This window comes from Camellia sinensis, chromosome 7 (assembly GCF_055761805.1).
Source record: "Camellia sinensis isolate YWXY chromosome 7, ASM5576180v1, whole genome shotgun sequence".
Taxonomy (NCBI): domain Eukaryota; kingdom Viridiplantae; phylum Streptophyta; class Magnoliopsida; order Ericales; family Theaceae; genus Camellia; species Camellia sinensis.
The window spans coordinates 91,745,797-92,034,154 of NC_138967.1; the positions used below are offsets into that span (position 1 = coordinate 91,745,797).

General features: G+C 36.5%; 2 protein-coding genes, 1 long non-coding RNA gene and 2 pseudogenes across 55 annotated transcripts; all 5 read left to right on the forward strand.

Annotated features, from left to right (window-relative positions):
* The first annotated feature begins 34,796 nt into the window (after positions 1 to 34,796).
* LOC145795198 (uncharacterized) lies at positions 34,797 to 60,150 on the forward strand. Of its 4 annotated transcripts, XM_082878773.1 has the most exons (3): positions 34,797 to 34,925; positions 35,045 to 35,111; positions 48,410 to 48,904. In XM_082878773.1, exons 2-3 carry the CDS (start codon positions 35,053 to 35,055, stop codon positions 48,693 to 48,695), a joined length of 345 nt encoding a protein of 114 aa, XP_082734899.1. In that variant the 5' UTR covers positions 34,797 to 34,925; positions 35,045 to 35,052; the 3' UTR covers positions 48,696 to 48,904. The 4 variants fall into 4 exon arrangements, 2 of the variants coding, with proteins under 2 accessions (XP_082734899.1, XP_082734898.1); XR_014335664.1 differs by lacking the exons at positions 34,797 to 34,925; positions 48,410 to 48,904 and adding an exon at positions 59,773 to 60,150 and having other exon boundaries at positions 34,973 to 35,111; XR_014335663.1 differs by lacking the exons at positions 34,797 to 34,925; positions 48,410 to 48,904 and adding an exon at positions 42,675 to 44,926 and having other exon boundaries at positions 34,973 to 35,111.
* LOC114289781 (galactokinase) lies at positions 34,865 to 171,239 on the forward strand. 50 transcript variants are annotated; one of them, XM_082878761.1, is made up of 20 exons: positions 135,380 to 135,407; positions 135,476 to 135,569; positions 137,919 to 137,987; positions 138,286 to 138,407; positions 138,605 to 138,687; positions 139,375 to 139,560; positions 139,863 to 139,997; positions 140,245 to 140,379; positions 144,130 to 144,174; positions 144,378 to 144,422; positions 144,519 to 144,598; positions 163,431 to 163,462; positions 163,606 to 163,652; positions 163,742 to 163,810; positions 164,166 to 164,226; positions 164,485 to 164,528; positions 164,695 to 164,752; positions 165,985 to 166,179; positions 166,253 to 166,494; positions 167,040 to 168,850. In XM_082878761.1, exons 4-15 carry the CDS (start codon positions 138,383 to 138,385, stop codon positions 164,172 to 164,174), a joined length of 891 nt encoding a protein of 296 aa, XP_082734887.1. In that variant the 5' UTR covers positions 135,380 to 135,407; positions 135,476 to 135,569; positions 137,919 to 137,987; positions 138,286 to 138,382; the 3' UTR covers positions 164,175 to 164,226; positions 164,485 to 164,528; positions 164,695 to 164,752; positions 165,985 to 166,179; positions 166,253 to 166,494; positions 167,040 to 168,850. The 50 variants fall into 50 exon arrangements, 41 of the variants coding, with proteins under 41 accessions (XP_082734888.1, XP_082734883.1, XP_082734884.1 ...); XM_082878759.1 differs by lacking the exon at positions 135,380 to 135,407 and adding an exon at positions 136,990 to 137,047 and having other exon boundaries at positions 135,431 to 135,569; XM_082878747.1 differs by lacking the exons at positions 135,380 to 135,407; positions 135,476 to 135,569; positions 137,919 to 137,987; positions 138,286 to 138,407; positions 138,605 to 138,687 and adding exons at positions 111,228 to 111,625; positions 170,791 to 171,239 and having other exon boundaries at positions 167,040 to 167,111; positions 168,158 to 168,253; positions 168,368 to 168,461.
* Positions 171,240 to 173,520: 2,281 nt separating this feature from the next.
* On the forward strand, positions 173,521 to 174,288 carry LOC114289770 (elongation factor 1-alpha pseudogene; annotated as a pseudogene).
* A 107,554-nt stretch (positions 174,289 to 281,842) lies between these two features.
* On the forward strand, positions 281,843 to 282,746 carry LOC145795197 (MDIS1-interacting receptor like kinase 2 pseudogene; annotated as a pseudogene).
* Positions 282,747 to 285,094: 2,348 nt separating this feature from the next.
* On the forward strand, positions 285,095 to 286,278 carry LOC145788747 (uncharacterized). Its single transcript, XR_014335653.1, has 2 exons — positions 285,095 to 285,482; positions 285,868 to 286,278. It is a non-coding gene; the product is annotated as an uncharacterized LOC145788747 (long non-coding RNA).
* Positions 286,279 to 288,358: the final 2,080 nt, after the last annotated feature.

Here is a 288,358-nt window from a genome sequence, read left to right on the forward strand (position 1 = left end):
TGTTTTGGAATTGGAGTTGGCACAGTTAGCATCTTCTATCTGTGTAGTATCGCCTGTTGGTGGTGAGTTGATCTTGAAACAAGGTGTTAGAGGTTGTGATATAGAGGTCGCCGATCATAGGCTTCCTTTTCCTTTTGTTGTCATGCCCATGAAGGGTTTTGATGTTATTTTGGGTATGGACTGGCTATCATCATACCGGGCTGTTATTGATTGTTACCGCCAGAGGGTCACGGTTTGTACCTTGAGCGGGGAGTGTTTCCATTTCTTGGGGGATCGGGTTGGTAGTGTGTTGCCACCGATGTATGATCCGCAAGGGCGGAATAAGCTTAGTGGTCTACTTGCCAGCTTTATGAGTGATGAGTGTGATGAGACCCAGATCGTATTGCCGAGGGTGGTTTGTGAGTATTCGGATGTTTTTCCCGAGGATCTCGTTAGTTTACCACCCCACCGAGAGATAGAGTTCTCTATTGATTTAGTGCCCGGCACAGCGCCGATTTCTATGGCACCTTATCGTTTTGCCCCAGCCGAGTTGAGTGAGTTGAAGATTCAGCTCCAGGAATTGCTAAATAAGGGTTTTGTTCGCCCTAGTGTTTCGCCATGGGGAGCACCGGCCCTCTTTGCTAAAAAGAAAGATGGTGCCTTGAGATTGTGTATCAACTACCGAAAGTTGAATCGGGCTACGGTTAAGAATAAGTACCATATGCCCCGTATAAATGATTTGTTCGACCAGTTAAAGGGTTCCCGTTGTTTCTCTAAGATAGACTTGAGATCGGGTTACCACCAGTTGAGGGTGAGGGAGGAGGATATTCCTAAGACGGCATTCCGTACGCGGTATAGCCATTATGAGTTTCTGGTGATGCCATTCGGACTTACCAATGCACCGGCAGTCTTTATTAGGGCTGTTCAAAAATCCGTTCAAACCGGTAATCCAGACCGAACTAGACCAAATCGTACGGTTTGGTTCGGTTCTATTAAGAATTGGTTCGGTTTTGGATTAAGAAATATGAGAACCGTAAAAATGGTTTGGTTAATGAATTTTATGAAAAAACTACAGTTCGAACCGAACCGAACCGAATTTTAAAAGATATATATATATATATATAATATCAAGTTTTATTTTTATTAATTGTTTTTTTATAATTTTAATGATATTAGGATAGTATAGATATGTAATATTAAGTAATGCCTTAATATTATTAGTTTTTATCATGAGTTAAATGTAATTAGTTTGAGTAATTATTTTGCTAATATTAACAATTTATTCTTATAAATAGAAATTTTTTGAACCGTGAACCAAACCGAAACCGAACCATTTTTTCGGTTTGGTTCTGGTATGGTTTTACAAGTGTAACGGTCTGGTCTGGTTCTCAAAATCACAGAACCGTTAGGATCGGATCGGCTCGGTTCTTGGATTTTCACAGAACCAAACCAATTCGGACTGTGTACACCCCTAGTCTTTATGGACTTGATGAACTGGATCTTCCGAGAATTCTTAGATCGATTTGTAGTCGTTTTCGTGGACGACATTCTTATCTATTCGCCTTATGAGGAGGAGCACGAGGAACACTTGAGAGTGGTGCTTGAATTGCTTAGAGCCCATAGGCTGTATGCCAAGTTTGGGAAGTGTGAGTTCTGGCTAGGAGAGGTTAAATTCTTAGGCCATGTGGTATCCGGAGAAGGGATGTCTGTTGATACATCCAAGGTAGAGGCAGTGCAAGATTGGGCACAGCCTAAGAGTGTATTTGAGATCCGCAGTTTTCTGGGATTGGCTGGGTATTACCGTCGGTTTGTGAAAGATTTCTCCAGGCTAGCTTCGCCGTTGACTAGATTGACGCAAAAAGGGGTCAAGTTTGTGTGGAGTGAGACTTGCGAAAAGTCGTTCCAAGAGTTGAAGGTTAGATTAACCACTGCTCCGGTTCTGATTATTCCGGAGAGAGGGTTGGGTTATGCAGTTTATTGTGATGCCTCACGAGAGGGTTTGGGTTGTGTGTTGATGCAAGAGGGGAAAGTGGTAACTTATGGCTCACGTCAGTTGAAAATACACGAGAAGAATTACCCTACACACGACTTAGAGTTAGCAGCAATGATCTTTGCCTTGAAGATTTGGAGGCACTACCTTTATGGTGAGAGGTTCGAGGTGTTCTCGGACCACAAAAGTTTGAAGTATCTGTTTACACAGAGAGACTTGAATTTGAGGCAGAGAAGGTGGATGGAGTTCGTTGAGGACTATGATTTTGAGTTGCACTATCACCCGAGAAAGGCCAATGTTGTGGTCGATGCCCTTAGCAGGAAATCCATTAGTGATGTAGCTTGTATAGCCATCCGGGAATGGGAGATGTTGGGTACTTCTGGGCGAATCTGTTGAGGCTACAGCCTTGTTTTCTGTTGTTGCGCAGCCTACACTTGTCACGCGAGTGTTAGAGGCACAGAGAGGTGACCTTGAGGTAGAGTTCCTCCAAGAGAAGATCTCCAGTGGGAAGGTTGAGAAGGGTTTGACGGCGTATCCCGACCATAGTGTGAGATACCGAGACCGTTTGTTTGTGCCGGAGTCTTGCCGAGAGGAAGTACTCCGAGAGTTCCATCATTCACGCCTTGCGGTGCATCCGGGAGGCACTAAGATGTATCGAGATTTGGGTCGCCAGTTTTGGTGGCGGGGTATGAAGAGAGATGTGGCTGTTTTCGTGTCTAGGTGCCTTACTTGTCAACAAGTGAAGGCCGAGCATCAAAGGCCAGCGGGTTTGTTGCAACCCTTGCCTATTGCCGAGTGGAAGTGGGAGCATGTCACTATGGACTTCGTTGTAGGTCTTCCGAGGACTCAGCGAGGTAGTGATGCTATTTGAGTGGTTGTAGACCGGTTGACTAAGTCGGCGCACTTCATTCCTATGCGTGTGAGAGATTCGGTAGATCATCTCGCCGACTTGTATATTCGGGACGTAGTGAGATTGCACGGGGTCCCAATGACGGTCGTCTCAGATAGAGATCCTCGTTTTACTGCTAGGTTGTGACAGAGTTTGCAGAGTGCCCTGGGTACTAAGTTGACCTTTAGTATGGCTTATCACCCTCAGACTGACGGGCAGTCTGAGCGTACTATTCAGATCCTTGAGGATATGCTTCGAGGTTGTGTCCTTGACTTTAGTGGGACGTGGGAGAGGCACTTGCTCTTGGTGGAGTTTGCCTACAACAACATTTTTCAGTCTAGCATCGGTATGGCACCGTTTGAGGCCTTGTATGGTCGACCGTGTAGGTCTCTAGTGTGTTGGGCTGAGGTGGGTGATGCACCTTTGTTAGGGCCGGAATTGGTTAGGGAGACGACGGAGAAAGTTGAGCTTATCCGTAGGAGGCTTGTTACAGCCCAGAGTCGCCAAAAGAGTTATGCCGACCGTAGGAGGAGACCTTTGGCGTTTGAGGTAGGTGATCATGTCTTCTTGAAAATATCACCTAGGCGAGGTTTGATGAGGTTTGGAAAGAGTGGGAAGTTATCCCCTCGGTTTATTGGTCCCTTTGAGATCCTTGAGAGGATTGGCGAGGTTGCTTATCGTTTAGCTTTGCCACCGCAGTTGTCCGGAGTGCATGACGTATTTCATGTGAGTATGCTTCGGAAGTATGAGCCGGATCCGTCCCATGTATTGGATTGGACCGACTTAGAGGTTGATGAGGATGCCTCGTATGAGGAGAGACCAGTTCGGGTCTTGGATAGGCGGGATCAAGTCCTGCGTGGCAAGACCATTCCTTTAGTAAAGGTTTTGTGGAAACATCATGGAGTGGAGGAAGCCACTTGGGAACGTGAGTTGGAAGTCCGCGAGAAATATCCGGACTTGTTTGTTGATGTGTAACCATGTATTGGTAATTTTGTAATATCGTTCAACTTTAAGAACATTATATGTGTCTTAAGTTGTAAAACATTGTGAATGTTTTGGTTAATGGAAATTTGTTATAACATTGCATATGTTCAATGTATTGTGGAAATGCAGGCATGATGTTAATGTTGCATGTATTATGGAATTGTGGAAAATGAGTTGAAATTGGTAAATTTCAAAGGAATGCATGTTGATAATGCAGGTTGTTATGTGTAATGTGAAATGCCTCTTGAAAAGAGATGAGATAACCGGTACTGGGTCGAATTGTTTAATATTATGTTGTAATATTGTTGAGAATGGAGAAAACCTGTTTTTGAAAAACTTGTGTTTAATTTCGGGGACGAAATTCTTTAAGGGGGGAGGTTATAGCGATCCCGATTGTCCCTTTACTGTTCTGTTGTATTCCGGACTCGGTTCCGTGATGTTGGTGGTGGTATACCTTGTTGTCATCCTTTAATTCCGCTTGATTGAGTTTTAGGATGTATTGGGCAGAGTTGTTACAGGTTGGTTGGGCTTTGGTTTCAATTCTTTGTTGCCCAGTTTTTAGGAGGTCCGCTCGAGCGGGTCTTCTTGCGCTCAAGCGGATATTGCACACTCCCAGTATTTTGATGCTCAGCAGAACTTCTGCAAGCATGTTTTTCACGCTCGAGCGGGTTTCTTTACGCTCGAGCGGTCGCGCTCGAGCGGGTACTATGGCGCTCGAGCGGGTAGTACTTCTTGGTGTAAGTTCTGGGAGGGGGAAATCTACGCTCGAGCGGACTGGTTTTCGCACTCGAGCGAATGTACTTTATTCTTGTGTCTTGGCGCTCGAGTGGTCCTTATTGCACTCGAGCGGACCTAGTTTTTTGTTCTTGACGCTCGAGCGTTGTGTTCTCCGCTCGAGCGGGAATGTCATATATCAGTTGGCAGCTGGGCATTTTAAAATCACTTTTTACATTCTCTCTCTCTCTCTCTTACTTTCTAAAAAGACATTTTGAGAGTTCCTCTCTCTAGAAACTCCCTTCTCTCTAGGGTTTGATCTAGTTAGAGTGTTTCCTTTTCCTTCGGCCTTTGTAAAAGTTGGGTTGATCGTCGAGGGCTACACTTTGATCCGAGAATATTGAGTTTTGGAGCACGTTGAGTTTCTTCATCTCCTTCCCTTGAGCTCTGATTTTTTAGGTAGGGATTCCTACTCACTCTTATGATCTTTGACATAGATTTTTGGTTGTTTTGATAATGTGTTGAAGTTGGGTAATTTTGGGACTTAGGGTTTCGAAATGTTAAAAGAGGGTTTTGTTATTTTGATTCCAAGAATGTGTATTATGAGTTTCAAAATAATGATATTGTTGTTGGTTGTTGATATATAGACCATTGGGTCAATATTGGAAAATAGAGTAGAAAACCCCAACTGGTTATATAAATTAATTAGTATGATTAATTTGGGAAAAATGTGGCTATATGGAATTGAGTTGGAAATAATGAAATTGGTTCATTAGATGGTAGAATAGTGGAGTTAGATTTATTAATCGCCCACTTTTGAAAACATATTGATACTTTATCTGTTGGAGCTTTTATTATCTGTTTAGAAATAATTGCTTAGGCTACCCGTGGAGGGTAGTTTTGATTGTTGTAGACAATGCATGATGATTAGGCAAACTAAAACTAATCAATTGGATATGTCATAGAGTATGACGGTTGATAGAATACATTAACGTTATGTATTGATTGATTGTGTATTTGACCTATGTGTATATACGTTGTGTGTGGGAGAGGAGATAGGGGATGTACTCCACGGTTTAGGGGAGGATAGGGGATGGACCTCTAAACCGGATGTTGTTTGAGAGGAGATAGGGGATGGACTCCACTGATACAGCTCATATGCTTGTCAGTTAATGTGTTGATAGAGCTTATATGCTTATCTATGGAAGTGTTGATACAGCTCATATGCTTATCTTTGGAAGTGTTGATATAGCTAATATGCATATCTGTTGAAATGTGTATACAGCTTGTATGCTTATCTGTTGAAATGTTGATACAACTAGTACGTTTGTCTATTGCAAAATGGGAAATGTCTAATATGAGTCACTGTCTCACATAAGTGGTAGGCTAGGTTCTGAGCCGTTGATGTAAATTGTGTAATTGATAAGAAATGGAAACTGAAATGAAACATGAACATAACGGTCATGAAATGGAAATGGATTATGAATTGATTTATAGAAATTCAACATTTATCAATTGCTAATGTCTTAGTTATTGCTCATACTGTGTTTAGCATATTTCTACTGGGCGTTGGCTCACCCTATATGGGACATTATTTTCAGGTACAGGTAGTATGCCACCTCCAAGGACATAGCTTGGATGATGATGAGAGTTGAAGACTCTTTTGTTTATTTTGTTTGTATTACGTGTATATCAAGCCAAGGGCTTATTTTGTATAGAGTTAGTACTCTTCTTTTGTGTAACCAGGTGTTGACTTGGAAAGCTGTAAGCCCATAGGGCATTTGCTTTTGTTGTTAACTTGTAATACTATTGTAAAAACTACTCTGATGAATATAAATGGTTGGTTTCTTTTATATGATTGCATGTCTAGTGATGGGTTTTATGTATTATTTTGAGGGCGTTACACACTTACACCCACATCACTCACACTCGTGTCACTCCACGCTTTCTCTTTCACACTTCCACACACATTTATAATAAATAAATAAAAATAAAAGTAATTAATTTTATTCAGTATATTTATTTTAATAAAACATATATAAATTTTATTTTATAAAATTGAGACCAATATTAAATATATATATATATATATATATATATAATTTATAATAACAAATAATAATCAACTATATAAAACGATCACTTTTTTACTTTAATTCTTAAAATTTATTTTTTTTATTTTAAGGTTTAAGATTTAGGGTTTAATTCTTAATTTTTTTTTTATTTTAGTGTTTAGGGTTTAATTCTTAACATTTATTTATTTTTATTTTAGGGTTTAGAATTTATAGTTTAATTCTTAAAATTTATTTTTTTTATTTTAGAGTTTAGGGTTTAATTCTTAAAATTTATTTATTTTTATTTTAGAGTTTAGGATTTAAGGTTTAGGACAAAGTGTAATTTATGATGCCAAAAAACATAGTAAGAACATTATAAAAAAAAGAAAAAAAAGAAAGATAAAACTGTGTCGTTTTAAGCACGATAAAAAACGCAATAGGGGGTCACAGCAGTGACCCTGTGGCCAAAAAAAAGAAGATAAGACTTGGCGTCAGATATCACACACACTCACACTCTTCTCTCTCTCTCTCTCTCTCTCTCTCTCTCTCTCACATCAGTCCACTCTCTCTCTCTTTCACACACATCCACACACACTTATAATAAATAAATAAAATAAAAATAATTAATTTTATTCATTATATTTATTTTAATAAAACATATATAATTTTTAATATATATAAATTTTATTTTTATAAAATTAATGCCAATAAAAAGATATCAATCATATTTTTAAAATGAGACCAATATTAAATATATATAATAATTTTTAATAATAAATAATAATTACTCTGTTTGGTTTGGTTATATTTTTTAAATTATTAGTCTCATTTTAAAGATAATCAAACCAAACAAAGTGATTGTTATTTTTTATAGACCAATATCAAATATATTAACAATAATTTATAATAATAAATAATAATCGAATCAAACAGAGTGATTATTATTTGTTATTATAAATTATTATTATATATATTTAATATTGGTCTCATTTTAAAAATATGATTTATATTTTTTTATTGGTATTAATTTTATAAAAATAAAAATTATATATGTTTTATTAAAATAAATATAATGAATAAAATTAATTATTTTTATTTTTATTTATTTATTATAAGTGTGTGTGGATGTGTGTGAAAGAGAGAGAGAGTGGAGTGATATGGGTAGGGGTGAGCATGGTTCGGATTGGACCGGATTGGGGTAAAACCAGAACCAATCCGTTATCTACGGTTCCTGAAAAATTGGAACCAATCCAATCTGTTTAAATCATGGAACCAATCCGAACCAATCCATTTAAATACGGATTGGATCGGTTTAGGACCACGGATTCACATAATTAAATAACAAAAATATATATATATAACACTTTAATTTCATAAAAATATAAACATAGCGCTATATCAGTTCCATAATAGCAACATGTTTTTCTATAATAGTGACATACTGTTCTTGAATTTAAACAACCATAAGAAAATATATAGAATAAGAGAAGATACTATGGGGGAGGATGTATAATAAAAATATAGACTATTTGTATACGGTCCGGATCGGTTCTAATCCGGAACCGTGGGGTTCAATCCGGAACCAATCCGTGGACTACGGATTTTTAATTCTTCAATCCGGAACCGAACCGCGGATTCAAAAGACCAATCCAAACCTATCGGATTGGACTGGACTAGATCAGATTACGGATTTCACGGATTCCTTGCTCAGCCCTAGATGTGGATGCAAGTGTGTCAAAGAGAGAGAGAGAGAGAGAGAAAAAAAAAAGTGTGAGTGTGTGTATGTGTGTGATGTGGATGTAAAATTAATTATTATTATTTTTTATTATTGAAAGCGTGTTTTCAAAACACGTTTTCATGTTGCGTGTTTTTCAATTGCGTTTTATTAATTGGCGCGATAATTAGTAAACGTGCGATTTATTACCAGGCGACCTGAATTAAAAACGCGTTTTCTAAACACGCTTTCATAATTTTGTTTATTTTGTCTGGACCACAAAATACTGAAAAGCGTGTTTAGTAAACACGTTTCAACTTAGTTTGGGAAATTCGGCCAAACTAGACTTAGTTTGGAAAATAAATTAGTGTAGGGGCTTAGTTTGGGAAAAGCCACACTTACCTACCAAGTTGATACCTAATCCTTTTTATAATGATTGATTTCCCATATAACCTAAGTGGCGAAGTCGTTTCCTTGATTTTATGCATGCAACACTTTGACCTCCTTAATCGTAGAATAAAAACTGCATGGGCTAATCTGGATTCTTTGTATATGTGTGTAATGTGTAATTGGCCAAGCAAAGAAAATATTTTACTATTCTTATTGAAAATTATTCTTCAGCGTAGTTAATTGATACGAGTCTTTGTTTGGGTAAGCAGTGTCTTGTTTGCATAATGATTTATTTGCTTCACTATTGGAATGAAGTGGAAGAGCATGATTATTCTATTAAAATATCTATTGTCACCTTTGATTCACTAAAAAATAATAAAAAATGCACCCTAAATTGAATCATCGTTCACATTATAACAGAATGATAATTTCATATGAAAGTCGGGAATAATTATTTTAACTCGTTTTAGTGAATCAAACAATTCCTAATTGTTAGATTAAGTCCAATAAATTGTACTTTTAAGTTTGATTTGTTTACATAATAAATCAATTTCGAACGAGTTTTTAACGAGTCAAACACAAATCGAGCTTGAGTAGCATGATTCGTTTAATAACCCTAACTATATAGGGACTTATATTTTAAAATAAATTCCCCATTTAAATGACGTTTTATTGCAAAAATGTCATTGCCACGTCATTTTAGTGATAAATTTTGTATGAATAACAATTTGCTTTCTCATATGGTATGGTATGTTTTATTATTTTCTAAATATAATAAATCCTATATATACACACTATTGTTATTGCATAAGTACATATAAAAAGGTGAAATAAAATGAGAGAACTATTATTTATCAACGGCTCCATTTCACCTCTTGTATTTATACTATAAAAGCCATGTACATGCCTAAAAAAAATCATATTAAAACTTAGTAAAACTTACCATGTCACATGAAAGATTAGGGGTGTAAAAACAATCGATAAAAATGAACTGACCACTCAAGATCAATTGATATTTAAGTTTTTGCTGCATTTTTTATACTGGTATTCTATTTCGATTTCGAAAATTTTTACATTAATATAAACTGAAAGATTAGGGGTGTAAGAAAAATCAATGAAACCAAACCGATTGCTCAAAATTTTAGTTTTATGTCTGTTTTTCATATTGTGTGGTCTATTTTGATTTTGAAAATTTTTACAGTAATATAAACAGAATCAATTGAAATATTATATTTAAAAACTTTTATGTTTTAAGTGATTAATAATTCAATTTTTGTAATAAAAATTAAGGAGGGAAACATTTTCACTATTTTTCTTCATTTATTCCCAATGTGGAATTTTACAAGTTTTTATAAATTATTTTAAAATTTCATGTGAATCCTTCTTCTACACCAAATTGACAAAACCAACAAAATTGAATTGTAATATGCGGTTTATTTCGATTATTTAACCACCAAAACTGAAAGACTCAGTTTGGTGCTAAACTTTCTCATAATCCTGACCGAACCAAACCACTTATACGCCTATAAAAGATGAAGAGTTGAGAAAAAATATTGGGCAAATTACACAAGTAGTCTTTGACACTTATGTCATTTTGATCCTTATAATTTCAATTGGCTCGATTTTGACATTGAATTTATGATATTGTCTTAATTTGATCCAATTGATTATAAGTGTTAGTGTTTTTTTTATAGAAAATGTGCACATAAGAATATGTGTCATGCTTTTAAGAGTAAAATTATAAATTTAACTGACTCTGTAAATTAACCTCAACCAACTTAGTAATCATTTTTTGACAAAAATCATAATCAGTATTATCAAATGGACCAAATTGACACAATATAAAAAGTCAAGGGTCAAAATCAAGCAAATTAAAAGTGTAGGGACTAAAATGACACGATGGACAAAATTCAAGAACTATCAGTACAGTTTGCTTTAAAATATTTCAATCATATATGACAATTATGATAAAATGATAAAATAAATTTGACGATAAATAACATCACGTGTTCAAAAAATTTTATCCAAGTTAGATAGGGACGTATGTCAATATGTTTTCAGTGCAAATGCTCTTGCCAACAAGCGCAGTCATGATCCGACCCCATTTAGATTTTCTTTCTTTCTTCTGTTCAGAATTTTTGAAATTGTAAATAAAAACTTGTTTGTTTACAAAAAAAATTGGTTTCACTTTTTAATTTTTCCCCTCAATTTCTTCCTCTTTCTGCCACCCTTTCCAATCACCACCCACTACTCATTATTACCACCGCTCACCATTGTTAATGGCCTCTTATGCCAACCACTTTCAGCCACCAATCGCCTCCCACTTGTGACAACCACGTTCAGTGACCACTTCTTGTTAGAGACAAGCTTTAACTAGCACTTTAGACGACAGAGTGGCTAATATTTCGAACCGTCAATCACTTTCGACCATGACCTCTCACTGTTGGCAATCACTTTTGGCCACCACTAACCACCTCCCACCAATGGCAATTACTTTTGGCCACTACATTCGGAGGCGAACAACCACATCTGGCCATTATCTTCAACCGTCTACAACTACCTCCTGCAGACCAATTCTTTCATTTGTTTTCAAAATAAGTTTTTAAAACACGTATATCAAATTTGCTTTTTGTTTTCATTTTTACCTAAAATAAACATAAACATATTTAATATTTTCTGTAAACTAAAAATAATAAAATGTAAACGTTACCAAACCACATCTAAATCATTCCACCTTAATCTAAAAACACAATTTGAAATATCAGTTTCAAAAAAAAAAAAAAAAATTGAGAAAGTGTACAGAATAATTTTACAAGTCCACGAATTTTTTTCCTCACTTCTAGCACAGTTGAGTATAAACTTGGCTTCTAAGAGCAACTCCAATGGTTTTTCTATTTGCCTTGCCAAAGCCAAAAAATGACTTAGCTTGACAAAAGCACTACTCTAATGGTGTGCCATTTGCAATACCAAAAAATAGCAAAGCCAAATCAGTTTTACTACCAAAATTAGCTATTTTTTTTAACCTCCAATTGTTAGTTTCACAACTTCTACAAATCAAAACTCTACCATAAATTTTAAAACTATTGTAAAATCTATGAAATTACAAAAACTCAATAAAGATCCATCCAGAGATTCAGCTTTCCAAATTTAATTTGGAACACTCAAATTTTTTGAATACTGGAAAGTTTATAGATTGTACAAAATTTTAGAATAATTTAGAACCCAAATTTGAACACAATTTTAGAACAATTTACAACCCAAATTTGAATTTGGCATGTGGTTGTTCCAAAATGGCAAGTCCCTATTAGAGTAGAATAACCAAAAAAATAAGTTTTGTGCACTGTAGTAAGCCAAAAAATAATTTTGACAAAGCCATTTTAACTTGAGCCGTGGAGGATCTAACTTGCAATTTCAAAAACGGTTGTAGGTTTGCTAAATAATTTCTAGGAAGTTTTGGGGGTGGGAGGATGGTGGTTTTGTGCCTTCTCCCTTCAGTGTTGGAGCTGAATTTGAGGGCTTTTGTATTGCCATGTCAACAAAAGGGGATGAGCTCTTTGCTTGTGATTTTGAGGGTGCCAATGGTTTACTCAAGTTTCATTGGGTAATAAGTGAGCTTTCTATTATGTTCAATCCTTTGCTTGAGCATTAAAATGGGCTTTGTCACCCAGCTCGGTGATGGCCGTATGTGTTTCCTGTATGGCGGCGAGGAGGAGAAGCTCTTCCCAGGCGGGAGGTTTATTATTCATGTAGCGGTGGTCTTTTGGGTTTTCAAAACATTTGGTGTTGGTGGCAAGCCGTTCCTCTCCGAACAAATTGAGCATCTGCAAGCATATGATTCAGAAAATTGAAATTGTGCTTATCGAGTAATCGAGTCTGTCATCATGTAAGCAAATATTTTTTCCATTGCTTCTTTTTAACACCCACCCACCCCTATATTATATGCATGACTACCTTTCCTTTCACCTTTTTATGTTGGCTTTGTATATTCATTGTGATGATGATCCTAATGTATAGATTATTGTATGGCATTTAATTTCATGTATGCCCCTTTCCCCCTCAATGTTAGTATTATTATGATTGGACAATTTCATTCCATATATTTGTGTGCTTAGGCGGCAATGCGGAAATTATGTGCTACATTACATCCCTCTAGCAATTAGAGCATTATTTGGATTAGTCTGTGCCGAAGTTGGAGACATTTTCACTCTGTTGGTTGTTACTTGTTTGATGTTACTCTTATTCTATTTTAAGTTAATGTTATAAAAGTGTTTTACTTTCTCAAAAGAACTTCCAATATTAACTGGTGTGTGTTTTGAAACTTTATTACTACTATGTGTCTTGCCAAGTGGTACCCACTTTAGTCTAGCTGTGAGATCGTTATATGAAGTTAGAAGGCATGTGAAAGTTGAGGTCCTTGGGTATAATGGAAAGGAATAGAACTATATAATATACAAGCAATTATCACTGCAACAAATTACCCTTTTCGCGACTAAACTTTTAGTCACCAAAAGTCATATTTTAGTTGCCAAAACGTTTTGCCAACTAAACTTTTTGGGCGCCAACTTTGTCGTTAGATTATTGTCGCAGAAGGTATTGGCGACTAAAAATTATTTAGTTGCTAAAGGCCTCAATTGGTGACTAATTTTTTAGTCGTCAAAAGTTTTCAATTGGCGACTAAGAATTATTTAGTCACTGAAAATATTCAATTGGCGACTAATTTTTTAGTCGCCAAAAGTTTATAATAAATTTAACATTATATTTTTAGTGACTAAAAATTTTTGTCGCCAAAAACTTAATCATTTAGGGCGACCAAACTTTTAGTCGCTAATTTTCTTTTTTTATTCATCTTATTTCTTTTAGCTACTAAATGGTTTAGTAGCCTAAAGTCTAGTTTTCGTTTAGCTACTAAAGTTTTAGTCGCCAATTAATTTTCTTTATTTTGTTTTTTTTTTTTTTTGGCTACTAAATCATTAGTCGCCTAAAGTCTTTTGTTTATGGCTACTACATATTTAGTCTCCAAAAGATTTGTTTCCATTTAATTCTTTTTTTAGCTACTAACTATGTAGTCACTAAAAATATTTATTCCATTTTTGGCTACCAATTGTTTAGTAGCCAAAAACATAATTTTTTGTTTTTTGTTTTTTTTAAAAATAATTAATTTATCCACAACCTATATGTATTCCATGCAACCTGTAACATGTACACAAACAAAACAATACATATATATATTATCACCCATTCCACAATTTGCATCTATTTCACTTACAACCATCCAAACAAAATTATAACTTTTAATGTCAACATTGCAAACAAAGTATATTCCAACTTAAAATAATAATTTCATACAAACCTATTTAAACATATGAGCTACCAGTGACATCCATACACCAACTATATATAAAATCAAAAGACTTCAAAAATCCACTGGAATAAATCAAAAGGCGTTCTGCATGAAGGGATACACCAAAGGCGTTCTGTTGGTGCTGAGCAGAACCCAATAAGACGTAATAGATTCCTGTGAACAGCTACACTTATCATCTTAACTTCACGCTGGAATGCTGCGTCTCCACCAGAACTCTCATAGTCATTTAATCGTTTCACAGCCACTTTAGTATTATTTGAAAGCACTCCTTTATAAACCTTTCCAAAACCCCCCTTTCCAAGGACATTTTTCTTGTTAAAGTTGTCTGTAGCTAGCTGTAATTCTCGCGAAGCGAATCTTCTCAATTGGCCAAATGCAATTCTTTTGTCAACTTCACCTGAGCATACAAATAAACAGAATCCATCAGTAAATTACCAGAAAACCCAAGTCACAACAAAATCAATACCTCAATTATATATCTACCAAAGATTTAGAATTAATGAGAAAGGTAGAGGTTAATACACATTGACAAGATAATATATCAAACACTGAAGAACTAACAAAAATATAATGCGCCAAGAAAAGGAAATTATGAACTATAAACTGTGCTAAGAAAATCTCAAAATTCAACTGATAACATCTCTTTGGCATTGTTTCATTAAATCCAATTTTTATATACTAATAAGTATTCTTTTCTCAAAAGAATCCAATCTGCTTGTAGATATCAAAGATGCTTCACAAATTGATTAGGGAAAAATATTAAATAAGCCTAACAAATAGTTGTCACAAGTCCTTTTCTGACTAAGTTTAAGGCGTATTCGGCTCTAACTCTCAATCTACGGGTCCGAATTACATTCTGTCAGTTGTCACAAGTCCTATTTGTCAAGGGGAAGCTGTCCGTGAGAGTCACACAGTGGTTCGAGGGTTGTTTTGAATTTTCGCCCCCGGAATGCCTTTTTTCGACTAAGTTTAAGGCATTTTCGGCTCAAACTCCAAGCATGCGGGTCCTAATTACATTCCAGCTATTGTCACAGGTTGTAATTTTCATGGAGAAGCTGTCCGTAAGAGCCACATGGTGGTTTGGGGGCTATTTTGAATTTTCACCACTGGAACGCTCTTTTTCGACTAAGTTTAAAGCGTATTCAATTCTAACTCTCAACCTACGGGTCCGAATTACATTCTGTCAGTTGTCACAAGTCCTATTTGTCAAAGGGAAGCTGTCCGTGAGAGCCACACGGTGGTTCGGGGGCTGTTTTGAATTTTCCCCCCTGGAACGCCTTTTTTGGACTAAGCTTAAGGCGTTTTCAACTCAAACTCCAAGCCTACGAGTCCTAATTACATTCCGGTTGTTGTCACAGGTTGTAATTGTCATAGGGAAGCTGTTCGTAAGAGCCACACGGTGATTCAGGGGCTGTTTTGAATTTTCGCCCCTGGAACGCCCTTTTCGGACTAAGTTTAAGGCATATTCGGCTCTAACTCTCAACCTACGAGTCCGAATTACATTCTGTCAGTTGTCACAAGTCCTATTTGTCAAGGGGAAGCCGTTCGTGAGAGCCACACGGTGGTTCAGGGGCTATTTTGAATTTTCACCCCTGGAACGCCCTTTTTCGACTAAGTTTAAGGCGTATTCGGCTCTAACTCCCAACCTATGGTTCCGAATTACATTCCGTCAATTGTCACAAGTCCTATTTGTCAAGGGAAAGCTTTCTGTGAGAGCCATATGGTGGTTCAGGGGTTGTTTTGAATTTTCACCCCCGAAACGTCCTTTTTCGACTAAGTTTAAGGCGTATTCGGCTCTAACTCTCAACCTACAGGTCCGAATTACATTCCGTCAGTTGTCACAAGTCCTATTTATCAAGGGGAAGCTGTCCGTTAGAGCCATACTGTGGTTGGGGGGTTGTTTTGAATTTTTGCCCCCGGAATGCCCGTTTTCGACTAAGTTTAATGCGTATTTGGCTCTAACTCCCAACCTACGGGTCCGAATTACATTTCATCAGTTGTCACAAGTCCTATTTGTCAAGGAGAAGCTGTCCATGAGAGCCACACAGTGGTTCGAGGGCTGTTTTGAATTTTCGCCCCCAGAACGCTTTTTTTTTTACTAAGTTTTGAATTGTTAAGAATGTAATATTTTAAGTTTGGTTGTGGAGGTGATGGACTAAGAATCTAGGGGCAGCATCACTTAACTTAATAGTTATTTTCCATCACCAAGCCCATAAAGATTACAAAGAGAAAATAAATATTATTAATCATACTTTTTGCACACAAACAATTACCACAAAAGCCATTCAAAAGCATTAACCAAAGCACATTACCCATGTTTGCCAAATTGCATGTCATGCCTCAAACATAATTGTAGGTCACTTTTGTCTAGGGATTGAGTTCTTCTTTAGATGGTTTTGGCAGAGTATCCACGGCAGTAGTACATTTGTAGATATATGAAAATAGATCAAAAGACGTGAGAAAACTTTAAATCAACTGATAAGTAATATTTATGGGCAACAAAGATGCATGCAACTGTGCCCACCTCAACCTTAACAAGCTTCTCATTCTTCTTTTTAATAGGCTTTTCATCATCTATTGCAGCCCTTTTCCCAAGTAATGCATATAAGTTTGCATCTATGAGTTGCTATTCCAAAAGACAACAAAGAAGTGTAACTAAAAAGATTATTGAAATACCTCAATAAGCCTCTGATATTATACCATTTGTTAAAAACTAAAAAAAGCATTTCATATCAAATATATGTACTACCATGCATAAATGAAATACCTCAATAAGCCTCTCTTAGCTTCTCATACTGTTTTTGATATCCTTCCTCCTGTTTAATGAAAGTAGCCATAAGTTGAAGAGGTGGTAGCCAAATTCATTATAGGTTCTATTTGCTAAGTTTCTGACTGCAGCTTCCTTGCAGAGTCGCAGAAAAGGATAAGGTATATTGAGCTAAAAAGTAATCTTATGCATACGACAAATGCATGAGAGAGTTTGAATGTGTGGTAGTGTATTTTTTAAACCCTAGTTTATTTTCTTTCCCGACCAACTTTTTTAGTCGCCAATAATAAATAAAGGAATTAATTTTCCCTCAAAAATCTGAAGTCCAATTGTTAAAATTTTTAATTATAATTGCCGACTAAAATTTAGTCGCTAAAAGTAAATTAATCCTGACTAAATTATTTTTAATAGCTAAAGATTGTACATTTAGGGACCAAATTTTTTTTAGTCACCTATTTGGTAAGTTCTTAGCTACTAATTGTATTTTAGTCACCTATTGGGCTATTTTTAGCGACTAACTATTTTTTAGTCCCTGATTGGGTCATTTTTTAGCTACTAATTGTGTTTTTAGTCGCCAATAAGTAATATACGGCTACTAAAAAATTTTAGTAGCTAAAATATGCAACATTGCCGACCAATTCAAATTTTAGTCACCAAAGTGCTGAATTTTGGCGACTAAATTAATTTTAGTCGCCAAATGTGGTCGCCAAAAGTGTAATTTCTTGTAGTATATACATACGCTTGCCATAAGTTCTTTTGGCCACTGTTTGTTCGTATGACATATATTTCATGCAAGAATAGGTTCTAGTGTCTTAGAAGATGTTTGTGTAGTTATGGTGAGCGGATTTTGGGTAGGCAGGTACACCGGTTCTAGGGAAGGAGAGTTTATAAAGGTTGGTTGCCCGAAATTAGGGATTTTACATAATTGGGAGTCTTCAAATTACATCATGTGCCTCTTGTCGCTCGAATAGCATTCCCCATCCCCTTCGCCTATGAAGCACATATATTTCTAAAAGAGTGTTCTATCCGTATCGTACCTATATCAGATACTGATATTTTTTTGAATATTTGCGGATATGTATTCGAATTTCCTAAATGTATTCGATACTTGATGTCAAATTTTGAGAAGCTTCGAATATCATTTAGACACTCTAGGTCACGTATCCAAACTATTATGAAATTAAAATTTTAATAATTTTTGCATATTATTAAAGTATAATTGTTAGAATAATTTCAAGAGTAACTTTTCAATATTTTCTTAAATCTGGCTTTCTTTCTCTCTCCGGCGAGCTTTGCTGGCTGTGATGAATGACAATGAGGGCTTGCCGTTGGTAGGGTACACCAAACTTATGACCGTTGGTAGTGGAGAGAGAGCTAGAGAGAGAGAGAGAGAGAGAGAGAGAGAGAGAGAGAGAATAGGTCTAAATATTATGGGTAAAAATGTCTAAAATTTAAAAACTAGGGACTTTAACTAGAAACTAAATTTTTTATGGATTTAAACCCTTACAAAAATATTTAAAGAGGTGTATTGCTAGTTTTCCTATAAGCATTGTCATTTACTATATCTTATGCAAATTGAATAAAAATCTTAATGATTAATATTTAAAACTAGCGCTATTTGGTTAGATCACTCTTTCCATTAAATATCAAGGAGTGTGGCATTTTGATAGTTAAAAGGTCAAATTGTATGTTTTTATAGTTTAGGAGGTTTTCATATAATTAACTCATTGCTAAATAGTACATTGGCTATAAAATAACCAAAATATTGGCACGTGTCTTTCAATCTCCCGATTTACTCACAACTAAAGGATGGAGGGGGGCGTATGTGATACATTTTGATAGTGTCAATTTGTATGTTTTTTAGTTTAAGGACCTAAAATGATATTTGACAATAGTTTAGGGGTCAATTTGTTCGTTTTTTTAATATAAGGGTCAAAGGGATACCTAACAATAGTTTAGAAGGTGTTTGTGTAAATACTCTTTAACTTGACTAAACGTCTTATTTCTAAAAAATTCAAAGTCTTATATCTAACTTAATGTATTTTTTGTTGTAAATATTTGATACATTTTTGTATTGTTTAACATTTAGTTAGGAAAATTTTAATTTTATATTTTACATATATGACTTTTTAATAGCAAAAATTTTACTTGGATATTAAATTTTTCAAGACAAATTATTTTTAAATCTCAAAAGTTTAATTGTTTAAAAATTACAATAATAATTACACTCTTTTTTAATAATTTAAAAGACGAGAAATAGAGCATAAATATTATTATTTAAAAAAATTCTAATATCGACCCTCCGTTTTTAGCCCTAGCTACGATCATTCTCTGTAGCAAATCACCTACAAAGTCGGCACCGCAATCTCTGGGCTGATGAAAGCAAAGGATAGATAGGGTTTTTGAGAATGCGCAAGTAGGCGGTGAGAAATTTTGAGGAGGATCAGATCAAGATGGCAACAAAGAAGGATTTGTATATGTATATGCAGTCACCTAAAGTACTATGCCGTCTCAATGTTACCAAGTTATGCAAAGGTGGTGCCAATCTTGAACTTGTGTGTGATTTTCGCAATTGCACTAGCACCAACGGTGGATCCCTGATGGGAATGGGATGTATGGTTGTGGATTTCAAATTGTATATGGTTGGGGGTACGACTGTTGTAATTGATTAAAATGATGGTTCTTGTAATTGATGAAAATTATGGTCACAATTGAGGGAAAAATTTATGTTCTTTCCAGACATTCATACTACTCATACCTATTTGAACTTGAAATTGAGGCACCCTATTTTGAGGTTTTTGATTCCAATCCCGTTGACGGAGGAGATAGAAAGTGGGAAATCCTCTCCAACCCTCTTAGCTTCAGTAAATCTGGTGGTGATACTATCCTCGACTACTTTGCTTGGGGACACAGGCTCAAAATTTATACCAAGGCTCGTTTCTACATGTTTCACGCTAGTAAAAATAAATGGGAGGATGGGACAGAGTTTTCAAGCCAGTTTTGTGTTCTGGATGATCTTAGTTTTGTGCCTTGTCCCTTCGGTGTTGGAGCTGAATTTGAGGGCATTTGCGTTGCCATGTCAGCAAATGGGGATTAGCACATTGATTATGATTTTGAGGACGCCAATGGTTTCCTCAAGTCTCATTGGGTACTAAGTGAGCTTTCTATTATGTTCAATCCTCGGCTCAAGTTTTACGTGTGCTTTGCCACCTATCTCGGTAATGGCCGTATGTGTTTCCTGTATGGCGGCGAGGAGGAGAAGCTCTTCCCAGGTGGGAGGTTTATTATTTGTGTAGCGGTCTTTCGAGTTTCAAAACTGTTGGTGTTGGTGGCAAGCCGTTCCTTTCCGTACAAATTAAGCATCTGTGTTTGTGTTGTTCTTGTCCCTAGTGTTTTCGCCCCCCTTTTCAAGGATAGATATGATATATTTCATGCAAGAATAGGCTCTAGTGTCTTAAAAGATGTCTGTGTGGTTGTGGTGAGGGGATTTTAGTTACGCAGGTACACCGATACTAGGGAAAAAGAGTTTATAGAGGTTGGTTGCCCGTAATTAGGGGTTTTACATAATTGGGAGTCTTCAAATTACATCATGTGCCTCTTGTTGCTCGAATAGAATTCTCCATCTTCTTAGGAGGAAGAAAGGATATTTACTCGGATATGATATGATAATTGAAGGTGATTATTTCTCAAATTAGGACTAGGATGGGGAGTTCTAGGGTTGTATTACTAAGGCACTTGGATAATGGTTGTGGCCCTCCTCCTATGAAGCACGTATATTTCTAAAAGGAGTCCTATTTGTATGGTACCCATATCGGATACCGATACTTTTTGGATATTCGCGGATACGTATTTGAAGCTTCCTTAATGTATTCGATACTTGATGTTAAATTTTGAGAAGCTTTGGATACCATTCAGACACTTTAGGTCATGTATCCAAACTATTATGAAATTGAAATTTTAATAATTTTTGCATATTATTAGACTATAATTGTTAGAATAATTTCAATAATAATTTTTCAATATTTTCTTATTTCTTACTGAAGAAGAAAAAAGTAAAATTAAAGTAGTATAAATATACAAAGTAAATCCTTCACTTCAGTTAACAAATACCGTGCATTTTAATCATTCGATCATACAATGTCTTGACTAAGTCAATAGATTATGAAAAACTATCAAACCCCAAAATCGTATGCGCTAAATATAACTAATATTACTCATGTTAGTGAAATTAAAAATTCCTTTCTAAATATCACATTGCCCTAGCCAAGGTCTTCCTTGAGTAATATCCTAGAATGTCACATGGGACATGCTCTCTCTTTACTTGAGAGTGATAGATCTCTTACTGAACATTCACATGCTTCCATGCATATCTCACTAAGCACGATCAATACATTTTCATATTGTATAATTAGAATACAAACATATTGTACGATTAAAGCTTAATAAGGCATATATAAGACACCTATGATGGTCTCAAGTTTAGAATTACATGCACCATTGTAAGTAATGAACATTTGTTTTGGTAGGTAGTTAAAACTCCATATAGATATTCATCAGTCATCACATTAAGTGAATTTGTTCTCTAACAAGCACTCACATCATATGTTTGCATTACATCGCATATCTGCCTTATTTTCCACACTAGTGACTTGAGACTAGCTACTTTTCCAATTGTGCTAGCGTAACACATGCTAGTCTTATCGAGTTGCTAACGCCCAATTAATAATCCTATGACTAGGAACAGTTAAGAATAAAGCATTGAGAAGTGAAGTATTATATTCTAAATCTTAAGAACACGTCTTCTCAATTTTAATTCTATGGGTTATCAGGTATAAACAATAACAAACAAAGTAAATATGACAATAAAACTTGCCTTTTATTATTAATTAAATGATAAGATTTTTTTATAAAATTGTATCATCCACATCTTATGGATTGGTTTTTAGGGTACAACACTAATGCTAGGTTTGGTGGGGCATTAGTGTTTGTGGCCAAAAACAATGACCAGTTGGTGAATCATAAAAATAAAGGAAGGAGTGGGTGGGGCACACTGGTTGAATTGGAGTTGAGTCAGAGTATTTGAGGTTAATCAATCTCGTGAAAGGCTCATATGACTCTAATCCATTAGTAAATTAGATGGAACTAAATGAAATGTGCATTGAACCAAATTAAAGAGTTTAAGAGCTTAATTAAGACAATTGGTAGTTAGGGGCTTAGTTGACACAATAGGTATAAATGAGAGTGAGGTGCCATTTTGGTAATCTACACTCTAATGTCAAATGTTTAAAATAAAAAAGAATTGAACACTACTCACATCTGGAGTAAAAAGGCCACATGACTTCTATAAGGGTGTGCACGGATGTCGAAGCGAGGTGTGTGTGTGGCATAACATATAAAGGAGGATCTGATGTCATGTTTGAGCAGAATATTTGAATTGTTGTTAAATTATTTTCTGTTGAATTATAAGTTATTCTTTCAAATTCAAATGGAATTTTGTTGAGCAATCAAAGTATGAGAAACATGTGTTTTGTGGGTTATTAATGGGTTGATAGCCACTCAAAAAAAAAGAATGGCTTAATAGTCAGAAGTCCATATACACTTCTACAAGGTCTCCTTTGGTGGTGAGGTGTCAGCTCAAATAATGATTTTTTAGAGCATATAAAGAGAACAAAGAAGAGTGAAGTAGGTCATGGATTCTATATCACTTTTCTGAAGTTATCGTTGATTATTTTATTTTAGCGATCAATTTCACCTATGACCTTCTCATTTTCTCTCATTGTCCCTGTTGCAAGTAAGTGGCACTTGCTGGTGAGGGAGAATCTAGACAATTGAAGAAAGTAAAGTTAGAGAGATGAACAGTACAATCGATTTGTCTAGCCATAAAAGATTTGCACCAGTGAGGCAAACTGATATGAGTTTGGTCGAGATTAATGTTGAAACAAGATAGTAGGAAAGGATTTGATCCTGTGGTTTCGAGAACATATAACCCTTGATAACCCTTGATATTGCACAATTATAGAACAAGTTTTAATTGCTAAGAGTATTATTGCAATGTGTCAAGAGGGAGAGGGTTTCTCCATTGGGAATATTATTGCTAAGAACAAGGCATTATTAGGGTAATGGTTATGAAGATTTTTTTATTAAATGAGATACTTCATGGCATTCTGTGATTACTAGTAAGGCCCCATTTGGTAAGTCTTAAATAAGCTAGCTTTTTCTAAAAAAACCCAAAAATTCAAAAAAAATCAAAAACACCCCTAAAATGAGTATGGCATCCTCTAAAAAAGCAACCACCAAAATTACTTTTTACTCGACCAAAACATTTTGCTGTGACATTACCTTCTTTCTACTACATCAAGGGTAAAATGGTCTTTTACCCCACCAAAAATTTTTGATGTGACATTTGATCCCACTTTTTCAAATACCAAAAAAATTCATAATTTTAGCCACAGCCAAACACTTTTTAAAAAAGCAACTAAAAAGACAAAAAGTAGCGTTTTTAGAAGTTCCCAAACACCCACCAAGTATGGGATCCAACACAATGGTTGGGATTCTTATGTGGTTTTTAGGGGCAACTCTAGATCTCGATGGAAATGCATTGTGCATTTATAAGGGATTTGATATTTTTAAAATTTCATTCCTCTCATGGTAGGGAATCGAAAGAATCTCTCTTTGAGAGAATGTTTGGATTGTGGGGGACTCCTTTGATCATTTGTTTATGTGCCTTTTCCGTTTATCTTGCTCTCACAAGCCACAATACTCCCGTCACTTTTCTTGCCAGTTCCCGCGAGGCTTCCATTTCTTGGAATATCAAAATTTTTAGAAATTTAAATGATACGGATGCTAGTGACTTCTGATTATTGTTAGTTATTGCTCAAAATGTTTTCTTGAGTCGTCATGCTATAGATAGAAGAGCGCGGTCCATTGATTCCTCGGGTATGTTTTCTTGCGAGTCTTTTTGCATCGAAATGTAACCTTATTACTAACACAAGTAGAAATAGTAAAATATTGTAGATTGAAAACCATGAGATACCAGAAAGTGGAAAGATTGAAAATGATGAAACTTATAGTGTACCAAAGTAGGTTGGCTCAAGTGGAGATGTGCTAGATAGTAACAAATTTGAAAAAAAAAAATCTTATAGGGTAACTTTGAGGCCTACAATGCTTTATGGCACTGAATGTTAGGCAACTATGAAACAATAAATTTGTAAAATTGAGTGTAGCATAAATGAGGATGTTAAAATAAATGGGTGGTAATGAGGAAAGTACTTTCGTGGAACGTTAGGGGTAGCAATGGTTGATCATTGTGTAATGGTTGTAGAGGAGTTATGAAGATGGTAGGCAGGCACTAATATGGACTAAAGGTGGCAAAGGAGAGAGCCAACGGTAGCCAACAGTAGCCTTGGTAAAGAGGTGTGGCGGTGGAGAGCTTGTATGTCAGAAGAGCAAGGAGATGCAGTTATGTTGTGTCTCGCATGCATTTTGAACCCTCCTTTATGTTGGGTGATAATCTAGGTTGAGCCAACTCAACTGATGATAGATGGATCAATCTTTTAGGCTTGGCGAATTTGAGGGAAATTAGATCAACTCTATAACATTTGATGTAGGCCTTGGGGATGTAACATACTTGGATACGTGGACATAGGTAGGCTTGGTACATCCCTTTTTGGGTGTGTCAAGAGTGGCATAGAGATATGATACGACCATCAAGGTGTCGCGTCTTGGTTAAGGCCCCTCTTACAAACTGGTTTTAGTGTTCCAACTCAAGGGTGGTAATGAGTTACTCGGGCAACCCTTTTGTATTCTAGCCTCTAATTCACAAGTCCTCTAGCGTTTATGAGCGAGGTATTTGAGCTCTACTCCCAACCTAAGTGATGTATCAAGAATGTGTAATAGTGACAATTTAGGGTCTGTTGATTCAGAGATGATTACCCAAAAATAAGATCCTTCTCTAAACTCGTTGATTCATAAGGAATACAAAGAATAAAGGCTCAATAATGGTTGATTTGAAACGAATACCTAAGGTTGGAAAAAGAATAAAAACTCAAAATTGTATTAATTCTCTAAACTATTCACCCGTAAGGCTTACAATGATTTTTTATATTGACAACCACCCTAATGTACTAGGAACAACCAGAATCAACAATTTTTTAATGAGCAAAACAAAAATAAGCAAATACAATGAAAATTGCGAAAAATAGAAATATCGAAATAAAACAAAAAAATTAGTAATTTAGGCTACTACGATAATCACAAATTCGACGGAATCGAATTCTGACTTGTGCGCTAAGATTAATTGAAGTTGCAAATCTTTCCAAAAATGGCTAAATCTCGAAATTGATGGCCTAAATGATGGAATTTTCCCAAAATTATTGAGTTCCGTGGGACAGCTATGGATCTTGATCAAAATGATATTTTCCATCAACTCAACGAATTTTGCACGATTTTGAGCACGTGCCGTTTGATTCCTGCTGGTGCCTTTTGCCTTGTTTGGCCACATGCCTATCCATTTGATCTACAAATTTTATGGCCACACGCTACGTCATCATCTCCAAGGTAGGAAGAATTCACCCTTGAATTTGTAGCCTTGTCATCACAACTGTCTCCCCAATATGGAATGTAGGGGTGTTTACAGGTCGGGGTTTACCCTCATCCGTTGTCGACCGACCTACTATTCGAAATTGACCGAGTCATGACAATCGATTAGGTGGTCGGTTTGGTCGATTTCGCAAATCTGTTATAGAAAGAGGTTGGAGGAAAAAAATGGAAAAAATATGATTCAAAGTTTAAAAAAAACAAAACCATAAACTCATATACATACAAACAGATTGAAATAAAGATAATGGAGGAAAGAAAATGGGAAAAAAAGGGAAAAAGAGAAGGGAAACTCACCATGCCACGACCATTGCTCATCGACACTACCACCACCGCCATCACTCAACGCCACCACCGCCACACCATTGATAACTACCAACATTTGCCACCATCGCAGAGGGGAAGACTGAAGATTGAGAGGGAAGAGAGAAAGACGCAGAGATGATTGAGAGATGAGAGAGCATTTATCTTGAAGTTCCAAGGAAGAGAGAGACAAGTCCCATAGTTTTTTGCTAGAGTTTGTCTTTGTAAGAGATAGAGAGAGAGAGAGAGAGAGAGAGAGAGAGAGAGGGAGGGAAGTAGGATAGATGGCAGGGTGATAGAGACAAAAAGGTAGATGAACGGGTGAAAAAGAAGGTGAAAAGAGATAGAGTTGGAGTGAAAATTAAAGTCTCTGACACTAGGTAAGGCCATAGCCCAACTATCGATTGCAGAAGTCATTGATGATAATGTTGTGTGTGTACAACTAAGGTTCTTGGGAAACAAAATCCACCATTAAAAGGCAACGTATGTAAGCACCATTATTAATTTAATTATAATTATATTCAGTTGGATCAATTAATACAGTTTTTCAATTAATACGCTCATAATTCGATCGAAATCCGCACTAAATTTATAATTTCAATTGATTCTCGACTGTTCAACCATTGAAACTGTCCAAAATGATGTCAGATCGGTTGGATTGGCTCGGTTTGCTCGAGTGATTTAGTTTTATGAACACTCCTAATGGAATGAGATGTTTGATGTGGAACACGTCGGTGGTGCAAATGAGATCTTTTCACAATCTCTAATGGCCCAATTTTTCTGGCTGCCAGTTTGTTGTACTTGCAGGCAGAAAACTTGTCTTTTGTGAGAACGACCTAAACAAAATTTGTGGACTTCCTATAGGTTGCTAATAAGATTTTTTGCTTTTTCATTGATACGCTTTCAGTTTGGCACAAGTGCCAAGTCCAATGGAGCTCGTGGTTGATAACCATAGTTAACATAAAAGGGATTAAAATCAAAACTTCGATTTTCTGAAGGGTTACAAGTGCAATTTCTAGTCCAATGATTTCAAATGATCCCCTACCAAACACATCAATGAATTTCCCAAATTGACAACTCTCATTTGACTGTCACTTTGAGGATGATAGGCACTACTAAAGTCAAGCTTTGTATTATACAAACAGCTCCAAAAATGATTGAGAAATCGGCTATCCTTGTCTGACACAATGGATTGTGGTAGCCTATGTAGGCAATAGACTTCTCAAAAATACAATTGTGCCACATTTATAGCATCTATTGTCTTCTCGATGCAATGAAATGGGCCTTTTAGAAAATTTGTCCATAACCACGTAGATGGAATCATAACCTCATTGTGTATATGGAAGCCCCAAAACAAAATCCATCCTAACATCAATCCATTCTAACAAAATCCATTCTCACCAATATTCAACTGCCTTGGATCCACGTTGGACAAGAGGTTTCACTTTCACAGGATGGGTAAAATTAGCTCTGGCATGCCAATAATGACTAAGATGACATGACTAGGAAACTCAAGGTCGATATTGCTAGTTTGTCAATAATGACTTAGATGACAGGAACAAATTTGGGAGAAATTTAAATAAAGGAGTACTTTTCTCCAATTTCCAAATATCTGGATGAGTTTGATTGCATATGCCAAGTACTTGGAATAAATTGCTAAGGCATCGATAATAGTTTGAGTTAAATTACGAACGTAACATCTCTCTAGTTATGCTTCAAAAGGCCATGAGTGTGTTCACAGCCCAAATATATTAATTACATATCATTAAAATAACACAAGCTTGTGAGCTAACTCATCTTATAAGTCTATAAGCAAACTAGTTAGGTTTACACGCCAGTCTCCAAAATAATGGCAACTTAAAAAAGGTAAATACGATTAAGCATGGGTATACATGTATAACTCTGAAAAAGATTTGAATATATGGCATGGCCACCCAACTTTATGCTTACAGTGGTGGAGTACCTGTAAATGTAAAGGACGAGCAAAGATTAAAGCTCACTAAATAATCATCCAAGACATTGAAAATGAGTAGCCAATATATTAAATGTTATAAGGATGACGCCATATTATACAATTATCTTAAAATTCACATACCACCACTGTAAGCATCAATTGCTCAAATATTATGAAATTCAAGGTAAAATCAATACCACCCAAAAATCAATGAAACATCTCGATAACCTAGTGTAGACGCGCCCGCGGAGGGGGGCCTTATGCTACTACAGTTCGGACTCGCGATTTTATTGTTGCGGTTCTTAATCTGAACCAAAGAGTCCAAATCTGGCAAATCATTTTGAGAAACAGATTTTTTGAAAAAGTAGTGCCAAACATGGACTGCTTTGCCAGATACAGAGTCGCCACCTAAATATTTTTTAAATGGGGAAATTTAGGAAACCCTGACTCGGTGCCGAAGGCCACATGTCCGTCATCACCGGAGTTGTCTCGGCTCGGGAGCTTGGGTACGATCGGGGAAGGTCAGCTATGAGCACCCCCTTTCGCCCGGTCCGAAGACCGGCCTCTACTAACTATGATATCCGTTTTTGAAAACATTATGTGTTCTTATTCCATTTATTAGCCTAGAATTACTATGTTATGCGCGCAACAAACAAGTATAGACTAGATTGCCTAATTTGGAAATAAGCATTGCATATCCGTTTGTTTTGGAAAATGTTTTGGAATTTGCTACTCGTAAGTAGGCTAAAATACGGATTTCAACGAGTTTTTCCAACTCAAACAATCCAACCTTCACCCACAGGCATTCAAAACAGTTTATCTCATATAAGCACTTAGCCGCATGGCAGGCATACTGTCATGGCAACACTCACACACATGCGGGATGCTAAAGCATAAATACTTACATCGTACTCCGTGCCAAAACAGTAAACTAGTCAGCAAACATGCATGTCCTAGTTCATGTTGAAAATGGCTAATGCATCACATGCAAAAATGCAATCTAGGCAGGCTCGGCTAACCCTAAACATGGCATGTGAAATGCAATCAACTACCACATATTCAATTTGTGAATTGAAGTATAGATGTAGTTAGCGTGATGTACCGAGCCTAATGTATGTAATACAAATGTATGGATGCACGCATGCATAGCATAAGGTATGCTAATTTTAAAGATGCCCTAATCTACCATCATAAGCAGGTAAATAAAAGGGAAGAAAGAAGTGGGGATCGGAAGACATACACACCACCCACACACACTTATTACAGATTTGCCCTCACTCGGAGGGACCAAATAAATATTACAAATTAATTAACTACGCAAGCTAATTAATATTACAAATTGCCTAATCAACTAAGCAAATTTAATTAAACTAAGAAAGCAGTAAATCGCCTCGGGAAATGCGCCGCCATGCGTGAACTGCCTCTGTTTTCCTTCCTTCACTCCTCTAGAGGTTGCCAAAACCTCAGGACTGCTTCCTTGGATGCTGGGAGACATCACCGGCTGCATGGAATTGCCACCGGCAGTGTGGTATGGCCACCGGCACAAAACAAAGCTGTCGGCATAGAAATTATTGCCGGTCGGCACTTTACACTGCCGGTCGGCAGAGTGTTCCTGCAGAATCTGCAAATGACAGCAACAGAGGGCAAGGCAAAGCATGGCAGCACAATTCAAGGCATATATGCACCATTCATGTCCCTTATCATGTTTGTGACTCAAAGGGGCATGTGTCTCGATTCTCGGACCACCAATCACGCATTTCCATGCATGATGGCCCAAAGAGTCAAGTATGCAATTTTCATGTCAAATGCATGCAAACCAAATCAAACCAAAGTCCCAATCCCTATCACCAAATCAAGGGGCAAGGAATGCATGTTGATGCAATGCAACCTAAGCATGCTCGCTAAGGATGCAACATGGCATGGCAACAAACTTATGCAAGCATACAAGCAATCATGGGGCCATGCAAATGGATGCAAAGATGGACTTATACAAGATTTGGGCAGCTCTAATAAGGCCCAAAACAGTAGCCAAAATGCCCAAAAATGGAGGCTAAACACACATGCACACATACACATGTTATGGTCCAAACCTCAAGCATTAAGTAAGCAACATTCAAGCGCACTTGACAAGGGATTTCATGGACAATTAGCATGCAACATGAGCCCTAAAATCATGCTAAAACATGATGCCAAACCAAGCAATAAATAAAGCCAAACATGCAACTAATGGCCAAAGTGCTCAAAGCAAACCAATGGAGTATTGAATTACACTTAGTAAGACCAAACATGGCATGAACTTATTGACCAAAAACAGAGTTTTAGGACATTAATACAAGGCCTAAGGATCACTTAGATGGCATCCAAATGACTCAAAAACAAAAGCATGCATAATCACCAAAACAAGGAGCATTGCTACACAAGCTTAAGAGGCATTAAAGATGCATCCAAGGTAAACATATAGGCATGCAAATAGGACTGAAATGACATGGTGGATGATTCCAAAACACCAAATCAATGCAAAAATGGCATGCTACACACCCACATACTTAAGGCCAACAAGCCAAAATGCAAAGGAACTATACTAAGCATGCCAAGATCAACCCAAACACTTATGGATAGACCTAAAACATGTCAAGATAAGCACAAAATCTTCACAAATGTAAGCCTAAAACATGCTAGAAACAAAGGCACACAACCTAAGACATGTTAAGGGATCACAAGGCATTACATGGCAACTATGCTAAGCATGCATGGAGTACCAAAACCAATTTAAAGTCATGTTATATTATGGAAATATAAGCATGAAAAATAGTCTATACATGCTCAACACACACTCAAACATTGGCTCCCTTTAGAGGCCAAAACATGCCCTTTTCAAGGACAACAAGGAGAGGGGGTGGCCCTCTCCTTCTAGAGACTTCAAGGCACCATCTCCACCACTGAAATCCCTCAAGATTTCAGTGGTGAAGAGGCCCAAACATCAAAGTCCCGAAACTAGCACAAAATAACACAAAATAAGGCCTTTCAAGGCCTAAGAGGGGTCAAACACCCTCAAATCACAAAACACCCTTAATAAACAATCAAGAGGGTCTAAAAAAAGAACTTTTTTGTATTATACACCAAGCTCAAAAACGAATTTAAGATAGGTAGAAATAAGGTGCAAAAATGGGGAATAAAGGGGTGAGATTCTTACCCTTGAAGCCTCCTTCAACAATGATGCTCCAATGGCCTTCCTTGGCTTGAATCCAACACCAAAGTACTAAAATCAGTCCCTTAGAACCTCAATAGCTAGACAAAGGTGAAACACTAGGTGTTTATGTGCAATAGTAAGACACAAAACACCTAGAGCACAAAAGAGAGGGAAAGAGAGATAAGATGTGTATCTAACCCTAACCCTAGAACTCAAACCCTAACAATGGCTGTCTAAGCTCTCAAAATATCTCAAGTCTCTAACCTCTTAAGCCAAGAGACCAGCCCCTCCCTTTATGTAACTTCTTGTCTTGTAAAGCTTACAAGACAAGCTTCATAAGAGGGAGATCCCTCCATACACGTGTATGGAGGGGAGCAAAAAGCAAGACAGCTGTCTTAAAATATCTGCAAAAGCAGATGCACAGTAGTCGGCCGGCCAAAAATGCCATCTTGGCCAAAATTAGTGCCGACCGGCACTAAATAGTGCTGACCGGCAACAAATAGTGCCGGCCGGCAATATATAGGCAGCAAAAACCAGCCGGTGGCCTCTAGCCACTGCCGGTGGTGGGTGGGGATGGTCTACAAGCCCTACCCTGCCTCTCAAAGGCAAAACACAAGTGTTTGGTGTGAAACCAGACACTAAACAGTCAAGTTCGGAGATCCTGAGGCAAGGCGCGTAGCCGAGGCCTCCGGGAACTCCAAACGAACACGAACATGGATAATCACCGAGTGTTCAAACGGTGACGTCCAAGTCTTGAGGACGGTCAAAAATGGGGTGTCTACACCTAGACAGACCCTATTGAGTCTAACTAGAACACAATTGTGTCTTTAACCTAGGCGACTAATCCCTAATCCCGTATTTATGGTTTACTAGACCAATACACTATGGGAAAACCAACCCCGCATGGGTGTTAGGGGTTGTCACCGATGGTATGATGCGGCACCAATCCTTACTCTAATGCACACAACTAACCAAATAGTGGAACATCGGTGCATTTGTATTATTTATCACAAAAGAGGCTTAAGGAATTCCATTGTTAGGTTATCTTTGGGACGTTCAGGTTTCATGTCCTTATTTTGAACATTGGTGCATTTGATTTATTTATCACTAGTAAATGGACTTTCTATTGTTAGGTTGGCTTCCCATCATTTATTTTGCTGTAGAATTTACTTGTAGATTGGAGAATCTAAAAAAAGGATTCTAGCACATACAATTTTTTTAAAGATTTGGTTACACGTAGGGTTTATTATCTTAAATCATAAATGTGGTGCATTTTAGTGGACTAATCATTTGGTCAGACTAAGTGTCCAGTCTCGAGTCTTGACTGCCGGAAGTTGGAGGGGCGTCAAGTTACGAGAAATTTTGATATCATCGAACAATTTGATAAAATAAAAAAATAAAACCTCAATTTTTAATTTTTTTTAACTCTTTTTTCTTTTTTCTTTTTTTCTCCTATCTCTTTTTCTTTTTCTTTTTCTTTTTCTTTTTCTGAATGTTCCCATTATGTGCCCCATGGTACACGATTCATAAATTGCTCTTTTGTGTTCGTCTTACCCATGTTTGGGATTTGGAACCTTTGGGATTTTAATTAGTATTGTTCATGCAGGAATTCGTACAGTTTTTCCTTTTTGTGGTTTGAACTTTTTTATAAGCCAGCTAATCTAGTTGTTTGGAGATGATTTGGTTTATAAATGTGTTTCGTATCATAAATTAGATGTCTCTGCTTTTGCTTTTCTATAAAAGTTTTTGTAAGATTCTAACTTCTAAGTGCAGATGAAAATGAAGTTTAGAAGTTAGGTGGCATGAATCAAAGCATCTGAGGTCTTGGGATTATCAGCTATATGTTTCAAAAGAACAGCTTTGGGGAGACTTCAATCCTATTTACAGTATATAATTATTTTGCTCGAGTTAATGTTTCTGTAAAACATAATTTGCTGCAGTGAATTTTTAATTTAGTTAACTAGAAGTATTTAACATATTTCACTGTTGCATTACTTCTTGTGAAATTAGTTTGGTTGATTATTGTCTTACGAGTACTTAGCAATGTTTGACTTGGATATATCGAGAGTTTTAAATCTCAAGGGGGAATTACATTTTTCACCTTTGTAGTTTGACTCAAATTTCAATTTGATTCTTACACTTAAAATTCAGTTTTAATTTGGTCCTTTTGTCTAAAAAATTGTTAATTTTTTCATGCACTCCTTGGGAGACTGACACGTATTACAATATTGTAAGTTTTAATGTTTAATTTGAATGGAAGGATCGAATTGAAATCGGACTTAAAAGGCAGGAATCAAATTATTTAAATTAAAATGGTAGGGACTAAAGTGAAATTTGAGTCAAATTAGAAGTTTAACTTATCTTATCTTAGTCAACATCTCTGTGGTTTTCATAGAGCAATCCTACACATGTAACGAGTACTAACTTGTAGAATTTTTCATAGATGTAAAGAAACTCTAGTTTTTTTAGCCTGCCATAATTAAATCCCTTCTTTCTTCAATTGCTGCTTACCTGACAAGTTGATACCTAATCCTTTTTATAACGATTGATTTCCCACATAACCTAAGTGGCGACGTCGTTTTCTTGATTTTATGCATGCAACACTTTGACCTCCTTAACCGTAGAATAAAAATTGTATGGGCCACTCTGGATTCTTTGTATGTGTGTGATGTGTAATTGGCCAAGCAAGGAAAATATTTTATTGTTCTTATTGAAAATTATTCTTCAGCATAGTTAATTGATACCAATCATTGTTTGGGTAAGCAGTGTCTTGTTTGGATAATGCTTTATTTGCTTCACTATTGGAATGAAGTGGAATAACATGATTAATCTATTAAAATATTTATCATCACCTTTGATTCACTAAAAAAATAATAAAAAATACACCCTAAATTGAATCATCATTCACATAATAAAAGAACGATAATTTCATACGAAAGTCTAAGGAATAATTATTTTAACTTGTTTTAGCGAATCAAACAATTCCTAGTTGTTAGATTAAGTCCAATAAATTGTACTTTCAAGTTTGACTTGTATACATAATAAATCGATTTTGAACGACAACTATTGCTGCTATAATGTTATTGCCATTGCTATTGCTATAATTTGGCAATGAATAGTGTTGTTTTGTCAAATTATAACAATGGTGCTCAAATAGTCATTTGTTATTTTAGCAAATCTTAACTAACTTTATTTCTAAATTTGTAAGTGTTGTTTGGATATAAGTTTTTTTGTAATTTTATTTTTGTTTATTTTTTTTCTTTTGTGACATTTTTTTACTTGTTTGTAAAAAAAATTATATATTTATATTATTTCTATCTAGACAAATATAAAAAATGAAAAAAAAAATGAGAAATTGAAAAAAAATTTAAATATAATTCACCCCACAAAAAAATATATCATTACATATTTAATAAATTTTTTTAACTATATACAAAAAATAAACAATTACTAATTAGCTATAGAAATTTGAAATATTACCGTTTGAAAAAAAAATAGCCGTTTAAAGATAACTGTTGTTATTAAATTTTTTTTTTTTTTAAAACCAAACAGAACACAACGGCTGTTTTAAGGGCAGGAGCAAGGATCCTCTAGAGTGATTTTTTCCTAAAGTTTTCTAAAGTGCTACAGTGTATGGTTGAGATTTATTGGCAAGTCACATCAATTTTTCTGATGTGACTTACCAGTAAATCTCAACCACACAATATAGCACTCTAGGAAATTTTAGGGAAATTTCACTCTAGAGGATCCTTGGTGTAAGGGCAGAGTGGTAGATCACAACCGTCCACGTCTAAAATGTTCAATGGTTGAGATGATTCTCTAGAATCATCCAACCCTCTCCTCTCACTCTCATCACACCGTCTTCCCTCTCCCAGTCACTCTGTCTTCCCTCTCTCTCCTCAAACCGATCTCAAACCGATCTCTCTCTCTCTCTCTCGCACTATCTTCCCTCTCCTCAAACTGATCTCTCTCTCACTTTCGCACTGTCTTCCCTCTCTTCACCAATCTCTATACTCTTCGATCTCTTTACTCTCCGATCTGTCTCTCTCTCTCTCTCGCTCTCCGTCTATATACACATCATGTATATATATATATGCTTTGATTTTTGTTTATTTTTCTGGTTGTTGATGTGGAGGTGATCGCGATTTTTCAAACTCAGGTCTCGCGATGGCTTCAAACCGGATCTTCAAAGAACTCAAGCGTCTCCAGATCTTCAAACAACTCAGGTCTGTGCTCTCCGATTTTTCGTAATTATTTATTTTGATTTTTGGTTTAATTTTTGTTCATCCATTTATTTTATTTTGATATTTATTTTGATCTTCAAAGAACATCCATCTGATTTTGGTTTGGTTTATTGTGATAATAGCCATCTGATTTTTACACTCCATTTGGATCAACTGATTTGGTGATAAATGATTAAAAAAAAAAGAAAAGAGAAACCGAATTTGGGTTTGTCAAATTTATTCTGAAATTTGTGAACTTGGCAAAAAAAATTGTATAAATTGGGTTTGATTCTGAATTTTTTGGATTTTCTACTGTTTCAAATCTGTTTCTTCATTTAAATAAATTGGGACCTTACTGTTTCTATGTTGGGACTTATATTTTAAAATAAATTCCCCATTTAAATGATGTTTTGTTGCAAAAATGTCATTGCCACGTCATTTTAGTGATAAATTTTGTATGAATAACAATTTGCTTTCTCATATGGTCTGGTATGTTTTATTATTTTATAAATATAATAAATACTATACATGCACACTATTGTTATTGCATAAGTACATATAAAAAGGTGAAATAAAATGAGAGAGCTATTATTTATCAACGGCTTCATTTGACCTCTTGTGTTTATACTATAAAAGTCACGTACATGTGTAAAAAAAAATCATATTAAAAAAATAGTAGAACTTACCATGTCACATGAAAGATTAGGGGTGTAAAAAAAATCGATGAAACCGAACTGACCACTCAAGATCAACCGAAATTTAAGTTTTCGATGCATTTTTTTATACTGGTATTCTATTTCGATTTTGAAAATTTTTACATTAATATAAACTGAAAGATTAGGGGTGTAAGAAAAATCAATGAAACCGAAACGATCGCTCAAAATTGATCAAAATTTTAGTTTTATGTCTAGTTTTCATATTGTGTGGCCTGTTTTGATTTTGAAATTTTTTACATATAAACAGAATCAATTGAAATATTATATTTAAAAACTTTTATATTTTAAGTGATTAATAATTCAATTTTTGTAATAAAAACTAGGAGGGAGACATTTTCACTATTTTTCTTCATTTATTCCCAATGTGGAATTTTACAAGTTTTTATGAAATATTTTAAAATTTCATGTGAATCCTTCTTCTACACCAAATTGACAAAACCAACAAAATTGAATTGTAATATGTGGTTTATTTCGATTCTTCAACCACCAAAACTGAAAGATTCAATAGCGATCCCAGGTTTACCCTTGTTGTATAGTGATCCGGACATGTGTCCGTGGATGTTGGTAGTTGTTTATTATCTTGTTTACATCCTTTCTTACTTTGTATTTGAGTTATAGGATGTGTTGAGCGGGTTTGTTACAGGTTGGTTGAGTTTAGAAACCAAAACTAGTTGCCCAGATTTTTGGCCTGTACGCTCGAGCGGAGGTGTTGGCGCTCGAGCGTAGATTACATCCATCCAGTATCTTGTTGTGCAGTGTTGTGAGCTCGAGCGTAGGGTTGGGAGCTCGAGCGGAGGCCTGGTTCTGCAAAAGTGCTGGGCGAGTGCATTCTGCGCTCGAGCGGGAGGTTGGCCGCTCGAGCGGAAGTCTGTGAGTGGCCGCTCGAGCGGGGTGTTTTACGCTCGAGCGGAGACCTGGGTTAAAGTCCCGAAATTGTGACTTTTCAAATCACTTTTTCACTTTCTCTTCTCTCTCTTACTTTTCCAAAATCACCATTGTTGATCCTCTCACTCTAGACTCTACCTTCTCTCTAGGTTTTGATCTAGTAGGAGTGATTTACTCACCTTTGGCCTTTACAAAAAGGTTGTTGATCGTCGAGGGCTTCATTTTAATCTGAAAATCTCGGGTTTTGGAGCACGTTGGGTTTTGTCGTCTTCTCCTTTGGGACTCCGAAATTGAGGTAGGGATATCCTACTCCTCTCTATGGGTTTTGTCTTTAAATTTTGGTATTTTGAGATGTTGGGCTTGGTTTGGTAAATTTGTGAAAGTTTGGGGCTTTTGTGTAATTTTACAAAAGTTGGGGTTTTATTCATAATAAACCTAGATGCATGTCTGGCATAGAAAAATAGAATGATTGTTGAATCATTGATGAAAATGGGACCTAAGGGTTGAAATGGTAATTATGGAAAATGGCCTAATTACATTGTTTAATTAATTGGGATAATTAATTGGTGAGAAATGAGGAAATGAAATGTTGATTGAATATCCATTTGTGCATTTATTTTCTGTTTTAGAAATAACTGCTTTGGGCTATCGGTGGAGGATAGTCGAGATTGTTGTAGACAATGCATGATGATTAGGTAAACGGAAACTAATCAATGGAATGTGTCATGGAACTTGACGGTTGATAGAATACATTAATTGTGTGTATTGTGTGATTGTATATAGAACCAATGTGTTTATATACGTTATGTGTAGAGGAGGAGATAGGGGATGTACTCCGCGGTTTAGGGGAAGATAGGGGATGTACCTCTAAACCGGATAGGTATTGGGAGGAGATAGGGGATGAACTCCGTAGACAGAGCTCATATGCTTGTCTAGAGAAGTGAAGATAGAGCTCATATGCTTATCTTTGTGAAGTGTGGATACAGCTTGTATGCTTATCTGTGGATATTGTTGATATACATATCTGTTGTAGAGTGTGGATACAGCTTGTATGCTTATCTGTGGATATTGTTGATATACATATCTGTTGAGAATGTGGGTATAGCTTTTATGCTTATCTGAATGTGAGATATAGTTTTTATACATATCTATGGAAATGATGATAGAGCTAGCATGCTTATCTGTTGAAAAAGGGAAAATGAAAAGTAATTGGGACTTGTAAGTCGTTGACATAAATATGTAATTTATGTGATTGTATCAGTGTTGACCAACTATCAATTGCTAATGTTTTAGTCATTGTCCATGGTTGGTTTAGTGTATTTCTACTGGGCTGTGGCTCACCCTATATGGGAATATCATTTTCAGGTACAGGAAGCATGCCACCTCCAAGGACATAGCTGGGAGGCTAGTGGCGGGCATAGTTTTGTCGTTTTACTTTTGATGTATTACATGTAATTTCAAGCCATGGGCTTAATGTGTAAACGAGTTAGAACTCTTTGTTGTAACCAAGTGTTAACTTGGAAAGCTGTAAGCCCGTAGGGCATTTTGTTATGAGGTTAACATGTAATACTTATGTCTTGGAATTCTAATGAATGAAAGGAATGCGGTTAGTTTAAATGTAAATGCATGTCTTATCTGATGGGTTTATTGTCATTATTTTGAGGGCGTTACAGTTTGGTGCTAAATTTTTTCATAATTCTGACCAGACCAAACCAAACCACGTACACCCCTATAGAAGATGAAGACTTGAGATAAAATATTGGACAAATTACACCGGTATTCTTTGACACTCATGTTATTTTGATCCTTATAATTTCAATTGGCTTGATTTTGGCTCTGAATTTATGATATTGTCTCAATTTGGTCCAATTGATTATAATTGTTATTGGTTTTTTTATGAAAAATGTGCACATAAGAATATGTGTCATGCTTTTAAGAGTAAAATTTTAAATTTATCTAACTCAGTAAATTAAGCTCAACTAACTTAGTAATCATTTTTTGACAAAAATCACAATCAGTATTATCAATTGAACTAGATTGACACAAAATAAAAAATCAAGGGTTAAAATCAAGCCAATTGAAAGTGTAGGGACTAAAATGACATGATGGACAAAATTCAAGGCTAACAGTGTAATTTGCTCTAAAATATTTCAATCATACATGACAATTATGATGAAATGATAAAATAAATTTAACGATAAATAACATCACGTGTTCAAAATTTTTTATCCAAGTTAGATAGGGATGCATGTCAATATGTTTTCAGTGCAAATGCTCTTGCCAACAAACACAGTTGTGATCCAACACCATTTAGATTTTCTTTCTTTCTTTCTTCCGTTCAGAATTTTTGAAATTGTAAATAAAATTTTGTTTGGTTTATGTTTTTGTTTACAAAAATTTTCTAAACACAAAAAAACTGGTTTCACAATTTAGGCTTTGTTTGGCAAATGGCTCTTTTAGCCAAAAAGTCACTAAAAAATCAAAAAGCCAACAACCCATACCAAAAAGTCAAAAATTTCCTTTTCTCTTTACTTTTTGCACAACTTTTCGTAAAAAGTCAAAAATTCATCCAAACATATTAGTTTTTTTTTCCACCACATTTTAGCCAAAAAGCCAAAAAGTTACTAAAAAAGCTTGTTCCCAAACGAGGCCTTAATTTTTGCCCCCCATTTCTTCCTCTTTCTTCCACCCTTTTCAATCATCACCCACTAATTATTTCCACCACTTTCGGCCACCACTTCCCTTGGTCACCAATCACCTCCCACTTGCACCACTTCTTTTTAGAAACAAGCTTTAACTAGCACTTTAGATGACTGAGCGGCCATTAGTTCCGATCGTCAACCACTTACGACCATGACCTCTCACTATTGGCAATCACTTTTGGCCACCACTAACCAAATCCCACCAGTGGCACTTACTTTCGGCCGCCACCTTCGAAGGCAAACAACCACATCTGGCCATCATCTTCAACCGTCTAAACAGACCAATTCTTTCACTTTTTTCCAAAATAAGTTTCTTAAAACATTTACGTCAAATTTGTTTTTTATTTTCATTTTTACCTAAAATAAACATAAACATATTTAATATTTTTTGTAAAATAAAAATAATAAAATGTAAAAGTTACCAAACCACATCTAAATCGTTTCACCTTAATCTAAAAACACAATTTGAAATATCAATTTCAAAAAAATAAAAATAAATTAGAAAGTGTATAGAATAATTTTACAAGTCCCCGGATTTTTTTCCTCACTTCTAGCACAGTTGAGAATAAACTTGGATTCTAAGAGCAACTCCAATGGTTTTTCTATTTGCCTTGCCAAAGCCAAAAAATAACGTGGCTTCACAAATGCACTACTCTAATGGTGTGTCATTTGCCATGCCAAAAAATGGCAAAGTCAAATCAGTTTTGCAACCAAAATTAGCTGTTTTTTTGAACAACCAAAATCTAATGGTGTGTCATTTGGTTTTTCTGTGTCAACTGTTAGTTTCACAACTTCTACAAATCAAAACTCTACCATAAATTTTCAAACCACAGTAAAATTTATAAAATTACAAAAACTCAATAAAGATCCTTCTAGAAATTCAGCTTTCCAAATTTAATTTGGAACCCTCAAATTTTTTGAATACGAAAAGTTTATAGATTGTACAAAATTTTAGAACAATTTAGAACCCAAATTTGAACACAATTTTAGAACAATTTACAACCAAAATTTGAATTTGGCATTTGGTTGTGCCAAAATGGCAAGTCCCTATTAGAATGGTATAACCAAAAAAATAAGTTTTGTGCATTGTAGTAAGCCAAAAAATAATTTTGACAAAGCTATTTTAACTTGAGCCATTGAGGATCTAACTTGCAATTTCAAAAACGGTTGTGAGTTTGCTAAATAATTTCCAAGCTATAGTATTTTATAAATAACTAGAAGGCTGAGAGCACATAATTTGTGGTTGAAAAAAATCACGTGCATTAAATATTTTAAAAAATTTGAATAATAGCATAGCTGACTCTTGTGGGCATTTTTAATATATATATATATATATATGACATGTCTGCACTAATTTAATTGTAAGCTTTATGTTATATATTATAATATTAAGGGTACACACATAACGTGTGTATCATGACAATTGTTTAAAGTACTTAGATTTCATAATTATGACACTTATATTTGAAGCAGTTAAATATGAGAGGAACAACTATCAAGTTTAGAATTACTTTGGGAATTTTTTTTTTTTTTGGCAATTTACACTAATTTATTTGTAGGTTTTATATAATAGAATAGATTAACAATCAAAAAGGCCGGTTATGATGGGAAGGATTTGTATCCAATTCTCATAAACGATTTGGACTATCTAGTCAAGTCATTGGGGTTTATTTCAATGATATGAATCATTCAACTTCCAATTTCTTGTATGTAGACTATTAATTAAAAAAAATCAGATATAGTTGGTGATTATACCTATGTATTTTCATCATTTATTTAGAGAAAAAAAAAACAATAAGTAATTAAATATGATTAAAATTATCGAACTAAATAAATTTTGTCTGTGAATAATTTACATATAAATATCAAAAGAATAAATAAATCAGATTATCAAAATGGGCCAAAAGAATGAATGATAATATTATAAAAATGGGTCATGTGAAAGGCCCCACAAAGGTGAACTTGATGAGTGGAAGCCTTTTTCCGTTGTAATTGAAGGAAAACCCTACCCCTCTCTTTGGGTGAGAATTTAGCGGAAGGAAACCCTACCCCACCTTTTGTGGGTGTGTTTTTTTTTTTGTTTTTTTATCTTTTACTGCGAGTCCCTATCTCCATGGCTGACTGAAGAGAGAATATCAAAGAGGAAGTCTGAGTATCAAAAGAGAAAAAAGATTGGTCTAGGAAAGAAGCAACCGGTCGTTCTCCTTGATGGTATATATCTGTATTTCTCTTTCCGGTTCGCATGCAATTCCTCCTATGTAGTTATAGAATTGCACAACAATGAAACGTGTAACTAGCAAGTAGCAAGAGAGTGGTTATGTTCACCTCGCCTCGCCTCGCCTCGCCTCGCCTCGTCTCGCCTCTACAAAATTTAAAAAAGAAAAGAAAAAGAAAACCAGAGAACTAAGAAGACAACAATGGAGCATTAAAAACCACCATTTCTGTCTTTCATGTCCTTGTTTCTTGGTTCTTCCATTTAGACGGCAAATGTCAAAAGCTATCACCTTTTTCCTTTGAAGTTATCTGAGCTAATTTAATAATGTGTCATACAAAAGGCTACATTGTGGTTTCGTGGTGCTTATCTTGACATACTTCCCATTTGATTGCATTAGGGCTTCCCACTCCTTTGCTTAGTGCCACAGGCATTTGAAGCCTTCTCAACCCAACAAATATGCCCAACAAAGTAAACGTCAATACATAAAGAAAAAAAATTACGCTTATGGTTCTAGCTAAATTTTTTTCCCACTTAACAAATGTCCTAGTTGAAAATTAGTTCCAGTGACTTCCAATAAAGAATGTTCCATATGCTTCTTTGTTATATTATTGGTTTTGTAAATAGTAAATACTAAAAATCTGTACAAATACAAAAGAAGCAGGACACCTACTTCATAGTAATAAGAAAGAGAGAGTATAACAACAATAATTGTTTTAAGAAACTGACACTTATTTTGAAATTAAAAATTATAAGAATCCGATAAGAAACTGTTTTCATATCACCGAATACGTAAATTCACTATTTTTTTGTTAATAAACTGACACACTTATGCTTGTCCAAAGGCTAGTTTTGAATTTTCTTTCATCATTCAACTTCATGACTGGTATAGTCCTAGCTATTTCAATTGGAATTTTTAATTAATTAGGCATTTGTCATGAAGTTAATTGCTTGATTCATTGTTAAGAGGTAATTTATTGGTTTCACGGATTAAATTATAGTTTCTTTGACGTGTATAACGTTGATTATTATGCTAATTGTGGTCATTTAGGTTATCGCCTTCGTGGTGGAGTGAAAAGCCTGCCAAACTTGCCAGCCTAGGTATTAATGAACGTGTTTGCTTTATCAACATTTGATGCATCAGCCAAAAAAGTAATTAATTAGCTTGAAGTAATCAGCAAATTTGCCGTTTTAAATACTAACTTATCTAATGTGTGTACAAAGTTAGTAATCAAATTTTAATTAAATTCATTGAATAGGATTATGGGAGAAAGAAGAAATTTTTCACTCACCCACTTGACACAAATACAATCACAAATACTACCACCGACATTGTAGCCATTTGTTGAGATACTTCATGTAAATGCCATTTGATCTTCTACTTGATTGAACTTAGCAGCTAAGAAATTGTATAGGCAGATAGAATTCAATGTAGTAATTTTGATTATCACTCAGTTGATTAGTCTAAAGCTTTTATAACCTTTGTTTTTGCACTAAACAAAATTTGGTTATTGTTACGAAACTAATTTTTTGCAATAAGTAAATTTATTGTGATGAAAATTATTTTGTCCTTATAGTTCGTCACAAATTCCATGGTCGGAAGTTTTAAAGCCAGTGGGAGTTAAATACTGCTATGAATTAGTTTCATCACAATAAATTTGTTGCAATAAAAATTAAATTAGGACATATTGTGACAAACTATTTTGTAACAATAGGTAACTGTTTATAGCCACAAAAATATTGTTGTAATACGTTGTTGAGTACTTGAAGGAGGGCATGTGGATCTCCTGTGCTTGTGGGCTCGTCCCTCTTGTTTGGCTTCTTGCTGGTGGGGGCTTCTATGATCACATCTAAGGAGGGTTTCCATGCATTGTTCACCCTTCCTTCCATTTTCTTTTAATGAGAAAAAATATATACATATGATTATTTTAAATATGATTGTTACAATAATTAACAAAACAACTTGGATTATTAGTTAGGTCCAATCAATATTAGGGATAAAATTATAATAAAGAATTAATTATTGAAAATTTTGAAAATATTTATCCATCTGAGTATTATTTCAAGTTAAGTTGGACGAATTTTTTTTTTATTCCATCAAACTCTAATTACTCCAAATCTTATATAACATTAATAGATGGATGATACATGCTATTTTATTTTTAAAATTTGGATTATAAAATGCATCTTTTTATTTTGTTATTTTTTAATTAAGGGCAAATATTATTAACAATCATATTTTTTAATTAATGGTACATCTACTATAATAGTACATCTACTACAATGGGATACAATATAATCTCACATGATATATAATAGTACATCATCTACTATAAAATTTGAATATTGAGACAAAAAGGGTTGTTGAGAAAGTTCGGAGGAAGAAAGCCAATGGAAAATTTGAGCCATTGGTTTGAATTTTATTTCTTTTGTTTTCTTATGGTTTTTCATCAACTGAGCTTGGCATCATGTTGCAATTGGTTCTTTGCAATAGCAAGTGGAGAGGGAATAGAATGTTGTATGTAGTCAGATATTATATGACTTGCCCCCTTTACTCTTATTTTATGGAGATATTCCTTTTTTAATAGATATTATATGACTTGCCCTTTGCATTCCTCTTCTTTTATGGGTTGATTTTCAATTTGAAATACTTGTATTTGTTGTGTGTGTATGTGTTCTATTGAGGTTTACTTTGGCAAAGAGTTTTACATAAACGAACTGGTTTTGATCTTTTGATTTACATCACTTTTTGAATAATGTTGTTGTTTTCTACCTTAGGTTTGACATCTTTTTGTTCAATAGGATTGGAACATTTTACTTTTGCCGGGTAGCATCCAAGCTTATCCAATCTAAGGGGCTTGGAAATAGAGGGTTCCAAGATTTATGATGAAGATAAGGGTGCTAAGATGAATGGGAGCCATATAATGGGCTTTGTTCCTCTGTGGATGCTGATATGACAGCATTCTAAAAGTCACTTGTCCCTATTGAAGAGCTTGATATACATTGTTGAGCTCATTTCAAGACAACTTAAGCTTTTGAGCTTGATGTATTTATTGAGCTCATTTCTTAACATCTCAAGTTTTTGGGACTAGTGGTGATCTAATAGTTCCCCTCCTCCCCCACCCCCCCCACCCCTCCCTATACGATCAATACATATGGTATGTACTTGTGTCTATGTGGACCTAAGAAAGAGAGATTTATATTTTTCTTTTAACTGTTTTAAATTATAATACTAAATTCCAGACCTTGTGTCCATTTCTTCTAATTGACCTTGAAATAAAGACTATGATCACTTGGACTATCTTAGCTTGAAACATCAGCGCAGAATGTTAAGTTGACCTTCTTAGCCTTGCAATCATGCATCAGGTTTCTTTTTACTATATATTGATTCTTTTACCTTTGATTCTCTAAGTTAAGCTCATGCAGCTGCATTCATCTTCGTATGTGCACTCAAGTCTGAAAAATTGATGATAACCGTAGGGATATTACAATTTAAGACGCTAACATTTTCATGAGATTCATTAGTCTATACTTTGGTGGTACAATTATTGTTTAGTAGAGTAATTTGTTACTTGTTAGTTTAGTTTTATGAGTTCACATCTGGTACATGTATTGCTTGTGATGTGGGGAACTGACGTGGTTGTTATTTTTGCAATAAAACTGCTAGATCCTTTGCCGGTCTATTGAATCAGAACCTTTTAATTTTTTCTGTCATTGTATGCGTTATTGAGAAGATCTAATTGTCTTCATATTCTTACTGTACTTATAGTTTGCTAGCTTTGTCAATGGTCTGGATTTAGGAGATTAAGTGGTAGCACTAGCAGGATGTTAACTATTTATTGTGGTTTGTTATTCCAATCTGTTACAGAGAGTGACCCCATTTTACAGTTGCTGATTTTGATTCAAGATGGTTGTTGATCCAGATACCATAGTATGCTTCATCCATTACCTCTATTTTTTAGAATATTTTATCCATATTATCGTATAGGTAACTTTTTATCCATATATTTTGTTTTAATTATATGACTCTAGCCTGCTAGAGCATTTGAAATACAATTTTCAGAAAGAAAACAAATTGAGGATTCAAACATGTATACTGGTTACATTGGAAGTACACAAAATAGTATAAAAGTGGTGTATCACCTTAAGTCACAATCAAAAGATTTACGATGGTGGTACGAGTTTGCGACGAGTCACTGCAGCCTGTATTTACTGAGAGTAATTGGAAAGTGTCAAAGTAGTTTTTTTGGCAATAAGGTGCTTTTCACAGAGGTGGTAGAATGAACTCTACACGATTGGGTGATGAAAAACCCTCTCATTGATTCTGAGTATCCTGAAAGGTTGAATAAGTTTTTTATTGGCATCTTGGGATAAGTGCATTTCTATGTCATGTTTGCTATTTATCCAAGTAATTCATTCCTTTGTTTTTTTGTCTTTTCATTCAAATTTTTTTGGTCATTTACTCTGTAAGGATATACTTAATGGCATCATATACTTCAGATGTATTGAGACAACCACATGGAGAAATTTGTGCAAACAATGTCTACTTGGTTTATGGAAATGCCAAGTTGGGCAAAGCTGTAAATCCTAAGTGGTATGAGAATACATTTGGGGATGACATCCACAAGTTCTGTGACATGGTTAAATCTCTCTTTTAAGTCCAAAGGGTCAAAATTTGTCAATGTCATCCTCAAAATGTCTTCTCGGATTTACAGTTTTGCCCAACTTGGCATTTCCATAAATCAAGTAGACATTGTTTGCACAAATTTCTCCATGTGGTTGTCTCAATACATCTGAAGTATATGATGCCATTAAGGCCAAGTTTGGCATGATTAAAAAAAGACAAAAAGTCGCTATAAGTCACATTACCTCTCTAACACATCACTTCAAACCCAACCCATATTTCATAAAAAGTCAAAAAGTGCACTTATTTAGGCCAAGTTTGGGAAGACTAAATAAGTGTACTTTTTGATTTTTTTTGTATTATGTGTAGAAAAAGTAGAGAGAAGATATTGATTGATGTGACCCAAAAAAGATAAAAAGATGAAATAAGTGCACTTTTTTTTGTTAGCCAAACTTGGCCTTAGTCTTCCCAAACTAGGCCTAAATATATCCCTACAGAGTAAATGACCAAAAAAATTTGAATGAAAAGACAAAAAAAACAAATGAATGAATTACTTTGATAAATAGCAAATATGACATAGACATGCACTTAACCCAATATGCCAATAAAAGGCTTACTCAACCTTTCAGGAAACTCAGAATCAATGAGAGGGAAAACAAATTGAGGATTCAAACATATATCCCGAAAGGACGAAACATACTATGAACAGCCATCTTGAATCAAAATCAGCAACTTTAAAATGGGGTCACCCTATCTAACAGATTAGAATAACAAACTGCTAGTGCTACCACTTAATCTCCTTAAATCCAGTGAACTTTAAGTACAATAAGGATATGATTAAATCTTCTCAATGTTAGCATACAATGACGAAAAAAAATTAAAAGGATTTAGTAGTTTTATTGCAAAAATAACAACCACGTACCAAGTCTTGGTTCGTATTGATTACTCTTATTTGTTTTATTTCTGCTTATTTGATTCCATTGGACCTCCTGATTTCCTCAATGGATGGGTGGGGGCTGGTGATTGATATTTTGTGATTTGGGCTTCATATTTAAGTTAATGATGGGTCTGCTGGTATTGAGGAGGGTTGGGCTGGTGATTGATATTTTGTGATTTGGGCTTCATCCTGTTTCAATTTCCATTCACTTCTTATGTGGTTCAGACCTCCAATTAATAATCCCTTGAACTGGGCTTGGTCCAACATCATATTTAAGTTAATGCTGGGCCTGTGCAGATCCGAATTGACTGAGGTGCATTACCTATGATGATGGGTCTAGTGGCACAAGGGAAGCTTGCGCTTTCGGACGTCGAGAATAAGATCAACCCTATCCAAACGACCACCAGTCAGGAGAAGTGTTAGTCTTAAGATCAACCTTATCCAACTATTAGGCTCCCCCTCGCCACAATTCGCTGACTAGAAAGGAAAAAAGATAATTTATGTTGATAGGCCATCTCCTCATCCGCAATAACACTATCCCCCGAAGAAGATGGCAGAGAAGAAGGAAAGAAGGCCATCTCTTAGATTCACGGAAAGTAACATCCATACTAACATACACTTTGCAAGTGTAAAGATCATAGCATTCTGAGTAGTAGAATAACCAATAAAGACACAACGTACAGCCTTATAATCGAGTTTCCCACGAGTACGAGGTTGCAAATGAACAAAACAGACACCCCCACTTTTCCCAGCATCAAAACCCTGTGCATGCCTTCCACTTTTCCCAGACTTGTCCCATAGCACGTCTCATTAACTACTGACATAGCTAGTGAAATGATGCCTCTTCTAGAATTCATGGATTTGAGTTCTTTTTTTGTGGTGCCTTCCACTTTTGTTGTGGATTTGAGTTCTTTTCTTCCAGAATTCAAGCCTTCCTCACCAAGCTTGGTACTTTTAATGATACGACTTCGATTATTACTATTTTTTGGTTTAACTATCAAACTTGATTGTTATTATTTTTGTTATTAATCATATGTCGTTTGTATCTGTTGGTGACCTAACAGATGTAATATTTCTCACTTCCTTCTCTTTTTAGTTTATATGGAATTTTGTCAATTATATTCTATAAATTGTGGAGAATTGGTCTTGATCTTGTAAAGACCATTTCTGTTTAGATGCTTTTGCCTTTGATCCCATCACTGATATTCCTGCCCAATCCTCTCAGCTTCGGTAAAACTGGTGGTGAAACTATCCTCGACTACTTTGCTTGGGGACACAGGCTTAGAATTTATACCCAGGCTGGTTTTTGCTTGTTTGACGGGGTTCTTAAGGAAGTTCCAGTGTTGGAATTGAATTTGAGGGGGGCTTTGTCAGCAAAAGGGGATGAGCTCACTGCTTATGATTTTGAAGAGGCCAATGGTTTCCTCAAGTCTCACTGGGTACTAAGTGAGCTTTCTATTATGTTCAATCCTCTGGTCAAGCGTTATGTAGGCTGTCACCCATCTCTGTGATCGCCTTAGGGGCTCTTCCCAAGCGAGCGGTTTTGTATACGTGCAGCGGTCTTTCGGGTTTCCAAAACCTTGAGCATCTGCAAGCATATGATTTGGAAAATTGGAATTGTGCTTATTGAGTAATCGAATCCGTCATCATGTAAGTAAATGAAGGGAATCCCTTTTTGATATGACAGAATATCCTATAAACTAACGTACCAAGTTAATATCCCAAAAATATGGGAAGAAAATTAAGAAAAATCACTTTGCTTGTATATGGCGTTGAAATGTTGCAGTCAAACTCTTTCCCATTTTGTTCTTTTCTACTTAGAGCCACCATCACCAATCTTTTTCCTTTGTAAGATCTTTCCCACTTCTCAAACCTTCACATGATTAAATATATGACACACAACTCATAAATATTTTTTCAGGTCTATCACATTTTTTTCCTCCAAAATTGTCTATAAAATTTGTAATTGCTCAAAAATTTTCAATTGCAAAATCTTTTTTATTCATCGAAAAATCTAAAATTTTATATATAAAATTATAAACGTGGGGACTGTGTATGTAAATGTAGGACAGAATTTTGCTAATTTGGCCGATGTGCACAATCTAATTGGTTGTCTAGCAAATCCATGGTGTATGAATTAGCTATGAAAATTTTGGTCTCAACCACAAATCAGATGGTGGTTGTTAACGTGATCCTGATCCTCATAATAATAACAACAGGAGTAGTGTTATATAATTAGAATTTCTAGATTAAAAAATATATATATAACAAATGATATGAATTTTTGTGATATTTAAAAAAAAATGATATGAATTTTTGTGATATTTTAAAAAATGTCACTACAACATTATTTTTGTCAAAAATAAATGATTATTGTTTTTGTACAAACACATTAATTTTATTATAATAGAATGGTGCCGTGCCTCGTCAAGATTTGCCCAGCACATATTTTAAGCACCTAGTTGAAGTTGGTGGGAAGATGATATGGCTTCAAACCGTTCAGTTGTGCCATGGCAATCATATCACTTAATCTTTAGGGTTAAGAAATGTCTAGGATTGAGAATGACAGCTTTAGGGTTATTATGGGTTCAAATACTTAGCAACTAAGGCATGATTAAGGGGTTGTTTGGGATGTTCTAAATAAGTGTATTTTTTATATGGGTTGGGTTTGAAGTGATGTGTTAAAGAAGTGATATTTGTGATTTAAATAGGATGGTGACTTTTTGACTTTTTGATTTTTCAGAGTATATGAAGAGAACAAAGAAGAGTGAAAAGTAGGTCATGGATTCTATATCACTTTTCTGAAGTTATCGTTGATTTTTTTGTTGCAAGTAAGTGGCACTTGTTGGTGAGGGAGAATCTAGACAATTGAAGAAAGTAAAGTTGGAGAGATGAACAGTACAATCGATTTGTCTAGCCATAAAAGATTTGCACCAGTGAGGCAAATTGATATGAGTTTGGTCAAGATTAATGTTGAAACAAGATAGTAGGAAAGGATTTGATCCTATGGTTTCGAGAACATATGACCCTTGATAACCCTTGATATTGCACAATTATAGAACAAGTTTTAATTGCTAAGAGTATTATTGCAAAGTGTCAAGAGGGAGAGGGTTTTTCCATTGGGAATATTATTGCTAAGAACAAGGCATTATTAGGGTAATGGTTATGGGGATTTTTTTTATTAAATAAGATACTTCATGGCATTCTGTGACTAATAATGCCTTGTTCTAAATAAGCTAGCTTCTTCTGAAAAAACCAAAAAGCCAAAAAAAATCCAGAACACCTCTAAAATGAGTTTGGCATCCTCTAAAAAAACAACCACCAAAATTACCTTTTACTCGACCAAAAAGTTTTGATGTGACATTACCTTCTTTCTATTACATCAAGGGTAAAATAGTCTTTTACCCTACCAAGTATGGGATCCAACACAATGGTTGGGATTCATTTGGTTTTTTGGGCCAACTCTAGATCTCGATGGAAATGCATTGTGCATTTGTAAGGGATTTTATATTTTTAAAATTTCATTCCTCTCATGGTTGGTAATTGAGAGAATCTCTCTTTGAGAGAATGTTTGGATTGTGGAGGACTCCTTTGATCATTTGTTTATGTGCCTTTTCCGTTTATCTTGCTCTCACAAGTCACAATGCTCCCATCACTTTTCTTGCCAGTTCCCGCGAGGCTTCCATTTCTTAGAATATCAAAATTTTTAGAAATTTAAATGATACGGATGCTAGTGACTTTTGATTATTGTTAGTTATTGTTCAAAATGTTTTCTTGAGTCGTCATGCTATAGATAGAAGAGCGTGGTCCATTGATTCCTCGGGTATGTTTTCTTGCGAGTCTTTTTGCATGGAAATGTAACTTTGTTACTAACACAAGTAGAAACAGTAAAATAGTGTAGATTGAAAACCATGAGATACCAGAAAGTGGAAAGATTGAAAATGATGAAACTTTAGTTATCAAAGTAGGTTGGCTCAAATGGAGATGTGCTAGATAGCAACAAATTTGAAAGAAAAATCTTTAACTTTGAGGTCTGCAATGCTTTATGGCACTGAATGTTAGGCAACTACGAAACAATAAATTTGTAAAATTGAGTGTAGCATAAATGAGGATGTTAAAATAAATGGGTGGTAAGATGAGGAAAGTACTTTCGCAAAACGTTAGGGGTAGAAATGGTTGATCATTGTGTAATGGTTGTAGAGGAGTTATGAAGATGGTAAGCAGGCACTAATATGGACTAGAGGTGGCAGAGGAGAGAGCCAACGGTAGCCTTGGAAAAGAGGGGTGGCAGTGGAGAGCTTGTATGTCAGAAGAGCAAGGAAATGTAGATGTGTTGTCTTGCATAGCCAACTCAACTGATGATAGGTGGATCACTGTTTTAGGCTTGGCAAATTGGAGGGAAATTGGATCAACTCTACAACATTTGATGTAGGCCTCGGGGATGTAACATACTTGGATACGTGGACATAGGTAGGCTTGTTACATCCCTTTTTGGGTGTGTCGAGTGGCCTAGAGATATGATACGACCATCAGGGTGTCGCGTCTTGGTTAAGGCCCCTCTTACAAACTGGTTTTAGTGCCCCAACTCAACTTGTATTCTAGCCTCTAATTCACAAGTCCTCTAGTGTTTATGAGCGAGGTATTCGAGCTCTACTCCCAACCTAAGTGATGTAGCAAGAATGTGTGATAGTGACGATTTTATGGTCTGTTGATTCAGAGATGATTACCCAGAAACAAGATCCTTCTCTAAACTCGTTGATTCAAATGGAATACAAAGAATAAAGGCTCAACAATGGTTGATTTGAAATAAATACCAAAGGTTGGAAAAAGAATAAAAACTCAAAATTGTATTAATTCTCTAAACTATTCACTCGTAAGGCTTACAATGATTTTTTATAATGACAACCACCCTAATGTACTAGGAACAACCAAAATCAACAGTTTTTTAATGAGCAAAACAAAAAATAAGCAAATACAATAAAAATTTCCAAAAATAGAAATATTGAAATAAAACAAAGAAATTAGTAATGTAGGCTACTACGATAATCACAAATTCGACGGAATTGAATTCTGACTTGTGCGCTAAGAGTAATTGAAGTTGCAAATCTTTCCAAAAATGGCTAAATCTCGAAATTGATGGCCTAAATGATGGAATTTTCCAAAATCTATTGTGGTCCATGGCATAGCAACGGATCTTGATCAGAACAATATTTTCCATCAACCCACCAAATTTTGCGCGATTTTGGGCACGTGCCGTTTGATTCCTGCTAATGCCTTGTGCCTTGTTTGGGCACATGCCTATCCATTTGATCTACAAATTTTATGGCCACACGCTGCGCCATCACCTCCAAGGTAGGAAGAATTAACCCTCGAATTCGTAGCCTTCTCATCAAAATTGTCTCCCCAATATGGAATGTAGGGGTGTTTGCATGTCGGGGTTTACCCTCATCCGTTGTCAACCGACCTACTATTCGAAATCGTCCAAGTCAAGACAATCGATTAGGTGGTAGGTTTGGTCGATTTCACAAATCTATTATAGAAAGAGGTTGAAGGAAAAAAATGGGAAAAATATGATTCAAAGTTAAAAAAAAATAAAAATAAAACCATAAACTCATATACATACAAACAAATTGAAATTAAGATAATGGAGGAAGAAAATACAGAAAAGAGAGAAGGGAGACTCACCATGCCATGACCATCGCTCATCGACACCACCACCACTGCCACACCGTTGATAACTACCAACATTTGCCACCATCGCAGAGAGGAAGACTGAAGATTGACAGGGAAGAGCGAGAGACGCAGAAATGATTGAGAGATGAGAGTATTTTATCTTGAAGTTCCAAGGACTCTAAGTCCCATAGTTTTCTATTAGAGTTTGTCTTTTAGAGAGAGAGAGAGAGAGAGAGAGAGAGAGAGGGAAGTAGGATAGATGGCAAGGTGATAGAGACAAAAAGGTAGATGAAATGGTGAAAAAGAAGATGAAAAGAGAGAGTTGGAGTGAAAATTAAAGTCTCTGAGACTAGGTAAGGCCATTGCCCAACTATTGATTGCAGAAGTCATTGATGAAAATGTTGTGTGTACAACTAAGGTTCTTGGGAAACATAATCCACCATTAAAAGGCAACATGTGTAAACACCATTATTAATTTAATTATAATTATATTCAGTCAGATCAGTTTATGCAGTTTTTCAATTAATACGCTCGTAATTCGATCGAAATCCGCACAAAATTCTTAATTTCAATCCATTTTTGACTGTTCAACCATTGAAATCGTCCAAAATGGTGTTAGATCGGTTGGATTGGCTCAGTTTGCTCAAGTGATTTAGTTTTATGAACACTCCTAATGAGATGTTTGATGTGGAACACGTCGGTAGTGCGAATGAGATCTTTTCACAATCTCTAATGGCCCAATTTTTCTGGCTACCAATTTGTTGTACTCGCAGGCTAAAATTTTGTCTTCTTTGAGAACGACATAAACAAAATTTGTGGACTTCCTATAGGTTGCTAATAAGATCTTCTGCTTTTTCATTGACACTCTTTCAGTTTGGCACAGGTGCCAAGTCCAATGGAGCTCGTGGTTAATAACCATAGTTAACATAAAAGGGACTGAAATCAAAACTTCAATTTTCTGAAGGGTTACAAGTGCAATTTCTAGTCCTATGATTTCAAATGATCCCCTACCAAACACCGCAATGAATTTCCCAAGGAACAATTAAAGTCAAGCTTTGTATTAGACAAACATCTCCAAAAATGATTGAGAAATCGGCTATCCTTGTCTGACACAATGGATTGTGGTAGCCCATGTAGGCAATAGACTCCTCAAAAATACAATTGTGCCACATTTATAGCATCTATTGTCTTCTCGATGCAATGAAATGGGCCTTTTAGAAAATCTGTCCATGACCACATAGATGGAATCACAACCTCATTGTGTATATGGAAGCCCCCAAAAAAAATCCATTCTAACATCAGTCCATGGTTGACAAGGTATTGGTAGCGGCATATATAATCCCGCGTTTGCCGTTGTTCCCTTTGACACTTGGCTGGTGCAACACCCGTCCATGAACTTGGCAACTTCTTTCCTCATGGAAAGCCAGAAGTAGGAGCTGACCAGTAATTGTAAGGCCTTGTCGTGCCTAACATGGCCCTCTTTATGCAACTCCTTAATAAATTTCAATCGTAGGCTCAATTTAAGAGCACACAACTGGTTGCCTTTGAAGAGAAAGCCGTCGTAGATAATAAAGTCAGGCCATTGACCTAATTCAATTTCAGCAATAATATTAGAAAAATAGGGATTAGCAACCAATAACTCTTGAAAGGAATCAAACCCAAGTACCTTGGTCCTTATAGTAGTGAGCAAAAGGGAACATTGGTTAAGTTTCAATAGCCACCTTGTTCAGGCCCCGACTTGTGCTTGATAACAAAAGTGAATTGCTGCAAGTATGCGATCCAATCGGCATGCCTCGATGAGAGCTTATCTTGGCTGTTTATGTGCTTCAAAAAGCATCATGGTAAGAAAACATAATAAATTCACTTTGGGACAGATAAGAATATCAGTGCTTCAAGGCTTCAATAGTGGAGTAGAACTCTATGTCATAGGTATTGTAATTGCTCTTAAGCTTCTCACTCTAGTACGCAATCGGCTGGCCATCTTGACTCAAAACAACACCAATACCTACTTTTGATATGTAACAGTGTAACTCAAAGGGCTAAGAAAATTTTGGCAATATGAGCACAGATGTTTGAAGTCAACTTTTGCTTGATCTATTGAAATGCTTTTGTTGCAGCCTCTATCCAAGAGAACCTCTAAGCCTTAATGCAGTCTGTAATAGGCGCCATGATTGGACTGAAGTTAGGAATGAACCTCTGATAGAATGAGGCCAGCCCGTGAAAGCTACACACATCATGAATATTCTTTGGTATTGGTCACTGACACACTGCTTCTACCTTGGGAGTCAATATTATTGGTACTGCACACGCACTGAGGCTCTCTCTAACATGTTCCTTTGCCACTTGCTTATCTACCTAACGGTGAAGCTCTTCATGTTGCTTTGGACTCATTCGATAATGGGGACGATTTGGCAAATTTGCTCTTGGAATCAGATCAATCTGATGTTGTATGTCCCTCAAGGATGGCCACCTTGGAGGCAACTCATCTAGAAAGACATCATGCAATTCCTCAATCAATGCTTTCATAGGTTCCTGGATGTTATTTTTCGCATTGTGTTCTTTTCCCACCAACATGAACACCATTCCCATTTTTGTCACTTAATGAACCGGTGCATAGACAACAAACTGGAACTCTCTTTTGCTACTAGTTTTTGAGCTTCATCTCTACTGGGGGAGGGGGGTCGTTCATAAGGCTGGTGATAGCAAGCGGAGGTCAGGAGCGACAGAGGGTTGTGACTGGCGGTGAAGGTGGCTGGAGGGAAGGTGTGTCCATTTAATCCTTGATGGTAATTTGCTCAAGGGATACAATTGTAATAAAAAAAAAATTAGGAAATGTGTGTATTGAGACAACTTGTGGTGTGCAAATAGAAGCTCCCTTTATCTGTATATTTTGGCTTTGTGGGCAGCCTGTAGATACTATGGCTATTGTCATTGAGAGATATTTTTTATATTAAGAATGGACATTGAATTTAGAATAAGAGCTCTATTATTTTTCTTTCTTTATATATTTTTTTTCTCTTCTCTGCCTTTTCCCCTACAGGACTACATCAATAGTGTCAGCTAAATCTGATCCATAGTTGTTAACCAGTAATCATAGTCTTTGTGATTGCTTGCCACTGCCAAAGTTCCATTATCAACTCTTACATTGTTGCTTCAGTTTGTGTTGCCATTCATCACTAGGACAATGACTAGTCCTTCGTTCTTTTTTGTTTTGGTTTGGTTGTCTTTTGTGTAATCAAGATTGTTGTCATTGCGTTCCATTGTCGCTAGAAGATTCGAGACAAAACCATACCCATCTTTCCTAATTGTTTGTCATGATCATTGCTTTCTTTGTTGCCACTGACATGTTCATTAGTGAGGGGTAGCAGTTTGGGTCTATTTTTGAATCAAATCGTGTCTTTTATCATAAAGGAGAAGATCCATTTTCCACAATTGGTTTATAAGTCTTGGCATGCCCCTGATTCATTAGTTGAAAGGTCAGATCAGGATCTGACCCAAATCCAATATCCAAACCAAGATCCGAACCAACAAAATTAACCCATTGTCCAACACATCTTCAACAATGACTTTCTTTCTTTACCTTATTTACAGTTTCCACTTTTTATATCCCATAAGTACACTTTGAACATCGGAGAAACAAAAAAGAATCTTAAATTTTGTTCCATTGCTATCCCTTCATTTATCACCTCTAGTTGGAGTTTGTTGCATTATCAATGGGCTACTAATTCCTTGCTAAGCTATGACTCTTCTACACTAAATCTTGGCTAGTATCAATATTTATTGCTTTCAAGTCAATTGCAAATTAGGTTCTAATTTATTTTTGTCGTGCTCGGATTTTGACAATCAATTGTTTATAAGAAAACTAGACTAAAAATTGAAGTTTTTATTGCAACGATGGAAATAATATCCAATTACTTTAATCAGGCCTTTTTAATTTACTGAAAATTTAGAGTCACCACCTAACATAGAGTAAATAGTTTTGTTTTTGAGCCAATACTTTGTATTTTTGTTTACAAGCATGCTAGATTGGGTATGTTTCATATTAGTGATTCTCATTTTGGTCAATGTAAATCAAAGTTGAGTCCGCGGGTTTTATGTTACGAGTAGGGAAGGTGTTATGCACCCTACATCGCCCTTTTGGTATTGACTTCCCTAAACCTTGTTAATTCCTATGAATGCTGACTTGGGTTTTTGGATGACCTGTTACCTGTTATATTTAAAAGAACATGTCTTTAGAAAGACGACAATGTATTGATTGTGGAATTTATTCAATTTGTTCTTTCTATGATAATATCAATGTGAGCTTCCTGTACTAGTATTGATTATAGACTTGCTGTGAAGATGACATTGTATTGATTGTGAAGTTTATCGAATTTATGTTTTCCATGGTGATATTAGCATGTATCTTTCTATAGTGGCTAAACTGATGGAATGAGGCCAAACTGATGGAATGATGGCTTTAATATGCCTAGATGGTGTATGAGTGATAAAATATATTATTTTTAGTGTGGGAAAAGAAAAGCCTAGGTGGCAGCATATTTATTATATATTGCGCTAGGGCAAATAGTAGTATAATACTACATATATTTACTATATATATTTTGTATATTTATTAAGTTAGAAAGTTCGGACGATAGTATATTTATTTACTACATACTATACTAGGGACAATAATATAATACTGCGATGTATATTTACATATGTATAGATTGCTGGAATGTAAATAATAAGAATGGAAAAGTCCAGGCGATGGTATATTTACCCTTTTTCCTTGTTTAAAAAAAAAATAAAAATACGTAGGACAAAATGGTATATCAACAATTTTCTATCCTTTTTCCTTTTCCATTTTTATTCCCCTACCAAAAAGCCATTGTTGCATCCATACCCACACTACTTTTGTTGAAAACTCTAGAATTGGCACTCTCATCGCATTCACATTCCTTTGTACGTGTTGTGAGTAGGACATAATTTATTTATTTTTTGCCATTTTAAATATTAGCGTAAACCATTTTCCTCCCTTACGCCACTGTGACCATTAGTGATTTCTATGACCAACAAGCCTTATTGGACCAAACGCACCTTAGAATAGAACATGAACACGGCCATCTGTCATAAGGACTTGACCACCATTCAAAACAACTTCATGACTATCATTAAACCCACATGTCCCAACCAATCAAGACATGGCGGTCCTTCAAACCAACATCATAAATCAAATCCATTCTGATTTTGACGATCAATTCCGTAGACGATAGGATGATTTCTGTATGCAACAAGATGAAATTTGTAAGGAAGTCTGTCCTGATGTAGCAAGTCAAGTAACTCAACAAGTTAGTTCAGTGAAAATTTCCCAATTTCCCATTAGAGAAAAACATTTTGGAAAGCTTCCATTTGAGGAAGCTTAGGTAGAGTCCAATGTTTTGTATCACATTGTTCCTGTGGGTCCTTCGGTCACACTGTTCAATTTTTCACCAATATTCAACATCCTTAGGTCCATGTTGGACAAGGGTTTCGCTTTCACATGATGGGTGAAATTAGCTTTGGCATGCCAATAATGACTAAGATGACATAACTAGGAACTCAAGGTCGCTGTTGCTAGTTTGTCAATAATGACTCAGATGACAGAAACAAATTTGGGAGAAATTTAAATAAAGGAGTACTTTTCTCCAATTTCCAAATATCTCAATGAGTTTGATTGCATATGCCAAGTACTTGGAATAAATTGCTAAGGCATCGATAATAGTTTGAGTTAAATTACAAACGTAACATCTCTAGAGTTAGGCTTCAAAAAGCCATGAGTGTGTTCACAGCCCAAATATATTAATTACATATCCTTAAAATAGTACAAGCCTGTGAGCTAAGTCATCTTATAAGTCTGAAAGCAAACTAGTCAGGTTTACATGCCAGTAGTTCCTAATCTCGTATTTATGGTTTACTAGAACACAATTGAATCTAACTAGAACACAATTGTGTCTTTAACCTAGGCGACTAGTCCCTAATCCCATATTTGTGGTTTACTAGACCAATACACTATGGGAAAGCCAACCCCGCATGGGTTTTAGGGGTTGTCACCGATGGTATGATGCGGCACCAATCCTTACTCCAACGCACACAACTAACCAAATAGTGGAACATCGGTGCATCTGTATTATTTATCACAAAAGAGGCCTAAGGAATTCCATTGTTAGGTTATCTTTGGGATGTTCAGGTTTCATGTCCTTATTTTGAGCATTGGTGCATTTGATTTATTTATCACTAGTAAATGGACTTTCTATTGTTAGGTTGGCTTTCCATCATTTGTTTTGCTGTAGAATTTACTTGGAGATTGGAGAATCTGAAAAAAGGATTCTAGCATATACAATTTTTTTAAAGATTTGGTTACACGTAGGGTTTAATATCTTAAATCATAAATGTGGTGCATTTTAGTGGACTAATCATTTGGTCAAACTAAGTGTCCGGTCTTGAGTCTTGACTGTCAGAAGTTGGAAGGGCATCAGGTTATGAGAAATTTTGTTGTCATCGAACAATTTGATAAAATAAAAAAATAAAACCTCAAATTTTTAATTTTTTTGAACTCTTTTTCTTTTTTCTTTTTTCTTTTTTTCTCCTATCTCTTTTTCTTTTTCTGAACGTTCCCATTATGTGCCCCATGGTACACGATTCATAAATTACTCTTTTGTGTTGTGTTCGTCTTACCCATGTTTGGGATTTGGAACTTGTGGGATTTTAATTAGCATTGTTCATGCAGGAACTCGTACAGTTTTTCCTTTTTGTGGTTTGAACTTTTTTATAAGCCAGCTAATCTAATTGTTTGGAGATGATTTGGTTTATAAATGTGTTTCGTAGCATAAATTAGATGTCTCTGCTTTTGCTTTTCTGTAAAAGTTTTTGTAAGATTCTAACTTTTAATTACAGATGAAGATGAAGTTTAGAAGTTGGGTGGCATGGCATGAATCAAAGCATATGAAGTCTTGGGATTATCAGCTATATGTTTCAAAAGAACAGCTTTGGAGAGACTTCAATCCTATTTACAGAATATAATTATTTTGCTCAAATCAATGTTTCTGTAAAACATAATTTGCTGCACTGGATTTTTAATTTAGTTAACCAGAAGTATTTAACCTATTTCACTGTTGCATTACTTCTGGTGAAATTAGGTTGGTTGATTATTGTCTTACGAGTACTTAGCAATGTTTGACTTGGATATATCGGGTGTTTTAAATCTTAGGGGGAATTACATTTTTCACCTTTGTAGGTTGACTAAATTTCAATTTGATTCTTACACTTAAAGTCCAGTTTTAATTTGGTCTTTTTGTCTAAATACTAGCTAATTTTTTCATGCACTTCTTGGGAGACTGACACGTATTACAATATTGTAAGTTTTAATATTTAATTTGAATGGAAGGATTAAATTGAAATCAGACTTAAAAGGTAGGAATCGAATTATTTAAATTAAAATGGTAAGGACTAAAGTGAAATTTGAGTCAAATTAGAAGTGTAACTTATTCTATCTTAATCAACAAATATGTGGTTTTCATAGAGCAATCCTATATATCCAACTAGAACTAACTTGTAGAATTTTCCATAGATGTGAAGAAATTCTATTTTTCTGAGCCTCTCAATAATTAAATCCCTTCTTTTTTCAATTGTTGCTTACCTCGGTGCTTTTTCTAAACTAAGCCCTGCACTATTTTATTTCCCAAACTAAGTTTAGTTTGGCCGATTTTTTCAAATTAAACTAAAATGTGTTTATTAAATACACTTTCAGCATTTTTGTGGTTTAGGCAGACAAATTAAATAAAATTATGAAAACGTGTTTAGAAAATGCATTTTCAATTAAGGTCGCGCGGTTGCAAATTGCGTGTTTATTAATTATCGCATCAATTAATAAAACGAAATTGAAAAATACGTGTTTTGAAAACGCGCTTTCAATAAAAAAAATAATAATTAATTTTACACTAACACTCACTTTTTTCTCTCTCGCTCTCTCACTCACATACACTTACACTCACATCACTCACACTCATATCATTCCACTCTCTCTCTCTCACACACACTTCTACACACATTTATAATAAATAAATAAAAATAAAAGTAATTAATTTTATTCATTATATTTATTTTAATAAAAACATATATAATTTTTAATGTATATAAATTTTATTTTATAAAATTGAGACTAATATTAAGGCCTCGTTTGGGAACCCTTCCTTTTAGTTAAAAAGTAAAAAAGTTACTAAATTAGTCAAAAAACCAACAACCCATACCAAAAAATCAAAGATTCTCTTTTCTCTCTACTTTTTGCACATATTTTCGTAAAAAGTCAAAAAGTCATCCAAAACATACTAATTTTTTTTAGCTCATATTTTAGCCAAATAGCCAAAAAGTTACTAAATTAGTCTGTTCCCAAACGAGGCCTAAATATATACATATATATATATATATAATAATTTATAATAACAAATAATAATCAACTATATAAAATGATCACTTTTTTACTTTAATACTTAAAATTTATTTTTTTTTATTTTAAGGTTTAGGATATAGGGTTTAATTCTTAATTTTTTTATTTTATTTTAGGGTTTAGGGTTTAATTCTTAACATTTATTTATTTTTATTTTAGGGTTTAGGATTTAGGGTTTAGAATTTATAGTTTAATTCTTAAAATTTATTTTTTTTTTATTTTAGAGTTTAGGGTTTAATTCTTAAAATTTATTTATTTTTATTTTAGAGTTTAAGATTTAAGGTTTAGGACAAAGTGTAATTTATGATGCCAAAAAACATAGTAAGAGCATTAAAAAAAGAAAAGAAAAGATAAAACTGTGTCGTTTTAAGTACAATAAAAAACGCAATAAGGGGTCACAGCAGTGACCCCGTGGCCAAAAAAAAAAAAAAGATAAGACTTGGCATCAGACATCACAGACACTCACACTCTTTTCTCTCTCTCTCTCTAACACACTTACACTCACATCACTCCACTCTCTCTCTCACACACATCCACACACAATTATAATAAATAAATAAAAATAAAAATAATTAATTTTATTCATTATATTTATTGTAATAAAACATATATAATTTTTAATATATATAAATTTTATTTTTATAAAATTAATACCAATAAAAAGATATCAATCATATTTTTAAAATGAGACCAATATTAAATATATATATATATATATATAATAATTTATAATAATAAATAATAATTACTCTGTTTGGTTTGGTTATATTTTTTAAATTATTAGTCTCATTTTAAAGATAATCAAACCAAACAGAGTGATTGTTATTTTTATAGACCAATATCAAATATATGTAACAATAATTTATAATAATACATAATAATCAAATCAAACAGAGTGATTATTATTTGTTATTATAAATTATTATTACATATATTTAATATTGGTCTCATTTTAAAAATATGATTGATATCTTTTTATTGGTATTAATTTTATAAAAACAAAATTTATATATATTAAAAATTATATATGTTTTATTAAAATAAATATAATGAATAAAATTAATTATTTTTATTTTCATTTATTTATTATGAGTGTGTGTGGATGTGTGTGAAAGAGAGAGAGGGAGAGTGAAGTGATGTGAGTGTGAGTGACGTGGGTGCAAGTGTGTCACAGAGAGAGAGAGAGAGAGAGAGAGAGAGAGAAAAGAGTGTGAGTGTGAGTGTGTGTGATGTGGGTGTAAAATTAATTATTATTATTATTATTATTTTATTGAAAGCGTGTTTTCAAAACACGTTTTCATGTTGCGTGTTTTTCAATTGCGTTTTATTAATTGACACGATAATTAGTAAACACGCGATTTATTATCGTGTGACCTTAATTAAAAACGCCTTTTCTAAACACGCTTTCATAATTTTGTGTATTTTGTCTGGACCACAATATACTGAAAGTGTGTTTAGTAAACACGTTTCAGCTTAGTTTAGGAAATTCAGCCAAACTAGACTTAGTTTGGAAAATAAATTAGTGTACGGGCTTAGTCTGGGAAAAGCCCCGCTTACCTGCCAAGTTGATACCTAATCCTTTTTATAACGATTGATTTCCCATATAACCTAAGTGGCGAAGTCTTTTCCTTGATTTTATGCATGCAACACTTTGACCTCCTTAACCGTAGAATAAAAATTGCATGGGCTACTCTGGATTCTTTGTATATGTGTGTAATGTGTAATTGGCCAAGCAAGGAAAATATTTTATTGTTCTTATTGAAAATTGTTCTTCAGCATAGTTAATTGATACGAGTATTTGTTTGGGTAAGCAGTGTCTTGTTTGGATAATGATTTATTTGCTTCACTATTGGAATGAAGTGGAATAACATGATTATTCTATTAAAATATCTATTGTCACCTTTGATTCACTAAAAAATAATAAAAAATGCACCCTAAATTGAATCATCGTTCATATTATAACAGAATGATAATTTCATACGAAAGTCAGGAATAATTATTTTAACTTGTTTTAGCGAATCAAACAATTCCTAGTTATTAGATTAAGTCCAATAAATTGTACTTTTAAGTTTGACTTGTTTACATAATAAACCGATTTCAAATGAGTTTTTAACGAGTCAAACACAAATTGAGCTTGAGTAGCTTGATTCGTTTAATAACCCTAACTATATAGGGACTTATATTTTAAAATAAATTCCCCATTTAAATGACGTTTTATTGCAAAAATGTCATTGCCACGTCATTTTAGTGATAAATTTTGTATGAATAACAAATTGCTTTCTCATAGTATGGTATGTTTTATTATTTTCTAAATAAAATAAATCCTATACATACACACTATTGTTATTGCATAAGTACATGTAAAAAGGTGAAATAAAATGAGAGAACTATTATTTATCAACGGCTCCATTTCACCTCTTGTATTTATACTATAAAAGCAATGTACATATCTAAAAACAATCATATTAAAAAAGTAGTAAAACTTACCATGTCACATGAAAGATTAGGGGTGTAAAAACAATCGATGAAATCGAACTAACCACCCAAGATCAATCGAACTTTAAGTTTTTGCTGCATTTTTTATACTGGTATTTTATTTCGATTTTGAAAATTTTTACATTAATATAAACTGAAAGATTAGGGGTGTAAGAAAAATCAATGAAACCAAGCTGATTGCTCAAAATTGATCAAAATTTTAGTTTTATGTCTGTTTTTCATATTGTGTGGTATGTTTTGATTTTGAAAATTTTTACACTAATATAAACAGAATCAACTGAAATATTATATTTAAAAACTTTTATATTTTAAGTGATTAATAATTCAATTTTTGTAATAAAAATTAAGGAGGGAGACATTTTCACTATTTTTCTTCATTTATTCCCAATGTGGAATTTTACAAGTTTTTATAAATTATTTTAAAATTTCATGCGAATCCTTCTTCTACACCAAATTGACAAAACCAACAAAATTGAATTGTAATATGCGGTTTATTTCGATTATTTAACCACCAAAACTGAAAGACTCAGTTTGGTGCTAAACTTTCTCATAATCCTGACCGAACCAAACCACTTATACGCCTATAAAAGATGAAGAGTTGAGAAAAAATATTGGGCAAATTACACAAGTAGTCTTTGATACTTATGTCATTTTGATCCTTATAATTTTAATTGGCTCGATTTTGACCTTGAATTTATGATATTGTCTTAATTTGATCCAATTGATTATAAGTGTTAGTGTTTTTTTTATAGAAAATGTGCACATAAGAATATGTGTCATGCTTTTATGAGTAAAATTATAAATTTAACTAACGCTGTAAATTAACCTCAACCAACTTAGTAATCATTTTTTGACAAAAATCATAATCAGTATTATCAAATGGACCAAATTGACACAATATAAAAAGTCAAGGGTCAAAATCAAGCAAATTAAAAGTGTAGGGACTAAAATGACACGATGGACAAAATTCAAGAACTATTAGTACAGTTTGCTTTAAAATATTTCAATCATATATGACAATTATGATAAAATGATAAAATAAATTTGACGATAAATAACATCACGTGTTCAAAAATTTTTATCCAAGTTAGATAGGGACGTATGTCAATATGTTTTCAGTGCAAATGCTCTTGCCAACAAACGCAGTCATGATCCAACCCCATTTAGATTTTCTTTCTTTCTTCTGTTCAGAATTTTTGAAATTGTAAATAAAAACTTGTTTGTTTACAAAAAAAAATTGGTTTCACTTTTTAATTTTTCCCCTCCATTTCTTCCTCTTTCTGCCACCCTTTCCAATCACCACCCACTACTCATTATTACCACCGCTCACCATAGTTAATGGCCTCTTACACCAACCACTTTCAGCCACCAATCACCTCCCACTTGTGATAACCACATTCGGTCACCACTTCTTGTTAGAGACAAGCTTTAACTAGCACTTTAGACGACAGAGTGGCTAATATTTCGAACCGTCAACCACTTTCGACCATGATCTCTCACTGTTGGCAATCACTTTTGGCCACCACTAACCACCTTTTGGCCACCACATTTGGAGGCGAACAACCACATCTGGCCATCATCTTCAACCGTCTACAACTACCTCCTGCAGACCAATTCTTTCATTTGTTTTCAAAATAAGTTTTTAAAACATGTATATCAAATTTGTTTTTTGTTTTCATTTTTACCTAAAATAAACATAAACATATTTAATATTTTCTATAAACTAAAAATAATAAAATGTAAACGTTACCAAACCGCATCTAAATCATTCCACCTTAATCTAAAAACACAATTTGAAATATCGGTTTCAAAAAAAAAAAAATTGAGAAAGTGGACAGAATAATTTTATAGGTCCACGGATTTTTTTCCTCACTTCTAGCACAGTTGAGTATAAACTTGGCTTCTAAGAGCAACTCCAATGGTTTTTCTATTTGCCTTGCCAAAGCCAAAAAATAACCTAGCTTGACAAAAGCACTACTCTAATGGTGTGCCATATTCTATGCCAAAAAATAGCAAAGCCAAATCAGTTTTGCTGCCAAAATTAGCTGTTTTTTTGAACCTCCAATTGTTAGTTTCACAACTTCTACAAATCAAAACTCTACCATAAATTTTAAAACTATAGTAAAATCTATGAAATTACAAAAACTCAATAAAGATCCATCCAGAGATTCAACTTTCCAAATTTAATTTGGAACACTCAAATTTTTTGAATACTAGAAAGTTTATAGATTGCAAAAAAAATTTAGAATAATTTAGAACCCAAATTTGAACACAATTTTAGAACAATTTACAACCCAAATTTGAATTTGGCATTTGGTTGTTCCAAAATGGCAAGTCCCTATTAGAGTAGAATAACCAAAAAAATAAGTTTTGTGCACTGTAGTAAGCCAAAAAATAATTTTGACGAAGCCATTTTAACTTGAGCCATTGAGGATCTAACTTGCAATTTCAGAAACGGTTGTAGGTTTGCTAAATAATTTCAAGGAAGTTTTGGGGGAGGGAGGATGGTGGTTTTGTGCCTTCTCCCTTCAGTGTTGGAGCTAAATTTGAGGGCTTTTGCATTGCCATGTCAGCAAAAGGGGATGAGCTCTTTGCTTTTGATTTTGAGCATGCCAATGGTTTCCTCAAGTTTCATTGGGTACTAAGTTAGCTTTCTATTATGTTCAATCCTCTGCTTGAGCGTTACGTGGGCTTTGTCACCTATCTCAGTGATGGTCGTATGTGTTTCCTGTATGGCGGTGAAGAGGAGAAGCTCTTCCCAGGCGAGAGGTTTATTATTCGTGTAGCGGTCTTTCGGGGTTTTCAAAACCGTTGGTGTTGGTGGCAAGTTGTTCCTCTCCGTACAAATTGAGCATCTGCAAGCATATGATTCAGAAAATTGAAATTGTGCTTATCGAGTAATCGAGTCTGTCATCATGTAAGCAAATATTTTTCCCATTGCTTCTTTTTAACACCCATCCACCCACCCCTAGATTATATGCATGACTGCCTTCCCTTCACCTTTTTATGTTGGTTTTCCCCTTTTTATGTTGGCTTTGTATTTTCATTATGATGATGATCCTGATGTATAGATTATTGTATGGCAATTAATTTCCTGCACGCCCCTTTCCCTCTCAATGTTAGTATTATTATGATTGGACAATTTCATTCCATATATTTGTGTGCTGTAACGCCCTCAAAATAATAACTTTAAACCCATTAAATAAGACATGCATTGATATTCAAAAGCTTCACATTCTTTCATTTATCAGAGTTTCATTACAAAAAGTATTACATGTTAACAACAAAAGCAAATGCCCTATGGGCTTACAGCTTTCCAAGTTAACACTTGGTTACAACAAAAGAGTACTAACTCAAACACGTTAAGCCCTTGGCTTGAATTTACATGTAATACATCAAAAGTAAAACAACAAAAAAGTCCGCCTCTGGCCTCCCAAGCTACGTCCTTGGAGGTGGCATGCTACCTGTACCTGAAAATGATATTCCCATATAGGGTGAGCCACAGCCCAGTAGAAATACACTAAACCAGCCATGAACAATGACTAAAAGATTAGCAACTGATAGATGGTCAACACTGACACTTCCATTTACATCTCCCTACGTTACCATGACAGCCAAGTCTATGTTACAATTCACTTTTCATTTTTGTTCAACTTTGAGTTTGAAAACAAGGCTCAGTACTCTGGCCAGAACGTTTGATGAGATTATAGTTCATCACTAGAACACTTTCGAAATCCAAGGTGGATACACATTATGGTGTTGTATCAATAACACATAAACTACTCCCATACTTCGCAAACAATGATGATATACATTTTAGTGCTATATCAAATCAAACAAACTTTTCAATAGATAAGCATATGAGCTATATCACTACTACAACAGATAAGCATATGAGCTGTATCAACACTTCAACCGATAAGCATATGAGCTATATCAACATTCCAACAACCGGTTTAGAGGTACATCCCCCATCTTCCCCTAAACCATTAACCGGTTTTGTAACGCCCTCAAAATAATAACAATAAACCCATCAGATAAGACATGAATTTACATTTAAACTAACCGCATTCCTTTCATTCATTAGAATTCCAAGACATAAGTATTACATGTTTAACCTCATAACAAAATGCCCTACGGGCTTACAGCTTTCCAAGTTAACACTTGGTTACAACAAATAGTTCTAACTCGTTTACACATTAAGCCCTTGGCTTGAAATTACATGTAATACATCAAAGTAAAACGACAAAACTATGCCCGCCACAAGCCTCCCAGCTATGTCCTTGGAGGTGGCATGCTTCCTGTACCTGAAAATGATATTCCCATATAGGGTGAGCCACAGCCCAGTAGAAATACACTAAACCAACCATGGATAATGACTAAAACATTAGCAATTGATAGTTGGTCAACACTGATACAATCACATAAATTTCATATTTATGTCAACGACTTACAAGTCCCAATTACTTTTCATTTTCCCTTTTTCAACAGATAAGCATGCTAGCTCTATCATCATTTCCACAGATATGTATAAAAAAACTATATCTCACATTCAGATAAGCATAAAAGCTATGTCCACATTCTCAACAGATATGTATATCAACAATATCCACAGATAAGCATACAAGCTGTATCCACACTCTACAACAGATATGTATATCAACAATATCCACAGATAAGCATACAAGCTGTATCCACACTTCACTTCACAAAGATAAGCATATGAGCTCTATCTTCACTTCTCTAGACAAGCATATGAGCTCTGTCTACGGAGTACATCCCCTATCTCCTCCAAATACCTATCCGGTTTAGAGGTCCATCCCCTATCTTCCCCTAAACCGCGGAGTACATCCCCTATCTCCTCCTCTACACATAACGTATATAAACACATTGGTTCTATATACAATCACACAATACAAACAATTAATGTATTCTAACAACTGTCAAGTTCCATAACACATTCCATTGATTAGTTTCAGTTTGCCTAATCAACATACATTGTCTACAACAATCTCGACTATCCTCCACCGATAGCCCCAAGCAGTTATTTCTAAAACAGAAAATAAATGCGCAAATGGATATTCAATCAACATTTCATTTCCTCATTTCTCACCAATTAATTATCCCAATTAATTAAACAATGTAATTAGGCCATTTTCCATAATTACCATTTCAACCCTTAGGTCCCATTTTCATCAATGATTCAACAATCATTCTATTTTCTTCATGCCAAACATGCATCTAGGTTTATTATGAATAAAACCCCAACCTTTGTAAAATTACACAAAAGCCCCAAACTTTCACAAAATTACCAAACCAAGCCCAACATCTCAAAATACCAAAATTTAAAGACAAAACCCATAGAGAGGAGTAGGTTATCCCTACCTCAAATTCGGAGCCCCAAAGGAGAAGACGACAAAACCCAACGTGCTCCAAAACCCGAGATTTTCAGATTAAAATGAAGCCCTCGACGATCAACAACTTTTTGTAAAGGCCAAAGGTGAGTAAATCACTCCTACTAGATCAAAACCTAGAGAGAAGGTAGAGTCTAGAGTGAGAGGCTCAACAATGGTGATTTTGGAAAAGTAAGAGAGAGAAGAGAAAGTGAAAAAGTGATTTGAAAAGTCACAATTTCGGGACTTTAACCCAGGTCTCCGCTCGAGCGTAAAACACCCCGCTCGAGCGTCCACTCACAGACTTCCGCTCGAGCGGCCAACCTCCCGCTCGAGCGCAGAATGCACTCGCCCAGCACTTTTGCAGAACCAGGCCTCCGCTCGAGCTCCCAACCCTACGCTCGAGCTCACAACACTGCACAACAAGATACTGGATGGATGTATTCCCCGCTCGAGCGCCAACACCTCCGCTCGAGCGGACAGGCCAAAAATCTGGGCAACTAGTTTTGGTTTCTAAACTCAACCAACCTGAAACCAACCCGCCCAACACATCCTATAACTCAAATACTAAGTAAAAAGGATGCAAACAAGATGATAGACAACTACCAACATCCACGGACACATGTCCGGGTCACTGTACAACAAGGGTAAACCCGGGATCGCTATAACCTCCCCCCCTTAAAGAATTTCGCCCCCGAAATTAAGCACAAGTTGCAAAACAAGCTTTCCTCCATTTTAAACAGTGTTACACTTGAACAGTCAACAATTCGACCCATTACCGGTCATCCCATCCCTTAAACAAGAGACAAATCACAATATGTAAACAACATATGTACTTTCAACATGCATCAACATTATGCACTATCCTTCCAATTTCAACAATATATTCAACAGATATAATGTTACATTCAACTTCCATATGAGGCAAGTTCCAAAACGTACTTTCATTAAACCAAACATTTTCAATGTTTCACAACTTAAGACATATATAAACGTTCTTAAGTTCAACAAAACGTAAAATTTAAATACAAGATCACACATCAACAAACAAGTCCGGATATTTCTCACGGACTTCCAACTCACGTTCCCAAGTGGCTTCCTCCACTCCGTGATGTTTCCACAAGACTTTCACCAAAGGAATGGTCTTACCACGCAGGACCTGATCCCGCCTATCCAAGACCCGAACCGGTCTCTCCTCATACGAGGCATCCTCATTTACCTCTAAATTAGTCCAATCCAACACATGTGATGGACCTGGTTCATACTTCCGAAGCATACTCACATGAAACACATCATGCACTCCGGACAACTGCGGCGGTAAGGCTAACCGATAAGCAACCTCACCTATCCTCTCAAGGATCTCAAAAGGACCAATAAACCGAGGGGACAACTTCCCACTCTTCCCAAACCTCATCAGGCCTCGCCTAGGTGATATCTTCAGAAAGACATGATCACCTACCTCAAACGCCAAAGGCCTCCTCCTACGGTCGGCATAACTCTTTTGTCGACTCTGGGCTGTAACAAGCCTCTTACGGATAAGCTCAACTTTCTCCGTCGTCTCCCTAACCAACTCCGGACCCAACAAAGGTGCATCACCCACCTCGGCCCAACAAACTGGAGACCTACACGGTCGGCCATACAAGGCCTCAAACGGTGCCATACCGATGCTAGACTGAAAACTGTTGTTGTAGGCAAACTCTACCAATGGCAAGTGCCTCTCCCACGTCCCACTGAAGTCCAGGACACAACCCCGAAGCATATCCTCGAGGATCTGAATAGTACGCTCGGACTGCCCATCAGTCTGAGGATGATAGGCCGTACTAAAGGTCAACTTAGTGCCCAAGGCACTCTGCAAACTCTGCCACAACCTAGCAGTAAAACGAGGATCTCTATCTGAGACGATCGTCACTGGGACCCCGTGCAATCTCACTACGTCCCGAATATACAAGTCGGCAAGATGATCTACCGAATCTCTCACGCGCATAGGAATAAAGTGCGCCGACTTAGTCAACCGGTCTACAACCACCCAAATAGCATCACTACCCCGCTGAGTCCTCGGAAGACCTACAACGAAGTCCATAGTGACATGCTCCCACTTCCACTCGGCAATAGGCAAGGGTTGCAACAAACCCGCTGGCCTCTGATGCTCGGCCTTCACTTGCTGGCAAGTAAGGCACTTCGATACGAAAACAGCCACATCTCTCTTCATACCCCGCCACCAAAATTGGCGACCCAAATCCTGATACATCTTAGTACCTCCCGGATGCACCGCAAGGCGCGAATGATGAAACTCTCGGAGTACTTTCTCTCGGCAAGACTCTGGTACAAACAAACGGTCTCGGTATCTCACACTCAGGTCGGGATACACCGTCAAACCCTTCTCAACTTTCCCACTGGAGATCTTCTCTCGGAGGGATTCTACCTCAAGGTCACCTCTCTGTGCCTCTAACACTCTAATCACAAGTGTAGGCTGGGCAACTACAGAAAACAAGGCCGCAGCCTCAACAGATTCGCCCAGTAGCAAATCAAACTCGCCAAGTGCTCCCAACATCTCCCATTCCCGGATGGCTATACAAGCTACATCACTAATGGTTTTCCTACTAAGGGCATCAGCCACAACATTGGCCTTTCCCGGATGATAATGCAACTCAAAATCATAATCCTCGATGAACTCCATCCATCTCCTCTGCCTCAAATTCAAGTCTCTCTGTGTAAACAGATACTTCAAACTCTTGTGATCCGAGAATACCTCGAACCTCTCACCATAAAGGTAGTGCCTCCAGATTTTCAAGGCAAAGATCACAGCTGCTAACTCTAAGTCGTGTGTGGGGTAATTCTTCTCGTGTATTTTCAACTGACGTGAGCCATAAGCTACCACTTTCCCCTCCTGCATCAACACACAACCCAAACCCTCTCGTGAGGCATCACAATAAACCACATAACCCAACCCTCTCTCCGGAATAATCAACACCGGAGCGGTGGTCAATCTAACTTTCAGCTCTTGGAACGACTTTTCACAAGTCTCACTCCACACAAACTTGACTCCCTTCCGAGTCAGTCTAGTCAACGGTGACGCCAACCTGGAGAAATCTTTCACAAACCGACGGTAATACCCAGCTAATCCCAGAAAACTGCGGATCTCAAATACACTCTTAGGCTGTGCCCAATCTTGCACTGCCTCAACCTTGGATGTATCAACAGACACCCCTTCCCCGGATACCACGTGGCCTAAGAATTTGACTTCCCTCAGCCAGAACTCACACTTCCCAAACTTGGCATACAGCCTATGGGCTCTAAGTAACTCAAGCACCACTCTCAAGTGTTCCTCGTGCTCCTCCTTAGATGACGAATAGATAAGGATATCGTCCACAAAAACAACCACAAAGCGGTCTAAGAACTCCCGAAAAATCCGGTTCATCAAGTCCATAAAGACTGCCGGTGCATTGGTAAGCCCAAATGGCATCACCAAAAACTCATAATGGCCATACCGCGTACGGAATGCCGTCTTAGGAACATCTTCCTCCCTGACCCTCAACTGATGGTAACCCGATCTCAAGTCTATCTTAGAGAAACAACGGGAACCCTTCAACTGGTCAAATAAATCATCTATACGGGGCATAGGGTACTTATTCTTAACCGTAGCCCGATTCAACTTCCGGTAGTCTATACACAATCTCAAGGCACCATCTTTCTTTTTAACAAAGAGTGCCGGTGCTCCCCACGGTGAAACACTAGGGCGAACAAAGCCCTTATCAAGCAATTCCTGGAGCTGAACTTTCAACTCAACCAACTCTGCTGGAGCAAAACGGTAAGGTGCCATAGAAATCGGCGCCGTACCAGGCACTAAATCAATAGAGAACTCTATCTCTCGGTGAGGTGGCAAACTAACAAGATCTTCGGGAAAGACATCCGAATACTCACAAACCACCCTCGGTAACACAATCAGTGTCTCATCACACTTACTACTCTCAAAGCTAGCAAGTAGACCACTAAGCTCACTTCGCCCTCGCGAATCATACCCCGGTGGCAAAACACTACCAACCCGGTCTCCCAAGAAATGGAACCACTCCCCGCTCAAGGTACACAATGTAACCCTCTGGCGGTAGCAATCAATAACAGCCCGGTATGACGATAACCAGTCCATACCCAAAATAACATCAAAACCCTTCATGGGCATGACAACAAACGGAAAAGGAAGCCTATAGTCGGCGACCTCTATATCACATCCTCTAACACCCTGTTTCAGAATCAACTCACCACTCAAAGGTGATACCACACAAATAGGAGATGCTAACTGTGCTAACTCCAATTCCAAAACAGATGCAAATGCAGCAGATACAAAAGAATGAGATGCACCCGTGTCTATCAACACATTAGCAACTGAGTTGCAAAACAGAAAAGTACCTCTCACTACTGATGGAGCCGGTACTAAGTCCTGCGCGGTAACAGCATACACGCGCCCCGTAGGCCCCTGGTCTACCTGCTCACCTCTCGGAGCAAAAGACTGCTGCACAGACTGGGATGACGAAGCTCCCGGATTGGCCCTCGAGGCCTGCACAGACTGAGCTGGCTGAAAACCCTGCGTCTGCCTAGAACCAGACGCTCCCGAAGTGGCACTCAACTGTGGGCAAAACCTCTTCATGTGCCCAGGTTGTCCACACTGATAACAAATCAAGAGCTGCCCCCTGCCCAAACTCTGACTCGGCGGTCTAGCTGAAGAAGAAGCAGCTTTCTGACCCCCACCCTTCTGCGGGCAAACAGAAACCTTGTGACCCAGCTGGCCACACTTGTAACAAGTGAATTCTCCCTGACTGCCTCTCCCCGAGCCTACACTAGGCACTGGAAAGGTCGATCTAGAGACTGCACCCTGAGACTGTTGAGGGTTATAACCCTTCTGTCTCCTGCCATCACTCTGACTATCCTGGCTCCTCTTGGAGCCTCTCTGACCCTCATCCTCCTCCTGCATCATAAGCTCCATATGAGCTGCAGCGTCCACTAGGTGTCTATATTCTCGAATATAAGACCCACCAATTCTCAACTTGAGGCCCCGCCTCAACTTCCGCTCAAACTCATAGCAACGGCGTTCCTCAGACGCCACCAGTTCAGGTGCAAACCTAGACAGACTGGTAAAAGTAGCCTCAAACTCGGCCACTGACAAGCCCTGCTGATTAAGCCGGCTAAACTGATCCCTCAGCTTCTCCCTAGCTGCTGCTGATAAAAACCTCTCCTGAAAAGCATTCACAAACGCCTCCCAAGTACCACCAACACGAGCTTTCTCGTACTTCCACCATTGACCCGCATCTCCCTTCAGTTGAAAGGATGCCAAGGTCACTTTCAGTGCTCCGTCCTCGATGCCAAGCATCTCAAACGTCTTCGTTGTCTGTTCGAGCCATTCATCTGCCTTAAGCGGCTCTTTAGGATCCCCGATAAACTCATCCGGATTACACCGAAAGAACTCCCTCTTCAAGAAGGAAGGCCCTGTCTCAGCTGCCTGATTCCCAGCTCTAAGAATACCTAAAGCTCCTGCTATCTCTCTGGCCAAGGCACCCATAACCTGCTGACCCACTGGCTCAGCCACATTGGCCTGCCCAACTCCCTCCTGCACTGCCGGAATCTCACCCTGTAACGGTACTTCCTGCCTCGCAGGTCTACCACGCCTAGCACCTCTTCCTCGTCCTGACATCCTAATAAAGGCAACACAGAACGTTAGCACATTCCTAAGTGTGCCGAAACTAAACACTCACGTCCTAATGCATGGACAAGTGTAATTCACTCCACATAAGCACATAAACACATAAGCACTTACGAATTTCATTTCCGGATAATGATAGTCCCGAGACGTTACTAGAGTTCCGGTTAGAAACAGCATTGATCAAGTGCTTTTCCAACAAGACTCCCAGAAACTCAAGGATCCAATCAATATCCTAGAAATTAAATCCCATACCCACATAGTCACATAAACATGTTATCACTTAAGCACATACCATATGATACCACATTTAAGTCTCTATCAAGCGAGACAAACCCATTGTGATACTAATCACTTCCCACGTACCCAAAGTATTCGAACCCGGTACGCTCTGATACCAAGTTGTAACGCCCTCAAAATAATAACAATAAACCCATCAGATAAGACATGAATTTACATTTAAACTAACCGCATTCCTTTCATTCATTAGAATTCCAAGACATAAGTATTACATGTTTAACCTCATAACAAAATGCCCTACGGGCTTACAGCTTTCCAAGTTAACACTTGGTTACAACAAATAGTTCTAACTCGTTTACACATTAAGCCCTTGGCTTGAAATTACATGTAATACATCAAAGTAAAACGACAAAACTATGCCCGCCACAAGCCTCCCAGCTATGTCCTTGGAGGTGGCATGCTTCCTGTACCTGAAAATGATATTCCCATATAGGGTGAGCCACAGCCCAGTAGAAATACACTAAACCAACCATGGATAATGACTAAAACATTAGCAATTGATAGTTGGTCAACACTGATACAATCACATAAATTTCATATTTATGTCAACGACTTACAAGTCCCAATTACTTTTCATTTTCCCTTTTTCAACAGATAAGCATGCTAGCTCTATCATCATTTCCACAGATATGTATAAAAAAACTATATCTCACATTCAGATAAGCATAAAAGCTATGTCCACATTCTCAACAGATATGTATATCAACAATATCCACAGATAAGCATACAAGCTGTATCCACACTCTACAACAGATATGTATATCAACAATATCCACAGATAAGCATACAAGCTGTATCCACACTTCACTTCACAAAGATAAGCATATGAGCTCTATCTTCACTTCTCTAGACAAGCATATGAGCTCTGTCTACGGAGTACATCCCCTATCTCCTCCAAATACCTATCCGGTTTAGAGGTCCATCCCCTATCTTCCCCTAAACCGCGGAGTACATCCCCTATCTCCTCCTCTACACATAACGTATATAAACACATTGGTTCTATATACAATCACACAATACAAACAATTAATGTATTCTAACAACTGTCAAGTTCCATAACACATTCCATTGATTAGTTTCAGTTTGCCTAATCAACATACATTGTCTACAACAATCTCGACTATCCTCCACCGATAGCCCCAAGCAGTTATTTCTAAAACAGAAAATAAATGCGCAAATGGATATTCAATCAACATTTCATTTCCTCATTTCTCACCAATTAATTATCCCAATTAATTAAACAATGTAATTAGGCCATTTTCCATAATTACCATTTCAACCCTTAGGTCCCATTTTCATCAATGATTCAACAATCATTCTATTTTCTTCATGCCAAACATGCATCTAGGTTTATTATGAATAAAACCCCAACCTTTGTAAAATTACACAAAAGCCCCAAACTTTCACAAAATTACCAAACCAAGCCCAACATCTCAAAATACCAAAATTTAAAGACAAAACCCATAGAGAGGAGTAGGTTATCCCTACCTCAAATTCGGAGCCCCAAAGGAGAAGACGACAAAACCCAACGTGCTCCAAAACCCGAGATTTTCAGATTAAAATGAAGCCCTCGACGATCAACAACTTTTTGTAAAGGCCAAAGGTGAGTAAATCACTCCTACTAGATCAAAACCTAGAGAGAAGGTAGAGTCTAGAGTGAGAGGCTCAACAATGGTGATTTTGGAAAAGTAAGAGAGAGAAGAGAAAGTGAAAAAGTGATTTGAAAAGTCACAATTTCGGGACTTTAACCCAGGTCTCCGCTCGAGCGTAAAACACCCCGCTCGAGCGTCCACTCACAGACTTCCGCTCGAGCGGCCAACCTCCCGCTCGAGCGCAGAATGCACTCGCCCAGCACTTTTGCAGAACCAGGCCTCCGCTCGAGCTCCCAACCCTACGCTCGAGCTCACAACACTGCACAACAAGATACTGGATGGATGTATTCCCCGCTCGAGCGCCAACACCTCCGCTCGAGCGGACAGGCCAAAAATCTGGGCAACTAGTTTTGGTTTCTAAACTCAACCAACCTGAAACCAACCCGCCCAACACATCCTATAACTCAAATACTAAGTAAAAAGGATGCAAACAAGATGATAGACAACTACCAACATCCACGGACACATGTCCGGGTCACTGTACAACAAGGGTAAACCCGGGATCGCTATAGGTTTAGAGGTACATCCCCCATCTTCCCCTAAACCGTGGAGTACATCCCCTATCTCCTCCCATACACAAGTAATGCATATAAACACAGAATCACATAAGCAATCAATCAATACATAAAATTAATGTATCCTATCAACCGACATGCTCTATGACACATCCAATTGATTAGTTTTAGTTTGCCTAATCATCAAGCATTGTCTACAACAATCAACACTACCCTCCACCGGTAGCCCAAAGAAATTATTTCTAAGCAGGAAATAAATGCACAATGGATATTCAATCGACATTTCAATTCGGTGAGTGATAAATAATTCAACTACACCCTTTAACCCCATGCACTCCCAATCTCAGCAATTCCATTTCATTTCCTCATTTCCCACAATTAATTATCTCAATTAATTAAACAATGTAATTAGGTCATTTTCCATAATTACCATTACCACCCTTAGGTCCCATTTTCATCAATGATTCAACATTTATTCCATTTCTCTATACCAAACATGCATCTAGGTTTATTACAAATAAAACCCCAACTTTTGTAAAATAACACAAAAGGCCCAAACTTTCACAAAATTACCAAACCAACCCCAACATCTCAAATTACCAAAATTTAAAGACAAAATCCATAGAGAGGAGTAGGATATCCCTACCTCAAATTCAGAGCTCCAAGGGAGAAGATGAGTAAAACTCAGAAGTGCTCCAAATCCCAAATTTCTCAGATCTCAACAAAGCCCTCGACGATCAACACACTTCTTACAAAGGCCCAAGGTGAGGAAAACACTCTAGGTAGATCAATCCTAAGAGAGAAGTTCGGTTTTAGAGTGAGGTGCTCTCCAATGGAGGTTTTGAAAAAGTAAGAGAGAGAAAGGAAATCAAAAAGTGATCAAAAAGGTGGTTTCACGAACTGATATAAAAGCGGGTCCGCTCGAGCGTACAACACCCCGCTCGAGCGTACAGACACAAGTTCACGCTCGAGCGTCCAACGATCCGCTCGAGCGCCGGGTGCACTCTCCCAGAATTTTCTGCAGACGACCAAAATGCTGAGAGAAGGAAATTCACGCTCGAGCGTCCAAACTGCCGCTCGAGCGTAAAGGCAGCAACAAAAGCTCGCTCGAGCACAAAACCGCCGCTCGAGCGGAGAGACCAAAACCTGGGCAAAATTTCAAAGCTTTAAAACACAACCAACTAATTCCCAACTTGCCCAACACAACCCAAAACTCTAAAACAAAGAGTAAGGGATAGAAATGAGGATAAGACAACAACGAATCTACGAAACTGAGTCCAGATTATAGTTAAACAACAACAGGAAATATCGGGACCGCTATATGTGCTTAGGCGGCAAGGCGGAAATTATGTGCTGCATTACATCCCTCTAGCAATTAGAGCATTATTTGGATTAGTCTGTGCCGAAGTTAGAGACCTTTTCACTCTGTTGGTTGTTACTTGTTTGATGTTACTCTTGTTCTATTTTAAGTTAATGTTATAAAAGTGTTTTACTTTCTCAAAAGAACTTCCAGTATTAACTGGTGTGCGTTTTGAAACTTTATTACTACTATGTGTCTTTCCAAGTGGTACCCACTTTAGTCTAGTTGTGAGATCGTTATATGAAGTTAGAAGGCATGTGAAAGTTGAGGTCCTTGGGTATAAATGAAAGGAATTGAACTATATAATATACAAGCAATTATCACTACAACAAATTATACTTCTGCGACTTAACTTTTAGTCGCCAAAAGTCATATTTTAGTCGCCAAAACGTTTTGCCAACTAAACTTTTTGGTTGCCAACTTTGTCGCTAGATTATTGTTGGGGAAAGGTATTGGCGACTAAAAATTATTTAGTCGCTGAAAGTCCTCAATTGGCGACTAATTTTTTAGTCGTCAAAAGTTTTCAATTGGCGACTAAGAATTATTTAGTCACTGAAAATATTCAATTGGCTACTAATTTTTTAGTCGCCAAAAGTTCATAATAAATTTAACGTTATATTTTTAGTGACTAAAAACTTTTGTCGCCAAAAACTTAATCATTTAGGGCGACCAAACTTTTAGTCGCTAATTTTCTTTTTTTATTCATCTTATTTCTTTTAGCTACTAAATGGTTTAGTAGCCTAAAGTATAGTTTTTGTTTAGCTACTAAAGTTTTAGTCGCCAATTAATTTTCTTTCTTTGTTTTTTTTTTTTGCTACTAAATCATTAGTCGCCTAAAGTCTTTTGTTTATGGCTACTACATATTTAGTCTCCAAAAGATTTGTTTCCATTTAATTCTTTTTTTAGCTACTAACTATTTAGTCACTAAAAATATTTATTCCATTTTTGGCTACCAATTGTTTAGTAGCCAAAAACATAATTTTTTGTTTTTTGTTTTTTTTTTTAAAAATTAATTTGTCCACAGCCTATATGTATTCCATGCAACTTGTAACATGTATACAAACAAAACAATACATATATATATTATCACCCATTCCACAATCTACATCTATTTCACTTACAACCATCCAAACAAAATTATAACTTTTAATGTCAACATTGCAAACAAAGTATATTCCAACTTAAAATAATAATTTCATACAAATCTATTTTAACAAATGAGCTACCAGTGACATCCATACACTAGCAATATATAAAATCAAAAGACTTCAAAAATTCACTAGAATAAATCAAAAGGCGTTCTGCATGAAGGGATACACCAAAGGCCTTCTATTGGTGTTGAGTAGAACCCAATAAGACGTAATAGATTCCTGTGAACAGCTACAGTTATCATCACAACTTCACGTTGGAATGCTGCGTCTCCACCAGAACTCTCATAGTCATTTAATCATTTCACAGCCACTTTAGTATTATTTGAAAGCACTCCTTTATAAACCTTTCCAAAACCCCCCTTTCCAAGGACATTTTTCTTATTAAAGTTGTCTGTAGCTAGCTGTAATTCTCACGAAGCGAATCTTCTCAATTGGCCAAATGCAATTCTTTTGTCAACTTCACCTGAGCATACAAATAAACAGAATCCATCAGTAAATTACCAGAAAACCCAAGTCACAACAAAATCAATACCTCAATTATATATCTACCAAAGATTTAGAATTAATGAGAAAGCTAGAGGTTAATACAAATTGACAAGATAATATATCAAACACTGAAGAACTAACAAAAATATAATGCGCCAAGAAAAGGAAATTATGAACTATAAACTATGCTAATAAAATCTCAAAATTCAACTGATAACATCTCTTTGGCATTGTTTCATTAAATCCAATTTTTATATACTAATAAGTATTTTTTGCTTTTCTCAAAAGAATCCAATCTACTTGTAGATATCAAAGATGCTTCACAAATTGATTAGGGAAAAATATTAGATAAACCTAACAAATAGTTGTCACAAGTCCTTTTCCGACTAAGTTTAAGGCGTATTCGCCTTTAACTCTCAACCTACGGGTCCGAATTGTATTCCATCAGTTGTCACAAGTCCTATTTGTCAAGAGGAAGCTGTCTATGAGAGTCGCACGGCGGTTCGAGGGTTGTTTTAAATTTTCACCCCCGGAACGCCTTTTTTCGACTAAGTTTAAGGCGTTTTCGGCTCAAACTCAAAGCCTACGGGTCCTAATTACATTCCAACTGTTGTCACAGGTTGTAATTTTCATGGGGAAGCTATCCGTAAGAGCCACACAGTGGTTCGGGGCCTATTTTGAATTTTCGCCATCGGAACGCTCTTTTCCGACTAAGTTTAAGGCGTATTCAACTCTAACTCTCAACCTACGGGTCCGAATTACATTCTGTCAGTTGTCACAAGTCCTATTTGTTAAAGGGAAGCTGTCCATGAGAGCCACACGGTGGTTCGGGGGCTGTTTTGAATTTTTGCCCCCAGAATGCCTTTTTTCGACTAAGTTTAAGGCGTTTTTGGCTCAAACTCCAAGCCTATGGGTCCTAATTACATTCCAGTTGTTGTCACAGGTTGTAATTTTCATGGGGAAGCTGTCCGTAAGAGCCACATGGTGATCCAGGGGCTGTTTTGAATTTTCGCCCCTAGAACGCCCTTTTCAGACTAAGTTTAAGGCATATTCGGCTCTAACTCTTAACCTACAAGTCCGAATTACATTCTGTCAGCTGTCACAAGTCCTATTTGTCAAGGGGAAGCTGTCCGTGAGAGCCACATAGTGGTTCAGGGGCTGTTTTGAATTTTCACCCCCGGAACGCCCTTTTTCGACTAAGTTTAAGGCGTATTCGGCTCTAACTCCCAACCTACGGGTCCGAATTACATTCTGTCAGTTGTCACAAGTTCTATTTGTCAAGGGAAAGCTTTTTGTGAGAGCCATATAGTGGTTCAGGGGCTATTTTGAATTTTTGCCCCCGGAACGCCCTTTTTCAACTAAGTTTCAGGCGTATTGGGCTCTAACTCCCAACCTACGGGTCTGAATTACATTTCATCAGTTGTCACAAGTCCTATTTATCAAGGGGAAGCTGTCCGTGAGAGCCATATGGTGGTTTGGGGGCTGTTTTGAATTTTCGTCCCCGGAACGCCCTTTTTCGACTAAGTTTAAGGTGTATTCGGCTCTAACTCCTAACCTACGAGTCCGAATTACATTCCGTCAGTTGTCACAAGTCCTATTTGTCAAGGAGAAGCTGTCCGTGAGAGCCACATGGTGGTTCGTGGGCTGTTTTGAATTTTTTCCTCCGGAACGCCTTTTTTTGACTAAGTTTTGAATTGTTAAGAATGTAATATTAAGTTTGGTTGTGGAGGTGATGGACTACGAATCTGGGGCAGCATCACTTAAGTTAATAGTTATTTGCCATCACCAAACCCATAAAGATCATAAAGAGATAATAAATATTATTAATCATACTTTTTGCATCACACAAACAATTACCACAAAAGCCATTCAAAAGCATTAACCAAAGCATATTACCCATATTTGCCAAATTGCATGTCATGCCTCAAACATAATTATAGGTCACTTTTGCCTAGGGATTGAGTTCTTCTTTAGATGGTTTTGGCAGAGTATCCACAGCAGTAGTACATTTGTAGATATATGAAAATAGATCAAAAGACGCGAGAAAACTTTAAATCAACTGATAAGTAATATATGTGGGCGACAAAGATGCATGCAACTGTGCCAACCTCAACCTTAACAGGCTTCTCATTCTTCTTTTTTAATAGGCTTTTCATCGTCTATTGCAGTCCTTTTCCCAAGTAATGCATATAAGTTTGCATCTATGAGTTACTATTCCAAAAGACAGCAAAGAAGTGTAACTAAAAGGATTATTGAAATACCTCAATAAGCCTCTCATATTATATCATCTGTTAAAACTAAGAAAAGCGTTTCATATCAAATATATGTACTACCATGCATAAATGAAATAGCTCAATAAGCCTCTCTTAGCTTCGCATACTATTTTTGATATCCTTCCTCCTGTTTAATGAAAGCAACCATAAGTTGAAGAGGTGGTAGCCGAATTGATTATAGGTTCTATTTGCTAAGGTTCTGACTGCAGCTTCCTTGCAGAGTTGCAGAAAAGGATAAGGTATATTGAGCTAAAAAGTAATCTTATGCATACTACAAATGTATGAGAGAGTTTGAGTGTGTGGTAGTGTATTTTTTAAACCCTAGTTTATTTTCTTTCCCGACCAACTTTTTTAGTCGCCAATAATAAATAAAGGAATTAATTTTCCCTCAAAAATCTGAAGTCCAATTGTTAAAATTTTTAATTATAATTGCTGACTAAAATTTAGTCGCTAAAAGTAAATTAATACCGACTAAATTATTTTTAGTAGCTAAAGATTGTATATTTAGGGACCAAATTTTTTTTAGTCACCTATTGGATAACTTTTTAGCTACTAATTGTATTTTAGTCACCTATTGGGCTACTTTTAGTGACTAACTGTTTTTTAGTCACTGATTGGGTCATTTTTTAGCTACTAATGGTGTTTTTAGTCGCCAATAAGTAATATACGGCTACTAAAAAATTTTAGTAGCTAAAATATGCAACATTGCCAACCAATTCAAATTTTAGTCACCAAAGGGCTGAGTTTTGGCAACTAAATTAATTTTAGTCGCCAAATTTGGTCGCCAAAAGTGTAATTTCTTGTAGTGTATACATATGCTTGCCATAAGTTCTTTTGGCCACTGTTTGTTCGTATGACATATATTTCATGCAAGAATAGGTTCTAGTGTCTTAGAAGATGTCTGTGTAGTTATGGTAAGCGGATTTTGGGTAGGCAGGTACACCGGTACTAGGGAAGGAGAGTTTATAAAGGTTGGTTGCCCGCAATTAGGGGTTTTACATAATTAGGAGTCTTCAAATTACATCATGTGCCTCTTGCCGCTCGAATAGCATTCCCTATCCCCTTCGCCTATGAAGCACATATATTTCTAAAAGAGTGTTCTATCCGTTTCGTACCCATATTAGATACTGATATTTTTTGAATATTTGCAGATATGTATTTGAATTTCCTAAATGTATTCGATACTTGATGTCAAATTTTGAGAAGCTTCGAATATCGTTTAGACACTCTAGGTCACGTATCCAAACTATTATGAAATTAAAATTTTAATAATTTTTGTATATTATTAAAGTATAATTGTTAGAATAATTTCAAGAGTAACTTTTCAATATTTTCTTATATCTAGTTTTCTTTCTCTCTCCGGCGAGCTTCGCCGGCAGTGATGAATGACAATGAGGGCTTGTCGTTGGTTGGGTACTCCAAACTTATGACTATTGGTGGTGGGGGTTTTGGAGTGAGAGCTAGAGAGAGAGAGAGAGAGAGAATAGGTTTAAATATTAAGGGAAAAAATGTCTAAAATTTAAAAACTAGGGACTTTAACTAGAAACTAATTTTTTTATGGATTTAAACTCTTACAAAAATATTTAAAAGGGTGTATTGCTAATTTTCCTATAAGCATTGTCATTTACTATATCTTATGTAAATTGAATAAAAATCTTAATGATTAATATTTAAAATTAGCGCTATCTATATAATATAACACTATATAAAATTTTCTTTAATAATGGCCCTTTCAAAGAATATTTAAATAGAAAATTAACTCTATATATAATCTATACCATTTAAAATAATTGATATGACTTCATGCTCAAAAATTCTAATTTAATTTTGTTACACATGTCAAATTATTAGTAAATTTAAGCGGTATTTACATAGACACTCCTTAAACTATTGTCAAGTATCATTTTGACCCCATAAACTAAAAAAAAAATGTACAAATTGACCCCTAAAACTATTATCAAGTATCATTTTGACCCTCTAAACTATCAAAATATATCATTTTAACTATTAAATCATATAATTCTACCATTCAACTATCAAAATGTCATACATCCCTTAATGCCGCTAACGAAAACGGTGAAATGACCAAATTGTCTTATCTTTTCAATATTTTCACACTCTCTCTTACTTTGAAGTCTATTAAAAATCATTACAAAATTAATATATATATATATATATATAAGGATTTTTTCATTTTTTTTTAAATGGAGTGAGGGGTGGGGCGATAAAAAAATATAAAATGATTTTTTCAGGAATTTTTTTTAAATGAAAAGGAGAGGTAAGGTGGTAGGATTAGGGTTTTCAATGGATTTATAAAAAATAAAAAATAAATTAAAAAAATTGTGATGGTTTTTGATAGATTTCAAAAAGAAAACAAGTGCCTGAGATATTACAAAGAGAGAGAATTTGGTTAGATCACTCTTTCCATTAATATCAAAGAGTGTGGCATTTTGATAGTTAAAAGGTCAAATTGTATGTTTTTATAGTTTAGGAGGTTTTCATGTAATTAACTCATTGCTAAATAGTACATTGGCTATAAAATAACCAAAATATTGGCACGTATCTTTCAATCTCCCGATTTACTCACGACTAAAGGATGGAGGGGGGCATATGTGATACATTTTGATAGTGTCGATTTGTATGTTTTTTAGTTTAAGGACCTAAAATGATATTTGACAATAGTTTAGGGGTCAGTTTGTTCATTTTTTTAATATAAGGGTCAAAGTGATACCTAACAATAGTTTAGGAGGTGTTTGTGTAAATACTCTTTAACTTGACTAAATGTCTTATTTCTGAAAAATTCAAAGTCTTATATCTAACTTAACATATTTTTTGTTGTAAATATTTGATACATTTTTGTATTGTTTAACATTTAGTTAGGAAAATTTTAATTTTATATTTTACATATATGACTTTTTAATAGCAAAAATTTTACTTAGATATTAAATTTTTCAAGACAAATTACTTTTAAATCTCAAAAGTTTAATTGTTTAAAAATTACAATGATAATTGCACTCTTTTTTAATAATTTAAAAGACGAGAAGTAGAGCATAAATATTCAGTATGTTTGGTTTGAGTTTTCTGGATTAAGTTTTTTGAAAACTGACTTTTTTGGTTTTCGTGTTTTTTTGTTTTTAGTGAATATTTTTTAAATTTTAAACATTTTTTTTTTACTTTTTTAGATGCACCTTACTTAGATGTATCTAAAAAGTAAAAAATTTGTGAAAAAATATTTTAAAAAATTAATAGATACATAAAAATACAAAAAATGTACTAAATTCTTGTTTTTTTTTTTTGTATTTTTGGTATTTAGTGAATTTTTAAAAGATTTTTTTTACAATTTTTTTTACTTTTTAGGTGTATTTATGTTAGGTGTGTTTAAAAAGTAAAAAAGTTGCTTAAAATATTAAAAAAATTCAGTAAAAACAAAAAAACACAAAAAATAAAAAAGTAGAATTTTCTGAAAAGTGTTTTTTGAAAAATGGAAACAAGCAAGGTTATTTAAAAAAATTCTAATGTCGACCCTCCGTTTTTAGCCCTAGCTAAGATCATTCTCTACAGAAAATCACCCACCAAGCCGGCACCGCAATCTCTGGACTGATGAAAGCAGAGGATAGATAGGGTTTCTGAGAATGCGTAGGTAGGCGGTGAGAAATTTTGAGGAGGATCAGATCAGGATGGCGACGAAGAAGGATTTGTATATGTACGTGCAGTCGCCTGAAGTACTATACCGTCTCAATGTTACCAAGTTATGCAAAGGTGGTGCCGATCTTGAACTTGTGTGCGATTTTCGCAATTGCACTAGCACCAGTGGTAGATCCCCGATGGGAATGGGATGTATGGTTGTGGATTCCAAATTGTATATGGTTGGGAGTACGAATGTTGTAATTGATGAAAATAATGGTTCTTGCAAAAAGAATTTCTATTTAGATGCTTTTGCCTTTGATCCCACCACTCATCCAATCAGATTGTCAGGTTACAAACCCAGACCTATCATGGTCACACTTGAGGGAAAAATTTATCTTCTTTCCAGACATTCATACTACTCATACCTATTTGAACTTGATCTTCCATTTTGAGGTTTTTGATTCCAATCCCGTTGACGGAGGAGATAGAAAGTGGGAAATCCTCGACTATTTTGCTTGGGGACACAGGCTCAGAATTTATACCCAGGCTGGTTTCTGCATGTTTCACGCTAGTAAAAATAAATGGGAGGATGGGACGGAGTTTTCAAGCCAGTTTTGTGTGCTGGATGATCTTAGTTTTGTGCCTCGTCCCTCCGGTGCTAGAGATGAATTTGAGGGCTTTTGCATTGCCATGTTAGCAAGTGGGGATCAGCACATTGCTTATGATTTTGAGGACGCCAATGGTTTCATCAAGTCTCATTGGGTACTAAGTGAGCTTTCTATTATGTTCAATCCTCGGCTCAAGTTTTACGTGTGCTTTGCCACCCATCTCGGTGATGGCCGTATGTGTTTCCTGTATGGCGGCGAGGAGGAGAAGCTCTTCCCAGGTGGCAGGTTTATTATTCGTGTAGCAGTCTTTCGGGTTTCAAAACCGTTGGTGTTGGTGGCAAGCCGTTCCTCTCCATACAAATTAAGCATCTGTGTTTGTGTTGTTCTTGTCCCTAGTGTTTTCGACCCCCTTTTCAAGGATAGATATGATATATTTCATGCAAGAATAGGCTCTAGTGTCTTAGAAGATGTCTGTGTGGTTGTGGTGAGGGGATTTTGGTTACGCAGGTACACCGGTACTAGGGAAAGAGAGTTTATAGAGGTTGGTTGCCCACAATTAGGGGTTTCACATAATTGGGAGTCTTCAAATTACATCATGTGCCTCTTGTTGCTCGAATAGAATTCTCCATCTTCTTAGGAGGAAGAAAGGATATTTACTCGGATATGATATGACAGTTGAAGGTGATTATTTCTCAAATTAGGACTAGGATGGGGAGTTCCAAGGTTGTATTACTAAGGCACTAGGATAATGGTTGTGGCCCTCCGCCTATGAAGCAAGTATATTTCTAAAAGGAGTCCTATTTGTATGGTACCCATATCGAATACCGATACTTTTTGGATATTCGCGGATACATATTTGAAGCTTCCTTAATGTATTCGATACTTGATGTTAAATTTTGAGAAGCTTCGGATACCATTCAGACACTCTAGGTCATGTATCCAAACTATTATGAAATTGAAATTTTAATAATTTTTGCATGTTATTAGACTATAATTGTTAGAATAATTTCAATAATAATTTTCAATATTTTCTTATTTCTTACTGAAGAAGAAAAAAGTAAAATTAAAGTTGTATAAATATACAAAGTAAATCCTTCACTTCAGTTAACAAATACCGTGCATTTTAATCTTTCAATCATACAATGTCTTGACTAAGTCAATAGATTATGAAAAACTATCAACCCCTAAATCGTATGCTCTAAATATAACTAATATGACTCATGGTAGTGAAATTAGAAATTCCTTTCTAAATATCACAATGCCCTGGCCAAGGTCTTCCTTGAGTAATATCCTAGAATGTCACATGGGACATGCTCTCTCTTTACTTAAGAGTGATAGATCTCTTATTGAACATTCACATGCTTCCATGCATATCTCACTAAGCACGATCAATACATTTTCATATTTTATAATTAGAATACAAACATATTGTACAATTAAAGCTTAATAAGACATATATAAGACACCTATGATGGCCTCAAGTTTTAGAATTACATGCACCATTGTAAGTAATGAGCATTTGTTTTGGTAGGTAGTTAAAACTCCATATAGATATTCATCAGTCGTCACATTAAGTGAATTTGTTCTCTAACAAGCACTCATATCATATGTTTGCATTACATCACATATCTGCCTTATTTTCCACACCAGTGACTTGAGACTAGCTACTTTTCCAATTGTGCTAGCGTAACACATGCTAGTCTTATCGAGTTTCTAACGCCCAATTAATAATCGTATGACTAGGAACATTTAAGAATAAAGCATTGAGAAGTAAAGTATTATATTCTAAATCTTAAGAACACGTCTTCTCAATTTTAATTCTATGGGCTTATCATGTATAAACAATAACAAACAAAGTAAATATGACAATAAAACTTGCCTTTTATTATTAATTAAATGATAAGATTGTTTTTATAAAATTGTATCATCCACATCTTATGGATTGGTTTTTAAGGAACAGCACTAATGCTAGGTTTGGTGGGGCATTAGTGTTTGTGGCCAAAAACAATGACCAGTTGGTGAAATCATAAAAATAAAGGAAGGAGTGGGTGGGGCACACTGGTTGAATTGGAGTTGAGTCAGAGTATTTGAGGTTAATCAATCTCGTGAGAGGCTCATATGACTCTAATCCATTAGTAAATTAGATGGAACTAGATGGAATGTGCATTGAACCAAATTAAAGAGTTTGAGAGCTTAATTAAGACAATTGGTAGTTAGGGGCTTAGTTGACACAATGGGTATAGATGAGAGTGAGGTGCCATTTTGGTAATCTACACTCTAATGTCAAATGTTTAAAATAAAAAAGAATTGAACACTACTCACATCTGGAGTAAAAAGGCCACATGGCTTCTATAAGGGTGTGCACGGATGTCGAAGTGAGGTGTGTGTGTGGCATAACATATAAAGGAGGATCTGATGTCATGTTTCAGCAGAATATTTGAATTGCACACATAGATGCTCTTAATTAATTTCTTCGAGTAGAATATGTGAATTGTTGTTAAATTATTTTCTGTTGAATTGTAAGTTATTCTTTGAAATTCAAATGGAATTTTGTTGAGCAATCAAAGTATGAGAAACATGTGTGTGTGGGTGATTTTCCGACCACACTGCCCGCTTAGTAACCAGCTGGAGAGCACTGGCAGAATAGATGGCACCTGACTGACCTGCAACAGAAATATAAGAATCCCGCGATGGTTTCAACCACCCGGGGGCACTCCGACGATCAAGTCAGTATATCTCTCAAAGATAAATCAAGTACTAAACTCACAAGCTTGAGTATCAAAAGCATACCTTAGACCCATGGGGGTGCCTCTCTTTTATAGCCAATACAATCCCAGTCCCAATAGAAGCCTGGCCCTAATGGACTTAGGATTACTGCCAATCTAGGACTCCCTAGTGGGATTAGGATAAACTCTCTAAGAGTCTTATCTTTACCCAAAATGAAGTCTTCTCCTAATCTAGGACTCTTGTCCATATCCAAGTTGAGTTCCCTCTTCATTCTAGGACTCTTGTCCTTTATCCGCTTATCTCGGTTTCCGATATCTTTGGAGGCAACCTCGGCCTAGCCGAGATGACCTCGGCACAACGACCAAGACACGTGGCACCTCGGCTGACACGTCGGCGTCACCTTGCCACGTGTTGGTACTCAGAAAATATATCCCCACAACTGCCCCCTAGGTTCTATTACCTCGGCATTCTGAGGTGATGGAACCTACATTGTTCGTTCATCTGTGCCCCTCTGTCCGAGGTCAAACTCGCCGACCTCAAAGTTCCTGGACTTTATTGTCCACTGGAGTCAAGAATCAAGTTTCATGCTTTCCAAGCTGCTTGAAATCGCACCTCCTAGCCGAGGTTCTGGTTCCATTAATTCGTAAACTCCAAGAGCTTTGCAACTGCTCCACTCACACTCTCTGGTGAGTTCCCAATTTCCAGTCACCTATTTGACCCCGGCAATTTTCATATCGGCGTTCATTTCACTTGGTAGGTTCATAAACTCTTTACTTGCTATTAAGCTCAATCTTTCATAACTCTTCTGAATCTGTTTACTTGCCATCTGTTGCCTTCTATTTTCGTCTGTTTTCAAGTTTTGAATTGTTTGAATGCCTGGCACTGTCCTTGTCATATCCGCTTTCTGTTGCTAGCAACATGTCTGGGTCATTACTTTCTTGTTCTTTACATACTTACTTAATGCATGTGCACTTAGCTTTATTCTTGAACTTTGTCGTCTTCTTGACTATTTTTCTCTTTTTTCATTTAATCCTCTGGCTTCTTCTCTTTCTAGGTCTTTTGCTTAAATCCGTCATTTGTTCCAAGCTTTCAAGCTTCTGCAACTGTCTTCGTTTCTCTCCTCCGGTGAAGCTTTACGTCATTCTGTCATTGTCGTCAGACTTCGGCAATTCTCATTCCGGCTTCCCTCTTTCTGGTAAGCCACTGTTCCTCCTGGTTTTATTTTTTGTTGCTTTCCAAGAAGCTCTGCTTCATTGTTTAATCACCATTGCTTGTTTTACCTGTTATTTCCAAATCATCGTCTTGAATACACACTGTTCACATATCTGTTGATTTCTACCACTGTTCTTGGCTTGACACACTTGTGTAATCTTTTTGTCTTTATTTCTTGATAGCTTCATCACCATTCTTGATTATGAATTACATTCTTGTTTCTGTTTTTTGTGTCTTTTTCCAGATTCTTGCTTTCAATCTTTGCCTTCAAACTCCGAGGTGCCAATCGCCAAGAAGAGCTTTGATCAAACTCTTCAAGAGGTTGATGCAGAGCTCATGGCTGAGAAGGCTGCTGAGAAGTTCTTTCCAACTATCTTCTGGGGGTGAGACACAACCTACCGCTGATGCCGAGTGGTTTGCTTCCTTCTTGAAATTGATGCCGAGGTAGCGGTAGAGAAGCTCCTCCAACTGACTGTCGAGGCTGAACCATTGTTGTCCGTCGAAGCAGATTAGTCCGACGTTCTTGCTTTCAGTCCCTAGTTCTTTAAGGTCTTCATTTTTGTACTTGCCAACCTTCTCAGCTCTTAACAAGCTAGTTGGTCATCTCGGTTGATCAGATCTCGGAAACGTCTTTCAGTGTTTATCTCGGCTATACCAAACTTGTAAATTGCTACAAATTTCAACAAGTGGTAGACTTCATAATCTTCGGTTAACTCATTTTGTAATTTGCTCAAAAATTTCAACAAGTGTTAACATTCTTTGCTCCTTAATTATCATTCCTTCCCCCTGCATCTTCTCCCTGCCCCCTAATGTGAACATAAGTTGTACTTAGGATCACATTAGGGAAGTTGGCTTCGTGCCGTAGTCACAGACCTGATGTGTTCTGCTTTCACCAATGTATTAAAACTTCTGGTATTTAATTCACCCCTTTTAGACCCTCTTTCTCTTGGCCTTTACAAACTATCATCGTTGTTTCTTGAAGCATTTATTCCTTTCACAATTCTGGTCACCACTTCTGGCGTGCACTTAGTGGTTCTAATCAAAACGACGTTTGACTCCGGCGAATCTTTTGCCGACATTTAACTTTGTGCACTCTTTAACTTGTAAATTCTCTCAGAATTTCAACAAGTGTTAAACATCATTTCGGTTTAACTTCGGTTAAGTATCATCTCAGTTTAACTTCAGTTAAACATCACCTCAGTTTAACTTCGGTTAAACATCATCTCGGCTTAACTTCGGTTAAGCATCATCTCAGTTTTTGAAGTTTTTCCTTTTTTTGTCGCTTGTACTCTTGTACCTTTTTGTTCTTTAGATAATGTAAGCTCTGCATATGGCCGATGTGCCTCCTAGTTCTTGAATGTCTAATTCAACTTTCCTTCTCTGAATGAAGCGTTCTTCGTCGCCCTCCTGGATGAGGATTTTCTTCAGTGTCTCTTCACTCTTTTTGGCTGGCTCCTTACCGACATCATCTAGGACCTCCATGTCCTCGTCTTTAATCTCTGCCTTCCCTGGTTCCCAAATGTTGCAGGTAGTTTTCATTACTGCCATGGAGCAATTCTTTACCTGCAGTTGGTCTCCTCTGACTTTTTCAATCCCATGTTCTGTGGGGAACCGCAATAGTTGATGCAACGTTGAGGGAACTGCCCCCATTGCATGCAACCATGGCCTTCCCAAGATGATGTTGTAAGGTGAAGGCGTGTCAATCACGACGAATTCTGTTTTGATCTTCTTCTAACTGCTCTTGCATGATTCTATATTTTGCATGTTTTTCATATTTTGCCTCCTTTGTGCGATCTTCTCGGAGTTACATACCTCGGGTATAATAGCTACAAAACTTTTACTTCGGCAAGATACTGACCTGCAAACTTTTCATAAATTCTAACAAGTGTGAAACATATACTACTCAATGTTAACTTTGCAAGCTTTTTCTCAAGTTTCAACAAGTGTTTAAACGGTGATCTCGGTCTAGCCTACTTGTAAATTGCTACAAATTTCAACAAGGATTAACATAACAAGTGTTAAACAATAATCTATTTGTAAATTGCTACGAATTTCAACAAGTGAGAAACATGTGTTTTGTGGGTTATTAATGGGTTGATAGCCACTCAAAAAAAATAATGGCTTAATAGTCAGAAGTCCATACACACATCTAAAAGGCCTCCTTTGGTGGTGAGGTGTCAGCTCATATCATGATTTTTCAGAGCATATGAAGAGAACAAAGAAGAGTGAAGTAGGTCATGGATTCTATGTCACTTTTCTGAAGTTATCGTTGATTATTCTATTTTAGCTATCAATTTCACCTATGAGCTTCCCATTTTCTCTCATTGTCTCTGTTGCAAGTAAGTGGCACTTGCTGGTGAGGGAGAATCTAGACAATTGAAGAAAGTAAAGTTGGAGAGATGAACAGTACAATCGATTTGTCTAGCCATAAAAGATTTGCACCAGTGAGGCAAGCTGATATGAGTTTGGTCGAGATTAATGTTGAAACAAGATAGTAGGAAAGGATTTGATCCTGTGGTTTCGAGAACATATGACCCTTGATAACCCTTGATATTGTACAATCATAGAACAAGTTTTAATTGCTAAGAGTATTATTGCAATGTGTCAAAAGGGAGAGGGTTTCTCCATTGGGAATATTATTGCTAAGAACTAGGCATTATTAGGGTAATGGTTATGGAGATTTTTTTATTAAATGAGATACTTCATGGCATTCTGTGATTAATAGTAAGGCCCAATTTGGTAAGTCCTAAATAAGCTCGCTTTTTCTAAAAAAACCAAAAAGTCAAAAAAAAAAAAATCAAAAACACCCCTAAAATGAGTTTGGCATCCTCTAAAAAAGCACCCACCAAAATTACTTTTTACTCGACCAAAAAGTTTTGATGTGACATTACTTTCTTTCTATTACATCAAGGGTAAAATAGTCTTTTACTCCACCAAAAAGTTTTGATGTGACATTTGATTCCACTTTTTCAAATACCAAAAAAATTCATTATTTTAGCCACAACCAAACACTTTTTAAAAAAGCAACTAAAAATACAAAAAGTAGCGTTTTTAGGAGTTCCCAAACACCCACCAAGTATGGGATCCAACACAATGGTTGGGATTCTCATGTGGTTTTTAGGGGCAACTCTAGATCTCGATGGAAATGCATTGTGCATTTATAAGGGATTTGATATTTTTAAAATTTAATTCCTCTCATGGTAGGGAATCGAAAGAATCTCTCTTTGAGAGAATGTTTGGATTGTGGAGGACTCCTTTGATCATTTGTTTATGTGCCTTTTCCGTTTATCTTGCTCTCACAAGTCACAATGCTCCCATCACTTTTCTTGCTAGTTCCCGCGAGGCTTCCATTTCTTGGAATATCAAAAATTTTAGAAATTTAAATGATACGCATGCTAGTGACTTCTGATTATTGTTAGTTATTGTTCAAAATGTTTTCTTGAGTCGTCATGCTATAGATAGAAGAGCGCGGTCCATTGATTCTTCGGGTATGTTTTCTTGCGAGTCTTTTTGCATCGAAATGTAACCTTATTACTAACACAAGTAGAAATAGTAAAATAGTGTAGATTGAAAACCATGAGATACCAAAAAGTGGAAAGATTGAAAATGATGAAACTTATAGTGTATCAAAGTAGGTTGGCTCAAGTGGAAATGTGCTAGATAGCAACAAATTTGAAAGAAAAATCTTATAGGGTAACTTTGAGGCCTGCAATGCTTTATGGCACTAAATGTTAGGCAACTACGAAACATTAAATTTGTAAAATTGAGTGTAGCATAAATGAGGATGTTAACATAAATGGGTGGTAAGATGAGGAAAGTACTTTTGTGAAACATTAGGGTTAGCAATGGTTGATCATTGTGTAATGGTTGTAGAGGAGTTATGAAGATGGTAGGCAAAGGAGAGAGCCAATGGTAGCCTTGGTAAAGAGGTGTGGCAGTGGAGAGCTTGAATGTCAGAAGAGCAAGGAGATGCAGCTATGTTGTGTCTTGCATGCATTTTGAACCCTCCTTTATGTTAGGTGATGATCTAGGTTGAGCCAACTCAACTGATGATAGGTGGATCAATCTTTTAGGCTTGGCGAATTGGAGGGAAATTGGATCAACTCTACAACATTTGATGTAGGCCTTGGGGATGTAACATACTTGGATACGTGGACATAGGTAGGCTTGGTACATCCCTTTTTGGATGTGTCAAGAGTGGCCTAGAGATATGATATGACCATCAAGGTGTCGCGTCTTGGTTAAGGCCCCTCTTACAAACTAGTTTTAGTGCTCTAACTCAAGGGTGGTAATGAGTTGCTCAGGCAACCCTTTGTATTCTAGCCTCTAATTCACAAGTCCTATAGCGTTTATGAGCGAGGTATTCGAGCTCTACTCCCAACCTAAGTGATGTAAAGAATGTGTGATAGTGATGATTTAGGGTATGTTGATTCAGAGATGATTACCCTGAAATAAGATCCTTCTCTAAACTCGTTGATTCATAAGGAATACAAAGAATAAATGCTCAATAATGGTTGATTTGAAACGAGTACCTAAGGTTGGAAAAAGAATAAAAACTCAAAATTGTATTAATTCTCTAAACTATTCACCCGTAAGGCTTACAATGATTTTTTATATTGACAACCACCCTAATGTACTAGGAATAACCAGAGTCAACAGTTTTTTAATGAGCAAAACAAATATAAGCAAATACAACAAAAATTGCCAAAAATAGAAATATTGAAATAAAACAAAGAAATTAGTAATTTAGGCTACTACGATAATCACAAATTCAACGGAAATCGAATTTTGACTTGTGCGCTAAGAGTAATTGAAGTTGCAAATCTTTCCAAAAATGGCTAAATCTTGAAATTGATGGCCTAAATGATGGAATTTGCCCAAAATTATTGAGTTCCGTAGGACAGCTATGGATCTTGATCAAAACAATATTTTCCATCAACTCACCAAATTTTGCGCGATTTTGAGCACGTGCCGTTTGATTCTTGCTGGTGCCTTTTGCCTTGTTTGCCCACATGCCTATCCATTTGATCTACAAATTTTATGGCCACACGCTGCGTCATCATCTCCAAGGTAGGAAGAATTCACCCTTGAATTTGTAGCCTTGTCATCAAAACTGTCTCCCCAATATGGAATGCAGGGGTGTTTATAGGTCTAGGTTTACCCTCATCCGTTGTCAACCGACCTACTATTCGAAATCGACCGAGTCATGAGAATCGATTAGGTGGTCGGTTTGGTCGATTTCGCAAATTTGTTATAGAAAGAGGTTGGAGGAAAAAAATGAGAAAAATATGATTCAAAGTTAAAAAAAAAAAAACAAAACCATAAACTCATATACATACAAACAAATTGAAATAAAGATAATGGAGGAAAGAAAATGGGAAAAAAAGGGAAAGAGAGAAGGGAAACTCACCATGCCACGACCATCGCTCATCGACACCACCACCACCGCTATCACTCAACGCCACCACCGCCACACCGTTGATAACTACCAATATTTGCCACCGTCACAGAGGGAAAGACTAAAGATTGAGAGGGAAAAGAGAGAGACGCAAAGATGATTGAGAGATGAGAGAGCATTTATCTTGAAGTTCCAAGGAAGAGAGAGACAAGTCCCATAGTTTTTTGCTAGAGTTTGTCTTTGTGTGTGTGTGTGTGTATGTGTGTGTGTGTGTGTGTGTGTGTGAGAGAGAGAGAGAGAGAGAGAGAGAGAGAGGAAAGTAAGATAGATGGCAGGGTGATAGAGACAAAAAGGTAGATGAGAGGGTGAAAAAGAAGGTGAAAAGAGACAGAGTTGGAGTGAAAATTAAAGTCTCTGAGACTAGGTAAGGCCATAGCCCAACTATTGATTGCAGAAGTCATTGATGATAATGTTGTGTGTGTATAACTAAGGTTCTTGGGAAACAAAATCCACCATTAAAAGGCAACATGTTTAAGCACCATTATTAATTTAATTATAGTTATATTCGGTCGGATCAGTTTATGCAGTTTTTCAATTAATACGCTCATAATTCGATCGAAATCTGCACAAAATTCATAATTTCAATCGATTCCCGACTGTTCAACCATTGAAATCGTCCAAAATGGTGTCAAATCGGTTGGATTGGCTCGGTTTGCTCGAGTGATTTAGTTTTATGAACACTCCTAATGGAATGAGATGTTTGATGTAGAACACGCCGGTTGTGCAAATGAGATCTTTTCACAATCTCTAATGGCCCAAATTTTCTGGTTGCCAGTTTATTGTGCTTGTAGGCAGAAAACTTGTCTTTTGTGAGAACAACCTAAACAAAATTTGTGGACTTCCTATAGGTTGCTAATAAGATTTTTTGCTTTTTCATTGATACGCTTTCAGTTTGGCACAGGTGCCAAGTCCAATGGAGCTCGTGGTTGATAACCATAGTTAACATAAAAGGGACTAAAATCAAAACTTCGATTTTCTGAAGGGTTACAAGTGCAATTTCTAGTCCAATGATTTCAAATGATCCCTTACCAAACACAGCAATGAATTTCCCAAGGAACAATTAACAACTCTCATTTGACTGTCACTTTGAGGATGATAGGCACTACTAAAGTCAAGCTATGTATTATACAAATAGCTCCAAAAATGATTGAGAAATCGGCTATCCTTGTCTGACACAATGGATTGTGGTAGCCCATGTAGGCAATAGACTTCTCAAAAATACAATTGTGCCACATTTATAGCATCTATTGTCTGCTCGATGCAATGAAATGGACCTTTTAGAAAATTTGTCCATAACCACATAGATGGAATCATAACCTCATTGTGTATATGGAAGCCCCAAAACAAAATCCATTCTAACATCAATCCATTCTAACAAAATCCATTCTCACCAATATTCAACTGCCTTAGGTCCACGTTGGACAAGAGGTTTCGCTTTCACAGAATGAGCAAAATTAGCTCTGGCATGCCAATAATGACTAAGATGACACGACTAGGAAACTCAAGGTCGATATTGCTAGTTTGTCAATAATGACTCAAATGACAAAAACAAATTTGGGAGAAATTTAAATAAAGGAGTACTTTTCTCCAATTTCCAAATATCTGGATGAGTTTGATTGCATATGCCAAGTACTTGGAATAAATTGCTAAGGCATCGATAATAGTTTGAGTTAAATTACGAACGTAACATCTCTAGAGTTAGGTTGCAAAAAGCCATGAGTGTGTTCACAGCCCAAATATATTAATTACATATCATTAAAATAACACAAGCCTGTGATCTAACTCATCTTATAAGTCTGTAAGCAAACTAGTCAAGTTTACACGCCAGCCTCCAAAATAATGGCAACTTAAAAGGGTAAATACAATTAAGCATGGGTATACATGTATAACTCTGTAAAAGATTTGAATATATGGCATGGCCACCCAACTTTATGCTTACAGTGGTGGAGTACCTGTAATTCTAAGGGACGAGCAAAGATTAAAGCTCACTAAATAATCATCCAAGACATTGAAAATGAGTAGCCAATATATTAAATGTTAATAAGGATGATGCCATATTACACAATTATCTTAAAATTCACATACAAGGATCAATTGCTCAAATATTATAAAATTCAAGGTAAAATCAATACCACCCAAAAATCAATGAAACATCTCGATAACCTAGACAGACCCTATTGAGTCTAACTAGAACACAATTGTGTCTTTAACCTAGGCGACTAGTCCCTAATCCCGTATTTATGGTTTACTAGACCAATACACTATGGGAAAGCCAACCCCGCGTGGGTTTTAGGGGTTGTCACCGATGGTATGATGCGGCACCAATCCTTACTCCAATGCACGCAACTAACCAAACAGTGGAACATCGGTGCATTTGTATTATTTATCACAAAAGAGGCCTAAGGAATTCCATTGTTAGGTTATCTTTGGGACGTTCAGGTTTAATGTGCTTATTTTGAACATTGGTGCATTTGATTTATTTATCACTAGTAAATGGACTTTCTATTGTTAGGTTGGCTTCCCATCATTTGTTTTGTTGTGGAATTTACTTGTAGATTGGAGAATCTAAAAAAAGAATTCCAGCACATACAATTTTTTTAAAGATTTGGTTACACGTAGGGTTTAATATCTTAGATCATAAATGTGGTGCATTTTAGTGGACTAATCATTTGGTCAGACTAAGTGTCCAGTCTCGAGTCTTGACTGCCGGAAGTTGGAGGGGCATCAAGTTACGGGAAATTTTGATATCATCGAACAATTTGATAAAATAAAAAAATAAAACCTCAATTTTAAATTTTTTTAAACTCTTTTTTCTTTTTTCTTTTTTTCTCCTATCTCTTTTTCTTTTTCTGAACGTTCCCATTATGTGCCCCATGGTACACGATTCATAGCTCTTTTGTGTTCGTCTTACCTATGTTTGGAATTTGGAACCTGTGGGATTTTAATTAGTATTGTTCATGTAGAAATTCGTACAATTTTTCCTTTTTGTGGTTTGAACTTTTTTATAAGCCAGCTAATCTAGTTGTTTGGAGATGATTTGGTTTATAAATGTGTTTCGTAGCATAAATTAGATGTCTCTGCTTTTGCTTTTCTGTAAAAGTTTTTGTAAGATTCTAACTTCTAAGTGCAGATGAAGATGAAGTTTAGAAGTTGAGTGGCATGAATCAAAGCATCTGAAGTCTTGGGATTATCAGCTATATGTTTCAAAAGAACAACTTTGGGGAGACTTCAATCCTATTTACAATATATAATTATCTTGCTCGAATTAATGTTTCTGTAAAACATAATTTGCTACACTGGATTTTTAATTTAGTTAACTAGAAGTATTTAACATATTTCACTGTTGCATTACTTCTTGTGAAATTAGTTTGGTTGATTATTGTCTTACGAGTACTTAGCAATGTTTGACTTGGATATATTGGGAGTTTTAAATTTTAGGGGGAATTATAATTTTCACTTTTGTAGTTTGACTCAAATTTCAATTTGATTCTTACACTTAAAGTTCAGTTTTAATTTGGTCCTTTTGTTTAAAAAACTGTTAATTTTTTCATGCACTCCTTGCGAGACTGACACGTATTACAATATTATAAGTTTTAGTGTTTAATTTGAATGGAAGGATCAAATTGAAATCGGATTTAAAAGGCAGGAATCAAATTATTTAAATTAAAATGGTAAGGACTAAAGTGAAATTTGAGTCAAATTAGAAGTTTAACTTATCTTATCTTAATCAACATCTCTGTGGTTTTTATAGAGCAATCCTACACATGCAACGAGTACTAATTTGTAGAATTTTCCTTAGATGTGAAGAAATTCTAGTTTTCTGAGCCTACCATAATTAAATCCCTTCTTTTTTCAATTGCTGCTTACCTGACAAGTTGATACCTAATCCTTTTTATAACGATTGATTTCCCATATAACCTAAGTGACGACATCATTTCCTTGATTTTATGCATGCAACGCTTTGACCTCCTTAACCGTAGATTAAAAATTGTATGGGCTACTTTGGATTCTTTGTATGTGTGTAATGTGTAATTGGCCAAGCAAGGAAAATATTTTATTGTTCTTAATGAAAATTATTCTTCTGCGTAGTTAATTGATACCAGTCATTGTTTGGGTAAGCAGTGTCTTGTTTGGATAATGCTTTATTTGCTTAACTATTCACTACAACAAAAAACACATTTGGCGACCTAAAAATTTGTCGCCAAAAGTACAAATTCCGTCGCCAAAAGAATCGGTGACAAATATATAACTTGTCGCCAAAGGCCTGTCACTAAAAGTATTGGCGACGAAATCAGAAATTGTCACCGTATGTAAACATTTAGCGACAAGCAAAATTGGTCGCCAAAAATCATATATTTTGTCGCTATAAAATTACAATTTGTAGCTAAAAGGTTAAAATTTGGATAGGCTATGTAGTTTTAGCGACAAATAAATGCGTCGCCAAAAGTACTATTTAACGACAAAATTAATTTGGTCACTAAAAATTACGTTTTTAGCGACGAGTAAGTTTTGGTTGCTAAAAGTTCGTGGAATAACCACTAACTTTTAGCGACAAAAACAATATTTTGTCGCCAAATATATTAACAGCGACCAAAATACCACCTGTCACTAAAAATTCAATACACAAATTTTGATTTTAATAATTTTCTTGTTCAAAATAATCCAAAACACCTGTTTTCCTGTGCACAATATATACACAAATGTAATGTAAATAATAATACACCTGTGCAAGACATTCATACTAATTCAAAATTAATAGCTATGAAAAATCCCAATAAACATAATTACAATTCTCTGACAATCTAAAACATGCATACTAAAGTACTTACAAACTACTAACATCAAACCCATAAATACATTACCAAATCCTATGTCAAAATATTTTCAAAATTACAACCAAATATTTTGATGTTAGACATCTAACCAACAAGTCATTTACTAAAATCCTATGTCAAAATATTTGCAAAAACACAACACCAAATATTTTGATGCTAAACATTTAATCCATAAATCATTTATCAAAATCCTATGTCAAAATATTTCCAAAAACACAAAATCAAATCTTCTGATGCAGCCCAAACTATTTTTCACCATTGCCAATCTGTCACATGAAAAAAGAAAAAACAATATTAGATTGACAAAAAAAAAAAAAAAAACCTCGATATGAACTTCACAATTTTGATTTTAATTTTGTAACGGGAAGTCCAATCGGGTGCTGTTTGCTCGTACAACTCTATTTAGGCTTGAACAAGCTACCCGTGCCAAGTTTCGGTAGTTTCAGTGGTCATTTTGCAATTTTGGCCCCCGAACGGGCCTTTTAAGTCTTGTGTTTTACATTTTTTCTCCTAATTTTCTAACCGGAAATCCAATTGAGGTCCCGTTTGTTCCTACAAGTCTACTTAGGCTTGAACAAGCTATCTGTGCCAAGTTTCGGTGGTTTCAGTAGTCGTTTCGAAATTTCGGCCCCCGAACGGGCCTTTTAAGTCTTGTGTTTTACATTTTTCCTTCTAATTTTTTAACCAGAAATCCAGTCGAGGTCCCGTTTGTTCTTACAAGTCTATTTAGGCTTGAAAAATCCGTCTATGCCAAGTTTTGGTGGTTCCGGTGGTCATTTCGCAATTTCAGCCCCCGAACGGGCCTTTTAAGTCTTGTGTTTTATAATTTTTCTTCTAATTTTCTAACCGGAGATCCAATCACAACTAGGGAGACTCATAGTATGATCCAACCACTTCTTCTGTGTTTCAATTTTTAAAACCATGACATTGATTTTTCAGAGCCATGGATATAAATCAATCAATTATGATGAGAAATGGTAAAGATAATAGTAAATGCTACTATTGTATTGACATACTGGCAATTTCAGAAGCTTGGTCCTCTGTCAGCTTGGCTGCAAAGCCTCTGAAACCATGTCTGTAACTGTAGACATGAGATGCCCTGTCTTGTTCAACACTGTGTCACCAATTGAATGATTCAATCAGCACAACCAAACAATCCTCAATAAGAACAAGAAGAGGAACACAACAATAACATCAAACCACAAACAAAAAAAAAAGAGTGTGAAAACATGGTGGTGTACAGTTGAAAAAAAAGAAAAAAAAAAGAGAAAAAAGGAACATTGGGTGGACCTTCCGCCATGAAAATCAATGAGGAATTGGTGGTTCTGCATCAAAATCCCATCTGGGTCATGACCATCTGTGCTTCCCATATAGACCACAGACCTGCGCACGAGACAAAGCTTGACCCAGTAACATAAATCCGAAAACAAAAAAACAAAAACGAAGAAGTTGAGTGAAAATATCATATCTATATCCACACCTTAGCAGAATAACAGAGGCCAACTTGGGCAAGGAAAGCACAAAGGAAAAGAAAAGGAATACCAATATTAGTATTAGTGGTGTTTCTGGATGAAGCCATTCCAAGTACTGAAATGATTCTTCTTCAGTTGGAGTGGAACTTGCAAAAGCTGAATTATATCAGTTGGTTTCAATGGTTGACAATGGATGCCTAAGTTCTTCGTTATCGGTACAAAAAGATATTAGATGCTCGAGCTAAAAATATTCGGAAAAGAATCCAATGGGAGGCACAGGATGTTCACTGGAAAGCTCCTTCACATCATCTGAGAGCTCGGGGCAAAAGGAAGAGAAGAAATCCAAGCACGAGAGTGGAGGAGATGCCAATTCGGTTGTACTGTCACTAACGGATATGGATCCAAGGCCGAAGGAAAAGGGTGTACCAAGCAAGCAAATAAGCGGAAGGAAGAGAAGTGAGAGCACCATTTATGATGGTGATTGGGCAGAACAACCATCTGGTAAACACACACACAAAACTGGTGACCAATTGACAAGGTTTGGATTAATGGAGACCTTTGATCTGAACATCCAATATCTGACCGACTTTGATTCAAGTCCAAAAGCAATAGACTTGAACTGAGAAGGTAATAATTCAAATGGCATTCAGTGCTTTGAGGCATTGATATCAAATGAGATTAAGTAATATATACAAATATAATGCATTGCATATATTTGCTTGTAAAAAATTATGTATATTGTTGTGTATGGACCCCAAGTCATTTCCCAAAACTATATCCATATTGAAAGGTAATAATATACTTGTGTACTCTCCCCCTGAGACACACAAACTCACCCCTGTATTCTATTTCGGAATAGCCAAGTCTCTGAGAAATTATTCTTGAGTCTGATAAAGTTCATTGATTAAACAATATTGCAAGAAAAATTCAGTTAAATACCCAACAAGAAACAAAGAATCATTAGCTAAAACATGTGCCTGGTGGGCATAATTACATAGCTGACTAAGAGAATAATTGTATAATCCACACAGCTTAACAAATAATATGTTCCTCTGTAAAAGCCATTGCAACAAGAACAACAGATACATGAACCATATGTGGTTATTCTTTGATATAACATTTATAGTTGTAGGCTTTGAATATTGTCGGAAAATACGTACTTGCATGACTTCTGATATAAAGTCTCAAGGAGGGAAACTGTCAGCAGCAGAGCACCCAAGCACTGTTCAACGGATGGATACTAGGTGCTTCTAGTAGGAAAAATAAATTCTCTTTTTGAATCAGTGATTGATTTTCGACCAATGAAATTCATCAGTTGCACGATGATTCGTGTGCAAGGATTGTACTATGAAAGAAACAGAGGAAGAATGCTGGGAGGATCCACCCTAGTGTTGGCTCTATGCTAGCTAATGAAGTTTACGGTGAGGGAAGTGGTGCTATCAAAGTCTAGGTAGTTTTTACACCATAATCGACCTTGAAGTCTAGACACCAAAAGATGGCCTCCCCAAGACAGGACTCTGTTACCTTTCTCATGGTTTCAGTTAGGAACATTTGAAGTGTGTAGTGTTAGAATTTCACGTGTTGCGAATCCAATTGCTTTTTATTTGGAAAACTGAATTTGTTGTTTGGTTCGATAAGGTGCATATCACGTAGATTTCATGGTGAAAAAAGAGTTAACAATATAAAAATAGCCTAGTCTACTCTCATACAAGGCGTTGCTCAACCCTATTTGTAAAATCTCTGTATAGATAATACTATGATATCAATTATGCATATAGGTTTCATTCTTCAACCCTTGCATAAAATTAGATCTACCAAATCAGCAGTCCTAGACTGAGTTAAAAAATGTGAAAGTTCACTGGAAGAATTTGGAAGAAGAGACATCTCAGCTGTATTTTGTGGCCATAAATCCAGAAAGTCTTCATAAATATGAGAATGTTCAGCCATAGTAAAGGCAAGAAAGGAAATGCATAGATAGTTCTTGGCTGCACCAATTCTTGAAGCATAGCACCTTTTACGAAATGGCTACAAGGCTTTTTCAATAAATTCAAGCCATCCACAAATTATTCAATAGTATCATAGAGTTCTAAACCATTTCTCACATTCATCATCGAGCAACACTCCCATTCCCAAACTGAGACCAACCATTGTAGCATAAAAATTATTATTCAAAGTAAGATGAGACCACTCCACTCATGTTATTATTAGTGCTCCTCTTAATTGATACAGCTGAGAAGCAATGTGATATACATCATGAATGGCATTTTGCAGTCCAGTACTTCACGAGGAGGCATTAATTGAATCCTCCAAGCAACAATCAAAACTTCCAAGTCCCAAGGGGCTGGAAATAGACTCAAACCAGCCCTTACCCAGGCCCGCCCGCCCTTACGGCCTTGGCCACAAACTCACCAAGCAGAGTCCTCCAAACTACTGCTATTGGATTCTAAATGATTTCAAGATCAGGGTTGAGGCACAAATCCAACCTTCAAGTCCCAATGCAACTGGGATAACCATTCAACAAAACAAACCCATTGGAAGCCCTTTAGTGAAATTTGAATTACTAAGCAAACGGTTCGTTGGATGTGCAAAGTAAAAAACACTTTGTCAAGTAGTTTGATTCAATGACCCCCTCTAGCTGACCCAACACGTAGAATGAAAAGGACTTGAGAACTTTTATCATGGCAATATTGCAACCGCTTCAGTAGTTCACAATGATTACATTAAAGGGCTAGTGGTTGAGGGATTGACAAAGTAGTAATTAATTAAATGCTCACCGCTACTGAGCCATTATGAGTCACATACTCGGGTCTTATTTGTCAACTATATATTTTAATTAAAAAATTAAAGAGTCACTATCACATCACTTTTTTTATTTTTTTATATATGTTTTCATAAAAAATTAAATATTAAAATAACATATTCTCAAACCAAACCTCATTAGGTTCCTCATCACACAGTGACAGGATATTCTAAAATAAAAAATCTAAAAACTCCTAATGTATTAATTTGTGATTATGATTTAATTTTAAATAATAAATAATAATCCTAATTAAATAATCAACAACAAATCAATGCAATGATTTAATATGGAAAAAATCACAATTGGACTCTTCCAATTCTGATAAAAAAATCACAAATTAAAACCATAAAATAATCTCCTAAGAAGATAAAGAAAGAATTATACACTAGAACCCTTAATTACCTAGCGAAGGCAGAATTGAACCGAACTCGATATGCCTCATCCATCGCCATATTCACCTCAAAATTGCTTTACCTAATGTTAAATTCAAAACGTCGATGTCAAATCCACAATGATAAATCATTTCAAAATCTACCAAAACTTTAGATTCAAGTTTTCCGAAATCCACTAATTAATACTGTAACGCCCTCGAAATAACAACATTAAACCCATCAGATAAGACATGCATTTACATATAAACTAACCACATTCTTTTATTCATTTGAGTTCCATTACATAAGTATTACATGTTAACATCAAAACAAAATGCCCTACGGGCTTACAGCTTTCCAAGTTAACACTTGGTTACAACAAAAGAGTACTAACTCGTTTACACATTAAGCCCTTGGCTTGAAGTTACATGTAATATATCAAAAGTTAAGCGACAAAGTATGTCCGCCTCTAGCCTCCCAGCTATGTCCTTGGAGGTGGCATGCTACCTGTATCTGAAAATGATATTCCCATATAGGGTGAGCCACAGCCCAGTAAAAATATACTAAACCAACCATGAACAATGACTAAAATATTAGCAATTGATAGATGGCCAACAACGATACATTCACATAAATCACATATTTATGTCATACGACTTGTGAGTCCAAGTTTCCTTTCATTTTCCCTTTTTCAACGGATAGGCATATAAGCACTACCCACATTCTCAACAGATATGTATAACAACAATATCCACAGATAAGCATATAAGCTATATCCACATTCTACAACAGATATGTATAACCACAATATCCACAGATAAGCATATAAGCTATATCCACACTTCACAAAGATAAGCATATAAGCTCTATCTTCACTTCTCTAGACAAGCATATGAGCTGTATCTACGGAGTTCATCCCCTGTCTTCTCCCAACACTATCCGGTTTAGAGGTACATCCCCTATCTTCCACTAAACCGCGGAGTACATCCCCCATCTCCTCCTCTACACATAACGTATACAAACACATTGGTTCTATATACAATCACACAATACATACAATTAATGTATTCTATCAACCGTCAAATTCAACGACACATTCCATTGATTAGTTTCCGTTTGCCTAATCATCATGCATTGTCTACAACAATCACGACTATCCTCCACCGATAGCCCAAAGCAGTTATTTCTAAACAGAAAATAAATGCACAATGGATATTCAATCAACATTTCATTTTCCTCATTCATCACAATTAATTATCCCATTAATTAAACAATGTAATTAGGTCAATTTCCATAATTGCCATTTCAACCCTAAGGTCCCATTTTCATCAATGATTTAACATCAATTCCATTTCTCCATGCCAAACATGCATCTAGGTTTATTATGAATAAAACCCCAACTTTTGTAAAATTACACAAAAGCCCCAAACTTTCACAAAATTACCAAGCCAAGCCCAACATCTCAAAATACCAAAATTTAAAGACAAAATCCATAGAGAGGAGTAGGATATCCCTACCTCGAAGTTTAAGCCAAAAAGGAGATGAAGACTCGAAGATCAACTTGCTCCAAATCCAAACTTTTTCAGATTAAATCAAAGCTCTCAACGCCCTCTATCTTTTTAACAAAGGCTCTAGGCTAGATTCACACTCTAGGGAGATCAAATCTTAGAGAGGGTGTAAGTTTAGAGAGAGAGGGTCTCGGATTAAGGGTTTGAAAGAAAAATGAAGTGAAAAAGTGATGTTTCAAAACGCTACTGTCCGCTGATATAAAACACGCTCGCTCGAGCGAAGACTTGGTCGCTCGAGCGACCAGACACAGAAACTCTCGCTCGAGCCAATAAGTTCTCGATCGAGCGAAGAAAAACCCAGACCGCTCGAGCGAAGGAAGCTCGCTCGAGCCAAGAAAGGCAACTCTCAGGTCCAGAACCAGACGCAACACTCGCTCGAGCGAAGCCACTCTGGCTCGACCCACCAGACACGAACCTCACTCTCGCTCGAGCGACAAACTCCTGGCTCGAGCGAAGGGCCAAAAATCTGGGCAGCAACACTAGGCTCCCAAACACAACCAACCTATAACAAACCTGCCCAACACATCCCATAACTCAATATACAAAGTAAAGAGGATGCAAACTAGATAATAAACAAATACCAACATCCACGGACACATGTCCGGATCACTGTACAACAAGGGTAAACCCGGGATCGCTATAAATACCTATCTCTTTTGTGAATAAAAAAATAAAACTAACCCTTAATGTTTGTCAATAGATAATTCATTGATCAATCAATCTCCTTTTATGCATCAACAAAACTCATATATAAACACACTCAAATATAGAAAACTTTGGGTATGTTTGATTTGGATTTGTAGAGTGATTTTGAGAAAAAATTTCAAAAAAATTTGTTTGGTTTGTAAATTTTCCAAAATTACTTTCTCTCAATCAATCACTTTTTTTCTCTCACACATATCTACTCAATTATAACAAGATGTCAAATCATTCTAAACTCCCAAACTCCAAAATTACTTTCAAAATACAGAACCAAACAAATCAAAAAAATTTCTAAACTCCCTCCCCAAAACAATTTTTAAAAACTACTTTCCAAAAACCAAACCAAACCAAACATACCCTTTATTTCTTCTTCCTCTCTAAGAATATGAACAGATTAAATCCTAAAAATAACAAATATCACACTTTATACTAAAAGAAGCCGGAAAGATTGCTCGAGTGCTCACTCTCGCTCAAGCGGTGCGACTAAAGACCGTACTCACATATATGCCAATCACTCATCTACCATTTGAATGGTAAAACATGTTTTTTAAAAAATCAAAATGTAAACATAAATACTGGATGAACCAATTTCACTATTCAAACACACTAAAAATCGCTCAAGCAATTAATCAACTTTAACAATGAAGTGACAAAAAAAAAATACTCAAATCAAGATTCAAAATATTGGACAATTGTGTACAACTCAAGTTAAATTCACATTTAAACCCTCATAACACATATATAAAACGAATATATATATATATATATATATTTGACCAACGAGATTGTCCACCACAAAAACTAACATAAAAGAAAAGTTGAAAATCCACGGCAAACTCTAACCCTCAACTTGAAGAATTTGCATCAGTGACTTGAAATTAAACACACATTTCAAAACTTGGAATGATCTCCAAATCCAAAATTTCCTTTAATAATGAGGTAATACAGCTTTGGAATCATCATGAGAAATGTATAATTTATTCATAACCTCGATAAGAAAAACTTAACAACAAAAAAGAAAAAGAAAAAGAAAAGAGTCTTCCTCAACTAGTTAATAGGAGCCTGCATATGTTTTAGGACACAAAATGCCATCTGCATAGTACAAAAAATACAACCATTCACCTAATCTATGTGGATCATGATTGGAATAGATTCTGCATAAGGAAACATGTAAAATTTAATAGACAGAAAAGTGAGTAGAAGTGACTTTGGTCCAAAAAGCAAAAGGAGATTATTTAAATTGAGAATCTGCAAACAGAACAAGCTAGAGAAAGTGAGAAACTGATATAATCATACAAGTATTACCAAGGTTCATTTGGACCTAGCTAGCAAAATAATTAAGCAACTGAATCCTATCCTCCTGACTAGGAAACTCAAAATTATAATATCAGGGTTCAAAAGAAACTCAACTCTGACTAGGAAACTCAACTCAACTCTCAATCCTATCCTCCTACACATTCAGATTCAGAGCCTAAAACTATTATACCCTCCTAAACCAGATGATCCATGCCCAAAATTATAATATCAGCCCCCAAAAAATACAAAATCAGTTCCAAAATCAGTCCGAAATTTAGAATATACCAGTCCCAAAAATCAGTTCCAAAATCAGTCCAAAAATTAGAATATATCAGTCCGAAAATCACAATATTAGTCTAAAAATCACAATATCAGTCCGAAAAATCAGAATATCAGTCCAAAAAATTAGATTGATGACAAAGAAGAAAAAGAGGAAGATGAGAGAGTGTGAGGGAAAAATCAGTCCCATTGATTGTGTTGTGTTCTGCAATGCCGAACAAGATAATGAAATTGATGATAAAGAAGAAAGAAAGGAAGATGAGACAGTGTGAGAGAGTGAGAGTGAGAGGCAGAAGGAGAGGGAGAGGGAAAGAGAGACGAAGAAGAGGGAGAGAAGACATACCTCTTTGTCTTCTGTTGTGTCGCTTCAGGTTGTGGAATGAGAAGACGAAGAAGACTCATTTTAGGTCAATCTTGTTTATTCGGTCATTAAAAAAAAATTAAAAAAAAAGACAGATTCAAAACGACGTCGTTTTGACAAAAAATTTATTAGCGACGAAAATCATTATGTTGCCATAAATATCATTCATCTTTCAGCGACTATTTTAATTCCGTCACCAAAAAATCCAAATTGGCGACAAACATTTTCGTTGCCATATATTAATTTTGTCGCCAAAACTTTTTTAGCGCTCCTGCGCACAAAATTAAATTGGCGCCAACCATTTTTGGCGACGAATTGAGATATTTGTTGCTAATGGTGTATTTTTGGGCGACCAACACGTATATTGTCGCCAAAAACATACAATTGGCAACTAAATTCAATTTGGTTACTAAAAAATGTCGCCAAAAATGTTTTTTGTTGTAGTGATTGGAATGAAATGGAATAACATGATTATTCTATTAAAATATCTATCATCATCTTTGATTCACCAAAAAAATAATAAAAAATACACCCTAAATTGAATCATCATTCACATTATAAAAGAATGATAATTTCATACTAAAGTCTAAGGAATAATTATTTTAACTCGTTTTAGCGAATCAAACAATTCCTAATTGTTAGACTAAGTCCAATAAATTGTACTTTTAAGTTTGACTTATTTACATAATAAACTGGTTTCGAACGACAACCATTGTTGCTATAATGCTATTGTTATTGTTATAATTTGACAATAAATAGTGTTATTTTGTCAAATTATAGCAATGGTGCTCTAATGGTCATTTGCTATTTTAGCAAATCTTAACTAATTTTTTCTCCAAATTTGTAGGTGTTGTTTGGATATAGATTTTTTTGTAATTTTATTTTTGTTTATTTTTTTATCTTTTGTGACATTTTTTTACCTGTTTGTAAAAAAAATTATATATTTATATTATTTCAAACTAGACAAATATAAAAAATGAATTTTTTTTGAAAAATTAAAAAAAAAATTTAAATATAATTCACCCCACCAAAAAATATATCACTATATATTTAATAATTTTTTTTAATTATAGAAATTCGAAATATCACTGTCTGAAAAAAACAACCGTTTAAAGATAACTGTTGTTATTGAATTTTTTTTTTTTTTTTTAAGCCAAACAGAACACAACGGCTGTTTTATGGGCAGAGTGGGAGATCACAACCGTCCACGTCTAAAATGTTCAATGGTTGAGATGATTATCTGGAATCATCCAAACCTCTCCTCTCACTCTCATCACACTGTCTTCCCTCTCCCAGTCACTCTGTCTTCCCTCTCACTCTCCTCAAACCGATCTCTCTCTCTCTCTCTCTCTCTCTCTCTCTCTCACACACACACACACACACACACTCGCACTATCTTCCCTCTCCGCAAACTGATCTCCCTCTCTCTGACTCTCGCTCTCTCACTCTCGCACTGTCTTCCCTCTCTTCACCGATCTCTGTACTCTCCCATCTGTCTCTCTCTCGCTCTCCGTCTATATACACATCATATATATATATACACTTTGATTTTTTGTTTATTTTTCTGTTTGTTGATGTGGAGGCGATCGCGATTTTTCAAACTCAGGTCTCGCGATGGCTTCAAACCGGATCTTCAAAGAACTCAAGCATCTCCAGATCTTCAAACAACTCAGGTCTGTGCTCTCCGATTTTTCGTAATTATTTATTTTGATTTTTGGTTTAATTTTTGTTCATCCAAATATTTTTGTTCATCCATTTATTTTATTTTGATATTTATTTTGATCTTCAAAGAACATCCATCTGATTTTGGTTTGGTTTATTGTGATAATATCCATCTGATTTTTTCACTCCATTTGGATCAACTGATTTGGTGATAAATGATTAAAAAAAAAAAAGAGAAACCGAATTTGGGTTTGTCAAATTTATTCTGAAATTTGTGAATTTGGCAAAAAAATTGTATAAAGTGGGTTTGATTCTGATATGTGGGTTTGATTCTGAATTTGTTGGATTTTCTACTGTTTCAAATCTGTTTCTTCATTTAAATAAATTGGGACCTTACTGTTTCTATATTGGGACTTATATTTTAAAATAAATTCCCCATTTAAATGACGTTTTATTGCAAAAATGTCATTGCCACGTCATTTTAGTGATAAATTTTGTATGAATAACAATTTGCTTTCTCATATGGTCTGGTATGTTTTATTATTTTATAAATATAATAAATCCTATGCATACACACTATTGTTACATATAAAAACGTGAAATAAAATGAGAGAGCTATTATTTATCAACGACTCCATTTCACCTCTTGTATTTATACTATAAAAGTCATGTACATGTGTAAAAAAAATCATATTAAAAAAATAGTAGAACTTACCATGTCACATGAAAGATTAGGGGTGTAAAAAAAATCGATGAAACCAAACTGACCACTCAAGATCAACCGAATTTTAAGTTTTCGATGCATTTTTTTTATACTGGTATTTTATTTCGATTTTGAAAATTTTTACATTAATATAAACTGAAAGATTAGGGGTGTAAGAAAAATCAATGAAACCGAAATGATTGCTCAAAATTGATCAAAATTTTAGTTTTATGTCTATTTTTCATATTGGGTGGTCTGTTTTGATTTTGAAATTTTTTACACTAATATAAACAGAATCAATTGAAATATTATATTGAAAAACTTTTATTTTTTAAGTGATTAATAATTCAATTTTTGTAATAAAAACTAAGAGGGAGACATTTTCACTATTTTTCTTCATTTATTCCCAATGTGGAATTTTACAAGTTTTTATAAAATATTTTAAAATTTCATGTGAATCCTTCTTCGACACCAAATTGACAAAACCAACAAAATTGAATTGTAATATGCGGTTTATTTCGATTCTTCAACCACCAAAACTGAAAGATTCAATTTGGTGCTAAATTTTTTCATAATTCTGACCAAACCAAACCACTTACACCCCTATAGAAGATGAAAACTTGAGATAAAATATTGGGCAAATTACACTGGTAGTCTTTGACACTCATGTTATTTTGATCCTTATAATTTCAATTGGCTTGATTTTGGCCCTGAATTTATGATATTGTCTCAATTTGATCCAATTGATTATAATTGTTATTGATTTTTTTATGAAAAATGTGCACATAAGAATATGTGTCATGCTTTTAAGAGTAAAATTATAAATTTATCTAACTCAGTAAATTAAGCTCAAACAACATAGCAATCATTTTTTGACAAAAATCACAATCAGTATTATCAATTGAACCAGATTGACACTATAAAAAATCACGGATTAAAATCAAGCCAATTGAAAGTGTGGGGATTAAAATGACATGGTGGACAAAATTCAAGAACTAACAGTGTAATTTGCTCTAAAATATTTCAATCATACATGACAATTATGATAAAATAAAATAAATTTGACGATAAATAACATCACGTGTTCAAAATTTTTTATCCAAGTTAGATAGGGATGTATGTCAATATGTTTTCAGGGCAAATGCTCTTGCCAACAAACACAGTTGTGATCCAACACCATTTAGATTTTCTTTTTTTCTGCTGTTTAGAATTTTTGAAATTGTAAATAAAAATTTGTTTGGTTTATGTTTTTGTTTACAAAAATTTTCTAAACACAAAAAAAACTAGTTCCCCGCCCCCTCCCCCCCCCCAATTTCTTCCTCTTTCGCCCACCCTTTTCAATCATCACCCACTACTCTCATTATTTCCACCACTTCCACCAACCACTTCCATTGGTCATCAATCACCTCCCACTTGTGATAACCACCTTCGGTCACCAATTCTTTTTAGAAACAAGCTTTAACTAGCACTTTAGATGATCGAGCGGCCATTATTTCCGACCGTCAACCACTTTCGACCGTGACCTCTCACTATTGGCAATCACTTTTGGCCACCACTAACCACATCCCACCAGTGGCACTTGCTTTCGGCCACCACGTGGCACTAACTTTCGGCCGCCACCTTCGGAGGCAAACAACCACATCTGGCCATCATCTTCAACCGTCTACAACTACCTCCTGTAGACCAATTCTTTCACTTTTTTTCAAAATAAGTTTTTTAAAACATGTACGTCAAATTTGTTTTTTGTTTTCGTTTTTACCTAAAATAAACATAAACATATTTAATATTTTTTGTAAAATAAAAATAAAAAAATGTAAATGTTACCAAACCACATCTAAATCATTTCACCTTAATCTAAAAACACAATTTGAAATATCAGTTTAAAAAAAAAAAGAAAAGAAAAATTAGAAAGTGTACAAAATAATTTTACAAGTCCACGGATTTTTTTCCTCACTTCTAGCACAGCTGAGTATAAACTTGGATTCTAAGAGCAACTCCAATGGTTTTTCTATTTGCCTTGCCAAAGCCAAAAAATAACGTGGCTTCACAAATGCACTACTCTAATGGTGTGCCATTTGCCATGCCAAAAAATGGCAAAGTCAGCTGTTTTTTTGAACCTCCAACTGTTAGTTTCACAACTTCTACAAATCAAAACTCTACCATAAATTTTCAAACCACAATAAATTTATAAAATTACAAAAACTCAATAAAGATCCGTCTAGAAATTCAGCTTTCCAAATTTAATTTGGAACCCTCAAATTTTTTGAATATGGAAAGTTTCTAGATTGTACAAAATTTTAGAATAATTTAGAACCCAAATTTGAACACAAATTTAGAACAATTTACAACCCAAATTTGAATTTGGCATTTGGTTGTGCCAAAATGGCAAGTCCCTATTAGAATGGTATAACCAAAAAAATAAGTTTTGTGCATTGTAGTAAGCCAAAAAATAATTTTGACAAAGCTATTTCAACTTGAGCCATTGAGGATCTATCTTGCAATTTCAAAAACGGTTGTGAGTTTGCTAAAAAATTTCCAAGCTATAGTATTTTATAAATAACTAGAAGGCTGAGAGCACATAATTTGTGGTTGAAAAAAATCATGTGCGTTACCAGGCAGGTGAAAAAATATTTTAAAAAAATTTGAATAATAGCATAGCTGACTCTTGTGGGCATTTTTAATATATATATATGTATGACATGTCTGCACTAATTTAATTGTAAGCTTTATATTATATATTATAATATTAAGGGTACACACATAACGTGTGTATCATGACAATTGTTTAAAGTAATTAGATCTCATAATTATGACACTTATATTTGAAGTAGTTAAATATGAGAGGAACAATTATCAAGTTTAGAATTACTTTGGAAATTTTTTTTCTTTTGACAATTTACACTAATTTATTCATAGGTTTTATATAATAGAATAGATTAACAACCAAAAAGGCCGGTTATGATGGGAAGGATTTGTATCCAATTCTCATAAATGATTTGGACTATCTAGTCAAGTCATTGGGGTCTATTTCAATTATATGAATCATTTAACTTCTAATTTCTTGTATGTAGACTATTAATTAAAAAAAAATCAGATATATTTGGTAATTATAGCTATGTATTTTCATCATTTATTTAGAGAAAAAATAAATAAATGAACGATAAGTAATTAAATATGATTAAAATTATCGAACAAAATAAATTTTGTATGTGAATAATTTACATATAAATATCAAAAGAATAAATAAATCAGATTCTCAAAATGGGCCAAAAGAATGAATGATCATATTATCAAAATGGGTCATGCGAAAGGCCCCCCAAAGGTGAACTTGATGAGTGGAAGCCTCCCTACCCCTCTCTTTGGGCGAGAATTTAGTGGTAGGAAACCCTACCCCACCTTTTGTGGGTGTGTGTTTTTTTGTTTTTTTTATCTTTTACTGCGAGTCCCTGTCTCCATGGCCGACTGAAGAGAGAATATCAAAGAGGAAGTCTGAGTATCAAAAGAGAAAAAAGATTGGTCCAGGAAAGAAGCAACTGGTCGTTCTCCTTGATGGTATATATTTGTATTTCTCTCTCCGGTTCGCATGCAATTCCTCCTTATATGTAGTTATAGAATTGCACAACAAAGAAACATGTAACTAGCAAGTAGCAACAGAGTGGTTATGCTCACCTTGCCTCGCCTCGCCTCTATAACATTAAAAAAAAAAAAAAAAAAACCAGAGAACTAAGAAGACAACAATGGAGCATTAAAAACCACCTTTTTCCTTTGAAGTTATCTGAGCTAATTTAATAATGTGTCATACATTGTGGTTTCGTGGTGCCTATCTTGACATACTTCCCATTTGATTGCATTAGGGCTTCCCACTCCTTTGCTTAGTGCCACAGGCATTTGAAGCCTTCTCAACCCAACAAATATGCCCAACAAAGTAAACGTTAATACATAAAGAAAAAAAATTACGCTTATGGTTCTAGCTAAATTTTTTTCCCACTTAACAAATGCCCTAGTTGAAAATTAGTTCCAGTGACTTCCAATAAAGAATGTTCCATATGCTTCTTTGTTATATTATTGGTTTTGTAAATAGTAAATACTAAAAATCTGTACAAATACAAAAGAAGCAGGACACCTACTTCACAGTAATAAGAAAGAGAGAGTATAACAACAATAATTGTTTTAAGAAGCTGACACACTAATTTTGAAATTAAAAATTATAAGAATCCGATAAGAAACTGTTTTCATATCACCGAATACGTGATAAAGTATTATTGTTCTTCACTATTTTTTTGTTAATAAACTGACACACTTATGCTTGGTGTTCATTCTGTAAGCCAGTATCCAAAGGCTACCTAATGTTTTGAATTTTCTTTCATCATTCAACTTCATGACTGGTATGGTCCTAGCTATTGCAATTGGAATTTTTAATTAATTAGGCATTTGTCATGAAGTTAATTGCTTGATTCATTGTTAAGAGGTAATTTATTGGTTTCACGGATTAAATTATAGTTTCTTTGACGTGTATAACGTTGATTATTATGCTAATTGTGGTCATTTAGGTTATCGCCTTCGTGGTGGAGTGAAAAGCCTGCCAAACTTGTCGGCCTAGGTATTAATGAACCTGTTTGCTTTATCAACATTTGATGCATCAGCCAAAAAAGTAATTAATTAGCTTGAAGTAATCAGAAAATTTGCCGTTTTAAATACTAACTTATCTAATGGGTGTACAAAGTTAGTAATCAAATTTTAATTAAATTCATTGAATAGGATTATGGGAGAAAGAAGAAAATTTTCACTCACCCACTTGACACAAATACAATCACAAATACTGCCACCGACATTGTAGCCATTTGTTGAGATACTCCATTTGATCTTCTACTTGATCGAACTTAGCAGCTAAGAAATTGTATAGGCAGATAGAATTCGATGTAGTAATTTTGATTATCACTTAGTTGATTAGTCTAAAGCTTTTATAACCTTTGTTTTTGCACTAAACAAAATTTGGTTATTGTTATGAAACTAATTTTTCGCAATAAGTAAATTTACTGTGATGAAAATTATTTTGTCCTTATAGTTCACAAATTCCATGGTAGGAAGTTTTAAAGCCAGTGGGAGTTAAATACTGCCACGAATTAGTTTCATCACAATAAATTTGTTGCAATAAAGATTAAATTAGGACATATTGTGACAAACTATTTTGTAACAATAGGTAACTGTTAATTGCCACAAAAATATTGTTGTAATACGTTGTTGAGTACTTGAAGGAGGGCATGCGGATCTCCTGTGCTTGTGGGCTCGTCCCTCTTGTTTGGCTTCTTGCTGATGGGGGCTTCTATGATCACATCTAAGGACTGTTTCCATGCATTGTTCACCCTTCCTTCCATTTTCTTTTAATGAGAAAAAATATATACATATGATTATTTAAATATGATTGTTACAATAATTAACAAAACAACTTGGATTATTAGTTAGGTCCAATCAATATTAGGGATAAAATTATAATAAAGAATTAATTATTGTAAATTTTGAAAATATTTATCCATCTGAGTATTATTTCAAGTTAAGTTGGACGAAATTTTTTTTTATTCTGTCAAACTCTAATTACTCCAAATCTTATATAACATTAACCAATTTTCAAATAATAGATGGATGATATATACTATTTTATTTTTAAAATTTGGATTATAAAATGCATCTTTTTATTTTGTTATTTTTTAATTAAGGGAAAATATTATTAGCAATCATATTTTTTAATTAATAGTACATCTCCTATAATAGTACATCTACTACAATGGGATACAATATAATCTCACATGATATATAATAGTACATCATCTACTATAAAATTTGAATATTGAGACAAAAAGGGTTGTTGAGAAAGTTCGGAGGAAGAAAGCCAATGGAAAATTTGAGCCATTGGTTTGAATTTTATTTCTTTTGTTTTCTTATGGTTTTTCATCAACTGAGCTTGGCATCATGTTGCAATTGGTTCTTTGCAATAGTAAGAGGGGAGGGAATAGAATGTATGTAGTCAGAAATTATATGACTTGCCCCCTTTTCTCTTATTTTATGGAGATATTCCTTTTTTAATAGATATTGTATGACTTGCCCTTTGCATTCCTTTTCTTTAATGGGTTGATTTTCAATTTGAAATACATGTATTTGTTGTGTGTGTATGTGTTCCATTGAGGTTTACTTTGGCAAAGAGTTTTACACAAAGGAATTGGTTTTGATCTTCTGATTTACATCACTTTTTGAATAATGTTGTTGTTTTCTACCTTAGGTTTGACATCTTTTTGTTCAATAGGATTGGAACAACCCTTTACTTTTCCCGGGTAGCATCCAAGCTTACCCAATCTAAGGGGCTTGGAAATAGAGGGTTCCAAGATTTATGATGAAGATAAGGGTGCTAAGATGAATGGGAACCATATAATGGCCTTTGTTCCTCTATGGATGCTGATATGACAGCTGTCCCTATTGAAGAGCTTGATATACATTGTTGAGCTCATTTCCAGACAACTTAAGCTTTTGAGCTTGATGTATATTATTAAGCTCATTTCCTAACATCTTAAGTTTTTGGGACTAGTGGTGATCTAATAGTTCCCCCCTATACGATCAATACATATGGTATGTACTTGTGTCTATGTGGACCTAAGAAAGAGAGATTTATATTTTACTTTTAACTGTTTTAAATTATAATACTAAATTCCAGACCTTGTGTCCATTTTTTCTAATTGACCTTGAGATAAAGACTATGATCACTTGGACTATCTTAGCTTGAAACATCAGTGCAGAATGTTAAGTTGACCTTCTTAGCCCTGCAATCATGCATCAGGTTTCTTTACTATATATTGATTCTTTTAGCTTTGATTCTCTAAGTTAAGTTCATGCAGCTGCATTCATCTTCGTATGTGCACTCAAGTTTGAAAAACTGATGATAACTGTAGGGATATTACAATTTAAGACACTAACATTTTCATGGGATTCATTAGTTTATACTTTGGTGGTATAGTTATTGTTTAGTAGAGTAATTTGTTACTTGTTAGTTTAGTTTTATGAGTTCACATCTGCTACGTGTAGTGTTGGTGATGTGGGGAACTGACGTGGTTATTTTTGCAATAAAACTGCTAAATCCTTTGCCGGTCTATTGAATCAGAACCTTTTAATTTTTTTTGTCATTGTATGGCGTTATTGAGAAGATTTAATTGCCTTCATATCCTTATTGTACTTATAGTTTGTTGGCTTTGTCAATGGCCTGGATTTAGGAGATTAAGTGGTAGCACTAGAAGTATGTTAACTATTTATTGTGGTTTGTTATTCTAATCTGTTACAGAGAGTTACCCCATTTTAGAGTTACTGATTTTGATTTAAGATGGCTGTTGATCCAGATACCATAGTATGTTTTATCCTATACCTCCATTTTGTAGAATATTTTATCCATATTATCTTATAGCTAACTTTTTATTCATATATTTTGTTTTTATTATATGACTAGCTTGCTAAAGCATTTGAAATACAATTTTTAGAAGGAAAACAAATTGAGGATTCAAACATGTATATTGGTTACCTTGGAAGTACACAAAATAGTATAAAAGTGGTGTACCACCTTGAGTCACAATCAAAAGATTTATAATGGTGGTACGATTTTGCGACGAGTCACTGCAGCCCGTATTTACTGAGAGTAATTGGAAAGTGTCAAAGTAGTTTTGTTGTTTTCACAGAGGTGGTAGAAGGAACTCTATACGATTGGGTGAAGAAAAACCCTCTCATTAGTTCTAAGTATCCTGAAAGGTTGAGTAAGTCTTTTATTGGCATCTTGGGGTAAGTGCATGTCTATGTCATCTTTGCTATTTATCCAAGTAATTCATTAATTTGTTTTTTTGTCTTTTCATTCAATTTTTTTTGGTCATTTACTCTGTAAGGATATACTTAATGGCATCATATACTTCAGATGTATTGAGACAACCACATGGAGAAATTTGTGCAAACAATGTCTACTTAGTTAATGGAAATGCCAAGCTGGGCAAACCTGTAAATCCGGAGTGGTACGAGAAGACATTGGGGGATGACATTGACAAATTCTGTGTCCAAATGGTCTAAATTTCCGTTTGTTTTGGAAAGTAGTATTTCTTTAATTATGATTTTTTAAGTATTGTATAGTGTTTTTATTATATTGATTCTCACGCTTTTTGTTATACAAGCATTTGATGAATGTAATTAATCATCAGATATTCTCTTGTTAAACACCATTCTAGCCTATACTTGCATCTTACATCTAACGTCAACATGATCGGATGATTAATTGCATTCATCAAATGCCTGTATAACAAAAAGCGTGAGAATCAATAGGAATAAAAACACTATACAATACTTAAAAAATCATAATTAAAGAAATACTGTACTTTTTAAATTTGTTGTATTTTTGCACGTATCTACGCAAATGATCCAAACCAAAGGGAAGTTTTGACCCTTTGGACTTGAATAGAGACTTGACTATGCCGTAGAACTTGTCAATGTCATCCCCAAATGTCTACCACTCAGGATTTAGAGCTTTGCCCAACTTGGCATGTCCATTAACCAAATAGACATTGTTTGCACAAATTTCTCCATGTGGTTGTTTCAATGTAAATCTGAAGTATATGATGCCATTGAGTATATCCCTACAAAGTGAATGACAAAAAAATTGAATGAAAAGACAAATGAATGAATTATTTGGATAAATAGCAAAGATAGAAATATGTACTTACCCAAGATGCCAATGAGGATACTCAGAATCAATGAGAGGGTTTTTCTTCACCCAATCGTGTGAAAAGCAACTCTTAGTAAATACGGGCTGTAGTGACTCGTCGCAAACTCGTACTACTTAGTATACATGTTTGAATCCTCGATTTGTTTTCCTTCTGAAAATTGTATTTCAAATGCTCCAGCAAGCTAGAGTCATATAATTAAAACAAAATAAAAATATATGGATAAAAAGTTATACGATAATATGGATAAAATATTCTACAAAATGGAGGTATAGGATCTTGAATCAAAATCAGCAACTTTAAAATGGGGTCACCCTATACCCACTTAATCTCCTAAATCCAGGCCATGGACAAAGCTAGTGAACTATAAGTACAGTAAGGATATGATGGTAATTAAATCTTCTCAATAACGCATACAATGACGGAAAAAAATTGAAAGGATTTAGTAGTTTTATTGCAAAAATAACAACTACGTCAGTTCCCCACATCACCAGCAGTACATGTAATAGAGGTGATCTCATACAAAATTTGTTCGTGTCTTAAATTGTAAACAATAACTGTACTACCAAAGTATAGATTGATGAATCCCATGAAAATCTTAGTGTCTTAAATTGTAATATCCCTACGATTTTTGTCATCTTGCATCTCTGTCCTTTCTTCTTCTGTTATGATCTCTAGTTTGTGACACTGATGATGAGAGGGCCACTGCTGTTGCCCTCAAAATTGCCCCTCTTCACCTTGACCATGCCTTCTTTTGCCGCAGTCTTCTTTTCCTTTTCGACTCACTATTCGGTTGATCTTCACCACGGCTTCTACTCAGCAGTGCTTGATTTGTATTGATCACTCTTCTTTGTTTTATTTTTGCCTCATCTTGACTCAGTTGCTTATTTGATCCCAATGGACCTACAATTTCCTCAATGGATGGCGGGGTTGGTGATTGATATTTTGTGATTTGGGCTTCATCCTGTTTCCATTCACTTCTTATGTGGTTTAGACCTCCAATTAATAATCCCTTGAACTGGGCTTGGTCCAACATAATATTTAATGCTGGGCTTGTGCTTATGCTCTTCATAAAGCCCACCGGAAGGCCCACACAGATGATAGAGGAATAGACTGATGTTGGTGGCAAGCTTGCTCTTTCAGACGTCGAGAATAAGATCAACCCTATCCAAACGACCACCAATGGCAGGCTCCCCCTCACCACAAATAACAGTCCGCTGACTAGATAACTCGTGTTGATCTATAACAATCAGATTCACAGAAAGTAACATCCATACTAACATACACTTTGCGAGTGTGAGGATCATAGCATTTGTAACTCTTCTGAGTAGTAGAATTTACGTTCTTTCCCAGATTGTCAGGTTACAAGGCCAGACCTATTGTGGTCACACGAGGGAAAAATTTACGTTCTTTCCAGACATTCATACTAATTCCTGTTTGAACTTGATCTTGAGGCACCCCATTTTGAGGTTTTTGATCCCAAAGGTGATAGAAAGTGGGAAATCCTCCCCAATCCTCTGAGCTTCAGTAAAACTGGTGGTGAAACTATCCTGAGGATTTATACCTAGGTTGGTTTTTGCTTGTTTGACGGAGTTCTTAAGGAAGTATTGAGGGCGGGAGGATGGTAGTGTTGTGCCTTCTCCAGTGTTGTGCCTTCTCCAGTGTTGGAACTGAATTTGAGGGGGGTGAGCTCACTAGGTACTAAGTGAGCTTTCTATTATGTTCAAACCTCTGCTCGAGCGTTACGTAGGCTTTGTCACCCATCTCTGTGATCGCCTTATGTGTTTCTTGTATGGCAGCAAAGCCAAGTGAGAAGCAAAGCCATTGCCTTATGTGTTTCCAAAACCGTTGGTGTTGGTGGCGAACCGTTCCTCTCCGACGAAATTGAGCATCTGCAAGCATATGATTTGGAAAATTGGAATTATTCTTATTGAGTAATCGAGTCAGTCATCATGTATATGACAAAATATCCTATAAACGAACGTAACAAATTAATATCCCAAAAATATGGGAAGAAAATTAAGAAAATTCCCTTGCTTGTATATGGCGTTGAAATGTTGCAGTCAAACTCTTTCCCATTTTGTTCTTTTCTACTCAGAGCCACCATCGACCACAGCTGACCAATCTTTTTCCTTTATAAGATCTTTCCCACTTCTCAAACCTTCACATGATTCCTTGGTACCCCACTGCCCACTCATAAATATTTTTTTAGGTCTATCACATTTTTTTCCTCCAAAATTGTCTATAAAATTTGTAACTACTCAAAAATTTTCAATTGCAAAATCTGTTTTATTCATCGAAAAATCTAAAATTGATGGGGGACTGTGTATGTAAATGTAGGACAGAATTTTGCTAATTTGGCGGATGTGCACCATCTTATTGGTTGTCTAGCAAATCCATGGTGTATGAATTAGTTGTGAAAATTTTGGTCTCAACCACAAGTCAGCTGGTGGTTGTTAACATGATCCTCTTAATATAATTAGAATTCTAGATATATATATATATATAACAAATGATATAATTCTTGTGATATTTTAAAAAATGTCACTACAACATTATTTTTGTCAAAAATTTCATATAAACATTCCATTCCATATGGTTAGGGTGTGTTTGGTAACGTTTACGTTTTCAGTTTATATTTACAAAAATTTTTTAAACTGGTTTTTGTTTATTTTTAAAAAAATATAAACTACAAACGCGTTTGGTAATTGACAAAATGTTTAAAAAAAATTTAAAATATAAAAAAAAGCGAGAAATGGCAAGTGGTAGCAAGTGACAACGGAAGACGCTGGTGAAAAGTGGTGACGGTGGGTGGTAGCGAATGGGTGGTGGCGGGTGGTGGGTGGCAACGAGTGGGTGGTGGTGGCGGATGGTGGGTGGTGGTTGCAGATGAGTGGTGGATGGTGATGATGGGTAGGTGGGTGACGGTGGCTAGTGGTGGGTCGTAGCGAGTGGGTGGTGGGTGGCGGATGGCGGATGGCGGGTGGTGGCGAGTGGTGGGTGGGTGGGTGACGATGGCGGGTGGTAGGTGGTAGTGAGTGGGTGGTGGTGGTGGGTGGTGGTAGCAGGTGGGTAGCGAGTGGGTAGTGGTGGTGGGTGGCGGGTGGTGGTGACGGGTACGTGACAGGTGGCTAGTGGTGGCAGGCGGGTGGTGAGTGGTGGTGGCAGGTAGGTGGTGAGTGGTGGTGGCAGGTGATGGTGGGGGGTGGGTGGTAGTGGTGGCAGGCGGGTGGTGAGTGGTGGTGGCAAGTAGGTGGCGGGTGGTGGGTGGTGGTGGCAGGTGGTGGCGGCGAGTGGGTGGCAGATGGGTAGTGGCCGGTGGGTGAGTGGTGGGTGGTGGTGGTAAATGGTGGTGGCAGGTGGTGGTGGAGGGTGGGTGGTGGCGGAAGATGGTGGTGGAAAATGGTGGTGTTGGGTGGTAAAAAAAAAAAAACTCAAAACTCAAAATGGAAACACATTTTTTGTGTTTTCATTTTTTGGCCAAATTTATAAACTGAGACCACTGATTTATAAATCAAAAATTTTACCAAACAAGTTTTTATTTGAGTTTTTAAAATTTTTATAAATTTAAATAGAAAACTGAAAACGTAAGTGTTACCAAACGACACTTTATCGTTTTTGTATAAATACACATTAATTTTATTATAATATATGTGACAGAATGGTGCGGTGCCACGTTGTGATTTGCCCAGCACATATTTTAAGCTCCTAGTTGAAGTTGGTGGGAAGATGATATGGCTTCCAACCGATCAGTTGTGCCGTGGCAAATCAGATCACTTAATCTTATTAATTAATTCTTCAAGAAATGTCTAGGATTGACAATTACAGTTTTAGGGTTATGGGTTCAAATACTTTGCAACTAAGCCATGATTAAAAATACTAGGATTGTTATATATTATTTAATTTTTTTATCAAATTATATAATAAGATATTATTTTATCTTTATTAAATATTTTAATAATTAGGAATCCAAAAAAAAATATATTTTAATAATTAAACTTACATAAGAGAAATTAATTATTAATATTCGTGTAAAAATTGATATATATATAATCATATATATATATATTTTAATATATATATATATTAAAATCCAAAAATATATTATTAATTATATACATATATATCAATCATATATAATATTTCTCTAAAAATATTAATCAGTGTGTCCAAAATGCCATACGTTTCTTTCGTGGAAGCAAACTAAATAGAAAAGTCCAACGCAATGAGGCTGGACAAAGACAAGTTAATTAAACTGTTTGAACTTGTTCTCTGCAATTAAGGCCTAACAATTTGATTTTATTTCACAGAATCTTTTATTAGAGTTAAAAATTAATCATGTTTATATTTATTTTTGATAAATAAAAAAAATGTTTAAAACGCATATATGTTTTAAATTTTGTTTTGAAAATAAGGAAGTAATCGAAAGTAATTGCTGACAACTGGATATATGTTTTAAATTTTGTTTTGAAAATAAGGGAGTAACCAAAAGTAATTGCTGACAACTGGATATAGTGTTAGAGGTGATTTTTGGCAGGAGGAGGCAACCAAAAGTAGTTTCCAGCAAGATGTGGTTATTAGTGCTTGGAGGGGATTTCCGTCAATTGGAGTGGCCAAATGTGATGCCCGATGGTGGTGGTGAGGAATAGATGGCTTGAAGGAATTAAAGAGAGAGAAATTATTTTTCTTAACATGTGAAACTAATTTGTTTTAAGTTAAGAGTTTAATAAATTTTGTAAACTGCTAACAATTTTAAAAAATAAAAATAAACATCAAATAAATTTTTGTTTACAACTTTCAAAATTCTATAAATATATATAATAATAAAAAAATGCTAGCTTAGTCAATCATAGTTTGTTGATAATTGCAAAAATGTAAATGAGGACACGTGTAGGCACGTGTAGTTTTGAACATGGTTAAGTTATTCTCACAATTAAATTTGTATGAGAGTTATAACACTGTAAATGAGGACACGTGTAGGCAAAACGGCTGAAAGGAATCTTGAACCACTAAAGACCACTTATCAACATGTGAAGACCAAACTATATAAGGTTGACATGTTCAATTCATTAGGGAAATCAATACCCGAATCCTAATTCCTAGCTTTCTTTTCAAGTTTTCTTCTCTAATTTATTTGGAGGGTTTTTGGTTTACATTACACCAACACCGGGTGAGATTCACCACTACTTTTATCCATTTCAGGTCATGACATCATCAATAGTAATTTAACCCCAAGTGGTGAGAGGTGACAAAGTTAGTTTAACAACTTCTTTTAAGTCAACTTTTTGATTTAAAAAAATAGAGAAAAATCAAAGAAAAAAAAAAAAAGGAAAATTAGTCTAAGGTTCATCTCCCATCTTTAGTAATGGAAGAGATTCACAATATTATTTTATGATGTCTAAGGTCCCTCAACCCTACCCACATTCATGTATTACAGAGAAATTTGATATGCCTCACGGCTTCAAACCTTCACCCTCTCTTTCTCTTCTTTCTCTCTCAGACTCACGCCTCACCTTTTCTCTCTCCTTGTTGCTCTTTGCTCTCTTTCGTCGATCCAGCTCGATCAATCCAAGAAGCTCTATGTCAAGAACTCCTCGGCCACTCTTGCTTCGATTGAACAGTCGTATGAAGGTCTTCCACCGTGGCTCGGCGACAATCTCCGACCACTCTCGAAGCTTCTTTAGAGCATTGATCCCCCGATCCTATCACCTCCTCCTCCTCGCCATGGTCCATGAAGAAAGCCATTAAGAACAATCATGGTTAGATGTTAATCAATCAGAGGTAGAGAATTTTGTGGTTCACGTGGCTCCATCACCCATCCAAGAATGTGCACCAGATGCTCCAAAAGGTAGCTTTCAATTAGCAGTTATAAATAGTGATCACAAGAAACCAAGATCAAGTGGTAGTTTCAATGATGCTTCCACAAAAGACATCTCTTTTGGTGAAATGGTTGATTTTGAGGATGAGCCTACCTTGAACATTGTGGTTATCTGGGCAGTGAAAACAAAACCACCTTGCTGTTAAACCTTTCTCTGGTTTGGTTAATTTTCTCTGCCATGTTTAATTTTTTCCGTGGTGTTCAATTTTCTCTTGATAGATAGAGGGATTTGAATGTTGATCTAGAGTAATTTGAATATTAGTATAGAGAAATTTGTGAAATGGTCAAGGGTTTTTTATGTTAGTCCAGAGATCTAGAGAAATTTGAATGTTAGTTCAGAGAAATTTGAAAAAAGTTCAAGGGTTTTTGATGTTAGTCCAGAGAAATTTGAATGTTAGTCCAGAGAAATTAGTCCAAAGAAATTTGAATGTTCAAGGTCTTGACCCCATAGAATTTCCAAGGATTGCTTTGTATGTTTAATTCATTATGAATATAGACATAAATATAGTTATTGGATCAAGTCTCTTTTTGTAGTATAAGAATAATGTTGGATCAAATTACTGAAGCCATCAAACTGCAGACAACACAAGTGAATTTCTCTTGTTGGAGGGGATTTCTCTGGGGTTGAGTAAATTTCTCTGGGGTGGAGAGGGAAATTTCTCTGGGTTGAATCTAGAGAAACTCTCTGGTGAGATTTTCTCTATGAATATGTATCCAAAGCACTGAAGCCATCAAATTGCAGACAACACAATTAAATTTCTCTGGTTGAAGGGGATTTTCTCTGGGGTTGAGTAAATTTCTCTGGGGTGGAGATGGAAATTTCTCTGGTGAGATTTTCTCTGTGATGTGTCCAGAGAAATTTGGAATTTTCTCTATGATTTGTCCAGAGAAACTCTCTATGATGTTGAGAGACCTTAGACATAATGAAAATATTAAAGGTTCTTTATGCTATAAAATCTTAACATCAAGAACCTTAAAAAAAAATCCCAAAAAAACCAAAGGAAAATCATGTTGGTTCGAAATCTAGTAAGTGGATAAGCGTAAGTGGCTGATTCAATGAGCCCACAATGCTCAGGTAGACCCATTATATTCATAGCATGTGACATTATTATTTTGGCATTAATCATTATCGATGATGTAGTTGGGAAAAAAAAACAAAACTGAATTGCCAAATAATTTGGCTTATTTGAGCCTCTTTTTTTTTTGGGGGGGGGGAGGGGGGGGGGGCTTTTTTTTTTAAACCAAAAAAAAGGCTTATTCTTTGAGCTTTTTCAACATTTTTAAGTGAAAAAAGGGCTTCCAAACTAAGAATTTACAGTGGAAAAATAAAAAATAAAAACCTCTACCATCATTTCCAGCATCCATAATTTATAAAAAAAAATGATAAGGAAAAAATTGAAAAATTAGTCTAATTTTTTTTTTTTTGGCAAGTGAACAAGCCAGGAGGATGACATTATTAACTATCGAATTAAAATGTATCTTTTAGGCCCACTTGTTTTAGTGGTATTTTATTTTCATTTTCTATATAATCAAAGGCCATAGTTGAGAGAGAGAGAGAGATTGTCACGTTTATAATAAATTACTAAAAGAGTTATGATATATATTATTTGTTTGATAACAAATTAAAAAATTATATTTTTAAAAAAAAAATTGGACTTCAATGAAGTTTTGTAAAATTTGTGTCAAAATTTAAAAAATAATTTACATTTTCGTTAATAAAATGCAATTTTTTTGACTAATTCAAACAGTTAATGTTAGAAACTCACAACAAAAAAAAAAAAAACTAAAAATTCATAATTTAAATCTATAAATTTATTTATTACTTATCCTTATTTTTTCTCTTTTCCTTCACGTAATTGTGTCAGTCTGGCGAACAACAAATGCTCTTAACACGAGATTTTTTTAGAGTCAGATTTTACAGTGGTCTGACAAAGCTCTTCATGGCGTACAAAAGCAAAAGCATTACGGACACTCCGAACCTAGTCCAAACTAGGATCAAGACCAGCCAAAAAATCATATAAATGATCCTTCTCAATCTTCTTTTTCTGGGTGGCAGCATCTGTGGCAGACTTCATTGCACTCAGAAGGTCCAATTTGTGCCAAATAAGTTGAAGAGCACCTTAGCAATCAACCACAGACTTACCATTCTGGCGTGTCTCATGAGACCGACATCGGAGTTCATACATCTGTGAAGCATCATCCTTGCCCACAAAATAGGTTTGGGATACCGCATCCCAAACATCATGAGTAGTAGGGAGACGAAGAAACACAACCCTAACATTAGAGGTCATTGAATTAAGAAGCTAAGATTTAACCATGGCATTATCCTCCAACCAAGTAGAGTAAGTAGCATCTGTTTCATTGGGTTTAGGTTTTTTTTCCAGTTAAATACTGCACTTTTCCTCTTCCTGTGAATACACCTCCACACTTTGAGACCACGTGGAGCAATTTGAGCCATCCAATTTGTCTGGGGTGATTTGTAGAGTTGTCTTGATGCAAAGTCACAGTAGTTGGAGAAGGGTTAGCAACAGAGTTTTCATCACCCATGTTGAGAGTAAATAGGAAGAATAGCAATAATCGGCAGAAAGATTGCATAGTAGCGGCCGTAAAGCAGTTTCCAGCGATAGTGGCAGCGGCAGACTTTTCAGACCAGATCGGAATTGGTCGGATAATATGTTAGGGTAAAAATCGCAAAAGAAAAAAGAGAGGAAAAGTTTTAGGATCAATGTTCTGATACCATGCTGGAATATAGCAGATTATTTTATTCTTTTCCAATATGGAGGTATATATAGCTATACGAGGCAATACATGAAAAGATTTACAATTAAGTAATACAAACAACTACTATGAATAACTAAAAAATGACAACTAATCCCTAGCTATACACACATCATCAAGTTCTTTAAAAATTCATGAACAACTTTTAAATGTCTTGGATAGGCAGTTATACAGACTGATCATATGATGAAATTAGCATGATTGACTTACACAATTCGAGAGCTTAAGAAGCCTCCATACTCATCTTCCAAAGCTTGGGGAACATCAAATTGAAGAAGAGTCACAAAGGGCTTTATACCTGCATATATAATTTAGGACAAACATATGTCTTCACATAAGAATACATATATATATATATATATATATGCATTTTGACTTGTAAAATAGATTATGAAAGAGTTGAGGTTGAATCAATAACCATTGGCAAGAATCTATGAGGTGTTGTAGTATTTGATTCCTTCTTCTTTCACACCTTCACTAAACCTTCCATCTAATAATTCCAAATTTTGAAAAGAAACAATAAATAAATAGAAGCCAAATAAGGTTCCATTGATTTGAAAGGATTATAACATTCCATTGAGATCAGAAGTTTTAAGATACTTTGATTAAACGATGGAAACACATGATATTTGGGATTCCTAAAACCAACATTTTTTTTTTTCATTTGCACATTTTTCTTTTCTTTTCTTTTTTCTTTATTTTCTTTCATTATGTTTATGTTTTCATTTTTGTGGCCCAATATTCCTCTATCATATTTTTAAGAGCAAAATACCAAAGACAAACCCTCAAGGTTTGATGAACATACAAAAAATATATATATATATCCTATGATTTGAAAAGGAGTCTTGTGAATAACTATCCATTGGCAATTCGTTAGAAACCAAATAATGTCAAAAAGTTTAAAATTTCAATACACATTTGACATAATTTCATACATTTTTTTACTATATGTTTTTAAATATTTTCACATATTTCAATGTATAAACATTACATAGTGCATTTCCCTTTCAAAAAATTGAAAAAGAAAAAAGAAAAAAACATGAGGTTTGAAGTTTACAGTCAATTATAAACCATCTAAGTAACAGAAAAAAATTGTTCGATGTCAACATTTTTTGGTGCCATGTTCGAAAAGGGAGCCTATGTTTACACCACAAATTCAACTTCTTACACCCACCTTTTCATACTCATTTAAAGCTTCGATTTTTTTTCCTCTTTTCACCATATATTTCCGAAGTACTCTCACATCTAACCTTGCATATCTTGACGTCTCTAACCCTCCAAACCCTAACCCACACAACCTATCCCACAACCAGCACCACTTCCAACGACCACCCTAGTCCCTCTCCTATATATATGCCACCCACTTCTCCACCACCATGATACCTACTAACTTTCTTGCTGGCCTCTATCCCCTCCTCTCATAATCGTGAAACCCCAATTGACTTACCTTTGCAAATCATGTATGAGAGAGACAAACATAGAGACTTTTAAGGGGGGAGGCCTAGGGTATTCAAATCTAAAGGTTTATAGGTTGAGAGTGGTGGTGTTTGGTGGTTGTAGGGTTTCATAGAAGATGGGGTGTTGACAGAGGAAAAGAGGGATTAGAGGTGACGGGAAGGGGCTAGGGTGTCAAGATGGCAGGACGGGAGTTGACTGGGGAAAGGGTGGCGGAGACAGGGTTTGAGGGAGTCAATGAGCTAGTAGTGGGTGTGATGGAAGAGGAATGGAATAGTTACAAATGGCAGCAATAGGTGGGGGAGAGGGTGGTGTCAATGGTTGATGGGTTGGGAGGGGTGGTGGCAGTACGCACTAACAAGTGAGCTGGTAGCAAGTAGCATGGGTTGGTAGAGAAGTTTTTTTGTTTTAGATTTAGAGTTTTTGTTTTAAAATTTAGTTTTATTAAGGGCAATTTATTCGGAAATCCCATCCCAAAAAATTATGTTTTGGAAAGTCCTATGAATTTTTGTGGACAATCACAGTCTTATTGAATTTGGAAATGTACACCGTGAGATCATTTCACTATATTTTTTGGAGATTCTTGGGTGAAATATACTACATTTAGTTTCCAAATGTTGGGTATGAACTTTTGCCAAATGTGTCATTCTTAAAATGTGACAATGAGACATCATTATTAAAATGCCAATTGTGTCATTCTTAAAATGTGATAATGGGACAATCATTCTAATGCATGCCTTATTGTCTTATTAAACTTTTGTCAAATATGTTATTCTCAAAATGTGACAATGTGACCTAAAATGACAACTACGATTTTGCAATTTGAAATATCATATTCACATACACATTTTACGTTTCTAAATGTGGATATGTTTCATTTGAAATTTTTTGATGTTAGACAAGACTTTTTGGATTATAAGAATATTTGGGATTAAGTGGGTCATAAGTTATGGATATAAAATTTAATAGTTAATGCCGTTTTTTACTAATTTACAAGTTGTAATAAAAAGGATTGAAAGTGGGGGGTGTATTGAGCTTGAGAAATTTATTTATAAATTTTATAGCCCAATAAATTCACAAAGTATTCTTGTGTTCCACCTAATCCCATACATTTGAATTCCAATAGGTCTTTTTTCCTATATTAGAAGTATTATGTGGATTATTTTACCCTTATAAGCTTTTATTGTAATATATATATATATATCATAAATGAAATATATTTAATCATAATTTTCTTTCTATATGGTAATATATATATATATATATATAAAATACTGTATATAAATATATAAAATTATTATTCTTAATATTTTATTTGCCTCAATGTGAGGAATTCACTTGATCAAAGATCTTTACCATTATTTTACAATAAGGTCTTATCATGGAAGAATATTTGGAAGAGAAGGTTAGTTATACATGTAGACCAATGATAGAGATGATGATGGACTCGCAACAGAGATAATCGTAAATCAACAGTGGACAGTCGTTTTTTTGCTATTGTTATACATAAAACATAGTCTCTTCGTCAGTTTGTATAGTCATTGATATTGTGTAGTTTATTCGCTGGTATTATGCTGGAGTTGATTATATACATATTTTTTCTAAAAAGGTGCATCAATATATATGAAATATTTGATGATTTTTTTATATATTGTTTGATGATTTGTTATATATTGATTGTTACTATGGTTTTTGATTGAGCAATCATTTTTATTGTCATTGAATAATTGAAATAGGCGTTTTTTACTTTTTTTAATTTTGTTTCCTGTTTTCACATTGCAGTGTGAATGTTCACATTGGTATGAGTTTAGTTTTTTTTAAGGATAATTGTATGTTAATTGTAAACTATGAACATTTACATTATATTTTGGTATAAATTTTATTTTTCTGAAAGTTAGTTGTATGTTAGTTATTTTTATTACAAGTTGGTTAAATAATCATTTTTGTTACCATTGAACAATCGAAGCAGTCAATTTTCACTTTTTTGAATTTTTTTTTTATGTTTTCACATTGGTATGAATGTAGTTTTTTAAGAACAGTTGTATGTTAATTGTAAATTGTGAATATTCACATTGTATTTTTATATGAGTTTTATTTTTTTGAAAATTAGCTGTATGTTTGTTGTTTATTGTGAACATTCACATATATTTTGTTTTTTTCGAAGATTAATTGTATATTAATAGCCAGATTAGCACGAACATAGTATGTACATAGTGATGTAAATATTTACATTAATTTTGTAATACAAACACTACAACAAAATTTGTCTATAACCACGTTTTTTAGACAATGTTTTTTTTGGAAAACGCTTTGCAAGAACTAAAGTGAAATTAAAGATACGCATGTTTCACTTTATAACGGTCATTTCTCTCTAGTGTTTTCTCTTTCCGTCATTTTGTTTTCTCTCCCCATTTCTCTCTATCATTTTCTCTCTTCATCCTAGATCTAGGGTTTTCTCCATCTCCTCATGCTCCTTGATAGATTCACCGGGGTTCAGATCTAATTCTAATTCCATCGATTCCTGCATCGATTTTGTTGAAATTTCTTGATGGTTTTTTGGTTTTCTTGATTTTGATTCTGATGATTTTGCAGAGGAAGATGGTTCGGTTGAGTTGCACAAATCGACGGGGTTATGAGACCGAGGAGTGAAGAAAGATCAAGATCATCAGGATCGAGATAGGGATTGGGACCGAGACCGAGACCGAGATCGAGACCGATCAAGTCGGAGAAAGAGGAAACCAACCAATGAAATGATAGGGTTTTCTGTTCCAAGAAAAGCTCGAGCGCGATGGCATTGGATGTGCCTGTTGAAGCTCCTCCTCAGGTCTGGTTCTCCTGTCGCTACCATCCCTCAGGTCCTCTCTCTATTAGATCTTCGATCTGGCCTCTCTTCATTCGAATTTTGCTCTTTTTTTATCTATTCACTTGCTATTTTTGGTCCGCTTTCTTTTCAATAGAATCTCATTCACTTTGATCTTTTTGTTTTTCAATCTCACTTTTTTCAATTTTTTCAATCTATTTTTGATCTTCTGGTAGATTGGTTTGTCTGTGTATTTGGCTTTCATTACATTTTTGTATCTCCCATATTTGTTTGTGTTTGTCAGACAAGGGGAATGCAAAAGTGGCTGTGTCTCTGGTTGGATATGATCAGGAACTGAAGGTATAATTCAATTGTGTGCTGGAATGTTTCTAGCATGTGCCTTTCTTAATGGGCCAAAATCTTATTCGCATTTGTGCGATTTTGTTTTTGGTTGGATAAAAGAACTTTGGCTTGGGTTAGTTATATTTTGTTTTTAAAGAGAGTTGATATGTGTTGCAAAGTGCTATGGAATGTGTATTTGGTTTAACATTTGTGTGCAAAACTATTAATGCAGCGAGGGAGGTAAGTCTTTTTCAGTAATCCTTTTCCCTTAGGTGCCTTTGTATAGATGATTCTAATATATATTTTCCATTTGAAGATGACATGTTTTCTTTTGTTGCTCTGCTGCTATGTTTTGTGGTCATGTTATATTTGAGTGCAACTGTTGATTCTATGTCTTGATTTTAATGTACTGTAGTTCACTAAGAACACTGCAAAAAAGGATCAAAGAGCATGTGGTGCTGGATTTTTTTTCTCAGAAGTTAGAATTGATGAATGAATTTATTTTTTGACAAACATCTTAGAAACATATGCACTTTGGTTTAAGGTTATGCAATTGATCTGTAAAAGTGTTAACTTGGCTAAATCTTTTTTTTGGCATTGGGCCAAATTAATTTGTCATCTTGTACGTGTCTAAACTACTACGTATTTTGAATAAATGTGTTTTTTGTTACCTTGTTGAGCTTGATCTCATTTTCACATTAATGACTAGTCCATAGGTTGCTTTTAATAGAGAAATTGGCACCCCAAGTGTCACTTTCGAGGGTGATATATTTCAGCCAAGTGGCCTTTTGACTGGTGGAAGTCACAAGTAAGTGAATATCCTTGGTGCTTTTGCCCATTCTTGAGAATAGTAACGATTTATAATTTTGGTCAGTTGCTACTTGTACTTTTTAAGGATGGGAGGTGCGCGGAAACAGATGACATTCTTCCAGATGGATTTAAACTGAAAAAGGAAGATGGTGTTTTACTACATGTCCTATGCCATGGGCAGAGGATGCCTTACATTTGGGGAGATGATGCAGAAGATTTCCGACCTGAAAGATGGCTCAACAATGGTGTTTTCCAACCTAAATCACCGTTCAAATTCATTGCATTTCATGTACGTTTACAGTTTACTTTTTTTTTTTTGTTTACAGAAAAGATCAAAACAAAAATGAAAACATGGAGATGGAACGCGTGATCGAGTTTCCACACGCACGTGGATCGTTGTCCCAGAAAGAGACCGCGTTTGGGTTGGGACATTGCTCCTCAGGCCCTCAAGGTATCAAATCTGTTCTCTAGATCTTTGATTTCATAATTTTTTTCTTCTTTTTTCGATTCTATTTTTTGCTAGATCAGGTCGAAATTAGATACGTGGTAGATCAAGTTTGAGAAAAGTTTTATGCTTTTATGTTTGATCAATTTTTATTGGCTAATTCGTTGTAGTTTCTTATGGATCTGTAAATTTCATGCTTTTATGTGTTCTTTGTTGTTATCTGTGTTGTTGTGGCATTTGCCATTGGTATAGCTGTTTGCTGCTGTCTTCCATGTATAATTGCAATATTATATGCAGTAGCAGATTAGGTAATTTGCAGAAGTGTCTCTTTGGTTTTGTATTTATTGCCATGAAAGATTTAATATATTATGATGGTGTTTGGGAAGTGAGTTTTTATGTAGATTTTATTAGATGTAGGTTTTTATGAGATAAAAAATTTTTGGTGTTTGGGAAGATAGTTGGGTTTTTATGTGGTTGGATGTGATGTTTGTGAGAGAAAAAGTGAAATGATTATGGGGTTGGATGTGATATTTTGTTTGGTTGTGTTTTTTTTGGTTTTGCAAAACTTTTGTCTTTTAGTAGAAAAAATGAGAAAAAAAATTGGAAACTTGCTTCCCAAACACCACCTATATTTCTAAGCCTAGATTTTTCAACTGCAAAATAGTTATTGGTGTTCAGATTTACAGCTCACGCCAATAGTTGCTTTATTAATCAACTAAATCCGCTACGAAGCATAATTGAAATTATGTTGAACTTCTAACTTTTGAACTATATGTTCTACTACTTACCAGAATTATCTGTGGCTTAAAATATTGTAAATTTAACGTTTAAGCTTGGATTTGAATCCAGTGTTTCTTCAAACAGTTATTTGATGGATGACCCCATCACATCACTTGTAACATTTTCATCCTAACTTTCTAGCTCGGTATTGTAGCTAACTTTTCTTGTTTTTTTTTTTTTTTTCTTTTTTTTTTTTTTTTCCTGAGTTTGGACAGAAACTTCTTACTTTGTTTGCAATTTGAATACACCTTATGTCTTTGGGTGAGTGACATCATGGAATTTATTGGCACATTGTCTGCAAGAAAATGTAACATTAATGACACAGGGCAGAATGTAGAAATTTCTTTCTATGACTATAGAGGTGGAACTTGCTAGAGATACTAGTGCACTGACTATCTTGTACTATGTTCCTAAAGAGGAGATATCATGCTAGGAGCATTGGATGAGAACTGAGATCTGAGTTTGGGTTGTTAATTCTCTCTCTCTCTCTCTCTCTCTCTCTAAGTTAAAAAGGGTTCATGGTCAACTATCTAGTCTGTACTTAGAATTGCTTTGCCAAATGTCTGTTTCGTTATTTGACATCACCTTGACTTTGAATGTTGAATGCTTCTTCTTTGACTTGGCATTAACTTCTGTATGAAAACAGGAAGGAGCAACGAAGGAAGAAAAGACACGTTTGTTTGGGTGGATATGGGTTTAGAAAGGTACTAATAGTCTAATGAAATTATTAATCTGATGTTTGGTTAAATGATTAAAGTACGGACTAATAATTTATTCGGATATGGCCTTTCACACATGATGGACTATTCAATTCCATAGAGTGAGATATAAATTTGAGGACTAAGCCTCCAAACGGACTATTCAATCCCACAGGGTGGGATATAAATTGGAGGACTAAGCATCTAAACATATGATAGGATACACAATCTAACGGGATTCGTAGTTCCAGGACTATTAGCGACAAAAATACTAATCTAACTTAATCTAGTCCACCAAATAAACATGGCCTAAAGTTAGCGCCAAAGATGGGCTAAAGTACTGGGGGCATTGGGGAGGAGGGGGGCTAGGGAAGGGTTGTAATAAGGGCAAGGTTCATTGGAATGATAATGGAGGGTGGCCGGAGATGGGGGGTGGGAGGACTGTTGGATAAACGATGTTGTAGGGTTGTGGGTCCAAAGAAAAGGTACAGTTAGGATTATAGTGGGTGCTCAAATAAAGAAAAAATAATGCAGAGGAATTTTGGTATAGGTAAAGAAAAAATGTGGAGATTATAAAAAGATCTAAACTTAAATAAGTTTATAAAATAGGACTTGTCACTAAATCTTTTTTTAAAAAAAATGGATAAATTACACTAATTTTCCTTTAGATTTGGAAAGAAAAAAAAAAAAAAATACTGAATACTATGAATTTGTTATAATTACACTTCTTTAAGATTTTAATTCCACATTTGCTCCATACAACTGAGACACTTCCATCCTACAGTCTGGTAGATGAAGACTAATTGACAGTAAAATGTCCATATTGTGAAAACTTCATTTTTTTTTGCTGATTCTAATGTCATTGTTTATTTTACAGAAAGAAATTGCGCAGCTTACATGTGAATGTGAACGGCACATTGGGACACAATCTGGTGGCATGGACCAGGTTACATAACCTCCATTACATGCTCTTGAATTTTATTATAGTTTTCTTGAACCTTCAGGGCTTTACTCTCAATAGTTTGACATCATCCAAACATACTCCAACTCTTACAAAAACATATTTCTCTTGTATATTGCAACTTGCTAATTTTTAATACATTTTAAGGAAGAAGTCCTTTGTTAAGTTGGTGGCTAGTGTTATTTGTCCTTGTTAGGGATGGATAACGGTTTATTCGATCCGCACAATTCGTCCAAACTGATTCTATCCGCACAAATCTAACCCAACGCGCATGCATAAATAGGGCGAGTGCAGGTCTATTTTTCCATACAAAATCGGGTTTGGGTTAGACCCAACCCTACCCGTGCAAATCTGCAACCCGCCCGAATGATCCGCAGCATATGCTTAAACGAAAAAAAAATCTGGGTATGCCTCTCTCAAATTCATTTTTTTATACTCCTTTCTCTCTCTACCAAGCTGTCTCTTTTTTTCTCTCATCTTCTGTATCTCACTCTCTCTCTCTCTCGCCTACCTCTCTATTCATCTCCTTCCCGTCGCCATCGCTCTCATCTCCTCTACCGCTGCTGTCGTCTCTCCATCCGCTCCACTCCTCCCTGTCGCAGTGTCGCCGTCGCCCCAAACCAGATCTAGAGATGGCACATCTGGAAGATCTACAGCAAAAAAAAAAAAAAAACAAAAACCGAAGGTACCTAGATCGCCCAAATCTCGCCTCTCCTCCATTTATTTATGGTTTGCAGACTTGTTTTGTTGTGGGTTTGTAACTTTTTTGCTTATTTTATTTAATACAAGAATATGCTTTTGGTTGTGTTGTTGTGTTGTGGGTTTGCAAAGGGGTTTGTAACATTTTGCTTTGATTATTTAATAAAAGAAAATGTTTTTATTGTTGAATAATAATAATAATAATAATAATAATAATAATAATAATAATAATAATAATCTGTTTTAAGAAAACAAAACTTCGGAAAAAAATAATCTGTTTAATAATAATCTGAATAATAATAATAATCTACTTAATAATAATCTGAATAATAATAATAATAATGTGTTTAAAAAAAAACTGCTGAAAAAAATCTCTCAAAAGAAAAAATCTCTCAAAAATAATAAAAAAAAAAATTCACAAACCGCTCGCAACAGCCCGCGCAACCGCATGATCCACCTGTTCAATCCGCAACCCGCGATGCGGGTGGACGCGGTTCCATTTTTTCCCAACCTGCACCGCATCGGGTGGGTCCAACCCGTCATCCGAACCGCACGAAACCGATTCGTGAGTAGGATTTTAGTTATTTTAATGACTATCAAACGTGTTCATATTATTTTTGTTTGGGTCAGACTGGCCACAACCTATCAGTCCATAATTTGATTCACCGTGCAGGCTATCTCTGTCATGGCTCAATCTGGGTTTGTGGAGTTGATTGATTTCAATCCCATTCGCGCAACTGATGTGCAGCTTCCTGCTGGTGGTTCTTTTGTAATAGCGCATTCATTGGCCGAATCCCAGAAAGCGGTCACTGCTGCTATAAATTACAATAATCAGGTTGTTGAATGCCGTTTAGCTGCTGTAAGTTTTATTTTGTTTCATTTTATTTTTTGATAGTTGGTGTATATTTTACTTTATATTGCAATTTGGTTGTTTGTTATTTATCAAAAAATAAAAAAAAACTTTATATTGCATTTTCTATCAAAATGACCGAAAGCATTAGTCTATGGATTCAATAGCCATTGTGAAGGCTCCTAATTTTAAAATCTACGAGGTCTATTAGCTAAATTGTCCTCCAATGCAATAGTTTATAGACTTCCAAATGCTTTTAGCTTTTTACTGTTAAACATGTATTGTACTCTTGATATTGGGTGGTTCTGCAGATTGTTCTCGGTATAAAGCTTGGAATGAAACCTCAAGAGGCAATATCCAAAGTGAAAACTCTTTCTGATGTTGAAGGGTTGTGTGTATCATTTGCTAGCAGTCGTGGATCTTCTGATCCTGTCGTTGCTGTGAAGGTATGTATTTATTTATTTTCTGCAGTAAGGCTGTTTTAATCATTTGTTTTTGTTTTTAATGATGCCTCTACTTTGTGCAACACCATCAGAGGTGGTTGTGATCATGGATTTTCTGTGTACCTGTATAACCCCATTAGAGGCTCATTAGATTATGGATTTGTGTAACTTATTGTTCCTTCCAAGTAAACATAAACATTTTTATCCACCAGTATGTATCGGGTTATAGTAGCTTGTGTCATTGCCACAGGAACTTTTGAGTGAAGAACCTTATAGAGCTGAAAATATTGAGAAAATCACTGAGGAAAACCTGCAATCAATCTTTGCCGATTCTCCAACTTCTTCGGATGTGCTAATAGTGGCCAGACTATATAAGTTATTCCAGGTAACTTTTTTTACAGTAGCTTTTATTCCAACATCATGATTGAGTTATGATTTAAATTTGTGAGCACAGAATGCTGTTATCCATCATCTCTGTTTTTGTTAGTTATGAATTATTATTAAAATTTCGTCTGGATTCATAAGGGTGAATGTTTGCTAATTTTTCTTCCTTCAAATCCTGGATTAAACGTGGTAGGTAGAAGGGGCCATTTATGGAAAATTTTCTTCCATATGTGCATTACCTGCATTTTTCTTCATGTATTTTTGGGATGAAGTTTTGGTTATATTGATCCACTAGTTTTTTTATTTTGTTACACAAAATCGATAGTCGCAATCTATTATTCACTAGTCAGTGCATGTTACTAACAGTCAAAGAAGAACACAACTCATAATGATACCTCTAAAATGGTAGAGAAATAAATTATGAAAAAACACAAACACAAGCACAGAGGAACAAATTTAATTTCAAAGAGAAAGAAGAAAATATATGGTGCCACTACAGTATTGTCATATTCAAATCTATTGCTGCAAACAGGGAAAAGGAAGTTGTGCAATTTTCTTTCCGTATATGAGGTAGTGCGAAGAGAAAAACAACATATCTGTGCAGATGCAACCACTAGAATCAAAACAAATGGCAATCATAAATCAAGGTTCTAAATTATATTTGGTCTGGCCGTGAATGAAGGAAACTAAAGCAAACTTTTCAAATACAATTAGCTCTTATATTGTAACAATAAAGTAACATACAAGTGGTGATATGTTTTGGTAACAAATGAAATACAAAATCAAACATGTCTGATAGTTTGAAATTTAAATTCCAATTTCTTGTTTGTGATGGGCTAAAATAACTCATCATATACTAAAATAGTCAACAAAATAAAACACTCATTACATTACTCTTTTTATTTTTTTACACATGTTTTTATTATTCCCAAACGATACCATGTAATAAATAAATAAATAAATCGGATCTATATCTAAAGCATAGTTTGAATAGTTTTTATTTTTATAATCTGTAACTTGAGAAGTTAACTATATACAGAAATTGATTGTTCTTAGAGAAATACTGTTTAGCACTGTCTTTTCCATTACATCATCCTTTTTTACTCACTTGATTTCGGTGAACATAGGCCAATTCCATTGACGTATCCTGATTGTTAAATCATGAAAGAGTGAACGGATGTGAAACAAGCGAAAATCTTAAAATTTAAGGAAAATGAACAAATCGTAGTTTTACTTACCATGAAATGTTGGTGAATTTGAATCTGCTCCTTCAGAATCCATAGCTATGAAATCAACAATTAATCATCACTATATAACACCAATGACACATCCATATATCCGTACATATATATATCATGTATTTATGTTTGTGTATATGTGATGAACTCATATCACATCATAACAATTAATCAGCACAGTGAATGGATGTGAAACAAGCGAAAAACTTATAATTCAAGGAAAATGAACAAATCGTACTATTACTTACTATGAAATGTTGGTGAATTCGAATCATCTCCTTCAGAATCCATACCTATCAAATCAACAATTAACCATCACTATATAACACCAATGACACATCCATATATCCATACATATATATGTATATATATCCTGTATTTATGTTCGTATATAAGTGATGAAGTCATCCCCATAACACATCCATATATCATAACAGTCTAACAGATCCATATAGTATTACTTTGAAGTTGCTGTGTTTTAGTTTTGCGAGAGAGAGAATATGTGTGTGTTTGGTTTTGAAATGCTTTTGAATGATAAACTCATAATACCACATCATAATAGTCTAACAGATCCATATAGCATTACCTTGAAATTGCTGTGTTTTGGTTTTGCGCGCGAACGCGAGAGAGAGAGAGAAAGTATGTGTGTGTGTTTGGTTTTGAAATGCTTTTGAATGATAAACTCATAATACCACATCATAACAATCTAACAGATCCATATAGCATTACCTTGAAGTTGCTGTGTTTTGGTTTCGCACGCGCGTGTGAGAGAGAGAGAAAGTATGTGTGTGTTTGGTTTTGAAATGCTTTTGAATGATAAACTCATAATACCACATTATAACAATCTAACAAATCCATATAGCATTGCCTTGAAGTTGCTGTGTTTTGGTTTTGAGAGAGAGAGAATGTGTGTGTTTGGTTTTGAAATGCCATTGAATTGAATTCTGAAGCGCGAGGGGTTTATAAGGCAGTTTCTATTTTTTTTATTTTATATTTTTTTTATCGAAGTTTCTAGCACAACACCAACCCCATGGGAGTGGTGTGTGGCAGCTGTTGGTTGGTTTCATATGTTTGCCATCATGGTTTTAGATGCCATATATACTGTACAGCAGGTACTTAACGAGATTAGAGAAAGAACAGGGCAGAACACAAACAGCGATGAAATGAAGGCTTTCGAGCAGCTTTACCTACACCAACCCTTTAGAGGTACCGAGCCTTTTGTGCTCTAGCGTAGAGTGAACATTCCTCGAATAAAAAACCTTAGGGAAAGAGACGAGATGCGCTAGTGAGATGTGCCTGTTGCTGATCCTCAGTCGCAAGGTCTTAAGGAAAGAAGGAAGGTCTGATGCATTTATCTGAGGGCGGGGAGTTCATGCAAAGGGGAAGATTCAGAGTCGACTATGCGGGTTATGTCCAACATTCCTCGAGTTACAAACCTTCGGGGAATCACTCGATCCCTTGGATAGCTCAAGGACAGATGTAGAGTGTGCCGGAGGAAGGAAAGAGAGACGTGCTTTCTGAGGTGCCGAATGGGATGCATTTCTTGTGAACTAATTTTCCCCCTCGTATCGGCCTGTTTTTTTTAATTTTTATCAGTCAGTTCTCGTATCGGCCAGTTTACTGTAACGATTACAAATTAATATGTAATGAGAACTGACTGATAAAAAAACTGGCCGATCCGAGGGGGAAATCGGTTCACACGAAATGTATCCCATTCGGCACCTCAAAAAGCTGTTGGGTACATGCTATATAGTATATATGGCATCTAAAACCATGATGGCAAACACATGCAACCAACCAACAGCTGCCACACACCACTCCCATGGGGGTGGTGCTATGCCAGAAACTTTGATAAAAAGAAATAAAAAATAAAAAAAATAGAAACTACCTTATAAACCCCTCGCGCTTCAGAATGCAATTCAATAGCATTTCAAAACCAAACACACACACATACTCTCTCTCTCTCTCGCAAAACCAAAACACAACAACTTCAAGGTAATGCTATATGGATTTGTTAGATTGTTATGATGCGGTATTATAAGTTTATCATTCAAAAGCATTTCAAAACCAAAACACAGCAATTTCAAGGTAATGCTATATGGATCTGTCAGATTGTTATGATGTGGTATTATGAGTTTATCATTCAAAAGCATTTCAAAACCAAACACACACACTCTCTCTCTCTGGCACGCGCGTGCGAAACCAAAACACAACAACTTCAAGATAATGCTATATGGATCTGTTAGACTGTTATGATGTGGTATTATGAGTTTATCATTCAAAAGCATTTTAAAACCAAACACACGTATTCTCTCTCTTGCAAAACCAAAACACAGCAACTTCAAGGTAATGCTATATGGATCTGTTAGACTGTTATGATATATGGATGTGTTATGGTGATGAGTTCATCACATATATACGAACGTAAATACATGATATTATACATATATATGTATGGACATATGGATGTGTCATTGGTGTTATATAGTGATGATTAATTGTTGATTTGATAGGTATGGATTCTGAAGGAGATGATTCGAATTCACCAACATTTCATGGTAAGTAATAGTACGATATGTTCATTATCCTTGAATTTTAAGTTTTTCGCTTGTTTCACATCCATTCACTGTGATGATTAATTATTATGATGTGATATGAGTTCATCACATATACACGAATATAAATACATGATATATATATGTATGGATATATGGATGTGTCATTGGTGTTATATAGTGATGATTAATTGTTGATTTGATAGCTATGGATTCTGAAGGAGCAGATTCGAATTCACCAACATTTCATGGTATAAGTAATATTACGATTTGTTCATTTTCCTTGAATTTTAAGATTTTCGCTTGTTTCACATCTGCTCACTCTTTCATGATTTAACAATCGGGAGACATCAATGGAATTGGCCTGTGTTCACCGAAATCAAGTGAGTCAAAAAGGACGATGCAATGGAAAAGACAGTACTAAACGGTATTTTTCTAAGAACAATCAATTCCTGTATGTAGTTAACTTCTCAAGTTACAGATTATAAAAATAAAAACTATTCAAACTATGGGTTGGGTATAGATCCGATTTATTTATTTATTTATTACATGGTATCGTTTGGGAATAATAAAAACACGTGTAAAAAAATAAAAAGAGTAATGTAATGAGTGTTTTATTTTGTTGACTATTTTAGTATATGATGAGTTATTTTAGCCCATCACAAACAAGAAATTGGAATTTAAATTTCAAACTATCAGACATGTTTGATTTTGTATTTCATTTGTTACCGAAACATATCACCACTTGTATGTTACTTTATTGTTACAATTTAAGAGCTAATTGTATTTGAAAAGTTTGCTTTAGTTTCCTTCATTCACGGGTCAGACAAAATATAATTTAGAACCTTGATTTATGATTGCCATTTGTTTTGATTCTAGTGGTTGCATCTGCACAGACATATTGTTTTTCTCTTCGCACTACCTCATATATGGAAAGAAAATTGCACAACTTCCTTTTCCCTGTTTGCAACAATAGATTTGAATATGACAATACTGTAGTGGCACCATATATTTTCTTCTTTCTCTTTGAAATTAAATATGTTCCTCTGTGTTTGTGTTTGTGTTTTGTTATAATTTATTTCTCTACCATTTTAGAGGTATCATCATGAGTTGTGTTCTTCTTTGACTGTTAGAAACATGCACTGACTAGTGAATAATAGATTGTGACTATCGATTTTGGGTAACAAATTAAAAAATTAGTAGATCAATTTGTTGTGACAGTTGGTCATACAGTTATTTTCTTTTGAATAGCTTTTCCTTTGACCATTAGTCTCCTGTGACCGATTATAGGTTTTTTTGAACAAAGGCATGCATAAGAGTGGTCATATTGGATTTGAATAGATTCATCCTATTTCTCAATACTATATTATTCAACTCAAGGTCTAGAATTATCCACACACTCTCAAAAACTCTCTGCCGCTGTGGTACATACACGGTCTCTCACCATATACTTGCAGAGTGTTTTCTTTGATTGAAAGATCATGGAGTTAAGTATAGACTCTTTTGTCACTTGTTGGAAGCGTTCTAAAGTATGAATACATATTTATAGTGGCTAAGTTTTTGAATCCATAGGTTTTCTTTTATATGTTATGAGTTTTGATGCAAGTGAGTTATATAATTTTTTGTATTATGTGTGATGTTTGAACAAATCGGTGAATAGTTAAATTTTGAATAGATATGGATACTTTTGGATAAATAATATATTTTTAGTAAAATAAAAATAAAAATTGGACTAATGTATTGACACAATAAAATATATAATTGTTGTTTCTTCTCTTATTTTATCAATTGTGTTTTGTGGGATGCTCGTAAACGTTGTTTGTTAATAAATATTTTTAGACAAATTACAAAAGTAGTTCTTGTATTTTAGTTTTTATGTCATTTTAATTTCTATAATTTCAATTGACTCAATTTCAATCATGAATTTGTGATTTTGTTTTAATTTGGTCTAATTAATTACAACTCTTAACATTTTTGTTTTGAAAAATATACATACAAGTGGCATGTATCATATTTTTTAAAAGCAAAATTATAAAATTACTTAACTCAGTGTGCTAACTTAAATCAATTTATTAATTATTTTTCATCAACAACACTAATAACATTATTAATTGGATTAAATTGACACAAAATTTAAAATTAATGGTAAAAATTGAGTCAATTGAAAGTGTAAAAATCAAAATGATACAAGAGATAAAATGTAAGACTACTGTTATAATTTACCCAATATTTTTAGTTGAATTTATGACGTGTTCGGTGTAAAAAAAAGTACAAGAAAATAATTAAAAAAAAAGTCATAACTTTAACAGCTGAGTAGTTAAAAAAAAAAAACAACTGACCCGACACCCGAGTTATAAATAATTAAAAAAAACAGCTGAGTAGTCAAATTATCACATACTTTTATTTAAGAAAAAATAAATATATAATCTAAATTCATTCAGTGTTGGTCTAACATAGATAAGTTAATTTTGAAAAATGCTAATCTTTATGAGTAAGATTCGTGACATAAATTTTACGGCGAAATATTAATAAATCTCTAATAATAATCCATTAGACTTAGTTTAGTTAGTCACCATACTTTCCTCTGAGCATCACAATGGGTGTGTCAGTGGGTGTGCCAGTGTGCCAAATTTTGGCCAGCTAAAAACACTGTTTTGTGCTGCAATGAAGTTGCTAACTTGTGTATTAGTGTCAGCCATTAGCATTGTATATTAACTTGTGTGTTAACTGTGATTAGCATTTTAGACAACGAGAGAAAGAGGGCATTGGGTTTCCTGCAAACCCAAAAAATATAGTATTATTTTTCAATTACAACATAGACAATAGCATTAAAAAAACAAAAATGCAAAAAAAAAAAAAAAAACACATTAAACATTAATGTTAAAAAAACAAAGCCCAACAAGTTAAAAAAAAAAAAAAAAGTTAACCAATGGACCGGTCGGACTTCTAGGCAGATGTCTCGGCGGACGACCCAATCCGTTGTGGTATATAAATGCGCACCACACCTGAACATATTCATTGCACCACCACTCTCTAAAATTAACAAATTCTTAACACACTTTACCACACATTTTTTAGGCTTCACTTTTGTTACTTTTTGTCATATAACACACTTTAACAAACAATTTTAGCCATCTCATTGTGGATGCTCTTAGGGCTTAGTCCCTAGGGAGGTCATGGGTTCAATTCCTAATTGAAGGAGTTGAATTAAGGGAGTGCAAGCATTTAGATATTTTGTTAAGGATTGACAGATTTTTTTCCCATAGGTACTAATCTAGCAACTAACATTTGCTGATAAAAAATAAATAAATAAAAATCTCGAATAGTGATTTTAAGAACTGTTTGGTCTTTTTTTTTTATTTTGTTTTTTAATTAATGGATTCAAAAGTCATATTCTAATGTGAATTACATAAAGGGTTAAGTATGAACAGGCATGTGCTATGTGTTGAGAGACAAATGTGAGTTTTTTTAAACGTAACATTCCGTTGTAACATATTAAAAGTTTATTTAGTGTACTTTTTTCAAACATAACAACGTAACATTTCAAAAAAATTCTTTAGTGTATTTTTTTTCCAAACGTAACACTTCAATCAATGTAACAAATAAAAACTTCTTAGTGTATTTTTTCAACGTAACAACGTAACATTCCAAGAAAACCCCCTAGCGTATTTTTCCCAAATGTGACACTCCAATCAATGTAACACATAAAAAACTTTTTAGTGTACTTTTTCTAAACGTAACACTCCAATCAATGTAACACAAAAACTCCTTAGTGTACTTTTCCCAAACGTAAAAATGCAACATTCCAAGAAAATTCCTTAGCGTATTTTTTTCCAAACGTAACACTCCAATCAATTTAACATATAAAAATTCCTTAGTGTATTTTCTTTTTCCAAATGTAGTACTCTAATGTAGCACTTCAATATAATACCAAAAAATACACTAATAAAAATGTATATTTCCACGCTTGAAAAGAATTTTCCACAACCTTACCTTTCCGTTCCCATGCCAAAAACGAATTAGAAAATTGGAAAAATGAATCATAAAGGGCATTCACTTAAATTCAAATAGCACTAAATCAAATAAATACAACTTTCTAAAACAAAAAGGACTAATTGATTCTTAAAAAAAACTTTTAATACTAAATAGATCAACATTCACCATATTAGATTTATAGATAAATTTTTCTAAATTTTAATCCCTCTCCTAGCTCAAGGTTATGTTCATTAACAGATTGAAGTAATGTCAGTACACCCTCCGTCTCAAAATATTAGTCTCTTATTCTATTTTTATTGTCTCAAATTGTTAGTCTCAAAATAATTATTAACAAGTGGGCATCATTGAAAGCAAGCATAGCTAGTTTGACAAAATTAAATAATTGCACTTATAATTTCTTTTCATATAACGCTACACATTGACATGAATTTTTTTAAATGTCAGCAAGCAAAACTTGAATTATTTGACCTCCCCTCACAAATAGTTGTGTACTGGGTAGAAATTGATTATTTTTTCAACACAATCTCTAATTGTTTTGTTTTGTTTTGTTTTTCCAGTGCCAGAGATAGATGGTGGCTTGCTCGGCCCGATTGGGCCACTAGGATTCGGTATATACCTTAAATTTTACAAGTTTTTTTGAATTATGGGTTATGAGTTCTTATGTTTTTGAATATGACAAGCAAAATTTAAATTGTCTGTCATTGCTCAAAAATAGTTTTTTACGGGACAAATTGATTTTTTTTTGAACGCTGTCTTTTGTTTTTTCCAATTGTAGGCATATATGATGATCTGCTTGGCCCTCCGATTGACGGTAAGAATTGAAATTTTGTCAGTTGTAGTGAACGGATTGCGAGTTTTGATAAATAGGTTAAGTTCTAATTTTTAATAATTGCATTTCTGCACAAAAATGGCAAAAAATATTATTAAGAATAGGGCATTATGGGATGCAAGTGGAGATACTATATTGACAAAATTAAATAATTACACACTTGTAATATCTGTGCATATAACATTACGCAATGACATGAATTTTTTTGAATGTTGAGTTGCAAGAGTTGGATTATCTGTCCTCCCCTCATGAATAGTGCTTGCAGAACATAAATTGATTATTTTTTCTGCACTATCTTTTTTTTCCTAATGGCAGGCGTATATACTGGTCTGCTTGTTGCACCTATTAACCCACCAGAGCTTGGTATGAACTGGAATTTTTTAAGTTGTAGTCAATGAGTTGCAACTTTTGATCAATGGGTTGAAGTTATAGTTTTTAATAATTGACTTACCATACAAAAATGGGGGAAAATGTTATTAAGAATAGGGTATTATGTGAAGGAAACAGAGATACTTAGAATCTCAAAATTATATTATCTCACCGCCGTAAATTCTTTTCATGTAACGTTATGTAATGACATCAATTTTTTGAACGTCAAGAAACAAAACTTGAATTATTTGACCTTCCCTTACAAATAGTTGTATATTGGGTTGAAACTGATTATTTTTCGACACTATCTTCTTTTCTTCTTTTTTTTTTTTTCCCTTGCCAATGGCGTGCGTAGATTTTGGCTTGCTCGATGCGCCAAATGATCCACCAGCATTCGGTAATGATTGAAATTTAGTAAGTTGTAATCATTTGGTTACAAGTTTTGATCATTAAGTTGGATTTTACTTTATAAAAATTGCAGAAAAAATTATGAAGAATTGGGCATTGTCAGAAGTAAGTGAAGACAACAGGTTTGACGAAATCGAATAATTGCACATCTAATCTTATGTTTTTGTAAGATTATGCATTGACAAAAATATTTTTTGAATTTAATCAAGTAAAACTTGAATTATTTGATTTTTTTTTTTGAATTTAAGAAATTGATTTTTTTTTTTTTTTAAACACTTTGTTTTACAATGGCAGGAGCTGGTACTGGCCTACCGGACATACCGATTGATCCAGCAGCTTTCGGTAACATTTGAAAATTTTATAAGTTGTGGTCAATGGGTTTCAAGTTATTGCAAACAAGTTGAAGTTGTAAAAATATTATTTCAAAAGTAGCCATCATCGACAGAAAGCGGAGATAGCTAGATCTACAAAATTAAATAATTACGCTTGTAATTTCGTTCCATATAACATTATGCAATGACACAAATATTTTTGAATGACGAGCAAAACATGAATTGTTGCATCTCCCCTCACAACTTGTGGTTTACTAGATGGAAACATATATATATATATATATTTTTTCTAATTGAATCTTTCTTTTTCTCTTTTCCCTAGAGGCAGGCGCAAATGCTGGCCTCCTCGTCACGCTTGCCTCTAGAGAAATATTATTAATAAATGACTTAACCACAGAACAATGAGGAAAAATATTATTAACAAGTGGGCATCATTGAAAGCAAGCACAACTAGTTTGACAAAATTAAATAATTACACTTGTAATTTCTGTTCATATAACGCTACGCGTTGACTTGAATTTTTTTGAATGTCAACAAGCAAAACTTGAATTATTTGACCTCCTCTCACAAATAGTTGTGTACTGGGTAGAAGTTGATTATTTTTTCTACACAATCTCTTTTTGTTTCGTTTTGTTTTTTTCTAGTGGTAAAGATAAATGGTGGCTTGCTCGACCCGATTGGGCCACTAGGATTCGGTATAGACCTTAAATTTTACAAGTGTTTTTGGATTATGAGTTATCAGTTCTTATGTTTTTGAATATGACAAGCAAAACTTAAATTATCTGACATTGCTCAAAAATAGTGGTTTACGGGATAGAAACTGATTTTTTTTTTGGATGCCGTCTTTTGTTATTTTCCAATTGTAGGCGTATATACTGATCTACTTGGCCCTCCGATTGACGGTAAGAATTGAAATTTTGTCACTTGTAGTGAACAGGTTGCGAGTTTTGATTAATGGGTTGAAGTTCTAATTTTTAATAATTGCATTTCCGCACAAAAATGGCAAAAAATATTATTAAGAATAGGGCATTATGGGATGCAAGTGGAGATACTATATTGACAAAATTAAATAATTACACAGCTGTAATATCTGTTCGTATAACATTATGCAATGACATGAATTTCTTTGAATGTCAAGTAGCAAAAGATGAATTATATGTACTCCCCTCATGAATAGTATTTTGCAGAACATAAACTGATTATTTTTTCTGCACTATTTTTTTTTCTCCTAATGGTAGGCGTATATGCTGGCCTGCTCGTTGCACCTATTAGCCCACCAGAGCTTGGTGTGAACTGGAATTTTTTAAGTTGTAGTCAATGGGTTGCAAGTTTGGATCAATGGGTTGAAGTTAAAATTTTTAATAATTGGCTTGCCCTACAAAAATGAGGAAAAATGTTATTAAGAATATGGTACTATGTGAAGGAAATGGAGATATATAGAATCTCAAAATTAAATAATTTCACCGCCGTAAATTCTTTTCATGTAACGTTTTGCAATGACATGAATTTTTTTGAACGTCAACAAGCTGAACTTGAATTATTTGACCTCCCCTTACAAATAGTTATATACTGGGTAGAAACTGATTATTTTTTCAACATTATCTTCTTTTCTTTTCTTTTCTTTTTTTTCCCCTTTCCCAATGGCATGCGTAGATTTAGGCCTACTCAATGTGCCAAATTATCCACCAGCATTTGGTAATAGTTGAAATTTAATAAGTTGTAGTTATTTGGTTACAAGTTTTGATCATTAAGTTGGAGTTTTACTTTATAAAAAATGACAAAAAAATTATGAAGAATTGGGCATTATCGGAAGCAAGTGGAGATAACAGGTTTGCAAAATTGAATTATTGCACATTTAATCTCATTTTTTGTAAGATTATGTAATGACAAAAATATTTTTTGAACGTGATCAAGCAAAACTTGAATTATTTGATCTCTCATCAAGACAAGCTCCTTACTATATAAGAAATTGATTTTTTTTAACAGTCTCTTTTTACAATGGCAGGAGCTGGTTGTCACGTACCGACTTATTGAGGATGCGAGTTCTACACCAAGCACCTTGCATGCGCATTAGTTTGTGAGCAGCAAGGCAGGCAGGGTAGATCCCCATCACTTCTCTTGGGTTGGTCCTTGGGCATAATGCCACGAGGGTACGTTATACCACTCGTGGAGCCAGCTTCTCGGGAGGATGACAAGCGCCCAGTCCGTGACAAGTGGTATTAGAGCCAACCTAGAGCCAATGTGATGGGGACGGTACGTGGGACTTACACCAAGTGCCTTCATTGTGGGGTCTGCGCCAAGGGTGGTGTTCGCACGGGACGGGTTTCGTGGGTAGGGGAACGGACAAGCGTGGATGCAGGCAGGGTAATGTCCCCCTGGGACTAGCGGTGGTAGTGTGTCACGTACCGACTCATTGGGGATGCCAGTTCTACACCAAGCACTTTGCAAGCGCATTAGTTGGTGAGCAGCAAGGCAGGCAGGGTAGATACCTATCGCATCTCCTGGGTTGGTCCTTGGATATAATGCACGGGGTACGCAGTACCACTCGTGGAGCCGGCTTCTCAGGAGGATGACAAGCGCCCAGTCCGTGACAACCAGCTCCAGTTATTGTAAAAAAAGGTGTTAAAAAAATATATCAATTTCTTATCCAGTAAAGAACTTGTTTTGAGGAGAGGTCAAATAATTCAAGTTTTTCTTAATAACATTCAAAAAATATTTTTGTCGTTGTATAATCTTACAAAAAATGAGATTAGATGTGCAATAATTCGATTTTGTCAAACTTGGTATCTCCACTTGCTTCCGATAATGCCCAATTCTTCATAATTTTTTTGTCATTTTTTATAAAGTAGAACTCCAGCTTAATGATCAAAACTTGTAACCAAATGACTATAACTTATTAAATTTCAGCCATTACCGAATGCTGGTGGATCATTTGGTGCATCGAGCAAGCCAAAATCTACAGATGCCATTGGGAAAGGAAAAAAAGAAAAGAAAAGGAGATAGCGTTGAAAAAATATTTAGTTTCTACTCAGTATGCAACTATTTGTAAGGGGAGGTCAAATAATTCAAGTTTTGTTTCTTGACGTTCAAAAAAATTAATGTCATTGCATAACATTACATGAGAAGAATTTAAGGCGGTGAAATTATTTAATTTTGAGATGCTATGTATCTCCATTTTCTTTACATAATACCCTATTCTTAATAATATTTTCTCTCATTTTTGTATGGTAAGTCAATTATTAAAAATTATAACTTCAACCCATTGATCCAAACTTGCAACCCATTGACTACAACTTAAAAAATTCCAGTTCACACCAAGCTCTGGTGGGCTAATAGATGCAACAAGCAGGCCAGGATATACACCAACCATTAGGAAAAAAAACATCGTGTAGAAAAAATAATCAGTTCATGTTCTGCGAAGCACTATTCATGAGGGGAGGACAAATAATTTATCTTTTGCTATTTGACATTCAAAAAATTCATGTCATTGCATAATGTTATATAAACAGATATTACAGTTGTGCAATTATTTAATTTTTTCAATATAGTATCTCCACTTGCATCCCATAATGCCCTATTCTTAATAATATTTTTTGCCATTTTTGTGCGGAAATGCAATTATTAAAAATTTGCACTTCAATCCATTTATCAAACTCGCAACTTGTTCACTGCAACTGACAAAATTTCAATTCTTACAGTCAATCGGAGGGCGAAGCAGATCACATATATGCCTACAATTGGAAAGAACAAAAGATAGCGTTCAAAAAAAAAAAATCAATTTCTATCTCGTAAACCATTATTTTTGAGCGATGTCAGATAATTCAAGTTTTGCTTGTCATATTCAAAAACATAAGAACTTGCCACCCATAATTCAAAAAAATTTTAAAATTTCAGGTCGATACCGAATCCGGCCCAATTGGGCGGAGTAAGCCACCATCGTAAGCCACCATCTATCTCTGCCATTGGAAAAAACGAAACAAAAAGAGATTGTGTTGAAAAAATAATCAATTTCTACTCAGTACACAATTATTTGTGAGGGGAGGTCAAATAATTCAAGTTTTTCTTGTGGACATTCAAAAAAATTCATGTCAACGCATAGCGTTATATGAAAAGAAATTACAAGTGTAATTTTTTAAATTTGTCAAACTAACCTTTCAATGATGCCTACTTGTTAATAATACGTTTCCTCATTGTTCTATGGTTTAATTCAATTATTAATAATATTTCTTTAGAGGCAAGCGCGACAAGTGGGCCAACATTTGTGCTTGCCTCTAGAGAAAAGAGAAAAAGAAAGATTCAGTTAGAGAAAAAAAAAATATATATATAGATATATATATGTTTCCATCTAGAAACCACAAGTTGTGGGGGGAGATGCATAATGCTATATGGAATGAAATTATAGTCGTAATTATTTAATTTTGTAGATCTAGCTATCTCTGCTTTCTTTCGATGATTGCTACTTCTGTAATAATATTTTCACCATTTTCTTGTGGAAAAGGCAGTTGTTAAAAAATACAACTTCAACCTGTTCGTCATAACTTGAAACCCATTGACTACAACTTTTCAAATTTTCAAATGTTACCGAAAGCTGGTGGATCAATCGGTATGTTCGGTAGGCTAGCACCAGCTCTTGCCATTGTAAAAAAAAGTGTTAAAAAAAAAATCAATTTCTTATCCAGTAAAGACCTTGTTTTGAGGAGAGGTCAAATAATTCAAGTTTTGCTTGATAACATTCAAAAAATATTTGTCATTGCGTAATCTTACAAAAAATGAGATTAGATGTGCAATTATTTGATTTTGTCAAACCTGTTGTCTTCACTTGCTTCCGATAATGCCAAATTCTTCATAATTTTTTCTTTAATTTTTGTAAAGTAAAATCCAACTTAATGATCAAAACTTGTAATCAAATGACTACTACTTATTAAATTTCAGCCATTACCGAATACTGGTGGATTATTTGGCGCATCGAGCAGGCCAAAATCTACGCACGCCATTGGGAAGGGAAAAAAAGGAAAGAAAAGAAGATAATGTCGAAAAATAATCAGTTTCAACCCAGTATGCAATTATTTGTAAGGAGAGGTCAAATAATTCAAGTTTTGTTTCTTGACGTTCAAAAAAATTCATGTCATTGCATAACGTCACGTGAAAAGAATTTACGATTGTGAGATTATTTAATTTTGAGATTCTATGTATCTCCATTTCCTTCACATAAATACCCTATTCTTAATAACATTTTCTCCCATTTTTGTATGGTAAGTCAATTATTAAAAATTATAACTTCAGGCCATTGATCAAAACTTGCAACCCATTGATTACAACTTAAAAAATTCCAGTTCATACCTAGCTCTGGTGGGCTAATAGGTGCAGATATTATAACTTAAAAAAAGATAGTGCAGAAAAAATAATCAATTTATGTTCTGCAAAGCCCTATTCATGAGGGGAGGACCGATAATTCATCTTTTGCTACTTGACATTCAAAGAAATTTGTGTCATTGCATAATGTTATATGAACAGATATTATAGCTGTGTAATTATTTAATTTTGTCAATATTGTATCTCCTCTTGCATCCCATAATTTCCTATTCTTAATAATATTTTTTTTACCATTTTTGTACGGAAATGCAATTATTAAAAATTAGAACTTCAACCCATTTATCAGAACTCGCAACCCGTTCACTACAACTGACAAAATTTCAGTTCTTACCGTTAATTAGAGGGCTGAGCAGATCAGCATATATGCCTAGAATTGGAAAAAACAAAAGATAGTGTTAAAAAAAAAATTAGTTTCTGTCCCGTAAACCACTATTTTCGAGCGATGTCAGTTAATTCTAGTTTTGTTTGTCAAATTCAAAAACATAAGAACTTATAACCCATAATTCAAAAAAACTTGTAAAATTTAAGGTCTATACCGAATCCTAGTGGCTCAATCGGGCCGAGCAAGCCACCATCTATCTCTGCCATTGGAAAAAAACAAAACGAAACAAAACGAAACAAAAGAGATTGTGTTGAAAAAATAATCAATTTCTACCCAATACACAACTATTTGTGAGGGGAGGTCATATAATTCAAGTTTTGCTTGTTGACATTCAAAAAAATTCATGTCAACGCAAAGCGTTTTATGAAAAGAAATTACAAGTGTAATTATTTAATTTTGTCAGACTAGCTGCGCTTGCTTTCAATGATGCCCACTTGTTAATAATATTTTTCCTCGTTTTGTGGTGAAGTGTCAATTATTAATAATATTTCTCTAGAAATCCATTGACTACAACTTATAAAATTTGAAATCTTACCGAAAGTTAGTGGATCAATCGGTACGTCCGGTAGGCCAGCACCAAGCGCCCAGTTTGTGTCATGGTGTTGGTCTATCGGACGTACCGATTGATCCACTAGCTTCGGTAAGATTTGAAATTTTATATGTTATAGTCAATGGGCTTCAAGTGATGGTGAACGGGTTGAAGTTGTATTTTTTAACAATTGCCTTTTCCAGAAGAAAATGGTGGAAAATATTATTTCAGAAGTAGCCATCATCCGAAGAAAGCAGAGATAGCTAGATCTACAAAATTAAATAATCGCACCTGTAGTTTCCTTCCATTTAACATTGTGCAATGACACAAATATTTTTGAATGACACGCAAAACATGAATTATTGCACCTCCCCTCACAACTTGTGGTTTACTAGATGGAAACAATTTTTTTTTTATTTTTTAACGGAATCTTTCTTTTTTTCTTTTCTCTAGAGGCAGGCGCAAATGCCTGTTGGTCCCCCAGTGCCTGGTAAGAACTAATTTTTTTTTTAAGTTGTATTCAATTAGTTACAAGTTCTGAAATAATTGACTTAACCACAGAACAATGAGGAAAAATATTATTAACAAGTGGCCATCATTGAAAGCAAGCACACGTAGTTTGACAAAATTAAATAATTACACTTGTAATTTCTTTTCATATAACATTATGCAATGGCATGAAATTTTTTTAATGTCATCAAGCAAAACTTGAATTATTTGACCTTCTCTCACAAATAGTTGTATACTAGGAGTGCCCAAAAACCCGATTTTTTTCTTTTCTTTTCTTTTTTTTTTTTTTTCTTTTCCCTTCTATACATTGGTTTTGTTTTCGATCTTAAAATATCAACTTGATAGGATTGGATTGGGTCTTCATTTAGGTCAATGGCTACACCTATAGCGATCCCGGATTTACCCTTGTTGTATAGTGATCCGGACATGTGTCCGTGGATGTTGGTAGTTGTTGATTATCTTGTTTACATCCTTTCTTACATTGTATTTGAGTTATAGGATGTGTTGAGCGGGTTTGTTACAGGTTGGTTGAGTTTAGAAACCAAAACTAGTTGCCCAGATTTTTGGCCTGTACGCTCGAGCGGAGGTGTTGGCGCTCGAGCGTAGATTACGTCCATCTAGTATCTTGTTGTGCAGTGTTGTGAGCTCGAGCGGAGTCCTGGTTCTGCAAAAGTGCTGGGCGAGTGCATTCTGCGCTCGAGCGGGAGGTTGGCCGCTCGAGCGGACGTCTGTGAGTGGACGCTCGAGCGGGGTGTTTTACGCTCGAGCGGAAGACTGGGTTTAAGTCCCGAAATTGTGACTTTTCAAATCACTTTTTGCTTTCTCTTCTCTCTCTTACTTTTCCAAAATCACCATTGTTGAGCCTCTCACTCTAGATACTACCTTCTCTCTAGGTTTTGATCTAGTAGGAGTGATTTACTCACCTTTGGCCTTTACAAAAAGGTTGTTGATCGTCGAGGGCTTCTTTTTAATCTGAAAATCTCGGGTTTTGGAGCACGTTGGGTTTTGTCGTCTTCTCCTTTGGGACTCCGAATTTGAGGTAGGGATATCCTACTCCTCTCTATGGGTTTTGTCTTTAAATTTTGGTATTTTGAGATGTTGGGCTTGGTGTGGTAATTTTGTGAAAGTTTGGGGCTTTTGTGCAAATTATCCAAAAGTTGGGGTTTCATTCATAATAAACCTAGATGCATGTTTGGCATAGAAAAATGGAATGATTGTTGAATCATTGATGAAAATGGGACCTAAGGGTTGAAATAGTAATTATGGAAAATGGCCTAATTACATTGTTTAATTAATTGGGATAATTAATTGGTGAGAAATGAGGAAATGAAATGTTGATTGAATATCCATTTGCGCATTTATTTTCTGTTTTAGAAATAACTGCTTGGGGCTATCGGTGGAGGATAGTCGTGATTGTTGTAGACAATGTATGTTGATTAGGCAAACTGAAACTAATCAATGGAATGTGTTATGGAACTTGACAGTTGCTAGAATACATTAATTGTTTGTATTGTGTAATTGTATATAGAACCAATGTGTTTATATACGTTATGTGTAGAGGAGGAGATAGGGGATGTACTCCGCGGTTTAGGGGAAGATAGGGGATGTACCTCTAAACCGGATAGGTATTTGGAGGAGATAGGGGATGTACTCCGTAGACAGAGCTCATATGCTTGTCTAGAGAAGTGAAGATAGAGCTCATATGCTTATCTTTGTGAAGTGAAGTGTGGATACAGCTTGTATGCTTATCTGTGGATATTGTTGATATACATATCTGTTGTAGAGTGTGGATACAGCTTGTATGCTTATCTGTGGATATTGTTGATATACGTATCTGTTGAGATTGTGGATATAGCTTTTATGCTTATCTGAATGTGAGATATAGTTTTTATACATATCTGTGGAAATGATGATAGAGCTAGCATGCTTATCTGTTGAAAAAGGGAAAATGAAGAGTAATTGGGACTTGTAAGTCGTTGACATAAATATGTAATTTATGTGATTGTATCAGTGTTGACCAACTATCAATTGCTAATGTTTTAGTCATTGTCCATGGTTGGTTTAGTGTATTTCTACTGGGCTGTGGCTCACCCTATATGGGAATATCATTTTCAGGTACAGGAAGCATGCCACCTCCAAGGACATAGCTGGAGAGGCTAGTGGCGGGCATAGTTTTGTCGTTTTACTTTTGATGTATTATATGTAATTTCAAGCCAAGGGCTTAATGTGTAACGAGTTAGAACTCTTTGTTGTAACCAAGTGTTAACTTGGAAAGCTGTAAGCCCGTAGGGCATTTTGTTATGATGTTAACATGTAATACTTATGTCTTGGAATTCTAATGAATGAAAGGAATGAGGTTAGTTTATATGTAGATGCGTGTCTTATCTGATGGGTTTATTGTTATTATTTTGAGGGCGTTACAACACCGAACCAACTTGGGACCAAAACCCATATCTACTGTAAAATATTCTAATTATACTCACGTATCTTCATGTATTTGATTTGTTGTAAACAGTAAGGTGGACTTGATATTTTTTCTTTCTTTCTTTATTTCTTTCTTTTTTTTTTTTTGGAAAACTAATGCATCTGATCGTTTTATATATAAGACAAAAGTTAGGGCTCATTAAATTTCATTTCTTATCTTCATCCAGTCAACTCAAATTGTTGCTATCTACCCCTACCTTTATTCTTTGGACCCCACCTCTTTTCTTTCCTTTTTATTGCAATTTTACCCTAACATAAATTCCATCTTTACCCAATGCCTATCCTCTCTAACCCTAACCCTACCTAACCTTAGCCCCACCCGTACCCCACTAGCTCCAGTCGGGACCTCATCAATGTCCACTACAACAAAAATAGTTAAAGATTACACTTTGATAAAAAAAAGATCTCACTTTTGTTGGAAGTATGATAAAAAAAATTAGATTGATATTTTAATCACACTTTAACTTGATTGAGTGATAATATTTATTTTTTATGTCACTTTTCAATTAAGTGTGATTATATATATATATTTTTAATCACACCTTCTAATTAAAGTGTGATTATATATGCACTATTATTTTTTAATCACACTTTTTAAATAAGTGTGATTATATATATATTTTTTAATCACACCTAATTAAAGTGTGATTATATATACATTACTACTTTTTAATCACACTTTTTAAATAAGTGTAATTATATATATATTTAATCGCACTCCCTAAATAGGTGTGATTGTATAAAATATTTCAATTTAATTTTTATATAAAATATACAATTCCCAAATCCGCGCCTCTATTCTACCCATGAATGACCAAGGACGACCAACTACTAGAAAAGAAGGCTTTAGACATGGAACTTTTTTCAACAGTTTGAAAATCGTCGCAAAAAGTAATATTTTGTGACGACAAAAAAAATCGTCGCGAAATTAATTTTTTTGTGATGGCATTTGACTGTCGCAAAAAAGGCATCGACTAAATACCATTATTAGAGACAGAAAATCCAAAGCCGTGACAAAAAGTAATATTATACACGACGGTACATTACCTGTCTTTTTTTTTTTTTTGCAGCGCCTTTTGTTAATCCGTTGCAAAAGATTTTATTTTGCTCATTAATGATGGTCCTTAAACTCGTCGCAAAAACTTAATCCCTAATTACCTTCGCGCCCTCCCCCACCCCCTTACTTTTTCTTGCTCATCCCTAAACTTTTAGACTTCTCTTCGGATTTTTTTTTTTAAAAAAAAACTACCAGTTTTATTGGTGATCATATTTGGTTTAATTTTCTGAAACTTGTTTAAGATTTTTTTAAAAAGACTAAAAATTAGTTTCGTGAAAAAATTAAAAATATTTATCAATTTTATATAACTTTACAAAGGATACGAGTAATTTTTAAAAATCAAAAAATCGATCCCTATATATAAAGCATGAATGCTGGGTGTTGAAATCCTAAAATGACGTCGTTTTGAGCCATAACTCTGAACAAAACCCTTTCACTTTCTCTCTATCGCACTATCTGTGTGTGTGTGTGTCATGTCTCTGCAAAAACTCTTCAAACCCCTACCCTCTCTCCATCAGACCCCAAATCCCAAACCCTCCTCTCTCTCTTTTGCAAAAGCTCCTCAAAACCCTCTTTCTCTCTCTTTCTCTCTCTCTCCATTAGACCCCAAATCCAAAACCCAAACCCTAACTGGCATAACAATGAGTGAGAAGGAGAAGATGGACAAAGAAAATACACACAGACAGAGCTCTGAACCAGAAGAAAAGAACAAAGAAAGAGAAGTAACGACGGAGAGAGAAGACGGCCGAAAGGAGACGGAAGAGACGAACCCATGCAAAGAACACTTCCACCCTTCAACGAGGTTTGTAGATCTATGTTACATGGACTCGGATACGAGTGTCGGGTGCGGGTGTATATCCAAGCGTCAGACCTTCATAAATTTAAATCTTAGGATCTTGGATACATATCCAAAATTGGATATGGGTACGGGGACACGTCATATGCACATATATGTTGCATATTATATAATATTCTCAGATGAGATGTTTTAAATTATGTAGAAATATATTAGAAATTAAATATGATTCAGAAAAATATGAAATTTCTATATCTAATTCATGTGGGAGCCTAAAAATATTGCTTTACTAACAAAAATAAATTTCTTCTTCTTCATGTATTGTCACAAATTAAAGGATCTGAGTGTCTAAATTGGGTACAAGCGTCAGACACATATCCCACACCCTTACCAATGTCATATCCGGTGGATACGGGTATTGTGGGGGAAATGGAAGAGTCCGTGTAACACAGTTGTAGATTCAAACTAGGGTTTTGATTTGGGGATTTTCACTAAAAAATCAAGGTTTTGATTGAGCAATTCCAAAATTATGTAAAATTAGTGAACCTTAAGGAACCCTAGGTTCTTGAATTAATTCTGAAAGCATGTGATTATATTGTTTTAGATTGTGAATTTCTCTTTTTTTATAAACTTCTTGAATCTGAGTTGGGAAAAATATCTTTAATGTCAATTACTTATTGTGAAATTGGGTTCTTTAATGGGTTGAACACAATTTTTTTTTTTTTAATTTGTTATTCTAAAACAATTGATGTTCTGTTACTAAACTTAGGATCCTTTAACTTAGTTGTGATTGTATAAATTTTTTTTTTTTAAAAAAAAATTCTTGAATCTAAAATTAGAGAACCCTAAAGCAATTCCAAGTTCTTGAACTAATTTTGAAAGCATGTGATTGTATAAAAATTAGTTTCTTGAATTAATTTTTTTTTCTTTGGTTTAAGTTCATTTTAATTTGCAGCGAGTTGAAAAATTAGCTTAAGTGGTTAATTCATGTTAGTTGAAAATTCTGCTTCAATAGTTCTTGCTTATGAGTACATAATTTATTTGCTACTAATTTTCTTCACAAATCTCTGTCTCTCAAATTATTATTTCAGTGTTTTTTATTTTAATTTGGACTTGGACAATTAGGGATATAGATTATTGCCATTGATTGATTGGTGTAGCTCCATTTTAAAAAATAAATTGGTACAGACACACTTTGGTTATACTTTAATGGGACGGTTGTTTTGGATAAAACTAAAACCTAGATCACAAGTATTCTTGAAAAGGAAGATATGTACATTTAACAATATTTACTTGCTCTACACCTCTGATCTATTAAAAAGTTTAGCAATGAAACTCAAATCCATTTGCCTGGACTCAGCTAATAGTGTCCTTTCTTCTCATTATCTTATGTTATTCTCGATGAAGTCAACCTGTGTATTTGTAACCAATTGATACATTCTCTTTTTTCAAATTCTCTCTTCTTTCTTTTTTAAAGCTTTGCATTAATAAATGGGTGGGGATTGTTGGGAAAATGCTTAAGCTCCAGACCAAAAAACCACTTCATAAGCATGTGGTGGTTGTAAAACAGAGTGAGTGAGGAAGGTCTAAAGGTGAAAATTTCATGGTCAAATTCAACTTTCTTTGCTTGGCTGACTATATCATAAATGTTCATATTGTCACTTCTTTCAGCTCTCAACTAGGTGGATGAAAAATGTTTATCTTTAGCAAAGTTATTTTTTCGTTAAAATTTACAGAGATATGGAAGCCTTTTCTTATAGTAATGTTTTATTTTCTATTATTTTCTTTCTTGGTTTCCTGTGGTTTAACAGGTCATAGGGAATTACTAGTTTCAATTCGTTTCAACGAACCTGGATGGCAATGGTCAGGATGCTTTTTACCAGATCATCTGGGTGATACTCAGGTGAAAATGCAGAATCATGTTTCTGGTGCAATCAGTATGATACGTGTAATTACCACATTATGTTGAATTAGCATGAGTTAGTGCCTTTTTTAATTTTATTTTTTTAGCTTGCATCTTTTAAGACCAGGCGCATTGTTTTGTGAATATACTTGTTTAGGTTTACCCTTTCTGTCAGAGGGATCCATTATCACATTATTTATATCTCAATGTAGTGTAATCCAAGGGTCAACTTCTTTCTTGTTTCTGTATGTAGTATATTCTTTAATTAGTGGATGATTATTTGTTTTGCAGGATGGCACCTAAGGTTATGGAGCAATTACATGGTTATGACTTCAAGTCTGTTTACATGTTTCTTGCAAGTGTTCTTTCTTGTTTATTATTTTTTTAATTATATACTGTGAAGTGTTCTTATTTCAATAATATTCCTACAAGGCTGATATTTGGTCTTTTGGCATTACTGCTTTAGAGCTTGCCCATGGCCATGCTCCTTTTTCAAAGTATCCTCCAATGAAGGTGCATACATTATGTGAAGTCACATGCTTTTATCTGCATCTTTGATGGAAGTAACATCTCATAATCCAATGCTAATTCACAATTGTCAGGTATTGCTTTTGACCTTGCAAAATGCTCCATTTGGCCTTGATTATGAGAGAGACAAGAAGTTTTCCAAGGTTATGTGCCTATAAATGTGGCTATAATTTTAAGTGTTACTGTACTTTGCCTTAAAAACTTGTATATTTATAGCAGAGGAAAGTGGTTTTCATTGTTGATTTTCCTTAATTTATAATCATGTTTCACCTATATATATGATTCAATTACTTCCTTTTGTTGACCTTTCATCCAATAAAAATATAACAAAATTGTCCTATTAGAATTCTTGATTTTCTTATTAATGTTTTTTTCCCGTTTCAAATTTGTCTATATCTATTATCCATTTTTATTGATGTTCAAATTTTTTTAAGCATTTTCATTTTTTCCTGTACTCAAAACAATTGAATTTTTTGATTTTCCTTTTGTGTTTGTTAGTGTGTTTAAAGTTGAAGTTGAAGAGATGAATCCAGAAGTTTTACAACCTAGATTTGTTAAGGTAATAATGGTTATCCTTCGTATATCATTCTTTCTCAAGCTCCATTTGTTTGATCATCATATAATTGGATGAATTTTAAATTTTTTTTTTATATTTATTTATTTATTTATTTATTTTTCATTTTTCAATGTTTGGTTGCATGAGAAATGGGTAAAAGAATTTTCTCAATGAAAATATTTGATGACCTTGTTGCGATGGTTTGTTGCGCAACAATAAAATAATGTTTATGATTATGACATTGTTCTCTCATCCAACCAGTTGACAATGTAAATGCAGATGACAAACAATCACAAATTCATAAGGTAATTGAATTAACAAAATTATTTTTATGGTAAACAGAGTAACTAAAAAAGTCCTTGAATTAAAATTATTCTCTTGGTTTTGGTTGTGATTTGTTTCTTTGCTTTGTGATTGTTGCTCTTATTTTTTTTTTTTTTGGGTGTGTGTGTGTGTTTGTTTGTTTTACAGGTGTGATGGTAGAGAAATAAATCTTTTCACTCACTCACCGTTGATGTTTACTCCTCAGGTCAGTTCCTTCATATTCCCTCTCTTTTAGTTCATATCTTGCATTGTTTTTTGTATACAAATCTGTGCTTTTGGCTCCTAAGTTGGGATTCAGAATATATATAACGTATTTATGAAATTTGGTCTTTTTAGCAAATGGTTGATTTATTAATGTGTCAATAGGATACTTTATATGTGAAAATGCTACTACTTAGGTGATTAAGTTGATATGATGAAACCTTTTTGGTTGGGGATTATTTTTTTCCTTTTCCGTTTTTCTGTAGTTGACTATACACACTACTTGTTTGATGGAGGTCTAAGAATAGTTGAAGAAGCTATTGGAAGATGCATTGTGTGGCGCTTGATTCATGTATATCTACGAAATTGTGGATTCTTCTATCTTAGAACTATGTATTTGTTAAGCTTTGTGTTGTCATATTTTTCTTTATCTTTTTTTTTTTTTTTTTGCTTTTGGTGTGGTAGGAGTTAGTTGGTGGAAAGGAATATGATTCCCAGTTAAGGAAGCATTTTCCTTTTAAAAGGTGAAATCCTTCTAAATAATAGTTGCATATGTTTTTCTTATATTTTGGGTCTGCATTTTGGTGCTTTGTGCTCATTTAGGACTCTGTGTTTGTTAAGTTTTGTATCGTCATTTTATTTATTAATTTGTTATTATTTTTAAATCAAGTAAAAAAGTGCCCAAACAATTTTTTTCTTGGGGGCAACAATATGAGGTGGGGTGGGCATTGCATCAGCAGTTATATAATTGTCAAGATGCCCTAAAACATTAGGAGCATAGAAAATCCAAATAGAAAAAAAGATAGCAAAGTTTTGCTCCATGTGTGTGTGTGTGTCTTGGCTTCGTAATGTTGGTGGAAAGGAATATGATTCCCAGATAAGAAAAGCATTCTCCTCTCAAAAGGTGAAATTCTTAAAAATTTATTAAGTATCATGTTTTTCTTGTGTTTTGGATCTTTGATTTTGGTGCTTTGTGCAAATTTGTCAAGTATCATGTTTTTCTTGTATTTTGAATCTTGATTTTGGTGTTCCCGTAAAATTGATTAGTTCCACATTTGCAATGATCTAACAGTTTCTTTTTTGTTATGGTCAAGTCTCCTTTTTTTTATGTTATAGCTTTTGGTCCCTGTTTTGTGGCTAGTGTATGACTTCAATTTGTGAACCTCTGTTTCAGTCATTGGAATTGTATCAATTCTGTATGATTTTAACGAGCAACTTACTTTTGATGTATTGAAGGCAAGTGCCTCAGCACAGATGTGGGCTAGCACCCACAATGATACTCTCAAAGAGAAAATGTCTGCACTCGTCAACGCTTTGTCTGCCTGTCCAGATAAAATGGGTACAGGATATCTTTCTGCTTTTCCTCCTGAGCTATTTGATTGTTTTGAAGCTATAAAACCAGTTTGGGCACCATATTACACCATTGACAAGGTATAAACTACTATAGTTGTTTACTAATTTGTTTATTATATACCATTGATATTAACACTTCCTACATCAACAGATACTGGCAGAGGTCTTTTGGATCAACACATATTTGCCAATAATGATCAAGCTTTAAAGATGGTGACATGGATGGTTGACTACTTTTACAAGCTGTTCAGAATGTGATAGTGAAGTACACTATTGAAAGACACTGGCTATCATTAAATGAAGAAACTAGCGGCATGAATGATGTCCTTTATAGTTTGTACGCAATAACGGTGCATAAAACTCATCTAGGAACCTCCTTAGCTCTTCATCGTGGTAAAGTAGCATGATTATCTGTTATATTTTTTGTATCAAATATCAGCCTGAATGACTGGGTTCGTAAGGCATTTGGAAATTCCACATAATGGCAAAAGGAGTCATAAACATCATATATTCACTTCCTATAGAGCATTAGGGCAATCTGCAAAAGGAGTTTCATCCAATTTGCAATTATGCAAAGAATTTGGCACCTTCTTTTGCTTTGAATATCTGTAGTGCGATTATGCCCTTAATTCCAACAAATATTGCATTGAACAAATGAATGTCATTTAACAATCCCAAATACCCTATATAGAGCTGTAAAAGCTGATTTGATAAGTGGCAACACTTAATGAGATTTTTGTAAATTGTCACAATTGGTCAGGGATTTTGGTTTAATAGGTCTTTTTCATCGGGGTTGGGGGGTTGGGAAGAAGGGGTACTGAAGTGTTGTTGGTCCTTTGTAGATTATCACTACATTGTTTTTCTCGTATCTGCAAATTCTCTAATAATTTCAAACTTATTTTTTGACAAGGCTGTTTGTTTGTTGTGACTATGTGTAGGGAGATTCAAAACATTTATTGTTGGCTCACCTTTTTGACAAACCCTGCTTTCTAGGATTGCTTGCGATAAAGGTAATTATTGTTTCTTTTGTTTAATTACTTTAAACTTGTATTGGTAAATAGATTGTATTAAATTTTTGAGGCAATGTGGTGATGGCATACAAGCAGTGAATAGGGCTGTCCAAAGGTGCCACTAGATTCTTGAACTATTTGTGCATAAAATTGATCACATGGAATAATAGTTTGTTATGCATACATGTCATAGTTTGCTGGATATAGAAATAATGGAGATAGATATTGAGTTGGACTTTGGATGTCGAGAGTAGTGTACATTCCAACTTTATAGCAAGGATGCGGTAAAAAAACCAGCTGCCCTTGATTATTGAAATATTGCACTACTTGAACAATTCTAACATGAAAAATTGATGGGAAATTGATGCGAAAACCGTGCTCCTTAGATAGCCAATTACTTAATGTCAACTAAGTCAATCAGTTCTCTAGTCACCTCAAGCAAGAATTTTGGTTCTTGATGAAGCCACTACTTCAGTTGATTCAACTACAGATAATCCTATCCAGAAGATCATCTGAACAGAGTTTAGGGACTACACTCTGTGCACTATTGCTCATCGTATCCCAACTGTTATTGACAGCGATCTAGTTCTGGTCCCCAGTGATGGTGCATACACTAATACTTCCCATTTCTTCTTCCATTTAGTGGACATAAGTGTTGCTGCAATCTGTAGAACTTTTTCCTAAGAATTTTAGTATAATCTGCATTTGGTAATGTTATTAATTTTCACGGGTATCCAAAAAATTTTCATTTCTTTTTCTTTTAAACTTTTGACAAGATAAATTAAATTAGTAAAATGCTCTAGAAGAGAAAGCTACCCTTGTAGGTCTGTAGGAACAATATCAACACCCACAACTCTTTAGATATCTTGCGATGAATAATTCCCGACTCTGCATCTTGTTTTTCACTAGTAACACCAACTAAGCACAATGTGTTTGCATTGAATCAAATTTTCCAAGATTCATCAAATTTTTTTGATGTTCTTGAAATGATGGAAACTCAAGGAGATTATGGTATACAAGAGTATATATCTAAGCTTGATTCTCAGGATATGCAGGTGAATATGTATCTTGATTAAGAGTTAACTTTTAGAATGTAAATATGGGTTTGAGAGAGTTGTTGGTCTTCGACGTCAAAGTCTTAGGTATGATATTTTACACTGTAAAAATATTAGAGAGTTTTGCTTCTCATTTCTCAACTTGAGTATGATGGTATGGCAAGTATTATCTAAAAATGATTCACTCTCTTTGGCTCACAGTAATTGCTGGAAGCTGAATGAAGGCTGTTGCTTCTTGATCCTCTTGTGACCTGTCCCATCAAATTTATTAACATAATGTTTCTACAACTCCAAGGTTGTTTGTACAGTCGATCTTTGTTTTTATTTTCATCTCTCTCTCTGAAGTATCTAAGTATCAAAGTCACTTATAGGTCATATTCCATTACAGTTCTGTTTTCATTTTTCTTTTCGCTTTTCACTTCTATGAATTTATGCATCTGAAATACCCAGAATTTATTAGATTTGGAATCCATTGATGCCAAGTTTTAACCGGTAATCTTTCTTACAGAACATCAAAACTTGAGTCTAATATTTGGAATTTGTTTTATAACAATTTCTCAGTTTTTTTATCATTTAATTCGCAGTGAAATTTTAGTCTATGTTGTGTTTCTGCTGCACACACTAACAGAAAGCTCATGAAACTTAGTTTTGCAGGTCAAGTGACACAGTTTGATAGTCCAGCAAGGTTATTAGATGACAAGTCTAACATGTTTCTTAAGTTGGTGTCAGAGTACTCATCTAGATCAACTAGCTGCTCTTTGCATAACCATTTAGCCTTGTTTTATAGATGGAATCCTTCACTAATAGCTTGGTTCTTTCTTTCCTTTGATCACTTGAATTTCTAAATTCTAGGGCGTATTTGGTTTCTATTTTAGTCAACCAACACTTCACCCCTCAAGAATTCAAGTTTCTTTTTCATCAAAAATTGAGTATATATATATTTATTTATTTATCAGTACGTATTTCTGGGTAATATGAAGTGTATTGAGTGAGAATTAGCTTCTTGTTGTAGTAGATGTATTGGTTAAATTATCAATTTTAGTGCTAAATCTGATTCTCTGGCCATTTCTGTTGTTTGTTATGTTTAGCCATTTGTTTATTTTGGGTACTTGGAACTTTAACTTGTTTATAAAATACTCTCTTTGGTTTATGTGTCTTTTGGTTTATTTTTCTCTTTTGGCCATTTCTCTTTGGTTTATTTTTCTGTCACTAGTTTGCTTTTTTAGGTGTGCTATTGATGTGTAAGTAATGGGTTTGTGACATTCATTTCAAAGGTTGTTTCTTGTAGTGATTGATTTATCTTAATCTATTATGGTTTAATGGTAAGGGAGGGTAATAACAGCGGACTATTTGCTAAAAAATTGTGCTCTAGGTAGTAATGTTAATGTCTGCCCTTTTTGTAAAAGTGAAGTAGAATCTAGCAACCATTTCTGTTGCTAAGTCTTGAGCTACTAAATTGGTGGGGTTTTCAGTGGGCAACACCAGATTCACTCGAGGGTGTGCTCCAATGGTGGTCTGGAGTGAAGCTAAGTAAATTGGAAATGAGTGCTAGATGTGTATATAAATACTGTCATATTTATATATGGTAATCCAAACATTTTATACTAGTAATAATCAAAGTTGTTATTCATTTTCTATTGACGTAGGAGATGAATAGTCAGTATGGTGAGAAAATGTCCGATTTTGTCTTTTGTAAGACAAGAACAGTCTCTACAATAATAATAAGTTTATTCATATACTTTTAGCGGTTTCTGAATTAATTTGTATTTTTATTTTTCAGGTCAGAAATTTCTTAAAGTGATGCAAAATATGGTCAAAGAATTCAAGAACTTAGTTTTTCAATTTTTTTCATTTTTTAATATATATAATCACAATTAAAACCTTTTTATTAATTCCTTTGTATATACTTTTGAACATTTAACTTTCATTTATGAAATATATAACGTTATTCCATTCAATATATGGTTGTGATTCAAAAATATAGTATATAGTGTGTTTTACATTCTTCAAATGTGTATACAAAAATAATACTATCATAGGTTTTATTAATTATTAATCATATTTAAAAGATGTGATCTAAATGTTATTAATCACAATTAAAAGATGTGATCTAAATATTATTAATCACTTAAAAGATGTGATCTAAATGTTATTAATCACACTTAAAAGGTGTGATTAAAAATGACTCTTTTTAATCGCACTCTTAAAGATCACACTTTAATAAAATTTAAAAGGTGTGATTAAATAACATACATCACACAAAAAAAGTGTGATCTTAATCTGTTTTTATAGTAGTGGTCGTCCGTTGCTCTGGCAACCCCCTTTCCCTTCTCTCTCTCTCTCTCTCTCTCTCTCTCATTGTTCTTTATTTTTGTTATGTTAAATCATCATCAAGACTTGTTCTTAATAATGTATTGTTGATTGATTCCTTTATGTTTGTTTAGTATAATAGAACTGTGATTTTCATCCAAACTACAATGGTTTGATTTGTTTTGATTGAGTTTATTCTAATTTGGTGCTAACTTGAACCAAACCGCTTCATAAACACCCCTAACAATATCTACTTTTTCATTTTGTTTTCTAGTTTCGTATTACTTGGAATATTAACTTTCTATAAATTGCAGGACCAGTAAGATGCTTGTTATTTGTGAAGAAGTTGACTATTTCAGATTTGTTGGAAGCTTTGTCAGTTCTGGTGGATCATGCTAGCGATATCATCAAAGAGATTCGTGAGAGGTGCCACATAAACATTGGGACTCATGGATTCATTTTTTCGCTGCACACGGCTGTGGGGGTTTGAGATGTAGTCATGTTGTTACAGGATATAAGCAGGATTCCCTTGATTCACTGGAGGGATTTCTTGTTTGAGTTTCCAGATGTAGTTAGGGTTATGTATTACTAGGAGGACATAGCTGGTGAGAGTAGGTTGCATCTCATTGTTAGAGATGTCGATGATGATGCAAGCTAGGCATTGCAATATGTAAAACATATATACATTTTTTCATTTCACTTGGGAATGGTACATGCTCTCTTAATATAGTGGAAGTCCAATCACTCTCTCATTACTTTTTTTGAATAAGCAGTGTCTCATTACTTGAAAGGAAGTCCTTGAAATTAAACACACATTATAAATTGAAATTTTTAACTTAAATGTAAAATTAGTTTCAGATTTTTACAGGGCAAATTTTAGTTTACTCTCTTATGGTGTGGCTCATGTGTGGATTACTTACCTTTCATTTGGAAATAACCACACAATCCTCTTGTGTTTTATGGATTGAAGTGGATTGTTAGGCCCGTTAACGATTTAATAAAAAACACTAAAACACTACTATACATAAGTAACGTAAGTGTGAAAATTGTGGATCTTTTTGTTTTATTTCATGTGCGATTTATCTCATTGAAATTTGAAAATGAGCATATAATCCTGTTACGTCTTTTCACTTTTGAAGTTTTCGATGAAATATTTAACGAATCACAAAAGAATTATGTGATTATTTTCAAATGAGAGGGGGTGAGCAACTCATGGGCAAAACAAGGTAACATGAAATTTACCTATATTTTTTAAACGCAAAAGTAAACATTGAAATGTAAAAATGATAAAAATAAAAATAAAAAGCTTGAGCAAGCAAGTGTTTGCTTTGAATATGCCAAAAATGACTTGAAATGGTCATGTGAATAGTACATTTATTTTTTTGGTATAAATTACACTGACATTCCCTAACAAGTTACACTTAGCATCATAGTTTTGACATGTAGAAGAAAAAAAAAAGGGAGTGAAGGAATTCATTCAAATTTCAAATGTCAATTAAGGAAAACAAATTTTCGACATAATTAGTGACATGTAATTCTTCAAAACTACAATGATCGATAAAGAACTTTGAATCAGGAAACCCTGTGATCTTAATCTTTCTAAAAGAATTTCTATTCCGATTAATGAAGGTTGTAGAAGTATTTCACTTGTCTGAATTGCTCCAACACTATAAGGATCTTCCTCTCGAACCCAATCAAGTGGAGGCATCATTGTATCTTTTGACCCAAATCCAAGTCTCATAGTCCTGCAAAATCCAAAGCTCCTCCCAACCATCTTTCGTGTATTCACCACATGCTGCCAAAGGGCCACCAAGTTCTCGTAGACAAAGCATACGTAAAGGTCCCCTAGGGAGTGGAATCATTTGAAATCTCTCATTTTTCAGTTCAAATGTTACTATGACATCTGAATACATAAGAGGAAAAGGTTTTGGTAATTAATAACTCGTATTTTCCAGTGTATGACTGCATTAACACAACGGCCACCATACTAAATTCATAGTGCCAAGGAACAGAAAGACTATCAATCTCTCTCCATGAATGTCTGCCCAAAGTGAAAATTTCACACTTGTAATCTAAGTAGTCATGACACTCCCCCTCCACCTCGATGTGTACAAAGTTTATGAACAACACTTCGTATTGCTTGGTAGAAGGATCAAACCCAAATGACAAATCTGCATCGCAAGTAGAATTAGCATCATCAGTAAGTAAACCTTGTGAAGGAAGGGTAACAATTTGTCGAGTGGTAGGATTCACGATGAAAATGGATTTAGACTTTCTAAGGTACCTGCATATTAAGCCATTGCCAAATTGTTTAATATGATAAAGTCCTGAGAGGAAATGAGTGAGCAAGTACTGGCCCAGTCCTCCTCCATAATTTGCTGAGAAAAAACGTATCTTGGTGGTTGATTAAGGAGATGACAAGGTAGGGGCTAGACTGGGCACGAGTATGGTATAAATCCACACAAGAGAGTGAGAGAAGTTGGAGTTGGGGCCTAGAAGCATCATTCCTACCCTTTTGTAAATTAAACCAATCTTCTCACATGTCTTGTAATTTTACAAAATCTCCCACTGTCCAATAATTTACTTTCCCTGCACCCACTGAATCCTGTTTCCCCTAATTATAAATTTTGAAATCTATTTTAGCATTTGAAATTATGACGAAACATTAATGGTAAATTTAAGATGATTCCATTTTTTAGTACTTCATGAATATTTGAATGTTTGGGAATTCATTGTCAATCATTCGTCCCACCATTACACTTTTCCTCTATTTGAAGGGTAGTATAGTATTTATGAGATGAGTAGTGTTATTCAGACCAAAAAATTAGTCACTGTTTAAATCTAATGATGTGACAATCTATTAGAATAACTAAGGCAACTCCCCCTCTCTCTTTTTCTCATTTTTCTCTAATCATTAGCCAATCATATCTTTTACATATTATTGGGTCTAAAAAAAATGGGCTTGCATATCATTTTCCTTCTCAGATTATTGCAAGTGGGATGTAAATAAATATATATATATATCCTCTCAATCTTGTAGATGGATGCCACAGCCACAGTATTCCAAGGCTTGGAATGATGACATTGTTAAGGTCTCATTCTACTTGAAGAAGGTGAGATGCAACCCTGATAAGATCCTTTTCCTACCCATCTCTGGATTTGAAAGTGACAACATGATTAAGAGGTCTACCTTCCTTATTGGTACAAAGGCCCAAACTTTGCTTAGGGCCTTTGACATGATTCGGGATGTGTAAAAGATTTGAGGCATTTGAACTGTTCCTGTGGGACGTGTGGAGAGTAACATCCTCAAGCCCCTCTAGCCTAACAACTGAAGTCAAGCCTCAACAGATGCATCATGAGGCTCTCCAGCAAGGTTCTTCCTTATGACAACAATGTGAGGTTCAATGTGAAGAATTTTGCTACTAAGGATCTCAAGGTGGGTATGTTGCATTAAATTCCAAGGAATATCCAGTCAAGGAAGCAGGCAACTTCACATGTCAAGTTATTAATCATGAACAACCCAATTTAGATCACCTTCTTGATCACCACCCTGCCCACATTGCTATTAAGTTTGTTGAATTTTGGAACAAGATCGATAGAGGGTTTAGCAAGGAGCTTGAGAAGGAACCAAATTATTTTTAAGAATGGTGATGCAAGTACTAATATTGTTTAGATGATTCCCAGAAAGCCCATTTTGCTGATTCCCAAAAAAACCAATTTTGCTGCCACGGACATGGAGCAGACTTCGGCTGTGGATAAAGAGTGTGGAGAAGGGGAGAAGTGAGTCATGCATGATGGTTTTGTTAGGAATTAACTCTTCCTAACCTAAAGATGCGTCTCCTTTATCCATTTATAATAGAATTAGGCGTCCCCGAACCCTCTTCCCTTTGGGGGGAGGGCTGCCAAACAAATTAGGAAAAAAGGAATTCATTCAAATTTCAAATATCCCTCAAGGAAAATAGATTTTCGACATAATTAGTGACATGTAAGGCATTCCTACCGCTCCTTCCGAAGAACTCTGAATCAGGAAGTCCTGTGATCTTAATCTTTCTAAAAGATTTCCTATTCCGATCATAATAGTAAATATTCCAGAGGTCATGTATCCGTGAAGGTTGTAGAAGTATTTCACCTGGCTGAATTACATCGACAATAGAAGGATCTCCCTCTCGATCCCAATCAAGAGTAGGCATCATTATCTCTTTGACCCAAATCCAATTCTCATAGTCCTACAAAATCCAAAGCTTCTCCCAACCATCTTCTGTGTATTCACCACATGCTACCAAATGGCCACCAAGTTCTCGCAGACGACGCATGCGTGAAGGTCCCTTAGGGAGTGGAATCATTTGAAATCTCTCATTTTTTAGTTCAAATGTTACTATGACATCTGCACTCATAGGAGGAGAAGGTTTCGGTATATAATAACTCCTATTTCTCCAGTGTATATCCATTAACACAACGACCACCCCTACCAAATTCATAGTGCCAAGGAAAAGAAAGACAATCAATCTCTCTACATGAATGTGTCCCCAAAGTGAAAATTTTACACTTGTAATCTAAGTAGGCTTAACACTCCCCCTCCACCTTGATGTGTATTGAAGTTGTGAGCAACACTTCATATTGCTTGGTAGAAGGATCAAACCCAAATGACAAATCTGGTTCGCAAGTAGAATTAGCATCATAAGTAAGTAAACGTGTTGGAGGAAGGGTAACAAATTGTCGAGAGGTAGGATTCACGATGAAAATGGATTTAGACTTTCTAAGGTACCCGCATATTAAGCCATTGACAGATTGTTTAATATGATAAAGTCCTGAGAGGAAATCAGTGAGAAATTACTGGGCCGGTCCTCCTGCTGAGAAAAAATGTATCTTGGTGAATGAGTAGTTGATTAAGGAGATGACAAGGTAGGGCCTAGATTGGGCACGAGTATGGTGTAAATCCACAAAAGAGTGATCCTCGATCAGATAGCACCAACGCTTGCAGATGCACTTGCATTGGATTGCCACCTTTGCTGGTAGTCTTGTTAGAATGTCCACCAACATTTCTTCAAGCAATGAACAAGTAGAAATTCCACAACTATTACTAGTACTCCTTCCCTTCTTCATTGTTACTTTTTTTTTTTTTTGATTTCCAAAAGTAACCAAAGGGCAGAACAAGATTCAACCACTTGCAAGTTTTTGATTTTTGCAATGTACCAACAAATGGATACCTAAAACACAATGCAAAAAAACTAAGGTTAAACTTAAATTTTAAAAAAATATATAGTAAGAGATTAAATTATGGAAGTATTAGGATGAAGGCAGCAAGCCAACTTCTGATTACAAGGAAGTTGGAAAAAATTTAGTAATTCTTTAGAAGTCAATTTTTTTATTTTTCATTTTTTGAGATGTCAGAAGTCTGTTATGCTGGTTATTTTTCCCATTCATTTCATTTCATCTCCATCAACAAACAAATTCTCAAAGTCTCAAACAAATCCTCAGTCTTGCTTTGTTCGCTAATCTGTGTTGATGGCCTCATTGCCATGGACTACTTGCTAACTCTGCCGCTATGGATGAAGAATTGAAAGTAATATATATGTATATATATATATATATATATAAGCTATCTATGAAAATGTACATATTGATCTCTTTAATTATGAAAATCGTACAAATACACCCCAGAAAGGTGTCCGGAGGAGGGAAAGTGATACAATTTTATAATTGAAAGGATCAAATGTCTGGTTTGATAGATGGGAGGGTAAAGTGCTAATATTTGAGGGGGTCTTGGAGTAATTAACGCTAGATGATAATTTTCTGCCTTAATTCTAATAAACCTTTAATTCTAGAATGACCAATTTATTATAGGTAAATTGAAAAGCAAAAGGGGAAGCAGAAAGATAAGTATTTTATTAAAATCCTTGAAATATTTCAAATAACTAATTTGACATTGTTGTTTTGAAAGATTTCAATCTTGAAATCCATATATAGAAAGTAACAAATCTAAATTTAACATATTTTAATTTCAAATCCATAAATCCAAACAATTTCATAATAATTAGTAGTAGGGTTTCATAAAAAGATGAACAATCTCAATCTCAATCACAGTCTCATAAATATCAATAGCTAAGCTAATATAGCTATTCTTATGGATCTGAAGGTCCTTAACAAGAAAACCGAACAATCCAATTCTAATAGCAAAACCACAATTCAAATTAAGAAAATTAATGTAAACAAAGGGCACATCATATTGTAAATCAAGAAGAAAAGAAGAACCAACATACAAGTTAGAATAAAAAACTGACCTTTCATGGAGAAAACGATTATACCAAGTGTATATATATATATATTTGTGAAACCTCTATGCTCTCAACGTTCTTTCCCAAGTGATTTGTTAAACATACAGACTGCTATCAGGCCTATATATATATAATATTAGAAGGGAAAGGGCAAAGGGAAGAGTGAAAGGGAAAGGTAGGGGGGATTCTATTTACACCCAAAAAATCATTAAGTATTCCCAATTTTGTGTATACCCTATTCAATTTTTTTTAATTTTATGTAACTCTCACTTCACCCTATTATTTTTCCCAAATTACTCTCAAGGTAATCCCAAATAATAAATAATAAACAAATTAAAAAAAAAAACTAAAGACAAACTTCATGATCAGAGACACCATCGACAAACTTCTCGTCCTTTACTTTGGTCGATCTTTCAACTTTGTCTCTAGCTCGACGGCATCGTATGTTTAGGGTTTTCCTTTCTCTCTTCTCTGTTGTTTAATTTTCTTTCTGAGATAAATAATGCCTTATATGTTGATGGAAAACCTAATATGAATCGCAAACGCACCCGATAAAAAAAATGCTCAATTTTGTTTACGTCTCAAAATTCTCATCTAATCATGGAGCAATATAGTTTGATTCTATAAATCAAAACTTAAAAAAATAAATAAACAAAACTACTTTGAACATTGCTAAAATGATTGATCACTTGTGTACTTTGCATAGCATATTGCCTCGCATCTGCTTTTTTATATCTCTTTCTTCTCTTACTGTTTTGCTATTCCAATTTGTTGATTGCTATGTGTTTGACAAAATGCTTGAATGGGAACTACCTTGCTTGGCTTACCTCTTTTATTGAATTTTTTTTTTCTGGGGAGAGAGAGAGAGAGATCGCCATTGAGGAGATTGATGTAGGAGGGAGCGGTGAGAGAGAGATGACAGAGAGAGACAAAAAAAAATATTTTAGGGTTTAATATGTATTGTTCTTTTTAGTAAATTCATATTAAGATAATATGAATTAAAATTTATGAATTTGTATTGGGCATACTGAGACATATTTTGGGTTCAAATAGAATTTCTCGAAAGGTAGGGATTGGCCCATTGACCCACCCAAACTGTGCATCCCAGTTTATTTTGTTAGGGTTTGAGAAATTTATTTTTGTATACAAGGTAGGATTGGGATCATATTTTAAGCCTGTTAAATTAAGAATAAATTATTAATAGATTCTAATAATTAGATTTAATTTTCATCAAGTTTTAGTAAAATTGTTGCAAAAAATAATTTTTTGTAACAATTTTTTGCTTATGTCATTAAAAATTGACAATTAATAGCTTTATTTCATGATTTTTATAAATTGTCATTAAAATTTATAATTAGTGACGTTTTTCTATGATGAATTTTTTAAACTATCGCTCAAAGTTAAAAATTATTAATTTTTTTTTTGTGATGAATTTTTTAAATTGTTGTTAAAACTTATAACTAGTGACATTTTTTGTGACAATTTTTAAGTTGTCATTGAAAATTAACTTTTAGTGACATTTTTCAATAATATTTGATAAAAAAATACCATTAATTATCATAAGATTTACTAAGACCTCCAAATTTGCTTCCAACGCTTTGATTTGATTTGATTGCTCTGCAAAGATCACTTACCAAAAGCAACAAACATAAAAAAAAAAAAAAGAAAAAAAAAAAAGGTTGTAAAATACACAGTGAATGTAAAGACAAGTTCTTCACAAAAGTAGATTAGTCCCCAAGAAAGCACACCATTTGTTTGAAACATGTAGGGTGTGTTTGGCTTGTGTTTTGAGATAAATTTTTAAAAAAAAAAATTAGGGAGAGAGTTTAGAATTTTTTTTGATTTATTTGGTTGTATATTTTGAAAATAGTTTTGGAGTTTAGGAGTTTAGGTTGATTTGATGTTTTGTTGTAATTGAGTAGATGTGTGTGAGAGAAAAAATGATTGAAAATGAGAGAGGAGAGAGAAAAAGTGATTGATTGATGTGTAATAGAGAGTGAAGTAATTTTGAAATTTTTTTGAAAAAATTTATAACCAAACATGTTTTTGGAAATTTTATTTCAAAAACATATTTTAAAACACAAATCAAACACACCCGTAGTCTCATGCACCACCCTAAAAATTAAATAAGCAGAAAAATACTTATTATGTGAAAATGCTAATAATGGGTAGAAGTATTACTCAATACAACACTTGGAATAAATTGATTCCACTTTAAATTGTGTAGAAATTCTGTTATACAAATTGCGTGATTAAATAAAACATATAAACTTATATTTGATAAATTAAATTATAAAACATCAAATAAACCTATATTTGATAAATTACATTGTAGAACATGAAACAAAAATATATGTCACATAATATGTTGAAAGATGAGGAATCAAACCAAAACCTGTGTGGTACCACAGTTTCCTTAAAATAGATTAGCCGCCTCATCGTAGGGGTTGGAGGTACGTCGACTTCTGTCTCCCAAGATACGACGGTTTAGACCGACTAATGCAGAAGCACCTTTTGTTAGCTTTGACGAACTGACAATGACAGCACTCTCTCACACATGAAGAAAATTATAGGAGTAAACAAACTGACTGTATAATTCTGGAAGGCAAAAATCTGTATTGACAACCAAAGAGGTTGGTCTCTATTTATGCACTATGGGGCAGAGAGGAGGAGCCTCCAGCCATGAAAGCTAGCAACCAATGCCTATTACTCCTGCAAAACTGTTGGAGTAATGCAAAAAATTAATGGGATTTAAATGTGTGAGTTATACACACTATGCACTTGTATGTATATTCATATCTGCAGTAGACCTGGCCCAAAAAGATTTGGTTGGTGGACCACCAATCCGGCCCAGTCCAAACCTAATATTGTAACGCCCTCAAAATAATAACATTAAACCCATCAAATAAGCCATGCAGTGATATGTAAAAGTTCCACATTCTTTCATATATCATAATTCCATTACATAAGTATTACATGTTAACAACAAAAGCAAAATGCCCTACGGGCTTACAGCTTTCCAAGTTAACACTTGGTTACAACAAAAAGAGTACTAACTCATACACATTAAGCCCTTGGCTTGAATTTACATGTAATACATCAAAAGGTAAAATGACAAAAGTATGCCCGCCTCCAGCCTCCCAAGCTATGTCCTTGGAGGTGGCATGCTACCTGTACCTGAAAATGATATTCCCATATAGGGTGAGCCACAGCCCAGTAGAACTACACTAAACCAACCATGAACAATGACTAAAAGATTAGTAATTGATAGATGGCCAACACCGATACATTCACATAAATCACATATTTATGTCATACGACTTATGAGTCCAAGTTACCTTTCATTTTCCCTTTTTCAACAGATAGGCATATAAGCTCTACCCACATTCTCAACAGATATGTATAACAACAATATCCACATTCACAGATAAGCATATAAGCTATATCCACATGCTACAACAGATATGTATAACAACAATATCCACATTCACCGATAAGCATATAAGCTATATCCACACTTCACAAAGATAAGCATATGAGCTCTATCTTCACTTCTCTAGACAAGCATATGAGCTGTATCTACGGAGTTCATCCCCTATCTTCTCCCAATACTATCCGGTTTAGAGGTACATCCCCTATCTTCCCCTAAACCGCGGAGTACATCCCCCATCTCCTCCTCTACACATAATGTATACAAACACATTGGTTCTATATACAATCACTCAATACATACAGTAAATGTATTCTATCAACCGTCAAATTCCATGACACATTCCATTGATTAGTTTCCGTTTACCTAATCATCATGCATTGTCTACAACAATCACGACTATCCTCCACCGATAGCCCAAAGCAGTTATCTCTAAATAGAAAATAAATGCACAATGGATATTCAATCAACATTTCATTTCCTCATTTCTCACAATTAATTAGTCCAATTAATCAAACAATGTAATTAGGTCATTATCCATAATTAACATTTCAACCCTTAGGTCCCATTTTCATCAATGATTCAACATTCATTCCATTTCTCTATGCCAAACATGCATCTAGGTTTATTATGAATAAAACCCCAACTTTTGTAAAATAACACAAAAGTCCCATACTTTTACCAAATTACCAAACCAACCCCAACATCTCAAAATACTAAAATTTAAAGACAAAATCCATAGAGAGGAGTAGGATATCCCTACCTCGAAGTTTGAGCCAAAAAGGAGATGAAGACTCGAAGATCAACGTGCTCCAAATCCAAACTTTTTCAGATTAAATCAAAGCTCTCAACGCCCTCTATCTTTTTAACAAAGGCCCTAGGCTAGGTTCACACTCTAGGGAGATCAAATCTTAGAGAGAGTGTAAGTTTAGAGAGAGAGAGTCTCGGATCTAGGGTTTGATCAAAAAAGAAAGTGAAAAAGTGATGTTCAAAAACGCTACTGTCCGCTGATATAAAACACTCTCGCTCGAGCGAAGACTTTGTCGCTCGAGCGACAAGACACAGAAAACTCTCACTCGAGCCAAGAAGTTCTCGCTCGAGCCAAAAACTCAGAAGTACGCTCGAGCGAAAGAATGCTCGCTTGAGCCAACAACTCAAACCCTCAGGTCTGCAACCAGAAGCACGCTCGAGCGACAGAACTCTCGCTCGAGCGAAGAACAAACCAGACCGCTCGAGCCAAGAAAAACTCGCTCGAGCCAAGAAATGCAACTCTCAGGTCCAGAACCAGACGCAATCGCTCGCTCGAGCGAAGCCACTCTGGCTCGACCCACCAGGCACAAACTCAACTCTCGCTCGAGCGACCAACTCCTCGCTCGAGCGAAGGTCCAAAAATCTGGGCAGCAACACTAGGCTCCCAAACACAACCAACCTGTAACAAACCTGCCCAACACATCCTATAACTCAATATACAAAGTAGAAAGGATGCAAACACGATAATAAACAACTACTAACATCCACGGACACATGTCCGAATCTCTATACAACAAGGGTAAACCCGGGATCGCTATAAATATTCCAACAAGCCTCAAGCCCAAGCCTAAGTCCCAAGTCCCAAGTCCCAAGATCCAAGATCCACGATCCACGACCCATAACCCACGGATCACAAATCACAAACCACGGACCTGGACCCGGCCCGGCCCAGTCTGGGCGGGTAGGCGGCCAGTGCTTGTGGCAATTTTGCCATAACCAACTTGGACCATAGTTTTGGCCCAAGTCCATCCTTAAAGCATCCATAACTCCCTTCCTTCGAAAAATTTGTATGTCCCAAAGGGCTCATGCCTTTATCAAAATCTTGAGGTTTAAATACCCATCAAAGCTTTCCTCTATAATCAATGTGGGATTAGTAGTTATACACAATTCTCAATACCTCATTCATGAGGCCAACTTTACGAGACAATTTCTCATTCAATTCTTAATGATTTTTGGTCATTCTTTTTGTGGTGTAAGGACCTTACTACAAAGAATCTAAGTCCATTTAATCCTATCTCAACCAATGGTTGGGACCTACCTTAATTTCTCATTAATGTCACCAAATTTTTTTTTCCAACAATCCCCCACAGGAAAAAAAATTGACCGAATAAAGAAAAACAGATAACGTTTATAACAAAGACTCGGAGAGAGAGCACACAGACTAACCATGCATCAGAAAAGGTAGCTGTTGGCCTTGAACCTTTCGTAGTAAACGCCTATCGAATTTACTGGCTAACCAGTGAACGTGATGTCTTGAACTATTCTGCTGTTTGTGTAAGCCGAGACAATAGACCTCACACAAGAGTTAGTCCAACCATTATTCTTGTTCTCACTGGTGTGTCTGGTATGGCCCTGGAACACTAGCCTGGTTCAGTGAGTGTTTTTAAAGAATTTGGCCGTGCCAATTCTTAAAGAAGCGGCCCCATTTCGCACTCACATAGGTGACTACCACGGTTGATTATTCATATCACTTAGGTCATTAAAAGTATTGGCTTAACCTTCCACCTCCACAGGGTATAATTGTATAACGGAATGGGCAAGAGGATTTACCTCTTCAGTGACTCACCCATTACACGAAATTGGGTTGTCCCTTTGAACCTCGATCTTGGGATCTCCAGTCAATTAGGTTGGATTTTCTGTTCTGGTAACATTACTAATGGCCTTAACCCCATTCCTCTTGACGACGTTTCTACTAACTCTCAAGTTAACCCTTTGGTTAGCAGATCCGCAATGTTGTCCTTAGATTTTACATAGTCTAGAGAGACAACTCCATTAGAGAGTAGTTGTTGTATGGAATTATACCTACGACGGATATGTCTAGACTTTGCATTATAAATATTAGTCTGTGCCAATCCAATCACCGATTGGCAATCACAATGAATACAGATAACAGGCACAGGTTTCGGCCATCATGGAATGTCCTCAACAAATTGGCGAAGCCATTCAGCTTCTTCAGTTGCTTTATCCAAAGCAATAAACTCGAATTCCATCATTGATCTCGATATACACGTTTGCTTGGAACCTTTCCAAGACACGGCTGCCCCTTCGAGGGTAAACACATAACCACTAGTGAATTTGGAGTCCTTTATATCAGATATCCAATTAACGCCACTATACCCTTCTAGTACCACTGAGTATCTAGTATAATGCAAACCCATAATCCTGGGTGCAGTGTAGATAACCTAACACCCGCGTAATGCCCCTCCAATGAGTGGCATTCGGATTACTCATGTATCTACTAAGTCTGTTAACAGAGTAGGCTATATCCGGTCTTGTACAACTCATCAGATACATCAAACTTCCAATGACCCGAGAATATTCTAACTAAGAGACACTCTCACTATTATTCTTGGTCAAATGTAGACTCACGTCTACCGGTGTCCTAGACACACTTGTATTTGATTTACCAAATTTCTCAAGTATTTTCTCAACATAGTGAGACTGAGAAAGTACAATACCATTAAATGTTTTGGTAATCTTAATACCCAGAATAGCATCTGCAAGGCCCATATATTTCATGTCAAACTTAGAGTTTAACAATCTCTTGGTAATTCGAATCATTTTATCATTACTACCTGTTAATGAGTATGTCATCTACGTATAGACAAAAAATGATATAATCTCTGTTGGTGTCTTTAACATATATGCATTTGTCACACTCATTGATTCTAAATCCATTTGACAACATAGCATTGTCAAATTTCTTATGCCATTGCTTAGGAGCTTGCTTCAAACCATATAATGACTTGACAAGTTTACGGACTTTCTTGTTTTTCCCTGGAGTTGAAAACCCCTCAGGTTGCTCCATGTAGATTTCTTCATCTAAATCTCCATTTAAGAAAGTTGTCTTTACATCCATTTGATGTATCCCCAGATCACGTAAAGCGGCTATCGCAATCAACAGGCGAATGGATGTAATTCTTGTCGCAGGTGAATACGTATCAAAATAATCCTAGCCTTCTCACTGCTTGTATTCTTTGATGACTAGCCTAACTTTATACTTATCAATTGACCCATCAGCCTTCATCTTTCTTCTAAAGATCCACTTACTCTCCAAGGTCCTACTGTCTGGCGGTAGGTCAACTAACTCCCAAGTATGGTTCTGTGAGATGGAGTCAATTTCACTCTTAATTGCTTCTTTCCATAAGGGACTTTCAGGTGAAGTCACAGCTTAATGAAAAGTTCGAGGTTCTCCCTCTAACATATAAGTCAAGAAGTCTGAGCCAAAGGACTTGGCAGTCCTAGCCCTTTTACTCCTTCTTGGCTCATCTTGATCATCTTCAAGTTTCTCTCAGAACTTTGATCCTCTCCTCGGGTTCGACAAGGAAATAGGTCTTCAAAGAAGGACGCATTCCTTGCCTCCATTATGGTATTCTTGTGGATATCTGAAATATCAGACTTGTGCACAAGAAACCTATATGCACTACTATTCTGTGCATAACCAATGAATATACAATCCATAGTTTTTGGACCTATTCTAACCCGCTTGGGTGTAGGTACCGCCACTTTTGCAAGACACCTCCACATTCGTAGGAAATTATAAGAAGGCTTGTGGCCTTTCCATAATTTATATGGAGTCTTGTCTACTTTCTTCTGAGGGATTCTATTTAGAATGCAATTCGCGGAGAGAATCGCTTCCTTCCATAAGTTCTGTGGCAACCCAAAACTTATTAAAATTGCATTCATCATTTCTTTTAATGTTCTATTTTTCCGCTCAGCAATACCATTTGACTAAGGGGAGTAAGGCACTATGGTTTGGTGAATAATCCTAAATTGAGCACAAATCTCAACAAAGGGGGATACATACTCACCACCACGATCATTTCTTACAGCCTTGATCTTTTGGCTTAGTTGATTCTCAACTTCGTTCTTGAAAAGAATGAATTTATCAATCGCCTCATCTTTGCTTTTAAGCAAATACACATAACAGTATTTTGTACAATCATCAACAAAAGTGATGAAGTACTTGTTGCCACCATGTGAATGTATGACTTTCAAGTCACACACATCACTATGCACTAAATCCAAAGGCTCGGTGCTTCTTTCAACAGAATGAAAAGAAGTCCTTGTCAATTTTACTTCTACACAAGTTTCATACTTATGATTTGGATTAATCTTAAAAGATGGTATGTGATCTGACTTGATTAATCTATGCAAAGAGTCAAAATTTACACAACCCAATCTACCATGCCATATATTAGGGGACTCAAGCATATAAGCAGAAGTAGAAGCTTTCTCATTAATTTTAGGGACAAGAGTCATTACATTGAGCTTAAACATACCGCCCGACATATATTCCTTCCCTACATAGACCTCGCTCTTGGTCAACATGACCTTATCCGACTCAAACACCATGCAGAATCCATGCTTACTTAAGAGCGACCCCGAGACAAGGTTCTTACAAATGTCTGGCACATATAGGACATTGTTAAGAGTCAGCTCTTTTCCTGAAGTCATCTTCAGGATCACCTTGCCTTTATCCTCAATAATTGAGGTTGCAGAATTGCCCATGAACAACTTCTCCTTGTTTGAAATCGGTTCGAAAGTTGTGAACATCTTTTTCTCCGCACAAATGTGGCGAGTGGCTCTAGTGTCCACCCAGCATTCCTGCGAGGTTGGACCTTACCATGTTCACTTCGGAGACGACAGCTGCCAAATGCATGTCAGCCATGTGGGCATGACTATTGTTCTGTGGAGGGTACTTGTTGTAAGGCTTCTTTTTTTTGCGACAATCAACCACCCGATGCCCATCACTTCCGCAGTTGAAGCACTTTCCATGGAACCCAAAAGTATGTTCTTGTGGCTTGTAGACCGGCCTTTTGGAGACACCGCCTCTTGCCCCCTGCTTTGAGCATTTTCTTGTTGCTGGCTTTTTCCTCACCCCCGAGGACTAGCCATGCTCAACCATGTTTGCTTTTACAGTGGAGGTGCTCTCCCCTTTCTTCTTGTTATCTTCCTCAATATGGAGCCTGACAATGAGCTCTTCGACTGTCATTTCCTTTCATTTGTGCTTCAAGTAGTTCTTGAAGTCTTTCCAACCGTTAGGCAGCTTCTCAATCAGCACAGCTTCCTGGAATGATTCACTCAAGAACATTCCCTCTGCATGAATCTCGTGCAGAATTACTTGGAACTCTTGGACTTGACTGATGACAGTTTTTGGGTCCACCATTTTGAAGTCCAGGAACTGACCAATGACAAATTTCTTTGCCCTAACATCCTCGGTCTTGTACTTCTTGTCCAAAGCATCCCACAGCTCCTTTGCTGACTTCTTGGCATAAAACACGTTGAAAAGTGAATCTGCCAAGCCATTCAGAACATAGTTTCGGCAAAGGAAGTCTGATTGCTTCTAAGCATCTAGATCCATGAGCTTTTTTTTGTCTTGCTTATTCTCTTCCACAGTTGGTGGATCTTCACTCAAAAACCTCGCAAGGCTTAGAGTTGTTAGGTAGAACAACATCTTTTGCTGCTACCTCTTGAAATTCACTCCCGTGAACTTCTCCAAGCACTCATGGCGATTGAGAGGCCCTCCACGAACAGCAGGAGCAACAACAAGGTTGACCACAGAGGTCGCAACAGTAGGGGTTGGCAAGCCAGTTGCCCCTGGGTTCTGATCCCCACCAACATTAGCAGCAACATCAGTGATAGTTGCCATTACTGAAAAATACAATAGAATTTCACTTTTTGTGTTTCCAGAAATTAAACTTAACACTAAAAAATCCCATAGTTGGAAATTTAATTCAAAACTAATCTCATCACTTAACCTAGAATCGAACATGGTCAGGAATGTTCCTTGAAAGATTGGAGGGGTCACATTGGTCTCACTTAAAACCCAGCTAACCTTTTGACAACTTTCAAGAGCATATTGGCTCCTAATCCATGGGAAACAATTTTTAGAATTAAGTTTTTTAAGGGATGAACTAGGTTAAAACAAACCAAAGTCCAGACTCACAAGCAATTTAAAAATTGCTAACCAAATTATAAGCAATGCAAAAAATTGTTACAACAATATAAGCAAATAAAACTTGCTTCTACAAATTGGTAAATGAACCAGATTAAAAATCAAGCAAAACATTACTGCAAACATAAACCAATCCAAATAGGATTGTTATTTGTCTAAACTCCTTTCCTCGCTTAGGCATTTCTGTTCAATCAAAAAGGTTAGTAGGTCAAATTTTATTGCAATCCCAAATTTTATTCATTTGGATATGTATTTTCTTTTTCCATTCCCTTGCGCATAGGTATTCTTGTAAAGTAAGTTCGCAGAAAACCACTACAAAATACAAAGCAAATACTTGGAAAAAAATGTAAAGCAATAAAGTTATTTCAACTCTCTAGCAGTATATTGAATAGCAAAATTAGATAATGAATTAAAATACTATACAAGTTACAAAGCCTTATAACTCCTAAATAATTAAATTAAATTACTAGGCAAGAGTTGCATATGAATTTAATTCACAATAAGCATGCAAATAACTCCAGCAATTAAAATCATGCAAATGTTCTAGAAAACATGCAAATAAATATAGACAAGTTACAAAGCCTTTATAACTCCAAAATCTTAAATTAAAATTTAATAGGTAGGAATTATGTGAAATTGTTACAAAGCAATAACCACGTAAATAATTTTAGCAATTAACATGCACATAAGAAATTAAATCATGTAAGAAAATTAAAATCTATAAGATAATTTACATGCCAAAAATTGCATAATCACGGAAATTATGTTATTAGATCTAGAAATAAAGTATTCAAATGAACTGAACAATTAAAATCATAACATTGCATAATTTACAATCATAAAAAAACAATGGGCAACGAAACAATGTACAAAACAGTGAGCAAATCTAGGCATGTATATAACTAGCATGTATATATGTTTCTTTGTTTATTTATTATTGTAATTCTAATCATGCAATAGTAGTAATATAGTCCAACCACGAAACAGTGAGCTTTTATTATTCAAAGATTCTAACATAATGGTAGGAATGTATGCAGAGGCATGCGATTAAATCATGAATTCAAACAGTGGCCATTAATCTTGTAGAAATTTGCTATGACACATAACCAATACAAAAACATTTTTTTCCTGTTAATAGATACAAGTAGTGTGATTTATTAAAATTAAAGATGAATTCCCTTATCATATTGAAACAGTGATCTAGACACAACATGCTATTTAGTCACAGAAACCAAAACCAATTAATCTTATACATGAATCTGAATTATTCTAAATTACTAGATGAATCTAATTGTTCAATTTTATGGTAAATACATATAATCTATTTTAAGCTTATTGTACAAATTGCGTGATTAAACAAAACAAATAAATTTATATTTGATAAATTAAATTATAGAACATCAAATAAATCCATATTTGATAAATTACATTGTAAAACATGAAACAGAAATATATATCACATAATCTATTGAAAGACGAGGAATCAAACCAAAGCTTGTGTGGTACCACAGTCTCTTTAAAACAGATTAGCCGCCTTATCGTGGGTGCTGGAGGTACGGAACTTCTGTCTACTAGGATATGACGGTTTAGATCGGCTAAAGCAGAAGAAACTTATGTTAACTTTGGCGAACTGACAATGGCAGCACTCTCTCACAGAAGAAGAAAATTATAGGAGCAAACAAACTGACTGTACAATTCTGGAACGCAAAAATCTGTATTGACAACTAAAGAGGTTGTTCTCTATTTATACACCATGGGAGAGAGAGGAGGAGCCTCCAGCCATGAAGGCTAGCAACCAATGCCCATTACTCCTGCAAAATTGCTGAAGTAATGCACAAAATTGATGAGATTTCAATGTGTGAGTTACACACTGTAACGCCCTCGAAAATATACCCATTATATATATCATTGACATGCATTGTTTAAAGAGAACACTTTAATAATTCATTATAATATCCATCAGAGTCTTACAAAAACAAAAGCATTACATGTAACATCAAAGTAAATGCCCTACCGGCTTACATCTTTCCAAGCCAACACTTGGACACAAAGTATGAGTTCTAACTCAAATATAAATAAAGCCCTAGGCTCGAGTGTTTACATGTATTAACAATGAAAAACAAATAACTAAAAGTAGTCTTCCAAAATCCAAGTCCTTCCAAGCTAAGTCCTTGGAGGTAGCTTATCACCTGAACCTGAAAATGATGTTCCCATAAAGGGTGAGCCACAGCCCAGTAGAAATATACTAAACCACATATAAGCAATGAATAAAGCAATGGCATTCAACAGATGGTTAACCAAGATAGTCCATTACTTCATTTTACAGTCTCATGACACTATTGTCTAAAACTCATTTTACTTTCCAATTTTATCAACATGGCTCAGAACCTGGCCAAACTTACATCAGTGAATTACATATATCATATTCACATCCTTCCATTATCAACAAACAAATGAGACTCAAGCTCAAATCAAAACACTTCATACTTCCAGATTGATACACATTTTAGTGCTGTATCAATAAAACACTTCTATATAAATAAGCACACATAAAAGTGATGCTAATGGAGTCCATCCCCTATCTCCTCCCAAACAAAATCCGGTTTAGAGGTCCATCCCCTATCTTCCCCTAAACCGTGGAGTACATCCCCTATCTCCTCCCACACAAAAATAATGTATGCAAATGCAATGCTCAATCAATACACGTATTTTCTGAATCAATGCAACAGTCAAAATCAATGACTTAACCAATATGATTAGTTTCAGTTATTCCTAATCCACATGCAATGTTTACAACAATCACGACTATCCTCCACCGATAGCCCAAAACAGTTATTTCTAAACTGAAAATAACTATGTTAACAATTCAATAGACAAATGATTCAAATTATCCAACTATGCCATTTAATCAATGAATTCCTCAATTCCATGAATTTAACTATCTTTTCCCAATTCCATGAATTAATTACACAAATTAATGTAATAATACGACTAGGGTTTTTCTCAAAATTTACCAAAGTATCCCCAACATATCAAAATACCAAAACTTAGAACAAAACCCATACAATGGAGTAGGAAATCCCTACCTCAGAGAAAACAACCCAAATGGTGAAGACAAAGATGAGTGCCCAAATACCAAAATGCTCCAAATCGCCAAATGTCCAGATTAAATGAAAGCCCTCGACTCCCTCTATCTTTTTAATAAAGCAACTAGAGTTGAAACACACTCTAAACAGATCAAACCTAAGAGAGAAGGTGAGTAGGGAGAGAGAAAAGTCGAACCTAGGGTTTGAAATCAAAAGAATATGAAAAAGACTAATCAAATCCCGCTGCTGTGTATAAAAACTGGACAGGCTCGCTCGAGCGAAGACTTGGTCGCTCGAGCGACCAGACACAGAGAAACTACGCTCGAGCCAAGGAAGCCTTGCTCGAGCCAACAACCCAAAAGCTCGCTCGAGCGAAAGAAAACTCGATCGAGCGAAGAACCCAAACCCTCAGGCCTGAAACCAGTCTCACGCTCGAGCGAAGGAACTATTGCTCGAGCGAAGAACGAACTAACTCGCTCGAGCGAAGAAAAGCTCGCTCGAGCCAAAAACCTCAGCTCTCAGGTCTAACTCAAAACGCAACCCTCGCTCGATCGAAGCTATCTTGGCTCGAGCGAAGGACCAAAACAAAGAGATCGCTCGAGCGAAGAACTTCTCGCTCGAGCGAAGAGTCAAAATTCTGGGCAGCAACACTGGATTTCTAAACCCAACCAACCTGAAACAAACCTGCCCAACACATCCTATAACTCCAAATGAGAAAATAAAGGACAACAACAACAATTGTACAATGACAGAGTCTACGGAACCTAAGTCCGGATACAATAATCAAATGGGAAAAGACCGGGGTCGCTATAACCTCCCCCCCTTAAAAGAATTTCGTCCCCGAAATTAAGCATAAGTTTATAAAAAAAAACAAGTTTTTTTTTTTTTTTTTTTTTGTTTTTTTTTTTGTTTTTTTCAATTCCCAAAGATATTATATAACAATAATAAACAGCTTGACCCAATACTGGTCACTCCATCTCTTTATCAAGAGGCATCTCACAACATATATATAAAACAACATATATTTCAACCTGTATCAATATTATGCACTATTCCTTCCAATGTTAGCAATCCCCATATCATATTCAATTGCATGATATATATATAACACACTCAACAATGTAATCAACATATGCAATGCTATACTAAACTTCTATAATGAAGCAAGTTTCAAGATACACCCATTTACCAAAACATACTCAACGTTTTACAACTTAAGACATATGTAAAGCTCTTAAGTTCAACAATATTACAAATTAATAAACATGTCCGGGTATTTTTTGCGGACTTCCAATTCACGCTCCCAAGTGGCTTCCTCCACTCCATGATGTTTCCATAAAACTTTTACCAAAGGGATGGTCTTGCCTCGCAAAACTTGATCCCGCCTATCCAATACCCGAACCGGTCTCTCCTCATACGAGACATAAATCGGTCCAATCCAACACATGTGATGGATCCGGCTCATACTTCCGAAGCATACTCACATGAAACACGTCATGTACTCCGGACAACTGCGGCGGCAAAGCTAAACGATAAGCAGCCTCGCCAATCCTCTCAAGGATCTCAAACGGACCAATGAACCGAGGGGACAACTTCCCACTCTTCCCAAACCTCATCAAACCCCGTCTAGGTGATATCTTCAGAAAGACATGATCACCCACCTCAAACACCAAAGGTCTCCTCCTACGGTCGGCATACGATTTCTGACGACTCTGTGCTGTAACAAGCCTCTTACGGATAAGCTCAACTTTCTCCGTCGTTTCCCTCACCAACTCTGGACCCAACAGAGGTGCATCACCCACCTCGGCCCAACACACAGGAGATCTACACGGTCGGCCATACAAGGCCTCAAATGGTGCCATACCGATACTAGACTGGAAACTGTTGTTGTAGGCAAACTCCACCAACGGCAAGTGCCTCTCCCACGACCCACTAAAGTCTAGAACACAACCTCGAAGCATATCCTCAAGTATCTGAATAGTACGCTCGGACTGTCCGTCAGTCTGAGGATGATAAGCCGTGCTAAAGGTCAACTTAGTGCCTAAGGCACTCTGCAAACTCTGCCACAACCTGGCAGTAAAACGAGGATCTCTATCTGAGACGATCGTCATTGGGACCCCGTGCAATCTCACTATGTCCCGAATATACAAGTTGGCAAGATGATCTACCGAATCTCTCACGCGCATAGAAATAAAGTGCGCCGACTTAGTCAACCGGTCTACAACCACCCAAATAGCATCACTACCCCGCTGAGTCCTCGGAAGACCTACAACGAAGTCCATAGTGACATGCTCCCACTTCCACTCGGCAATAGGCAAGGGTTGCAACAAACCCGCTGGCCTCTGATGCTCGGCCTTCACTTGCTGGCAAGTAAGGCACTTAGATACGAAAGCTGCCACATCTCTCTTCATACCCCGCCACCAAAACTGGCGACCCAAATCCCGATACATCTTAGTGCCTCCCGGATGCACCGCAAGGCGTGAATGATGAAACTCTCGGAGTACCTCCTCTCGGCAAGACTCCGGCACAAACAGACGGTCTCGGTATCTCACACTCAGGTCGGAATACACCGTCAAACCCTTCTCAACCTTCCCACCGGAAATCTTCTCACGGAGAGATTCTACCTCAAAGTCACCTCTCTGAGCCTCTAACACTCGAATCACAAGTGAAGGCTGTGCAATAACAGAAAACAAGGCCGCAGCCTCAACGGATTCGCCCAGAAGTAAATCAAACTCCCCAAGTGCACCCAACATCTCCCATTCTCGGATGGCTATACTAGCTATGTCACCAACAGGTTTCCTGCTAAGGGCATCGGCCACCACATTGGCCTTTCCCGGATGATAATGCAACTCAAAGTCATAATCCTCTATAAATTCCATCCACCTCCTCTGCCTCAAGTTCAAGTCTTTCTGTGTAAACAAATACTTCAGACTCTTATGATCCGAGAACACCTCGAACCTCTCACCATAAAGATAATGCCTCCAAATCTTCAAGGCAAATATCACAGCTGCTAACTCTAGATCATGCGTAGGGTAATTCTGCTCGTGAATTTTCAACTGACGTGAGCCATAGGCAACTACTTTCCCCTCTTGCATTAACACACAACCCAGACCCTCTCGTGAGGCGTCACAATAGACTGCATAACCCAACCCTCTCTCTGGAATAATCAATACTGGAGCGATAGTCAGTCTAACTTTCAACTCCTGAAACGACTTTTCACAAGTCTCACTCCATACAAATTTGACTCCCTTCCGAGCCAGTCTAGTCAACGGTGATGCTAACCTGGAGAAATCTTTCACAAACCGACAGTAATACCCAGCTAATCCCAGAAAACTGCGGATCTCAAATACACTCTTAGGCTGTGCCCAATCTTGCACTGCCTCTACCTTGGATGTATCAACAGACACTCCTTCACCGGATACCACATGGCCTAAGAATTTGACTTCTCTCAGCCAGAACTCACACTTCCCAAACTTGGCATACAGCCTATGGGCTCTAAGTAACTCAAGCACCACCCTCAAGTGTGCCTCGTGCTCCTCCTCAGAAGGCGAATAGATAAGGATGTCGTCCACAAAAACGACTACAAACCGATCCAAGAATTCCCGGAAGATCCGGTTCATCAAGTCCATAAAGACTGCCGGTGCATTGGTGAGTCCGAATGGCATCACCAGAAACTCATAATGGCCATACCGCGTATGGAATGCCGTCTTCGAAATATCCTCTTCCCTGACCCTCAACTGGTGGTAACCCGATCTCAAGTCTATCTTAGAGAAACAACGGGAACCCTTCAACTGGTCAAACAGGTCATCTATACGGGGCATAGGGTACTTATTCTTGACCGTAGCCCGATTCAACTTCCGGTAATCTATACAAAGTCTCAAAGCACCACCTTTCTTTTTAACAAAGAGGGCCGGTGCTCCCCACGGCGAAACACTAGGACGTATAAAGCCCTTATCTAGCAACTCCTGGAGTTGGATCTTCAACTCAACTAACTCGGCTGGGGCAAAACGATAAGGTGCCATGGAAATCGGCGCCGTGCCGGGCACTAGGTCAATAGAGAACTCAATCTCCCGATGCGATGGCAAACCAACAAGATCCTCGGGAAAGACATCCGAGTACTCACAAACCACCCTTGGCAACACAATCTGAGTCTCATTATCCTCACTAAACGAAAGGTTAGCAAGTAGTCCACTAAGCTCACTCCGTCCTCGCGGAACATACCCCGGTGGCAACACATCACCAACCCGGTCCCCCAGAAAATGAAAATACTCTCCGCTCACGGTACAACAAGTGACCCTCTGGCGGTAGCAATCAATAACTGCCCGGTATGACGATAACCAGTCCATACCCAAAATAACATCGAAACCCCTCATAGGCATTACTACAAAGCAAAATGGGATTCTATGATAATCAACCTCTATATCACAACCCCTAACGCCTTGTTTCAAAATCAATTCACCCCCAAGAGGTGACACTACACAAATAGGAGATGCTAGCTGTGCTAACTCCAACTCCAAAACAGATGCAAATGCAGCAGACACAAAGGAATGAGATGCACCCGTATCAATCAAAACATTAGCAACCGAGTTGCAAAACAAGAAGGTACCTCTCACAACTGATGGTGCTGGCACAAGATCCTGCGCGGTAACAGCATACACGCGCCCAGACGACCTCTGATCAACTTGCTCAACCCTAGGAGCATAAGATTGCTGCACCGACTGAGACGATGAAGCCCCCTGATTGGCCCTCGAGGCCTGACCCGACTGAGCTGGTTGCTGACCCTGAAGCGGCCTCAAACCAGATGCACTAGATGTGCCACCCAACTGCGGGCAATACCTCTTCATATGCCCTGGCTGACCACACTGATAACACGAGAGTGGCTGACCTCTACCCTGACTCTGGCTCTGAGATCGAGCCGAAGAAGATGCTGCTCTCTGAACTCCTCCCCTCTGAGGACAAACTGGAGACTTGTGGCCCAGCTGGCCACACTTGAAACAGGTAATGTCTCCCTGACTGCCTTTCCCCGAACTAGCACTCGGTACAGGAAAAGTCGATCTAGAAAAGCTACCCTGAGACTGCTGGGGATTAAAACCCTTCTGTCTCCTACCATCATTCTGATCATCCTGACTCCTCTTGGAGCCCTTCTGTCCTTCCTCCTCCTCCTGCATCATGATTTCCATGTGGGCTGCAGCATCAACCATACGCCCATAATCCCGAATCATAGTTCCCCCAACTCTCAGCTTGAGGCCACGCCTCAACTTCTTCTCAAACTCAATACAACGGCGTTCCTCAGACGCCACCAACTCAGGTGCAAACCTGGACAAACTAGTAAATGCAGCCTCAAACTCGGCCACTGAAGAACTCGCCTGCTTAAGCTGACAAAACTGGTCTCGCAGCTTCTCCCTGACTGCCGGAGATAAAAACTTCTCCTGGAAAGCATTCACAAAAGCCTCCCACGTACCTCCTATACGCCCCTTAGTAAACTTCCACCACTGACCCGCATCCCCCTTCAACTGGAAAGATGCCAAGGTCACTTTCAACCCCTCGTCTTCGATGCCAAGCATCTCAAACGTCTTCGTTGTCTGTTTGAGCCATTCATCTGCCTTAAGCGGCTCTTTAGGATCACCCACAAATTCATCCGGATTAGACCGGAAGAACTCCCTCTTCAGAAAGGAAGGTCCTGCATCCGCAATAACAGCCTGAGCTTGATTCTCAGCTCTGAGAATGCCTACTGACTCCTTGAATGCCCCTGCTATCTCTCGGGCTAGAGCGCCCATAGCCTGTTGGCCTACTGGCTCAGCCACATTGGGCTGGCCAATTCCCTCTTGAACTGCCGGAATCTCTTCTGGCACAGGCACCTCCTGCCTACCCGGCCTACCACGCCTACCGTGTCCTCGTCCTCGTCCTGACATCCTAATAAAGGAAACAAAGACATTAGCACATTAATAAATGTGCCGAAGCTAAACACTCGCGTCCTAATGCAATGGACAACAATAATTCATTCCACGTAAGCACATAATCACATAAGCACCTACGAATTTCATTCCCGGATAATGATAGTCCCAATGCGTTACTATAGTTCCGGTTGGAAGCAGCAGTGATCAAGTGCCTTTCCAACAAGACTACTAGAAACTCAAGGGTCCAATCAACATCCTAGAAACTACATTCCATACCCACATAATCACATAAACATGTTATCACATAAGCATATAACATTACACTAAGTCTCTATCAAACGAGACGAACCCAATGTGATACTAATCACTTCCCACGTACCCAAAGTATTCAAACCCGGTACGCTCTGATACCAAGTTGTAACGCCCTTGAAAATATACCCATTATATATATCATTGACATGCATTGTTTAAAGAGAACACTTTAATAATTCATTATAATATCCATCAGAGTCTTACAAAAACAAAAGCATTACATGTAACATCAAAGTAAATGCCCTACCGGCTTACATCTTTCCAAGCCAACACTTGGACACAAAGTATGAGTTCTAACTCAAATATAAATAAAGCCCTAGGCTTGAGTGTTTACATGTATTAACAATGAAAAACAAATAACTAAAAGTAGTCTTCCAAAATCCAAGTCCTTCCAAGCTAAGTCCTTGGAGGTAGCTTATCACCTGAACCTGAAAATGATGTTCCCATAAAGGGTGAGCCACAGCCCAGTAGAAATATACTAAACCACATATAAGCAATGAATAAAGCAATGGCATTCAACAGATGGTTAACCAAGATAGTCCATTACTTCATTTTACAGTCTCATGACACTATTGTCTAAAACTCATTTTACTTTCCAATTTTATCAACATGGCTCAGAACCTGGCCAAACTTACATCAGTGAATTACATATATCATATTCACATCCTTCCATTATCAACAAACAAATGAGACTCAAGCTCAAATCAAAACACTTCATACTTCCAGATTGATACACATTTTAGTGCTGTATCAATAAAACACTTCTATATAAATAAGCACACATAAAAGTGATGCTAATGGAGTCCATCCCCTAGCTCCTCCCAAACAAAATCCGGTTTAGAGGTCCATCCCCTATCTTCCCCTAAACCGTGGAGTACATCCCCTATCTCCTCCCACACAAAAACAATGTATGCAAATGCAATGCTCAATCAATACGCGTATTTTCTGAATCAATGCAACAGTCAAAATCAATGACTTAACCAATATGATTAGTTTCAGTTATTCCTAATCCACATGAAATGTCTACAACAATCACGACTATCCTCCACCGATAGCCCAAAACAGTTATTTCTAAACTGAAAATAACTATGTTAACAATTCAATAGACAAATGATTCAAATTATCCAACTATGCCATTTAATCAATGAATTCCTCAATTCCATGAATTTAACCATCTTTTCCCAATTCCATGAATTAATTACACAAATTAATGTAATAATACGACTAGGGTTTTTCCCAAAATTTACCAAAGTATCCCCAACATATCAAAATACCAAAACTTAGAACAAAACCCATACAATGGAGTAGGAAATCCCTACCTCAGAGAAAACAACCCAAATGGTGAAGACAGAGATGAGTGCCCAAATACCAAAATGCTCAAAATCGCCAAATGTCCAGATTAAATGAAAGCCCTCGACTCCCTCTATCTTTTTAATAAAGCAACTAGAGTTGAAACACACTCTAAACAGATCAAACCTAAGAGAGAAGGTGAGTAGGGAGAGAGAAAAGTCAAACCTAGGGTTTGAAATCAAAAGAATATGAAAAAGACTGATCAAATCCCGCTGCTGTGTATAAAAACTGGACAGGCTCGCTCGAGCGAAGACTTGGTCGCTCGAGCGACCAGACACAGAGAAACTACGCTCGAGCCAAGGAAGCCTTGCTCGAGCCAACAACCCAAAAGCTCGCTCGAGCGAAGAACCCAAACCCTCAGGCCTGAAACCAGTCTCACGCTCGAGCGAAGGAACTATTGCTCGAGCGAAGAACGAACTAACTCGCTCGAGCGAAGAAAAGCTCGCTCGAGCCAAAAACCTCAGCTCTCAGGTCTAACTCAAAACGCAACCCTCGCTCGATCGAAGCTATCCTGGCTCGAGCGAAGGACCAAAACAAAGAGATCGCTCGAGCGAAGAACTTCTCGCTCGAGCGAAGAGTCAAAATTCTGGGCAGCAACACTGGATTTCTAAACCCAACCAACCTGAAACAAACCTGCCCAACACATCCTATAACTCCAAATGAGAAAATAAAGGACAACAACAACAATTGTACAATGACAGAGTCTACGGAACCTAAGTCCAGATACAATAATCAAATGGGAAAAGACCGGGGTCGCTATACACACACTATACAAGCCTCAATCCCAAGTCCCAAGGACCCAGACCTGGTCTTGGCCGGCGGGCGGCTGGCGCGTGACAATTTTTCCATAACCAACTTGGATCATAATCTTGGCCCAAACCCATCCTTGAAGCATCCATAACTCCCTTGCTTCGAAAAATTTGGAAGCCCCAAAGGGCTCATGCCTATCAAAATCTTGAGGTTTAAATACCCATAAAAGATTTCCTCTATAATCAATGTGGGATTGGCAGTTATACACAATTTCCAATACCTCATTCATGAGATCAACTTTATAAGACAATTTGTCATTCAATTCTTAATGGTTTTTAGTAATTCTTTTTATGGGGGTAAAGACCTTGTTACAAAGAATTTAAACTCATTTAATCCCACCTCAACCAATGGTTGATACCTACTTTAACTTCTCATTAAAGTCACCAAAAAATTATTTTTTTCCCAACAAATTCTATATTTTGACCAATCAGTATAAAAAATTGCATCAATAACAAGAAAACTTAAAGAAACAGAAACATTAATGAACTAAAGTATAAAATATTCCAAAAACTCTATGAAGCTTACTCACAATTACTTGGGCCAGCATGTAATCCTCACTACTACTATAAGAATACAATTCTTATTGCCTCAACTCCTTATTTGAGCGTTCACTTGCCCTCAGTCCTCTTAACGCCAAACATATCACACCTGATTATCTTTTCATTAGCATGTTTAGAAAAAGATTCACAAAATGTTCACTGTATCATACATCAGAGAGAATGATGAAAGGAATTATCATTTAGGACATAAATAAATGTCTAATGCACATTAGAAGGAAATACAAGCAGGTAGACTAGGAGGTTTCTGCATTGTTAACAAGTGCCTGACACATCATAAAGCCAAAATAAGTAAGGAAAAATCTGTTCTTCAACACATTGGTATCGTATTTTTCAAGACATTGGTTGTTACAACTAATATGTATGAAGGCTGCTATATATGAACAGATAAATTTCACTTTTTTTATTCCAAGTGGCAAACATGGGTTGCTGAAACCTATTTTGCCTATGCCAAAAATGTAATATTGGATCATGATCTCTAGTGAGGATTTCAAAAAACAAGTCTAGTAGTAGAATCAATTTCAATGATGCTTTGCTCAAAGTCATGAGAAATTTATTATTGGATAAACTGCCAATAGGTCCTAATAGTTGAACTTAATTCTCATCACGCCCTATTGAAAATAAGTCATAGTAAAATCGTCATTAAAAATAATTTTTTGTAATAATTTTTTTTGCATATGTTGCTAAAAATTGACGATTAATGACTTTTTTTGTCACGATTTTTATAAGTTGTAGCTAAAACTTATAATTAGTGACGTTTTTCTGTGACGAATTTTCAAACTGTAGCTGAAAATTAAAAATTAATAACGTTTTTTTGTGATATTTTTTAAAATTGTTGTTAAAACTTATAATCAATGATATTTTTTGTGGCAAAATTTTCAAATTGTAGTTGAAATTAATAATTAGTAATGTTTTTTAATAGTAATTGATGAAAAATATCATTAATTCTCATAAAATCTATTGAACAATAAGTCCACATATTAGGACCTACGCGTAAGTTCCTGTTATTATTGGAACTCTAGTTATAGGAGATGTCACCATTACAAAGGCAACCGTTAAGATTGAAAAATTATTTTATGGGCCCCAAAAATAATATTTCTATTTGACATTCTATGAAGAAATAAAAACAAAAAACTACATGCATACCATTTGGGGTCCCCTAGCATGCCAAAATAAGATTTTGACATTGCCAAAATGTTCTTACTTCAACATATCTTCTGTAAAGCAAGCTTTGATGCCTTGTATTCTTTTGTGACCTGTCTAATAGCTCTATAAAGGGCAAAAGGGTTAGTGACATCTCCATTGATGAGGAGTGATAGATTGGAAGTGGTTACACGGGAGAGGATTCATTTAATCCAAGGCCGGGGGGAGGGGGAGGGGGAGGGGGGGGGGGCAAAAAATGAAAGGGTGTCCTTTCTGAAGTTCCATTCCATTCTATCAAAAGCTTCTCGAGGTCAAGCTTAATGGCCATGCATGGGGTTTTGGAGTTCTTTTTGTTAGCCGTTGATCTTATTAGCCCTTTGATTTATTGCCTGCAAAAAAATAAAAAATAAAAAATCCTCCCAGTAATCTGGCTCATCATTTGAGCTTACTTGTTGCCAAAAAGTACCAAATTATAGCAGCGCATGAACAAAAAGTTCAGAGATTTCAAAGACCTCCATCGCAGTGATTAGCTTTATGATTCTAAGCATTGTGTTCTCCACCAACCTTCAAAAGCCTTCAAAATCTTACCAATAATCCCCACAAGAACACAACCCATCCTTGAAATGGTGAAATCTATTATTGTCCCTAACAATTATCTCTCTCCCAACAACCTTGGACATAAACTTGATTGCAGAATGGCAGTCCACACATATGCACAAATTTTTCTTCAGGCTTCCCAACTGGCTTATTAGTGCAAATGCAATAGCTATCCTTTCACTGTGATGATGATGAACCTTCTCCTTTGTATTATTGTCCACGTCCAGTGGGATATAATTTGTGAAAGCAACATTTCTAGCTCTCTTGATCTGATCAAGAAGACTATCAAGTTTCTCCTAAATTTCTTTGTTTTTTGGGTGAGACAAATCCTCAGCACCAAAAACATGGGTTTTATTACTGATGTCTACCCAACTATACCCGGGCAATTTCTTCACTTTCCCTTCTCTCATCATCTGTTTTGGAGCTTTTATAATATGATTATATATATATATATATATATGAACAATGCTGCTTCCCTTTAAAGCTAGAGCTCTAATTAAGCTCTAGTGAGGTGGAAAAAAAAAAAAATCACATCAGATGGGCTCCACATACACATTAGTTCTATTAGAACTCGCAAATTAGAACTCCAAAACATTTTTGATATATATATATATATATATAGAGAGAGAGAGAGAGAATAGAATCAAAACGAAACGTAATTGCAACCAACCGGTTGGAGCAAAACAAGTATGTTGATTCGAAGTCAAAATTTTTGATAGATTTTTATTATGTGCTTGTCATTATTAGGATGTCAAATGATTCTAACATATCCAAAACAATTTACATTACTCCTATGTTCAATTATTGACAGAAATTAAATAATCCAAAAGAAAAGAAAAGTAAAAACAGAGCACATGTTAATAAAAATTATATTATCTATACCCAAAAGAAAGGTAAAAAAAGAGCAAAATGTTAATAAAAATTATATTATCTATACCCAAAAGAAAGGTAAAAACATAGCAAATGTTAAAAAAATTTAGATTATCTATACCCAAAGAAACAAGGCATATCCAAACCCACCAGAAAGAAAGATAGAGGAGGATTCAGATGGTTATCTGTACACACACAGATGACTAGTTATCTGTACAAAATGAAGCTACCAAAAATCAAATACCCAAAACCCATTTTCTAACTATCTGTTCAATTAAGCCTTTACCAGATCTGAGCTTCTAAAAAAAAAAAAAAATTGAACAGAGACGATCCTAACTGCAGCAACAAAAGCAAGAAAACATGGAAGGCTTTCAAAGACAAGATTCGTCTTTGGCGACTCCACCACGGACTGTCGTCTCCGACCACCACCATGAGCACCACTTTCCATTCAATCACTAACTCCAACACAAATTCAATAAAATAATTAATTATTAAAAAACAATAGTACAAAATTTGTCAGGACTATATATGAAAGGGACGAACGATGAGAACACAAATTACAAACTAGAAAATACAAAAAAAAATTGATATAAAATTTTCTTGCAAAATTTCGCACTTTTTAGGTTGTTGCAAGGAGATTTCTCTAGACGCATGAAAAAAATTGGAGAAAACAAGCTCGGGAAAATCTACACCTTCTCTAGAAAATCGAAGAACCAGAAGTAAAATTCAATGTAAAAAACTCCAGATCTGCGAAGTTGAGGATGAAGATGGAAAATTTCTGAAAATTGTTATTAATAGAGGATAAACAAATAAAATGAAAATAAGAATATCATCAAATCAAATTCAACCCAAATTAATTCTACTTAATACAATCAGACACTACCCTTCATAGCTCAAATTCTAAGAATCGGTTTGGTTGCTAGTAAACAGTAGGAAAAATGAGAAGGGGCGCACACTAAAAGACTCTAATAACGTCCCCCCATGTTTCATTCTCTAAAATTTTCTCGACAACCAAACAAAGGTTGATTGTTTGATGGGAAAATATAGTATGTACCTTCTTTTTCTTGGAAGATGGTACCAGAAGCTCGGGTTGTTCTAGCGAGAAGAAAAAGTGATGACTTGACGAGAGGAGGGGTGACATGGCATGATTAGATCGTGGGTTGATTGACGATGACGAACTCTATATGTAGATTAGAGTTGTGCGACGCCGGAATACGAGGATCGACGAAGTTAGATTGGGGACTCACTGCAGCTCGGGAAGCCATCGGCGGTGAAGATGGTAAAGAGATCTCGCCGGAACAACCAGATCTGACTCCAAATACCTACAAATCTGTGATTCACGCATCAATGATCGCGTTCGCCGCCGCAAAGTCGCCTCATCGACTTTTACCTGAGTCGAATCGAGGACGATGAACACCAGAGGCAATACCCCCGCCGGAGAGAAATGATGAAGGTTGGAGGAGGCGACAGCTATTGTGATGTGCTCGATGGACAGACGACGATGAAGGGGAGAGAGAGAGAGAGATCGCCATTGAGGAGATTGATGTAGGAGGGAGCGGTGAGAGAGAGACGACAGAGAGAGACAAAAAATGGTTCGGTTAGAGCATCTCCAATGGTTCACCAAAAATTTCATCAAATCTGAATAAAAGAAAAGTCAAATTTCTCAATCTGATATCAGCCACTCCAATGGTGAGTACTGTAGCTTTTATCAAAACACATGCCCAGGGGATGACTGGCCAGTCGACCGGAAAGAGGAACAACAAGAGCTTCATCATCTCAACCTCTCTGCTCACATTCTCCATGTCCACAGCAGTTCTCAGCTTACTCTTGGATATGGATTTGCAAGCGAATTTTTCACCTGTTTCCACATTAGTGGCTAGATATGTGATCCGAAATTCATCTCTCCCGAGCTCGCGACCCAAATAGTATCATAGCAAAATCTCATAGAAGAGCAGCAAAGCGAAATAAGCGAAAGGGCAATGGAATTAAGCTAAAATTTAAGAAAATATATGTCAGGTCATTCTACAAATTTTAAATTTTATGGGATTTGAATAAAGGAAAAAAGAATAATATATATATATATATAAGGGCTAAAAATAAGGGAATGAAATTGCAATTGGGGGTTACAGACATGACTTTCTTTCCATAAAGGATTAGATTAAATAAAGGAGAAGTGTCTGTGAAAGAAATCTCCAAAAACTTTGGATGATTTTGAATATTTTTCAAAAGAAAAAGAAAATGTTTGCAAAAGAGCACAATTTTTTTTTTCTTTCAAGAACAATACCTATGAATTTTTTTTTTTCATGTATTCCTTCTTTGGGGTGATAAGCGAAAATCTAAAGAAGACCCAGATTGGTTTGAAGGTCAAGAGCTTAAATTAATGGAAAAAAATGAAAGGGTTGTGATTTAGAAAACAAGAGCTTGATTGTTTGGAAGATCTAGGAATTATGCAGGTAGAGAAAAGATAGGAAAATCACAAGGGAGAGAAGAGGAAGGAGATTAGCCAGAGGCCACCCACAAGCATTGGCAAAAAAGGCAGGGCAAAAAAAAAGATGCAGAGGTGGCCGATTGTGGTCGATCGGTCAATGTAAAATTTTTACAAATTATGCCTTGAGGTAGTCATCCGGGAGGAGATCCGGCCGAAGGTCCGGTGGGTTCACACTCAACGGCTACGCACAGTAAATTGCTGAAAGGTGCAATCCATCCTCAGTTTGGTGAAAGTTTTGGCCCGTTCTCAATTTGATATCATTTTGGTGAAACCGTTGGGGAGATAAAAACTGTCATTTTTCATCAAATTTAAATTTTGGTGATCAATTTGATGATCCGTTAGGGTTTGGAAATAATATATATATATATATATCTGGGTAGTTTGGTCATTTTGTAAAATATTTTAGAGTATGAACTTCTGGGTAAAGAAAATTTAAAATTAGATTTATATACTAAGTGCCCTAAAAGAAATTAAATTAAATATGAAAAAAAAATTCACCAATGATTAAAAATTAAAATAAAATAAAAAACTTAAACAACTCCAAAATGATTTTTAAAAAATAAACCAAATAAACTGATAAAATCATTTTAAGTATTTCATTTGAGATGTTATGTACAAATCACATGCCAATTTTTCATCTATCTAAGGCCATCTCCAACGCAGCACCAAATTCATCATCAAATTCAAATTTGGTGAAAAAAGTCTCTTTTTTTTTTTGTTTTGCTCCAATGGTTTCATCAAACATGTATTAAATTGAAAAAATAACAAATATTTCACTAAACTAAAGATCTGGGCTCCTTTCACCATTTTACTATGTCCCCCGGTCATCCCCTTCCTTGAACAATTCCCACAAAAATAGATAACACAGAGTGTTGGAAAAATGATTTGTGCAACCATGACTTTTGACTAACTTTGAGCCTAAATTGAGATGGGCTCCGGACACTGATTGAGGTGTGTTTGGGTAGAAATGCGTTTTTTTCTGGTGGTGATTCACTTCGTATATTTGGTTGTTCAAACCATTTTCTGAGTGAATGCGAAATTAACTCCAAAAGACTTCGGCAACACAGTAGTTGCTCTGTTTTCTTCATCATCATTTAGCTTTCTGCATTATAAATATAAAGAAGAGTATGTATGTATGTGTATGTGTGTAACCTTGTGAAACAAACAAAGATGTATATGTTTGTGTACATAGTTGGGGAGAGAGAGAGAATCAATAAAATAACAAAAAATCAGTGAGTGAATCAATGTGCGTAATAAGCACACAAAGATGCAAGACTTGTCAATTAAATTGAACATACAAACAAACCGAATGTGAAATTATTAAATAAGAAGAAGATAATAAACACACAAAGATGCAAAACTTGTTTTTATTTTCTATTTTTTGCATTAACTGGTCGATCGGTCGGTTGTCTGTCAGGTCAATCGGTGATTTGATGAAAAGTCAAATTTTTTCGTTGAAGCAAGCGATATTAAAGAGAGTTTGTACTCAAATTTAATTAAAAAAAATGATGCACCATTGGAGCAACCCTAAGAAACAAGTCTTTAACAAAATGTTTCATTGATATACAAATTAAGAGTTTAAGGTGAAAAAAATTTAACATTTTTTAGTTGAGGAGATAAATTGATATTGAGTGTTCAAGGAGGTAAAGTATAAAATATGTTCTTGCTGAAACAATATTTGTGTATTAGGAACGCTACTATACAATTATAAAATTAAATTAAAAAATAAATAAATTAAATAATAAAAAAAACAAAATTTAAAAATAATTAAAAATAAACCTACCCAATGCCTGCATCATGATTATATTTAGTATCATAATTAGATACGAAAATATGTAAAAATATTTTTGACAACTTACTCAAAGTTAGTTTCATATTTTTTTAGAACATATTTCAATTTAACTTTTGTAATTTGATACATGTGCAGATTACTCCCTTCACTTGGAAATAATCACATCAACCCCCTTATGACTTGTCGACTAAAATGAATGGTTAGACATTAATGATTTAACAAAAAAGATTAAAATACCTTTAAATTATAGATATTTTTGTCATTTGTTTGGTAGGCAAAATACAATTTAAGCTCCTATATTTTATTTCATGTGCAATTTATCCTATTAAAATTTGAAAATGAATTCCCATCTAAAAAATAATAATTGAAAATACACATATAACCCTTTCGTGTCTAGCACGTATTTTACATTTACTATTAAATTGAACAAAATGTTTAGCGATGCACTTTAGCTTATAAACCACAAGAAAATTATGTGGTTATTTCTAAATGAGAGGTAATTAACACATCGGCAAAACCACATGCAGGTGAAGTAAAATTTACCTATATTTTTTAAATCCAGCAGTAAAAGCTGAAAAATGATAAAAATAAAAATAAAAATAAAAAGCTTGAGCAAATAAGTGTTTGCTTTGAATATGCCATAAATGACTGGAAATGGCCATGTGAATACTACATATATATTTTTGGTATAAATTACACTGACCTTCCCTAACAAATTAGGAACAAAGGAATTCAATCAAATTTCAAATATCACTCAAGGAAAATAGATTTTCGACATAATGAGTGACATGTAAGGCATTCCTACCGCGCTTGCCGGGGAACTCTGAATCAGGAAGTCCTGTGATCTTAATCTTTCTAAAAGATTTCCTATTCCTATCATAATAGTAAATATTCCAGAGGTCATGTATCCGTGAAGGTTGTGGAAGTATTTCACCTGTCTGAATTACGCCGACAATATAAGGATCTCCCTCTCGACCCCAATCAAGAGTAGGCATCATTATCTCTTTGACCCAAATCCAATTCTCATAGTCCTGCAAAATCCAAAGCTCCTCCCAACCATGTTCTGTGTATTCATCACATGCTACCAAATGGCCACCGAGTTCTCGTAGACGATGCATGCGTGAAGGTCCCCTAGGTAGTGGAATCATTTGAAATCTCTCATTTTTCAGTTCAAATGTTACTATGACATCTGCACTCATAGGAGGAGAAGGTTTCGGTATATAATAACTCCTATTTCTCCAGTGTATGACTCCATTAACACAACAACCACCCCCACCAAATTCATAGTGCCAAGGAACAGAAAGACAATCAATCTCTCTCTATGAATGTGTCCCCAAAGTGAAAATTTCACACTTGTAATCTAAGTAGTCATAACACTCCCCCTCCCCCTTGATGTGTATAAAAGTTGTGAGCAACACTTTGTATTGCTTAGTAGAAGGATCAAACCCAAATGACAAATCTGGTTCGTGAGTAGAATTAGCATCATAAGTAAACGTGTTGGAGGAAGGGTAACAAATTGTCGAGTGGTAGGATTCACGATGAAAATGGAATTAGACTTTCTAAGGTACCCGCATATTAAGCCATTGACAGATTGTTTAATATGATAAAGTCCTGAGAGGAAATCAGTGAGCAAGTACTGGGCCGGTCCTCCTTCATAATCTGCTGAGAAAAAATGTATCTTGGTCAACACGAGCAGTTGATTAAGGAGATAACAAGGTAGGGCCTAGATTGGGCACGGGTATGGTGTAAATCCACAAAAGAGGGATCCTCAATCAAAGAGCGCCAATGCTTGGAGATGCACTTGCATTGGACTACCACCTTTGCTGGTAGTCTTGTTAGAATGTCCACCAACATTTCTTGAGGCAATGAACAAGTAGTAAATCCACAACTATTACTAGTATTCCTTCCCCCCTTCATTTTTACTTTTTTTTTTGTTGGTTTGATTTCCAAAAGTAACCAAAGGGCAGAACAAGATTCAACCACTTGCAAGTTTTTGATTTTTGCAATGCACCAACAAATGGATACCTAAAACACAATGCAAAAAAACTCTGGTTACAATTAAACTTTAAAAAAATATATATAATAAGAGATTAAATCATGGGACTACTAGGATGAAGGCAGCAAGCCAACTTTTGATTACAAGGAAGTTGGAAAAAATTTAGTAATTCTCAAAAGTCTGTTATGCCGGTTATTTTTCCCATTTATTTCATCTCATCTCCATCAACAAACAAATTCTCAAAGTCTCAAACAAATCCTCACAGTCTTGCTTTGCTCGCTAATCTACGTTGATGGCCTCATTGCCATGGACTACTTGCTAGCTCTGCCAGCTACGGATGAAGAACTGAAAGTAATATATATATAAGCTATCTATGAACACGTACATATTGACCCCTTTAATTATGAAAATTGTACTAATACACCCCCGACAGGTGTCCGGAGGGGGGAAAGTGATACATTTTTATAATTTAAGGGATCAAATGTCTGGTTTGATATATGAGAGGGTAAATTGCTAATATTTGAGGGGTTCTTGGAATAATTAACACTAGATGATAATTTTCTGCATTAATTCTAATAAACCTTCAATTCTAGAATGACCAATTTATTATAAGGTAAATTGAAAAGCTAAAGGGGAAGGAGAAAGATAAGTATTTTATTAGAATCCTCAAAATATTTCAAATAACTAATTTGACATTGTTGTTTTGAAAGATTTCAATCTTGAAATCCATATATAGAAAAATAACAAATCTAAATTTAACATATTTTGATTTCAAATCCATAAATCCAAACAATTTCATAATAATTAGTAGTAGGGTTTCATAAAAAGATGAACAATCTCAATCTCAATCACAATCACAATCTCATAACTATCAATAGCTAAGCTAATATAGCTATTCTTACGGATCTGAAGGTCCTTAACAAGAAAACCGAACAATCCGATTCTAAAAGCAAAACCACAATTCAAATTAAGAAAATTAATGTAAACAAAGGGCACATCATATTGTAAATCAGAAGAAGAAGAAGAAGAAAAGAAGAACCAACATACAAGTTAGAATAAAAAACTGACCTTTCATGGAGAAAAAGGATTATACCAAGTGTACATGTATATTTGTGAAACCTCTATGCTTCCAACCTTCTTTCCCAAGTGATTTGTTAAACATACAGACTGCTATCAGGCCTATATATATAATATTAGAAGGGAAAGGGCAAAGGGAATAGTGAATGGGAAAGGTAGGGATTGGCCCATTGACCCACCCAAACTGCGCAGCCCAGCTTATTTTGTTAGGGTTTGAGAAATTTATTTTTGTATATTGGGTAGGATTGGGATCATATTTTAAGCCTGTTAAATTAATAATAAATTATTAATAGATTTTAATAGTTAGATTTAATTTTTATTAAGTTTTAATAAAATTGTCATAACAAATAATTTTTGTAATAATTTTTTTGCTTATGTTGTTAAAAATTGACAATTAGTGACTTTATTTTCATGATTTTTATAAATTGTGGCTAAAATTTATAATTAGTGATTTTTTTTATGATGAATTTTTTAAACTGTCGCTCAAAATTAAAAATTAGTGATTAAACTATCTATGCATCTGCACACCATTTGTATTAATTTTGGTCATTTTAGCCTTACTATGAGAGATGTCAGAGTAATTATTTTAAATTTGTGGGGCTTATTTTGTGTAAATTATATTGACCTCCCCTAAGATTTGAAAAAAATACAGTAAACTGCATAATTGTGACATAATTACACTGACCTCTTTTTTAACAAGATTAAATGAACAAAAATTAATATAGATGGTCTGAGAATACAAAAATAAACAACGCACAATATACATTTTTAAGTAAAAGAGATAATAATATCATTTTTTTTCATTCATGTAACTAATAAATAATTGATGAAAATAGGATTAAGTGTTATACGAATTAAAATATCAAAGGAGTTCAATATAATTATGTCAAAATTGTGAAACTTATTATATATTTTTTTTAAAATCTCACGAGAAATCAGGGTAATTTACTCTACATTTATTTAAACTTCAAAAGTGATCAATCTAATTTTCCCAAGTTAACCCTCTTTGGTTTGAAGTTTTTAAAAATGGTTTTTTAAGTTTTTAATTTGTATTTTTGTATTTTTAATTGTTTTTAAAAAATTTTAATCAATATTTTTTTAAAACTTTTTAGATCTACTTAATCTTGATATACTTAAAAATATAAAATTTATATAATTTGTTTTTAAAAAAATTCATTTAATACAACAAAATATAAAAATGTATTAATTTTTTGTTTTGTTTTTTTGCTTTCTTTTTTTTTTTAATATATTTTGGGGCAAATTACCAACGCCCCCTTGAGGTTTGACTAAAATACGGATTCTCCCCTGAAGTTTGAAAAATAACATCCCGCCCCCTGAGGTTTATATTTCCCAAATCTCAGGGGAGAATCCGTATTTTAGTCAAACCTTGAGGGAGTGTTGGTAATTTGCCCTATTTTTTGTATTTGGTAAATTTTTTAAAGTTTTTCTTCTTCACAAATATTATATTTTTTAAGTGTATCTAGATTTGGTCTATCTCAAAAGAAATATTTGCCTAAAATATTTAAAATAAAATAAAATGGAAGTCACTAAAAATAAAAAGAAAAATATTTTGATGAAAACAAATATGAAAAAATATTTTATATTTTTAAAATTTATTTCTGACCACTCGAAAAATAAAATTATATAAAAATGATAAGAATTTCTATTTCTATTTTTATTTATTTCTCTTATTTGTCGAAAAATAAAAATAAAAATAAATGTGACCACTAAGTTGATTATGCAAACCAAACAACACTCATAAAATGAGAGAAAATTTGTAGACTATAAAAAGCCCTATTGGAATTTTATATGCTCTTAAGCTTTCAATGCAGCAAGGTAACCCTAACATTGAAGTCAAGGCTCCTATACAGAGATATAGAAGTCCTAACTTAAGTGACCACTGTACTCGTCTACCAAAATCCGAAGAATTCTATTGCAAACAGATGACAAATCATGTGTGTTGCAAGAGACACCAGTAATCACACTTTTGTAAATCAAGTGCTCGACATGTCTAACTAGTGAGATTTGGAGTACTTACGTGTAGGTCCTAATAAGTGAATTTATCGTCTAATAAATCCTCTGAACAAAATTTGTTATAAAAAGTCACAAAGATCCACATTGAAATATTGCACAACGTATCATGGTCCCATTGGATTGACCCTAGTGGTCCTATTGGCTTCTGCACATTGCTTATTAAACTCTGTTAGATGTACTACATAAATTGATTAATTGTTAATTGCTATTGCAAAAAAGGGATTGAAATGATTGAATACTATCGAATCATGTATTGATATTTTTATATTGTCATGAAAATTGGAGGTATGATTGTAATTGTTGGACTTTTTTCATATAAACCTTTATACTGATGTGACTCACTGGGCTCTTGCTCACCCCTCTCCCTTATATATATGTAGGTCAGCAAGCGGAACGTCACGTTTACAGTCGCCTTGGTATCAAACCTTTTGAAGCCTTTTGAAAAGTGCCTCCGTAAAGGGGCAAGTTTAGACTAGAGAGGAGTCAAGCATTGTCAACCCAACTTTTGTCTTGTTTTGTTTTCAATTTCCTTGGATAATTTTACATCTTGTATGAATGATGTTTGGTGAGAAGTTTAACTTCAGACTATTGTATATAAGTTGTATGAAGTTAAAGTTGATTTTTAATAGTTATGACTTTAGAATGTATGCACTGCTCAATGGCTTGTTATTATATTATGCTTTTACTTCCGCTAAGCCCCATTGTTATATTATGATTGATTTGACTTTGAGGCCAAAAGTAGTCTGAGATTACTAGCCGGTCATGGCCTGAATTAGGCTAGGGTCATTACAAGAACTCGGTACAGGAAAAGTGGATTTGAATTGTGTTGCCTGGGACTATTGCGCGGTGGAACCCTTCTGCCTCTTGTTGTCCCGAGTCTCCCTCTGAACTATTTGACTCCTCTACTTGGAGCATCTTATCATCTCCTCCTTTGCCTGAATGATGGTCTCTAAATGAGTTGCCGCCTCCACAATCATAGACCAGACCACCATGAAAAAGAGCCCGATCTTCAGTCACTTCGCGAACTCGACACAACGGTGCTCTTTCATCGCCACAAGCTGTTGTGAAATTTAGAAAGGCTACTAGTAGAAGCGGCCTCACACTCTGCTACAAGTGTGTTCAACTGCTTGAGCTTCAAGAACTGATCTTTCAACTTCTCCCTAGAAGTGGATGTAACGCCCTCAAAATAACAACATTAAACCCATCCATATAGAGACATGCATTGATACATAAAAGTCCACATTCATTTATTCATCAGAGTATTTCATTACAAATGTATTACATGGTTACAACAGAAGCAGATGCCTTACGGGCTTACAGCTTTCCAAGTTAACACTTGGTTACAAAAGAGGGTGCTAGCTTAAATACACATTAAGTTCTAGGCTCAAATCTATATGAAACACAATCAAGAAAGAATAAGGCGACAAAGGTATGTCTGCCTCTAGCCTCCCAAGCTATGTCTTCAGAGGTGGCATGCTACCTGTACCTGAAAATGATGTTCCCATATAGGGTGAGCCACAGCCCAGTAGAAATATACTAAACCGACTATGAATAATGCCTAAAAGATTAGCAACTGATAGATGGTCAAAACTTACACTTCCATTTACATCTTATAAAAGTTCCATGACAGCCAAGTCTACGTTACAATTCACTTTTCTTTTCTTATTCAACTTCGAGTTTAAAAACAAGGCTCAGTACTCTGGCCAAAACATTTGATGAGATTATAGTTCATCACTAGAACACTTTCGAAATCCAAGGTGGATACACATTTTGGTGTTGTATCAATAACACATAAACTACTTCCATATTTCGCAAACAATGACGAAATACATTTCAGTGCTATATCAAATCAAACAAACCTTTCAATAGATAAGCATATGAGCTATATCACTACTACAACAGATAAGCATATGAGCTATATCAATACTTCAACAGATAAGCATATGAGTTATATCAATACTTCAACAGATAAGCATATGAGCTGTATCAATACTTCATTAGATAAGCATATGAGCTGTATCAATACTTCAACAGATAAGCATATGAGCTGTATCAATACTTCAACAGATAAGCATATGAGTTGTATCAATACTTCATTAGATAAGCATATGAGCTGTATCAATACTTCAATAACCGGTTTAGAGGTACATCCCCGATCTTCCCCTAAACCATTAACCGGTTTAGAGGTACATCCCCCATCTTCCCCTAAACCGTGGAGTACATCCCCCATCTCCTCCCATACACATGTAATGCGTATAAACACAGAATCACATATGCAATCAATCAATACATAAAATTAATGTATTCTATCAACCGTCTACACATAATGCATATGAACACATTGGTCACATGCACAATCTACAGATACATAAAGTTAATGTATTCTATCAACCGTCTACACATAATGCATATGAACACATTGGTCACATGCACAATCTACAGATACATAAGGTTAATGTATTCTATCAACCGTCATACTCTATGACACATCCAATTGATTAGTTTTAGTTTGCCTAATCATCATGCATTGTCTACAACAATCAACACTACCCTCCACCGGTAGCCCAAAGCAATTATTTCTAAGCAGGAAATAAATGCACAAGTGGATAATATACCAACACTTCAACTAGATGAGCAATAAAAAGATTTGACTACACTCTTTAATCTCATACATTCCCAATTTCAACATTCTCAATTCAATTCCTCGTTTTCTTCAATTAATTAAATGCATTAATTAATTAAACCAATTAGGGCAAATTACCATAATTCCCAAAACAACCCTAAGGTTCCATTTCCATCAATGTCCCAACATTAATCTCATTTCTCTATGCCTAACATGCATATAGGTTTATATATCTAAAACCCCAACTTTTGTAAAATTGCACAAAGGCCCAAACTTTCTCAAAATTACCCAACAACCCCCCAACATATCAAATGCTAAAAATTCAAAGACAAAGTTCATAAGATGGAGTAGGTTATCCCTACCTCAAATTCGGAGCCCAAGAGGAGAAGATGTAGAAAACTAAAATGCTCCAAACTCCAAGATTCACGGATCAAAACGAAGCCCTCGACGATCAACACAACATTTACAAAGGGCAAAGGGAAGGAAAAGTACTCTAACTAGATCAAACCCTAGAGAGAAGGGAGTTTCTAGAGAGAGAGGCTCTCAAAATATCTTTTTAGAAAGTAAGAGAGAGAGAGGAAGTGTAGAAAGTGATTCAAAAATGCCCAGCTGCCCTCTGTTATACGACATTCCCGCTCGAGCGGAAAACACAACGCTCGACCGTCAAGAACAAAAATCTGGACACGCTCGAGCGCAATAAGGCCCGCTCGAGCGCCAAGACACAAGAATAAAACACGTCCGCTCGAGCGGGAAAACCATTCCGCTCGAGCGTAGATTTCCCCTTCCCAGAACTTAAACCCAGAAAGTACTACCCGCTCGAGCGCCACAGCTCGAGCGCAGGGAAACCCGCTCGAGTGTAGAAATCACATCTGCAGAAGTTTTGCAGGAACACGAAATACTGGATGGGTGAAACTCCCGCTCGAGCGCCAAAACCCCCGCTCGAGCGGACAGGTCAAAATCTGGGCAACTAGTTTTGGTTTCTAATCTCAACCAACCTGTATCAAATCTGCCCAGCACATCCTATAACTCAAATACAAAGTAAGAAAGGATGCACACCAGGTAATAATCAACTACTATCATCCACGGACCCATGTCCGGATCACTGTACGACAAGGGTAAACCCGGGATCGCTATAACCTCCCCTCCTTAAAGAATTTCGTCCCCGAAATTAAGGATACGCCAAAACAGAAGGCCAAATGATCACAGAACATTCAACAACCGAGTTCCAAGGAAAGAAATTACCTTCAAAACAACCTCCGACTCACTCTTAACAAGGAAGAGACTAACCAAGGGAACACATTCTAAACAACACCACCTTAAGTGCGCAAGCCTCAATAAACCAAACCTCCCCCGAAACAATCCACCAATCACCGACTAGTGCTTCAAGCTAAGTCACTACTCAACAACACGATTAAAGAAAATCTTAAAGTAGATAATACGAAAACATTTTCTTGTTCAAGAGGCATTTCCCAAAGATGTTTAAATTTTCAACGTTTACGTTCCGGAATGAATCCTGCATTTTTCCATACGAAAACTCAAAAGCTTTGTAAATATTTTTTCACAAATACGCTGTTACCCAAAACGCAGAGTTATCCACAGTTTATTTGCCCAAAAGATTAATCTGGAATTCTTTAAAATCCTTGAATTAAATCAACTTTTTCAACAACGCATTTAGATGGCCCCAAACACTAGGAAAATTTTGTTTTCCATTTCTTTCCAAAATAACACTATCAACAACCATCACTCACATAGTGATGCCACAACCAACACGGAACACAACATTTCTATAATGATAGTTAATAGAAATAACAACCGTACTATCAATACATAAGGCATAAAAATTTCATGGTTTTGCAATTTTATCCCGCCTCCCTTTGCTTAACCACTTTATAATCATAAATACGGCTCAGAAATACACAAATGATACACATTATAGTGCTGCATCAATATCAAACTAAACACCATACATATATAATGTATAAAAAGCCAATCATCCACAATGATCAATCAATACATATATTAGATGTATTATTCCAACTGTCAGACTCAGCGACAAAACATGTTCGATTAGTTTCAGTTTTTCCTTAATCAACATACAGAGTCTACAACGAACGAGACTAAACTCAAGGTGACCAATGCCAACCCGAAACCCGATACCGACAAGTTGACTAATCAACTTAATAAACTCTACACTCAGTAATCCACACACTGATGTGCCACTCAAAACACTAACCCCAACTAAGGAGTTCTCTACACAAACCACAAATTTTGGAATCTCACCGGATCTCCTAAAATTGAACCGCATCAACACTGCGTCTAAGGAAATCACCGTCCCCTATCATGACTATCTAGCGAGCCTGCTCGTTTCCTTGACCGAAGACCGACATGGTCAACCTCAATCACAACATCTCGAATACGAAGGACCACTTTAACCCACGCTATACTCATTACTTTAGAACACGAATTGCTCTTCCTTCAAAGAATGCTGCCAGCATCCACTCACAACCCATACCCAGCAATGGATAACCAATCACAATACGAACACTACCCCTATACAACCAAGGGGGTCACCACGGACTCACTATCTAACAAGGGCCAAAACATTAACCAACACACAGGTACCATTCCCACTAACTCGAGATACAAATCTCACGTTCCCTCGAACATTCTCACATAGTCTGGCCAACACCGTGCAACTCTCGAAACCATCACATCTAACACATTCAACTGTACTAGGCCAAACCTCCTTATTTTGCAAGCCCTCTTACTCCTACACGGAATCCCCCAATAACTCATAGGGTCCACTCGTTACTCTACATCTTACTTGTCACTCATCTCGAGAGTACCATCAAGAGGCCCGGCCTCCGTGCTAAACCACTAGTCCAAACTACCACTAGGCAACCATCACGAACCAAACCCCGACACCGTTACAAGTGGCCGATAAGGCTTCCAAAGATTCATTCTTCTAACTTTCCAGAGGAGTAAAAGTCCTCGCCTCCCTCGTCATTAACCCATATCTTCATCCGCAAACACTATACCACTGTGATTCCATCCACGGGTCACACTCTAACCATGGGCTATATACCCGATTAACCCTTTTGATAACATCCTCTGACTTGACCAGTGCTAAGGTACGAACCTATCACATTCAATCCAAATAAAGGAATTCGAAAACTTAGGGAGACACCCATTATACTACTGCCCGAGATATAGTACCAGCTACCCACAACACATCGCTCCCGATACAACAATCACAACCTTATATAGAGACTAACATCCCCTCACTTAAAATGGCCAATCAGTACACCTGCAATCTCGGCAACGTTACTTACCACGAAGGTATAAGTCCAACCTTAACAAAATTATGCGCTATGCCCCCGTAGGACACCATATTAAATACGTGTTACATCTAGTATTAATCGTACACTTCACATCCTCTCGAGTTCACCCGACAGTAGATCAAAAGCTATACCACGCACAAAATCTTAAATGGGTAATACCCATGAAATTTCACGCACTCGGCAAGTAAAACAGTTCTCGCTCCAATATTGCCTTGGCTAGGACACGCACTCCTCGGTGGTTCCTCCAAATTTTGAAAACAAGGCTCCTCAGCCCTCATCCCTCCAAAATCAAGTCACCCGCATAAAAAAAAAAAAAAAAAATTTATGGTTTTACAGCGACTTTATACATTAATAAACCTTTAGAGCTACGACATGCTCCAATTCACCCACTCCAGGGAAATTAACAAACAAAGCATATATGTATATATATAGGTAAACAAACAGTTTAGATGTTTCAACATTCCCAAAACACATTGGTTACACAACAGAACCCAATGATTACAAAACGGATTAGCCAAAACAAAACCAACCCCTCGGTATTACCATCACTGCCGTCCCTCACTGGACTGCCAAAATTGGTCATCTTCAAACACAAGACAACTTACAAGCTTACTAACCACGGGCAAGAACTACTGATGTGCCCCTTCTGTCCACACCTGGAACAACTACAAACTTCCCCAATTGGGGCTTGGGAGCTCGACTCTATTGAGGCCCTCGCAGTCTGGCCTGCTAGTTCCCCAAAACGATACTGTTCCTGCCCAGTCGAAAGAAATTGAGCCTGGCTAGGTTGCAAAACCCCTAAAGAAGCCCCCGGCTGAGTACAAAAATGTTGAATATGACCCGGCTGATTACACACCCAACAGGTAGGCGGTGCCTGAGCACAAGATTGGTTCAGAATCTGGGCTGATGAAGACCCCAACAACTGCCTCCCCACTGAGCATTTGATCGGTCCAAAACCCGGCTGGTTGGATGATCCTGGTGGTACAACTGCTGGTTGAACTGCTAACCCCGCCCCCTTCTTCTGTGGGCAAACCGAAACCTTGTGGCCCAGCAGACCACATCTGAAACAAATGATGCCCCTCTGCTTACTTTCCCCCGAACCCAAATCTAACACTGGAAGGGTAGTTCTAGCCCGACCTCCCTGTTGCGGGTTTAACACCCTCTGCCTCTTAAAAGGCCTACCAACACCCTGAGTCACAGGAGTCGCCGAGATGGCTTCCTCCCCACTCTGCCCCATTGCTAGCACCGCAGCCTCTACATGGGCGGCCGCCTCAACAAGCGCCCTATATCTTTTATGCCAAGACCCCGCTATCCTTACACGGATGTCGTCACGCAGCTTACCCTCAAACTCGTAACAACGCAAGTCCTCCGTCTCCACCAATTCTGGAGCAAACCTCGATAGGTTAGCAAACCATCTTTCGAACCGCACCAAAGGTGTAGTACCTTGGCGTAACTCCACAAACTGTTTCCGCAGCTCTTCCCGAGCGGAAGGAAGGAAATCGCAACTTCCTCGCCTAGGCATCCTAGTAAAAGTAACGGAGACACGTTAGCACACTCATACATGTGCCGAAGCTAAACACTCACGTCCTAACACATGGACAACTGTAATTCACTCCACGTAAGAACATAAACACATAAGCACTTACGAATTTCATTTCCGGATAATGATAGTCCCGAGGCGTTATTAGAGTTCTGGTCAGAAACAGCATTGATCAAGTGCCTTTCCAACAGGACTCCCAGAAACCCAAGGATCCAATTAACATCCAAGAAACTACATTCCATACCCAAATAATCACATAAACATGTTATCACATAAGTACATAACATTACGTCTAAGTCTCTAACAAGCGAGACAAACCCATTGTGATACTAATCACTTCCCACGTACCCAAAGTATTCGAACCCGGTACGCTCTGATACCAAGTTGTAACGCCCTCAAAATAACAACATTAAACCCATCCATATAGAGACATGCATTGATACATAAAAGTCCACATTCATTTATTCATCAGAGTATTTCATTACAAATGTATTACATGGTTACAACAGAAGCAGATGCCTTACGGGCGTACAGCTTTCCAAGTTAACACTTGGTTACAAAAGAGGGTGCTAGCTTAAATACACATTAAGTTCTAGGCTCAAATCTATATGAAATACAATCAAGAAAGAATAAGGCGACAAAGGTATGTCTGCCTCTAGCCTCCCAAGCTATGTCTTCAGAGGTGGCATGCTACCTGTACCTGAAAATGATGTTCCCATATAGGGTGAGCCACAGCCCAGTAGAAATATACTAAACCGACTATGAACAATGCCTAAAAGATTAGCAACTGATAGATGGTCAAAACTTACACTTCCATTTACATCTTATAAAAGTTCCATGACAGCCAAGTCTACGTTACAATTCACTTTTCTTTTCTTATTCAACTTCAAGTTTAAAAACAAGGCTCAGTACTCTGGCCAAAACATTTGATGAGATTATAGTTCATCACTAGAACACTTTCGAAATCCAAGGTGGATACACATTTTGGTGTTGTATCAATAACACATAAACTACTTCCATATTTCGCAAACAATGACGAAATACATTTCAGTGCTATATCAAATCAAACAAACCTTTCAATAGATAAGCATATGAGCTATATCACTACTACAACAGATAAGCATATGAGCTATATCAATACTTCAACAGATAAGCATATGAGTTATATCAATACTTCAACAGATAAGCATATGAGCTGTATCAATACTTCATTAGATAAGCATATGAGCTGTATCAATGCTTCAACAGATAAGCATATGAGCTGTATCAATACTTCAACAGATAAGCATATGAGCTGTATCAATACTTCATTAGATAAGCATATGAGCTGTATCAATACTTCAATAACCGATTTAGAGGTACATCCCCCATCTTCCCCTAAACCATTAACCGGTTTAGAGGTACATCCCCCATCTTCCCCTAAACCGTGGAGTACATCCCCCATCTCCTCCCATACACAAGTAATGCGTATAAACACAGAATCACATATGCAATCAATCAATACATAAAATTAATGTATTCTATCAACCGTCTACACATAATGCATATGAACACATTGGTCACATGCACAATCTACAGATACATAAAGTTAATGTATTCTATCAACCGTCTACACATAATGCATATGAACACATTGGTCACATGCACAATCTACAGATACATAAGGTTAATGTATTCTATCAACCGTCATACTCTATGACACATCCAATTGATTAGTTTTAGTTTGCCTAATCATCATGCATTGTCTACAACAATCAACACTACCCTCCACCGGTAGCCCAAAGCAATTATTTCTAAGCAGGAAATAAATGCACAAGTGGATAATATACCAACACTTCAACTAGATGAGCAATAAAAGATTTGACTACACTCTTTAATCTCATACATTCCCAATTTCAACATTCTCAATTCAATTCCTCATTTTCTTCAATTAATTAAATGCATTAAGTAATTAAACCAATTAGGGCAAATTACCATAATTCCCAAAACAACCCTAAGGTTCCATTTCCATCAATGTCCCAACATTAATCTCATTTCTCTATGCCTAACATGCATATAGGTTTATATATCTAAAACCCTAACTTTTGTAAAATTGCACAAAGGCCCAAACTTTCTCAAAATTACCCAACAACCCCCCAACATATCAAATGCTAAAAATTCAAAGACAAAGTTCATAAGATGGAGTAGGTTATCCCTACCTCAAATTCGGAGCTCAAGAGGAGAAGATGTAGAAAACTAAAATGCTCCAAACTCCAAGATTCACGGATCAAAACGAAGCCCTCGACGATCAACACAACCTTTACAAAGGGCAAAGGGAAGGAAAGTACTCTAACTAGATCAAATCCTAGAGAGAAGGGAGTTTCTAGAGAGAGAGGCTCTCAAAATATCTTTTTAGAAAGTAAGAGAGAGAGAGGAAGTGTAGAAAGTGACTCAAAAATGCCCAGCTGCCCTCTGTTATACGACATTCCCGCTCGAGCGGAAAACGCAACGCTCGAGCGTCAAGAACAAAAATCTGGACACGCTCGAGCGCAATAAGGCCCGCTCGAGCGCCAAGACACAAGAATAAAACACGTCCGCTTGAGCGCGAAAACTATTCCGCTCGAGCGTAGATTTCCCCTTCCCAGAACTTAAACCTAGAAAGTACTACCCGCTCGAGCACCAACAGACCCGCTCGAGCGCCACCGCTCGAGCGCAGGGAAACCCGCTCGAGCGTAGAAATCACATCTGCAGAAGTTTTGCTGGAACACGAAATACTGGATGGGTGAAACTCCCGCTCGAGCGCCAAAACCCCTGCTCGAGCGGACAGGTCAAAATCTGGGCAACTAGTTTTGGTTTCTAATCTCAACTAACCTGTAACAAATCTGCCCAGTACATCCTATAACTCAAATACAAAGTGAGAAAGGATGCACACCAGGTAATAATCAACTACTATCATCCACGGACCCATGTCCGGATCACTGTACAACAAGGGTAAACCCGGGATCGCTATAGTGGAAGGCAAGAACATGTCCTGGAAGGCCTTGACAAAGGCCTCCCAAGTCACCCTAATGCGCCCACACATATACTTCCACCATTGACCAGCATCTCCTTTCAGCTGGAAGGATGTGAAGGTCACCCTTAAACCATCATCCTCGATGCTAAGCATCTCAAACGTCTTCAACATCTACTCAAGCCACTCATTTTCTTTCAATAGCTCCTTCGAGTTCCCCAAAAACTCATCTAGATTCGATCAGAAGAACTCCTTCTTTTAAAAGGATGACCCTATCTCAGTAACATGGGCCTAGACTTGATTCTCAACTGGGAGAATGTCCATAGATTCCCGCAAAGCACTAGCCATTCATGAGCCAAAGTGCCCATAGCTTGCTAACCTGCTGGCTCAGCCACGTTGGCCTAGCCGGCTCCCTCATTTTGAGCAACAATGCCATCCTTAACGGCACCTCTTGCTGCCTAGGCCTACCACGCCTACCACCACCACTACGTCCACGTCCTGACATCCTAATAAAGTTAACACAATAGATTAACACATTCACAAATGTGTTGAAGCTAATTCAGTGACGTCCTAATACAGTGGATAACAATTAATTCACTCCGTATAAGCACCTAATCACATAAATACAAATGAACTTCCTTTTCTAGAGAGTGACCGTCCCGTGACATTGCTAGAGTTCCAGTTAGAAATAGCAATGATCAAGTGCTCTATTCTAACAGGACTTCTAAAAACTCGTAGACCCAATCAATATCTAACAAATTAAATTCCATACTCATTTAGTCACATAAGCATGTTATCACATAGCATACCAAGTCTATTTCTAATACCATCTAGCAAGAGAACTCATTGTGGTAAAAACCACATCCCACGATCCCAAAGTATTCAAACCCAGTAGCTCTAATACCAAGTTGTAACGCCTCGAAATAAATAACAATAATCCAACTCATAACATTGCTTACAAATGATCAGCAATATCATATCTTCTATTCCATTCATAACTTTAATCAATACAAAAGATGACATATGCAATATACATTCAAAATCTTGGATTTTGAACCTAAAACATATGGCATGGATACATAAATTAAAGTAAAAATAAAACCAAATAATTATATGCCCTCATGGCTATAACTTTCCTAGTCGACAAAATGAGTTTAACTCAATACAAGTAAAGCCTGAGGCTTAAACAAAAATAATTACATCAATAAACAAAAATGAAGCATAGGCTCCAAGTCACCCCAAGTTACATCCATGGTGAAGGCATATCATCAGCACCTAAAAGTTGTTTTCCACATAGGGTGAGTGAAAGCCAATAGAGATGCTCTAACACAATAAATGAATCTTAGCAAAATTATAAGGTGAATGCACATGCATGCCATTTATCAAACATTCCTTGTTTTCCATCTCGAAACAATGCAATGCTAGATTATAAATCAATTCATGAAAATAAACCCTTTTATAGCAGAAAATAGGACAGTCGATACAAAACACTAAAAATATCTAGGTATGTGTCTGCTAGTAGGCTATACAATCACTACCAAAGCCATTGTACCGGTAGTAACCGGAAGGATCGACACCTAACTGCACGGGTTCTGGACTTACACCAATGACACACAAGCTAACATCATAATCACAATCACACCCTCTAACCAGATTCACCAAGGTACTCACCCATTTTTCTCAAAATCAAAACATTTACAATGTTCAATATGAAATGAGGCTCAATGCACAATATATGAGAAATCTATTTCAATTTAACCTAATCGTCATGCAATGTGTACAACAATCAAGGTTATCTTCCACCGATAGCCCAAAATAGATATTTCTATACAATAGATAGTTTCCAATCAAAATATGTAATTCCATCCTTTTCAATGGGAGTGATATTAGATATCTAACTCCACCATCATCATCAACATAAGAATTGTTCCAATCTTATAAAACCCAACATCATTTTCTATTTCCTTTCACAAACCAAATATTCCAAATCTCATAAGGAAACCCCTTTTTCTTACAAAATCAATTTTAAGAAAGGATCCACCATTTTAAGATATCTCAACCATAAACACATCCCCACAACCATTCTCAAGAACCCATTTGGAAAACCCCTATTTTGATTTCAAAATCAAACCCTAAGTTTTCCCAAAAGTCCCCAAATCACTAGCTCATTTCAAAGAGCAAATAACTAAGCTAAAAATCATATAATTTTATGCCATAATGAGTGAATTGAAATAAAAAGGCAATACATATAAGTTTATGCCCGAGTGGTTATATCTTTCCTAGACATTTCTTGGTTATTTCAAAATTACAACGGTTCCGGTTTAGACTTGACCCATTTAATACTCTTAGGTCCAAGATTCAGTACTTTAATTGTTGTTCATATCTTTTGTTGTCGTGTTAGTAGTCAAGTTGAATTGTTAGTCGTGTTTGAAATAGGTGGAAAGTTAGTTTTTCAAAGGAGTTGATATTCAGTTTTCTTCTTGTTCACTCGAGCGGTGTTTTGGTAGCTCGAGTGGTCTTTGAGATCTTCTAGTATTTTGCAGGTCTGTAAAACTTCTAGGAGTAGGGTGATCTTCACTTGAGCGATCCTTCTTGAGTTCAAGCAGTCTTCTGTTGCCTGTAAAACTTCTGGAAAGGGGTAATTGTGCACTCAAACAATATCAATTATTGTCTCTGAGGCTCGAATGGTGTTTTGGTCGCTCAAGCAGTCTGCGCGTATATCCGTTAGAGAAAATGGGGCTTTTTCATTCTCTCTCTTTCTCTAAAACCTTCCAAACCGTAATTTCTTCACTTTCTCTCTCTAGTTTCTGCTTAAAACCTCATATACTTCATCATCCATTGATTTCTCCACTATTGCTCTTTGGAGAGAAAGGTAGAGCTCGTCGAAACCTTCAATCTAATTAGAGAGAATCTCATTTTCTGCTCTACCAAAGTTTCACTTTTGCTCTCTACCTCTTATACTCTGAAGGTAGGGATTTCTTCAACCTCTTCTATGATTTTTAGCTTAGTTATTTGCTCCTACAAAGTGTTTGGTGATTTAGGGGTTTTGGGTTAAATCTACAGTTTGATTGTGAGATATAAAAGGGGGGTATGTTGATGGGTTGTGTTGAAATATAGGAGGATATTTCTTTAAATGTGATTTTGGAAATAAAGGAAAATTTGTTTGAAAAGTATTTGTAGTTGTTTTATGAAATGAAAATGAAGGATGTTGGGTTTTGAAAGGATACGAAAAAAGGGTATTCGTTAATCGTGACGACGGAGTCGAATATTTATTAACACTTCCATTTTGAAAATGTTGAGATTTTATCTATTGTTGGACAATTTATCTGTTGATTAGAAATATTTGTTTTGGGCTATCGATGGAGGATAACTTTGATTGTTGTAGAAATTGCATGAGGATTAGGTTAAATTGAAACTAACATCTCGTACGCGTTGCATCAAGGATTGTTTCATACTTGAATATTGAAAATGAATTATTTTTGAGAAAAAAAAAAGGGTGTATACCTTGGTAAATTTGGTTAGGGTGTGTGGTTGTGGTTTATATTGTTGATCTGTGTATCCTTGGTCAAAGTCCAGAAACCTGTGCAGTTAGGTGCCGATCCTTCCGGTTAGTATTAGTAAAATGACTTTGGTAGTGCTTATACAACCTACTGGCAGATACGTACTGAGAGATTTCTGGTGTTTTGTATTCACTACCCTGTTTTCTTATATAAAAGTGTATTTTCATGAATTGAAATGTATTGATAAAGGCATTATATTATTTTGAGATGGAAAAGTATAATGTTTGACAAATGGCTTGAATGTGCATTCACCTTATAACTTTGCTAAGTTTCATACATTGTGTTAAAGTATCTCTACTGGACTTTAGCTCACTCTATATGGAAAACAACTTTCAGGTGCTGATGATATGCCTCCACCAAGGACTTAGTTTGGGAGGACTGTCGAACTGAAGGTTCATTTGTGTTTCTTGTTGTAATTATTTTGTACAAGCCTTGGGCTTTAGCGAGTTGAACTCACTTTTGTTGTAACCAAGCATGGTCTTGAGAAGATGTAGCCATTAGGGTATTAACTTATCTGCAGAGCATTTTATTTTAGTTCACTCATATGTGGCTGTAGACACCCCATTTTTGACCGTCCTCAAGACTTGGACATCACCGTTTGAACACTAGGTGATCATCCATGTTCGTGTTCGTCTTGAGTTCTCAAAGGTTTTGGTTACGCGCATTGCCTCAAGACCTCTCGACTTGTTTGTTTTGTGCTTGGTTATACACCAAACACTTGTGTTTTTACTTCTGAGGGCAGGGAATGGCTTGTTGGCCATCCCCACACCTCACCAGCCTTGGCTTGAGGTCACCGGCTCTGTTTTCTTACTACCGGCCAAATATTTTGGTCGGTCAGCAATGTTTTTGGTCGGCCGACCATTTTTGTTGGTTAATCGGCTATATTTTCCAGCCGACCCCTTTCCATCTGGTTGGGGTTGTTTCCCCCTCAAAGGCCTTGTTTTAGGACATCCATTTTGGCCATTGTTTTGGTCTTTGCATGACCTCTCTACCACTGAAATCTAGAGGATTTTCAGTGGCAGAGAGGTGGTTTTGAGGTCCCAAATAGGAGAGGGTTATCCCCTCTCCATGTTGTCTTTGATGCCTGCATAAATGGCTTGTGTTGTAGCATGTTTGCCTAGCTTGTTTTAGCTCCATTTTAGCATATATTAGGCTTTGTTTTTCCATGATATAACACTGCTTTAAGTTGGTTTAGACATGCCATGTAATACACTTGTCTTGTAATCCCATGTTTTGGCCTTAAACATGCGTCATGTTGTAACATGTGTTTTTAGCATGATTTTGGCTTGGCTTCAAGGAGTTTTTATCCATGTTTTGGTATGCTTAAGGTCTGATTTTGGTTGTTTGAGTCATCCATGACTTGCTTTGTGTAGCTACCATGCAATCTAGCTTGAAGGCTTTGAATTTTGAACCCCCTAGCATGCATTACTTGGCTTAATCCAACCTTCACCCACAGGCATTCATGCAGTTATATCAAATAAGTAATTAGCCTCATGGCAAGCATGCTTTCATGGAAATATTAACACACATGCAGAATGCTAAAGCGTAAACACTCACAATGTACTCCGAGCCAAAACAGAGAACTAGTTAGAAATCATGCATGATCCTAGTTCATGTTAAGATGACTAATGCAACACAAGCAAAAATGCGGCTAAGATAGGCTCGACTATTCTAGAATGGCATATGAATGTGACAATTCAATACATGTATTCAACTTGGAATTGAAATACAATGCAGTTAGTATGATGCGCCGAGCTTGGTGCATGCAAAACAGATAAATGAATGCACGCATGCAAGCATAAGGTATGCTAAATGAAATATGCCCTAAAACTAACCATCGTAAGTGGTTAAGTAAAAGGAAGAAAGAAATGGGGGTTGGAAGACATGCATCACACGCACGCACACTTATTACAACAGTTGGCCCTCTCGACGGAGGGACTGAAAAAGAAGCTAACTAGCTAATCTAAGCTAATTAAACTAATTATTACATCACAACGAAGCTAATTAACTAATCCTAGTTAACTAACTATTACAAAATAATTAAGCAGCGAAACGCATTAACTACTTAAATACAGAATCCAAAGCATAAACAAGCTAAGCAAATTAGCTAAGTAAAGCAATAAAACAAGATCCTTAGAGGGAGAAGAGTGCATGCATGCCCGGTCGCCTCGTTCGGAAATTCGTCACAATGCCCCCAACTTGCCTCTGTTTGCAACTGTTCTTAGAAACTTGCACCAAACTCCAGATAGCTTCAACTCTACCTTGAGAACTTGTGGGAAGGTGGCCGACCAGTTGTTGGTGTGGGAGACCACCTGCCGACCACTTTTTGTTGTTGCAGGGCAGAAAAAGTGGTCGGACAGCTAGTTTTTCTGGCTGGCCGACCAGTTGTTGCTGCATTTCTCCAGTTTGCTGCAACAGAAAGCAAGAAAGGGCATGACAATGTATTTGCAAGGTATGTGTGCACAACCACCCTCCCTATCATTTCATAAGCTCAAGGGAGTGTGGTTCTCGACCATCGGGCCACCAATCGCGCATTTCAATGCATGATGACCGAGAGGCGAAGTTGCACAATTCAATATGAAAATGAATGCACAAGTAAACACATAATGCCTAGAACTCTATCATGTATGATCAAGAGCGTCGGCAACCGAGAATTGAGACATGTTTCATCATTTCAAGTATGAAACGTCTCTCGTTTCTCATGTTTAGACTAACACCTGTTCCAAACACAATGCAACACATAACATGGCATGCACAATGCTATGTAACATGGAGTATGCAAAAATACAATGCAACACAAGCATGCAAATATGCAATATGACTTAAGCATGCAAACATGCAATGCAGCATGAACAACCTAACAAGGCTATTGGCATAGATACACAATGCAATGTAATATAAGCATACACAATGCGAAGAACATGGCATATACAATGCGATGAATCAACTTGTAAACAACATGGCATACTCAATGCGGCGAACTACATGGCATACTCAATGCTATGTAACTACCTAGCATAGGCAATGCAAAGAACATAAGCATGCAGACAACATGGCATACACAATGCTAAATGTTAAGAACATGGCATACTCGATGCAATGGACAACATGGCATACACAATGCGATGTAACCTAAGCATACACAATGCAAAGTATATGGCATACACAATGCGATGTAATGTAAGCATGCAAACAACATGCAATCAAACATGCTCAATGGACTTAAACCAAGATGGACAGACCTCAGCCATGCCCAAATCAGTGGCCATAACACCAAAACAAAGGCACAAAAGACAAGGCATGCATGCACAATGCATTGGCCATTCAACTCGGCCTAAGAGCACAACTCTCAAGAGTGCTCAAAGAGTGACAAATGTGGAAGTGTAACAACACTAAGTGCACTGAAATTGAGTAAGAAATGATGCCAAATCATTCAAACAAAACAAGCAAGGCATGCAAAGGTCCTTAAGCATTAAAGCTAACAAAGAGGACTACAAAGGGGGCATGCAATACATGGCACAAGGGCATGAATCAACCATGGACAGAGCTCAAATAGGTCTAAACAAAAACCAAAACATGCTAAGATGGAGGCTCAAATACCTAGGCAAGATGGCATACATGCTAGGCCACAAACTAGGCAACAATGCACAACACTCAAAGGCACTTAAAGAGTGAATAAAGTGGGAACATGGCAATGCTACATGCTCTAAAATAAAGTATTAAATGATGCCAAATCATCTAAGGAACTCAAAAATAGCATGCATGAGTCATCAAAACACAAAGCTAGCAAGGCCAATTGCACTACAACTATACAAAGCATGAAGCATATGGCAAAGGCAACCCAAAACAGTCCTAGAACATGTCAAAATGAGTCTAAAACATGCATGGAAGGAAGCCAAAACAAGCTAGCATGAGGGGCATAAGGCATAATGCATACAAGGCAAATAAGCTGGATTACACTACACCTATTAAGACCAAGCATGAAATGACTAAACCCGCAAAAATCAGAGTTATATCATGGCAAAATAACTCCAAAAACACATTGAAATGATAGCTCGCAAGCTTAGGCATGAAGGCATACGCAATGGATCATGTTAACGCATAAAGGGGGAAACCCTCCAACGCATTGAAAGAGTGACAAATGCAAGTGCATGAACATGAAACATGGACTGAAATCACATTTCAAATGATGCCAAATCATTCAAATAGTCCAAGTAATGCATGCTAGTGGACTTGATGCACAAAGCTAACAAGCTAGAATGCATTATAGCTATACAAAGAAAGTCATGCATGGCCAAAACAACACAAATCAGAGCTAAAGCATGTTAAAACATAGACAAAAGCTTCTTGAAGTTAAGCCAAAAGCATGCTAGAATGACATGTTAAAGCATGATGCATGTTAGGCTATTTCATGAAATTGCACTAGAAGTGCATAGAGCATGCAAGGGGTGACCAAACCAAAGACATGGCAAAACATCATCAAAAACATACTGAAATGGACACAAAACAAGATAGAATGATATGCTACTTCATGAAGCATACAAGACTAGTTTGTGTGATTTACACTACAAGTGTATAAGGCATGCATGGAGTGACAAAACCAAGTAAAAACAGTGGCATGCCATGCTAAAATAAGCCCAAATACAAGTTAAGATATGGCCAACATAAGCTTAACAAACATGCTCATACATGAGGCATTCAAAGCAAGTAAACAAGACACAAGGAGAGGGGATGACCCTCTCCTATTTTGGACCCCAAGACCACCTTTCCACCACTGAAAATCCTCTGGATTTCAATGGTAGAAAGGTCAAAATAAGGGCTAAGACAAGAGCCAAAAGGGGTGGCTCAAAACAAGGCCTAAGAGGGAGTAGACCACCCCCAACACAAAAGTGACCTTACACAAACATGTTAAGGGCTAGAAAACAGAACTTTTTGCAGTTAAGAGTTAAGCTTAAAACACCATGCAAAGAGGTCTAAAAACTTAAGCAAAATCAAGGGATTTAAAGGTTAAAAGCTCACCCTTGTAGAACCTCTTCAAGACTGCAACTCCAGCACACTTTTTGAACCAAAATCAGCCCAAAAACTCCAAAACAAACCTCAAGAAGCCTCAGCAACCAAAGGATGGTGTTTGAGTGTGTGTTTGTGTGTTAAAGTATGGCAAAACTACACTTTTAGGCACAAAACAAGAGCAAATAAGGAAGAATAGATACAAGTTTATATCTATAGCTCCAGCACCATTTTTCTGAACCTAGAGGATGGAGGAGGAGGTTCTCTTTTTATAGAGAACCAATGCTCAAGCTTCTTGAAGAAGCTAAAGGTTCAAGGCCATCCCTCCATACACGTGTATGGAGGATGGTTTCAGTGCCTTCCAGTTGTGCCAGCTGGAAGAAAATATCTCCAAAAAGGTGACAAAAAGCAGCCGACCACATGAAGTGGCCACATGAAGTGGTCGGCCAGCTACTTTAAGTGGTCTCCCAAAAAGAAAAGTGGTCGGCCATGGTGGGAGAAGGTCAGCAACATAAAAATAAGAAAATGGTGTGGTGGCCGACCACTTTTGATGGTCCAAAGACTAGGGAGACTAGTTGTCAGACCAGAAAACTGGCTGGCAAGAAGGAAAGTGGTTTGCGGGGAGAGAAACTGGTCTCCCACCCTTGTACCATCTTCCAAACAAGGAAAACAAGGTTTGTACCAAAAACAAACCAAAACGGATGCAAGATGAAAGTTCGGGAGGCAAAGTGCGCAGCCGGGAGCCTGGAAAACTAGCTGACAAGCACCAAAAGTGGTTTACAACCACAAAAGTGGTCTCCCAAACCACAGTGGCCCTCTAGGCCAAGGAAACAAGGTGTGGTTCAAAAACCAAGCCAAACGGAGAACGTTAAGCGGTCCCGAGACAAGGCGCGCGGCCGAAGGCTCCGAAAATTAGAAACTAGTCTCCAAGCGGGAAAAGTGGTCTACAACCACGAAAAGTGGTCTACGACCACAAGAGATGGTTCACAAGACCTCTCCTTCCCTCAGGCAAGGAAAACAAGGCTTGGTCCACAAACTGAGCCGAAGCACAAAGAGTTCAGAGGCCCGGAGGTAAGGCACTCGACCGAAACTCCAGAAACTCAAAACGAGCACAACATGCACTATCACCGAGCGCTCAATCGATGATGTCAGAGTCTTAAGGTCGGTCAAAAATGGGGTGTCTACACTAGTTAACTAATAATTACAAAACAAATCAATAGTACGTCAACTAATTAAGTACAAAACCAAAGCATTAGCTAGCTAAGCAAAGTATCTAAGTAAAGCAGTAAAAAGAGGTCCTCGGGGTGAGGTGTGCATGCATGCTCAGTTGCCTCATTCAAAAATCCATTACTACGCCCCAACTTGCCTCTGTTTGCATTTGATCTCAGAACACTGCACAAACCTCTAGAAAACTTCTACTCCAACATGGAGACCTCCAGGAGGGCTGCTGACCAGAAAAGGGTGGTGTAGACCACCTGTAGACCTCCTAAACATGCTGCAGACCAGAAAAAGTGGTCGGCTAAGTACTTTTTCTGGTCTACTGACCAGAAAATTCTATCAAGCTCCAATTTGCTGCAATAGAGAACAAGAAGGGACACAACAGTGTATTTGCAAGGTATGTGTGCACAACCACCCTCCCTATCATTTCTTAAGCTCAAGGGAGTGCGGTTCTCGACTCTCGGGCCACCAACCGAGCATCGCAATGCACAATGGCCGAAAAGCCAAGTTTGCACAATTCAATGTCAATGAATGCACAAATAACACATAAGAGCCCTAACATCTATCATGCCTGATCAAGAGGGTCGGCGATCGAGAAATGAGGCACGTTTCATCACTTCGAGTATGAAACGCCCCTCATTTCTCATGTTTGGATTAACACTTTATCCAAACACAATGTAACACATACAACATTCCAAACACAATGCAATGCATGCACAAGATTCTAAACATAATGCAATGCATGCACAAGATTCTATCATATGAACAATGCGTGCATGGCATGCTCAGAGGCCAAGAACAACAAAGCTAGTAAAGAGCATCTCACAAGAGGTATGCAATACATGCTCAATGGACTTAAACCAGATATGGACAGACCTCAATCATGCCAAAATAGTGGCCAAAATGCTCTGAAATGATGGCATGAAAGGCAAGATAATGCATGCTCATGCAATGGTTCGTCAACTAAGCATAAGAGCACAACTCTCAAACATGATTAAGAAGTGACAAATGTGAGAGTGTAGCTACACTACATGCACTGAAATCATGTGTGAAACGATGCCAAATCATCCAAACAACACAAGCATATCATGCTAGAAGGCCTAAGGCACAAGGCTACCAAAAGGGACCACACAAGAGGCATGCAATACATGGCACAGATGATTGAACCAACCATAGACAGAGCTTAATTAGGTCAAAACAAAGACCAAAACAAGCTGAGATAGGAGCTCACAAGTCTAGGTATGCATGCATACAAGTTAGGCCATAAGCGAGGCACAAAGGTATAACCCTTAAAAGCACTCAAAGAGTGAAAGAAGTGAGAACATGGCAATGCTATATGCTCTGAAATAACATGTTAAATGATGTCATGGCAAGCAAACATCTCAAACAAAGCATGCTAGAGGCATCAAAACACAAGGCTAGTCAAGCCCATTGCACTATAGCTATGCAATACATGAACCATATGGCCAAAACAACCCAAAACAATTCTAGAGCATGCCAAAACAATGCCAAAACATGCATGGGATAGAGTCCACACATGCTAGAATAACAGGCATAAAACATGAAGCATACAAGGCCAAAGAGTGGGATTGCACTACACATACCAAAACCAAGCATGAGATGACTTCACCAACAAAAATCAGAGTTGTATCGTGGCAAAATAACACCAAAAACACACTGAAATGGTAGCCCCAAAGCTTAGGCAAGATGGCATACATATTGGCTCATGTTTAAGGCATAAAGCACAACCTTCCAAAAGCATTGAAAGAGTGACACATGTGAGGGCATGGTAGTGAAACATGCTCTGAAATAACATATACAATGATGCTAAATCATGCAAATAGCCCAAGCAATGCATGCTAGTGGACTCAACACACAAAGCTAGTGAGCAAGATTAAACTATGGCTCTACAAAGCAAGGTCCAAATGATCAAGACCACTTAAAACAGGGCTTAAGCATGCCAAAACAGCACCAAAAACTTGTTGAGATAGAACCAAAATAGGCTAGCATGATGGATCAAAGCATTAAGCACACAAGGCTAAATTGCAAGATTACACTACAAGCGTAGAAAGCATGCAAGGGTGGCCTAAACTAAGCCAAAAATAGAGGTATGCCATGCTGAAATAAGGACAAAAATAATCTAAGAACAAGCCAACACATGCTAGACAAACATGCTCAAACATGAGGCCATCAACACAAGCATACAAGAGAAAAGGAGGGGGGACAACCCCCACCCATTTTGAACCTCAAAACACAATTTCTACCACTGATAATCCATTGGATTTCAGTGGCTAAAAGGCCAAGAGAAGGTGATCTCAAAGGCCTAAAGAGATAGTTCAAAGCAAGGCAAACTAAGGCACAAAAGGAGGTAGACCACCCCCAACACCAAAGAGGCCTTAAACAAACATTTCAAACACTTGAAAATGAAGCTTTTTACAGTTGAAATTTAAGCCAAAAGTAGCATGCAAAGTTGGCCAAAGACTTAATCAAAATAAAGCTTTAAGGGACTAGTGACTCACCCTTGAAGAACAAGGACAAAGCAGCAATTCCAGCAACTTTTTTGGACCAAAAGCAATCCCAAAACACCAAAACTAGCTTCAAGGTGCCTCAGCTCCAAAGCAAAGGTGTTTCACTGGGTGTTTGTGTGCAAAAGTGTGAAAAAATGGCACTTTTGAGCACAAATATGAAGCAAATACAACAATATAGAGATAGAGATATATGTATAACCCTAATGCCAAATTTTGAACCTAAAGCAAGAGGGAGGAGGCTCCCTTATATAGAAATCCATGCTCCAAGCTTGTTTAACAAGCTAGATGCTCGAAGCAATTGTGTATGGAGGATGCTTTCTGTGCCCAACAGCTGGCATAGCTGGCAAGAAAATATCTACAGAAAAATGCAGAAAAGGTGCCGACCAGTTGAGGTGGTCGGCCGACCACTCCCACTAGTCGACCGACTAGAAAAAGTGGTCTGCAGGGAGAACAACTGGTCGGCAAAGGGGGATAGTTGGTCTGCACAAAGAGAGGAAGGCGGTGGCATGGCTGCCCACCACTTTAGGTGGTCCACAAACTGCCCACCCTAGCTGGACAACCAGAAAACTGGCTGGCAGGGGAGAAAAGTGGTTTATAGGGGGAGAAACTGGTCTGCACCTTGTGCCACCCTCCAGGAAAGGGAAAACAAGGTTTGGTTCAAAACCAAACCAAAAAGGAAGCAAGACAAAAGTCCGCGGGACAAGGCACGCAGCCGGAAGCCCCGAAAACTAGTCTACGGGTACAAAAAGTGGTCTACGAGAGGGAAAGGTGGTCTACGGCCACAAAAAGTGGTCTATAGACCTCTGTTTCCCTCTAGGCAAAGACAGCAAGGTATGGTCCAAAAACCAGGCCAAGAGGAGAACATTAAGAAGTTTCGAGACAAGGCACTCGGCCGAAGGCTTCGGAAATCGAAAACTAGCCTACAAGAGGAAAAAGTAGTCTACGACTACAAAAAGTAGTCTACAGACCTCTCTCTCCCTCCAGGCAAGGTCAACAATGCATGGTCCACTAACCAAGCCAAAACACAGAGAGTCCAGAGGCCCGGAGGCAAGGCACTCAGCCGGAAACTCCGAAAACTCGAAACGAGCACACGATCATCGAGCGCTCAATTGATGACATCTGAGTCTTAAGGTCGGTCAAAAATGGGGTGTCTACATAGTGTGACGCCCAATCAACACCCATAGCCTAGAACATTAATTGGGTCTACAAGGCATTGAAAAATCATAACTCCCAGCTTTTGGTTCATTAACCATTTTTGATGGTGGATTACTTGCATTGAGTGCAAACCATAACAATCTCACAGTTGAAAAATTCCATAGCTTATACAGAGTTAGGCTTGATGGAAACCAAATTTCAGGAAATATATCAGAAGATTTTGGCTTGTACCCAACTTGATTTACATTGATTTGAGTCATAATAATTTCTAAGGCAAGCTATCTCAAAAATGGGGAAAGTGTCATAATTTAACTAGTCTCAAAATGTCTAACAATAATATTTCTGGTGAGATACCGCTTGAATTGGTTGAGGCAGCTCAGCTACAGAAACTTGACCTTTCTTCAAATCATCTAGTTGGAGAGATACCAACAAAATTGGGTAGGTTGGTTTCATTGTTTGACCTTAAGCTGAATGATAACGAACTCTCGAGTAACGTTCCTCAAGTGTTTGGCAAGTTTTCCAATCTAGAGAATCTTAACTTGGCAGCAAATAATCTAAGTGGTCTGATCCCTATAGAACTGGAGGAATGCTTGAAACTATTAAACTTGAATTGAGCAACAACATAATTGGAAAAAAACATTCCTTTAGAGATAGACCATTTACAAGGCCTTCAAAGTCTTGATCTTGGTTACAATTTGCTAATAGGTAAGATACCACAATAGATTGGTGAATTACAAAGATTAGAAACATTGAATCTTTCCCATAATGAGCTCACTGGTTCCATTCCATTATCTTTTGATAATATGTTAAATTTGACATCGGTACATGTATTTTTCAATCAGTTGAAGGGTCCTATTCCTAACAGGAAAGCTTTCCGAGAGGCTCCATTTGAGGCGTTCAGAGGTAATAAAGGTTTATGTGGTAATGCTACTAGTCAAAGACTTGCTCGCCTTAAATGAACAATGAGATTGGTTAAAAAAGGACAAACAAAGTTGTGTTGCTAGTTGTCCTTATTATTGGATTTTTATTACTTTTGCTAATGGTTCTCGAAATTTTTATGGCTTTTCATAAGAAAGTGAGGAACACAACAGATGAACCAAGACAAGTACATAATCAAAATTTGTTTGCAATTTGGAACTATGATGGGAAAATGGTGAGTGAAAACATCATTGAAGCGACTAAGAACTTCAGTACCAAACATTGTGTTGGGGAGGGAGGATGTGGTACTGTTTATAGAGCTGACCTTCCAAGTGGTTAGGTAGTTGCTATCAAGCAACTTCACAAATCACCCGATGGGGACTTGACTAATCTACAAAGCTTTACGAGTGAGATCCGTGTGTTAACAGAGATTCGCCATCAAAACATTGTAAAACTTTATGGTTATTGTTCACACCTGAGGGACTCGTTTTTGGTTTCTGAGTTCTTGGAAGGGGGAAGCTTGGGAAATATATTGAGCACAGAGGATCAAGTATTACAATTTGATTGGATTAAGAGAGTAAATGTCGTCAAAGGCTCGCAAATGCTCTGTCTTATGTGCACCACGATTGTTCACCTTCAATCATCCATTGAGACATATCAAGCAAGAATGTTTTGCTTGATTTAGAGTATGTGGCTCACATCTCAGATTTCGGCACAGCTAGATTTATGAAGCTTGACTCATCCAATTGGACTTCACTTGCACGAACCTATGGGTACGCTGCTGCTCTTGTATGTACATTTCTATTGCATCTCCAAGTCATCCATATAATGTTCATTTTAGTTTATCAATCTTTGTGTATTAAGAGTTTTTTATTTGACTCGATTTAAAAAGGCTATCGAACTTTTAATTGTTATCTGGATATGGAACAATTTTTTATATATTTTTTAATTACTATTTTCTTCTGTTGGTCATCTGTTTGATTTGGTAGAATTTGCTTATACAATGGAAGTGAATGAGAGGTGCGATGTTTATTGTTTTGGGGTGCACACTATAATTGATTACGGGGAAGCATTTGGGTGATCTAATCTCCTCTTTGACATCGTTGTCATCCTTCTCCTCATCAACATCAACTGTGCATGGGATATTATTGAAGGATGTGTTGGATCAACGTCTCTTACCTCCTAAGAATCAAGTGGCAGAGCAAGTAGTTATGGTTGTGAAACTATCATTTGCATGTTTACAAACCAATCCATTGTCTCGGCCAAGCATGAGACAAGTTGCCATGAAGCTATCAGATGATCATGTAACCATGAAGATATCAGATGATCAAAGTCCGCCTTTGTGAAATCAATTTCACATGATAACTTTAGGACAACTCTTTTGATATCGCCTGCTTGACCTCTTGAGTATTTGCCATCTATCCTACTATATGCTGTTCTTGTTTTTCATTTTCGACATTTTGTAGTCTATTTTTCTACTCTTTTTCACTACTAGCATTTTAAAAAAATTTAAATAACTAATTTAAAATATCTATAAGCACAACCCAATAGCTGCAAGCATTTTATTTTTTACAGAGTAATTTGGAGATTCCTGTACTGTTGTACAATGCTTCAAAGAAAGAGAAATTCACAAGGATGAAGTTTGGATACCAAAGAAAAGTTAAAAGTGTGTCATTGAAACCAGAGCATAAGGCGACATGTTGATTTAGCAACTTGTTTGCCGACTTTTGTGAACAAATAAGAAGAAATTGAAAAGGAAAATGAACAGCACAGATTTAGATTAGGATTTTTTGTAATAATTGTTTGAGTAATAATCTTACAATGATGGTTTAAACCTCAAAACATAATCATTATTGTAAAATTATTGTACTAAATATCATTTCAGAGAATCATAATTATATAGATTTATACGGTTGGGTATAAATGGATTTCTTGAGCTTTCTCTTTTGATGGACCTTTTTTTTAATGGAAAAAGTGTGGAATGCAGGCGAAATATAATATTTCACTCACATTTTATCTGTCATTTATTTTTTATTTTCTAAATCTCTTCTTAAATTCATGAATTAAATACAACCTTATGCTCTATTTGGTTTAAGGATTTAGTGAGAGATTTGGAATTGAAAATGGAAACGGTAGATAAAATGTGAATGAAATAAAACTATATTTTACACACATTTTATACACTTTTTTCATTTTCTTTTCTTATTCAAATTTATTAACCAAACATATCCTTAGTGTATTCCAAATATTGAGAGAAGAGGATTTTGTACGGGGATTATTTATTTAATTCAACCAAGAAAGTTTCTTTCAAATATGAGTATGTTGGGCTAAACTTATAGCTAAATAGATTGATAAGGTTAGGATGAAGTTACCTACTTAATTATTTATAATTGTTCATATGATTTAATTTTTTCAATAAATAATATGCTTTAATCAAATAAAATTTTTCTTCTTTACTTTGTCGATTTTTAACTAAAAAAAATTATAATTAAATTTCAATGTGTTTGTTTGGATTCAATTTATGATTTGTTAAGATTAGATATAAATTAAATTTGGCTAGATTTAATAAATTTTTTAATTCTAAATTTTTATTTGGAAAATAAAAAATAATCTTTTTGTCACCAATTTATTGGGAAGAGAAAAATGAAGAATTAATAAGCATGACTAATATAAATATGATGTATGTGGTGAATTCCATTGCCCTAGTGTTTTAGTTGTGGGTTAATAACTTTTTAATATTTGCAATATAGTTTTTTTGCAATATCAAAATTTAAAAACTTTGTTAAATAGATTCAGTGATTTAATTTTAAATTAATTTATTTTTTTTAATTCAGTTCCATCAGTTTAAATCCATTGGTTTTGACTTTTTTTAATTTTTTATGGTATCTATATTTGAATAGATTCGTGCCATTGCAAGTACTTAAAGGGAATACATCAAATTATTCTTGCGAGATGCTTAAATAATATTTAAATCTACATGTTGTGGGATTAGGCCATGCCTTGAAGCTTTAAAGTTTTAATAATCACCATTTTTTTGTTCTTTTTTAAATGGGTAAGAAACAATTTGCACAAGAAAAGCCAAGTGCACGAGATTTATGTTTATAATTTTAGCTATAAAGGCAGATGTGACATACATTTTCAAATTTTATAAGAAAATGGATAAATTATACTTTGCACTCTTATACTTTGCACCAAATCTCATTTTGACCCATATACATGAAATCATGACAATTAACCTCTTACACTTTTGGTCAAATCTCACTTTGGTCTCTGCACATGAAATTATAATAGTCAACTATGTGTACTTTTGGTCAAATCTCACTTTGATCCTGTAACAGCGCCCGCGTGGGACCTCGATGCTACTACAGTTCGGACTCTCGATTTGTGTCACGGTTCTTAATCTGAACCAAAGAGTCCAAATCTGGCAAATCGTTTTGAGAAACAGATTTTTGAAAAAAGTAGTGCCAAACATGGACTGCTTTGCCAGATACAGAGTCGCCACCTAAATATTTTAAAATGGGGGAATTTAGGAAACCCTGACTCGGTGCCGAAGGCCACATGTCCGTCATCACCGGAGTTGTCTCGGCTCGGGAGTTTGGGTACGATCGGGGAAGGTCAGCTATGAGCACCCCCTTTCGCCCGGTCCGAAGACCGGCCTCTACTAACCGTGATATCCGTTTTTGAAAACTTTATGTGTTCTTATTCCGTTTATTGGCCTAGAATTACTATGTTATGCACGCAGCAAACAAGTATAGACTAGATTGCCTAATTTGGAAAGAAACATTGCATATCCGTTCATTTCGAAAATGCTTTGGAATTTGCTACTCGCAAGTAGGCTAAAATACGGATTTCAACGAGTTTTTCCAACTCAAACAATCCAACCTTCACCCACAGGCATTCAAAACAGTTTAACACATAAGCATCTAGCCACATGTTAAGCATGCTATTATGGCAACATTCACACTCATGCGATATGCTAAAGCGGAAATACTTACATAGTACTCCGTGCCAAAACAAAGAACTTGTTAGCACACATGCATGATCCAAGTCCATGTGAAGTGCCTAATGCATCGCATACAAAATGTTGCTAGAATAGGCTCGGCTATCCTAAACATGTCATGTGAAAATGCACAGTTATCACATATTCAGTTTGGAATTTGAAGTATTGATGCAATTAGCGTGATGTACCGAGCCTAATGCATGCAATACAAATGCATGGATGCACACATGCATAGCATAAGGTATGCTAAATTAGACGTGCCCTAATACTAACCATCAAAGCAGGTAAGTAAAAGGGAAGAAAGAAGTGGGGATTGGAAGGCATTCACACACCCACACACACTTATTACAGATTTGCCCTCACTCGGAGGGACCAAATAAATATTACAAATTAATTAACTACGCAAGCTAATTAAATATTACAAATTAATTAACAAATTAATTATTCTAAGAAAACAGTAAACCGCCTCGGGAAGCGCGCCGCCATGCGTAGGCTGCCTCTGTTTTCTTTCCTGTGCTCCTCTGGAGGCTGCCAAAATTTCAGGACTGCATCCCTGGACACTGGGGAGTACCACCGGCTGAATGAAACTTCCACCGGCAGTGTAGTATGGCCATCGGCACAAAATAGGATCTGTCGGCAGAGAAAAATGTGCCGGTCGGCACATTACACTGCCGGTCGGCAGAGTATTCCTGCAGAACCTGCAACTCACAGCAACAAAGGGAAAAACAAGGCATGGCAGCATATTTCAAGGCATGTATGCATCAACCATGTCTCTTATCATTGTGATGACTCAAAGGGACATGTGCCTCGGTTCTCGGACCACCAATCACGCATTTCCATGCATGATGGCCCAAAGAACCGAGTATGCAACTTTGATTTCAAATGCATGCAAACCAATCAAACAAACAAGGCCCTATTCCTATCACCAATTCAAGGAACAAGGCACGCATGCAAGATGCAATGCAACCTAGGCATACAAGCTAGGAATGCAACATGACATGGCAATGCACTTATGCAATCATGCAAGCATACATAAGGCAATGCAAATGGATGGCAAGATGGACTTATACATGAATTAGGCAGCTCTAAAATAGGCCTAAAACAGTGGCCATAATGACCGAAACAAGAAGCCAAAACACATGCACACATACACATGGTGGAAGGCCTACACTTGGGCACAAATCAAGCAACCTTCAAGCATACTTGAAAGGGGTAAACAAGAGCAATTAGCATGCATTATAAGCTCTAAAATCATGCTAATACATGGTGCCAAACCAAGCAACAAAATCAAGCCAAGCATGCATCAAATGGCCTAAGTGTTCAAAACAAATCAATGGAGCATTGGACTACACTAAGCAAGACCAAACAAGGCATGCAAAGAGGGACCAAAATCAGAGGTTTAGCATGTTAAAACAAACCTAAAGGACTACTTAGATGGCATCTAAATGACCCGAATACAAAGGCATACACCATGGCCAAAACATGGAGCATTGCAACACATGCTTTCAAAGCATTAAAGAGACATGCAAGGCAATCAAACAAGCATGGAAATGGGACTGAAATGGCATGTAAGATGATTCCAAATCATCAAAACAATGCAAAGATTGCATGCTACACATGCACATACTCAAGGCCAACAAGCCCAAATACAAAGGAGCTATATAATGCATGCTAAAATCAACCCAAATACTTATGGACAGACCTAGAACATGGCAAAATAAGCACATAATCTTCACAAGACTAAGCCTAAAACATGCTCCAACAAAGGCTAACAACCTAAGGCACATGAAGGCATAAACAAGGCATTACATGGCAACTATGCTAAACATGCATGGAGTTCCAAAACCAACTTTAAATCATGTTATATCATGGATATATAAGCATGAAAAACAAACCAAATATGCTCAACACACACTCAAGCATAGGCTTCCTTAAGAGGCCAAAATATGCCCTTTTCAAGGACAACAAGGAGAGGGGGTGGCCCTCTCCTTCTTGGGACTTCAAAGCATCATCTTCACCACTGAAATCCCTCAAGATTTCAGTGGTGAAGAGACCTCAACACCAAAATCCCGGAGCTAACACAAAATGGCTCAAAATGAGGCCTTTTGAGGCCTAAGGGTGGTCAACAACCCTCAAACAACAAAACACTCTTAATAAACAATAAAGAGGGCTTAAAAATAGAACTTTTTTATGTTATACAATAATCACAAAAACAGCTCTAAGACTAGTAGAAAATCAATGCAAAAAAGGGGAAAAAAAAGACTAGTTTCTCACCCTTGATGCCTTCTTCAACAATGGTGCTCCAATGGCCTCCTTGAGCTTGAATCCAAGACAAAAACTTCAAAACACACTCTTTAGAACCTCAGCTCCTAGAGGAAGGTGAAACACTAGGTGTTTGTGTGCAATAGTAAGGCACAAAACACCTAGTATGCAAAATGAGAGGGAAAGAGAGATAGGTGAGTGTATGTCTAACCCTAACCCTAGAAAACCAGAGCTCTTCTCTGTCTTCTCTCTCTCAAAAATGTCTAAAGCCTCTTTCTTGCCTTAGAGAGAGCTTCTCTCTATAAGCCTCTTGTAAAGCTTACAAGACAAGCTTTGCAAGAGGGAGATCCCTCCATACACGTGTATGGAGGGGAGCAAAAGTTATACAGCTGTCCAAAAATATCTGCAAAAGCAGATGAACAGCAATCGGCCGGCAAAAAATGCCATCTTGGCCAAACAAAGTGCCGACCGGCACAAAAAAGTGCTGACCGGCAACAAATAGTGCCGACCGGCAAACTATATTGCCGGTGGCATCAAAAACCAGCCGGTGGCATCTAGCCACTGCCGGTGATGGGTGGGGATGGTCTACAAGCCCCACCCTGCCTCTCAAAGGCAAGATGCAAGTGTTTGGTGCAAAACCAGACACTAAACGGTCGAGTTCGGGGATCCTGAGGCAAGGCGCGTGAGCCGAGACTTCCGGGAACTCCAAACGAACACAAACATGGAAGATCACCGTGTGTTCAAACAGTGACGTCCAAGTCTTGAGGACGGTCAAAAATGGGGTGTCTACAGTTGCCCCTCTTTGACAGAACTCGGAAGTCATAACAATGACGGGAGTGAATGTCAAAGCCCAGAGACGACCCATTTTTGACAAGGCCGAAGACTTAGACAAACATGCAATACAAATAAGATATGCGCCCGGAGGCAAGGGCAAAATGCAAGACAATGCACGGAGCCGAGCATAACTTATGATCATGCAAAGAAAGCTGTAATGAAGCAAACATGCGACAATTTTAAGCTAGCATACCAAACTACACTACAATGCAGAAAGGATGTAAGAGAATTATGGAATTCTCAATACGTCTCACTCGGGAGATACAATACCTGCGCGGCTCGTCTGGTTGCACCAGCTTCAAATGAACCGTACATACAATATCGTGCCTGAAAAGAAAACAAACTTAACAGGTACAATATGGTTAGCAACATGCATGACAATGCAAGAATGGATGCAAAATGATATGCAATATATACAAAACAATGTATAAACAATGCAAATGAAGATGCAATGTAATTGAAACAATGCAAGCTACATGCAAAGCATTTGAATCGTGATCCAATCACGAGCGGTTCGAAACCACACCTATGTCAAATAGATTGATGGAGATAACAAGTCTGTCTACCATAGAACGGTCAACTGAACTATGAGTATTGTAGACAGACGCAAGAACAAGCATTGGGTGGAATTGACATAAGTGGGGAAACGACCCGATGGGGAAATGACAATGATCCTAATGCCGGATGCAAAAATTACACTACAATGTAATGGAAATGAATATGGCACACAGGCCAAACCAAATCTTGCCTAAGAAAGGCATGTACTCATACAAGCCATGTCTAACACAGAAAAGGTGCCGCAACCCTCAACCAACATACCAGCGTGGAATCGGCGCGATACACATACAGAACTGTGTTTTACGTGAAAAGTAAGGGCACATACCGGACCAAGCTCAACCTGGAAAGGCGCAAGCCAAAGACGGAAGGTGATGCAATGAATGCATGCAATCTACAATGCAATATATACAAATATGCAATGGAATGGATACAATGGATATGGCATACAAGCCAAACCAAATCTTGCCTAGGAAAGGCATGTATACATACGAGCCATGTGTAACACAGAAAAGGTGCCGCAACCCTCAACCAACATATCAACGTGGAATCGGCGCGATACACATACAGAACTGTGTTTTAACATGAAATGTAAGGACACATACCAGACCAAGCTCAACCTGGAAGGGCGCAAGCCATAGGCGGAAGGTGATGCAATGAATGCATGCAATCTACAATGCAATATTTACAAATATGCAATGGAATGGATATTCACAAAATGCATGACAATGCAGTATGATGCGACCTACTGGGGAAAATGCAATGGATGCAAGCTACAATGGAAATGCAAGACAATGCACTATGATGCAATGACTATGATTGCAACTTTCCCTATCTTACCAACAGGGCGATATACTAGGTTGGTTCAGTATCCAGAACTGAGGCGTAGACATGCCGCCTCAACCTATGGGGCTTCCATACAGATTTCAAGCCGAGGGTAAACCCCTGGGTATTTAAACCAGACTTTAGTCTCGGAACTCCCGAACCTTTGCGTTCTAGGCGTAAGCCGTTCGAACTCTAGTTTCCACCGTCCCAGTTGGTCTTCTAGGAACTCATCGCAAGCACAGACTGGTGGCTTTACCAGACCACCGAAAGTCGTTCGGGCACGACAAACACCGAAGGAATTGCACCTTCAGAGGATTTAAGGTCTCCTAGACCGGACGTGTTTAAGGTCTCGCCAGACCATGCGTGTTTAAGGTCTCGCCAGACCGGAATGCAAAATGTATGCATGACAATGCATGTTTTTGTTTGTTTTTTTTTGAAATGCAAATGATGCAAGTGAAATACAAGTTTCATGAGATGCGCGACAACACGCGGCTTAAGAGATGCAATGACAATGCGAACGAACATGCGCACATCAATGCGCCAAAGGTTTTGCACGCTCCAAGGATTTAAGGTCTCCTAGACCGTGCGTATTTAAGGTCTCGCCAGACCATGCGTGTTTAAGGTCTCGCCAGACCGCGGGGGTATCTACAAGACGCGTGACAATGCGCTGAAGGTTTCGCACCTCCAAAGGATTTAAGGTCTCCTAGACCGTGCGTGTTTAAGGTCTCGCCAGACCATGCGTGTTTAAGGTCTCGCCAGACCGTGCGTGTTTAAGGTCTCGCCAGACCATGCGTGTTTAAGGTCTCGCCAGACCATGCGTGTTTAAGGTCTCGCCAGACCGTGCGTGTTTAAGGTCTCGCCAGACCATGCGTGTTTAAGGTCTCGCCAGACCGTGCGTGTTTAAGGTCTCGCCAGACCATGCGTTGCACGATGGTATGATGTGCAAGATAGCGCTATGCGTTAGGCAACGCGAGTGCACAGGACAGTGCGATGGAATGCATGCAAAATGCAATGAGATGCGCAAAACAGCGCAAACAATTTTGAAATGCACAAAACAGTGCAATGCGCAGAACAGCGCGAACAATACAATGCACAAAACAGTGCGATGCGCAGAACAGCGCGAGGTTTGAAATGCACAAGACAGTGCGACGGTTTGAAATGCACAAAACAGTGCGATGCGCAGAACAGCGCGAACAATTTTGAAATGCACAAAACAGTGCAATGCGCAGAACAGCGCGAACAATACAATGCACAAAACAGTGCGATGCGCAGAACAGCGCGAGGTTTGAAATGCACAAGACAGTGCGACGGTTTGAAATGCACAAAACAGTGCGATGGTTTGAAATGCACAAAACAGTGCGATGGTTTGAAATGCACAAAACAGTGCGATGCCAAGTGTGACATGCATGCCACACGGAGTGTAAAATGGGCTTAAATGCGCAACAACGCACGTATTCCGGAATGCATGACAATGCATGGAATGGAAATGCAATGATGCATGAGAAATGTGCACGACAATGCAAGGGGTGCGTGATACAACGCATGTAACACGTGCATAACAATGCAAATGTGCGGCGCACAACAGTGCGATGCAATGCACAGAAGTAGTGTGATGAACTTGTGCAACACACATGGGGAAACTTTTGAATTCACAAGGATACAAAAAGGATACACCTTGCATGAATTCGAGTGCCACGCACTGGAGACACGGCCTGCGGTCAGAACGGAGGCCGGTTGAATGTCGGAGATGCACTTTCTTGCACTTTCTTGAGCTATGAAGACCACGAACTTCTCAAATGGCCTAAACAAGGCTGTGGGAACCCCACCGGCCGAAAGGGGAGGCCACCGGCTGGCCATCGGCACAAAAACAATTCTATCGGCACAAAAAAGTGCCGGCCGGCACAAAACATTGCCGACCGGCAAACAGTTGCTGGTGCGGGGCAGTTTTGTCTTTTCACCTTGGGTGTTATAAAATAGGGCTTCATGCCCTATTTTCTCATTCCTTGGCCGTCGAAAACTCTTGCCCTCTCTCTCTAGAGTGTTTTCCTTTTCATTTTTCGCCGTTTTTTCGCGTTCTACGCCCGTTTCGTCGTCGGATTCGCGATCCTCTTCGCGTTTCGGACATTTTCCATCGATCACATTCTCGTTTCGGTGCCTCGTTCGGCGTTCTCGCCTTCTCGGGGTTTGTTCCCCTCACTTTCCTCTTCATTTCCGTGCCTTTTCACATTCCGGCCTTCCCGGCCATTTCCGACCCTCTCGGGAGTTGACTTTTCAGTTGACTCTTCGTATTCCGGCTCGGTTTTCCTTTTCCGGCCATTCTCGTACCATTCTCTACATGGCGGACGACATTCCACGTGTCGGGACTCCCCAGGACCACGAGATGGATCCCGGGGTCGAGCTCTTACCACTGAGCGAGCGCCCGTTCGACCCGGCGACCTACCGGCCGGCGATCCACGTTCTGCCCCCAGACGGCCTGCGTCAGTTCCGGAGCTTTGAGAGGTACGCGGCGCCTGAGCTACTACTACGCGAGCCTACCTCCCACCTTTCATTCGGCACTTCCGAGGTAACTCTTCATCTTCTGCTTTACTTTCTGCAATGTAGGATACAAAACTGCCATAGTTAGCTGTATTCTCTAATTGCTGAAATCTGATATGCCGTAGACCGTAGTTGACTGTAAACATACATACAACTGATATCTGCTTGAGACTGACACATGCACACACACTGCACTAGTCCTGAATCACCCAAACACACGGCACACACTGTATTCTACTGCACACACACTGGTACCCAGTATTTGTCTGAATCTGTCAAACTTGCATACATGCCATATCTGTTCTGAAACGCCCAAACACGCTGACACAGCACACATATTTTACTGTAAGCACACCGGCACCCGGTATCTGCCTGAATCTGACAAACTTGCATACATGCCATATCTGTCTTTTCAAAACTGCATTTTGAATGTTGTCCTGCAATTGTTGTTTTCTGTTTGCAGGAGGGTTCCCATACCATTCGCGGGTATGGGAATACTGGTGCACGGGAGTGGTATGACGAGCTCCCTGATGCGGTCCAGCGCATCGTGGACCGAGCGGGCTTCGGCACCTTCTGTCGAGGGCTCTCTAGGCTCTCCACATGCAGACCTCTCCTTGCCGCTCTGGCGGAGAGGTGGTGGGACACCACCGATTCGTTCCACTTTTCTGCTGCAGGGGATATGACGATGACCCCTTATGACTTCTCGATGCTCACAGGCATCGGGGTAGGGGGTGATCCGATCCCTTTCGACACTGACATGGACGAGTGGACCGCCGCTCAGGTCCATCTACTGGGGGAGGCACCACCGCTAGCTCGTCCAGGCTTCGTCCGATACTCCTGGTTCGAGGCACAGTTTCGGGTCCAGCCCGTTTTGGAGGAGGTGCAGATGACCGAGGAGGACGTGGAGAGGTATGCCGCGGCTTCCTCATGTTCCTGTTCGGGACTACTATCTTCGCCGACCGGGCGAACACCGTGCCTCTCTGCCTTCTCAGCGCACTGGTGGACGTCCGAGACATCTTGCACTACGACTGGGGCGGCGCTGCTCTGGCCACCCTGTACGGCTATATGAGCTCGGCTTCTCGCGGCAGCGGCCAGCTGCTCGGAGGTTACTGGCGGGCTTGGGAGGTACATTTCTTCTCCACTTTTCATTTCTGTCTCGTACTTTCTGTACTCTGTACACTGCACACACTGTAGTCTGCTTTACACTTACTGTATACTGTACACACGGCACGCACATACATTCTGCTTTACACTGACCGTACACTGCTCACACTGTACACTGTACACAATACACTGCACAACACACGGCTCTGCCATTTCTGCTTTATTCTGTATATCCTGCTTTATCTGATAGTCATACTGACATCTGTTTTGCAGTTGTGGGTTTACGCCTACTTCCCTAGGCTTGCACCCGTGCCAATTGCGGAGCCTCCTCCGGCTGTCCCGTTCTTGAGTCGTTTCGACGGGAGATGCACCCGGCGACCACGGGAGACATTCGGCTTCTTCCGCCGATATTTCGACACCATCACCCCTACAGAGGTATGCTTTACTTTCAGTTCATTTAGCTTCGCTTTCCCACTGCATATTTCAATAACAGTAGATAACAAACTGTCTGCCACTTTCAGATCACTTGGCGGCCATGGGCTTCTTTGCAGTCGGTGATGCGGGGTCGGTTCCCTGGTGCTGAGGAGACCTCGCGTTTTCGGATCTTGCTTGAGGGCCCGGTCTGTCGGGCTTGGTACCTGGGGGAGCGTTTTCTACGCCAGACCCGCGGGTTACCTGAGCAGATAGTCCCGGCTCACCCTCCTGCAGAGATGAGGGAGACCGAGGGGCTGACCCCTGAGCAGCTGGATGATTACTCCATCGGCTGGGAGGAAGCCGGCTTCCGAGGCACCGGCGACTATTAGGAGTACGTGCGGACGTACCTGATGCTACCTTTGAGCGGTCGTCGAGCAGAGGGGGCCAGGCCTGTAGCATCGGCGGCTGGGACCGGAGCAGGAGTAGGGGCCGGATCTTCGAGGAGGGCCCGAGTCCGTGGCAGGGGCGGAGTGCGGGGTGGACGAGGAGCTGGGTGGCCTGCCCTACCCGCTGTGCTGACTTTCCAGGGGCAGGGTGGGGCGACCTATCAGATCCCCTTCGCCCCTCCACCGGCTGGTCATGAGTTCATTGACATCCCCGACCTTCCTCCGGTATGTATCACTGCACTTCGTACAGTTATTTCATTTCAGTTTACTTGATATTCCACAGAATACTAATGCATCTGATACCTTTGCAGGCTTCTTCTGAGTACACCCGTCAGGCATTAGCGATGAATGCCTCGATGATGGGGATGCTCCAGCGGACATTTGACCTTCTAGCCGTCTACAGCATACCGGTATGTCCTTCTGACACTGGCCTCAAACCATTCATACACTGCTTTACATAATCTGATGCACGGCACAACACCTAATACACTGATCTCACAGCATCTGACACACTACATACACTGCATTCTGCATTGTACTCTGTACTGATAAACTGCTCACGGCATTCATACACTGTATTCACACGCTGCATTCTGCACTGATAAACTGCTCACGGCATACTGATGCATTTCCCTTTTGTGCACTTTTTCAGCCTCCTTTCCAGATTCCCATGGCAGGAGGTGCTCCAGCTAGACCTGCTGTCCCTGCTCGGGGGAGAGATGAGGAGGGCAGGATATTTCCCCGTACCAGGGGAGGGCGTACTCACGTCGGGAGCAGCTCGCGAGCTCCAGCCCCGGACGATGATGACGACGAGGAGTCAGAGGCGGAGGCAGGGTCATCGGAGGAGGAGACCGGAGACGGTTCTAGCTCTGGCTCTGACGACGTTGCTGATGATGCTCCTGGACCCTCGTCCAGGAAGAGGACCAGGACCGACTGACAGCCCTTGGGGTGCTTGACATAGATGCAGATTTTTGCTATCTTTTCTTTCTTTCTTTGTACTTTTCTTTTTGGTTGGTAGATAGATTACCTTGTACTACCGCAGGCAGGTTTTGTTTCCAAAGCTTGTACATTTGAAAAGATAGTGAAATGAAACAGCCTTTTTATCTGAAAAAGTGTTTACATTTACACATTTCATGCGTTGCATCGCATCTCATCATGTTACACCTCGATGTAAATGGAATTGATTGGTTATCTGAAAATTGAACACTTGCACTGTAATAATCAGATGACTTAAACAGCCGACAGCAAAATAACCCAAGCAACCCACTGCCTGATTCTTGACACACAGCCCTTACTCTGTTGGGGATTGATCTGCATACAGCCCAAAACATAGCATTCGGTTCATTCTACACACAGCAAACTCTGAACAAACGGCCCAATTTGACAGGACGGACCTCAAAGATGGAACCGGTTGGTGTCGAAATGCGTTCAAATGTAGAGAATGGCACAGCATTCTGAGCATAAATGATTTTTGAAATTGAATGAGGGTTTTTCAAACCGGGATATCGAGCCTACCACTGAACACAGCGGGGAGGACTTAAACAAAGAGGTACACGACCTAAACACAACGAGACACGCTCGGGAGAGACTCAAAACAAAAGACGAGACCGTCAAATGAAAGAGACACGACACACAGACGCGTAAACGAAGATGGGAGACCTCGGACCACGAGGAGCCAGTTCAATCTGGGTATTGTTTCCCACCCTTTCTGATTTGTGATCCTCACATCACTCGACTCTCAAGCTCGGATTTTCTCTCAAAACCCTTTTCCTCACTTTTCTCTCAACTTACACCTCTCTATTCTTCAATCTCTCATTTTTCATCCCTCCCCGGGGTGATTTGATGGATAAATGGAAAGGTGCGGGTTCATGCTCAACACCGTTAGCTCACGGCTATTTCTTCCGGCGGGCAGAGTGCTCTTCTGGCAAGTACGTCGATGACGGGGGAGGGACAGAATGCCTGGCTCAACTGTGCCCCTAGTTCATCATTTTAACCATTTTTTCGTTTTTGCCTTCTACTAAAACGGTTTTGATCAAAACGAGAGTTGGATTAACGTACTTGTTCGATTTTTGATTTGAAAAGCATGCAAGTCAGGCAGCAAGCACTGAAAATTTTCCTTTTTGGGTCCAAGACAATGGTCCGGTTTTGGAAAATGAAATAGTTTTCGAGGAAATAGTCAACCTCAGTAAAAATTCTCAAAAACTATTTTTCAAACAGCTGATGCTCAACAAGCATGAAACTTACCCTTCGAGATGCGCAACCTCGGATCGGAGGCAATGGAAAATTGCCCCTGGTTTGAAGGAGGGTGGGAGGCAACGGAAAGTTGCCCCTAGTTTGAATGGCGGCTCACGGCGGCTGGTGGCAACGGAAAGTTGCCCCTTGTTTGGGATGGTGCCGCAGCAATCCGCAGACAGTCTTCATCGGCGGTGGTCGAGCTCTTGGACACAGAGATGACGAAGACGGTTACAACACATATATGGACACAATCACCTCGAAGGGTGTCGGCCACTGGACTTTGGGGTGAAATCGAAACCATTGCATGGACTGAGACGCTTATGAAAGCGTTGGGGGCTGGACTTCATGATGAAGTTGCCTACGTATCCCAAACATGGGAATCAAGCCTTACGTAGTTCCGGTTAAGGTCCACTCGGGTATTTTAACCTTCACTTGGTTTGGCTCTTACTTTTGCCAAGGCGCCCAATGCGGGTTTTCGACCTTGCGAGCTTCTTTTCATTTTCTATTTTTTTTCTTTTTCATTCTTCTTTTTTTTTCTTTCTCTTTTTTTTCTTTTCTTTTCTTCTCTTTTCTTTTGTATTTTTCTCTTGCTCTAACTTTTGCCTGGGCCGCCCTTCCGGGTTTTCGGCCCAGCGAGCCTCTCAAAGGGTAAAAGTGTAGCAAGTCCATGCCAAATGGTTTTTTGAAATTGAAGCCTCTCTGTGTCTAGGAGAACGGCTGTTGCACTGATTTGCGGAGAATCCATCAGGGTTACTCTACGAGCTTCTTCCGGCGAGATCTACTCCTTCTGATTCGGCCTTGATGCTTCTTGATCGAAGGCTACCTCAGAATTGGCCATACAGACCTTGCATGATGTTTGACCGTTGAACTCTCTGAATGTTCTGAACGGGTTCAAAGTTTGAAACGGATTGAATCTTGAGGCTGAGAGCGATCCTAAGCTGCGCAATCTCAAGAGCGATTCCACACAGGTTTTCGCAGGGCCGCGTAAAATATTTGTTTTTTGAAAGTTTTTAAGAAAGCGACGAATTGCTCGCGCCGAAGATAGTGTAGAACCAATCTGGATCAGGCCAGGGTCCTTCTCAGTACTCACGCCGACAAGCATGATTTCATTCATAAAAAGGCTTAGCACGCCTCTCTTTCTCTCAAAATGATCAAAATTTTGCAAAACCCGAGGAATTCCTTCCTCTTCATTTTCATCACCGCAGTGTTCAAAAAGGTTTGTTTTTTTGAAAAACTTAGGTTAATGCAATGAGTTTGGGCACACAGGAGAGCAGGCGAGATGTACTGTCAGCCCATTCAAATTCTCTGGTCCTTATGCTGAAAGCAAGCATGAAGGTTGAGATAGCGACAGCTGTTTCAATCGGCTTTGTTGGTGCAACTGGCCCCTCAGCAGAAACAGACTCAAAACAAAAACAAATAATAACAAAACAAAACGGTGTTCGGGACAACAACCCCAGAATCACCTGGTATTATATACAACGGGGGCTGACTCGATACAACCAGACAGACCCTTAAGCAAAAAAGACTGACTCAAGACAAAGAGACAGACTCAAAACAAAAGACTAACTCGACATCCAAGCCAAGATTTACAAAACTCGGTTTCACCGATGCTCAAAAATGCGTGCCAGACGCTACAAAAATACACCAAATGTTGCCCGCAGACGTTTCACTTCACATACTCGCAGTATCTGAGCCCTCGAAATCCAACAACTGAGTGGTGACGGGCTTGCCCGAGGTGGGTGGTAGGATAACCTTGTTATCAATCAAATCCTGCACTTCATGGCGAAGGCGGGAACATCCATCGGTGCTGTGACCGGACTGCTGATGGTACGTGCAGTACAAGGTAGCATCATGAGTGGCGGGGAGATTCTTCGGGAGCGGCCGGGGCTCCAAAGGCTTAAGATGCCCATTTTTCGCCAATATTAGCAATGCCCTAGACAAAGGCATGTGAAGGTCGTGAAAGACCCTGCGCCCTCGGGGCAGGTACTTTGCAGTTTGAGGATTCTTGCCAGATGCGCTGGCGAAAGGATCAGCTGGCGCTGCCTTGGCTTTTTGAACCTTTCCCGATGCAGGGTTGGGAGCTACTGGAATTGTCTGGTCATGACGGGGCCCATCCCGGTTTTCTGTCTGGCTTGAACTGCCTTTGATTGGAGCGGGGAAAGCATCATCTACAGCTTTGGTCACTATTGCAGACGTTTGTTGTTTGTTCATCCCTCTGGCCTTCAAAGCCTCGACTGCCCACAGCAGTTGTTCAATAGGGTCGGCGTCTACCTTTGCCTTATCCTTTCCCCTGGCCTCAGCCTGATCGAGGGTCTGGGTTCGTGCTGACATGTCGTAGCTATAGCCGGAAGCCACCTCTGGCTGGCTGAGCTCTATCACAATCCGCCCCAGTAGCGGGGGCTCCTGTGGTACAAAATTCCCGGCGTACGGCGCCGTTGGCGGTGAAGCCGACATTCCATAGGCGAGGTTTGCCACAGACCTTTGGAGATCGCCTATCATCCCCATCAATTCGAAGGTGGTGGGCTCACGAGCCTGGTATAACTGGGGAGCCCAAACCGGGTGCACAACGGGCGACCTGGGCGGGTATGACATACTGATATTGGCCTCACTCTGCGGAGCGGTCCCCTGCTCTGGTGCGACTGTCATAACCACAATTTCTTCTGAACTTTGTGCCGCCATAAATCCTGCCTCAGCAAAGGGGAGACACTGGCTGTTCTGTATCAACTCTGCCACTCTGTAAACTGAAAGAAAAACAGACAGCATTTCAGCCCAAACTGATCGAACACGGGTGTAGCCAAACAACTGTTCCCTACTGCTGATCACTGTTCCCAGATTTCTGTTCCCCAAAATACTGAATCTGATACCCGCGGATAACTGATTCCTACAACTGATACTGATACTTGGTATCTTCAGGTTTGATCCTCAAACTTGCAAACTGATACGTACTTCCCTGTAGAAATACATTCTAGAAGCACATAGCAAGTAAAGAGAAGAAAACACCCCTATGTTGGGGTAGGGTTTCCCTGTCCTATTTTGTCAGGAGCTAGGGTTTCACTACGCACACAGCGGTTCCAAACAACCTAACATCGGGTAAGCAACCTGTCCTAGTTTGGAATGGTCACTATGGATCCGAATATGCACTAGGTCGAATGGTCAAAGAGGGTGCCCCGGTAAAACCGGGGTTTGTGTTCCCATACTGTCAGAGCCCATAGCCAGTCAGCCTTACGGACATGCCTTGACAAGACAAGCCTCCGGCAAACCGTTCAGGAATGGCAGATGGCAAACACTGTGTTCCTAGGCGCACCAATGCACATGCAATGCAAAGAAACACATAAATGAGATCAAAACAGGATATCACGAGTTCGAGTCAAGCTCTCTAAAAGTCCCCAGCAGAGTCGCCAGAAACTGTAACAGCGCCCGCGTGGGACCTCGATGCTACTACAGTTCGGACTCTCGATTTGTGTCACGGTTCTTAATCTGAACCAAAGAGTCCAAATCTGGCAAATCGTTTTGAGAAACAGATTTTTGAAAAAAGTAGTGCCAAACATAGACTGCTTTGCCAGATACAGAGTCGCCACCTAAATATTTTAAAATGGGGGAATTTAGGAAACCTTGACTCGGTGCCGAAGGCCACATGTCCGTCATCACCGGAGTTGTCTCGGCTCGGGAGCTTGGGTACGATCGGGGAAGGTCAGCTATGAGCACCCCCTTTCGCCCGGTCCGAAGACCGGCCTCTACTAACCGTGATATCCGTTTTTGAAAACTTTATGCGTTCTTATTCCGTTTATTGGCCTAGAATTACTATGTTATGCACGCAGCAAACAAGTATAGACTAGATTGCCTAATTTGGAAAGAAACATTGCATATCCGTTCATTTCGAAAATGCTTTGGAATTTGCTACTCGCAAGTAGGCTAAAATACGGATTTCAACGAGTTTTTCCAACTCAAACAATCCAACCTTCACCCACAGGCATTCAAAACAGTTTAACACATAAGCATCTAGCCACATGTTAAGCATGCTGTTATGGCAACATTCACACTCATGCGATATGCTAAAGCGGAAATACTTACATAGTACTCCGTGCCAAAACAAAGAACTTGTTAGCACACATGCATGATCCAAGTCCATGTGAAGTGCCTAATGCATCGCATACAAAATGTTGCTAGAATAGGCTCGGCTATCCTAAACATGTCATGTGAAAATGCACAGTTATCACATATTCAGTTTGGAATTTGAAGTATTGATGCAATTAGCGTGATGTACCGAGCCTAATGCATGCAATACAAATGCATGGATGCACACATGCATAGCATAAGGTATGCTAAATTAGACGTGCCCTAATACTAACCATCAAAGCAGGTAAGTAAAAGGGAAGAAAGAAGTGGGGATTGGAAGGCATTCACACACCCACACACACTTATTACAGATTTGCCCTCACTCGGAGGGACCAAATAAATATTACAAATTAATTAACTACGCAAGCTAATTAAATATTACAAATTAATTAACAAATTAATTATTCTAAGAAAACAGTAAACCGCCTCGGGAAGCGCGCCGCCATGCGTAGGCTGCCTCTGTTTTCTTTCCTGTGCTCCTCTGGAGGCTGCCAAAATTTCAGGACTGCATCCCTGGACACTGGGGAGTACCACCGGCTGAATGAAACTTCCACCGGCAGTGTAGTATGGCCATCGGCACAAAATAGGATCTGTCGGCAGAGAAAAATGTGCCGGTCGGCACATTACACTGCCAGTCGGCAGAGTATTCCTGCAGAACCTGCAACTCACAGCAACAAAGGGCAAAACAAGGCATGGCAGCATATTTCAAGGCATGTATGCATCAACCATGTCTCTTATCATTGTGATGACTCAAAGGGACATGTGCCTCGGTTCTCGGACCACCAATCACGCATTTCCATGCATGATGGCCCAAAGAACCGAGTATGCAACTTTGATTTCAAATGCATGCAAACCAATCAAACAAACAAGGCCCTATTCCTATCACCAATTCAAGGAACAAGGCACGCATGCAAGATGCAATGCAACCTAGGCATACAAGCTAGGAATGCAACATGACATGGCAATGCACTTATGCAATCATGCAAGCATACATAAGGCAATGCAAATGGATGGCAAGATGGACTTATACATGAATTAGGCAGCTCTAAAATAGGCCTAAAACAGTGGCCATAATGACCGAAACAAGAAGCCAAAACACATGCACACATACACATGGTGGAAGGCCTACACTTGGGCACAAATCAAGCAACCTTCAAGCATACTTGAAAGGGGTAAACAAGAGCAATTAGCATGCATTATAAGCTCTAAAATCATGCTAATACATGGTGCCAAACCAAGCAACAAAATCAAGCCAAGCATGCATCAAATGGCCTAAGTGTTCAAAACAAATCAATGGAGCATTGGACTACACTAAGCAAGACCAAACAAGGCATGCAAAGAGGGACCAAAATCAGAGGTTTAGCATGTTAAAACAAACCTAAAGGACTACTTAGATGGCATCTAAATGGCCCGAATACAAAGGCATACACCATGGCCAAAACATGGAGCATTGCAACACATGCTTTCAAAGCATTAAAGAGACATGCAAGGCAATCAAACAAGCATGGAAATGGGACTGAAATGGCATGTAAGATGATTCCAAATCATCAAAACAATGCAAAGATGGCATGCTACACATGCACATACTCAAGGCCAACAAGCCCAAATACAAAGGAGCTATATAATGCATGCTAAAATCAACCCAAATACTTATGGACAGACCTAGAACATGGCAAAATAAGCACATAATCTTCACAAGACTAAGCCTAAAACATGCTCCAACAAAGGCTAACAACCTAAGGCACATGAAGGCATAAACAAGGCATTACATGGCAACTATGCTAAACATGCATGGAGTTCCAAAACCAACTTTAAATCATGTTATATCATGGATATATAAGCATGAAAAACAAACCAAATATGCTCAACACACACTCAAGCATAGGCTTCCTTAAGAGGCCAAAATATGCCCTTTTCAAGGACAACAAGGAGAGGGGGTGGCCCTCTCCTTCTTGGGACTTCAAAGCATCATCTTCACCACTGAAATCCCTCAAGATTTCAGTGGTGAAGAGACCTCAACACCAAAATCCCGGAGCTAACACAAAATGGCTCAAAATGAGGCCTTTTGAGGCCTAAGGGTGGTCAACAACCCTCAAACAACAAAACACTCTTAATAAACAATAAAGAGGGCTTAAAAATAGAACTTTTTTATGTTATACAATAATCACAAAAACAGCTCTAAGACTAGTAGAAAATCAATGCAAAAAAGGGGAAAAAAAAGACTAGTTTCTCACCCTTGATGCCTTCTTCAACAATGGTGCTCCAATGGCCTCCTTGAGCTTGAATCCAAGACAAAAACTTCAAAACACACTCTTTAGAACCTCAGCTCCTAGAGGAAGGTGAAACACTAGGTGTTTGTGTGCAATAGTAAGGCACAAAACACCTAGTATGCAAAATGAGAGGGAAAGAGAGATAGGTGAGTGTATGTCTAACCCTAACCCTAGAAAACCAGAGCTCTTCTCTGTCTTCTCTCTCTCAAAAATGTCTAAAGCCTCTTTCTTGCCTTAGAGAGAGCTTCTCTCTATAAGCCTCTTGTAAAGCTTACAAGACAAGCTTTGCAAGAGGGAGATCCCTCCATACACGTGTATGGAGGGGAGCAAAAGTTATACAGCTGTCGAAAAATATCTGCAAAAGCAGATGAACAGCAATCGGCCGGCAAAAAATGCCATCTTGGCCAAACAAAGTGCCGACCGGCACAAAAAAGTGCTGACCGGCAACAAATAGTGCCGACCGGCAAACTATATTGCCGGTGGCATCAAAAACCAGCCGGTGGCATCTAGCCACTGCCGGTGATGGGTGGGGATGGTCTACAAGCCCCACCCTGCCTCTCAAAGGCAAGATGCAAGTGTTTGGTGCAAAACCAAACACTAAACGGTCGAGTTCGGGGATCCTGAGGCAAGGCGCGTGAGCCGAGACTTCCGGGAACTCCAAACGAACACAAACATGGAAGATCACCGTGTGTTCAAACAGTGACGTCCAAGTCTTGAGGACGGTCAAAAATGGGGTGTCTACAGATCCCTACACAAGTGTCAATATCCCCTTTCTGTTACTCAATTATTTAAATATTTAACAGAATCTAGTCATGTGATAAGAATGTGACTACGACATGAGGGTAAGAAAGGAAAATTATCTACATTTTTTAGCAATACACACTTTATCCCAAAATTTACAGCAAAATATGATCGTATTAAGTTAAAACAAAACGCAGATTGTGAACAATTACAAAGATGAATTAGGGTTTTGCATAAATTGAAATTACGAAACTTTGTTTTTACGGTAACATAGTTCCATGTTTGTTCATCTTTCTTTTTTTTTGATTTCTTTGTCACATTTTTTTTTTAATTTCAAAAGCTTTACTTTCTTAGATTTTCATCCCAATTTTTATCATACGAAAACACACACAACACACACACATACACACACATATATAACTTTTATGTGTTTATCACATAGGACAAAGTGTATTAGTAGGAAATATGGATGATTTTTAACTTTTACTCTCATTTTGTAGTCGTATTTTTGTCACATGATTGAATTTTGTTAAAAATTAAAAAATGAAATAATAGAAAAGGGACATTGACACTTGTATAGGAACCAAAGTGGGATTTGAGTAAAAGTGTAGGGAGTTGACTGTCACGTTTTCATGTGTAGGGACCAAAGTGAGATTTGACCAGAAGTGCAGGGGGTTAACTGTCATGATTTCAAATGTAAGGGCCAAAGTGAGATTTGGTGCAAAGTACAACGGCGCAAAGTGTAATTTACCCTAAGAAAATTCAACAATGTATATCTAAAGTATGTGACAAATTTGACAACTAATTACAATGTCTTTTCCCATGAGAGTCGAATTCATAAAAGTAACCACCGATATAGATAATAATAGTGCCAATTGAATCTCATTGAACCACATGAGTATCGATCGGGTTTGAATAAGTAGCTTCAATTTGAACATTTAGTTACTATTTTCTTGCCCTCTAAGCACGATAGATTAAGATTGAGAAGTAATTGAAAGTTTGGTTAGCCTCAAAAACATTTGTCCCTTGTATGTATATCCATCCACATACATAGACATAGATAATTACTAGGCAACATTTATTATTTATATTTCTATGCAAATCTTTCTTAAAATTCATAATTTTAACACCATTACAATGTCTGTCACACGAGAAAATGAATCATAAATAAGACAACTAAAGTCAAGTTCTCATATTGGACAAGTGTATTTCGTCAAGAGTCCTTCCCCTTTTTCCATGAAAAAAGTAAAAGGAAAATTTGCTAAGAGAGAAAGGAAAAGAAAAAGAAAAAAGTGAAAAAAATAAAATATTTCATTTAGTATTTTCTTTTCTTTTATTATTTATTATTCTCTGCAAAATCATAATTTTAACACCACTACAATGCCTATCACATGAGAAAATGAATTGTAAATAGGACAACTAAAGTAAGACAAGTCTTCGTATTGGACAAGTATATTTCATTAAGATTCCTTCATCTTTTCCAAATATATATACATATATAAAAGAAAAGAAGAAAAAAAAGGTCCTTTCATTTTATGCATAGTAAGGAAACATTTGTCATAAGTGGAAAAAAAAAATTATTTACTTTTTATTATTCATTATTTTTCTCTATAAATCATGCTTAAAATTCATAATTTTAATAATAACAGAGTGCCTATCACATGAAAAAATGAATAGCAAATAAGACAACTTAAGTCAAGTCTTCATGATGAAAAAGTGCATTTCATTAAGATTCCTTCCCTTTTTCTCATAAAAAAAAAAAAAGAAAAGAAAAATTTGCAAGAGAAAAAAAAAAAAGTGAAAAAAAAAAGTTCATTATTTTTTTCCCCCTTCTATTGCTTGTTCTTCTTCGGATAATCCCTCTTAAAATTCATAATTTTAGCACCACCCTAATGCCTTTAACATGAGAAAATGAATAGGATAACTAAAGTCAAGTTTAGTATTAGGCAAGTGTATTCCATTGAAAACGAGAAGTTTGCCAGGGAAGGAAAGGAAAAGAAAAAGTGAAAAAAAAAGAGAAGAGATTTATATTTCATTTATTTATTTTTCTTTTATTATTTTATTGTTTATTCTTCCTTGCAAAATCTTTCTTAAAATTCAAAATTTTAACACTATCCCTATCACATGAAAAAATAAAATAAAATAAAATAAAATTATAAATAAGACAATTAAAGTCAAGTCTTCGTGTTAGACAAATTGATTACCCTCTATGCATGGTAAAGGAAACATTTGTGATAAACAATCATATATGGTTAAAGAGTCTATTTCCACTATTTTTTTTATACATTCAGGCCTCGTTTGGCAAGAGGTTATTTTAGCCAATTATCCAAAAAGTTACTAAATTAGCCAAAAAGCCAATAACCCATACCAAAAAGTCAAAGATTCTCTTTTCTCTCTACTTTTTGCACATCTTTTCGTAATTAGCCAAAAAGTCATCCCAAACATACAAGTTTTTTTTACCTACCTTTTTAGCCAAATAGCCAAAAAGTTACTAAATTAGCCTGTTCCCAAACGAGGCCTTATTATATGTATGTGTTGGAATTTAAAAATTGTTCTCAATTGATGTGGCCTTGAAGTCCACTCCAACCAGTGATAGAAGTTCTTAACCATTAGTGGTCCTAGCATTTGGAATTAAAAACAATCAGAACTTGAGCAAGAACGACGAAAAGTTCCTATTGAAGATAAGAAGATGAACATATTGAGGATAAAATTTTCTCATGCGTGGTGGAATAATTTGTATTTGATTTTATTTCATTTACTAGAATTATGGATGTGTGATCAGATTTTAAAAGATAAAATTAGATATAAATATATCCATAAAATGATAGGAATATAGCACCTATTAAAAAAATAAAATAAAATTGAGAAAATAAGTTAAGATGATTTGGTCATATATAATAAAGACTAATTGATATAATGGTAAGAAAGAGTGATACAATCACTATAAATGGACATGTTAGAGGAGGGAAAAAAAATATATTTTTATTTAATTTAACTAAATATAAAATGACACAATACTTAATTTTTGATTTAATTTAATATGGTGAACGAAATTATATAAATGCCATAACACATGCAAGTTTTCACCAACTTCATTTACCGTCTCACATAGCGGACCATTAAAAACAGTTATCTCACATTTACATCAGCACATTTTAACATCATACCCATTTATTTTCCTAAATGGTTGACATTCATCTAAAAATTTATATATCTTTTATTTTTTTGGTTTTTGTTTTCAATGATACATTTTTTTAAAATTATGATAAAATTCTTTTGAGGTCCATCTAGTTGGTGGTGTTTGGGAACTTGGTTCCCAAATTTTTTTCTTATTTTTTCTACTAAAAGACAAAAGTTTTGCAAAATCAAAAAAATAAATCCAAACAAAATATCACATCTAACCCCATAATTATTTTACTTTATCTCTCATAAACATCACATTCAACCACAAAAAAACCCAACTATCTTCCCAAACACACCATGCTTGGTTTCCAGTTTTCCAAAACACTTTTTAGAAAATTCTACTTTCTTATTTTCCGTGTTTTTTTGTTTTTACTGAATTTTTTTAATATTTTAAGCAATTTTTTTATTTTTTAGACACACCTAACATAAATACACCTAAAAAGTAAAAAAATTATAAAAAAAATTCACTAAATACCAAAAATACAAAAAAATACAAGAATTCAATACATTTTTTTTGTATTTTTATGTATTTATTAATTTTTTAAAATATTTTTTTACAAATTTTTACTTTTTAGATATATCTAAGTAAGGTGCATCTAAAGAAGTAAAAAAAAATGTTTAAAATTTAAAAAATATTCACTAAAAACAAAAAAACACAAAAACCAAAAAACTCAATTTTCAGAAAACGTAATCCAAAAAACTCAAACCAAACACAGTGAAAATTTTTTTATCTAATAATATCTTACAACTAAAAAAACCTACATAAAAACCCCCTTCTCAAACACCCACAGAGATTTTGTTGGCATGACATTTAAACTATCCAATGCAAATGTGACATGTGGCAAGCAAGGGGTACCTTGTGGGACACATCAAGATAATGAAAAGTCCTACCTTTTTTGCACTTTACTTTTATACACTGTGCTTACTTTTTATAGGAGTAGATTAGTCTTGTAATTTCAAAACTTGGTCGGTCTAAAGCTTCGAAGTTGTCCTTACTAAAAGTAATATATTGTAATCATTTATTTAATTAATCAATTGTAATTTTCTGGCAAGTCTTTCCCTTCCATTTTGTTACGAATTTAAACTACAAAGCTTTGGTTTCTCTTTTTAACACAACACAATAAAGTCTTCTTTATTGAGGTTACGAGAATCTAAACACAATCACTTGATACGAATTGACATTTATTATCTATAGGGAATTTTTAGATCATTGTTGACATGTTTAAATTACATTTCTAACTTTCGAGGTGTCAAAATAACCAACAAAATTAAAAAGTAAAGATATTTTGAAAAAATTCAAAAAGTATTCACTAAAGACAAAAAAATTAATTATTTTTTGTCTTTAGTGAATTTTTTTTCAGTTATTTTCTTTTATTTAATTTTTGGTCTGTCTAGTTGAAAAAAACTTAAAAGTGTAATTTTTTTTATTGAAGAAAAAAAAATAAATAAAAAAGTTACTAAAAAAGTCAATTCCAAACAATAAATTATAAAAAAATCTAGGATAAATTACACTTTGCATCCCTGTACTTTGCACCAAATCTTACTTTAGACCCTACACATGAAAGCATGATAGTCAACTCTCTGCACTTCTAGTTAAATCCTACTTTAGTCCCTGCACATGAAATTGTGACAATCAACCCCCTGTATTTTTTTGTCAAATTTCACTTTGGTCCCTATACAAGTGTTAAATGTTACTCAATTGTCTAAATCTTTAACATAATCTAATTATGTGATAAGAATACGATTACGACATGAGGGTAAGAAAGAAAAATTATCTATATTTTTCACTAATACACACTTTATCCCAAAATTTACATCAAAATATGACTGTATTAGTATAAAACAGAATACAGATTGTGAACAATTAAGAAGATGAACTAGGGTTTTACATAAATTGAAATCACGAAACTCTGTTTTTCACGGTAACACAATCTTCTGTCTATTCATCTTTCTTTCGTTTTGATTTCTTTTGTCGCATTTTTTTTTTTTAAATTTCAAAAGTTCTATTTTCTTGTCTTTTCATCACATTTTTTACCGTACGAACATATATATATATATATATATATATGTGTGTGTGTGTGTGTGTTTATTACATAGGACAAAGTGTATTGGTGGAAAATATAGATGAGTTTTTGCTCTCTTACCCTCATTTCGTAGTCACATTTTTGTCTCATTATTGGATTTTGTTAAAGATTTAAAAATGAAGTTACAAAAAAAGGGACATTGATACTTATGTAGGGACCAAAATGGGATTTGAGTGAAAGTGTAGGGATTGACTGTAACGATTTCATGTGTAGAGATTAAAGTGGGATTTGATCAAAAGTACAAGGATTAACTGTCATGATTTCATGTGTAAGGACCAGAGTGATATTGGGTACAAAGTATAGGAGTGCAAAGTGTAATTTATCCAAAAATCTTTGTGATTTTATACCTTTATTTATCGTAGAAACTTTCAATTAATTAATCGTATCATTTAGTACAGTATACGATAAATAAATTATGGACGTAATAATTGATAAAGCACATGTTTAATTAAGTTCAAGTATTTTTATATTTCATGAGAGTTAAAGTTGGGACTTACACGAATTATTCCATAGTGGCTTGCTCATGTTTAATTATTTGGCCTTGTTTGGTGACTTTAGTTTTTAGTTAAAAAGTCAAAAATTTATTAAAAGTTCTCACATTATTTTTTCTATATTTTTTTGTACATAATTTCATAAAAATTCAAAAAAATAATTAAAATAGTCAATTTTCAAATAAGACCTTAGTCTCTTTTGTTGTCGAGACTAGAAATTAAACCTATCAGCTAATAGCGGACTAAACTGCACATTTTAAAATAAATAAAACAATAAAACTAAAGGTTAAGAAAATTAAAAGAAATTAAACATTAAAGAAAAGGAAAATAGAAACTAACATTAACTACTTCACACTATAACAAATTAAGATTTTTGAGATAGAAAGTTAGTGACGAAACCATTTTTGAAGGATGAAATATCTTAATTATAAAAGTATTATTGTTGTATTTTTAAGACAAAATTGGGCATTTTGTAATGAATTATTGTCGTTTCGGAGCCAAAATTTTTATCTTAAAAATAAATCTGTTGGGGTGAAATTGTTTTATCTCTAAAAATGTATTTATTGATGACATCTTTTAATTTTGTTGGTAGAGGTCATTTTTTTAAAATAAATAATATTTTGCCCTTCTTATGTTTAGGCATTTTCCCACTTTAGCCTTTTAAATTTATTTTTTCTCATTTTAACCCTTAATGTTATTTTATTTTTCCAGTATCTAAACAGAAAATGTTAGGTAGTGCCATGTGGCATAAAAAAAAAAATACTTTTAATACATATTCCAAAACCCAAATCCAACATCTAAACCCAAACCCAAACCCAAACCCAAATCCAAACTCGAAAACCCAGAACTCAAACCCTAATCCCCCCATCTCTCATCTGCAAATTTAGCAAACCCGAACTTCAAACTATTATTATGTTTCTCGAGGTTCTAAAGCAATGAGTGAGAATGAGAGTGAGAGAGAGGGGGGGTATTTTTGTTTCTTATTTTTTGGGTTTGGATTTAGGATTATGTATTATAAGTAATGTTTTTATGCCACATGGCTGCCATGTGGCATTTTCTATTTAGATTTGGATGGAAGTTAGGGTTTGGAGTAAATTGGAAAGTTTAGTAACATTAAGGGTTAAAGTGGAAAAAATAAACTTAAAACACCAAAATGAGAAAATGCCTAAACTTAAGGGGGGCAAAGTGTCATTATTGTATTTTTAAGGTAAAATTGGACATTTTTGTAATGAATTATTATTCTTTTGGAGCCAAAATTTTTATCTTAAAAATAAACCGTTTGGGGTAAAATTGTTTTATCTCTAAAAATGCATTTATTAGCAACATATTTCAAATTTTGTTTCTAAAGGTAATTTTTTATTTATTTTTTTGAATTTTTGTAACGAGTTTTTCATGACCCCTCATATAGCGGCTGGAATTGATCTCCTAACAATTAAAATTTTTTTTTTTTTTTGGTTGAAAAATGATATAAAAGTCCACTTTCTAGATTTAACGATGTGCAAATGATATGATTGGTTGACAATTAGAGAAAATATGAGAGAGAGAGGGAGAGGGAGAGAGAGAGAGAGAGTTGCCTTAAATATTTTAATTGATTGAACTTTAAAAGTGAATCTAATTTTTAAACTTGAATAATAATATTTTTTTTATTATTTTTTACTTTTTCAAACGAAAAAAATTAACCCTTAAAATCTTTATACATTGTAGGATCTATCTTTGTTTTTTTTGATCAGCCATTGTAGGATCTATCAATTGACCATATCACGAGGATGCCAATGGTTTAATTCTTGCTCTAGGCAAGATTTCCACTCCCTTAAGCAATACCATTGTATCCAAAGATTTTATATATATAATTTAAAAAAAAAATTCCTTTTAAAAGATATTAAAGTATGGGAAACCTCTTTTGAAATCATTCACGACTGCTAGTCCTAGAGTAAGATAATTCTAATAATAATCAGAATTAATTATCCAAATTTAATATGACTAAAAGTTATTACAAGTATGGAAAATCTCTATTGAAATGGTTCACGACTGCTAGTCCGGAGTAGGATAATTCTAATAATAATCAGAATTAATCATCCAAATTTAATATGATTATTATTATTTTTTTTGAGGACTAATAGAAGTCTGATCATTAACTAAGCAAACATGTTACAGTAGTTGCCAGCTTATGGACTAGTTTAAAAGTTATTAGAAGTAGTGAATTCTATTACATTTAATATACTATCCTCATATAGATTCCAAAATAGGTAAATTACTAATAAGTTTTACTTGTGAGACTTATTACCTGTTAAAGTTCTATTGATAAATTTATTAGTCTCTCTTGTTTTTATGAATAAATTTATAATGATAAATTTATTAGTTGGGACTTGTAAGTAAATAAGTCTAATTAATAAGACTGATTGGTAAGTACACGAAAATAAATACATGAATAATAGTTAAGTAATGATATGCAAATAAAAAAGTGATACAAAATGATCCTGATTACTTTTTATTTTAAAACAAAACATATATAAAAATTATTTTTATTTATCAAAATAACACTGATACATTATTCTTATGATTTTTTTTATACATAATTTGTACAGATGAAGAGAATATTCCATGATAGTTATATACAAATAACTGCTTATAATAATAAATTTATGTAATACCTTATTTGCAATCAGCTTGTTTGATTTGAGTTTTTTAAATTTATTTTTCAAAAAATTGAAATTTTTTATTTTTCGTATTTTTTTTGTTTATACTAAATTTTTTAACATTTTAAATAATTTTTAAAATTTTTACATACACCTAACATAAATATACACTTAAAAAGTATAATATTTGTGAAATTATTTTTAAAAAATTCACTAAATACCAAAAATATAAAAAAAAAAATTCACTACATTTTTCGTATTCTTGTGCATTTATTAATTTTTTTAATTTTTTTTTTTTACAAATATTTTACTTTTTAGATACATCTAAGGAAAGTGCATTTAAAAAAGTAAAAAAAATTGACCACGCCATTGTGATTGGCGTAATTTCTAGAGCCTACGGTGAAATTTAATTAAAAATTTATTCAGATCAAAACAATTAGATTCAGAACGATTAAATTAAGCTCAATTACTTAGCCTTAATTAAATTTGATTAGGCCAACATATATAAGTGGCCTATTTACATTTTTTAGCATTGTTTTTGAGCTCATTTCTCTCCTTTGGCTGAGATTACACTCTAGAGAGAGTGAGAGTGCCGAATTTAGAGAGAGAGAGAGAGAGAGAGTTCAAGATAGAGAATTGATCAAGGAGCTTGGTGATCTTGAAGATTAACTCAAGATTTAACTACATTTGTGAAGATTGGAGCTCCTAAGCGAGTAAATTCATGAGTTTGAGTTTGTAATTTTGTGAATTCAAAATTAAATGGTAATCAAGAACATGAATTGAGTTGATTATGATGAAATTGAAGTTGGTATGTACATGCATGAAGAGAATTGCCATGAATTTGCATAATCTAACATGTAGCATGTCAATTATGAGAAATTGAGAGTTGAATCATACATGCAAGCATGGTTTTGTTGAGCTTCATGAGAATAAACATCACTTGTGTCATTTGAAATGGTATTAGAGTCTATATTACACATGCATGAATGATCCATAGAGATATGGAGTTTGTATAAAGTTAGAATACATGAGCTTTGACCATGTCAAGAAGAATGTTAAATAATTTGAGAATTAAATCATAATTTTGAACAATTGGCCTCATATTGCTTATGTCCTCATAATATATGATGTGCTCCCACGTTTTTGAACTAAGAACATGTGTTTTGGGCCTTTGAATGTCAAGTTTGAGCTTCAAGAACAATTATGAAAATTCAAGAATTTGGCATGTCCGCTCGAGTGGAAAGAACGATGCTCAAGCGTGAAATGTTAGCTCCTAGAACTTTTGCAAACATTAATGTCCACTCAAGCGGGAAGAGTCACGCTCGAGTGTCAGTCACATGTTTCAACTCTTAGCTCGAGTGTCCAAAGTCACGCTCAAGCGCAAAAATGAGGCAACCAGTGCTTTTGCAAACCAGAGGGGATCGCTCGAGCGGCGGAAACCACGCTCGAGCGGGTAGCCCTATTTTAGAAATTTTGAGAAGTTGTTTTGTGCTTCATTTTCTATTCCCTTTTATTTCTAAGCACTCTTAAGCATACATTGAGCATTGTAAATGAATCAAGAAGATAAGAACGAGGCCTAAGAGGAATGTATAAGTTAGGAACGGATCAAATAGCTTGTGACCCAATATGTGTTATGTGTTGTGTAGGGTCAAGCACAAGGGCAAATCCACTGGCAGAACACTGTGAGTAATATCTTAGTAAAGATATTTTAAAGTATGCTATTTGTCCAATTGCTTACTCCTATTTGAGTTTCATAAATCTGTTAAATTCAACTATGGACAAATATTCGTTATGCCGCATGATTGGGCCAAAGGCCGTCGGGCATGAATGATTGGGCCAAAGGCCATTTGATATGAATGATTGGGCCAAACGCCGTCGGACATGAATGATTGGGCCAAAGGCCGTTTGATATGAATGATTGGGCCAAAGGCCATTGGACATAAATGATTGGGCCAAAGGCCGTTTGATATGAATGATTAGGCCAAAGGCCATCGGACATGAATGATTAGGCTAAAGGCTTTCGGACATGAATGATTGGGCCAAAGGCCGTTGGACATGAATGATTGGGCCAAAGGCCGTTTGATATGAATGATTGGACCAAAGGCCGTCAGATATGACTGAATTGGGCCAGAGACCGTTTGATACATCTGGATCTGTAGTCGCTCGATGCACTAGATAGAAATATGAATTGGGCCCAAGGCCGTCTGATGTATTTGTTTCAAATTCTGTTCATGTATCTTCTTTATTTGATATTATTCACTGGGCTTTCACTCACTCTCATTCATGTGTCTATAGGTGAGCCAAGAGATGTCCAAAACCAGCCTTAGTAAAGTATGTGAGAAACGGTCGAAGTTTTGAAGAGTCAGCCCGAACGTCTCACGCACGAGACTTGTTTTTGCCCTTTTGCCCTTTTGTGATTATTTCGCTATGATTGGCGAAAATGTTGGACCACCTTTGTATATATATATATATATATAAGCTTTGGGTTTGGCTGACTAAGACTTGAATGATCCTGTTGTGTAAAACTTATATGTTATTTCCCTTTTGGTGTGGGTTATTAATGAATATAACTTTGGGATGTTTTGATGTGCCATGTAAGCACAGCTCTATGGACAATTTGTAAGTTTGTTTCCGTTTTGGCCCCTCAACTCTGATGAAATATGTTTTATTTGGTTTGAGGCCGTAGGTAATTCCTTGATTACTGGCCGGTTATGACCTTAATCCATAGGGGTGGGTTCGGGTGGTGACATTTACTCTGCCTTATCATCCTTGCATTGCCCACTTTTTTTGATTATGCTACTTTTGCTTATTCTTTAACTGGAAAACAAGGAAGTGAAGCCACGACTCTCTTGACGTGGAAAGCTAACCTTCACAATCAAAGGCAAACTCTCTTGTCCTCATGGGTTGGAAGCAACCATTGCAGTTGGGTTGGAATTGGTTGCAACAAGGCCAGTAGAGTTGCCCATATAAATCTTCAGGATTATGGTTTGAAAGGCACCCTTTCTAATCTTAATTTCTCACTCTCCTCATCTCCTCACCCTTGAACTTTTTAATAACTCACTTTATGGGACCACCCCCCTCATATTGGTAGCCTTTGGAGACTCACCTACCTTAGCTTGCCTCTCAATAATCTCTCTGGAACAATTCCGACCGAAATAGGCCAACTAACTAATCTAAGGATCTTGTATATGAATAGAAATCAAATCGGTGGCTCCATCCCTCAACAAATAGGATTGCTTAGTGTAATAACCCTTACCATTGTTTACCGAATAACCACTGATTACCGTTAAACTGAACTGATTATGACTGATAAGTGAACTGATTGAAATACTAAACTGACTGACTGAAATCTAGAACTGAATTGACTGAGTATATCTGTTTAATTGTGCATTTATCTATTTGATTGTTTGATTATCTGTTCATATTTTTATGCTTTTAACTGTTAATTGAAGGCCCTATCGGCGGCCGAATCCGGAATTGATTGATGTTCTATGATCCTTAGAATTAATGTGATTTTATGGTGTATTTATCTGAAAACTGATTAGGTATGATTAAATTAGATTAAAATGAGTTAAATTGCAATAGTTGCCTTATTCACCTTATTACCATCCTAGTGGGTCACTTACTCAATCCTTTGAGGACTCATTCTTATGCAATTCAAAACATTTGCTCAGCTCATTCCTTGCCTTAGCCGACCCTAGAGGGAGAGAGAGAGAGTGAGAGAGTTGAGTTCATTTGTAGAATTGCTTGAATAATTGAAGTATAGGTTGCTAATTTGAGCTTCTAGTCTTGCATTGAAGACCTAAGGTAGAGTAACTACCCTTTTGTTCTTGGGTTTAAGTGATTCTTGCATGATTTATAGCAAATTGTAGCCTTGAGCCAAGTTATGGCTCTTACATGTTGAATTGAAGCTCATTCCTTGCATGCATGTTTGTATTGTAGATGTTGAGTTCTTTTCATGGCAAAATGTTATATGCATGTTCACAATTATGTTTAAGTCCATGATTTCATCATGTTTTGGAAACAATTGGCTCTTTAGAGCATCAAATTGAAGCTTGGATGGTTTGAATTCATGCATGGTTGCATGTTCTCCTTGTTCATGAAATTGGTTTGCAATTGGGTTTGAATTAAACACCTTTGGGTTTTGATTCCTCAAATTGAGTTTTGAATCATGTTTAACTATGAGTTTATAAGAGTTTTCCAGAAAATGGGCCCAAGAGGATCGGTCTTGATGCATTTAAGCTTGAGTTTGAGCTTGGAGGTGCAATTTGGAATTTCCAGATTTTGCACTCCCGCTCGAGCGGGTAAAGTGGCGCTCGAGCGTGGAATCCGAGCATCCAGTATCTCTGCACTATTTTATAGTCCGCTTGAGCGGAGGACTGGGTGCTCGAGCGGAGTCATGTGTCTCAAGCTCGAGCGGGCGTCGAGCGTCCGTCGAGCGGAGATTTCACCCATCCAGTACTTTTGCAGTGCGCTCGAGCGGGGGATTTGCCGCTCAAGCGTGTACCCTTGTCTGCATGTCCGCTCGAGCGGAGTGACCTACGCTCGAGCGTGACCCCTGTTTTCTGAAAAATCTAAAAATGCTTTTAAAAGTACATCTTTACATCCTCATCTCATTCTAGGCATTCTTAGACCTAGTTTATAGCATCTTAATGAGGATATAGATGTAGAACACACCGAGGCAAATTAGGGATTAAATTATTGTCTTTTCCGACTGTGTAGCTTAGCGTGTGTTCAATCTGTTAACTGTGTAGGATTGGCTTTCTGAGGAGACGCTCTAGCTTACTGTAGCCTAGAACTCTGTGAGTAACATCTGTGTAAAGATATGTTCAAAATGATTATCTTCTGAACAATTGAACTGTACTGCTTTCTGAACTGATTACTGTTAATTGAATGAATGTATGTCCTATATTCTGAACTGTATTGTGGCATCCTTAGCACCTACTGTTTACCGTTACTGTTACAGAGATCTCTGTCGGTTCTCTCGTTGGAACCACTACTGTTACTGACTGATGGCCATCATTTACTGTTCGTTCTTTTAAGACCTACTGTTTACTGTACTGTTATGCTAATGGATGTATCACATATGACTGTACTGACTGAACGACTGAAATACTGATTTAATGAATTGTTTTCATTACTGTAAGGACATTCATTCTCAACCCCTTTACGCATTGTGTTATTCACTGGGCTTTAGCTCACTGCTTATATATATATGTAGGTGTACAGGCACCAGACCGTAGCTAGAAGCGTCGGGATTAACTCCAGTTTTGTCGAGCCAACCTATGTGCCTCAATGCGAGGTTCCGAGTCTGCCATGCTATGGCTTAGGGGTCTTTTATTTCCCCCTTTCTGTCTCTGCATCTGTTTTGTGAACTGTTTAGACTTATAGCACTGTACTGTACTACTCTAAGGGATTGAGTCCCTATTCTGAATGATGTAATTATTGTACATATTGTTCAGTACTGTTTGTGTATATATGTATGAAATTCTTTTTGGCATACAGACTGTCACAGCTCATTGGACATTGTTTATTTACTGTATTGGCTTCTGCCAGGCCCTGTACTCTATTTTACTGTATTACTGTTAAGTAGGCCTTCGGTAATCTCGGATTACTGGCCGGTTACGGTGCTAAACCCATGTGGCCGGGTTTGGGTCGTGACAGAGTGGTATCAGAGCGATACTTACCACGAGTTATACCGCACACATTTGTCCAAATGAGCTATAGGATGTCCTAGAAAATCGATTAGGGCATCACATGAGCCTGATAAGTGTGTGATATGACTGACTGAATATATGCTAAAGTATGAACCTGTATAAATAGTGACTGCTTAAATTGATAATTCTTATAACTGCTTATAGTGAAATGGATAATGCAAACACTGCAACTGAATCCTCATCCTCCGAGGCCAGAATGGCCAGACTGGAACGAATGATGGAACTGATAACTGAAAGATTAGATCAGCAACAGAATCAACAACCCCCACCTCCTCCTCCGGCTGTACTGGAACAGAATGTGAATGTAAATGATGGAGACATAATTGCTCTCACCCATAAGTTCAGCAAAATGAAACCGCAGTCCTTTCAGGGAGGCCTCGAACCGTTAAAGGCTGAAGCATGGGTTCTTGAGACAGAGAAATTATTTGAGGTGTTCCCGTGCTCTGAAGCACACAAGGTACTGTTAGCCATCTTTACTCTGCAGGAAGAAGCTAGAAGGCGGTGGATGCTTATCCGTAACGAAAATACAGTTATGACCTGGGCTCAATTTAAAGGAGCCTTCTTTGAAAAGTATTTCCCTCAGTGTGTCAGGGATAGAAAAGTGACTGAATTTGAACAGCTGAAGCAGGGCACAATGTCCGTTGCTGAATATGAAACAAAATTTACTGAACTTGCCCGTTATGCACCACATATGGTGGACACTGACTACAAGAAGGCCAGAAAGTTCGAAGGCGGCCTTAATGTTGCAATTCTTGACAGAATAAATGTTCTGAAGTTGCCGAATTATGTAAACGTTCTTGGCCGAGCCTTGATGGCTGAATCGAACATCGAAGCACTGAAAACTGAAACACCAGCGTCTGAATGGCGTGGTAAAAGGCAGGGATTTAAATTCAAGAAAGGCAAGCATAACCCATTGAACAAGAAACAGAATACGGGGTCAACAACTAGCCCCAGCCAGGGAAGTGGTTTCATACCACCCTGTTCTGAATGTGGCAAGAAGCACGAAGGGGTCTGTTACAAAATATCTAATGCTTGTTATAGGTGTGGCAAGGTGGGCTACATGGTTAAAGATTGCCCCTCTGCTCCACAGGGCAATAGTAAAGCTGCAGCTAGCGGCGCAGCATCAAATGCGCCACCAAAACCGAACCCCAAAGCTACCGGGAAAGAGCCTATGAGGCAGGGCCGAGTGTTCGCCCTAGTACCGGGAGACGTAAAGAATACTGAGACCGTTGTGTCAGGTATTCTCTCTATTTGCACCCAAAATGCTTATGTACTGATTGATTCGGGGTCTACACATTCATATGTGTCGCATGCTTTTTCACGAAAATTGAATAGACCATTAGAACCCATGAACTATCTGTTAGCTGTATCATCACCCATTGGGGAATCTATGACCTGTGCATATATGTATCCTGCTTGTGAAATTATTGTTGGAGATGCACATTTGTTTATTGACTTACTGCCACTGAACATTGATCATTTTGATGTAATATTGGGAATGGACTGGTTAACGAAATATCATGCCACCATAGACTGTGTAACGAAACAAGTAGTTTTCCGTCCACCGGGTTTGCCTGAATTTGTGTTTAATGGGATTGGAGTAGTACCTCCTCCATATCTGATTTCATCTGTGAAAGCTGTTAAATTGATTAGAAAGGGGTGTAAAGGATATCTATGTTCTGTATTGACTGTATCTACTGACGGTATTGCTAATGTGAACAGTATTCCCATAGTTAGCGAATTCCTAGATGTTTTCCCAGATAATCTACCAGGGGATTTGCCTGATAGAGAGATTGAATTCACCATTGATGTGATTCCCGGAACACGGCCAGTATCTAAAGCTCCTTATCGAATGGCTCCGACTGAACTGAAAGAACTGAAAGTGTAACTACAAGAACTGTTAGACAAAAAGTTCATCAGGCCCAGTACTTCACCATGGGGCGCTCCTGTTTTATTTGTGAAGAAGAAAGACGGCTCATTGAGACTGTGTATTGACTACTGTGAACTGAACAAGGTAACTGTGAAAAATAAATACCCATTACCGCGTATTGATGACTTATTTGATCAGTTATAGGGTGCTCAAGTGTGCTCTAAGATCGACCTCAGATTAGGATACCATCAGTTGAAAGTTAAACCAGAGGACATTGACAAAACTGCTTTTCGAACGAGGTATGGACATTACGAATTTTTAGTTATGCCTTTCGGAGTTACCAATGCACCTGCTGCATTTATGGACTTAATGAACAGAATCTTTAAACCATACCTTGATGATTTTATTGTTGTATTCATTGATGATATACTGATTTACTCCAAAAGTGTAGAAGAACACGAACATCATCTGAGACTTGCCCTACAGATTCTAAGAGAACATAAACTTTATGCTAAACTGTCTAAATGTGAATTTTGGCTTGATCATGTTATGTTTTTGGGCATGTTGTTAGCAAAGATGGAATTTCTGTTGATCCGCAGAAGATTGAAGCTGTAGTGAACTGGCCTAGACCAACAAATGTGACAGAAGTCCGAAGCTTTTTGGGACTAGCCGGGTATTACAGAAGATTTGTCAAAGATTTCTCCAAAATTGCCTTGCCGTTAACTCAACTGACACAAAAGGGGATATCATTTGACTGGACTGACCAAAGGGAATCAGCTTTCCAAGAGTTGAAGACTCGACTCGTGACTGCACCAGTTCTTACCTTACCTTCAGGTACGGATGGTTATATTGTATTTACTGATGCTTCTCATAAGGGTTTGGGGTATGTTTTAATGCAGAATGGGAGAGTAATTGCCTATGCTTCCCGACAACTGAGACCGCATGAAAAGAACTACCCGACCCATGATCTGGAACTCGCTGCAGTAGTATTTGCACTAAAAATCTGGCGTCACTACCTTTATGGGGCAACATGTGAAGTATATACCGACCACAAGAGTTTGAAATATTTCTTCACACAGAAAGAACTGAACATGAGACAGCGGAGATGGCTAGAACTGATTAAAGACTATGACCTACAGATTTTGTACCATCCGGGAAAAGCCAACACCGTTGCCGACGCATTGAGTCAGAAATCGACTGGAAATTTAGCCTATCTGCTCACCGGACAGAAAGAGTTGCTTTGCGACCTTGAAAAGTCTGAAATTGAAATCGTTTTGCGAGAACAAGGTGGGACAATAGCTACTATTTCTGCTCAACCAGCATTGATTGAAGAGATTAAAGAGAAACAGCAACAGGATGACTTCTTGAAAAAGATCATCGAAGAAAGGAAATCCAAACCGAGACCGGGGTTCAAGTTTGAAAATGGTGTACTGAAATTTCAAGAAAGACTGTGTGTACCAAATGATTCTGAATTGAAAAGAAGAGTTCTGCAAGAGGGCCACAACTCAAAACTGTCTCTCCATCCAGGGAATACGAAAATATACCAAGACCTGAAACTGAATTTCTGGTGGCCGGGAATGAAGAAAGAAATTGCTGATTTTGTATCGAAATGTCCTCATTGCCAACAAGTTAAAGCCGAACATCAACGACCCGCAGGCTTATTGCAGCCCTTACCCATACCAGAGTGGAAATGGGAACATATCACCATGGATTTTATTGTGGGATTGCCTCGCTCCAATAAAGGTATGGACTCAATTCGGATTATTGTTGATAGACTGACTAAATCTGCTCACTTCTTACCTGTTAAGACAATTTATAACGCGGACAAATTGGCTATACTCTATATTGATGAAATTGTTAGACTGCATGGAGTGCCTGTGTCCATTGTTTCTGACAGAGACTCGAAGTTTACATCGAGATTTTGGCAAAGCCTACAGACTGCATTGGGTACTGAATTGAGACTGAGTAGTGCCTATCATCCTCAGACAGATGGCCAGTCAGAAAGGACCATCCAGACTCTGGAAGATTTATTGAGAATGTGTGTCCTTGATTTTCAGGAAAACTGGGAAAGCCACCTACCATTGGCTGAATTCGCCTACAACAAAAGCTATCATTCGAGTATTGGTATGACGCTTTTCGAGGCATTGTATGGCAGAAAATGTAGATCTCCGATTTGCTGGGCAGAAGTTGGAGATGGGCCTTTGCTTGGGCCCGAGATTGTTTATGAAACAACTGAGAAAGTGAAACTGATACAACAGAGACTGAAAACTGCGCAGAGCAGACAGAAGAGTTATGTGGATGTTAGAAGACGAGACCGAGAGTATGAAGTGGGTGATCACGTTTTTGTGAAAGTGACACCGATGAAAGGCCAGACTCGTTTTGGAGTCAAAGGCAAGTTAGCGCCGAGATACGTCGGACCGTACGAGATAATTGAGAAAATCAATCCGGTGGCGTATCAAATTGCGCTTCCTCCTGAAATGGAGTATATGCATAATGTCTTCCACATTTCTATATTGAGGGACTACCTCCGGGATCCTTTTCATGTGATAGAGCCTACTCGTGTAGTTCTGAGTGATGACTACACTTACGAGGAACGACCCATACAGATTGTGAACAGACGGATCAAGAAGTTGAGAAACAAAGAGATCCCGCTAGTGAAGGTCGATTGGCAAAACCATGGTGGCGTGTATGCCACTTGGGAAAGGGAAGATGACATGGCTAAGAGATATCCTGAACTGTTTCCACTGGATCCTGTCTTCTTCCAGAATGAAGGTAACTCGAGTTTGGAGGACTAAACTCTTTTTAAGGAGGGGAGACTGTAATAACCCTCACCATTGTTTACCGAATAACCACTGATTACCGTTAAACTGAACTGATTATGACTGATAAGTGAACTGATAGAAATACTGAACTAACTGACTGAAATCTAGAACTGAATTGACTGAGTATATCTGTTTAATTGTGCATTTATCTGTTTGATTGTTTGATTATCTGTTCATGTTTTTATGCTTTTAACTGTTAATTGAAGGCCCTATCGGCGGCCAAATCCGGAATTGATTGATGTTCTATGATCCTTAGAATTAATGTGATTTTATGGTGTATTTATCTGAAAACTGATTAGGTATGATTAAATTAGATTAAAATGAGTTAAATTGCAATAGTTGCCTTATTCACCTTATTGCCATCCTAGTGGGTCACTTACTTAATACTTTGAGGACTCATTCTTATGCAATTCAAAACATTTGCTCAGCTCATTCCTTGCCTTAGCCGACCCTAGAGGGAGAGAGAGAGTGAGAGAGTTGAGTTCATTTGTAGAATTGCTTGAAGAATTGAAGTATAGGTTGCTAATTTGAGCTTCTAGTCTTGCATTGAAGACCTACGGTAGAGTAACTACCCTTTTGTTCTTGGGTTTAAGTGATTCTTGCATGATTTATAGCAAATTATAGCCTTGAGCCAAGTTATGGCTCTTACATGTTGAATTGAAGCTCATTCCTTGCATGCATGTTTGTATTGTAGATGTTGAGTTGTTTTCATGGCAAAATGTTACATGCATGTTCACAATTGTGTTTAAGTCCATGATTTCATCATGTTTTGGAAACAATTGGCTCCTTAGAGCATCAAATTGAAGCTTGGAATTGGTTTGAATTCATTCATGGTTGCATGTTCTCCTTGTTCATGAAATTGGTTTGCAATTGGGTTTGAATTAAACACCCTTGGGCTTTGATTCCTCAAATTGAGTTTTGAATCATGTTTAACTATGAGTTTATAAGAGTTTTCCAGAAAATGGGCCCAAGAGGATCGGTCTTGATGCATTTAAGCTTGAGTTTGAGCTTGGAGGTGCAATCTTGAATTTCTAGATTTTGCACTCCCGCTCGAGCGGGTAAAGTGGCACTCGAGCATGGAATCCGAGCATCCAGTATCTCTGCACTGTTTTACAGTCCGTTCGAGCGGAGGACTGGGCGCTCGAGCGGAGTCATGTGTCTCAAGCTCGAGCGGGCGTCGAGCGTCCGTTGAGCGGAGATTTCACCCATCCAGTACTTTTGCAGTACGCTCGAGCGGGGGATTTGCCGCTCGAGCGTGTACCCTTGTCTGCATGTCCGCTCGAGCGGAGTGACCTACGCTCGAGCGTGACCCTTGTTTTCTGAAAAACCTGAAAATGCTTTTAAAAGTACATCTTTACATCCTCATCTCATTCTAGGCATTCTTAGGCCTAGTTTATAGCATCTTAATGAGGATATAGATGTAGAACACACCGAGGCAAATTAGGGATTAAATTATTATCTCTTCCGACTGTGTAGCTTAGCGTGTGTTCAATCTGTTAGCTGTGTAGGATTGGCTTTCTGAGGAGACGCTCTAGCTTGCTGTAGCCCAGAACTCTATGAGTAACATCTGTGTAAAGATATGTTCAAAATGATTATCTTCTGAACAATTGAACTGTACTGCTTTCTGAACTGATTACTGTTAACTGAATGAATGTATGTCCTATATTCTGAACTGTATTGTGGCATCCTTAGCACCTACTGTTTACCGTTTCTGTTACAGAGATCTCTGTCGGTTCCCTCGTTGGAACCACTACTGTTACTGACTGATGGCCATCATTTACTGTTCGGTCTTTTAAGACCTACTGTTTACTGTACTGTTATGCTAATGGATGTACCACATATGACTGTACTGACTAAACAACTGAAATACTGATTTAATGAACTGTTTTTATTACTGTAAGGACATTCATTCTTAAACCCTTTACGCATTGTGTTATTCACTGGGCTTTAGCTCACTGCTTATTTATATATGTAGGTGTACAGGCACCAGACCGCAGCTAGAAGCGTCGGGATTAACTCCAGTTTTGTCGAGCCAACCTATGTGCCTCAATGCGAGGTTCCGAGTCTGCCATGCTATGGCTTAGGGGTCTTTTATTTCCCCCTTTCTGTCTCTGCATCTGTTTTGTGAACTTGTTTAGACTTATAGCACTGTACTGTACTACTCTAAGGGATTGAGTCCCTATTCTGAATGATGTAATTATTGTACATACTGTTCAGTACTGTTTGTGTATATATGTATGAAAGTCTTTTTGGCATACAGACTGTCACAGCTCATTGGACATTGTTTATTTATTGTATTGGCTTCCGCCAGGCCCTGTACTCTGTTTTACTGTATTACTGTTAAGTAGGCCTTCGGTAATCTCGGATTACTGGCCAGTTACGGTGCTAAACCCATGGGGCCGGGTTTGGGTCGTGACAGAGTGGTATCAGAGCGATACTTACCACGAGTTATACCGCACACACGTGTCCAAATGAGCTATAGGATGTCCTAGAAAATCGATTAGGGCATCACATGAGCATGATAAGTGTGTGATATGACTGACTGAATATATGCTAAAGTATGAACCTGTATACATAGTGACTGCTTAAATTGATAATTCTTATAGCTACTTATAGTGAAATGGATAATGCAAACACTGCAACTGAATCCTCATCCTCCGAGGCTAGAATGGCCAGACTGGAACGAATGATGGAACTGATAACTGAAAGATTAGATCAGCAACAGAATCAACAACCCCCACCTCCTCCTCCGGCTGTACTGGAACAGAATGTGAATGTAAATGATGGAGACATAATTGCTCTCACCCATAAGTTCAGCAAAATGAAACCGCCGTCCTTTCAGGGAGGCCTCAAACCGTTAAAGGCTGAAGCATGGGTTCTTGAGACAGAGAAATTATTTGAGGTGTTCCCGTGCTCTGAAGCACACAAGGTACTGTTAGCCACCTTTACTCTGCAGGAAGAAGCTAGAAGGTGGTGGATGCTTATCCGTAACGAAAATACAGTTATGACCTGGGCTCAATTTAAAGGAGCCTTCTTTGAAAAGTATTTCCCTCAGTGTGTCAGGGATAGAAAAGTGATTGAATTTGAACAGCTGAAGCAGGGCACAATGTCCGTTGCTGAATATGAAACAAAATTTACTGAACTTGCCCGTTATGCACCACATATGGTGGACACTGACTACAAGAAGGCCAGAAAGTTCGAAGGCGGCCTTAATGTTGCAATTCTTGACAGAATAAATGTTCTGAAGTTGCCGAATTATGTAAACGTTCTTGACCGAGCCTTGATGGCTGAATCGAACATTGAAGCACTGAAAACTGAAACACCAGCGTCTGAATGGCGTGGTAAAAGGCAGGGATTTAAATTCAAGAAAGACAAGCATAACGCATTGAACAAGAAACAGAATACGGGGTCAACAACTAGGCCCAGCCAGGGAAGTGGTTTCATACCACCCTGTTCTGAATGTGGCAAGAAGCACAAAGGGGTCTGTTACAAAATATCTGGAGCTTGTTATAGGTGTGGCAAGGTGGGCCACATGGTTCAATTCCTACTTATATAGGAAACTTAGGCATGTTAACCACTTTGTCCCTTCGTGGAAATATGCTTTCAGAACTCATTCCTTCGATAATTGGAAACTTGACAAAGTTGAATACATTAGATTTAAGTCTAAATCCATTATCAGGCTCCATTCTTTCAGAGATAGGAAATTTAAAACAACTTGGTTATTTGATATTTATTGATAACCAACTCACTGGCTCTATTCTTTCGAGATTGAACAATCTTACACATTTGAAATGGTTCCAGATAGGTTACAACAAGCTCGTTGGTCATTTACCAGAAAACCTATGCTTTAGTGGATTACTTACAGAATTAGCTATAGCTGACAACAACCTCACAAGTCCCATCCCAAAAAGCTTGAAAAATTGCCATAGCTTATATAGAGTCAGGCTTGAAGGAAACCAACTGTCGGGAAATATATCAAAAGATTTTGGCATATACCCAAGCTTGGATTACATTGATTTGAGCCATAACAATTTTTATGGTGAGCTATCTAAAAACTGGGAAAAATGCCACAATTTAACTAGTCTCAAAATGTCTAGCAATAATATTTCTGGTGAGATACCACCTGAATTGGTAGAGGCAACTCAACTATCTATCATTGACCTTTCTTCGAATCATTTAGTTGGAGAGATCTCATTGAAATTAGGAAGGTTGGTTTCATTGTTTGACCTTAGGCTGAAAGATAACTAATTATCAAGCAACATTTCTCTAGAATTCAATAAATTGTCGAATCTTAGGTTTCTTAACTTGGTAGCAAATAGTCTAAGTGGCTCAATCCCTAGAGAACTTGGAGACTACTTAAAACTATTGAACTTAAATTTGAGCAATAATAGATTTGGGGAAAGCATTCCTATTGAAATATGCTAGATCAACACTCTTCAAAGTCTTGATCTTGGCAATAACTTGCTAATTGGTAAGATACCACAATAGATTGGAGAATTGCGAAGCTTAGAAAGGTTAAATCTCTCCCATAATAAGTTCTTTGGTTCTATATCATCATCTTTCAATGAAATGGTAAGTCTTACTTCCATTGATGTGTCATACAATCAGTTAGAGGATCATCTTCCTGACATCAAGGCCTTCTAAGAGGCTTCATTCAAGGCACTCAAAGGTAATAAAGGTTTATGTGGTAATGCTACTGGTCTTAAGGCTTGCTTGACAAAATTAAACACTGGGGATGTTAAAAAAAAGGGCAAGAAAGTTATGTTACTAACTGTACTTCTTGTTTTTGGAATTTTGTTTCTTTTGCTAATGGTTCTTGGCATTTTCATGGCTTTTCGTAAGAAAGTGAGGAACACAAAAAACGAGCCATCACGAGTAAACCATGATAATGTTTTTGCAATATGGAGCTATGATGGAAAAATGGTCTATGAAAACATCATTGAAGTCACTGAGAACTTCAGTGCCAAATATTGTGTTAGAGAGGGAGGATATGGTAACCATTTATAGAGTTGACCTACCAAATGGTCAAGTAGTTGCTGTGAAGAAACTTCATGCAACACTTGATGATGACTGGGCTAATCTAAAAGGGTTTACAAGTGAGATCCGTACATTAACTGCGATTCAACATCACAACATTGTAAAGTTGTATGGTTACTGTTCACACCTAAGGCATTTGTTTTTGGTTTATGAGTTCTTGGAAGGGGGAAGCTTGGGAAAGGTACTGAGCATGGACGATGATATAGTAATCTTTGATTGGATTAAGAGAGTGAACACTGTAAAAGGTGTGGCAAATGCTCTTTCTTATATGCACCATGATTGTTTTCAACCAATCATCCATCGAGACATATCAAGCAAGAATGTTTTGTTTGATTTGAACTATGTGGCTCACATATTTGATTTTGGCACAGCTAGATTTATGAATCTTAACTCATCCAATTGGACTTCATTTGCTGGGACCTTTGGTTATGCTGCTCCTGGTATATATTTTTCTATTGCAATGATTTATTTCCAATTAAATTACCCATGTAGTTTTTGTTCATTTTAACTTACTAATGAAGAATAATTGCTAGATTTAAGCTTGTTATTCCATTTTTTTTCTAATATGCATACCTTAAATTCTCGTGTATGATGAGCATAGCTACTGAAAAGCCATTTTAGATGAAAAATATGCACCGAAGTAAGTAAATAGTGTTGCAGATGTGTTAGCTAATTGGGATTGTGATAATAATTCTTATTTCTCTACTTTTTAAGAGCCTTGTAGATTGGTTAAGCCTATTGTGGCTTTAGATATGTTGGGTACTTTGTATATATATATATATATTCAAGTTTGTTAGTGTTGATTCTTTTTTGGGCCAAATTACACCGTATCCCTATACTCTATACCATTTATTACTTTGCCTCTTGACTTTTAAATTATTTCAGTCAGGCCCTAGACTTCAAGTCTAGTTTCAATTGGGCCTAAGCATATAACATTGTCTTAAAATGAGATTTTGGTAAAAATACAAGTTGATAAGGAATAAAGTGAAATTTTAATAAAAGTGCAGGGGGTGCTAATTGTAATTAATTCTATCACATGACTATTCTTTGTTAGTTTTTGAAACAAGGTGATACAAATGAGCCCAATTCCAATTGGACTCGGTCTGGAGGGTTGACTAAAACAATTAAAAAGTCAGAACGTAAAGTGAGATTAGATGTAAAGTATAAGGATGTAAATTGTAATTTGCCCATTCTTTTGCCTGAATATTTTTTTTCTTCTATTGCTTGAGAGATAAGGCTCATTACCCCTCTCGATTTTAGATTATTAATAAATTTCTCCTTATGTCATCAAGGTTTACCAAAAACTAAAAAATAAAAACTCTTTTTTGCAAGACATGGAATATTTTCTCTTTATTTAACATTCATTTAAGAAAATGATTATTTCGGCAGGATTCTATGTGTTTCCTTTATTTTAGTACTTATGGTTTTAGTTAAGACTTTGGCCTGCTCTAATGACCTACCACTTGTGCAGCAATGGATCTCGGTGGCTGGCAGGGTGACTGCCACCCCAAAATTTTGAAATAACTCCTCAAATATAGTGGTATTAGTTAACAATATTTATAAATTATATAGGCTCACCCCTCCAAGATTTTATTGATTTTCTTTAACTTGATTTGTAGTTTTAAGTTTCAATCGTTGCTCTTCAACTCTGGGTTTCCTTTCTCTCTCTGCCTCTTATTCTTATTGTTTGCTTGTTTTCCTCTTTTCTTCTTGTTCTTCTTTTTTCTCAATTTTTTCCTCTATCTTTTTTGTTATTTCAATTCTGCCCGGAACTCAATTTCCATTTTCACTTTTTCTTCCTCTTCTCCATCTCTATTTTAAAACAACTTATACTTTCTATTCTTTATATTTTTCTCATTTCTCTATTTAAATTATGTCTTTCTTTCTTCTTCTTGTTTGAGATCTTAATTACATTCGATGGAAGTCGTACTCACCAACAAAGAGATCACATTGCCGCCAAGCATTTTCTAGTTGACATTTTACAATCACATGTGATACTCAATTATAAGAATTAGAAAAACTGATTTAAAAAAACTGATTGATTCTTCAAAATTGAAGATAATTGCAAGCATGCAAGTAAATTTAATTTACATTTGAAATTCCAGTTACAAAATTAGACATTCTGAATTTCAAAAATTGTTAATAATATTTGAGTTGTGCCAAAGTGTTTGTAAAGCAAGAAATTTAATAATTTATCCTCTTGTCAATTGATTAAATGGTCGTCTTTTAACTTCACCTATTTTTATAGTGATTACAAAATGCACATTTTTGTCAATGAAAATTATCCAAACTAAGCAACACAAATAGTAATTTTTTCTCCTTCATTAAAAGTTCGCCCTAAGATTAAAATCATGCATCCATCCTTGCACTTTTGAATAGTCCTACAAAAGCCATTGTATATAGTTCATTGCTTCAAAAACTTATCTTTCTATAGTTAACATTTGGCAGTGAACAAATTTTCATTAATTCTTTATTTCTCTCAAATTAATTATTTATTTCTCTCAAATCAGAAAGAGTAATAACACTTGAAAGACTTTAATTAATATTGGTGACTAGCAATCCTGTTGATGTCTTGAAAATCATATATGGAAAGGTAGGTAGCTGCTTCAATGAACTAACTATCCTATTTTAAGATATTCATAGTTCTCAGGTTTTCATATTTTGACATTTTGGCATTGACATTCATCAAGCATTTATATAATTTCCTTCTTTTGGAACCCTAAACTATTTGCGTCATTTATCAAAGAATTTTAAGCAATTTAATCAATATCTTGAAATGGGCCAGGAGCATTTTTATTTACTTTTCCACCCTTTCTTTATTTAACAATTTTCTGTTGATGGACATTTTTGTTTTTTTGGCAGAACTTGCTTATACAATAGAAGTGAATGAGAAGTGTGATGTTTATAGTTTTGGGGTGCTAGCACTGGAAGTGATTATAGGAAAGCATCCGGGTGATCTAATCTCCTCTTTACCGTCATCCTCGTCCTCATCATCAACATTGACTGCGCAAGGCATATTTTTGAAGGACATCTTGGACCAACGTCCCCTACCTCCGAGGAATGAAGTGGCAGAGCAAGTAGTTGTTGTTGCGAAACTAGCATTTGTATGTTTACACACCACTTCACTGTCTCGGCCAACCATGCAACAAGTTGCTACAATACTATCAAAGCAAAGGCCAACATTGCAAAATCGATTCTACACGATTACATTAGGACAACTCTTTGACATCAACTGCTCGAGCTCTTGAGTATTTATTTTCCCTTTTATTCTTGGATTGCATGATGTTCTTGCTTTCAATTGTCTTCTTATACCATTCAATTTCACCTTGTTTCTAGTCTATTTTCCTACTCTTTTCTACTAATTACCATTCTACAAACTTTTATATGTCTAATTTAAAAGTATCAATTCTCTCTAATTTCCATCACGGTTAAAGATACAATAATGTGTCTTGAATTCTGCAGTGGCTCACTTGTTGTATTACATATATCTTGGCTCTCGATCAACAAGTAGGCTCTGTGGTCAGCGTAATCCAACCATGAATAATAGACACGCTCAAGCTCTTGCCATCTTGCATGCTATCAACACGTACGACATTGTATAATATCCTGTCTTCTTGATTTTTGTATTTCCAGGTAGCTGGTGAACAAGATTTTCCATGGGAACTTGGCTCCATTGTTATTGGACATCTACGAGTTTAGTCCTGAGTTCTAAAAGCTAAGAGAACCAAGCTTATTGTATGGATACTTTTTCGAAGAAATGCAAGGATTCGACTCAGTCTTCATTGGTCATCTCAACCAGAGGGCAATCATCTAAGTTTTGGGTGGGTTTGTTTGTCCTATTTTTGGTGTTTTGTTTTGATTTTGCTTCTAGTAGGGTAGTGGTGTGGTGTGTTTCTTTCACTATGGTGGATTGGAAGTTTGGTGAACATTGTTTTTTAGGATTCTCTCCTATACTAGACTTAGGTGGTGTTTTTCTTTCAATCTCTCTATTCCTATGGTTCACTTGTAATTGCTTGGTATATGAAATGAAGTTAATGAATCACACCTTATGATATTTAACAAGCATTCAAGCTTGGAACCAATTTTCATAGGATCGATAATTCCTTGATCATTTCACAAACTTTTTCCTCCATCCATTCATTCTCTTGAATAAACAAAGAAACGCTAAATTTTTGTAAGTCCCTAAACCTCAAAAAGGGCATTTAGTTTATGATATGATCTTCAATTTGCAGCAGTGTATGCATGGTGCTGGGGCTTGAACTTCTGCTCCATTTTCTTTGTTTTCTCTATTTTTTGTTTTTCTAGTCTGCTTCTTTCTTGTGTAGCTATACTGGAAACTCTTCATTTCTGGTTTACTGTAAGATTGCCATGATTGATCATGCATAGGGTGCCAACAAAGTTGGGATGCTATATTTTTTATAATGACGCGGTGTTGTTCCCATTCTTTGTAAGTTCCTTGATCTACTTTTGATTAACAAAAATCTTTACTCTTGGTTGACTGCAAAAAAAAAAAAAAAAAAAAAAAAAAAAAAAGCTTTCAGTAGGGGGAAAAAAGAAAATCAATTCAAACACATTGTAAAACATTCACTAGAAAGTCAATTTCAAGCATCCAAATCATTCCTACTTATACCCTTTTCTTGGCCTAATCTCTAGACCTTAGTCTTAAACATGTGCACATGTACACACAAAGCAAACTGATACAAATGCTCATAATCATGCACATGACAACTTTTGTCAACAAAGAAGTGTTGTTGAGTTATTATCATAGAAATGAGCGAAGGCTAGATATCTCGACATGCTTAAGAAGTTTATTGCATTTAAGAAGAACATTTTAGAAAATATGCATAAGCAAATTCTAAATTCATAGACAACATACTAGTAGATCAAATAAAAATCTCACACATTAAGGTTAGCTAGATAAAATTGCCACACTGGACTAAAATATAGCAAATAAAATTAAGAACCAAGTCTAAAACATTGGGTTAAAATATCTCTAACACAAATAGGCAAAATAAATTAAAAACTAAATAAGGAACTATGGGGTTTTGAAATCTCTGATAAACAAAAATTTCATTCATACTGTTCAAGTCCTCAGCACTTAAGATACTCAAAAATAATATCAAAAAAGTAAATTGATGATAATTGTCCCAAGGAACATCAGAGTCACAAAACCATGTTCACCTAACTTGCATCGACAAACCAAAATTTGAGAAGTTTGCATTATTATGTCTTTCGGTGTCCATAAAACTTATGCTTCTATTTTATAGTTTGAAAGCGTCCATGTCCAAACTCAGAATATGTATTAATGAACTTGGGTTTAATCTACTCGAGGGCCACACAGAATTTTAGCGTAAGCAGATGCTGACTAAGCATAACAACCACTCTCTTCTTCGGGCCAACAAAACAACACTTGATCATTTCAAACGTAAATGCTTAAAACCTTATCAAAATGTAAGCATTGTGTAACTTCATAACCTCACATCAGTTAATTGTTAACCTAGGCTTGTTAGCTTCACCTGCAAAGGGAAGATATGCCTCACAATTCAAGTCTTTGATAGTCTTTTGATTAAAATTGTACTCCTTTCCGATATAAGCAAGGCAATAAATAATGTTCTGTATGGTTCATTGGAATGTAATGGCGACTCTAGAAAATTTTATGGATGAGGTCACTCAAAAAATTTAATAAACTTTACTAAAAAAAACTTTTTAAACTAGTTAACATTTGAATTTCTCGACCTTTAAATAAAATAAACTTCTAATAAAATACTATTGGTGTCATCTTTTTTAATTATTACATGATAACCTCATTATTAATAGTGTCAAACACATATTTTTTTATACATGATGAAGAAATCATTTAACTATCAATCTTTCATTTGATTTGAGTGTTGAAAATAAAAATGTAATAGAGAATGATTAGATTCTTAATGAATTTTGATTTTCAATGGATGTTCTGGTTTGAATCATATAATTCTGATGGCAAGGCCCCTTATTTTTATTTAATGGGATCTGTTAGTTATCAAAAAAACTTTTTACCATATAAAAAAAAAAAATCAAGGCTTTTTGTAGGGTGATGGGTGGATGGGACCCCATCACCCATGTAGTGGCGACCTTGCTGGAATGA

Coding starts and splice junctions, on each gene's coding strand:
- LOC145795198 (XM_082878773.1), top strand. CDS start 35,053: ATGGCTTCAAACCGGATCTTCAAAGAACTCAAGCGTCTCCAGATCTTC. Junction 35,112..48,409: donor CAGATCTTCAAACAACTCAG/GTCTGTGCTCTC, acceptor CAATCCTCTCAG/CTTCGGTAAAACTGGTGGTG.
- LOC114289781 (XM_082878757.1), top strand. CDS start 111,176: ATGGTTGAGATGATTATCTGGAATCATCCAAACCTCTCCTCTCACTCT. Junction 111,433..111,534: donor CCCTCTCTTCACCGATCTCT/GTACTCTCCCAT, acceptor GTTGATGTGGAG/GCGATCGCGATTTTTCAAAC. Junction 144,599..163,430: donor GGAAAAGACAGTACTAAACG/GTATTTTTCTAA, acceptor TTTGTTTTGCAG/GATGGCACCTAAGGTTATGG.